This window comes from Mauremys reevesii, linkage group 4 (genome assembly GCF_016161935.1).
Source record: "Mauremys reevesii isolate NIE-2019 linkage group 4, ASM1616193v1, whole genome shotgun sequence".
Taxonomy (NCBI): Eukaryota; Metazoa; Chordata; order Testudines; family Geoemydidae; genus Mauremys; species Mauremys reevesii.
The window spans coordinates 130043792-130326464 of NC_052626.1; the positions used below are offsets into that span (position 1 = coordinate 130043792).

The 282673-nt window shown below is 46.8% G+C and overlaps 12 protein-coding genes, 1 long non-coding RNA gene and 1 pseudogene across 51 annotated transcripts in view; 5 read left to right on the top strand and 9 right to left on the bottom strand.

The window, feature by feature from the left end:
- LOC120404011 (maestro heat-like repeat-containing protein family member 7) overlaps window positions 1–1998 on the bottom strand; it is a 134375-nt gene extending 132377 nt beyond the window's left edge. The window contains exon 1 of the mRNA XM_039536026.1: window positions 1987–1998. The gene's annotated coding sequence lies outside the window, so the exon portion shown is untranslated. The remainder of the gene's footprint in view (window positions 1–1986) is intronic.
- Window positions 1999–11440: 9442 nt separating this feature from the next.
- On the top strand, window positions 11441–30412 carry LOC120403554 (complement receptor type 2-like). 2 transcript variants are annotated; one of them, XM_039534763.1, is made up of 5 exons: window positions 11441–11777; window positions 20054–20236; window positions 21200–21385; window positions 22139–22318; window positions 29780–30412. In XM_039534763.1, exons 1-5 carry the CDS (start codon window positions 11666–11668, stop codon window positions 29797–29799), a joined length of 681 nt encoding a protein of 226 aa, XP_039390697.1. In that variant the 5' UTR covers window positions 11441–11665; the 3' UTR covers window positions 29800–30412. The 2 variants fall into 2 exon arrangements, with proteins under 2 accessions (XP_039390697.1, XP_039390696.1); XM_039534762.1 differs by lacking the exon at window positions 29780–30412 and adding an exon at window positions 23805–24035.
- A 29-nt stretch (window positions 30413–30441) lies between these two features.
- Window positions 30442–88706, bottom strand: LOC120403556 (TBC1 domain family member 22B-like). 6 transcript variants are annotated; one of them, XR_005597589.1, is made up of 9 exons: window positions 87152–87534; window positions 85813–85933; window positions 77723–77777; window positions 64379–64483; window positions 54840–54896; window positions 53285–53580; window positions 51678–51792; window positions 33654–33819; window positions 30442–31864 (listed from the first exon to the last, which is right to left on the bottom strand). XR_005597589.1 is itself a non-coding variant. In XM_039534766.1 (7 exons), the coding sequence occupies exons 2-7, from the start codon at window positions 85877–85879 to the stop codon at window positions 51785–51787; spliced, it is 588 nt and encodes a 195-aa protein (XP_039390700.1). In that variant the 5' UTR covers window positions 85880–85933; window positions 87152–87534; the 3' UTR covers window positions 51348–51784. The 6 variants fall into 6 exon arrangements, 1 of the variants encoding a protein (XP_039390700.1); XR_005597591.1 differs by lacking the exons at window positions 30442–31864; window positions 87152–87534 and adding exons at window positions 65203–65334; window positions 66268–66388 and having other exon boundaries at window positions 33596–33819; window positions 85813–85890; XR_005597588.1 differs by lacking the exons at window positions 30442–31864; window positions 87152–87534 and adding an exon at window positions 88599–88706 and having other exon boundaries at window positions 33596–33819.
- LOC120403557 lies at window positions 35388–50616 on the top strand. Of its 2 annotated transcripts, none has more exons than XR_005597592.1 (5): window positions 35388–35537; window positions 38566–39167; window positions 42482–42667; window positions 46419–46504; window positions 50228–50616. It is a non-coding gene; the product is annotated as an uncharacterized LOC120403557 (long non-coding RNA). The 2 variants fall into 2 exon arrangements; XR_005597593.1 differs by having other exon boundaries at window positions 50238–50616.
- APOBEC2 (apolipoprotein B mRNA editing enzyme catalytic subunit 2) lies at window positions 87576–96826 on the top strand. 3 transcript variants are annotated; one of them, XM_039534765.1, is made up of 3 exons: window positions 87576–88011; window positions 95405–95953; window positions 96490–96826. In XM_039534765.1, the coding sequence occupies exons 1-2, from the start codon at window positions 87884–87886 to the stop codon at window positions 95940–95942; spliced, it is 666 nt and encodes a 221-aa protein (XP_039390699.1). In that variant the 5' UTR covers window positions 87576–87883; the 3' UTR covers window positions 95943–95953; window positions 96490–96826. The 3 variants fall into 3 exon arrangements, 2 of the variants coding, with proteins under 2 accessions (XP_039390699.1, XP_039390698.1); XR_005597586.1 differs by having other exon boundaries at window positions 87577–88011; window positions 95405–95994; XM_039534764.1 differs by having other exon boundaries at window positions 87578–88011; window positions 95405–96826.
- Window positions 96827–97945: 1119 nt separating this feature from the next.
- On the bottom strand, window positions 97946–108237 carry OARD1 (O-acyl-ADP-ribose deacylase 1). 4 transcript variants are annotated; one of them, XM_039535775.1, is made up of 6 exons: window positions 108097–108237; window positions 107096–107164; window positions 105789–105933; window positions 104451–104509; window positions 103228–103340; window positions 97946–99898 (listed from the first exon to the last, which is right to left on the bottom strand). In XM_039535775.1, the coding sequence occupies exons 2-6, from the start codon at window positions 107129–107131 to the stop codon at window positions 99796–99798; spliced, it is 456 nt and encodes a 151-aa protein (XP_039391709.1). In that variant the 5' UTR covers window positions 107132–107164; window positions 108097–108237; the 3' UTR covers window positions 97946–99795. The 4 variants fall into 4 exon arrangements, with proteins under 4 accessions (XP_039391709.1, XP_039391708.1, XP_039391711.1 ...); XM_039535774.1 differs by having other exon boundaries at window positions 108017–108216; XM_039535777.1 differs by lacking the exon at window positions 108097–108237 and adding an exon at window positions 107884–108014.
- Window positions 108238–108279: 42 nt separating this feature from the next.
- Window positions 108280–133555, top strand: NFYA (nuclear transcription factor Y subunit alpha). 15 transcript variants are annotated; one of them, XM_039535758.1, is made up of 10 exons: window positions 108280–108414; window positions 112591–112704; window positions 114505–114591; window positions 117021–117167; window positions 124459–124590; window positions 125401–125506; window positions 126389–126555; window positions 127563–127736; window positions 128175–128267; window positions 129960–133555. In XM_039535758.1, the coding sequence occupies exons 2-10, from the start codon at window positions 112630–112632 to the stop codon at window positions 130011–130013; spliced, it is 1035 nt and encodes a 344-aa protein (XP_039391692.1). In that variant the 5' UTR covers window positions 108280–108414; window positions 112591–112629; the 3' UTR covers window positions 130014–133555. The 15 variants fall into 15 exon arrangements, with proteins under 15 accessions (XP_039391692.1, XP_039391700.1, XP_039391699.1 ...); XM_039535766.1 differs by having other exon boundaries at window positions 114505–114588; XM_039535765.1 differs by having other exon boundaries at window positions 114508–114591.
- A 1364-nt stretch (window positions 133556–134919) lies between these two features.
- LOC120405152 (adenylate cyclase type 10-like) lies at window positions 134920–164627 on the top strand. Of its 10 annotated transcripts, none has more exons than XM_039538463.1 (23): window positions 134935–135004; window positions 137947–137985; window positions 138206–138231; window positions 141581–141773; window positions 142506–142581; window positions 143086–143174; window positions 148440–148723; window positions 149391–149515; window positions 150571–150711; window positions 151023–151151; window positions 154217–154288; window positions 154973–155036; window positions 156532–156754; window positions 156920–157051; window positions 157732–157904; window positions 158129–158282; window positions 159041–159221; window positions 159312–159411; window positions 159799–159917; window positions 161328–161445; window positions 162014–162179; window positions 162513–162716; window positions 163669–164627. In XM_039538463.1, exons 3-23 carry the CDS (start codon window positions 138209–138211, stop codon window positions 163909–163911), a joined length of 3009 nt encoding a protein of 1002 aa, XP_039394397.1. In that variant the 5' UTR covers window positions 134935–135004; window positions 137947–137985; window positions 138206–138208; the 3' UTR covers window positions 163912–164627. The 10 variants fall into 10 exon arrangements, with proteins under 10 accessions (XP_039394400.1, XP_039394404.1, XP_039394397.1 ...); XM_039538464.1 differs by having other exon boundaries at window positions 134936–135004; window positions 159011–159221; window positions 162014–162074; XM_039538462.1 differs by having other exon boundaries at window positions 134936–135004; window positions 158132–158282; window positions 159011–159221.
- A 176-nt stretch (window positions 164628–164803) lies between these two features.
- Window positions 164804–172365, bottom strand: LOC120405153 (trem-like transcript 1 protein). The gene is made up of 7 exons (XM_039538471.1): window positions 172103–172365; window positions 170502–170855; window positions 168988–169308; window positions 167557–167656; window positions 166715–166809; window positions 166448–166503; window positions 164804–165931 (listed from the first exon to the last, which is right to left on the bottom strand). The coding sequence occupies exons 1-7, from the start codon at window positions 172143–172145 to the stop codon at window positions 165662–165664; spliced, it is 1239 nt and encodes a 412-aa protein (XP_039394405.1). The 5' UTR covers window positions 172146–172365; the 3' UTR covers window positions 164804–165661.
- Window positions 172366–175732: 3367 nt separating this feature from the next.
- Window positions 175733–183450, bottom strand: LOC120404575 (CMRF35-like molecule 7). 2 transcript variants are annotated; one of them, XM_039537347.1, is made up of 6 exons: window positions 183337–183450; window positions 182275–182625; window positions 180505–180825; window positions 179215–179308; window positions 178931–179101; window positions 175733–176161 (listed from the first exon to the last, which is right to left on the bottom strand). In XM_039537347.1, exons 1-6 carry the CDS (start codon window positions 183377–183379, stop codon window positions 176134–176136), a joined length of 1008 nt encoding a protein of 335 aa, XP_039393281.1. In that variant the 5' UTR covers window positions 183380–183450; the 3' UTR covers window positions 175733–176133. The 2 variants fall into 2 exon arrangements, with proteins under 2 accessions (XP_039393281.1, XP_039393282.1); XM_039537348.1 differs by lacking the exon at window positions 182275–182625.
- A 2714-nt stretch (window positions 183451–186164) lies between these two features.
- On the bottom strand, window positions 186165–196303 carry LOC120405111 (triggering receptor expressed on myeloid cells 2-like). 2 transcript variants are annotated; one of them, XM_039538369.1, is made up of 5 exons: window positions 196116–196303; window positions 191459–191803; window positions 189333–189372; window positions 186886–187052; window positions 186165–186610 (listed from the first exon to the last, which is right to left on the bottom strand). In XM_039538369.1, the coding sequence occupies exons 1-5, from the start codon at window positions 196156–196158 to the stop codon at window positions 186597–186599; spliced, it is 609 nt and encodes a 202-aa protein (XP_039394303.1). In that variant the 5' UTR covers window positions 196159–196303; the 3' UTR covers window positions 186165–186596. The 2 variants fall into 2 exon arrangements, with proteins under 2 accessions (XP_039394303.1, XP_039394302.1); XM_039538368.1 differs by having other exon boundaries at window positions 189333–189375; window positions 196116–196301.
- Window positions 196304–198778: 2475 nt separating this feature from the next.
- Window positions 198779–212457, bottom strand: LOC120405110 (polymeric immunoglobulin receptor-like). 2 transcript variants are annotated; one of them, XM_039538365.1, is made up of 6 exons: window positions 212269–212457; window positions 207290–207637; window positions 205309–205405; window positions 204327–204445; window positions 203211–203260; window positions 198779–201447 (listed from the first exon to the last, which is right to left on the bottom strand). In XM_039538365.1, exons 1-6 carry the CDS (start codon window positions 212309–212311, stop codon window positions 201223–201225), a joined length of 882 nt encoding a protein of 293 aa, XP_039394299.1. In that variant the 5' UTR covers window positions 212312–212457; the 3' UTR covers window positions 198779–201222. The 2 variants fall into 2 exon arrangements, with proteins under 2 accessions (XP_039394299.1, XP_039394300.1); XM_039538366.1 differs by lacking the exons at window positions 198779–201447; window positions 203211–203260; window positions 204327–204445; window positions 205309–205405 and adding an exon at window positions 205990–206649.
- Window positions 212458–216051: 3594 nt separating this feature from the next.
- LOC120402785 (polymeric immunoglobulin receptor-like) lies at window positions 216052–238002 on the bottom strand. The gene is made up of 6 exons (XM_039533150.1): window positions 237814–238002; window positions 229517–229864; window positions 228499–228825; window positions 226705–226765; window positions 222491–222638; window positions 216052–217625 (listed from the first exon to the last, which is right to left on the bottom strand). The coding sequence occupies exons 1-6, from the start codon at window positions 237851–237853 to the stop codon at window positions 217569–217571; spliced, it is 981 nt and encodes a 326-aa protein (XP_039389084.1). The 5' UTR covers window positions 237854–238002; the 3' UTR covers window positions 216052–217568.
- A 4692-nt stretch (window positions 238003–242694) lies between these two features.
- On the bottom strand, window positions 242695–262187 carry LOC120404012 (annotated as a pseudogene).
- Window positions 262188–282673: the final 20486 nt, after the last annotated feature.

The following is a 282673-nucleotide window of genomic DNA, read 5'->3' on the forward strand; positions in this document are numbered from 1 at the left end:
TGGGATAAAGGCCAGTGTGCATAAATGGCTGACACTGTTTCCGGGCAGCTAATGGCCGGGGCCCTTCCCCCCTGCAAGGGGATGCTAAAGGTGTTGGAGAACAAAGAGATCAGGTGACCTCCTGGCCCGGGAAAGAGACAAAGGCCAGAGAGCAGGGGCTGGAGAGTTTCCGTTTGGAGCTGGCTGGGGATGAGGAGTGAAGTGCAGATGTGGGTGTCTGGCTCACTGCCCCCCAAAATGGACCCGGCTAAGGGGTCCTGTTCTCTGGACCTACAAGCTCTGTTTTAGACCGTGTTCCTGTCATCTAATAAACCTCTATTTTACTGGCTGGCTAAGAGTCCCATCTGACTGCAAAGTGGGGGTGCAGGACCCTCTGGCTTCTCTAGGACCCTGCCTGGGCAGACTTGCTGTGGGAAGCGCAAGGAGGGGCAGAGGATGCTGAATGCTCCAAGGTCAGACCCAGGAAGCTGGAAGCCCTGTGAGCTTCTGGCCCAGAAGAGCCTGCTCACAGAGAGGAGACTTCACCAGACTCCTGACTGGCTTCATAGGGAGCAGCTCCAGAGTATTGCCCAGGGACTCCATGACACACACCTCTTATGCTTCTTCCCATTTGCCTTTCATCACCCCCACATGGCCCATGTTGGCCACCAGCTACCTCTCTGTCTAGACACTTACCTGGCCCCATCATAGCAGCGGCTGAGCATGCGGGTGTTGTTGAATTTAGTGTCTCAACCCCCCCATGGAGCAGGGACTTGCTCTCCCTAGTTTGCTCAGGCCCAGAGTGTCAGGGACTCATCTGATCTCACTCAGAAGACTTACAGCAGAGCTGGGAACTGAACACATCTCTCCTGAGTCCCAGCCCAATGCCTCATCTACCAGCCTGTGCCGCCTTCCATGCCTTGCCACCAGCCCCGCTAAACCCTCCTCCTTGTCTCCATCCCCTCTGGGCTTGACTGGTGCGACCCCTTCTGTTTAGCCGCCCCAGACTCCCTCCTGTGCGCATGCCGCTGCCCACTTCCTCACTGGCACCGGGCTAGACAGCCAGCACCAGGGCACTTGGAAGCCAGGAGCTCGCAGAAGGCTTGGTGTGGCTGGCGATGCAATGGAAAAGCAGAGGTGGGCAATAGAAGATTCTCCTACCTGGAGTCAGTGGTGGGCAAAAGCCGGTGTGTATATGGTCCACCCACTTTCTGCTGCCGGTGGCAGAGCTGAAACGGCTGGCTCAGCGTTCCTCAGCAGCACGTGAAAGCACTCGCTCTGCCAGAGCCAAGCCTGGCAGTGAGGGGATGAGGCTGTGCCAGCCAGCAGGGGGCATGTCACAATGGGTAGGCGAGTCACAAGCCAGCCAGTGTGTGACTCCCCAGCCATGGGATGCCCCAGCCCAGACTGGTTCTGGCCTCGCAGGGTTTAAGAGCCTGTCCTTCCCCACCGGGGTCATGGGAGGGACCTGTGACGGGTTGGATCACAGAAACCCCCCGGGAGCTGCCACCTGATGTGCCAAGACTACCTCTGCTCCTGTTTTCCCTGCCAGCTCAGGACTCCAGCACCCTGTCTTGCTAAGCCAGACACTCCCGTCTGCTCCAACAAAGACCCAGGGTCTGAATTACTTGCCCCAAAGCTGCAGGTTTACCTGAAAATAGCTCACAGAAGTATGCTTGTCTTTAGCACTCAGATGCCCAACTCCCAATGGGGTCTAAACCCAAATAAATCCGTTTTACCTTGTATAAAGCTTATGCAGGGTAAACTCATAAATTGTTCACCCTCTATAACACTGATAGAGAGAGACGTGCAGTTCTTTGCTCCCCCAGGTATTAATACATACTCTGAGTTAATTAATAAGTAAAAAGTGATTTTATTAAATACAGAAAGTAGGATTTAAGTGGTTCCAAGTAGTAACAGACAGAACAAAGTAAGTCACCAAGCAAAATAAAATAAAATGCACAAATCTATGTCTAATCAAACACTGAATACAGATAAGATCCTCACCAGTTCCGGAAGGCTCCCTTTTACAGACTAATCTCCTTTTAGCCTGGGTCCAGCAATCACTCACACCCCTTTGTTCCAGTTTCCTCCAAGTATCCTGGGGGTGGGGAGGCTCTCTCTTTAAGCAGCTGAAGACACAATGGAGGAGTCTCCCACGGGTTTAAATAGACTTTCTCTTGTGGGTGGAGATCCCCCTCCTCACTCCTATGGAAAGTCCAGCTCCAAGATGGAGTCCTGGAGTCACCTGGACAAGTCACATGTCCATGCATGACTCACAGTCTTTACAGGTAGAAGCCATTGTCCACATGATATCTTGCATGTCTCCAGGAAGACTTCTTATGGGGACTGGAGCATTCCAAGATGCATTGTTCCCCAAGTGCTTCCTGATCGGGTACTTAACCTTGCGAATTCCTTCCTAAAGAAGCTGACCAAATGCCAAACAAAGCTTACTTAGAAATCAAGCAAGTATACAGCCAATATTCTTAACCTCAAGTACAAAATGATAGATGTGTCCAAATAGGATGACTAGATATAGTAGACCATAACCTTTACAGAGATATGTTACATGGCACAGGCAGCACAAAACATATTCCAGTTATGTCCTATTTCCATAAAGACTTATGGGAGGTACCGTCACAGAACCTTCCGCTCCCCACAGTCACAGACGTTAGGCCAGAAGGGACCACTGGGCTCATCTAGTCCCAGCTCGTGCAGACCCCAGGCCAGAGCCCTCCTCGTATCTATGCAGCTGGAGCCAGGGGGTTCCCCAGATCCCCGAGTGGGAGTGTTAGGCCTGAATGAAAATATAGCAGACAAAACAGTTATGCCAACCTGACTGAAGTCAGGCTAACAGAGGTTTCTGGGTAATCCCAGAGTGGAAAAGTACTGAGAAGCAGCATTGTTTCACAAAGCCCTGGAAAACATGAGATAAGCCAGGGATTGCATTCCTGGCATAGCATCAGCTGTGCTAAGGACAGTGTTTGAAGAACTGATAAGAAACTCTAGCATCCCACGGTTCAGATTCTAACTCTCTGGTTGAGTTATAGGCTTGTTTAAAACTCCCCTGTATTTCTAACTTTTGGTGTTTGTTAAGATATAATTAATAATCTAAAGTTGTAGACATAAAGTCTAGGCATGTGTGTATATTAAAAGTGTCTAGTTTTAAGTTGTTAAACAAAGGGGGGTGGGTTTGCTCAAGTGAGTGATGTATGACGTAATAAAACTGTCTATATAGGCTAATACTAAGCTGTAAAGAGTTGCTGGTTCTCACTGGAGACGAGCTGCTCTTTACTGACGCGTGCACTTGTCAATAAAGAGCTTTTTGATCGGACCTTGCTGGTGTTGCCTGTCTCTCTGTGATCAGACAACAAATTTCGCTGTCGGGGTTAAAGTCCCCAACAGGAGCATCAGTTCCATCCTGGCTCCTCCTCCTTGTGACAGTGCAGAATGGGGGTTCTTGAACTCTCCCTACCCCCAGCTCCCATTCCCAGCTCACGCGGGCGGCTCTTTGCACCTGCCCAAGCTGCCGGGTGCCTTGGCCATGGGATGTAAAATGGCCCCATCTCTGCTTCCCCTTTCACCGCTGCAACAACGCACAAGCTGCTTTAAGAGCAGCCTCCTGCCCCTCCCCACCAGCTGAGTCTCAGGCCTTGCTAGCTGCTCAGTGCCTCGGCAGCTCCAGGAGATGATTGCTGCGGGGGTCTTGTGTGACATTATGAGTCTGATCTAATATCTCACTGAAGAAAAACAGGGCCAGAAAGAGTTAATTAACTCGCAGACTAACCTGACCCAGGGCTGAACTTTAGAAACTGGTTAGGAAGATGTGTAAATGAATAGAGCTTTGAAATGCAGGTCTGCATTGTTAGAGGTAGAAGGGTAGGTGTTTGCTCAGGTCTTATGTGATGTAAGCAAACAAGACTTGTTTATTGCTATGGCTTTAATTTAAAGATCAAAAAAGGAATATTAACATTTAGGAAGATGCTTGAGTGAAATAGTATTATTTTCTATGTGTCTCTTTGAAGGTTGTGGTAACCCGTATCTGAACTATTTAATGGCTAAATTACCCTGTGTTAATTGCCAGCATGTTTGGGAGAAGGAGCATTAGGCCTATTGTTTTCTCAAGCCAAAAGGCTGCTGGAAATGTATAAGAACCCTAGGACATGATCCTACTTCATCTCAGATCTGCTTTGGGTTTCAAGAGGGGGAAACCTTAAGCCATAAGGCTTGAGATCCCCAGTCACTGACTGGAGTCACCCTGAATATGGACATTGGACCATAACCTATGGACTATTTCTAAAAGGACTTTTGGCAACTACAAGCTCACCTCTACTATGTATCTGAACCTCAAGAACTGAATTCAAGTCTGTATGTATATTGGTCTTTTAACCAACACTCTCTCGCTTTTCTTTTCTAATAAACTTTAGCTTAGTTAATAAGAATTGGCTATAGCGTGTATTTTAGGTAAGATCTAGTTAATTGGACCTGGGTATGTGGCTGATCCTTTGAGATTGGAAGAACCTTTTATTTTATATGATGAGATAAGATTTTCAGTAATCATCATCATAGCTGACGTGTGTGTCTGGATGGAGGCTTGAGGTTGGGCACTTTAAGGGAACTGCAGTGTTTGAACTTCTGAGTAACCAGTGGGGTATGGTAGAAGCTGTTCTGTGCTGGCTTGGTAAATCTAAGTATTGGAATAACCACCAGCTTCTGGGGTTTGTCTGCCCCGTTCTGTTTGCAGTTCACCCTAATTGTGTGACCTCAGCTGTCTCCCACGGGCAGCACTGTCACATCTTGGCCCAGGGGGAGGCAGTGACTCCTAGAAGCAGGGAGAGCAGCAGCACCATAGATCAGGGAGGTCTGGCAATGCCAGTGGCTGGCTGGGATCTGACAGCCCAGGCACCCAGAGCAGACTGTCAAAGGCCAAACCCCTCTCACCACTGGCTCTGTAGCTCCCCCTTAGGCACCATCCCGTGCCTGTAGATCTTCCACCGTAGGGGCATGTGCATCCACGGCACTTGAGTCACAGACATTTGCCAGCAGTACCATGCAGCGATGCCTGCGCTCCCGCTCTCCCCATGTGCTCAGGCACGGGCATCAAAAGGGCACGTCCGCCACCTCCCTCTCCGGTCCTTCACATCTGCGTGCAGCCAGGTGAACATCCCCATTTCTACTGAGGCCTCAGGGACAAGGTCTATGATGAACTGGCTGGGATTGATCCCCCCCCAATCCCATGTTGCACCCTATGGCTCGCTGAGGATCCAAACTGACACTCATCGGTTTGAGCCCCTACCTAGCCAGGCCCTGTTCACTCCCCCGAGGCAGTTGCTGGCCCTGAACCCCTGCAGGCAGCCATGACACACAGGCGCTCAGGGCTCGAGAGAAGGGCTATCGCCGGCTGAAAGACCCCTGCCTGCGTGGTGGGGATCGAGGCCACTTTGCCAGCAGTTGCCCCCCAAGTCCTGGGCTATGGTGAGTCTGGGGAGATGGGAGGATTCAGCCTCATGAGAGGAGATGTGGCTGGACAGAATGGCAGAATTGGGTCTCCGAGCAGACACTAGAAACTGCCTAACACCGAGCAGGGGTCTGGGACTGGGAGATGTGTAGGGTACAGAGCACAGCACCCCTAACGCCGGGCAGGGGGGTTGGGGCTGGGGATGTGTCAGGTATGGAGTGCAGCACCCCCTAATACTGGGCAGCAGGGCTGGGAGATGCGGGGTGTAGGGTACAGAGCACAGCACCTCTAATGCTGGGCAGCAGGGCTGGGAGATGCGGGGTGTAGGGTACAGAGCACAGCGCCTCTAATGCTGGGCAGCAGGGCTGGGAGATGCGGGGTGTAGGGTACAGAGCACAGCGCCTCTAATGCTGGGCAGCAGGGCTGGGAGATGCGGGGTGTAGGGTACAGAGCACAGCGCCTCTAATACTGGGCAGCAGGGCTGGGAGATGCGGGGTGTAGGGTACAGAGCACAGCGCCTCTAATGCTGGGCAGCAGGGCTGGGAGATGCGGGGTGTAGGGTACAGAGCACAGTGCGCACTAACGCTGGGCAGCAGGGCTGGGAGATGCGGGGTGTAGGGTACAGAGCACAGCGCCTCTAATGCTGGGCAGCAGGGCTGGGAGATGCAGGGTGTAGGGTACAGAGCACAGTGCCCGCTAACGCTGGGCAGCAGGGCTGGGAGATGCGGGGTGTAGGGTACAGAGCACAGCGCCTCTAATGCTGGGCAGCAGGGCTTGGAGATACGGGGTGTAGGGTACAGAGCACAGTGCCCACTAACGCTGGGCCGGGGGGCTTGGGCTGAGGATGGGTAGGGTACCGAGTGCCACGGAGTGTGGGGGAGACAAGGCCCTGCACCTCAGGCTTCCTGTGATTCACCATGACTCTCGGCCAGCCAGTAAAACACAAGGTTTATTTAGACGACAGGAACACAGTCCAAGACAGGTCTTGCAGGTTCAGACAACAGGAGCCCCTCAGTTAGGTCCCTCTTGCGGGGGTGGGGGGGCAGGGAGGCCAGAGCCCCGTTGGGAGATCAGAGCCCCATCTGGGCTCCCCTCCATTTTCCCAGCCAGCTCCAAACTGAAACTCCCTCCAGCCTCTCACTTAGCCTCCCCCCGGCTCCTCTCCCACCCTTTGTCCAGTTCCCGGGCAGAGGTGTCACCTGGCCTCCAACCCCCTTCCAGGGTTCTCATGTTACCTGCTCAGGTATCCTCCCTCAAGGAAAGTCTCCCATCCCCCAATGCAGACAGTCCCAGCAAAACTCCCCTGCAACCTTCCCAGGCCAACACTCCCCACTCAGCATTCAAAGAACACATTAAGAACATTCCCAGTTCGACACACAGGGCACAGCACCCCCTAATGCAGGTGAGCTGGGGAGAGGCTGGAGAGCACGTGGGCCTAGCCCCATGGGGGGATCGGCCTGTGCAATCAGCGGTGCCCAGGTATAGTGCTCAGGGCTGGATCCAGCTGTGCCATGGGCTAGCACTGCAGGCCTCCCTGTGCTGAGTGGAGGTGCGGGGCAGGTAGTATGTCCCTGTCCCAGGCTTGTAATCCTGGGTCTCTTTCTGAACACCCCGGCTCAGGACTTCGGACGTTGGCTTCACATCTCCCTCATCCCCTCCCACCAGGCCGTGCAACAACCACGACGTCTTCTCTCGCCTCACCAGCAACCAGAGCCAGGGCTCCGCGCTGGACAAGTAAGAGCCTCACAGGGGAAGGAGCGGGTGGGAAGGTGAATCCAGGGCCGGCTCTAGGTTTTTTGCCGCCTCAAGGAAAAAGGAATTTGGCTGCCCCCGTCCCAGCCCTGGGTACTCCCCCTCCTACATGCACCCCCTTCTGCCCCAGCATTGGGCTCTCCCTGTCCCCCTACCCCACCCTATCCACACCCTCTGCTGCACCAGCGCTGGGCTCTCCCCCCCCCGCACCCCTTGCTGCCCCACCCCAGGGGTCACCCCATCCCGCCGACCCCCCCCCACCAGCACTCCCTGCCGCCCCAGCCCTGGGCTCTCCACCACCAGTGCTGACTCCACTCTCTCCTCCCTCGGCTCCAGCCGGCCTGGCGCTGGCAGGGTCGAGGGATGCAGTGGGGCTCCCGGGCTGTGCCTCAGCCCAGGGTCCCTCCAGCCAGGGCTCCCGCCTCCAGGACCGGACGGGACCCAGGAGGGCAGAGCGTGGGGACCACCCCGGCAGGGGGCTGAGGAACCAGGGCAGGGTAGCCCCAGAGAGCAGAGCCCCAGAGAGCGGGACGTGGGCCCCGCATGGCAGCGCCCTGCCCTCTACGGTCCTGCTGCTTCTGGCTGCCCTGCCGCAGTCCCTGGGTGGCTCGGGCCGCTTCACTCAGCCCTGGCTGCGGCGCTGGGGGGTGGCCGCCCTGTGGCACCTGCAGGCGGCTCCGTGCGCCCCGCAGGGCAGCCCCCAGCCTGAGTGTCCCCTGCTCGGAGCCCACCCGGCCCAGCCACAAGGTGCGGGTGCTGCTCCCCCAAGGCGCGAACCGCAGCGGCCCCAGGGCGCCCCCTGCGCACGACGCACTGCTGCTGCCAGGGCTGGCTCTAGGCTTTTGCCACCTGAAGCAGGAAAAAAAAAGCTGTCCAGAATGCCGCCCCTGAAAATGTGCCGCCCCAAGCACTTGCTTGGTTTGCTGGTGCCTAGAGCCGGCCCTGGGTGAATCTCCAGGAAGCCCAGCCCCAAGAGCAGTGAATGGCAGACAGTGACTCCCATGGCTGGCGCCGGGAATGGCCCCAGAGCTGGCAGTCCCAGCTGGGCCTTCGATGCCCCCTCTACCATCCCCACCCTGCTCTAGGTCCCAGCAGTCCCAGCTGGGCTCTCACCCCTCCCCGCCCCCAGCCAAGGCAGGGTCTGCACGAGTCCCTGAGCCATTAGCACCAACAGGGTGTGACCTGCCCCCGGGGGGCCTGTCTGGGGAGCCGGCTTCCCCACAGCCTCTGTCTGTGGTTTGCTTTGCTCTGGAGCGCAGGAGCTGGTCCAAGAGGTAACTATAGCAGGACCGCTTGGAAATAGTGACCATAATACAATTGCATTCAACATCCCTGTGGTGGGAAGAACACCTCAACTGCCCAACACTGTGGCATTTAATTTCAAAAGGGGGAACTATACAAAAATGAGGGGGGTAGTTAGACAAAAGTTAAAAGGTACAGTGACTAAAGTGAAATCCCTGCAAGTTGCATGGGCCCTTTTTAAAGACACCATAATAGAGGCCCAACTTCAATGTATACCCCAAATTAAGAAAAACAGTAAAAGAACTAAAAAAGAGCCACCATGGCTTAACAACCATGTAAAAGAAGCAGTGAGAGATAAAAAGACTTCCTTTAAAAAGTGGAAGTCAAATCCTAGTGAGGCAAATAGAAAGGAGCACAAACACTGCCAACTTAAGTGCAAGAGTGTAATAAGAAAAGCCAAAGAAGAGTTTGAAGAACGGCTAGCCAAAAACTCCAAAGGTAATAACAAAATGTTTTTTAAGTACATCAGAAGCAGGAAGCCTGCTAAACAAGCAGTGGGGCCCCTTGACGATCGAAATACAAAAGGAGCGCTTAAAGACAATAAAGTCATTGCGAAGAAACTAAATGGATTCTTTGCTTCAGTCTTCACGGCTGAGGATGTTAGGGAGATTCCCAAACCTGAGCTGGCTTTTGTAGGTGACAAATCTGAGGAACTGTCACAGATTGAAGTGTCACTAGAGGAGGTTTTGGAATTAATCGATAAACTCAACATTAACAAGTCACCGGGACCAGATGGCATTCACCCAAGAGTTCTGAAAGAACTCAAATGTGAAGTTGCGGAACTATTATCTAAGGTTTGTAACCTGTCCTTTAAATCGGCATCGGTACCCAATGACTGGAAGTTAGCTAATGTAACGCCAATATTTAAAAAGGGCTCTAGAGGTGATCCCGGCAATTACAGACCGGTAAGTCTAACATCGGTACCGGGCAAATTAGTCGAAACAATAGTTAAGAATAAAATTGTCAGACACATAGGAAAACATAAACCGTTGAGCAATAGTCAACATGGTTTCTGTAAAGGGAAATCGTGTCTTACTAATCTATTAGAGTTCTCTGAAGGGGTCAACAAACATGTGGACAAGGGGGATCCGGTGGACATAGTGTACTTAGATTTCCAGAAAGCCTTTGACAAGGTCCCTCACCAAAGGCTCTTACGTAAATTAAGCTGTCATGGGATAAAAGGGAAGGTCCTTTCATGGATTGAGAACTGGTTAAAAGACAGGGAACAAAGGGTAGGAATTAATGGTAAATTCTCAGAATGGAGAGGGGTAACTAGTGGTGTTCCCCAAGGGTCAGTCCTGGGACCAATCCTATTCAATTTATTCATAAATGATCTGGAGAAAGGGGTAAACAATGAGGTGGCAAAGTTTGCAGATGATACTAAACTGCTCAAGATAGTTAAGTCCAAAGCAGATTGTGAAGAACTTCAAAAAGATCTCACAAAACTAAGTGATTGGGCAACAAAATTTAATGTGGATAAATGTAAAGTAATGCACATTGGAAAAAATAACCCCAACTATACATACAACATGATGGGGGCTAATTTAGCTACAACGAGTCAGGAAAAAGATCTTGGAGTCATCGTGGATAGTTCTCTGAAGATGTCCACGCAGTGTGCAGAGGCGGTCAAAAAAGCAAACAGGATGTTAGGAATCATTAAAAAGGGGACAGAAAACAAGACTGAGAATATATTATTGCCCTTATATAAATCCATGGTACGCCCACATCTCGAATACTGTTTACAGATGTGGTCTCCTCACCTCAAAAAAGATATTCTAGCACTAGAAAAGGTTCAGAAAAGGGCAACTAAAATGATCAGGGGTTTAGAGAGGGTCCCATATGAGGAAAGATTAACGAGGTTAGTTAGGACTCTTCAGCTTGGAAAAGAGAAGACTAAGGGGGGATATGATAGAGGTATATAAAATCATAAGTGATGTTGAGAAAGTGGATAAGGAAAAGTTATTTACTTATTCCCATAATACAAGAACTAGGGGTCACCAAATGAAATTATTAGGCAGCAGGTTTAAAACAAATAAAAGGAAGTTCTTCTTCACGCAGCGCACAGTCAACTTGTGGAACTCCTTACCTGAGGAGGTTGTGAAGGCTGGGACTATAACAATGTTCAAAAGGGGACTGGATAAATTCATGGTGGCTAAGTCCATAAATGGCTATTAGCTAGGATGGGTAAGAATGGTGTCCCTAGCCTCTGTTCGTCAGAGGATGGAGCTGGATGGCAGGAGAGAGATCACTTGATCATAGCCTGTTAGGTTCACTCCCTCTGGGGCACCTGGCATTGGCCACTGTCGGTAGACAGATACTGGGCTAGATGGACCTTTGGTCTGACCCGGTACGGCCGTTCTTATGTTCTTATGGAGCCCCACTAGCAGGTCCTGGCAGCCTCGTGGGGTGGGATCTGGCTTTGTCCTGGGTCACCCAGCCAGCGACCCCCTGCTGACACCCTTTCTCTCTCCCACGGAAGGGGCCTCATTAACCCCGCGGGTGGTGCCAGGAGTGCCTGGACGGCCCCCCTGCAGTGCAGTTCCCTGGCGGAGGGACACTCCAAGCCCATTCTCTGTGTGGATGCCACCGATGAGCTGCTCTTCTCCGGATCCAAAGTTGCGTGCCTCGGGGGCGGGTTGGCTGCTGAGCTCTGGGCGTGATCGCTGGGGAGTGAGCCTGTTACCCCAGGGCGTGGCTGAGCCGCCCTGAACTGCCGGGACAGGACACGAGCCTCCTGCTCGGACAGCGCCGGCCTGCCTGAGAGCCCCAAGCCCCACAACGTGCCGGTGCAGTTCTGGCTCCACCCAGCAGAGGGCAGCCATGCTGCATGAGTCATTAGGCTGAACAGCTGTGTGGTGACATCCCTGAAGCCAGTTGTTGGGGCCTCTGCCCAGCCTCTAGTGAGCAGGTGTTTACCTGGCACTGATAGACCCTCCCTCCGTTGGCAGGTCCGGCGCAGGTGCCAGGGGCTGGGTGGCCCACGGGGACTGAGCTCCCCTCTCGCCCCTGGGAGCAGGGGGAGGCAGTGACGGGGGGAGCTGTGGGGTTCCTGTGCTGAGGACGGAAAGGTCCTGCAGTGTCATGTGCTCCTGCTTCCTCTCACAGACTGGAGCTGCAAAATGTGGAACCTGGTGACGGGCCAGGAAATCGCCTCGCTGAAGGGCCACCCCAACAATGTGGTGTCCATCAAGTACTGCAACCACTCGGGGCTGGTCTTCACCGTCTCAACCTCCTACATCAAGGTGTGGGACCTCCGGGACTCAGCCAAGTGTGTCTGCACTCTCACGTAGGTACCTGGTGCACGGAGGCTGCTCTGGGGGCCTGACCAAGCTAACCGTGCTGCCCTGCCAGCGTCCTGCACCCAGGGCAGCATTGCAAAGGCCAGGGGGATGGGCCTGTCTGCAAGGCTGAGTCTAGGAATGCTGCAATGCTGGCTGCTCTAGGCTGGCCTGGCTTGCGGAGGCTCTGTGGCTTGGTGCTCTGCTGGGATAGCCTGTCTCTAGGAGCAGTGTCTGTGAGTTTAGTTGTGACGGTTAGCGCCACTATTCAAGGTACCCACTAGGAGGCATAGAGCAAGGAGGTAAGTGTTATATCCTTGGGGGCAGCCGGTTTAGGAAGAAATCACTTGAGGCCAGACAGCAGACAGCTAACAAAACCACCATTTTATTTACAGACTCAGAGAACTCACCCAGCCGGCTGAAGCTGGCTGAGCTATCCCCTAATAATCTAACTCAGTTACCATAGGAACCAAAAACCATGACAACCAAATACACAACAGTAAGGGTCTATGTGAGCAGAAAGCCAGGCTTTCACCCCACCCTCTGTGTGCTGGGTCTCTGAATTGCTGCACGGTGTGAGCGATGGGTTCAAGGAAAGACTCCGACTAGTGACTCTAAGAATCCTCAACTACCACCACTGTTCCTGTCTGATAGAAGGCAGCTCATGCCCTGAATCAAGCAGAAGTATCCTTTCCTGAATCTCACTGCACTCCTGGCCTCGCTGGTATTTAACGGCAAGGCATTGCACTGCGATAAAGTAAAATAGAGCCCCTGCCTCACCCAAAATGGTCTCTGGTTGTTCAGCAGACAGAGGGCATTTGGATCACCATGTCCAATCAATTCCCACATTCTGAGGAATGTTCCAGGCAGCCACAGCCAGAACCTGATTGACCTAGGGGGAAATCGGAAAACTGAAAGGGAGGAAATGGAGGTCATGGAGCCTCTACTAGCTCTTTGGCGCAGCCCCAGCCTCCAATATTGCTGCAATTGTCTAGAGATCAAAGAACTGGTTGACGGGACCATTTATGCCTTCCAGCAGAACAATACAGAAGAGCTCTGTTAAGGACTCTGGCTCCCTCCTCTCTGGGCTGGGAATGGAGAAAGGAAGGCTGTCACTGTGCTATCTTTAGCTGCCTGGGAAGTGCTCAGAGGCTGCAGTAGTGGGAGTCAGAGAGAAGGATGCACCAGAGGGTGTTATACATAGCCAGGTGTTTGCAATCCATGGGTGGGTCAGAGAGGTGACTCCATTACTCCTGTCAGCCATCATAGATTTAAATTAACACACATGTCCTATCTCCTAGAACTGGAAGAGACCTTGAAAGGTTGTTGAGTCCAGCCCCATGCCTTCACTAGCAGGACCAAGTACTGATTTTTGCCCCAGATCCCGAGGTGGTCCTCTCAAGAATTGAACATGCAACCCTGGATATAGCAGGCTGATGCTCAAACCACTGAGCTATCTCTCCTCCCACAGCACCTGCTAAGTCCTGCTGAACCCAGCTAGTGGTTGGGAAAGGATCCTGGGACAGAAAGGCTGATCTACACCATGCATCTGACCCTGCATGATGTCCCAGGCAGGGACAGCTGCGGTTCCTTGAACCACCCTGGGAGGCAGCTGGGCTTCATGATGTAAAGGCAGAATTGATGTTCCCCATTTGGGCCCATGCATCCTCCCTCCCCTGCCTCCACATCCCAGAGCAGTGGCTCCACCAATGAGACCATCCTCTGGAGCGAAGGAGGTGCCGGAGCTGACTCCTCTCCGGACAGCATGGCTCCGCTGTGGCTATGAGCTCAAAGGACCGCTGATGACCCCTCTGTTGGCAGGCTGGTACCTGGATTCCTCCTTCTCTTACCCAGAATGAGCGACTGACTATTTCCGTCCTCAGTGATGGTCTCACAAACTCTTTTTTCCGTCACCACATGCCAGAGCCTCGGCGCCCTCCTCTCCCTCCCTGACCGCATCAGTACTGCAGCCTCTGGATCCTCCCTCCCACACCCCGCACTGTCTCCAGGCCACAGACTCCTCCGCACTTGGGATCTGAGGGCTGGGGGGCGGAGGGGGAGGCAGCTTTTAATGAAGTGGCTCTAGGACTGGTAAAAGGAACTGGGTGAGAGTCCTGGAGACCAAAGCTCCCTGGTCTTCCACAGCTTGGCCTGGCAGGGACACTGGGCTGGCCTCACCTCTTCTCCCCAGGTACCTCAGCCCTAGCCTGGAGAGCCCACAGCTGGACTTGAAAGGGGAGTTCATGTTTCCAAGGCCCATTTTCCATGGCCTCTCTGGAAGGTTGTTCCACGGTGGGGATGCCTGGCCACTGCACTGAGTCCTACCAAATTCATTTCAGGTATGGGTCACCACAAAGTTGCAACTTCTGGTACCTCCTAACCTGGGGCAAAAGGCTCCACAGACTATTGGTGGTTCCTCAAGCCATGTGCTTCTGTGGCATTCAGGCGTTTGGAAGTGATGGCCTTCTCCAGGAGAGGGATGAAGGACTGCATCCAATGGCCAGACCCTCAACTGGGGAAGCTCCATGGAAGGCAGCTGAGCTACTTTAAATTACACCCGCTGGGGGGGTCTAATCTTTACTTCTTAACACCCATGGAAGGTCATGGGCTGGATGGGATGTTCTACCAAAGCAAACCTCCTTGTGATGAGTGACCCACTCCATCTGTCCCCATTGCACTTGCCAGTCACATGGCCAGAAGCTCCAGGGATGACACGAGGAGTCCGGTGGCACCTTAAAGACTAACAGATTTATTTGCGCATAAACTTTCTTGGATAAAAAACCCACTTCTTCAGATGCATGGAGTGAAAATTACAGATGCAGGCATAAATATACTGACACATGAAGAGAAGGGAGTTACCTTACAAGTGGAGAACCAGTGTTAACAAGGCCAATACAATCAAGGTGGATGTGGTCCACTCCCAATAATTGATGGGGAGGTATCAATTCCAGGAGAGGGGAAAGTTGCTTTTGTAATGAGCTAGCCACTTCCAGTCCCTATTCAAGCCCAAATTAATGGTGTTAAATTTGCAAATGAATTTTAGTTCTGCAGTTTCTCTTTGAAGTCTGTTTCTAAAGTTTTTTGTGTTGAAGGATGGCTACTTTTAAATCTGTTATAGAATGTCCAGGGAGACCGAAGTGCTCTCCTACTGGCTTTTGTATGTTACTATTCCTGATATCCGATTTGTGTCCATTTATTCTTTTACATAGAGACTGTCCGGTTTGGCCAATGTACATGGCAGAGGGGCATTGCTGGCCCCTGATGGCATATATCATCTTAGTAGATGTGCAGGTGAATGAGTCCCTGATGGTGCGGCTGATGTGGTTGGGTCCTATGATGGTGTCGCTAGAGTAGATATGGGGGCAGAGTAGGCAACAAGGTTTGTTATAGGGAATGGTTCCTGGGTTAGTGTTTCTGTGTTGCGGTGAGTATTTGCTTCAGGTTGGGGGGCTGTCTGTAAGTGAGGACTGGCCTGCCTGCCCTCCCGGGTCTATGAGAGTGAGGGATCGTTTTCCAGGATGAGTTGTAGATCATTGATGATGTGCTGGAGAGGTTTTAGCTGGGGGCTGTATGTGATGGCCAGTGATGTTCTGATATTTTCCTTGTTGGGCCTGTCCTGTATCTATCTCTAGGGACACTTGTTTTCTGTTTCCCTGCTGCATGCTAGAGTTTGGGTTACCTGCCCTCCTTGGCAAGTGATGGGGTCTTGGCTTGTCCTACCAGGGATCCACAGGCATTTCCATTGCCTATCCAGCACTGTGACGACATCCTGGTCACTTCAGAGCATTACTGACTCCTAAGGCGAGGTGGACTGTGGTGAAACAAGGATCAATGGACCCAGGGAGGGACAGTTTAGGGAGACAGGGATGGAATGGGCTGGGAATGGCTGCATAGAGCTGGCCCTGGGACAATGGAGTCAGGATGTGGGTGCATTGCCAGAGCTGAGGGGTTGCAGTGGGAGAATCTGGGGCTGTGGTGTGGGTAGGGATTGAGGGGCATGGGCAGAGCTCAGGGGGTGGGGTGGACAGTTGGGGTGGAACCCAGGTTGGGATAGCAGTGGGTGATGGGTCGTGCTTTTGGGGAATCAGCAGAGCTGGGCTGAGAGAGCTAGTTGAGGTGATGCTTGCTCAGCCTGGTAACTGTCTCCCCCTTTCATTCTCTCTGGGCCCTGGGGATCAGGTGGTGCGAGAGCGGGGAGCACGGTGCATGTAGGGGAGGCCAGTACTGGGAAGAGAACGCTGGCTATTGCCAGTCTGGGGATCCTCTGCAATATCTGAGCATGCTGGCCAATTCACCAGGCCGGCAGGGAAGCAAATGGTGCTGGAATTCACATGGGGATGGATCCAGGATATGCTGAGGCATCCTTCTGGGCCCCTTTAGGTAGACCAGGTGTCTTTTTTCCAGTCCCCTTAGAAGGCCATTAACAAAGCAAAGATGGATATGAAATCCCTGCCTTCACAGAGAACACATAGAGTAATTACAGCATGATCCCTACGGATCCCAAGTTGTCTACCCTTAATGAGCTGTCACACTTGAAGATTTTGGCTTTAATCTCTCTCTGCCTCAGTCCCCCCATCTGTAAAATGGGGGTAACATGGCTGACCCTACCTCTAGAAGGGTATGATGAGAATTCACTCACTGATGTTTATAAAGCTCCTCAGAAAGGTCCTCAGAAAAGCTGCTATACAAATGGAAATTTGCTATAAGATCCTAACTCTTTATTCCATCTTTTCATAAGGGAAAACTTACTGTTTTCAAGCAAGGTGATGTATTTAACAATGTAACAGTTCTCCTTTTAATTCCATGCAGGGGCTAGCATCACACCACTTCTCTACACATTACTGCTATTCATGCTTCTCATTGCTTACTTTTACTATCCCCTGTGAAGCAGGTAGTCATTGCAGTTTGTGTCCCCTCATAACTGTGCATTGTCGCGTACCCCAGCCCACAATTCAGTCCTAGGTGTTTTATATTTTTGCGGTTACTGAACCAAGTTCTACGCTCAGTGCAGTGGTGAGCAGAATGTAGGCCAATGATTTCCACAGCTGGGTCTCGCATGCCACATTCTTAGAAGGACGCTTCACTCTCCCTAGGTTTCAGGTTAAATGACTTTTACAGGTCCCTGTCTTGTTTTGGACTGTTAGGGAGATGTTCCTACTCGCCAGCGCTTGCGTACGCTGACAGAAGTGATCACAGAGAGTTTCTAGTTGGTACCGTAGTGACCTACTCCTGCAGCCCAGGTTACACACGCAGGGGCGGCTCTAGAAATCGGGCTGCCCCAAGCAGCGCGGAGCGCTGCGCCGCCCTTCCCCGGTCCCGCGGCGGGTCCCCTCTTCCCGCGGCTCCGGTTGAGCTCCCGCCGGCATGCCTGCGGCAGGTCCATCGGAGCCTGCGGGAGCTCAACCGGAGCCGCGGGAAGACGGGACCCGCCGCAGTCATGCCTGCGGCAGGTCCGCTCGTCCCGGGCTCCGGTGGACCTGCCACAGGCATGCCGGCGGGAGCTCCACCGGAGCCAAATGCCGCCCCCCTGGGAAACGGCCGCCCCAAGCGCCTGCTTGGTGCGCTGGTGTCTAGAGCCGCCCCTGTACACACGCATCCCTGGAGTATCTCCTCATGTGGCTTGTCTTACAAATTTTACATGGTCTAAAATCTCAGAACTATGTCAGAGTAAGTAATTTTCAGCTGAATTTTCTTTGCTTTAGTTGATATACAAATGTAAGAGCAATTTAATAGCTTATGGGGGCGGGCACTTTGGGGCCTGGTAGGCCCCCAGGTGCTGAGCACCTGCAGATCTGACTGCAGCTGGAGTTGTGGGTGCTCAGCACCTCTGAAAATCTGGTCCAGGACACACTGAGAAATTGGCTGTGTGAATGTGTCTGTACCGTAGACATGGTGATACCAGTGTGATGTGATGAACTGCATTTACTGTACAACTTTTCACCTGCTCAGCTGTCCTCTGCCCACTAGCCCTAATCAGATAGGAGAAGTTTGAACACCCTCATTTTATAAGCAGCCCCAAACATCTCTCACTCTCTCTCTCACACACACGCACACACACACGCACACAAATTAAATACATAACTTAAAATACTGTGGCAAATGTTCCTCCTCCCCAAAATATGGTATTTCCAAGCCCCTCCAGCCCCTCAGGATTACACTGGCTTGAGGCTCAGGACAGGCAATAATAAAAATTCAGTTCTGCATCACTGAAAGGATTGAAGTAGAATGTCTGGTAAGCTGTTAGGGCTAGAAATTGTGGGGGTGTTAGATATGGTTAAAAATCCAAGAATCCCCCTTTCTGTTGGGACAAACACTTGGTATTAGGATCTACCAGATCCTGAGATATCAGCCTTATCTATGTAGTTACATTAGCTATTTTAGGTAATTTTGAGGTTACTTACCCTTAATATCATGGATCAGCTGTTCTGCAATAGTATATGTCTACACTGCCATTGAAAAATACCAACATAACCAAGTCTCAGCCTGGATCAGCGGACTCAGGCCCAGGCTATGGGACTAAAAATTGCAGGCTAGACTTTGAGGCTCAGGATGGAGCCCAAGCTCGAAGACTCTCCCTCCACGCAGGGTCTCAGAGCCCAGGCTTTAGCCCAAACCCAAACGCCTGCACTGCAATTTTATACCCCACAGCCCAAGCACCAGGATTAGCCTGAGTCAGCTGACCCAAGCCAGACATAGCCACACCAAGGTTCTTTTCTCACAGTGTAGACATAGTCTAAGGCCTGGTCTACACTAGGCGTTTAAACCGGTTTTAGGAGCGTAAAACCGATTTAACGCCACACCCGTCCACACTGAGAGGCCCTTTATATCGGTATAAAGGGCTCTTTAAACCGGTTTCTGTACTCCTCCCTAACGAGAGGAGTAGCGCTAGTATCGGAATTACCATATCGGATTAGGGTTAGTGTGGCTGCAGATCGACGGTATTGGCCTCCGGGCGGTATCCCACAGTGCACCACTGACCGCTCTGGACAGCAATCTGAACTCGGATGCAGTGGCCAGGTAGACAGGAAAAGCCCCGCGAACTTTTGAATATTTCCTGTTTGCCTAGCGTGGAGCTCAGATCAGCACGTGTGGCGATGCAGTTAAAAATCTAAATAAAGAAAGAGCTCCCGCATGGACCATGCGGATGTGATCGCTGTAAGGGCAGGCAAATCTGTTCTATCAGCGCTCCGTTACAGAAGACGAAATTCAAAATCATTTTTAAAAAATCTCCAGACAGACGCCATAGCAGGGGCTCAGCGCACTGCTGCGTGACAAACGTAACGGAAAGCCAAAGAATCAAATGGACGCTCATGGACTGGAGGACTCAAGCTATCCCACAGTTCCTGCAGTCTCCGAAAAGTATTTGCATTCTTGGCTGAGCTCCAAATGCTTCTAGGGTCAAACACAGTGTCCGCGGTGGGTCAGGGCATAGCTCGGCAATTTACGCACCCCCCCCTCCAACCCCCAGAAGTGCTTTCCCAGAGGAAGGAGTGACTGACGACATTTACCCAGAACCACCCGCGACAATGATTTTTGCCCCATCAGGCGCTGGGATCTCAACCCGGAAATTCCAAGGGGCGGGGGAGGCTGCGGGAACTATAGGATAGCTACGGAATAGCTACCCACAGTGCAACGCTCCAGAAGTCGATGCTAGCCTCGGACCGTGGACGCACACCACTGATTTAATGTGTTTAGTGTGGCCGCGCACACTCGATTTTATACAATCTGTTTTACAAAACCGGTTTATGCAAATTCGGAATAGTCCCGTAGTGTAGACGTACCCCAAGATCCTGGTTTTACAGGTGGAAAATAAATAAAATAAAAACAGCGCCAGTTAAATGATTAGCTGTAACCCATGGCATATCTTGAATTCAAGCCAATGTGCTGTGGTATAAAGGCTCTATTAGCATTGAATATGGCCTGTGTAAGTAACGTGTGGCTGTGCCACTCATGAGTCTCTCTCAACCATCCCAAACTCAGAACAGTAAAACCTTGTCACACTGCACCATCCTGCAGTGTCCTTCTGGTATATTATACAGAGCTTTTGGAGAAGACCCTCTTAGAAGCCACCTTCCTTTTATTGTGACACCCATGAAACAAAACTTCCTTTAGAAACTAGGGTCTTTAAATTAAAAAAAAGTTAAGGAAATTGATGTTAGTGTCAGTGCTCAGATTCTTGCAAAGGGTTCAGACCCTGCTGATAAAGTCTCTATTGTAGAAAATGTCTCTACTGTGACCTTTTTCTTCTGTCTGATTCTGAACAAAAACTGTTGGTGTTGCTCAGAGACTCGTTGTCCAAAGCCAGTGGTTGAAAATGGAAAACAAATCTCTCCAGTGGAAACTGAATATACGTATTCCAACCATGTGGTGTTTCAATGTGATCCTGACTACATCCTCAGAGGCAGTGAGGGGATTGTGTGCCGGAGCGATGGGATGTGGCACCCTCCAGTACCATTTTGTGATAAATGTGAGTATAAATGAGAAGAGAACCTACCGTTCAGAAGAAATATGCTGCCACTGATCTTAGTAACAACAGCGGGAAGGCTGCCTCCCTACCTCTCAACTTCTAGGGGGATTATTAGAAGGATCCTCAGAGGTTATTAATAAATAGCCAATAAATGACCTCATCCAATTCTGTGTGTGTGTGGGGGGGTGTGTTTCAACAGCTAAGTATTCCCTACAGTCTAAACTCCAGGCCTGCTTCTGGCTGAAGGTTAAATGTGCCAGCCGAAGGGACCCTCACCCCTTTGCTTAGATTATTGAAGAGTCTTAGATCTCACTTTCCGTAAATTTTTTCATAATGTCATTGCTTAATTTGTGCCAGGCCTGAGCTCCAGCACCTCTGGGCTTGGCAGTTCATAGCTCCATCACCTCTGGGCCTGGCAGATCAGAGCCCTGGCACCTCTGGGCTCGCTGCATCAGTTATGAAAGTTAAAAAAAAATTGTTTGAGCCCTGGCACCTCGTTAATTACAAATTAAGCACTGCCTAATGTTCAGCCTAAATTTTCCTTTTCTTAATTTCCTCCTATTAGTCCTGGCTCAGCCCCCTTGTAACATCCTCTACAATCACTCCCCTTCTTCATTCAGTGTGGCTGGGTGGCAGGAGTGGGATAGTTCTTACACTGAGGGAGATGTTGTGGGCAGTGGGACTGAGACACTTCTTGTGGGACGCGGGGAGGGTTGGTAGGTTGCAGGAGGGTTGGGATGTTTGCCTAGGAGATTCTGGAAGGATTAAGCACTATGGGGGGGTGGTCTGACCAATATACTGATCTTTCAAGCAGCTGAGCATCAACAGCCCCCATTAAAGAGAATTTACCTGTCATCTAAATACCAAGTGCTGGATTCCCCTGTAACTTCGTGGGCTGCCCTACTTGTTGCCTGAGTCAGTGAGAGGAGCATCAGGCCTTACACTGTTTCTATCCATGTGTAGCCTGTGGCCGACCTCCAACTCTCATGAACGGGCTGCACAATGGTGGGATGAAGGAATATTTCCCCTATGAATCACAAGTGACCTATAGCTGCGGAGACGGTTTATCACTGATTGGAGAGTCCTCCATTTATTGCACATCTGATGGGGTAAATATGATGTGGAGCGGGCCTGCCCCGCAGTGCAAAGGTAAGTCATTCTCCATGACTCTAAATTACAAAGGGTAGAGGGTACTTTGAGGAGACCCAGGTATAACATCCCAACCCTTTTTGTAAGTGGGGCTGAAAATGAGCAGAGCTGTCTGCCGCTCCTAATCCCTCCCACAATCATCTTTGAAGTCCAGGATTACAGCTGACGTGAGTGGTGAAAAGCTAGGAGGGGGTGTGGCTATGGCACTCAGGCTGCACTGACCCAAGGTATCCTCACCCGTATGGCTCCCTAGGTGGAGCTAAAGCTTTGGGTGGAGCATTATCTCTCCTGGTCTGGTGGCAAACCTCACCCTGGAGTGCAGATGGCTCCACTGCTGTGCTAGCTGCAAACTGCCAGAGCTGAATAGATCCCACAGCTGTTAAAATAACCAGGTAAATCTTCCAATTTCCACGTGAAGGAGCCCAGCAGGGACAGCTGTTCTTGGAACCCCCATGGAATAGTGAGTGCAGTAGGAGCAGCAGGATTCTAGGAGGCTGGGAAAAAAGAGAACAGCATTGAAAGCATTCACCCACATACCGAACCTGCCATATAAAGTTATCCCTGCCCAACAGTCTCAATGTCATTGTGAATCGTCCGCTAAAAGGTCAAGAATCTGATATTCTTCTGTAGACGTGTTTCCCCTCCCCCCCATATTTAGTAAGCAGCTGATCTATTTCCAGGCAATTTAGTATATTGGCCTTGATTTGTTCCCTGTCTCAGATATAGAACTAACCGTTTAGTTATTTTCTTCAGTGGTTCACTGTCCGAGGCCACAGGTTGAAAATGGAAGAATGACGACTACAAGACAAGCGTTCACATACGGTGTCACTGTTCGGTTCTCTTGCAAGGAAGGCTACCTGCTCCATGGCAGTAGAGTGAGTCAGTGTCAGGATGACAACGCCTGGAATCCTCCTGTGCCAAGTTGTCAGCCCGGTAAGTGTAAATGATGAACTGAGGTATGGCGATTGGTCTGGCACGTGTACACTGAGCTCTAGTAACAGCACCATAGGGGGAGAGGTGGTCTGAGCGTGGCAGTGGAAACCAAGATCCTTGAGTTTTTACCCTCTTCCTGCCCCAGGCCAGTCTCCCTGGGTGACTTGAGCAAGGGATTTCTCCTCTCTGCCTCCATTTCCCATCTGTAAAAATGGAGATCATGGATCCAAGCTACCTTGAAGAGGTGCTTTGAGGACTAGTTAGGAAAGTACTTGAAAGAAAGATGCTAATTATGACTAATCACACATTGCTGAAACTCTCCTGGCTGTACCGTGGAAGGGAACCCAAAGCAGCAAATATTTATCAATGGAATATATATTTAATAGGATAAGGACCAAGCAACCTCGGTGTTTAGGTCCGAGAAGCTTTCTTCAGGAGTGGGCCAGCTTTAATGATGGATTTTTCCAGTTTAGAAAAGGTGCTCATCAAGGACCCCAGGCTGCTTGTACCAAAATCTGAAAAAGTGATGCCTTGTAATCCTCAACTGAGTCAATGCCAATGAACAGCAATGACTTCTGAGCCTGCAAAAAAAAAACAAACAACAAAAACCAACAGCCTCTGACTGCCCCTTAATCAATTTGATATTGACTAGCCCTTCCTTGGCCGGAATGGCTGAGTGTGCGAACCCTCAGGTTTGACAAGTCTGGCTCCACAGAGTCACAGACCTGAAGCTCACCAAAGCAGACTCAGCCTTTCCTCCTTCAGAGGTAGACACATTCAGTTCTGTAGAGACTGCTCTGCGGGGGTTGGAGGTGAGATGAAGGGGTGGTCGGGGCTGATTTCCAGATGAAACTTTAAGGACTCAGGGACTGAGTCTCATTTACACTAAGCCCCTCTCTGTTGCCAGAGGCCTCAGTGTGCATGAGAATCAGGTTCTCCATTCAGGTCTGCATTCTGTAGACAGTCCTCAAATAGCCCTTCATGCTTACTGCCCCCAGAGGTGGTTGTTTCACTGGGGAAGAGGTTCCTTACAGTTATCTAAGGGGTCTGTACAGAGCCCGTCACTGGGGTCTCTAATCAAAGCCTTTGGCATCCTGCAGGATGAGTGACACTACAGAAGCCTAAGACACTGTTAAGGACTAAATTCTGCCCTTGGCTCCACCTGTGTAACTCCAAGGCAACTCCACTGACTTGCAATTGTCCCTCACTGCAACGGGGGTGGGGGGCTAATTCTGCAGTACACCAAAGAGGCTATTTAGAAGAAGGCCACAAGTGTGCAATGGAGTGAACTTCACATTCACAGTTGTCCCAAGGTTGTCAGTAAAACTTCCTTAAATAAACCAACAAAGCACCTGTGTTCTGCTGCCCCAAGTGTGGAGTTTCAGCTGCAGATGACTCCATGAAATGCCCATGATACACAGTACTGGGTGGGATTTCACTCACGCCCTTTTCTTGTTGAACTCATGATGTTTGTTTGTTTTTCCAGCGAGTCACTGGGGGTGTGATGTTAAAAGTAGTATATTCCTCTGATTAAACCAAAACAGCTGCAGTGAAGTAAACCAAGGGCACGGGGCCTTAAGTAGAGCTGCCTCTTTCCATTACAGGCAATAAGCAGCACTCACAGAGCATCTCCTCTCACTGAACGGCTTTCTCATCTGCTTTTTTCTTTCAGTTCGGTGTTTGTTGCAATAAATAAAGCCAAGTCCGTCAGTCTGTTCCAGTGGAGCGCCCCAAGCGGGGGTTTTCCACGTCCTTTTATTATAATGGTTACATAAATCATTCTATTATGCGCATGTGCAACCCCAATCCAACTCCTCGCCCCCTCCCCTGATTGGTGCTCTATGCATTGCGTGTTCCAGTGGTACACACCTGGTCGGCGCTTAATCTGTGGGTCTCCTGATCGAGTGTGGGGGGGTGGGAACCACTTCAGCCGCTCTAAATTCGGGGGCGGTTTTCCAACCCCCTTAGTGCTTGAGAAGTGTAAAGTTCCTACATCCCCTCCTTTTCTGTTTTGTCGACCCGTGCCTGGTCCGCATGTTTCATGATTTTATATGCATACATGACGGCTTGGAGTGTAGGCAGGGGTTTGCGCCGACAGGGTGTAAAACACATCTTAATTATATTAGGAATACACTGAGCAAAGCAAAAAAAAACCAATCAAGCAGGCAATAACAATCAAAGCATATTGCAAAACAGTTCGGACCCATCCCATGGATGGCAGCCAAAGAGATGTACTCAGCCCGACTGAAAAAATTGACATTGGCATTACATTCTGATTTCATGGGGGTTGAGCTTCACCGGCGTCGGGTGCGGGCCTCATTAATTCGGGAGCCAGTCAACATTGACCTTGTGGGGAGTATCAATGTGAGCCTGCTTAGGCAGCATTGAGTTTCTGAAATATTGGCCGGAATATAATTAAAGGTCCTCTGACCACACGTAAAAAACCAACCCTCTGGTAACATGATGTGCCCGTAATTGCTGGACACATTTTGAAAGCGCGTACAATTCCATTTTGGGGTACCCACCCGCAAACATACTTTTGGGGGCTTGTGACGTGTGCAATTAACCATCCGTGCACAGGTCAAATTGGCGTGATTGGCTACTCGTGGGGTAAAGAGGGACAAGGCACTCGCGGGTTTCACATAAGTGGCCTGGCCCCATAGGCTCATTGAAGAATAATGAATCTCGGTAATATTTATAAAATTAGACATCCCCGTTGCATGTGCAGCACTGCCCGGCGCCTTACATACTGGGACCAGGCAGGTGCCCAACAGGCCATGCATCTCAGGGGCCTGCTGTAAACAAAAGGAGGATTGATTGGCAAGGATCGCAAGTCGAGCCCATATATTATAACGCATGCGGCTATGCAATTCGGGTTCGGCCCCAACCGATGACACACAAAAACAACACAACAATATGATAAAAGAATTAGCAATCAAACAAGCAAAGATAGCAGCAGTAAAATTCTCGGGGGTAGGCTTGGCCTTGTTATTCTCCAGCGTTTGCTGAGCCTGCTGCGCCAGTGGTTTCACCTGCCCCCAGGTAACCTTTGGTGCCGTCTTTGTGGCTCGGCACACTGGAATGGTCTCGATTAGGCTCAGATTGAAGTTGGGTATTGGGTTCTTGAGGCCTTGATGCCACGTCATCGTGCCACGGTCGCACGTTCTTGGCAGGGACCCACAACGGACCTGTGGGAGTAAGCACAGCGGCATGCCCTCGTCCCCAGGTTAGCAATGGAATGGGGCCATACCAATTAGGGTCTGGGCTCTGCCTATATTTGACAGATGGGCGTGGGAGCGGGGTTTCCGTCTTAAAATGTCATTCAGTGGCTGTAAAATTGTGAAAAATATTGAAAGTATTTAGGGTAAACAATACTATCACTAATTGATTTTGCTTGGCGCCCATGGTTGGCCCATCATCCCCCACTGTTTTGTTTTGCTTTTTCAGGTACTCTTTAAGTGTACAATTGGTTCGTTCCACAATGGCTTGACCAGTGGAATTGTACGGAATACCAAAGACGTGGTCAATTTGCCACTGCGTGCAAAAATCCGCAAACCTGTGAGAAATGTAGGCGGGGCCATTATCAGTTTTTATCTGTCGGGGGCGGCCCATAACGGCCACCGCAGCAAGAACATGATTAATCATGTGTTTGGCCTGTTCGCCCCGTTGGGGGGTGGCCCAAATATAATGAGAATAGGTATCAATGGTAACATGTAAATATTTCCAAGGAGAAAAAGGGGGATAAAGCGTGACATCCATTTGCCAAATTTGGTTGGATTGAAGACCGCGGGGATTAACACCCAGTTCGGGGTAATAATGAAGACTTGCACAATGATTACAGGTTTGGACAATACATTGGGCCTGAATTAGGGGGATCATAAAATGCTTCACTAAAAATTTAGCATTTTGATGAAAAAATGCATGACTATCAATGGGATCCAAAAAAACCAGAATGAGTTAACTAAAAAAGGCTAAAAAAAACCACTGGCCACAGTCAAGGACACCGCGCACAGCTAAAACTTGGCGGACAGCCAAGAAAGAGGGGGGCTTGACTGGGCCCAAAAGCTATGAGAGCTGCAAAACTCGGCCAGGCACTAACGGAATGTGTTAGCTAAAAGGGGAAGGGCAGTAAACTCAGTCATGAATGGTAAGATGTGATCCAAATTTGCTTAACAAATCTCTTCCCCATAGGGATACAGCAATATCCATGATATAGGGTTTAAGGAGAATCTCCTTTCCCCCTTCTTGCGGAGTTATAGCAATCCGTTGGGTGCTTTGTTGAGCAGCCTGCAATCCGCCCACTCCCCAAATGGCTGGCACTTCGGATTTGTCCCAGGTGGACGGCCACTGCCGAGCGGAGATGACTGTAACGTCAGCTCCAGTATCCACCAGCCCTTCAAGGGGGATACCATTTCAGTAATAGGTACGCTTAAATTTTGCTTGTCCTATTGCTTGAGTGATCGCCGCCACCTGAGGATGGGCCTTCGCTAAGGTGGACCCGAAACCCCCAGCGTCCCGGGTCACATTTATTCCCTCTGCGGGCAAACAGAAGGGAAGGATCACCATCTGGGCCCATGAATCCCCTCGATGCAGCTGTTTTGGCATATGAGCCCAAATTTGGACATAAATACTTCCCTTATAATCACTATCTATTACCCCGGGGACTATCTGAATGCCATATTTTCCGGCATGGGAACGAGGGAGGATTAGCCCCATAGTGCCCGGGGGCAGGGGTCCAGAAAGTTGGGTAAGAATCGCCACCACCTCCCCGGGGAAAGTGAGCTCCCTATCTTCCTGCAACAACAAATCAATTCCCGCACTTCCTAGGGTGGCTGCCGGGGTATCATAGGCGGTGCCTCCTCCCACCTTTGGGCCGGGGCTGGGGGATCGCCCGTTGCCCAGTTTCCCGGAGGTTGGGCATTGAGCGGGGGATTGCTACGGCATTGGTTTGCCCAGTGGTAACCCTTCTTACATCGGGGACAAATAGACCTTGGCCTATTGGACTGCTGTTGCGTCCCGGTATTGCCTCCCCCAGGGGCCCGACACTCCCTCTTAAAATGGCCTGGTTTCCCACAATTAAAACACTTTCCCTGGGGTTTGGACCCCTTCTGCATGGCTGCTGCCAGCAAATTCATCTGATGCACTTGAGTGCCAACATCTGTGCACACTTTTAGCATTTCTGCCAGAGTGTACTCCGGTTTGGTCACAATGGACTGTAACACCTTGCGGCAGTCCGCATTAGCATTCTCATAAGCGAGTTTCCTCATTAATTCCCACTGGGCGTCAGGATTATCTACCTGCCTCTGAATAGCCTCCTGTAATCTGTTAATAAATTCCATATACGACTCTTGAGGGCTCTGGCGGGTAACGGTAAAGGACCGGGAGGGTTTCCCCGTCACCGGTACTTTAAACAGGGCTCTTAAAACACAACGCCCCACAACTTGGAGCGTTACGAGAGGGATATTCGCAGCCTGCTCCCGTGTGCTGGCAAACTGTCCCGCTCCATACAGCTGCTCGGGAGTATAGGCCCCCCCCGATGCCCGCCCCTGTTGTAATGCTTCCTGTTGAAATTCACTATCCCAAATAACATACTGCGCGGGGCTTAAAAGCATCCTACAAAGATCCTTCCAATCTTGGGGGAGCATGCTATATCCATTTGCAATCCCTTCTAACATGCCTCGGGTAAAGGTGGATTTCAATCCAGACTCAGTAACCGCTCGTCTCGCCTCTCGGAGAACGGAATAGGGGAGGGCTGTGATCTCCACTTCAACCTCCCCCTCTGCGTTGCCAGGGCGATGTGTCACTGGGAACGCAGCCAATAGCTCTCTCGTCTCCTCCCCGTTTAATTCTCCCTTGTCCTTTTCCTTCTGTATCATTGCCTGAAAAGGGGACAGCCGAAAATTCGGCCGTGAAGAGCCATCCGTACCCGGACATGCATCATGGCATTCGGGTACCGCCTCAGGCGGCTTGGGGGGCAAGATCTGAGGGTAAGGAGGGGGGGCCGAAGGCGCGGGGGCGAGAAGGATAGCCCTGGAGGACGCTCCAATCCCGGTTGTCTCCAGAGCCTCCTTACATCGCTGCCAAAGCAGGAGCCACTGCACCGCGGCTCGAGGCTCCGCGTGCAGTGTCGCCCCTATCTTTATCCAATCATCTACCAACAGTGACCCGTGATCCGGGTACCAAGGACATTGGCGATTGATTTCAGCAAGTAGCTGTTCTAACTGACCCAGGGAGACTGGCCTGCCAGCCTGTTGCATGATAGCCTGCAGCTCTTTCGCATGAACTTTCTGCTGAGCTGACTGTTTCCCCCCCATACTCACGGAATGAAGCTTTCCCAGCGAGATTCGGTGCACCGAGGGCTATTCCAGCCGGTGAGCAGGGGGAATCACGTCGGGGTCACCAGATGTTGCAATAAATAAAGCCAAGTCCGTCAGTCTGTTCCAGTGGAGCGCCCCAAGCGGGGGTTTTCCACGTCCTTTTATTATAATGGTTACATAAATCATTCTATTATGCGCATGTGCAACCCCAATCCAACTCCTCGCCCCCTCCCCTGATTGGTGCTCTATGCATTGCGTGTTCCAGTGGTACACACCTGGTCGGCGCTTAATCTGTGTGTCTCCTGATCAAGTGTGGGGGGGTGGGAACCACTTCAGCCGCTCTAAATTCGGGGGCGGTTTTCCAACCCCCTTAGTGCTTGAGAAGTGTAAAGTTCCTACAAGTGTTCAAAGCCAGATGTGCAGAATGCAGAATGGTCAATGCATTAGATGAGAAAATGTGGTACAATGTAAATGAAAGCATTACTTTCAAATGCTCTCCTGGGTACCATTTTTCAGACCATTGGTACCTGCCTACAACAGACAGCTTGAGCATTACTTGCTCAGCCAACGGCAACTGGACAGCATTACCCAAATGTGTAAGTATGACACTCCAGAGGGATTTGTTGAAGTAATAACAAAACAGTGTTTTTCATTTCTAAAGTCTTAGTCCTCATTGTTTTAATGAATCAATGGGATCAAGTAGGGAGATGTGCCATTGATACAATAGAAGGGGAAAATGAATTGATCTAAAAGCAAAAGAATGTCCTTCCTCCATCCCCATCCTTTCTTGTGCTTTGAAGTAGGGCTAGGGCAATGTTATGACTGTTTTAATGAGTACTTGCCAGTGAAAATGTAAATGGAGGCCTAGTTCTGGCTCAAGGAGTTAACACTCCAAGTGCCTGATTCTGCAAGTTGTTCAGAACCTTCTCAAAGTTGCATAGAACTGTCATCCCCTACAGACATCAATAAGAATTGTGGGTATGAAGGCCTTTTCAGTATCAGGCTTGTGTCAGACAGACTGTCTGATATAGATCTATGTAACACACTGACTGAGGGTTCAAACCCAAAAAGGAGCAAGCATACTTCAAGGGTAAATCCTTCTCTTCTGCAGCATAATCCCATTCCCTCTTCCTCTGTTTCATAGCAAAAGCAAAGCAATACTGAAGAATGCACAGGAGCACGTGAGAGTAAAGAGTTTCTCCATTGTGATGTGCCTCTGACAGAACTGAGAACCCTGCTGGAACTGAAGAAACTGTATCTGGAGATTCAGAAACTGAAGCGGGAGATTAAAAAATTGTAATGACTAGCTGAAATCTGTGATCCTCATTGTGTTAGGAAAGTGAAAGCAAGTAGAGGAACTAGATTGAACTGAAGGTTTATTTTCATACAAGCTTCAGACCCTATGCAGCTGGAAATTTACAGCAACAACCTTCAGCTTTGCCATAATTGCTGCTTACATTTAGCTTTTATGTATTATAACACATACATTCACAGTGGGTGTATGGCTCTTCTACTGTTTGATTTACATTAACTTTAAGGGCAGTGATGTGCATAACTCCCCGTGCACCACTGAAAATCTAAGGGATAGCAAAGCAATCTTCCCTGTCCTCTTGATTTAAACTCAGCTCAGCAGACTTTCTTCTCAATCTGACCAGATCTAGTTTTGATTGATACCAGGGTTATCACCAGAAACATTTTTATATCTAATCACACTCAAGAGTAGATGGTAGAAATGTAACTGTGGAGAAAGAGCCTGCTAAGCCATTTTCCCACTGCACCTATACCGTTGGAGATCAAATCATTATTCCTGCATTCCAAGGATGCAATAAAATGCAATTGTTATAACTGCTGGCTGATTGTGTGTTTTTTATATCTTTATCCCACTGGCTACAAGACCTAAAAATCCCCAGTCTGTTTAAAGGCTCCTTTTCTTAGTGAAAAACCGTCTCAATCTAGTGAACAGTCTCAGCAGGGACTGCAAGGACAGAGCAAGCAGTGACGACTGGCTTTTCCTCTCACATCTGGAGAAGCTCATGGTTGAAGCATACTGGGGAAGTAGCATAGGAGACAGCAGCTTGCTGTACCTGTTCTGTGGAATATCAGGAAACATTGGTCTACAGCACTATTAGGCTGGTATCTTTACTCCTGTTTATGGAGCCAGCGAGATAGAGTCAGATCCCCAAAATAACAGAGATGAATTTGACCCAGAGGATGAGTAGAAAGGATCCTTTGGTAACTGCTAACGCTGTGTTGGCCAGAAAAATAAGTGCTACACCCCCTTCCACTAAGAATCAGTGCTTGTATAAAGCCAGGAGGCGCCGATTGAAACAAAGCTGCAGAGAAGTAACATATAGGCCCAGAAGTTCCCTCCACCTCAAAATTGTAGCTTTGTGGGCTACTGAGCTCTAAGGGGGCATGATACTCTCGCAGGTAAGAGCAAATTGTATTTCCAGGAAGGTGTCAGGTGGGGACAAGGGACAGAAAGCAGCTGAACTCTGCATTAGGAGCTCCCTAGAAGTTCACCTTAGAAGCTGCAGCTTGGCTGTGCTGAATCACTGCAACTCTGGCTGCCTAGCCTACTTTTGGGGTGACACTAGCTGCCTGTTCCCCCCATACTCTGGAGAAGCCCTCTCTGCCTCAAACCAGTCTCTGCCGCCATGAAGGGACTCGGGATTTAATTTGACTTAGTCTATTGCATCCCTCTCTGTTACTCCTCTAACCTGAGCTTTTCTCTGTAGACAAGGACCAGTAGAGGCAATTCACTAGCAATCCATTTAAGTGGCATGAACCAAGTCAGCCTGGGCCTCTAATCACCATTTCTCAAGCTGAGTAATACATTATGTAATCCACACACCTTCTGGATGTGTTGTTCTCTCCTATCTAGTGGTACTGAGACCACTTAAAGAGAGAGATAAAATGCATGTGCTCTACAGCCTTAAGTAACAGCCAGTTGGCATTTAGTTTGAATATTTAGTAGTAGTAGTAACATCACTGACCAGATGCATGACCCTGAATGGCAGCCACCTGGATGTTTTAGAGAGCATCTTCCATTGAGCAATATGTAAAAAGAGAGCTTTTCTGTTCATCTGTCCTGGATATTTATATAACTCTTGTCACTGTGGTATCTAGCCATTGGGTCACGGTTAGGAAGCAGGCTGGAGCAGAAGAGATGGAGAGGAACGCGAAGTGGGCGACCTGTTCCTTGCTGTTGAAATGTGCACAGACAACTCTGGAGAGTGAAGTTCTTCATTTATGCTCAGCACCAATACAGCACAGGTAGCAGCACTGCTCTCTGCCAATGTGTCACAAACCTGACCTGTACTAGGGACTACCTTTAGGGGTGAGCTGGAGTTCCATCCCCATAGCCCATTCAGTGCTTGGCCACTGCTGGGATTGTTTGTGTAAGCATGTTGCTGTATAGTGAACTGTAACCCTTGTGGAAGCATACTGGAGATACTGGAATCAATAGCCCCAATTCATCCCTGTATTTCTGAGCCATATATTCCTGGGATCTGACAGCTCTACTTCCCCTGCTACTGTTCCTGCAGGAACTTCCAACACAGCGTGCGCACTGGGAGTATTTCCAAGGCTATGGATGTGTGGCCAAAGCACTATTGCACTAAACACTTATTCCCGGTTTCTGAAAACATTTCTTGCACCCACAGGCGGGCAGATAAGCCAGGGGGCTGCCTGACCCATGTTGGAGCTAACCCATGTGCAGTCAAACACAGAATAGTTGTGGCCCAAAAGTTGTATAAAGCACAGGAATGAATTAGGTTTATGGAGGCCAGCAGTGGGCATGCTGCCTCTAGGTCAGCGGTTTTCAACCTGTGGTTCATGTACTCCTGGAGCTCCGGACTATGTCTAAAGGGTCCGCAAAAGACAGACTGAAAACTAAGTCACAGAATTCAACTAGATATACAGACATAGCTTTCCAAAGGGGTCTGCACCTCCATTCAAAATTTCCAAAGGGGTTCGCACCATAATTTGAATTTTTTTAGGGATCTGCAAATGAAAAAAATGATTGAAAACTACTACTCTAGATACTTGGGTCGAGCGTGCGCCGCTGCTAAGTCTGTGTTTCCCTCACCTTAAAAACACAGCCCAGGAGCTTGCCAGTCTATCACCATATGTGAGGTGGTCTATAACTATGCCTCCTTCCCATGTTGTAGAAAGGGTTTGTATTGAACTGTCTAGCCCCTCCCAAGCTTGTAGGTCTGTGGCTGCAGCTGCAGAGCTCTCAGTTTCTTTTGCCAATTTGCACTTTTGCCAAAGGAAACACAGCGTCAAAACATGAATGCTTATTGCCCATCCCTGCCCCTTGCTAAATTAGATAATCCAGTTTCTCAGCCTCTAACAGACACATTATATAAAGCTTCCTTTTCTCATATCTGCAGGGCCGCTCAGAGGATTCCGGGGGCCCGGGGTCTTCGGCGGCGGGGGGCCCTTCCGTTCCGGGACCCGCCGCCGAAGTGCCCCAAAGACCCGCGGCGGGAACCCCCTGCCGCCGAATTACCGCTGAAGCAGGACCCGCCGCCGAAGTGCAGCCCGGTCTTCGGCAGTAATTCGGCGGCGGGGAGCTCCCGCCGCGGGTCTTCGGGGCACTTCGGCGGCGGGTCCCAGAACGGAAGGGCCCCCTGCCGCCGAATTACCGCTGAAGACCGAGCTGAACTTCGGCGGCGGGTCCCGCTCCGTCTTCGGTGGTAATTCGCCAGCGGTGGGTCCTTCTGCCCCGGAGCGGAAGGACCCCCCGCCGGCGAAGACCGTGAGCGAAGAAGCTCCTGCGCCCGGCCCCGCAAGAGTTTTCCGGGCCCCCCCGGAGCGAGTGAGGGACCCCACTCCAGGGGCCCCGAAAAACTCTCGTGGGGGCCCCTGTGGGGCTCAGGGCCTGGGGCAAATTGCCCCTCTTGCCCCCCCCTCTGGGCGGCCCTGAATAAACCTGGTTGAGTGACTTTTGCCTCTGAACCAGGTCTGTCATTTTTCTGGGCTGTTCTATCAAGGTCTGCTGAGCCAGGTACCTGCACAGAGCCGGGACAGCGTTCAGAGCACACATGCATGCCAGCTAACCAGAGGATGGTTGTGTAGATCATGCCCTGGTTCTCTCTTCTCCCCTGCCCTCTTGCAGTTCCCAGTGCAGAGTCTGCTTCAATTATTTCAGGCTGTCAGCATTTTTCCTGGAGATGCCTGTGAGAGAAGGGAAATGGTAATGTCTAACAGTTAATAACTCAGCCAGACCTGAATGGAATTTCAAAGCCGAAAGGAAAAGGCGCCCCGGTGATCTTGGCACAGATGTCAGTGTTTCTTCTCCTGGATCAGAGCTCTGCCTGCACTTACTCTTCTCCCATAGGTGCCAACTGTGTGGGTGCTGCAGGGCTGAAGCACCCATGGAAAAATATGAGTGGGTGCTTAGCACCCACTGGCAGCCAGCTCCCCTCTTTCCCCCAGTGCCTCCTGCCCATCGGCGGCCCTGATGATCAACTCTTCCCCTTCCCTCCCAGCACCTACTCTCTGCCGCAATCAGCTGTTTTGCGGCATACAGCCAGCTCTGGGAGGAAGATGGAGGAGCTGAGACAGGGCACACTCAGGGGAGGGGGCAGAATTAGGTGAGAAGAGGCAGGATGGGGGCAGAGCAGGGGGTTGAGCACCCCCCCAGGCCCAAAGGAAGCCGGTGCCTATGTCTTCTCCCCACACATTAATAAGATCCAGCACCCTCTGTGTACGCCGTGCTGGAGCTTGTTTGTGGCCTTGAGTCTCCATGATCAGCTGTGCCGGCGAGCTCTCCATGCTGATCAAACAGAAAATGAAAATTCTAAAGTTCCCCGGGGCTTTAACGGGGATGTGGCTGTTTCCTGTGTACCTGGCTGACATGCAGTGAATTGAAAGTGCTCTCCAGAGCGGTCACAGCGGAGCACTGTGGGACACCTCCTGGAGACCAATTCATTTGAATTACACAGCACACTGTTTACACTATTCCCATGTCGACCAGTGGATGTTGAATCAATTGCAATGCCTCTCACGAATGTGGAGTACAGAAGTCAACGTTACAGGCCACTTAGGTCAGCGGAAGGGACTCGGTAGTGTAGACTTGTTATTAAATCGACCTAATGCGGCCTATGCTGACCTAACTTTGTAGTGTAGACCAGGCCTTAGTCATCTGTCAAGCACCTAGCCTGTTTGGATGTTATAAAATACCATTGTCTTCACTCTTTGTGACAACATTTACATTCATTTTGCAGAGAGTCAGTAACAACTGGAAAAATTAGTAAAGGTTTTGGTGCAAATCCTGCAGTCTTTAAATAAGGACTGGGTATGTACTGACTAAACAGCCATCAAAGTCAGCAACTCTGCCTTAATTTAAGGATTGAGGAATGATTTCAGGTGTTGGCCTATTGTTTGGGATGAGGAACAGGTGGCTGGGCTAAGGGCCTGCTTTACTCTGGGAAGGATACCCAGAGCCTGGGGAAAACATGCTGAGGAAAACACACTGGTATTCAACCTCTTGGTTAACTATCACCCATGCCCCTCTCTTCTCCCAGGGGCTCATTACTGGAGTCAACTGACTGTTGAATTCCCCAGAAACAAAAGGGAAAGTAGTCATTTCAGTCAATATTTTCAGCTGTGTTCACCTTCACACAAGGCCTGGAGGGCTCAATATGGCTAATTGGGCCAATTAACTGCCCAGTCTGCACCTGGAGGAGACTGGGATTTAAATAGATCAAGTGCAACTGGGTAGGGCCCCTATAAACCAGGAAGCCTAGCAACAGAAGGGGCTGGAAGGAGGGAGTCTTCAGTTGCTTTTTAGAAGAAGGAAAGTGTATTGGGAACTAGATGCCAGTAGTTTATGTTTATGCTTTGGGAGAAGGATGTGTGGCTTGGTAAGCCCAGAGAAAGGGGAGAGGCAGGTGCAGTGGTTTCCCCAGGAATTGAAATTAGGGGAGGTGTTCGAATTTACAGGGGGGGTGTCAGGACCAATGAGATATATAAAAGAGATATGAATAAAGTAAAATATTTTGTTAGGATTATGCAAATTTAACATAAGAATAATGCAAGTTACACCAAAACACATAACAGGTCTAGATTTCTCAAAAAATATACATTTTTTAAAAAAGTATTTAATTCAAATTGACTTTTGAAAAGTAAGCCATCATGGGGTAAGAGGAAAGTCCTCTCGTGGATCAGTAACTGGTTAAAAGATGGGAAACAAAGGGTAGGAATAAATTATCAGTTTTCAGAATGGAGAGAGATAAATAGTGGTATCCCTGAGGGGTCGGTACTGGGACCAGTGCTGTTCAACATATTCATAAATGATCTGGAAACATGGGTAAACAGTGAGGTGGCAAAATTTGCAGATGATACAAAACTATTCAAGATAGTTAAGTCCCAGGCAGACTGCGGAGAGCTACAAAGGGCTCTCACAAAACTGGGTGACTGAGCAACAAAATGGCAAATTAAATTTAATGTTGATAAATGCAAAGTAATGCACATTGGAAAACAATCTCAACTATACATACAAAATGGAGGAGTCTGAATTAGCTGTTAACACTCGAGGAAGAGATCTTGGAGTCATTGTGGATAGATCTCTGAAAACATCCACTCCATGTGCAGCAACAGTCACAAAAGCAAACAATGTTGGGAATCATTAAGAAAGGGATAGTTAATAAGACAGAAAATATCATATTGCCTCTATATAAATCCATGGTACGTGCACACCTTGAATAGTGTGTGTAGATCTGGTCACCCATCCTAAAAATATATATATTGGAATTGGAAAAGGTACAGAGATGGGCAACTAAAATGATGAGGGGTATGAAACAGGAGGAGAGATTAAAGGAATTTTCAGCTTCGAAAAGAGATGACTAATGGGGATATGATAGAGGTCTACAAAATCTTGACTGATGCGAAGAGAGTGAATAAGGAAATTTTATTTAATCCTTCACATAACACAAGAACTAGCAGTCACCCAATGAAATTAATAGGCAGCAGATTTTTAAAAAACAAAAGAAAGTATTTCTTCACACAATATAAAGTCAACCCAGGGAACTCTTTGCCAGGGGATGCTGTGAAGACCAAAACTATAACAGGATTTTAAAAAGAACTAGATAAATTCCTGGAGAACAGGTCCATCTGTGGCTATTAGCCAGGATGAGAGGGATGCAACGCCATGCTCTGAGTGTCACTAGCCTGTTTGCCAGAAGCTGGGAGTGGGCGACAGGGGATGGATCACTTGATGATTCCCTGTTCTATTCATTCCCTCTGAAGCACCTGGCCTTGACCACTGTTGTAAGACAGGGTACTGGGCTATATGGACCATGGGTCTGACCCAGTATGACCATTCTTATGTAAAAATTAATTATAATAAAAATGTTTAGTACAGAAACTCCCCAGCATAATGACCTCCCAAGATAGCAACAATGTGAGATAACAACCTTGGCAAATACTGCATTTTAAAAATCTTGACCTACTGGGAAACATATTTATATAAGTTTCCATTCCCAGTCACAAATCTAGCATTCTGGAGCAAAGTGACTAAAATATAGTCCAACAAACAAATATTTATTTAACATGCCCCTCACTTTTCCCTCCACCGCACTCCACTCACCGGTGTTGTCCTTGGTCAGTGGAGACTCAGAGTTCAAAGGTGCTTTCACGTGAGTACACCTTCCAGGTGGGAGACAAAAAGGCACAGTTCACTCTGGCCATGGCTGTTCATTGTGTCACCGTTCACTCCACCACTCTGTTGCCAATGGCCCTGCACAGTCACCTTCTGCTGTCACCTACCACTGTGACCTCTACGAGTTGGTCTCTTGAGGTTCCACCAGCTCTCAGTGATTTCAGCTGAGCTCTCAGTGCGGGAATCTCTAGTGCAGTCTGGGCTGTCTCTTACACAAAAACACTGTCCCCACAGGAACACTGTCCCCACAACAGGACTAAGCACTTAGACCTGATTTTCAGTGATTTCAGCTGCAGTGGTCACTTAACAAAACAAAAGACTATCTATTGCACCTAATCAGCTCTGTCTTTAAACAGTGGAGAGGGACAGGTCCCCACCCTCTCTCTTGATGCCTTCAAATCATCACAGACTAAGGGTACGTCTTCACTACCCGCCGTATCAGCGGGTAGCAATCGATTTCTCGGGGATCGATATATCGCGTCTCATCTAGATGCGATATATCGATCCCCGAACGCGCTCCTGTCGACTCCGGAACTCCACCAACCCGAACGGCGGTAGCGGAGTCGACATGGGGAGCCGCGGACATCGATCCCGCGCCGTGAGGACGGTAGGTAATTCGATATAAGATACTTCGACTTCAGCTACGTTATTCACGTAGCTGAAGTTGCGTATCTTAGATTGATTTTCCCCCGTAGTGTAGACCAGCCCTAAGTACAGTTCTAGTGCCCTTTATTCATCAATAAGAACAACATTTCATCCCTCCTTCCCCCCACATTCAAGTGGTTTGTAACCCAACCCCAGCCAAAATCTATCACTTGGACAACACAGCTCTGTTTGCTGGATACCTAGTTAGATTAGGTGTGAATGTAAATATAATCTGTCTCTGAAGCCTTAGCCCCCAGCACATCACTAGCTGTCAGGGAGAGCTCATTTAGACTTTGCTTACAAATCATCATTTGAAATTATTAGGTTGGCCAACATCACCGAAATGAATGCACTGACATCATAAAAAACAGCTGTATAAGGAAGCTAGTCTATGTTCATACTTTTCAAATCTATTATACTTTTTCAGATACACATATTTTATCATACACTGTATAAGCTTTTAAAGTGTGTATTAATGTTTCAGTTTAAATTCAGATTTCCAAACAGTCACTAAATTGGTATGTAACTAGCTCACAAAACTGGGGGGGTGTTGGGAAAATTCAGGGGGGGTGTACACCCCCCCTGGGGGTGTGTGTAGGGAAATCACTGGGCAGGTGAGGCCCAGAGGGAAAGCAACAAGATATGGAGTAGGTCAAACTTCCTCTGCTAATGAGAGGGCCCGTGAGCCAGGCCCTGGAAGAGAGGGTGGCCCTAGGTTCTTCTACTAGCTACTGAGGAAGTGGTACCAGCTGGGTAGTCAGTGGTAAGACTGCCTGAGACCATCTCTCATGAGAGAGTTTGCAAACCCAGATGGGGAAACAAATGGTGACTCTGCCAGGAGGCAGAATCATGAAGAAGAGACTGGGGTTCCTGGAGTGGAAAGGTCCCTTGAGTGACAAATGAGGAAAGAGACACTGCTATAGGAGGACACAATATCTGGCCACAGCTAATACCTGGGATAGTGTGGAGGAGGCACCACTAGTGGTGAGGTTACCCCTTGAGATGCTGTCAGTCCCTTAGGGCACCATTTTGCAGTCCCCTCACTAAACCCACCCCTCCAATGATTTTCCAACTAAATTATTACGTTACACCCTGCTGATTGATTGCCAATGGTGACCAGCAGGGCAACTGGTTTAGCAACTGCAAGAGTTTCCCTTTGGGTGCCTCTGGATGCCAACCATTTGCAATGATGCAGAAGCAGCTTCTTCAAAACAAGGTACGATTGTCGGGGCAAAGGATTGGTAACACTTTTCATCCCAGAAAGGCTAACGTGACTCTGGGGGAAAGGCATCAGTATTCCGACTGCTTGCTAGATACCAGTCATACCCCCCGCCCCCAATGAGCTCAGGACTGGCATAATCTGAGCGTTGAATTCCCCAGAACGCAAGAGCCAGGTGTGTTTGTTTTTTACATTCCTTAGTAACCACTTCCTTCCACTTAGCTGATCCACGAATGTTTTATAGGGATGTATAATTCAAGGATCCAGGTATGGTGTATATTCACTAGTTCAGTTGTGCTGCTCACTTAGGGAACTGAACACGCCCCATTTCAAGAGGCTTTATTCCCATGGGTGCCGACTTATATGGGCTCCTGGGGCTTTAGCCCCAGGAATATTTACAGTCAGGGGCTCTGCTCCACCAATAGTTGGAGCTAGGTTTTGCCCCTTTTAAATCCCAGCCGTGGCCGGGAGTCAGAGGCTCAGAGACTTTAAATCCCAGCGCGGCCAGGAATCAGAGGGCTCTGGGCTGCCTGCAGGAGCCCTTTAAATCCCAGCCGTGGCCGGGAATCAGAGGGCTCTGGGCTGCCTGGGGAGCCCAGAGCCTTTAAATCCCAGCCGTGGCCGGGAGTCAGAGGCTCTGGGCTGCCTGCAAGTGCGGGAGCCCAGAGCCCCAGCGCGCCAGGAATCAGAGGGCTCTGGGCTGCCTGCCGGGAATCAGAGGGCTCTGGGCTGCCTGGGGAGCCCAGCGCCCTTGAAATCTCAGCCGCGGCCGGGAATCAGAGGGCTCTGCACTGCCCCAGGGGCAGGGAGCCCAGAGCCCTTGAATCCCAGCCCCTGGCCGCTGATTGCCCCCTCCCCAGACCCTTGCCCCAACTGCCCCCCAGGACCCCCACCCCCTATCTAAGCACCACTGGTCCTTGTCCCTGATTACCTCCCGAGACCCTAACTGCCCCTTGGGACCCCAGCCCCTATCTAAGCCTCCCTTCTCCATGTCCCCAACAGCCCCCTCCTAAGACCCCACCCAACTTCCCCAGAACCCCTCTACCTGTCCCCTGATAAACCTCCTGGACTCCCATGCCTATCCAATTGCTGCCTGTCCCCTGACTGCCCCTCCGAACCTCTGCCCCATCCAACACCCCTGCTCCTTGTCCCTTGACTGCCCCCCGGAACCCTGTACCTCTTTTCCAACCCCCAAACCGCTTACTGTGCCACTCAGACCAGCGTGTCTGGCTCTGTGCAGCTCCAGACAGTTGCTGCCATGCTCCCCCATGGAGCCCACAGCCCTCTCCCACCCCCAGCACCTGCCTTCCAGATTTGAACACCTCAAAATTCAGGAGTGCTCAAGCTCGGTTTGGGCAGCTTTTACTTCATTTCTCCCAAATCAGTTTCCCCTGCAAGGTGCCAACTGAAGGTGTTGGAGAACAGAGAGATCGGGTGGCCTCCTAATGCCTGGAAAAGAAACAAAGGCCGGAGGAGGGAGTGTCAGTGCCTGTGCGGACTTCTGGGAAGTGCACGGTGTGGAAGGGGATGCTGTGATGCTTTGGAACAACTCCATACAAAGCCAATCAGGACTCTGGGGGAGCCTCCTCTCTCTGAGCAGACTGTCTCCAGGGCAAGAAGCTTACACCTTCCTGGGTCTGACCTCGGAGCATTCAGCATGCCCTTCCACATCATGCACTTTCCACAGCGAGTCTGCCCAGGCTGGTCCTGGGGCAACCAGAGGTCCCTGCACCCCAACTCCGCAGTCAGATGTGACTCTCAGCCAGACAGTAAAACAGAAGGTTTATTAGATGACGGGAACACAGTTTAAACAGAGCTTGTAGGTACAGAAAACAGAACCCCTCTGTCAGGTCCATCTTGGGGGGTGGGGAGCCCAGAACCAAGTTCTGGGTCTCTCCAGCCAGCTCCAAACTGACACTCCCTCCTCTGGCCTCTGTGTCTCTTCCGGACAAGGAGGCCACCTGATCTTTGTCCCCAACACCTTCAGTTGGCATCTTGCAGAAACTGATGCACCCATACAGTATTCAGAGAAAATATTAAGGACATTCCCACTTCATCACAACAGGTGCAACAAAATATAATACTGTATATTGAAGTAGGCAAGTGCTGCTTCTGACTTTCCACTTTTAATTGACCTTTGTAATCTTGTGGCACTGATGCATTGTAGCTTCATTTAAGCAGGTGCGCATTGTCCTGGCAGGCACCACCATTTTGGGCCCCACCAAAAATTATACAAACCTGCCGCCTATGTTTATTCCTGCTGCCCCCTTGGCTCTAACGCGGTAGGCGGGCAATGGCCCTGGGTCGGGGGAGAGAGGATTGAACTATCCCCGACAGGTGTTTGTCTCTGGAGGGCGGAGCCCCGCGGGGGAGACGCAGGGGGTCGCTGGCTGCACAGGCGGGGGAGGCTGTTGCGCTCGGCGGGGGGCACAGAGGGAGGGAAACCCGCGGCCGGCTGGGCACGTCCCTTACACTCAGCCTGATGCGCACAAGCCCCGCAGCTGCTCCGAGCCTGGCGCGGTTGCACTGCGGGGTTGTGCGGGCTCCACGCTGGGGGCCCCGGGGGCTGGAGGCGGGTGAAAGGGGCCGAGGGACGTGACGCTGGAACAGCCGGCGCGGGTTAGATCCGCCGCCCGCGCTCCGTGTAACGGGCCCACGGCCGCGCGTGGGCTCGGGCAGGGCCTCTCACGGGGCGGGCTGGGCGCTGAGCCCGGGGGCGAACCAGTGACCCGGCCAAGCGCAGCGCCCCCGCCCCGGGTCAGGTACCTGCTGCCCGGACAGCACGTGGGTGCCGGGCAACGACACCAGCCCCGCCCCGCCCGGCAAACGCTCCGCAGCCTGCGCCCCGCGAGTGACCCCCCCCACGCCGGCCCCGCCATGGTCTCGGCTCTGCGCTGCCCGCCCGGCGCCCCCTGGCGCTGCTGCTGCCGCCCGGGGCTCGCGGTGAGTGGGGCGGGGCTCGCCTCCCCCTGGCCCGCTTCAGGCTGTTCCCGCTCCTAGAAACCGTGACTGGCCGCGGGAGCGGAACCGGCTCGTGGCCGGCTGGGATCGGTAGAGCGGGATGGTCCGTAACGCCCGGGCCGTGCAGAGTCTGCCTGGGGCTTGCACGCTCCTGCCGGGGTGTCAGTGACACTCTTGTATCAAACCCCTGCAGGAAACCAGCTGCAAAGCGGCGATGGGAACAATCCATCCACATTGTCCCCAAGGAAGCGAGTTACAGGGATTGCCCAGTTCCTAGAGTTCTGTTAAACAGCCTGTATCTCTTTTAGCTGACTTGCTTCCCCCCTGCTTCTGTCTGTCTCTATGGCTAGGCCGGTGTGGCTCGCCTCCAAAGTTCAGTTTTGCTGAGGTGCCCAGGGGAGTGAGGAGTAGCTATCCTGTTGGATTCCATCTGAGCTACTCCTGTCGCCCGGGATACACTTTGGACCCTCAAAAGTCTCCTGTAGGTACATGTGGTGCAGATTCAACATGGTCAATAGACCCTGAGTTTTGTGTAGGTGAGTGTCTTTGTCGCTTTTGTGTCTAACTGATTTACAAGCCACCTTTTCCCCAAAACAAGGGAGTCCCAATTCTGTAACTGGTTCACTGTTAACCACTGGCTTCCATGAACACTTTCTAAATCCCCTTTAGTCAGTTCTTGCTTAGATTAATAGTTTGGAATTTTAACTAAAAATGTAATTAAAAAACCCAACACTTATGTATCTTGGCAGGTCACTTTAAGAGCAGCTGACATACCAACTTCCAGTCATTTCTATTTTCTGAGTCAAATGCTCCCAGGCTTAAGAGGAAGGATAGATTTACCACCTTTCTTGACCATTGTTATGCATCAGCATGTTATAGATCCTAGACATGCATTATTCTGAAGTTGCTTTCTTGTCCACCAGAGACCCCACTGTCCATATGATGCTCCTATGACTATTGGTAGCATTCAGTGCCCACCAGTGAAGTTACTGGAATTTGGTACTTTATCTATGCCGGTACTTTATCTCTGCTTTAAATGGAGGTATAAAATAAAGGACATTTAAACCTTAACCTGCTTTAATTTCCCCAATGATCTTGGTTCTTACCAGGTCACATCTTGTCCAGTGTTCTATGCAAATACTCAAATGCAGCTCCAGCTACAACTCGCTGCAGTTAAATTAATCATGTTAATTGGATTTCCCATTCCTGGCTTAGGGAATATCACAAATTCTGCAACCAAGTGAAAAACCTTGGTGTACTATCTCCTTTTGAAAAACTGAAGTCATTCTATTCCCTAATGCCTGTGTGAGGAGGAACTATTTATTTATTGGTTATCTTAGAAAACTGAGTATAGAATTCAGCCACAGTAAAATCACTTTACTAAAAGTAAACCCAGTATTGAATAACAATGTAGTACAAACTTGGTAAAATGCTAATTCATACTAAAACTCCCAGATTCCAGCGCCTCTCAGGTTGGGCCCAGCTGTCATGATGACAGCAGCTTGGGTAGGCAGAGGCAGATTAGGGGTTTGTGGGGCCCCTACATGGAGGGCCCCTTCTCTGGCAGGAGTGCTGGGTGGGTGCATAAAGTGGGTTGGGGTACAGGGGCAAAGTGGGTTGGGGTACAGGGGCAAAAAAAGTCTAGACAGCCTGCTTAACTTCAAGAACATAAGTGAGTGGTGTGCTATACATCTTGGCCATGGGCTGGGCCCTTGTTAAGAATTACACCTGCGATTTTCAAAGGAGTTGAAGGATGCTAGCCACCAGGGCATGGGTGTACAAATCATGCCAAGCAAATCGCCCAATCATGCCGAGAGCGGGAGCAGCGTGGACCTGCTGCGCGCCTGACTGCTGCGAGAGGTGGCTGATCGCTCAGCGCAGCTGGACCCGCTGCCCGCGCTGGTCGCTGTGGGTGCAGGTCAGCGCGCTGAGCTGAGCTGCTGCAGCATGGCGGGAGGTCAGCCAGCCAGGCGGACCAGCGACCCGCCGCATGTCATGCCTGCGGGCAGGTCCTCCCTCCGGGCTCCGTGGACCTCCCGCAGGCATGACTGCGGCAGCTCAACCGGCCCAGCCTGCCGCCCCCCTGGGAAAGGGCCGCCCCAGGCGGGTGCTTGCCCCGCTGGGCTCTAGAGCCGCCCCTGCTCGCCACACATTTATGGCGGCTCTTCAGAGGGAGATGGGCACTCAACTCGCTCAGGTGCTTTTGGAAATCCCAGCCTAAACCTTCAACAGGTCATCATGAGTCCTAAGGGAAAGCCCCACCTGAAGGGTAATGTGATACTTGCTGATCAGTGCCATCTCTGCCGTGTTACAGGGACTGTTATTGTAAAAGCAACAAAGAATCCTGTGGCACCTTCGGATGCAAGTCCGAAGTCCACTTGCATCCGAAGAAGTGGGTATTCACCCACGAAAGCTCATGCTGCAAAACGTCTGTTAGTCTATAGGGTGCCACAGGATTCTTTGTTGCTTTTACAGATCCAGACTAACATGGCTACCCCTCTGATACTGGACTGTTATTGGTCAGTCCTAGCATCTTGAATCGGTGCTGGGATTGTGGGACAGAATATTGCCCATAAAAGGCAGCTCCGGCTAGAAGCAGCTTTCTTCCTACTCTACCACAGCAAATATTTGCATGTCCCTTTGTTATAGCTGTCAATAGTTATCAGGGTAGTGTCAGCTTCACTTGTTGCTTTTGTCCATATGGGTTATGTGACAAGCCTTGGGGAATCATAAATGGGTTGTGGCCTCATTCCACTGAGCAGGTGTTTTCTGGGTGTTGAGATAACTGAATAGATTGCATTGTATGGGGACCAAAAAACACAGCCAACAAGTGCAGGGTTTTTTTCCCCCCAGTGTATCACAACCCCTGCTGCCAGGTGAAGCCCTCTAAAGTTTAAGTCCTCTGGGAAAAGGAGTCAGATGTCACTGGGTGGAAGCCGACCCCGAGTCTGAGTGAGGAGAGATGGTGGGGGAGGTAACTCCCTGATGGTGGCTGGTTTGCCAAACCCCATGCAAGTTAAATGCCTTTTTCTGTGGATTGGTTGTCAGCCTGCCTTCTGGGTGAAGTAAGTTGATCCACAGTTGAAGGATTTGTGTAGGCAGGGTTTCCTTGCAGTAGCCTACATGGACTGAAGGCCTTGGATTTGTGCAGGCCCATGAGTTCAGGGTTAGGTCTTGGACAGTTAAGATGCTCCAGTTTGAATATGGAAGGATGATGTGTCAGGTGGGTGATAACTCAGGGCAGCTGACTTCTCCCCATCGCTTCTTTCAGGATGGGTTGTCTTTAGGTCTGACTTTTATTTTACAAAACATTGCTGGGGAGGAAAGGTAAGGGGAGCTGCTTAAGCTGAGTCATTGACAACTGGGGTAACACCTGGGCATTCAGAGAAGAGGTGTCTAGTACTGCTTCAGATAAAAACATAGTAATTCTAAGGTGTAGAATGGCGGCAGCTCTCATTTCAAACACTCTCCTACGTCTTTAGAAACATCAGATAAGTACAGCCTCCTACCCAGCAAGGCCAACCCCTTTTTCCACATGAAAGCACCGTGAGCAGACCAGTCATGTCTAAAATAACATGATTTCCTGGGCATTTATTAAATTCTATAGCAGGGATGATTAGAGCCCTCTTCCACCTGTTACAAGTAGTAAGGAATGCAAATATTTATCTCCAGGTTAGAAGAAGGATCATTTGTTCCCCTTTGTAGATAATTAACAAACATTCCCAAGCATCTGACTAGTGTAGACAAGAAGTGAGGGCACTCTCTTGTTAACAGTTTATAGCTCTAGATTGCCTTTAATTACGTGTTGTTCCTTGGTCCTATAGTGTTAGACCAGGGGTTGGCAACCTTTGAGAAGCGGTGTGCCGAGTCTTCATTTATTCACTCTAATTTAAGGTTTTGCGTGCCAATAATACATGTTCACCTTTGTAGAAGGTCTTTTTCTATGTCTATACTATATAACTAAACTATTGTTGTATGTAAAGTAAATAAGGTTTCAGAATGTTTAAGAAGCTTCATTTAAAATTAAATTAAAATGCAGAGCCCCTGGATTGGTGGCCAGGACCTGGGCAGTGTGAGTGCCACTGAAAATCAGCTTGCGTGCCACCTTCAGCACCCGTGCCATAGTTGCCTACCCCTGTGTTAGACACATCATGTTTTAAAGCAGAGATGACCCTGGTCAATCATTTGTCTCCACCTACTGGCATAAAGAAACCATGTTCCATCTTTCTGAACTGTAACCTAGTTCTGTCCTTACTTCAGTAACAAACTTGAACCTTTTTTCTTTAGTTACAAAATAATTGGACCGACTTCTGCCCAATGTGTGATTGCAGGAAATGGAGTTGATTGGGATAAGGAGGTTCCACTTTGCCAAGGTAAACTAATTGTAATGATTTTAAGAACAGTTCTCATCTGGAGATGATGCAGCATAGCTGGTGCTTCAGAGGAGTCTCTATTCTTTATCTTTCAATCCAAATAAGAGTAAAACTGGAGGACGTATGTTTGGTTGGGGAGAGAATGAAATCCTAATGTGGTTCACTGTGGTGTTTGGATGACTCCTATAGAATCAAAGTCCCTTCTAGATTGTTTACCTGGCACGGTTTAATATTCAGAATCCAACATGGCTCATGGCTCTTCATTATTGTATCTGTGTAATCCTGCTGTTCACTAAGTAAAAGGCATGATGATGAACATAAGAGTGGCTGTACTGGGTCAGACCAAAGGTCCATCTAGCCCAGTATCCTGTCTACCGACAGTGGCCAATGCCAGGTGCCCCAGAGGGAGTGAACCTAACAGGTAATGATCAAGTGATCTCTGTCCTGCCATCCATCTCCACCCTCTGACAAACAGAGGCTAGGGACACCATTCCTTACCCATCCTGGCTAATGGCCACTAATGAACTTAACCTCCATTAATTTATCCAGTTCTCTTGCAAACACTGTTATAGTCCTAGCCTTCAAATGACTTCAAGAAGTCTTGGCCCTTCCTAAACCTGATGACCCACTTAATGGTAGACTTGTTGTTCTAACAGACTTCATGTTTGGTGCAACAATAAACTTCATCTGTGAAGAGGAGTGAGTAATGGGCAGCTTGTGCTGATAGATTTATAGCTTTTTAATTCCCAAAGGGACCATTATGATTGTCTAGTCTGACCTCCTGTATAACACAGCCCAGAACATTTCATCCATTGATGCCTGCATCAAGCCCATATTTGTATTTGAGCTAGAATATTTTTAGAAAATTCCAATCTCGATTTGGAGATTTCACCACATCCCTAGGTAGGTTGCTCAAATATTTATCTCTATTGTTAAATTCAGACTACACACAAAGCACAAAGTATCTCATTTCAGCTTCCAGCTGTTGTATCTTTTTATGCCTTTTTCTGCTAAATTAAAGAGGCCTCTTTGAAATCTTCTAACCCTACAGGTACTTACAGACCGTCCATGATTAAGTCATCTCTTAACCTTCTCTTTGAAAAGCTAAATAGATTGAGCTTCCTCCAGATTTTCCCAGCCTCAAATCATTCTTGTAGCCTTTTTCTGAACTCTTCCCAATTTAATATCTTTGTTTGAAGTTTGAATAGCCGAATTGGATTCAGTATTTTTGTGGTAGTCTCACGGCTGCTGTATATAAAGGTAATACCACCTCCTGACTCGTACATGGATACACCAGCAGGGGACAATTCAGTATTGCATTAGCCCTGTTAGCCACAGCATCTCACTAGGAGCTCATGTTCACTTGTTTATCCACCACGACCCCCAAGTCCTTTTTCAGAACGACTGCTTTCCAGGATAGTCTTCCCATTCTGTGTGACTGGTGTTCTTTTTCCCCTAGACCTATACCTTTGTATTTAGCTATATTAAAACGCATGGTGTTCAGATGAGCCCAGTTTACCAAGCAATCCAGATAACTATGTATTTTGCCGCCCCAAGCATGGGAGTCAGGCAGCCTTTGGAGGCATGCCTGCAGGAGGACCGCTGGTATCACGGATTTGGCGGCATGCCTGTGGGAGGTCCGCCGGTCCCACAGCTTTGGCATACCTGCCGCCTAATTGCTGCTGAAGCCACGAGACCGGCGGACCTCCCGCAGGCATGCTGCCAAAGGCTGCCTGACTGCCGCCCTCACGGCAACTGGCAGGCCACCCCCACCCCATGGCTTGCCACCCCAGGCACACGCTTGGAGCGCTGGTGCCAGGAGCTGCCCCTGAGTGACATGGAATCCTGGAAAAGCTCCATGTGGGGGGAGAGGCTGGCAACATGAGACTGACTACTCACATGGAGGGGAGAGCCGGACAAGGTGTTCTGCTTCTCAAAGGGAGAAGCCGTGCCAAGACAGAGGATGGAGCAGCGCTTGGAGCTGGGTGGGGAAGGGGAGGAGGAGGACAGAGTGGAGTTTATTCAGCTTCTGTCCTCACTTAGAGTCCTCAGAAGAATAATACTGGAGCTGATTGACAAAAACTTTGTTGAAAAAATTTCAAAGTCCTTTTTTGAAAAAGCAAATTGTTTTGAGAAAAATGGTCAATGTTATTAAGTTTTATTTTCCATGTCAGTTTTTCCCCAAAACTTATATCAATGTTATTGAAATGGCCAAGAAACTTACTGAAAACTCTATTTTATGGGTACTTTTTAAAAAATGGATCACATAATAGAATATCAGGGTTGGAAGGGACCTCAGGAGGTCATCTAGTCCCACCCCCTGCTCAAAGAAGGACCAGTTCCCAACTAAATCATCCCAGCCAGGGCTTTGTCAAGCCTGACCTTAAAAACCTCTAAGGAAGGAGATTCCACCACCTCCCTAGGTAACCCATTCCAGTGCTTCACCACCTTCCTAGTGAAAAAGCTTTTCCTAATATCCAACCTAAACCTCCCCCACTGCAACTTGAGACCATTACTCCTTGTTCTGTCATCTGCTACCACTGAGAACAGTTTAGATCCATCCTCTTTGGAACCCCCTTTCAGGTAGTTGAAAGCAGCTAGCAAATCCGCCCTCATTCTTCTCTTCTGAAGACTAAACAATCCCAGTTCCCTCAGCCTCTCCTCATAAGTCATGTGCTCCAGCCCCCTAATCATTTTTGTTGCCCTCCGCTGGACTCTTTGCAATTTGTCCACATCCTTCTTGTAGTGTGGGGCCCAAAACTGGACACAGTACTCCAGATGAGGCCTCACCAATGTCGAATAGAGGGGAATGATCACGTCCCTCGATCTGCTGGCAATGCCCCTACTTATACAGCCCAAAATGCCGTTGGCCTTCTTGGCAACAAGGGCACACTGTTGACTCATATCCAGCTTCTCATCCACTGTAACCCCTAGGTCCTTTTCTGCAGAACTGCTTCCTAGCCATTCGGTCCCTAGTCTGTAACAGTGAATGGGATTCTTCCGTCCTAAGTGCAGGACTCTGCACTTGTCCTTATTGAACCTCATCAGATTTCTTTTGGTCCAATCCTCTAATTTGTCTAGGTCCTTCTGTATCCTATCCCTACCCTCCAGCATATCTACCACTCCTCCAAGTTTAGTGTCCTTTGCAAACTTGCTGAGGGTGCAGTCCACACCATCCTCCAGATCATTAATGAAGATATTGAACAAAACCGACCCTTGGGGCACTCCGCTTGAAACCGGCTGCCAACTCGACATGGAGCCGTTGATCACTACCCGTTGAGCCCAACAATCTAGCCAGCTTTCTATCCACCTTATAGGCCATTCATCCAGCCCATACTTCTTTAACTTGCTGGCAAGAATACTATGGGAGACCATATCAAAAGCTTTGCTAAAGTCAAGGAATAACACATCCACTGCTTTCCCCTCATTCACAGACCCAGTTATCACCTCATAGAAGGCAATTAGGTTAGTCAGGCATGACTTGCTTTTGGTGAATCCATGCTGACTGTTCCTGATCACTTTCCTCTCCTCTAAGTGCTTCAGAATTGATTCCTTGAGGACCTGCCCCATGAATTTTCCAGGGACTGAGGTGAGGCTGACTGGCCTGTAGTTCTCTGGATCCTCCTCCCTCCCTTTTTAAAAGATGGGCACTACATTATGTTTGGTAAGACGTATGTGGGAAATCTAATTTTTTTGCTCACTCTTGAAACTATTCCTGTTGAGGTTTCTGCAGGTAAACCAGGAGCATATCTGCCTGTCTTCACAGGAGACCAGATCTGAGTGTCTGTCAGCTCTAAGCACAGCCGGAACTCTGGAGAAATGACATAATGTCCACAAATGATAAGCAACAAGACAGGGCAGTTCCAACATCTCATGCTGCCTAATGGGACCTCTCTTGTCAAAGACTGTACTTATGTGCATGCATGCTCTCTCTCCCCCTCCCCTCCCAACCCCATATCCCCACAATTGCCTGTGACAGAACTGCCATTGCAGGTGGTCATTAATTCAGCAGGTGTAGTTTGATACTTTATCTAGCCTTTTCTTAACTCAAGTAAAGACTAAAGCTTGCCTACCAGGTTCTATCAAAACTGATGCCCCAAGGAATCAGACCCTACTCTCAGCTGCTTCCAGGACACAAGTTTGTTCCATTTGTGGATACTTACATAGGAAAGGAAATTCACTAGGGCAAAAGCCAGCAAGCCCCTTTAGGCTTCGTGCCACTGCTTCCCCAGACCCTTACGCAGAGCACAATCCTGAGAGATGCTGAGCACCCTCAGATCCCACTGAATGCAAGTGGAAAGGACTTAGCCCCTCACTGGATCAGGCCCTTGGAATCCGACACTGTCATCGCAGGGACTGATCCAAAGCCCAGTGAAGTCAGAGGGAGTCTTTCCATTGACTTCATGGGAGTTTGAAGATGCGTTTAACCTCATGACAGACTAGCCATCCCGTTCCTAATAAGGTTTTCTAAACCCCTATGTTAAAAAAGCAGCAACGAAAGCTTTTGTGGGGCAAGGAGCGGTTTGACTTTAAACATTCTCCTGCGAAGCAGTGAACCCAAACAAGACAGCAGAGACTAGAGAACTGGCACTTCAAGTGCAGATCAGACAGTAATGAAACTGACCAGCTAATAAGGTGAAAACTTAAAAAAAGGGCAGACCGGCAGAAGTGGGAGAAGTCAGTTCATGTTTTAAAAGCTCTCCGGTTGAATCAGCTGTGGCTGCATTAGTAACACAGAGCAGCAATCTTATTTTTGTTTGTTTTTTTAAAATTTAAACAGGGTCCCTCAGCGTGTTCGGGCGCTGAGTGAGTGCCAGCTCGGAATTCCAGCCAGAGAGCAAGAAAAATTCAGTTATGGGTTTAAGCAAAGCCTCAAAATGAATAAAAAGCTCCACTATGTGGAAAACGACAGCCGGATTAAGCGCATTCAAATGTAAATACACCCTTGGCACTTTCGCCTCTGCTGAGCCCTGTACGTTAGGTGACTGAAGCCAATCCAAAAGGAGGAGAGAAGTGGCAGGAAGGGTAAGGTGCAGCTCTAGCTTTGTGCAGCAGTTGAATAGCAAAGAGATCCTCTCCAGCAAGATTAGCTTGTCTGATCCTAACAATTCAGAATCACTGCAGCACCACCTCAAGAGGCAATTGCATGTTCTGAGCGTCAGATGTCACTTACCAACATGTTCGGAGAGGAACACGACAAAGAATGGAGTGACCAGGTCATTAATCCCCTGGACATAGCCACTGGCTGGGTGTCGGATGGCCCAGATAAACAGGATTCTTTCAAAGATCTATGAAAAGCAAGGAGGAAAGCCAGACACCTGTGTTAGCCAGGCCCAGAGGAGCGGCAGAGAAGCATGCGTGATAGGCAGATAGGGTGTGGTGGGGGGGAGAGCTATCATGGTTTGGCAGAGCCATTCCTAGCAGCAACACTGATAGGATAAAAAGTAAGCAAGCTAAAGAACCAGGACTCCCTTGGGTGTATCTGAAGCACAGATCCCCCTCTCAGCCCAGCCCATACCTCCCCAAATATCAGCGTTAGTTTCCTTGGCGAGTGAACATGGAGCCTGAGTTTCTAAGATCCAGATGCAGCCCTGCATGTGGTGTCAGGCCCTTTCAAAGGCCAGGTCGAGCTTTTACAGTATTACCAGAGCTGTCTGACTGTGCTGAAAATTGCCAGAGCGGGTCACCCGGGACGTTTGTCTGCACACAAGCCTGAGCCCTTTAACTCGCAGCACTGTTAGACAGCTCCCGACTAAGCCAGTTTCCAGCTGTGGAACGTCCAAGTTAGACACCAGGCTGCTGTGTCTCTTTGCTGCAGAAGAACATCCTTGTTATGGACCCCAAAATAATTCTACAAGTAGGGCACCCCAGGGCTTTTCTGATTTCCCGGTGGGTTACAGAGCATGCTGGGATTGACTGCATATAGGCTTCTTCTGAAGTATCCCTGTGCCTAAATCCCATGTCCTCTTCTGGCATGTCAATAGCCTGTGATCTGAGAGACTCTAGTGGGAAGAGAGATGTCAGGTTCCCGGTGCCCTGGCAGATCACTGCCTATGTGGAAGTCCTTGAGTTCCTCCTACAACATACTCTAGTGGGTCCTCTCAGGAAACTGGCGGACCAAGAAGTCTGTCTGATGGAACTGAACTGATCTGCACATCTTATCAAGCTGCTTGTACATCCTAGCAACCCTGCTAAACCTTCTGTGTCTCACACAACAGAGGCTGGGATTCTCATGCCAGCTCCCACAGGGAAAAGCCTTGCACATCTAACTTTGATGGCCGGGCTTTAATGCAGCCTACTCTGGCATGATGGCCTTGGGCTACTTTCAAATAGAACTTCAGATTTTTGACCAACTCTGAGTTACCTTTAGCCAACTATATTTGTGCCCTTCATAATTGGAGCTCCTGGCCAGCGTCCCTAGAGCAGATCTTTAGCGTCCCATCAGACTCAAAGGATCACATTCCGACCTGTCCCAAGTGGGCGCAGCTCCACCAGAGCGCTATTCGCTTAGGAAAGGTCTGAATTTGGCCCAGAGAGTCCAAGAGCAGCACATGGGGTCCTGAAGAGCCACAGGCAGAGCATCTCTGACACAGCTGAATCAGATGGCCTGGATTTGAGGCACTGGAATAGAATGGAGGATCATCTGGGCAAACCAAGGCTTTGAAATTAGTACCCGGAGGCTGAATTCCGCAGTCAACCAATACAGCACATGGGTACTAGCTTCAAAGCCAGACAGCTAGGATAGCATATGAGCAACAGATTGGTCACTGCCTCTCTTACCAGGTGGTCTGGACAGCTGGGCCTCGCTGCTGGACTTGATGACCTTGCAGTTGGTTGGCATCTCGCTGAGAGCAGACTGGGCCTGCTCGGGTTTCACGCGCAGCTTGCTGTGGTTCTCCAGCACCTGGGCTGCTGTGGCCTTGGCCACTTTAGAGTTCAGGGTTTGGAAAGAGGAGAAGTCTTCGTCATCGCCGATGTCCCAGGCGTCACTGGTGTTGCGTGCAAACTCGTGAAAGCTAGAGGCCTTCTTATTCTTCAGGGGCAGCGCATTGCCCTTGGAACGTTCCTTAATGAAGCTGGGAGCCAGGGAAAGAGGGTAAGTGCCACAGAAAGAGCCAACCCCAAGCTCCTTACTCCTCACACAAGACCATTCCACGTACCCTCTTCTCTTCCTCCCATGGTACAATCCCTTCCCCTTCCAAATCATAGATTATTAGGGTTGGAAGGGACCTCAGGAGGTCATCTAGTCCAACCCCCTGCTCAAAGCACAACCAATCCCCAAATCCCTAAATGGCCCCCTCAAGGATTGAACTCACAACCCTGGGTTTAGCAGGCCAATGCTCAAACCACTGAGCGATCCCTCCTCCCGCTAGTACTTCCTTCCCTTTGCCTTCTGGTATACCCCCCAATGCCTCTTCATCCCACAGTACATCTCCTTCCTAGGCATGAGCTAAGGAACGCAAGAAATCCCTCCACGCAACCCCCATGGCAAGTAAAACGCTGGAAGGCAGAACAGAGCTGGTACAGTCTCAACACAGGGAAGGCCAATGTTCCAGCTAACCGTTCCTATCTGGAAGGTGCTCAAGTCTATCTACTCTGCCCAGCAGGGCAAAGGAGAGGAACTGATTCAGCTCCAGGCTGCATAAGGCCGCTCCTAGGTTTGCAACTGCCCCAGACGCATACAAAGAACAGGAAAAATAATGGATACTTTCAACCCAGGGAGAGGTACAGGAGCAGCTCTGTGCTCACAGGCCGGCCAGACTGGCCTGCTGATGATTTCAGACACAGGGAGAGCGCTCCCACTACCTTCAAGCTCCAAGAGTCAAAGTCCACTGTGATAAGGAGTCAAAGCCAGGAGATAAAGTCTCCCTTTCAGTGCTGGGGAAATGTGCTAACTCGACAGTGCTGGGACTGAAGTGCTGCCCATTCACAGGGCAGAGACAGCAGGGGAAGCAGCAGAGATGTGGTTCCCACACACATGCTGCCAGGTCCTCCCCACTGCCCAGGAGGGATCCCCTCTAAAAGCAAAGGGAGAGCTCAGTCACCATCGCCCAAGAAATCCTTGGTCTTTCTGCTAGGCGGTGGCTATGACAGTAGTTCTATGATGCGGACTCCTTGCTACAAAGGCGAGGTCACAGGCTCATGTCACACAAGCCATCAAACAGCCATCAACTGAGAACCTGGGCCAGAGTCAAAGAGATGCCCTACAGGTGCAAGGCTTCAAGGGAATACGGGCACTCTGGAGAGCCCCTGTCCAAAAAGGGACAGAGAACATCCCAGCAAAGCAAGCCCTCCAATGGAAACAGAGCCGGGGGGCGGGAGATGCGACACTTACTTTTTGGTGATCCGGGGATCCAGAGGAGGATGCTGGGCTCCGTAGACAGGTTGAATACTGCAGGGGAAACAAAAGCCACAGATTTGCGAATAATTGCCTCAGCCTCGGACAGGGTCACATTCCTCAGCTGTTCTTGGGAGCCGTAAGCAACTTCAAAAGGGTTCAAAGCCTTTGCTGAAAGAGCCACAGTCAGCTGAAGGTTTATTCTTTCTGAGAGCAGAAAAGACACTGTAAATGATCAGTCACACTGTGGCTCAGCTGAGCAGGAGGGAGCGGGGTACTGGGCGTCTCGGTTCTATGCCCGGCTGTGTCACTGATTCATTGCGCGAGTATGAATCTCAGTTTCCCTCACCTGTAAACCCAGGCCAACAGTCACCTACATCAATGGGGCATCAGAGGCATAATTTGTTATGCCTTGAAATCCTTGGATGAAGCAAAGGGCAAAGTATTACAGCCAGTAGCATGTTCGTGTCTTGGAGAGAAAGATGTGGGTTTGAGCTCCCCACCATTGACTCAGGTGGAGCTCGGTCTGCTTACACCAGCTGAGAATGGGCCCTGCTGTTAAATAAGGTACGTGACATATGCGCAGAGGAATGGGGTTTGGTTATATAGAGATCTATCCTCCAGGAATGCTGTTGCTTCTCAGAGCATTGGTGTGGAGGCAGACAGAGCAATAGGCATGGATGTTGGAAGGAGAGTGGTCTGGGGACATGTATAACTAGCCTGAATCTTGGCTAACATTGAACTGAAGACAGATATGTCTTGCCAGCAAGTTAAAGAAGTATGGGCTGGATGAACGGACTATAAGGTGGATAGAAAGCTGGCTAGATCATAGGGCTCAACGGGTAGTGATCAATGGCTCTGTGTCTAATTGGCAGCTGGTATCAAGCGGAGTGCCCCAAGGGTCGGTCCTGGGGCCAGTTTTGTTCAATATCTTCATTAATGATCTGGAGGATGGTGTGGACTGCACCCTCAGCAAGTTTGCAGATGACACTAAACTGGGAGGAGTGGTAGATATACTGGAGGGTAGGGATAGGATACAGAGGGACCTAGACAAATTAGAGGATTGGGCCAAAAGAAATCTGATGGGGTTCAACGAGGACAAGTGCAGAGTCCTGCACTTAGGATGGAAGAATCCCATGCACTGCTACAGACTAGGGACTGAATGACTAGGCAGCAATTCTGCAGAAAAAGACCTAGGGGTTACAGTGGATGAGAAGCTGGATATGAGTCAACAGTGTGCCCTTGTTGCCAAGAAGGCTAACGGCATTTTGGGCTGTATAAGTAGGGGCACAGCCCAAAGGGACGTGATCATTCCCCTCTATTCAACATTGGTGAGGCCTCATCTGGAGTACTGTGTCCAGTTTTGGGCCCCACACTACAAGAAGGATGTGGAAAAATTGGAAAGAGTCCAGCAGAGGGCAACAAAAATGATTAGGGGGCTGGAGTACATGACTTACCCTTCCAACCCTGAGATTCTATGATTCTATGTATAATGCCTAACACAATGGGGACCTGACCTCAGCAGGCCTCCAGGGTCTCCTGTCTATAAATAGAGAATACAGTGACACCCAAAATATTTAAAATTTTTATTCTCATTAGGCTTTACAATTCACTTTATTATTAAAACCCCCTAAACTTCCCAGGGCCTAGACCTCTCTTTGTAGAGAACAGGAAACTGAAACACCAAGCCTTGGGCAGGAGAACAAGTGAAATTGACCAATCTTGTTTCACTGAACAAAATCCAAGAAATCAACTAGGCTCATTATTCCATGCAGTTTCTTCACATCTGTTTTGATTTAACCAGCCTGTCTAATCTGAGAGGCGTGTGGCTTGGTAGACTCAGTCTGGGATGTTGCCAGATGGGTGATGATGAACACCCCAATTTCTAAAATGGGAATGATACCAGTCACAAAGTGCTTTAAGATCTACAGCTGAAAAGCACTATATTTGAATCCACTGACCTGGCAAGAGTGACAGCGTCAAAATGGGGGTGATTCAGAGCAAGGATTTAAGAACAGAAACATCTTACACTGATGGATTTGACAGAATATTAGCACACTGGCCTATTGGGAGAGAGGAATAGTTTATCCAGTGCCCTATGAAGTTTGAGTTTCTTGTCTGGGCTGGTTGGCTCCTAGTTCTTTCCCCAAACCGGTTTGCCTGGTTAAGCTCTCAAAACTTGAGCTCAAAGCGGTTAGAATTGTCCCAACAACCTGAGTTTGAACAGGGACAGCAAGTGAAAGTGAAAGTGAGAGCGCATTAGAAAGAAAGAGAATTAACTGGCCAAGCAGGATTTAAAGCCAGCTAAGCATTTCAAAGGCTATGCATTTGCACACCAGGAGGGGATTGCAGGGTCAAGATGAGATTAAGTGGGGTGGGGAGGGGGAGAGGTGGAAACCATGAAGCCTGATATGAACTGCTCAGACTTTAACCTAACCTTGTAATACTCCTCACAGGGAGGTGGGTGAAACTCCCCAGCCTTTTCCCTTTCTCTGGGAATTTGCTTTGTGTTTTTCTATGGGAACCTTCCTCTCAAAACCACTTGGGAGGAGCCTCTCTCCAGGGCAGGTTTCCTGCCCCCAGCTCTCATAAATCTATTTTAATGCAGTGGTTTGTGCATTTCTCCCTCCAAGTAAGCATCCCTTGCTCTAAAGGAAGCAGCATCATGCTGCTCCCCAGCCAGAGGAAATGAGGTGGGGAAGGTGCCCCCACAGATTGTCATTGACAGTTCCTGAGGACAAACCCTCAATGGAAGCAGAGTTTAAGGGGACTGCAATGATACAGTCTCATGGAGTATGCAAGGACACTCATTCTGCTGTTTGCTTGGGGGCGAGGTGAGGTTTTGCTGTTCAAGGAGAAGCCTCCAGGGCAGTGCATGACCCTGCGAGGATGAAGGGACTTCAGCTTCAACATTTGCAGGAGGGGGGCACCGTATGCCCCCCAGCTCTGAAGTTGCCCTTTGGATGCCCAGAAAGCCCCTCTCCACATTGCCTCCTACCTGTCCCACTCCCGGATGCGGCATGAAGTAGAAAGGACTCACTGATTCCTCACCCCGCAATATCCAGCCCAAATTGTTCCTCCTCATGCTTGGCTTCCCCCACTGAATGGAGACTTGGTGGGGGGGCGGGAGGGGGGAAGCAGGTGGACAGGAGTTTAGTTAACCAGCTCCTACACTCCCTCTTTTGTCACTGGCTCCCATTCCCTTGCAGGAGTTGCATGGGGGCAGGGATACAGATTACATGTACCCACAAATCGGTGTGGGAAGTAAATCCCATTCCCAGGCAGGTCCCCTCCTCTTAGGCCCAGGCTGGAGATGAACATCAGTTCATCAATTAGTCGGGATCAAGCAGGAGGAACATAAGAGGGATCGACGTCCTTCTCCCTCCCTGGGCAAACTGCCCAACTCCACACATGTATGAGCTGGGGGAGGAAGAGAGGGGTTGGCACCCGCGGGTCTTCGGGGCACTTCGGCGGCGGGTCCCGGAACAGAAGGGCCCCCCGCCGCCAAAGACCCCGGGCCCCTGGAATTCTCTGGGCGGCCCTGCCTACTTGTTTGTTTTACATTAGACATTCAGGGTTTTTTTAAACCCGGAAACTCTCTTGGAGATTGGAGGGCTGTTGGCCTTGTAGAATCTATGGAACTCAAACATGGGAGAAACACTTGGGACATCTTTGTTGAAGATCCCACACCTTTCCACTGAGGAGTAGGGAAGGAAGAGACACTTCACACTACACAGTTGAGATCTCCAAAGAGTTATCCACCAACAGCAGGAAGGAACTTTCCATTGCTGTTATTGCCAAGGTTAAAAAACAAGCAGAGCCATACCTCCACCAACACCCAATGCTCCATGCACTCCCCCTTTTTTTTCTAAAGGGGGAAAAATCTTCTGAATGTGAATGTGTGATACGAGTGACGTGTTGATCTCCCCACCCCATCCTGTGGAGTGGGGGTGCGAGTACCGACTATAGAGCTGCTGGCATTTAGTTTTTAGGCGGGTGTGGGCTTTGTGGCTGCTTCTCCAAGGAGCTGATCAGCCAGGGGGTTTACTCCACTTGTGCTGAATCTGCTGTTGAGGGAAGGGAAGAAGGCTTTCTGCTCTACGGGAGGAGTGAAGTTGGAGGCTGTGCATGGGATTCTGCAGCAAAAGCTTGCCAGCCCCAAGGAACTTGCTGGGGTGCTGATTTTATCCTGGCAGTTCCTACGTGGCTCTGGCTGCCTCCAGCAGGGATGCAACAATTGCCAGCCATGCCCGCTAACAGGGACTTGAGCAGAGAGGCCAGTTCCTAGACTGGATCATCCTTCTTCTCTGATGACTTCGGATCAGGACCTTTGTCCAGGACACTACACTTTACCATTGTCCAGCAATTAGTTCCACATTATGGAATTTCTTTTCTGTCTCAATTTTCTTTTCCTCTCTCCCTCTCTCAGAATAACAACAACAAAACCCAACACCTTAAACATTGCATTACAATCTCTGTGTCCATGAAGAGAACACAAACGCTGCAAAGCCAGGCACCCAATGCCAGGGCATGCCAAAGTGAACGTTTCCCAGGCACCCTTAACGCTGTCCCTGGCCTGGCTGCATTATTCGCCAGCTTTTCAAGCCTGCAGCACTCACAATTGGTGCCAAAGTTTCCTGAGAGCTCAGCTTCCGTGTAGACATCTAAGGAGGGGGCTAGGATTGCAGATGTGCTCAGTGCCTGACAGCTTCCATTGAGAACCATGGCCTCTGCTTTTGAGTGTCTAAATGGAAGCTGAGCTCCTTTGAAAATGGACCCTGTCATACAATGTTTAATGACATGATCCCCTTGCAGGAGCTCAGAGCCTCTGAAAATCGGGTCCTACTTTATTTCTCCTACCTTGTTTTGTAAGTAAATGAGAAGGGGTGGTTTGGCTGCTAAAGCAAAGAGCTGGATGCTGGGCCTCCTGGGCTCTCTGTCATAACCGTCATCTGTGCACTGGCCTCGAGTTTGTTCCTTTGAGTCAATCAAGGTAGCTAAGACCTTTGCGAAGGCCAGTCTGGACCCTCCCTAAACCAGTGAGACTCAGACTGAGGCTTGCGAGCCACAGGTGATTCTTTAATGGGTCTCCTGCGGCTCTGTTGCTGTCTTGGTTTTATCGCTCTCATCTCCAACGAGACGCAGGAAGTGGCCTGCCAAAGGGGCCCTTTGCTCTGACACTTAAAAAAATGTTATAAAAAAAATTAATAAAAATAAAAAACCAGCGGGGAGGAATTAATTTGATGCTAATTCCTCTCAAAAGAGAAAAATCAAGAAATGGAAACAGAGGCAAGTCTCCTATCATGGGCTGCTGCACATCAGAGCTATCATGTGAGAGAAGATGGATTGATTACTCCCCTAGAGCTCATGTTGCTGGGTATTAGAAATTGACCTGAGGCATAGAATTCAGATCTAGAGTTCAACCACCTCCCCGTGTGCGCACACACGCCTGCTCGCAAAGCCCAGCATATTCGGATTTGGGTTTGGGGCCAAAATATTTGTTATTAATCAGGATGTGGCGGACGGTTCGGGCAAATAATGTCTAGTCCAGGTGTTGTTCATGAGCAGATTGCTTCAGCTGCCTGTGGTTTGTGTTATGTGAGTGGCCACCCAAGTCCAAATCATATGGAGGTGATTACGCTTCCTGATTGGATTGTCAGAAGCTTTTAAAAACTGGAGAGTTGGGAGTAGTGAAAAAGGCACTTTGTGGCACAAATAATCCTTGTTGCTAAATATGGTAAAACTTTTGGGATCCATGATCATTTTCCCCAATATCTGACGGCCATCCAAATCCTTGGGAATAACCAATAACACAGCCCTATGAGTCAGAGTCAACGGAACCTAACACTTTTATTTGCAAAACTATTGGTGAATTGACCTAGTTTACTATCCAGTCAGCTCTGCCACAACATAACCTGGTCTTTCAATGTCATAGTGACCAGCTGCTGTTCTCCACTGAGGACATATGGTCACCCCGCAGGGACAAAATTGTTTCAGATTCTTATTTGGATAAGAGCTTGGGGTCTGTGGGTAGGAAGAAACATGGCGCTCTGCCAAGAAAAGAAGAGCAAGTTTCCAAAATTCTTCAGAGTTTTTTTCCCCACCACTCTTCTCCAAAAGCGTACACAAAACATTGCAAGGGCGTCACCAGCCCACCCCATCAGCGGGTTGGGCAAATGATCTGGGGGACTCATGAAGCCTGCACAAGCTTCCACCCCAATTTCTACTGCAAATAGCACATGGTAAGTAAAAATGTGGAGCCCAGTCCTAAGGCCCCGACTCAGCTTTCACTCAGGCAGGATCTCCATCAAAGTTAATGATAGTATTAGTCAAAAAATGTCCATTGACGTTTGTTTTTGACATTATGAACTTATTCATGAAGAATAGCTGCTCTCCACAGAAAATTTCAATATTTTGATACAGAAATGCTGCCGTGCCATCCCATTGGCATTATAGTTAGGTTGTCTCATGTCCCTGTTCTCTTCTATGGGCCAGGCTCCCCAGACAGACTACATCTCCCATGATGCAGCAGGGCCAGGGATTCCTGTGATGCATCACCTCCCCTCGCCAAACTGTGGTTCATCATGGGATATGTAGTCTGACCACAGAGCTTGGCCTATAGAGGAGAATGAGAGCATGAGGCATCTGAACTACAACTCCCATGAGGGCATAACCCAAATTTTGGGTTTCAGCCAAAATTTTTCAGTGTTCAAATTTCTGCCAAGACATTGACATTTTCTGCAGGAAAAAACCCTAATTTTCAACCAGCTGAAGTCAAGGAACCTGAAAAAGGATCTGACCCATAGAAGTTAGAGATGAAAGATACAGCATGGTCTCCAGAGCTTTTTCAATCCAGTTTTAATCAACTCAAGCCACATCCAGTACATCTTGAAAAATAAATAGTTTCCCAGGCCCTTTTACATCTCCTGCTTTAATTCCTGGTCAAGATCGTACCCTGCATTTTAGGGGGCTGCGATGTTGTCTAATTAAAATATAACCATGCAAATCATTATTGCTACCACTGTTCTATAAGTGCAACGAATCTTATACAAAGTATAATACATGACCAGAAACGGTTAAAGAACTTGCAGGCTGAATGCCCCAGACAGGGCCAGCTCTAGACCCCAGCGCGCCAAGCGCACGCTTGGGGCGGCATTTTGCCGGCAGGGCCGCAGGCGGCTCCGGTGGACCTTCCACAGTCATGCCTGCGGGAAGTCCACCAGAGCTGCGGGACCGGCGACCGCCAGAGCGTGCCCCGCGGCGCGCCGCCCTGCTTGGGGTGGCGGAATTCCTAGAGCCGCCCCTGGCCCCAGAGCTCACCTTTAAAGTCATGTTAGAAAGGTATGCGAATGATAACGAGAGCCATTCCTGGTAAATAGGCTAGAACTTTGAAATGCAAATCTGTATTGTTAGAAGTGATACTAATTGTGTGCATCTGAAATGCTACCCCTGTAAACAGACAGTTCCAGTCTGTCACTATAGCTCAGGGATTGGCAACTTTTGGCACATGGCCCATCAGAGAAAGCCCCAGGGGGGTTGGGATAGTTTGTTTACCTGCAGCGTCCACAGGTTTGGTCGATCCCGGCCGCAGTTCACTGTCCCTGGCCAATGGGGGCTGCAGAAAGTGGCGGCCAGCACATCCATCGGCCCGTGCCGTTTCCCACAGCCTCCATTGGCCGGGGACGGCGAACCACGGCCAGTGGGAGCTGCGATCGGCTGAACCTGCGGACGCTGCAGGGAAACAAACCGTCCTGGCCTGCCAGCGGCTTTCCCTGACGGGCCATGTGCCAAAGGTTGCCGATCCCTGCTATAGCTACTAATTCAGAGATCAAAAGGGAATATTAACATTTAGATGAATCTTGGGTGAAATAAGTCATTGTCTCTTTGAAGTTTGTGATAGACTGCCTAACGGATAAATTGCCCTATGTTAATTTGTGTAACTAATTACTGGTGGCATTTATAAAACTGAAGGTTACATCGAAAGCATATTGTTTACCCAGGACTGTGTGGTCAAGTGGATGCTAGACCACTGTATAAAATACTGTTGGGTCCATCTCAGACCTGCTTAAGGTTTCATGCAGGTGAAGCCTAAGCCACAAGGACTGAGATCCCAGTTCTAACTGGATCACCCTGAAATATAAATATTGGACTATAACCTATGGACTATTTCTGAAAGAACTCTTTGCAGCTACAAAGCTCACCATCTCTGCTATGAATCTGAATGGAGAAACAGGGCTGTGTGTACATGTCCACTGAAAATTGCTTCAGTGGCTCAGTAACATCCTGGAGTGAAAACAATGAGGAGTCCTTGTGGCACCTTAGAGACTAATAAATTTATTTGGGCATAAGCTTTCATGGGCTAAAACCCACTTCATCAGATGCATGGAGTGAAAAATACAGTAAGCAGTATAAATATTACAGCACATGAAAAGATGGGAGTTGCCTTACCAAGTGGGGGGGTCAGTGCTAATGAGGCTAATTCAATTAACGTGGAAGTGGCCTATTCTGAACAGTTGGCAAGAAGGGGTGAATATCAAAGGAGGAAAATTACTTTTGTAGTGCTATTTAGGCATAAGCTTTCGTGGGCTAAAACCCACTTCATCAGATGCATGGAGTGCCAAATACATGCATCTGATGAAGTGGGCTATAGCCCACAAAAGCTTATGCCCAAATAAATTCATTAGTCTCTAAAGTGCCCCAAGGACTCCTCATTGTTTTTGCTGATACAGACTAACACAGCCACCACTCTGAATCTTGGAGTGAGTTGGAACTCCCAGTAATGAGAGCCCCATCTTCCCTCAGCGGATAGGACTGACACCACAATTCAGGAAGCATCTATATTCAGGTCAGCCCTTAAGCCTGAGCTTAAATCCCATGGTAGTCAACAGGATTTAAACATGTGCTTAAAAGTTAAGCACATGCTTAAGTGCTTTCCTGAATCAAGATCTAAATCACCATCATGGGCTCACTGACAGATCCACAAAAAATAAGTTTTTCCAATTAAATTGCTTGGGTTTTTGCGGTCATGACATTCTCACCAAAATCTGAGATTTTTTTTCCAACCAAAAAGACCGGCACCAAAGCAAAAAGAACATCAAGGCAAATCTTTGTCTGGTTGCAATGGGTCACGTCATATAGGTGCTGTTTTCCAGACTTTCTGAGCCTATCCCATGTGGCAGAATCTGGAATAGAAGCCAGGAGTCCTAATTCCCAACCCCCCACACCCTTGTGTTTAATTTCTCAACAGAGCAAGCAAGGGCACTTTATAATGCCTCGAAAGAGGTGGGCCCTTGTTACTATATAGTGAAATGTTCTGACACACAAAGCCCTGCAGCGGGAAAGCCTATTCGTTCCTGTGCACAGGCACCAAGAAGAAAGAGACACTTACTTTAATGCTCCCTGCTCCCCTGCAATTAGGGCTGTAAGAAAATATCCCCATCATTCTCTCTTTCACTCTGTGCTGTTGCTGCTGCTGACAATCTGTAGGTGAAGTTTCTGTAGCAAAAGGCAACAGGACTCTTGGACAAATGTCTTACCTAGAAGGTGGGCATGTTCTCCACCACGATTGGTGCATTGCTGGCATATCCTCTGGTGCTTTGTTAATAAGCCGTCCGCGATCATTGATAGCCTGTGCTTGTCTCCTATAAGAAATACAGAGGGGTACTATTGAATAACATTGGTCTCCTGTTTGAAAAAAAAAAAACTCTTCCTGCAGGATGGATGGAATCTTAAGGACCCCAAGCTTCTTCTACTGAAGAGCTCAGCCTGGGGACACACTGCTGGCCTCTATGAACATGCACACTTCTGTCCTCTGCTAGCAGCTATCTATTATAGTACCTGACACTGCACCAGTCCTGCTGGCCGTGGCTCGCCTAGAGAGATCTAGCAGTGTTGCAAAAGCCATACTGTGCCAATAGTTACAGACCAGGCCATAACCTGTTTGTTCCCATGTGTTCCTCTTCTCTAATTAAACAGATCTGTTTCCGATACCCTCTCTCAACCTCTGGTTGACTGGAAATCCCCTAACTAGCGTGGGTTGTTTTGTTGATGCCATGGAGAAAGAGAGAGTTCCTATGGAAACCGCTTGCTCCTCTCCTCCTATCCCCAGCTGGGAGATACCGGTGCAAGGACCTCCCAATAATTCCAGATGCCTCCCACTGGTGGTTTTTGAAGATTAACGCCCTTCTGCTTCAGATAAATTCATAGCTGGTGGCACACACCCTCCCAGCCCCCGTGAGGATGACTGCCCCATAACCATGCTGGACATAAAGTCATAAGGTTAAGGAAAGAAAACAAAGTCAGTTTCTAGTCACTGCCTTGGTGAGCCAGTCAATTGCCCAGCAGGGGATGAAGCCCTCACATCTCAAGGGTGCTCTTGAACATAGATCTGGGCTGGAGACAATTGCTTTCACAGAAGCTTCCTTTCTTCAAGCCTGTTTGCCCTGGTAGGATAAACCATGAAGCTTTGTGCCAGGGTGAATGGAAAGGTCAGCTGCAAAAGGGAAAATAAAATAAATTCTCAGACTTTCATTATTCTTCCCTCTAATGCAATCCTGGCCCTGGAGCCTTTTAAATGCTGCATCTTTGTATAATTATGGGTTGGGTTAAGTTCTGTTGAAAGCAGGGTGTGTAATTACTGCCCTCACTCGGGATAAGTGTAAGAAACAATTAAGCTTCTTTGTAGAGCCATATATCTGAAACAATAGCAGCAGCCGTCGTCATCTCTATTGTCTGTCACACAAGTATGGTGGCCACCTTCCCAAGTCCCATATCTCCAGCCTCTAGCAGCTATAGAAGGCTGCTGCACAGCCATCCCTTGCAAGCAACACAGCCATGTGGCCTGCATTCTCAGTCCACTCTGTTGGCTCCCTGCCCATCTCGGGATGCAGTTCCAAACTCTCCCCATTTCTGCTCCAGCCTATATTTCATGCCTTCCTTTCTTGTTCTTCCCTACATTCATCTGGTACTAGCTTGTTTTAGGTGTCATGTCCCAGTCTCATCATGGCTGGTGCAAGACCAGCTCCTGCCCTCTGGAACAGCTTCCCTGTCCATCCCCATGTGCCAAGCTTTTCCAGTCTTCTCTAAAACACCCTGCTTTTTCCCAGCCCTCATTGCATGTGGCTCTTAAACTGAGGTTTTCAAAGGGTCCTAGGGAAATTAACACCAAATCCAATTGATTTAGGCCCCCTTGAAAAATCCCACCCTTAATTTCTCATTTTCTCTGCTGTTTAATTGTACTATTGCCCAACGATATTTTAATCACAATACTAATCAAGCCCAGATACTGTGCAGACATATACGAAGGCAGTCTCTGCACAGAAGTGCTTGCGAGCTTTGTTATCCCTGTTTTATAGAAGTGAGAGGCTTTTCCAAGGTCATTCACCGCGGCAGAGTTAGGATTAGAACCCAGATCTCTATCCAGTACCTTAGCCATCCTTCCTCTTTGGGATAGATACAGTTGAAAGACGCCACAACAAAGAAGTTGAGTTACACTGCATCACCACTGCTGTATGGAAGAATTTCTTCTTGGTGGGATTGGCTAGGACCTGTAATTCAAGGGACATTGAGTAGCTCATGGATGAGACAAAGCTACTATAGCTCTGCAGGCAGCCTCTAGCAACTGTCATCCAGGGCAGAGTTTGATTCTACCGGCCAAGAAGAATGAGGAATATCCAGCACTGAGTAAACCCGAAGGCTAAATTCCTCCTTGCATCCTATAGGTACGTGCTCAGTCTGAACCAGAGTTCGGGTTCAGTGGTAGAGCAGCTAGAGGAAAAAATTAAGGCTAAAGAAAGATGGAGATTCAATTCTTTTCTGCCCTCACCTTAACAGAAGGCAATTCCCTCCAGGGGAGGGCAGAGAGACATACTCCTTCATTTCCCAGCACTGATGCTGCAACTGAGCAAGACTAATGGTCTTCCGATAAGAGCCACAGAAGCTAAACTTCAGAACTAGTCCGTCCAGTTTCCTGCAGATTATAAAGAGCTTGAGTCGGGAAACTGTTAGTCATGGGCTGATGAGTGCAGGCAGGAATTCACAGATTCCCATTAATATCACCCTACATGTGGAATGGAAGGAGCAGGTGGCAGACGATCCATGTGGTGCTCCCCATGGGAAAGTGCTTGGGACGGCAGTGAGATGCCCCAGCTCCACTGCTCTCTCAGCAGACCTCAGCCGCTCTATCTTCTCAGCTAGATGGCTTGTACCACTTTCCATTTTGAATCCTTGTATTAGATTCTCTCCTCTCCGCTCCCCCGCCCCCATGACTTGACCTAAATCCTTCACCCACTGTGAACTCATGCCACTAACTAACTCAACCTGCTTGGCTGTGGTAGATCCTTTCATCACTGCGAAGTCTATGCACCATATAAGTCCCGCTTACGCCTTTGGAGCTCACAAGACCCGACCATGAGCTTGAAGAACGCTGGCCCCATAGATGAAGAGCACCAATCTGGACTCCATGGTAGCTGGAGGTGAGTGTAGCTAGACCTTGGCTGGACTCCAAGGACCATGGCGTAGACTATGCCCTCGACAGGAAAAAATTAAGCCATGAAACAGCGAGAAATGCAGACAAACCACAGAGACAACCGGGCTTCCGGCTGGTTCCCAACATAAAACCCCATTCACATCAACTGTTTATTGAAACTCGACTGGAGGGAAGCAGGGAACTGGGAGTGGAAATGCAGGGCCCACAACTCTGTTTGGTTGTGGCTTTGTCTGTTTTTCTTTAAACAAAAATAAATCATTTTATGGAGACAAATCATGGAGGCTAATTGGAGCCAGCTGCTGTCTCCTGCTAGGCACCTGAAGCGGGAAATTCCTGGGTGAGCCATAGGGATGGAAGTCTCTCCCTGAAGCCATAGGAAGAAGTCAGAGGTTTGGTAGCGTTGGTGGATTTCTGTCCAAGTATCGTGGTGTCCAGCCTGCTCACTGTTCACTCACAGCAGCGGTGACCATCACAGTCCCATCTCGTGCCTCTGTTATGACATTTTCACAGGAAGGGACGGATTTTCTCCCGTGATGCACCCTCCCGGTTTCTCAGGATTCCCAGAATCATGGAAGTGAGACCACAGTTGTTACAACAGCCCTTGCACAGAACTCCTCGTCTCATTCAGAGAGAATGGAATTAGTCATCGGATCCCAGGGGAATAAAAGAAAGAGTATGTGCCAATGCCAACCCCGGGGTAAGCAGCTGTAACCCCCATGGAAGTCAATAGTTGGTGCCCCTGCTTACACCAGGTTGGAGACCTTTACTGGTGGTAACAACAATGATGGCAGGTGCTCAGCTGGTGTCAATTGGCCCAGAGCTGGTGAAGCTCCAGTAAAGTCAATGGACCTGCACCAACTTACCTCAACCCCAGGTCTGGCCCCATAGGTAGCATTATCAACAGCACCTAAGTGATTTAGGAGTCTCAGGGTGGGTCTAATCTGCAAAAATAGACCTGCTAAAAATAGCTGGAACTCAAATCCAGGGATGGGTGTTGGCCCTCAGACACTGGGCTCCAGCCCAAGTGTCTACACTGCTCTTTTTAGCCCTGTAGCACAAGCCCAGGGAGCTGACCCAGATCTTTTTCTGAAGTCTAGACATAGCCTCAGTCTCTTTGGCTTTCAATAGAACTCAGGCCCCTAAATGACTTTAGCCCAGCTGTCCAAAGAAACCTATTCAGCAAACGAGCAGCTAACCATGTACCTTCAGCAATGCCTAGGAGCCTGCAGAAACTGGGTGTTGAGATGGGAGTGTTTGGAGAAGGATTGAGGTGCTTGCAGTGGGGATCCGTGGGATGTGATCTTTGCCGCGGAGACCAGATTTCCAAGCACTCAGCACCCACAACTAAGACTGTGCTCAAGAGTCCAGCTCCCATTTAGGGATCTAAATAAGAGTTAGATTTTCAAAAGAGCCTGGCTCTCATTGTGACAGTGCTGGGAAAGTTTTAACAAGAGCTTAACACCCAGCATGCTGAGAGCATGCAGCGCTCCTCTGAAAATCTGGCCCCAATTATGGGCGCTGAGTATTTGCAAAGGAGCAGCAGAGCAGAGGTGCTTGCTGAAGGGAGATTCTGGGGGCCTGCAGGGTGTAGAAGGGGGTAAGGTGCAAAGATGCTGTTGACAGCAGGTCCGTCTGTACCAAGATCAGACAAGAAAGAAGCTAATTCGCTGCACCAGAATTTCAGGAGAGAAGGCGTGACTCAACATGCCTCTAAATACTGAGCATGTTCTTTGCAGCCAGGCTGGGGTGGGGGTAAGGAAGAGTGGCTTGACAGTGGTTGCTCCATGAAACACAAGCTGTCTCTTTAAATTTCAAGTAGGACAAGCCAAAGTTTTTTCTGGCTAATAATCTAGGCGGTGTATCCCACCGACTGGGGCCTAAACCAACAGTGCATGTACCAGGTAATAGGTTTCAGAGTGGTATCCGTGTTAGTCTGTATCAGCAAAAAACAAAACCAATGAGGAGTACTAGTGGCACCTTAGAGACTAACACATTTGTTTGGGCATAAGCTTTCGTGGGCTAAAATCCACTTCATCAGATGCATGGAGTGGAAAATACAGTAGGAAGATATATATAGCAGTACATGAAAAGATGAAAGTTGCCTTACTAAGTGGGGGGTCGAGACAATATAATTAAAGTGGGCTATTATCAACAGGACGAAAAGTCACTTTTGTAGTGGTAACCAGGGTGGCTCATTTCAAACGGTTGACAAGAAGGTGTGAGTAACAATCGGGGGAAATTAGTTTTTAGTTCTTGTAGTGACTCATCCACTCCCCGTCTTTATTCAGGCCTAATTTGATGGTGTCCAGCCCCCAAGCTGAAGCAAATACTCACCAGCAACTACACACCACACAACAAAAACACTAACCCAGGAACCAATCCTTGCAACAAACCCCGTTGCCAACTCTATCCACATATCTATTCAAGGGACACCCTCATAGGATCTAACCACATCGGCCACATCATCAGGGCCTCGTTCACCAGCACATCTACCAATGTGATATATGCCATCATGTGCCAGCAATGCCCCTCTGCCATGTACATTGGACAAACCAGACAGTCTCTATGCAAAAGAATAAATGGACACAAATCAGGCGTTGTAGGATCGTTAGCGGAGGGGCTCTTTGTCCTCCGGGGCGGCTGGGTACCAGGCCGCCTCACCACACAGGGGTGACACCACAGGCTCAGGACTTAGGCCCTCCAGCAAGGGCCAAGCAAGCAGTTCAGTCTATAAAGGCCTGGGTCAGGGCATCGGGGCGAGGGGGAGACTGCCACCCGTGAGTGGGGGTGGCATGGGGGACGCAGGCCCACCCACTCCTCTGCATCCCAGCCCGGGGCCCTAACAGCGGCAGGCAGGCTGCTGCTGTGTCAGTGGGGATCTGGGGACGTCCCTCAGGGAGCTCGGCACCGGGAGGCTCCTACCCTCCCCCGTGCTTGCTACCCCGAGGAGCTGCCGGAGCTCCCCCGTGCTTGCTACCCCGAGGAGCTGCCGGAGCTCCCCCGTGCTTGCTACCCCGAGGAGCTGCCGGGGCTCCCCCGCACCTACTATCCAGAGGAGTCGCCGGAGCCACCCTGGACCGCTGGCTCTCAAAGTCCTTTCTTAGCCAGCACTAGGCTCCACGTAAATCATGGTCAGAATTTTCTTACAATTGTCCCTTCTCTGGCTGTTCCAAAGACCCAGTGAGGTGTATGGAAAGATACTCCCTAGGCATGACATTTGGAAATGTGCTCTTCTCAGCCCCCAGCCATTCGTATCTAGGCAATGTCATAGGTCAAAGTCTGTGGGCTTTTCTGGTTAGTTACCGGGAAGTGAAACAAGAGCTGACAAGGATGCTGCACTGATTTTTATTGTCATCATTATTTTACTGAATAGCAATAGGATGAGTTTTCTTCGCTTGACTCTTGTAGTTTTGTCACCTGCCTGGAAAAACCCCAGCATTTTGGCTGAGATTCAGTGTAATACAGATGTACAGTACCTTCTCTATCAACCTGTGTATATTTCATTTCAAACATTTACCTTAATAAAATTTTTAAATCTAGTACCTGCTCCCTCTCCCATGCACAGCAATGGATTCACCAACCTCATACTTCTTTCCTATCTCTGATACCTATGATCCCCTGGGAACTGGGAGCACTGAGATAAATGGACTTCGGTCTCTCAGTAGAAATGGGAATATTGCATTCCTCAATGATTCACAGTAAAGATCCCTAATGTACCCTATAGCAACAGTGCATTAGTGATAGAGCTGGGAGAATAATTCTTAACAGATTATGTATTAGACCAATTTTGCTTTTCCTCCTCATGAATCATGCGTAAAGCAGATCATGTTTTTCTCAGATTTATTCATCATTCTCTGAACAGTGTCCCTGACTAATTCTTGCTGTGTTGCTGATTTGCAGGTGGCTTCTTGGGAGCATTTAAAATTTAGAATGGATGCATGGGTCACATGGTGTCTTCCTCTTCTTTGATTGGATGCGCATAACTTTTTGTATCAGATAGTCAAGGTGAATACCTGTGTAATGTGACCCCAATGCCTCTGGATGGGGATTGAACCTTGGAGGTCTGGGTCTAAAAGCATGAGCCTCTCCTGCCTGAGCTAAGAGATTGGATTCTGTTAGCACAAACCCAGTAGTGGGCTCATAAACCAAAGGAGACAGCACTACATTGTGGCAGGATGTGTTACACTTGTATTTTACAAATTCACAATTCCCCCTCTGGAAAAATTGCCTAATAATTGCTTGAAATTTGCTCTGATTCTGGGGTTGGCCCAATCCCCGATGAAGACAAAGCAGTCTCAGGGGCTGTCCTTATGTCTACCCAGCTGCCTGTGGATCCTAGGGGCTATTTCAGGAGCCAGAGGTAGCTGGAGTGTGGCAGTGCATGCTCATTTTCTACAGAAATGTCCCCAAAATGACCCCATTCATGGGCAGCTGCTGGGTGAGTCACATAGTGCCATTACGCCAGCTATATGCCTACACAGGGAAATTCTCCATGGCCAGTTATAGAGGTTTTATAGCTCCTGTGCCAGTGAAGCCAGGGCTCTCGTGAGCTGGGCCATTAATTTTTTAGATCAAATATTTAATTTCACCAGCATCCTAATCTGTAAAGTGGGCTAGGAATTTGACAGACCAGGCCCAGGTATGATCTGGGTTATACAGAAATCCATCAAGCAGCAGATTATTCTGAACAGTGATCTTTTTGCACCCTGTCCATGGGAAGGAAATACTAGCAGCTAAAAATTGTTGCCAGGTTACTTTCCAATGTAGTCATGAAGGAAACATTAGTCAGTGCTCTGCATTATTACTACTCCAGTGGAACATCAGCAGCCAACCAGCTGATCGCACTAGAAACTGCTCTGTCATGCACAATAGCAGCATTGTTGAATGATGGGCTTTTCCATTTGCAAGATCTTCAGAGGGGTGGGCTCCAAAATGAGATGCAAATGACTATTGTTCAATTAATGCATGTGTTGCATCTCTTATTTTACAGTGATAATTACCCTACGGAAACACAACCCTTCAATGGAGCTACGCTGATTTACAGCAGCTAAGGGAATGACCACACTGCGATAAAAGACCTGCAGTGCGGCCGCCGCTGGCCCAGGTCTGCTGATTCAGATTCATGGGGCTCGGGCTCCAGGGCTATCAAATTGCAATATAGACATTTGGTCTCAGGCTGGAGCCTGGGCTCTAATTCCCTGTGAGTGGGGAGGGTTTCAGTTTTGGGCCCCACACTACAAGAAGGATGTGGATAAATTGGAGAGAGTCCTGCGGAGGGCAACAAAAATGATTATGGGGCTGGAGCACATGACTTATGAGGAGAGGCTGAGGGAACTGAGATTGTTTAGCCTGTAGAAGAGAAGAATGAGGGGGGATTTGATAGCAGCCTTCAACTACCTGAAAGGGGGTTCCAAAGAGGATGGATCTAGACTGTTCTCAGTGGTAGAAGATGACAGAACAAGGAGTAATGGTCTCAAGTTGCAGAGGGGGAGGTTTAGGTTGGACATTAGGAAAAACTTTTTCACTAGGAGGGTGGTGAAGCACTGGAATGGGTTACCTAGGGAGGTGGTGGAATCTCCTTCCTTAGAGGTTTTTAAGGTCAGGCTTGACAAAGCCCTGGCTGGGATGATTTAGTTGGGGTTGGTCCTGCTTTGAGCAGGGGGTTGGACTAGATGACCTCCTGAGGTCCCTTCCAACCCTGAGATTCTATGATTCTATGAAAACCCAGACTCCAGCCCAAGCCTGAACAGCTACACAGCTATTTTTAGCCTTGCAGCCTGAGCCTCATAAGCCTGAGTCATCTGACCTGGTCTTTGAGACTCAGTGCAGCAGGTTTTTTATTGCAGTGTAGACGTACTCTAAGAATCTGGGTTTCTCCCCACCCTTCACAAAACAGTAATTTTTTTCTGCTCTTTCGGAGCGCAATAAAATTAAAGGATCTGACTGGGTCTGTATTATAATGGAAATATTACACTCCCCCAAGGGACATCAACCTTGCTTCAGACCATGAAATTCAGGTAATGACCCATAGTAAAAGTGAATTAGTGTTTAATTCTCCATCCCTTGTAGACAGCCTCCTAATGGAAATTGATTTCTAGGTCCCTCCCTCCCTCCATCTGCCATTTAACATGCATTTGTAATGTCTTTACTTTAGATTCAAGAGGCTTTGCCAATTTTGGTTAAGAGGGAAGTGGAGGGGAGATCACAGAGAGCCTCTGGTTAAAAAATGTTCTGATATGCACCACATGGATGATTAAAATTGCAGAAACCCATTCACACACAGAGAGCATGTTCTCTCTCTCACTCACACACTGTTGTACACAGAGAAGACATACTTGCACTGGGCCAGCTTCTGAGCTAGTGTAAATCAGCATAACTCTATTAATATCCATAGAGTTACTCCAATTTACACCAGATGAGGATTGGGCCATCTGTCGCTCTCATTAATGCACTAGCGCACAATCCCACAATCCCACATGCAGGACACATTCTCACCTACATACAAGTTCTTCACATAACACTCATATACACATACACACTCGTACATGCACAGACACTCATATATACACCATTCACACATGTTCAAATACTCAACACATGGTCTCTCATACACAACGCATTCACACCACATACACAAACAGAACACACATTCATTCTCTCTCTCTCTCACACACACACACACACACACTGATTCACAGAGGGATTCCCTCAACACATCAAGCAGAGATGTAGAGGCTCACATACTGCGTGTATGTGTGAATTTGACAGGTTGGATCCGCCCTCTGCAGACAGTTACACAAACACCACTAAAGGGATCTTCAGTAATTCTTCCAGACTACAGGCTCCACACACATGCCCCTTTCTCTGCTACTTCAACGTAACTCAGATGACAATTTCTTCATTGTGTAGAAGCAGGAACAGAGCCAGAGGCTGGCCTCAGAAATCTATCTGTTTGCTTCTTGTGTTTTCCTGGTGAGGGGGGGAAATCAACTGGGAGAAGGTGAGTGAAGGCTGTTGTTCCTATAGATTTAGCCTTGTCAGTATCAGTAGCTATGTTCCAAATTAGAATGTTATGACAATGAAGTGTCTGTTTCACCCCTTAGTTACTTCAGCAATCTGTAACAAAGTAGCCTAGCATTTCCAGTGTCTGTTTGTTTGTTTGTTTTGCAAACCCTGGCAGTAACAATTTGCTCTGCTGAGCAGAAACTGAAATGCAGCCTGTGCCCTTATATAATTTTAAATTAGGATTGACTCCTCTTGTTTTGCTCAGTGCAAGGCTGGTTTTCTGGCCCATAGACGCTTCAATAGTGCCATAAACTGTCTGGTAAATGACTTGTTTATTTGCTATGACGCCTGTGTGTATTTGGTCTTTACTTTGCTTGTATTCTGCTGGCTCCAGGTTTCTAAAGATGACCTTTTCTTGCATAATATTAATAATTAGTATGGGCTGTCAGCGTTAGTTCTGGATCAAAATCCAAAACACAGAAGACTATTCAGGTCAGTTCTTTTCTCCTGATCTATGTCCCCCGAAAAGTGCAAAGTAACAGAATAGATGGATTCCCAGGGACAGTGGTGCTGCAACTATGGGTGCAAGGGGTGCAGCCGCACCCCCTGCCTTGAAGCAGTAATAACAAACACTAAATACATGGTTTCCATTATCAGCACCCCCACTATAGAAACTGTTCCAGCACCCCTGCCCAGGGACTTTATTTTCTGAAAGATGTATTCTGAACCTCTCCCCCTGCCCCTTACATTGCCAAAGACAACCACCTTTTTGAAGTCTTTTGCTCAGACTCCCACAATGATGCCGAGCATGATCAGTATGATCTTTTACTGTCGGGAAGAACAGCCCACGTGTTCCCACAGATTAATGAGACTGGGTTTCAAGTTATGAATGGATCCAAAAAGAAAGGGTTGGTCCACTGAGAGGCTAGACAGGCACATCTCAATCTGCCCCTGAGGATGAGAAGCATGTTGAGGACTGGAGGCCACTCATCCCTGATACGACTTGCCCACAGTCATGTAAAGACTGTGTGACTGTCTTTAAAAAGGGAGGGGGTATGTAATGCCTAGGACAGGGGATTGAGACTCAGCATTCCTTGGTTCTGTGTGCCTGGATCTGGAAGGGAATCACTGTATGACCTAGACAAGTCTATAAACCCCTCTGTGCCTCAGTTTACCCCTTTGTGAAATGGGGGAGAATAATCCCTTTCTGCTTTCCAAGAGTGCAGGAAGGATTAAATAATGTTAGTAAGGCACTTTGAAATATTGTGATGAAAAAATGCTCACTACAGATGTTTATTTAAAATATAACTATATGGTGAGAGATAAGCTGAAGAGAGAAGAAAATGGAGGTCCCACGACAAACTGTCTGTTTTTCCCTACTGAGAGGAGCATGCAGCAGAGAGATAATAGCTGCATTGAGAGGTCTAGCAGCATACATGTAGGAGAGGGTGCGCACTCTGTGAGCTGTGGCATTTGGACAAGCACTGAGAAAAGTGACTTCAGTCCTGTCTTCTAAGGATGGTTTCAATGCAGCCATGTTAGGTAAATAATGAAATTGCATCAACCAGTGCAATGACAGCGAGTGGGGATGGGGGGTAGCCACTTTGCCAAAAAGACCTCCAAGCAATTAGAGTAAGGCAAAGACCTGGAAGGTCTTGGTCAATATGGAAATAACCAATGTCCTTTGAAAATGATGCTCACTTATTGCTTTTTAGTCACAAAAGGCCAGGACCAGCCACCCAAAGTCCAGTTCAATCCAGTAAGGAGGGATGTGGGCTCATGCTGTTGGGTTCTCTGCCTTGCCTCATATCGGGGGATTTCTTGGCTGGCTCTTGACACGGAAAGAAGTGCCTACTTGGTTCGAAAGCCTGAAGAAACCCTCTTGGCGTCCACCCAACAAAATGTTCCCCGTCGTGTGGACTACCCTGTACACAGGCATGGGGTAAGGTTCCGTGTACCACCCCTTCTCTGCTTCTGTGGGTCTTTATCTCTAGGGGAGACGTCACTTCACTCTCCTCCACTGCTCAGTTTGGAGCTTTTCTTCTCAAGGACAAAGTGGGCAGGAAGAGGACGTTTATTTTCAGAAGACGAACATAACACCCCGCTGGGTACTGAGCTGAGTTCATCAGCTCCACCTGGAACTTTTTTTTTTTTTTTGCTGGGGACTTTGTCTACACTGGGTTTATTTTGCACTGAGGCTCACGATGAGCTAAGATCAGGGTCCCATTGTGCTAGGCGCTGTATCCATAGCCAGAGACATTCCCTGCCAGATGAACTTATTGCCTAAATAGACAAGAGAGATCATGAGTTTGAGATGATGGCAGGCCACAGATGTAGGTGCACCAATGCTGCACTGGTGCAAAACCACTACCGCAAGTCACTTTTGCACCAGTGCGGTATGTCTAGAGTAGGAGTTGCATCAGTGTAGCTACAGTGGTGCAAACCCCGCCCTCAAAACCCAGTGTAGACAAGCCATAAGAGCTGCCTTTGGCTAGGGTGGGATCTGCCCTTGGAGCTGTGTTCCAATAATAAGAATTATATGGAGCAAAAACCGGTGCCTCCTGGTAGAATAGTGCCTGATCCCACAGTATCTTGGAAAGAAGCCAGGTGGGACAGCAAAATGTTAATTGTGATTCTCCTCTTCACAGCTATGCTTCATACTTGGTGTGGAATGACTTAGGGGGCTTCAACAGCAAAGCCGTCATCCCGCTGGGCCTCTATGGGGCTCAGCTTGCCTTGAACTGGGCTTGGACTCCCCTATTCTTTGGCGCTCATAAGCTAAAACTGGTAATGTGTCTGTGCATATTTGTCTTGTATTGTCTGTGTCTCTGCGCCACCGGTTTGGCGCCTTTCGGAGGGTCCACAGCGAGCACCAGGCAGTGCTGTACCCTGTGTCAACTGTAAAGGCATCTTAGCAGAGCTCAGTGTCTGCTCACACTACACTTGATTCTAACCAGTGTTATCAGTCCCTTGCATTCCTGACCCGAAAAGCGGGGCGGTTAGGGAGCCAGTGTTCTGGCTGCTGCATCTTTCTGTTAAGAATTTATGGCGAGAGATAAGCCTCCTTGAGTGTCACACCCTGGTCCAACCAGAGGCAGGGCCATGAACTTCAAGGGGGCCACGCTATTCATGGATGGCTTATCAGGCTATAAAATACACTGTCAACAGGAGAGCCCATAACAGCCCTACTCTCACTGGACTGCCTTCGATAAGAGTTACTCTTACAATGCATAGGGAGAATATGATCCCAGCAGTAGATGCCTCAATCATTTCCCTCTCTCTTCTTCAGGCTCTGGTGGACATCCTGTGCCTATATGGCCTGGTGCTTGGCACCATGTACTCTTGGTACCCCATTAACAAGATGGCGACAATGCTGATGGTGCCTTACCTGGCCTGGCTGACCTTGGCTTCTTCTCTCACTTTCTGCATCTGGAGGGACAATCCTGAGGAGGAAAAAGGAAAGAGTGACTAAGACAAAAAGAGGAGCTGGTGAAATAAGGTCATTCTATGAAACCAACCCATCCTGATGTGATGTGGTGAACCAAGAGCTGATAGCCCGGGGATGGTTAATTTTATTAAGATGGGCATCTGAACATACATATTATTTGCATAGGGCAGATGGGGAAAAGTTTGCACAATGAAATGGGATGTCCCTTTAAGGCTACCATATACCTTTAACCTGAGAACCCCTGCCTCTCTTTTTCTCCAACAATTCTGGGGCTTGGGGGTTACAGCTCTATGGTGGTCTTAAAGGGACACTAACAGGTTAAATCTCATAGGCCAATTTCTGCTCTGTTATGCCACTATAAATTCAGAGTCACTCCACTGAAGACAATGGAGTTATTCTGGATTTATATCAGTGCAATTGAGATCAGAATTTGCTCGCATACATTAAAAAAAATTCTCACCTGTGTGACGAAAAACACCTGAGATGATTAAAGCAGGACAATTTTTACAAATGTAATGGCTTTTTGCCATTTCTGCTGTTTAATTTTTGCATAAGACTCAGTTTGGACTTTTTACCATTAGCCATTAACTTCTCACCATCTAGGTTGCTTGCCATTCTCTCTGCCTGTGAAATGAAAATGGTCAGGTTCATTTTCTGCTTTTAGTCTATTGTGCTTCTTGGTTTTCATGCCCCTGTACAATGCTGCAATGACTGGAGTGCAAATAACTATACTGAAGGGAAATGTTTATATGTTCCACCTCCAAAATACCCCTCCCCACAAACCCTCTCCCCTCTGCATTCACTGAAATAAAACATCCCACAAAACATGTACTGACACATTATAATATGCTTTGTAAAACCTTCAAACCAACCCCTCTAAATGTTGTGCTTTAAACTACCAGACAACAGTTGGGATTTTCAAAGGTGCACAAGGGAGTTAGATGCCTAAATCCCACTGAAATTCAGTGGGAATTGGGCACCTGACTTAGGGTCACCAGATGTCCCGATTTTATAGGGACAGTCCTGATTTTTTCTTTTTCTTATATAGGCTCCTTTTACACCTCCCCCCACCCTCATCCCCATCCCGATTTTTCATACTTGCTGTCTGATCACCCTAACCTGACTCATTTAAAATCCCAGGCAGTATCACTTTACCCAATACCACTTTGGCATTTTTCAGGTTAGTGGAAGCGGTGCCTGATTTATGGAACAAATAGGCCCATAAGGACTGCTCACGTGAGAGAGTGCTTGCAGGCCGGGGCCCGTAATGCTGAGGAGGTTGTTCCTCCATAGACTCACCAAGAGGGTCCTGGACAAATCCACTGTCTAAAGTGTTTACCAGACCCCCATTACCATAGCATGTGAGCCCCTCGCACTTTTTATGCTCACAAACTCCCTGTGAAGTAGAACAATGCTATTATCCCTATTGTACAGACAAGGAGACTGAGGCACAGAGAGACTTAGGCCAGGTTTACACTAGAAAATTTTGATGGTAAAGCAATGTGAGTTAGGGGTGTGATTTTTCTTTTTTTAAACAACATTTCTATATTGGCAAAAGCCCTAATGTGGATGTAGTTATCCCAACCAAAAAGCTTTTGCTGATTGAAGTTTTTTGCTTTGGGAATCAAGCTATAGCAACAAAAGCACTCCTTTGCAAGTATAAACTGCATCTACACTACAAGAATTTGCCAGGATAGCAATACTAGGCCAAAGTGATGTGCCCAAGGTCAAAAAGCAGAGCAAAGACAATTCTCAACTCCTGGGCCAATGCTCTAACCACTGGACAATCCTTCCTCCCAGAAGATAAGAAATTAAAAATGTTCAGGCTTCACTCTCCATCTGGCCCTGATTCAGGACTTCAGTGGGACATCAGCATGTGCTTAAAGCTAAGAAGCTACTTAACAAGTTTCCTGAATAAGGATGTTTTCCTGAATGCTGCCACACTGTCTCCTCTCACACATTATGGTGAATTATGGACATAGCCTATATTTGTTTTAACCCAAGGAAGGGGGAGGGTAAGGAGTTGCTTTGTTTTTTAAAGGGGGCAAAATAGGCAGGGAAGATGACAATGTGCTTAATATTCCAGAGCAATGATACACAGTAATCCATGCATCTCAGAGTGTGTCTACACTGCAATTCGACACCCCTAGCTGGCCTGTGCCAGCTGACTCAGCCTCGCAGGGCTCGGGCTAAGATTAATCTTTAATTCCTGGAGAAACCAGAACAATCCTGGAGGGTTGGCAACCCTATGAGAGGAAGGTCCATTCCAACCTCCCCCATTCTGATCCTTCCTTCTGCTGTCTAGGCATTAGATATTCCCTGTTTAGAGAGAGGATTGACTATTTTTTATGAAATAAAAACAATGTATGTATCTCTTTAATGGATCTTTTTACTGGGAGCTGATTGTAAGGGTGAAGGGCGTTATTTGGGGTAGTGTAGTTTGAACTGCAGATGTAGAGACATTGTATTTGCTTTTAATAAAACCAAGATTTTTTGTTTCCAAAAAGAAATCCGTTGTTCGTGGTTCTGGGTTTGCAAAAGGGCTGGGAAAGGTTCCAGAGACCCTGGCTAGAGCCCGCAGCTTTCACACGGAACTCAGATGGAAGGGGAAACGGCATTAGGCACTAGTTCTATGAAAGGCTCCAAGGAACCCACTGAACCTCATGGAAAAAAGCTCCTCAATGCACAGGTTGCATCTCCCTACCTGAGAGCAGAACATGGTCCAACAAGTACAGCATTAACAACACCAGTGCAAGCTAACAGTGGATGGACTTGATACAGTTCTCGATTTTCAAGCCAGAAGGGCCTATTCTGATCATCTAGTCCAGTGGTTCTCAACCAGGGGCACGCAGAAGTCTTCCAGGGGGTACATCAACTCATCTAGATATTTGCCTAGCTTTACAACAGGCTACATAAAAAGCACTAGCAAAGTCAGTACAAACTACAATTTCATACAGACAATTACTTGTTTATACTGCTCTATATACTATACACTGAAACGTGAGTACAATATTTGTATTCAACCTGATTTGTTTTATAATTATATGGTAAAAATGAAGAAGTCAGCAATTTTTCTGTAATAATGGCTGTGGCACTTTTTTATTTTTATGTCTGATTTTGCAAGCAAGTAGTTTTTAAGTGAGATGAAACTTGGGGGTACACAAGGCAAATCAGAGTCCTAAAAGGGGGTACAGTAGTCTGGAAAGGTTCAGAGCCACTGATGTAGTCTGACCTCCTGCATAACACAGGCCAGAGAATTCCATTCAGTGAATCCTGCATCGAGACCAACATTGGGTTTCTTGGTGACTATTTTTTTTCATAGCTTTACTGTAATCTAGCAAGTCAGTTCCTTCTGGGGCAAAACCTCCGGGAGCAGATGTTCTATGGAGTTAGCACACAGAGAGCAAATGAAACTGCTTACCCCCTGCTCGAACTGATATGATAATCTCGCCTTCCACAGGGAGGGAAAGAGGTGATATGCCAATAGGATGGGGCCAGATGGCTGGCCGTGAGATGCTTATGGAGGAGACCACACCTCAAATACAGCAGGGACTGTCTTTTCCTCCGTGGGAGACACTGGTATGGGTTTCTACGTCTTTAATTCACTATGGCCCAAAGTTTCCAAAGGGCCCTCTAATTTTGGACACCTCTGTTTTTCGGTGCCCATCTTGAGTCTGATTTTCAGAAGTACTGAGTTCCCACGATGCCAACTAAAGTGAGTGGGAGCTACAGGTGCTCAGCACTTCTGAAAGCCAGGCCCACGGTGAAATGAGCATCTACAATCAGGGCACCTGAAATCAGTGGCTATTTTTGAAAATTTGGCCCTGTACTTTGTTTCTTCACCTTGATCCATCCCTCCTTTCCACTGGTGAACGGTATTGCATGACACAGCAGAACTCTGCCATAAGGGTAACGCTTGAGGGGCAGAAGAAAGAGCTTTCTTGAGGACTGTAACCAGGCGGCTCGGTCTTGAAGGACTGGAGGGCTGGGGCTAGCCATCCCTGATTACAGAGTGAGCCACACCTGGGTGATTGTCCTATAAAGAGTAGCAAAAGGCTGCAATGAAGGAGGAAATGCTCAGGGATTAGAGATTGCTAGGCGTGAGTGTCAGAACTGAGACATCAGCTAGGGAGGGCCTGGAAGTGGCCTGCCAAAGCAGGAAAGACCCCAGGCAGAAAGGCCTAGGAAGAAGAATCATGGAATCATAAGAAACTTTTGTTTGTATGGACTTTTTGGATGGACTTTGAAACTTTATTTTAATGTTTGTTAATTTAATAAAGCACAACCCAAGAAGGGATGGGAATGGACAAAAGTGGTTTTCAGTTTCTTGAACAGTCTAAGAGGGAAAACTGAGGCAGAATGTTTGTAGAAGGACCCTAGGCCAGGACAGGGCACATGAGAGGCAGCTGGCCCACTAGAGGGACCAACCCAAGACTGAGGGCTAGTCTGGTGAAGACGCTCTATGCTGTTGGGAGAGAGCTCTCCCGTTGGCATAATTACTCCACCTCCATGAGAGGCAGAAGCTATATCAGCGAGAGAGCGTCTCCCACTGACATAGCACTGGTCTGGACAGCACTTAGGCTAGCGTCAGTCAGGGAGGGTGGCTTTTTCATGGCCCTGAGCGACATAAGTTATATTGACATAAGCAGTAGTGTAGACCTGCCCTGTGGAATGAACTCCCATAGGAACTAGGGACCAAGACAAACCCCATCAGCTTCTCCTCCAAGTGCAAGGAGCACTTCTTTGACCTTGACTTCTCTAAACACAGAGTAACGTGTGTGTGTGTGTGTGTGTGTGTGTATTTTATATATATAAAAAAATTCTCCACCCGTTGCACATACTTCTTCCCGTGGGGAGAGGACAAAAGAACATGAGAAATGGTAGTCGCACTCTTCAGTGCCCTGCTGGACGATGCTCACGTACACCGTGATGACTGCAATATAAAACCTATACATAGGGTTGGCCCAACATTTATTTTATTGTTTTATAATTTTGATGGGATAATATCAATGTTTATTTCAAAGCATTTTTTTTTCAATTTTTATCAATTTACATTTTCACAGCTGCACAAATGTCTGGGTTTTAAGCATTTTTTAAATGTTTATGAATTTCAATTTTCACAGTTGCGGGAAATTATTGGGGGAGTCAGAAAATGGCGGGGGGGGAGGGTCAGACAGAAAGTTAAAGCTTTATAGCCATTAAAACACAAATTGTCACCGTCACATGTCAAAATGTACAAATATCCTTAAACTAATAAGATCTCAAGCAGCATTTTTCTTACTCTGTTGATCTGTAAATTTCAATTATTATTGATGACAATTTTTGCATTGGTTTGTATGTGTATAGTGAAATTGGTGTTAACCAATCAAAAATTAATCCTTCCAAGCCTGCAATGGAATAGACATCCCTGGAGACTGAAGTACTCTATCTATGCATCTGTAGAAAGGATCAAATTCTGCTCTCAGCTACATGGGTGCAACATTCTTTGAAACTACAGGGAGTTCCATCTTCCTACCTGACAGCAGAACATGGTCCAACAAGTACAGCATTAACAACATCAGTGCAAGCTCTCTGCTATCTATCTATCTATCTATCTATCTATCTATCTATCTATCTATCTATCTATCTATCTATCTATCTATCTATCGTTTTTATATAATACCTAGATAACATGGTGATAGGCACGATATCAAAATGACAATAGATAAGATTAGATTCAAATCTTGGCTTCTCTCCTGAGACTGTCAACCAGGGAGACAATTAAGACCAGTTGTCTGGTGTGGAGACAAAGAAATGCACTGGGACCAGCTTCTTGCACAAAGCTAAAGGGTTTTATGGGGGAAACACTCTGTCCTCTTTCCCCCCCAATCTCTCTACCTATCCCTACCTTTTGACTATATCTATGACAAGGACCCCTCGGAAACCTTTGCAGTATGAGACATGGTCCCACAGAGGGGAGAGAACAGCAGCTGATAGGCCAAGGCGGCTGAGAGAAGAAAAGCTGGCTCTGCACATCACTGTCAGTGGGGGGGTTATTTATTTATCGAGTAACGGTAGTTACAGCTGGAAAAATAGGAGGAGGATCACTGCCAAACAATGTATCCAGGGAGATGTTTTGTTACTGCCATCAGCTGTCACCTTGGAATAAAGAGCATGTCCCAGCTATGACTAATACAGCCAGTGTCTTATTTCACTCTTGGATCTGGCCAAAAAAATGTTTCTCTGGCCTAGGAATACAATGAACTCCCTAGCAAGATTCTTCTTTGCAGCCAGGTATCTTCTACTCCATTCCCAGACTCCTGAATCCCACTTCAAAATGCTGGATAATGTTATGATCAGATTAAAAACAGATTTGTAATTATGCAACTAAAATTCTAGCAACTAAATCTCATGCTTCAGGGCATAAGCTGATCCCTGGCTTGGAGTCAGGAAGGAAGTTGTGTGGCATTGCACAACTGGCCAGCTGCATTATGTGTGTGGAGGGGGAAGCTGTTTACCTCTTAAACATCAGATGTTGGCCACTGCCAGAGATAGGATACTGGAGTTATGGACCAATGGTCTGATCTGACATATGGCTCCTTTGCTCTCTCACATTTCTTGCAAACACGACACAAAACCCTTAGCACCTGACTCCTATTAATGCAAATGGATAACCCTCTGCTCACTGGTAGGGGAATTGACCCTTTGCGAGTATCCCTCTGGAATGGAGACTTCAGCATTGGTAGCTGATGCCCCCTATGTGCTCACCACAGGATAAAAGCCAAGTGCACACATTTTAACCTCAGAAAATAAATGTTCATGATTAGAAGGCTACTGACAAAGGATCTGAATGGGAGAAAAGTCAAAGGATTTGGGTGTGTTTTATTGTATTTTTTTTCCCCACATGAGATATTAATACATGGGGAAAAAAGACAAAGAATTTTGTTTGTCACAGATGAATTTAAGCGACTGATCCTGCTCCCATTGAAGTTAATGGCAAAGCTCTAAAAGTCTGAGACAAAACCCACAAAAGCCAAAAGGATCAAACCTCTAGTTGCTATCCAGAACTGGATGTCACCTTAGTGTCCCCTCTTACAACCTTCCAGCAACCATTCCCTGTCCTGGCCTCTACTCCCCACAGCTCTGCCTGTGTGCCTCCTCCTTGACCTGCAGTGTTCCCTGTTACCCCAGACTGTAATGACAATAACTGCACATATGGCACCTCAGCTGGACCCAGGCCCAAGTCTCCCTCTCTTGACTAGCTGAAGGAAAAATAAATTGCTGTGTAGAGCACGACATTACTATGTGCAGTCACTAGGCATGTACCCATACACACGTACACACACCCTTTTTGGGAGCTATCCATTGGTCAAAAAGCCTGGATCAGACCGATGGACACTTTTCCCCCTACAATTCTAATGCAAATGTCACACTGACAGCATCTCTCTGGCATTCCTTTACATATTTGGCCCAAGCACAGACTGGTGGGGATTGTGAATATATAGTGCACTGCCCTAGATGGAACTGCGCAGCAGCTGGGGAAAGGCTGGATGGAACCAGACTCTCAGCAGCACATTCCGGAGATTAGATGAGAGCTCGCATTGATCTTTGCAGTTTGGCTGGCCAGTGAAAGCTAACGGCTGCAAGAGGCACCATGATTAATCTAGCTGTTGAGAGCTTCCAGAAATAGAGACAGTGGGTCAGGGGATACAAGAGAGGATGGGATTTTTTTTTAGAGGGTGGGAGGAGAAAAGGAAAGAGCAGTCACTCATCAACTGAGGATTCCCATCCCCAAAATCATTCCCCAAAATGTCAAAGGTGAGAATGACTGGACAAGGGATCTGGAATTTGAACATAGTTACCAGTCAAGAGGAAAAACAATACTCTACCCACCAGCCAAGGAAAGTATTCCAAGCTTTAAAAGCATAGGAAAAATTATATATATCCCTTGGACAGACTGTTTCAGAACTTCTCAAATCCCTTACTGTCCTGTTGTCACAATACAATCCACCCCAGAAGTGTTAGTCATCAAATAAACAACTACCACTCACCAGGTTTCAGCAAACAGTGTTGGTGCAGCAGGGTGGTTGCTGTTCTCTGCCCCAGAAGTAGCTGCATTTCAGTGGTGCAGCATGTGGGGAGGTGGGAAGACCCTTGGGATTCTTTGAGATGCTATAGAAAGGAAAGATCATTGTTAGTAAAGGGACAAAAACTGAACAATGTGCAATAAGAAAAAATAACTGTACAACTGAACAAGTGTGAATGGTCCAAATCCGTCATGATGCGGGGCACTATAAAATTACAGAGGCACTGAATGCAACACCGTAGTTAAAGCTGAATTAAGTTTTGCACTGAAAACAGAAATTCAGCCTCTTTGATATGTATGAAGAATACAATGTATCCTCCCCAAACCTACAGTACTTACTCCTTGAACACAGAGCTAATATTTAATAACTTGGTTGGCTGAATCTCAGTCATCATGGGTTCTACCTTTAGCACAGCAGTCAAGATGCTGGAGGTTTGATTTCCAATTGGTTTTGAAGGAGTAAAATGTGAATTCAGAGCAGCTACATGCTTCTTATTTATTTTCAACCTAGAGGCACGGCAGGAAACTCCATTAAGTTAGAAGCACCTGGGATTTGCATGCATTTTCCCTTTAAATTCAGTATGAGATGTTTTTGTGAAATTTGGAAACATTTCACGCCATCCCCAACATTAAAAAATAAACCTTTCTAGAGGTCACAAGAAACCCAAACAAGCCCTGGGTTCACCACTTTTGCAGAGCAATACAGACATCCCAAACTTTTATCAATAAAAACTTTATAGACCCCCTAATGCTATTCTACATGGCCTTTTTAGGATAGCTGGATTCCATGCTAACCTGGTTCAGGCAAAATACAGTAAACACCACCTCAGAACTTCTCCTGAACAATCCCATACTCTACCTCCCACACACAGCACATGTCAGTTCTAGACCCCACTTCCCAATCCCACTGCTGCTTATTCCTGATCTTAGTACTGTACAACCTCCTGGCCCCACACGCAAACTCCAACCTGATCCTCAACCCCACTATAGGCTCCCACTTCCAGTCTCTAGACTGCCTTCCACTCGATGCAATTACTGATCCGGTGTTTGCACCCACAGCAACTGCAAAGGTGGTGTAAACAAACCAAGGAATAACTGAGAAGCAGGAGTCTTTTAATTATTATTTATCATTTGTTTGCAGTGATTTCCAGGCATCCAAGAAGGAATGGTCCCTGCCCCAAGTAGTTTACAGACTAAGGAGAGATAAATGTAGGGAACAAGGACCAGATCCCTGAGCTGGTGTAATTTGTCACACCCCACATATTTCCTTGCTGCGTAACTGTACTCGGCTGACTTTAATACACCTGGGGTGAAATTCTGGACTCTTTGACATCAGTGGGGATTGTGCCGTTGGCTTTGATGAGACTAGGATTTCGCCCCTGTTGGATCCCTGTCTTTCAGTGCCCACTCCACAGAAGCATGGTTTGCAGAGGATGTAATTTCCAGGTTCTTGGGAGGGCTCCAGCTGTAATGTCTGCCGGGGGCCTCATTGAAGCATGGCTCAGCCCCATCCATTATCCAGGGTGATCATTAAATAAAACAAATTGGGGACTCTTCCTGCTCCTTCCTGCCCACTCTAGAAACATGGTTCCTCAAGGGCAGGATGATAGAATGTGGGCAAATCAGGGCAAGTGGGGAAGTGGCCAGTCCTGCAGCCTGCCAGTTTTCTGTCCTGCTTGTGGATAAATAGGTGACTTCTGCTTCCTGGGTTTTCCATCCATGCCCTAACCCGCCCACAGTGAATTCCTCAGTTTGTTTTAAAGGCAAAAGGGGAGTGAGAGAGATTGATAAAAGACCTTCGCAAAAGCGAGGGAGGGTGATGATATCTGAGAGTTGTCGGATCATTCTACCACCCCATCCAGTCAGTGTCACTGCAGCATTGTTCCATATTTAGCTGCCGACAACTGCCTCTAGGACTGGAACTCCCAACTCCCTTTTTTCTCTCTCTCTGCCATCTCTGATCCCTGCACTGGTCTCAAAAAATTGCTCCTTCTCTTTCCTCGCGGTCTGAACCCGGTGCACCAGCACCCGAGAGGATGGCTGAAAACCAGGAAGAGCCCAGCGACACTCAGACTGGTGAGGAGCAGCCTGAAAATGCAGAGGAGTCTGAGGAGAAGAAGAAGAAGGAGCTGGAGAAACTGCCGCCCTTTGAAATCGTGGGAGGGTAAGAGAGATCAGTGCATAGAGTTTAGTTTTAAAGAGGAAGCGAGTAAAGAAAGCCAGGATGACTCATTTTCACTTAGCTTCTCACACAATCTGTCCAGGGTGAGGTCTCTGCCTGAAGTTTTAATGTTGGTTAAATAAGGATGAAATCTGGGGCCAGTGCAAGTCTGGAAAGGAATTTTTTGAACTTTGTTTATATTGTGCAGGTTGCAATTCTTCCTAGAGCTGAACTTGTAGCTAGGGTGAAGTTGCTTGGTGAAGAGAGTTTCACTGCCTAGGTGCAGGATGGATTCAAATCAGCTTGTAACTCACTGGATCCATTTATGGGCCTGATTCTATCAATTCTCTCTTGCCAGTGCTGACAAGTCACTAAACATGCAAGTAGTCCCACTGGTTTCAGTGGGACCACTCATCAAGTAAGGTACTACTTGGTGTAAGGGTGGAAGAATTGGGCCCTTGAAGAATACTGAAATATTGATTTATTGACGGGGTCTTGTTTGCAAGTTCCTCTGTTGCTGGGTTAGGAAAAATACCATCCCCAAAGCTAATGGTCTGGGTAGAGAAGGGCAAGCAAAGGAGACTATTTACTTTAACAGAGTAGCGTGGTTGTTACGGAGACCCAGTCAGTGGTGCTGGATTGCCCTTCTTGGGAACTATCCTCTGTCCATTATTATCCACAGGAGTGGTCGATTCTGGATAACAGTGGTGAGAGCTTTCCTAACACCCACCTACCCCAAACAATCTTCAAGGGCTCCAAATAATTGTCAGAAAGGCCAAAACATGCACAAAGTTATCCAGCGTTAAGCAGTAGAACAGCCACAGATTGGAGAGCCTTCATCCTTTATATAAATTATAAATCACAGCAAAATACTGGCACAGCAGCCAATTTTTACTTTTTAAATTTTTAAAATCCACCGAGCCCCATGACTCCTGGAAGGTTGTTTGTTTTTTAAATAGGGACCCAGAATACCCACTTGTTCCCCCAATAATGGGACCCTAGAATCATCCCTGAAAAATACCCACTGCTGTGTTGTGCCCGCACTATGGATCATACGGGCTAGATTTTCAAATGAGCTCGGGGGCAGAATTTCTAGGGCTCAGCACCCACCCCTGGGGCCAGACTGTCAAAAGAGCCCAGCTCACATTTAGCTACCAGATCATCAGTCAGTTTTGAAAAGTACTCAGCACAGTGCTTAATTTGTAATGAAAGAGGTGCAGCAAACCCAGAGGTGGCATGATTATGAACTGCCCAGCCTAGTGATGCCAGGGCTCAGCCTGGCTCAAATTAAAGCACTGATTCAGCAGCTCCCACTGGGACACTGAGGGCCAGATTTTCCAAACAGCTCAGCATGTTGGACGTGGGGGGCTTTTAGAAATCTGGCCACTTATTTAGGAGTCTAAACGGGTGATGAGCTCTATGGGAAATCTGGCTCACGTTCTGAGTGTTGAGCCCTTCTGAAAAGCACAGCCTACAAGAGGATCCTTATAAGATCCCAATACAATAAACCATACAGCTAATACAAGCACGGAATGATGATTAATCAATGGACAAATGATTATACATTAATAATATATGAGGGAAAGGCGTAGCTAGGAAAATTTGTCTGTCTAATCTACCATCCCTAAGCATTTCTAATATACTAGTCACTGTACTGTCTAGATGTAATCATTCATAATTTAAGGTGTGGCTTAACCAGAAACATGCCATTATAAAAATGTTATGGTCGAGCTCTGTATTTATTCTCGCCCAAGGTTGCCAAGCCTACATGCTCAATTAATAAACTCAAATGTGATTGTTTTCCAGCAGCCTTTAACACAGACTTCAATCCAGGAACTGAAAATCCAGCTGTGGCCTTTCTGCCTGTTACATCATCACTATTAAGAAAGATTCTACAATCAGAACTCAGCTGGCAATTCTGATGATGATGCATAAGGCAGGATATACTCCAGCTCTCTCCCCACTAGCTGTGTTGCCTCCACATAGGGCTAAAGTGAGTGAAAGCTTTTGGTCCAAAAAATCAGCAGATGTGATTCAAAGATACATATCGAGCAAACATGTTGAGTAACAAGATGCCATTTTGACTGGTCACTTTGCTGCCTATAATGGATATTCTGATAAAAATAATTACATTAAATTGTTCCGTCCCCAAATTCTAATACTTGTTTTTCTCTCTGGATTTCACCTGAGAATAATTTTGTTTTCTGTTCTCACAATCTCTTTTAAAAGTCTTCTATCATTTTTGATAGTTTAAAAATAGCAGGCCACATTTGGGACCCGATTCTCCACTGTCTTGCCCTTGGTATGATTTTCAAGTCAATACCATTGTCTTCAATGGAAGTAGAGTTGGGCCAATGTGAAGTGCTTCTGAAAATCCTACCCAGTGTCATGATATTCACCTGCACAAAGTGAATGCTGAGTGGGTATACAATGCTACCATTCTGACTTACACCCATTTTGCATTGGTGAACTTATTGCGCAAGGCATGTGGCAAGGCAGAACCTGGCCCTGTGGCCTCAACAACACTTTTTTATTTCTGTGACGTTGCTTGGCTGTTACACAGGCCCAGTCAGAGGTGCTGGATTTAGGTTTGCCAACTCTGACTGAAGCTATTCTGAGAGATTTCCCCCACCCCCCAACATGACATAATGTCATTTTCTTAAAATAGCCTACTAAAATCTCCTGGGATTGCTTTCCATAGTCACCGGGAGATGGATGCCGATTCCGGGAGACTCCAGGCCAATCCTGCAGGGTTGGCAACCCTAGCTGGATTGCCCTTCTTGGGGACTATCTTCTGTCCATTACTATCCACAGGAGGGGTAAACTTTGGACAAGAATGGTGAAAGTTTCCCCAACACCAGTGGGTCTCATCTCTGTTCTGGAGACCAGCTCTCAGGGTGAGATCATGAAACCAAAGGTCTTTCACTCCTTGGCCTCTGTACTGAGACTGACAACAAATGGAACAATTGGTGCCAGCTGTTATAGTGACTTTTATAATGTGGACGGGGAACTGAGCTAAGACCATAAAACTCAAGGTACTAATCACTGTGCTATTTGAGGATTGGGCCCAAAGATCTACCTTTTGATGTCTGATGAGGTCCAGCAGAAGATATGTCTACCTGGGATTATTATTGATGCGCTGGGCTCCTAAGGGTGAGAAATGGGAAAGCAAAGGGAGAAAACAGGGAGATCACAGAGGATGCTCAAGAAGAAACTGAAAAATCCAGCCAATTTACCCTAATGTTTAAGAAGTGCCCATCTTAAGATATTGTATTTGGAAGTCCTGGGACTGCAGATGGGAATCTATTTCTCTGTATCTTTGTTGGATGTGATTCCAGTTTGGATTTTCTAGTTATTTATAAAATTTCAGCAGAGAGCGCCAGTTATCCAGCTAATGAGAGAATTTATAACTCCAAAGCCCCAACGTGTGTGCTCAATTACACTGTGTACAGTTCAAGCATTTCAATTGTCGACCTTGGATTAGGGACATTTTATGATCCTTGCCAAGTGTTTGATGCTGCTACCCACAGCCCCAAGAAGTCTGTGCTTTGCAAATGGGGCTGGTGACCTGATTCGCTCTTTACACTTAAGAACATTAAAACCCTTTTCTCAATGTTACAGCCAGTTTCAGCCCAGCTGTGTAAACTTCATGGGATTCAAACTGATGTATTAATTTACACTACATTCCTCTGGGGAGAAAATAAGAATCCCTAGAGCACAGACATGCAGTGGCAAATCCTTCCCCTTTTCCTTGGTTGTGGTAGGCTCCAGTCATGACAGAGCAGTATGGGTCCACTAGAGAGTCCTTGCACCGTTGTCATCAATGAGCCCCACACAGTTGTTTGTTACTGAATGGCTGCTACAGAGCCAGTGAAGGGAGCATGAAACATTGCTTCTGTGTAGGCCCTACATAACCAGAGACCATAGCTCCTGGGTTTCTAGTGGTTGGTTCAGCCACTGACGTTCTATGTGACCTTGAAGCAAGAGCCCTTCACTTTCCCCATCTGTAAAATGGGCATAACATTTATACGCCTTTCATTCAAAAATGGATGCATTGGATCATCCTCATTTTGCACACGGGGAAACTGATGCCTAGAGAGGTTTAATAACTTGTTAATTGTCACACAGCAACTTAGTATCATGGCTAGAACTAGAACCCAGGTCTCCTGAGAACCAGCCACTTCTTTACCATTAGGCCCCTTTACTTAGCTACTTCAGAGATGAATTGTGAGGCTTAACAAATTGTTTGTAAAGTGCGGTAACCTCCTCAGATGAATGATGCTATAGAAAGGCAAAGTATCAATTACTTATTATGAGTGTCTGAAATGCTTGAAGTTCAGACCACGCACAGGCACAGGTCCAAAGCGTGTGCAATCTTACGGTACGTGTGCTTTTCTCTTTTCCTGCTGAATCACTTGCTAATAGATATCACAGCCATAGGGGGTCAGAGACACCTGGTACAGTTTTTGATTGCTGAAAACAGGGACTGCAAGTCCTGTGACAAGCACTTAAGTACTCCCACTGCAGATGTTTAAATGACATACTTGTGCTGGAATATCCACACCACTCTGAGCGAGATGGGCTTAAACCAAACCCTTTTCATTAATTAATACTCTCCGCACCCATGATGAGAAAGGGTTTCCAAGATCTCAGCCAGCCATGAACAATCTTGGATAGTTTCTTTAGGATTGTTTACAGGCTTCTTTACTGGAAATAAAGTGATCTAGTGTATATTCCACATTGCCAGGAAAACAGATTTGCTTTAACATCCCAGGTAATCCCAGCCGGCCTAGTACATGATAAGGAAGAGATTTTATGTAAGGGCTGGGTGGAGGCCCTGATTTAATGCACTCTGAAGTCAATAGGAGTCTTTGCATTGACTTTAAGAGCTTTTGGATCTGGCCCTCACAGATTAAATGACTCATTAAAAGATAAAGAGACAATTCACCCCTCTTGTAACTCTTCTGAAGTTAGCAGAATTACATCAGGGATGAATGTGTAGGTGACTATTATATGTTACATATTTATTTAAAAATGTAATAATTGCTTGTGGCTTTGCAAACCTGCCTTTGAAACAAGGGGAGGGTAGCTTGTGCTGGGTGGAACCTTTTGATTTTTAAAAGGAGTCACCAATTATCTCAGAGGTAAAGTCATGAAGTTGGCTGTTACCTTAGACTCAAGGAATGAGTAGGACTTTCACCCAGTTCATGCGAGGGAATCACAATGGTCTGGATCCTGCTCCTAATGAAGTCAGTGGGAGTTTTGCTGTTCACTTATAAAGGTACCTTTAAATCTTCTTGGGGGAAAGAAAGTATTGCCAAGAGGAGAAATGTTGATGGTCACTCTGCTTGGTCTGTTAGGGCTTGCTTAGATTATGGAAATTTGCAATGATATGTATTAGTGAAAACTCCTAATGCAGACACCTTGCATCAGGGCACAACAGAACTTGCACTTGGGCAGTGTATCTACATTAGACATCTGAACTGGTATAACTGTATCTGTGTGAATTTCTAGACAAGCCCTTGATCCTTTTGGCCCTTTCTTTTTGATTACACATGAAAATAGGCAATGTAGGCCTAATTCAAAGTCTACTGAAGTCAGCAGGAGCCTTTCCATTGACTCCAAGGGGCACTGGACTTAAGTGTTCTTCCTTTTTACTCATATTTTGAATGAAAATATATTCACCAGTTTTCAATACTAGAATCAAAGCCGTGTGTTCTACACATTTCCCAGCCTGTGCTTGGCATCAGACTATTCAGCAGTACTATATTTATAATACTCTATGATTGCCCTGTCACCAAAGCATCTTCAGCCCAGTAGGAACTGTTTGGTCCTCAGTCAAAATGGAGAGGCCTTGTCTACCTTACTATTTTTCTTCACGCTGAGGCAGTACCACCAGCAATTGCAACAGCCACCTCATCAGCAGCCACCACCATTTTAGCCACTGTGTTGCATAGACTGGCTCTGAGCAGGATTCGAGAACACAGTGCCCTAATCCCCTGCAGCCGGTACACAGCAGAGTTTGCACTGTTGCCAACACCCGCGGAGCAGCACCGTTGGGAAATGTGAACCAGAGTATTTGAACTGCAGCCCTATATAAAATATTCAGGGTTTGGGCTGTCATTTGACTAGGTTATGTAAGCCCTTAGCAAAATGGGGTCCCAATCAGGAGGTCACCCTTCCCCTCTTAAACAGCAAGTCTCAGAAGTACCAGGGCTGCAACATTTTAGGGAACTAAATATAACTCCCCTAAACAATTCCAGAGAACATCCTGTTCTGGAAAAAGACCACAAGCAAATTCATCTCAGAGGTGACAAATCAGTGAGATTAAATTCATTTGGAAACCAGGGGAGGAACAGTTCACAATGACTACAAGGGGAGATGCACCTATTTATACCTGGTCTAGATTTAGTCTCCTAAATCCATATTCAACAAAACCACAGCACAATTGATAGTAGAGGACCAGAACTAGAACAGCAGGCTAACCGCCAGGACTGAAGTACACTTGCATCAGTGTGTGCAGAAGCTTGCATTTATATGCTAGTACTAGCCAGTCATCTGCCTCTGTTCAGAAGAGTCTCAATCTAGCTGGAGGAGAGTTGATAGACCAGAGTTCTGGACTCCAAGGGTACTGAAGACTACCATTAAAGGGCACTGGCAGAGCTGTAGAGGGGCTTCACATTGGAATGGCAGGTGTGCAGCTCAGATCTGAAGTGCTCTAGCAGACCCAGGTGCAGGGAAGTCATTTTCCTGCTTCCTGCAGCAGTAAAAAATAGACATTCAAATAACACACCGAAGTAGCTTCAAGAAAGTCACACCTTGTGCCGAGCAGTCTTGAAATACTCTAATAGCCAATATACAGAGATTTGTAGTGTGGATGGATGAAGCAAACATAACCCAAAGAAGCCAGGCAGAGACAATATGGGGTTGAGAGCCAGAACTCCAAGGTTCTATTCCTATCTATGTAATTATATGGCCTTAACAACTAGACTATCTGAGCACCTCACAACAATTAATTTTTAATCTTTACAGCACCCAGGTGAGGTAGGAGGTATAGTCCCTAGTTTGCAGGTGAAGAACCAAGACACTCTGTAGATTAAGTGAGATGCCCAAGATCACACAGGTAGTCTGTAGCTGAGCTGAGGAACTGAACCCAGGACTTCTGAGTTCCTGTCCAGTGCCCTAATTCTCCATTCTATTTCTGCTACTGACTGGTCGGGAGCCTTGGGCAAGTCACATGGTACTTATATTTCCACTCTCAGGGTGGCAAGGAAGGTGGGAGGCTTGACTACATTTGTAAAGATCTTTGGTTGAGAGTTGCTGTTGAAAGGTTATGTGTTATTATAGGATACGTTATAACACTGAGGCATTTCTCTTGCTCTTCCCCTCTCCATAGGGAGCGCTTCCCAGCCTTCTTTTTCAAATTCCAGTTCAGGAACGTGGAATACAGCTCAGGCAGGAACAAGACTTTCCTATGTTATGTTGTGGAGACCCAAGGCAAAGAGTCGGGGAGCTTTCGGGGTTATCTGGAGGATGAGCATGCAGCAGCCCATGCTGAGGATGCTTTCTTCAATAACATCTTGCCCACATGCGATCCCAACCTGCGCTACAATGTCACCTGGTATGTCTCCTCCAGCCCATGTGTGCCCTGTGCTGACCGGATAGCGCAGATACTGCAGAAGAACAAGAACCTGCGCCTCTCCATCCTGGTAAGCCGCCTCTTCATGTGGGAGGAGCCGGAGATGCAGGCGGCGCTGAAGAAACTGAAGACATCTGGATGCAAACTGAAGATTATGAAGCCTCAAGACTTTGAGTATATCTGGCAGAACTTTGCAGAGCAGGAAGAAGGAGAGGCAAAGGCCTTCGAGCCCTGGGAGGACATTCAAGAGAACTTCCTGTATTACGAAGAGAAATTATCAGAGGTTTTGCACTGAGGCCCATGCCAGTGAGGATTTCAGTTTGCTCATTTAGCTTCTTGCTTTAATGGTAGACACTCATCTCTGTTGTTTCTCATCTGTGACTACAACTCTGCCTAGGTCTGACAGTACATGATCATAGTGAACTTCGCCTTAGTAGTACCTTACCCACTGCAGCTAGCAATCCATTACTGTGATCTCCCCCACAATAGGGCATGTAGAGGCATACTGAGCTCTCTTCCTTCCAGGGACTGGTCAGTACCTCTAGGAATTTCACCCCTCCGCCCCAAATCACTTTTCATTAGGAAACAAAGGGCAGGGTCATTAGATAGAAAAGAATGGAACGTTCTTGCTCTAAGTGGGTGATGTTTGCGCATCTAATGGAACTGGAAAGAGGAGGCGGTAGTGGTTCTAGTCCCCTAGAAATATATCAAAGGAGGTATATTATAGCATATCATCCATCCCTTCTGCCATACACAAAGATTGAGGAGTCCATAACTAATTTTGAGCAACAAAGCTCTGAAACATCGGAAGCTGGTAACATGTCTCTCTCTCATTTCTCCAGGGCCAGCTTGTAAGAGATCTGTCACCCAGAGGAGAGACAGGCATGGCAGACTTGGACATCTGGGACATGCCTTCAGCTTTTCAGAGCTGCTTTGAGTCAGGCAGGATGCAACAAAAACCTTTAGCAGACATAGCCCTGATGGACTCAGACTACATTTACCATGTAGCATTTAGACATTTTGTTTTTTAATTTTTAAAATAAACATGCACTGTCTTTGTTAGCAGGACAGGAGAAGGCTGTGTGCTGTGCTTAACGACATGAATGCAGTAGACTTCAGAGGACTGGCAGGAAAGAGAGCAGGCCCCACATATTGGGGCAGTTTTAGCATTAAAAAAAACAACCCACCTTAGATCAAGGCTGCAAATTTGATAAATGTATTGAGCAAGTGTATGTCTTATAAATGCTAAGGACCTTTTTCAGACAAAAACACATAGGTATATAGAAAACAAAATTATTCATTTTCCACCGTGTATAGATAATCCAAAACTCAATGTGGGGACTGGGGCTAACAGTTCTAGACAGTTACAGGCAATATACTGGAGCCTTCTGGTGACATTCTGAATGCCTCGAGTATTTATCTGCTCCCTTTGGCCTATGAGATGCTCATGCTATAAAACTGGGAGGGGCAAAGGAGTTAAATAAATTGGCAGCCACTGCAGAAACTCACAGCAGCTGTGATTCCACCCCCATCCCTTCTCCACACAGGGTCTACTATATTTAGGGCTTGGCTACACTTACAAATTTGCAGCGCTGCAGCAGGGTGTGAAAACACACCCTCTCCAGCGCTGCAAATTGCGGCACTGCAAAGCGCCAGTGTGGTCAAAGCCCCAGCGCTGGGAGCGCGGCTCCCAGCGCTGTCCGTTATTCCCCACAGGGAGGTGGAGTACGGACAGCGCCGGGAGAGCTCTCTCCCAGCGCTGGCGCTTTGACTACACTTAGCACTTCAAAGCGCTGCCGCAGCAGCGCTTTGAAGTGCTAAGTGTAGCCACAGCCTCAATCTGATGGGGAAGAACCATGGCCTTACAACCCATCAGTGAAATGTTTCACACTTGAGAAAGAGTGCAATAGGAAGGGGGAATTCCCAAGTACAAAGAAATTTCAAGTGCCAGCATGAGCGTGAGGGGAACAAAGAGAAAAATCTGGGCATGTGACGTCCCAGATAAGCCTACACAGAATGGGTGGAAAGCTCATAGGGAGGCTGGTCAGCCAAGATCCTGAATCAGATGGGATTCACACTTCCAGTTAAATTTCTGACTCACCGGTGCTTTCTGTATCAACAGCACCAAGCAATATCAGCAGACCACAGGAAGGTAAGAGAGGCAGAAAAGACAAGTACGGCCAACAGTTTTACATGTCAGTCTCCCACTGGCACCAAACCCTAGCCAAAGCCTTCAATACAAAGGACATGAATAGTGATAAGAAACCATCAATATGCCGAGCAGACAAAAACAGTTGCTAATGATTTACTGTTTGTATTTGTTACTAGATTTAGACAACAAATATAAATAAGATACAAAAACCTAAATCCAGGCCCATATTTTTGGTACATATTTATGCTTGTTTAAAGATCCAATTTTCCAAGCTTCTATTTGTCGAACTCAATCCTTTAAAAAGTTATTTCCATGTTTGGTTACAGCAGTTATACACCAAAAACAACTCTACAAGGGACAAATGGACAGTCAACAAATATTGGCTTTGCGTTTTTAAGGTGTTACAAATACATACCAGTGGAAAGACAGAATCACCCAGTTGCAACCACTCTAACAAATTAAAGAGTGATATTCATGATCTGCAAAGATTCAATCATTTTCAACTGAAAAGGAGGAGAGTAAAACATGAGGCCTTTAAAGATTAGAGAAGGGGATTTGCAGAACTCCATCAATTATGCAAAGGATCCCACACAACACAAGCTGTTAGTAGCGTTTGAACAGAGAAGAGTTTACATATATTACATGGATAAAAAGAAGATATTAGGGATTCTGCTTTATGCTAGAATTCCTATACTCTTGCACTCAGTTACTATAGTAATGGGCATCCTAAAAATAAATCAGATTAGTCACTGTGACAATACCAGAAGTAAAAGGTACTAAGAGTATATGGTAGAGCACTTCAGTATAAGGTTCTAAAAATCAGCAGAATTATAACCTTTGAACCAAAGGCTGCAGAAAGAGACCTGGTAAGTTATTGTAAGGACATGAAGAGAAAAAAAAAAAAAGAAAAAAAAAAAAAGATGTTCCATCTGAAGTTTACTGACCACCACAAAGTAATGGACTTCCTTTTGCTGGCCTGCTAGATTCAATATGCTATTTATTAATATGCTTTGTTCATTGCTGTTTAGCAATGCCAGATGTAGAAACAGAATGACACAGACCCCACAATGACTAGCAATCTATAAATACAGTAGATGAAGAGTAAAGATGAAAACCTATACACGCATTTAATGCTAAGCCCACTTTATTTCATACTAGCCCATCTCAGAACACTTGCATGCTGATACTTGTACCAACTATGTGGGACAAAATGAACCTCCTAGGAATCTATGCCCCATACACTTATGTTCCCTTGAGAAGTTCAGCCTTCATCTAGAAGGCAGAGAGAAATGTGAACATAGTTGGGTTTACAGAGGGGTTGCGCTCTGGTTCAATAGCAAGAGTTAAAAAGGTATGTACTTGAGACTTGATAGCATGATGCTTAAGAGACACTCCTGATAAAAGCGTGAAACCTCACTTGTTTTGAAAAGATAATACTTTAATTTTTAATAACTAAAAGAACAGAGGAAATCTGCATGACTGAACTGAACACTGTACTGTTTTAGATTAAACAGCAGATCTCCACAATGATTCACTTCATTATCTGAAACAACACACTAAACAGATACATATAACTCTTAAATTCAAAGATCTGGAATATTTTAAAAAGTGCCAAACTAGCTCAAACTTCCACGCGCACAAACCACCACCGTAAGAAAATATTTCTTTATGAGCAGATGGGTATTCTGAAGGGTGGAGGAACAGTGACATCTGGTGGTTGGCTATGTGACACTCAGGCAAGGATTCCTGAGAGATATATATAACCCTGAAGGTTTATACTTGATACTTCATTCTGGAACTCTGATCAACACATTCCAAACCAGACGGTTCTCTGGAAGCAACTGCCTGCCATTGGGAAAAACCTAATGGTAAATTATTCCTCAAAGAGGAGAAGATGGGCTCTGCTTCACACACAGCTTTTTCTTTAAATCAATTCCCAAGCCACTTGAATCTACAGCAAGGGAAATCAACAATCATCTCCATAAGGCCTCTTTGTTCAGAGAGCATAAACTGTGATCTTAATGTCCGTGTCCTCAAACACTTCCTCAAGTAGCGCTGAAACCTTATCCCATTCCAGACGGTCAAGTCCACATCCGATCCTGGAAAATAAAGACACCAAAGTGGTTGTGATGAGCTGTTTCTGACTGAGTATGTTGTAAAGCTCACAAACAAATGCACAAAAAGATTGGGAAAAGACTTGATTAGAGGGTGTAAGTACCTTCTCAAGCGAAAAATACTGGATACTTTTTAAGGCATAGCAAGAACGAACAGAAGTTAAAACCCCATAGAAGTTGGAGTTAGAAATAAGGTGTTTAAAAAAAAAAAAAAAAAAAAAAAAAGACGTGTCAAGTGACAGTGGTCATTCATTGGAATAAACTTCCAAGGGAAGTGGATTTTCCATCTCTTCATGGCTTCCAGTCAAGACTGGATGCCTTTCAGCAAGATATGCTTTAGTCAAACAAGTTATTGGGCGCAACAGATGACTAACTGGGTGACATTCTTTTGGCCTGTGTTATACAGGAGGTCAGGCTAGATGATGGAATGGTCTCTTATTAAAACTCTATGAAAAGAACGTGAAAGTGAAATTACTCCAATTACAACTCATTGGCCCAAAAGCGAAGGGGGAAAAAAACCCAAACACACACTTGTCTCAGATGGGCTGAGAATCGTAGGACTGGAAAGGACCTCAAGAGGTCATCTAGTCCAGCTTCCTGCACTCATGGCAGGACTACGTATTATATAGACGATCCCTGACAAGCGTTTGTCTAACCTGCTCTTAAAAATCTTCCATGATGGAGATTCCACAACCTTCCTAGGCAATTTATTCCAGTGCATAACCACCCTGACAGTTAAGAGGTTTTTCCTAATGTCCAACCTAAACCTCCCTTGCTGCAATTAAGCCCATTTGCTTCTTGTCCTATCCTCAGAGGTTAAGAACAATTTTTCTCCCTCTTCCTCGTAACAACATTTTATGTACTTGAAAACTTTATGTCCCCTCTCAGTCTTCTCTTTTCCAGACTAAACAAACCCAGTTTCTTCAATCTTCCCTCATAGGTCATGTTTTCTAGATTTTTAATCATTTTTGTTGCTCTGGACTTTCTCCAATTTGTCCACATCTTTCCTGAAACATTGTGCCCATAATTGGACACAATACTCCGGTTGAGGCTTAGTCAGCGCAGAGTAGAGTGGAAGAATTACTTCTTGTGTCTTGCTTACAACACTCCTAATACATCCCAGAATGTTCACTTTTTTGCAACAATGTTACACTGTTGACTTGCTTGTGGTCCACTAATACCCCCCCAATCCCTTTCCGCAGTACTCTTTCGTAGGCAGTCATTTCCCATTTTGTATGTGTGCAACTGATTGTTCCTTCCTAAGTGGAGTACTTTGCATTTGTCTTTGTTGAGAAGGTATGTGATGATCTGTTTCATGCATTTCTCTGTGGGACAACCAACTTACAACATGAGCAAAGCAGTAATAACACAAAACAGTTCCTGGGCACTGCACATCTTCAAAATGCTGTACCAAAGGTTAACTAAAAGAAAGTAAATTACTGCCTAGAACCTTGTTTATGTAACTACGATTTTAAGGTCCCTTTGAAAGATCTCACAAGGCCAGTGTGAAAAAGCAGGAAATTTGGTGCTAAATAAGTCACAAGACCAAACCTGCAGTGATAATCTGTTTGGAGGCATAGACTTATCAAGCATTTCCTCAATAGGATTCAGCACTTCAGTAAGTTATAGATGCTCTGCTTCAGAATACTACAAATTCACATTCTCCATTATATCTTTATGTACCAAAAGAACCTAAATACAGCATATGCTGCCCCAACAGCATAGTGCTCTCCAGCAGTCTCTACATACTGCAGAAGTAAAAAAAGGGACAGAGTTCCAGATTCCCTTAAAAGAGCTTGGAATCTCTACGCATTGTCCTGCAGCCTTTACAATCTACTATTAAATTAGTGTAAAGCGTATGTGCAGGAGAACTGAACCCTAATTAAAGCTGAAATAAGCCCTCTTGTAGGGATATTAAAGAAGGTTTATATTAGACATGGTTTATATAAAAAATGACTTGTTAATTGATGCCTTATAACTAAAGGTTTATGTTAAAAGTAAATTTGTGATTCTAACCTGCAAGCCACCAGCTGTGTCTGTGTGAAGCCTGCTCAAAGAAATACTTTGTATAAAACTTGTTAAACATTAATTAACTCTAAGTAAGCCAAAACAGTAGCTGTTATAGTGTATAAATAGAGACCCCCACCCTCTGTAAGTTTTCATCTCACTTTATCTTTGATTGTTAAAAGACAGGGAGTCTCACATAAATTGGTAACACCCCAAAAAGTAAAGAGACAGTGAAATAGATGTGATTAAGATAGAGAATGTATGTGACTGAATGGTTAGGGAGTCACCAGCCTGAAGAATTCAGTGTCAGCTGAAGAAGGTGTCAAGTGGGATCAACCAGATGACCCCCCGGAGGGCAAACTGGAATCCACCCACCACACCTCAAAGGAAGGAAAAACAAAACATCTAATAACATGGAGCCAGCCACCTGCTGATTGATTTAGCAACAGCAAAATGAAGCAACTCTCATGAACTGACATAGGAATAAATTCCTATAAAACTGGACTCTAAAGACTGAGAACTTTGAGTCTATGGTTCTGCTGCCAGCCTCCAGGAGCATCAGATGCATCTGACAGACTCGGCTCCATCCTCATGACCAAGGTACCTGGCCAGTAACTTGGCATGAGCAATATCTAGGCTGGTAACTATAACATCTATACAGAACCTGAATATGGGGAGGGGAGAGGGGAGGAGGGAGAGAGGGGAGAGAGAGAGAGAGAGAGTGAGTGTGTGTGTGTGTGTGTGTGTGTGTAAGGAATAAGTAGTAATAGAAACAAGTAGAAAAACATTGTTTTTTGTTTTGCTATGGTATTTACAATAAGTGTGGCATCTTTGCCTTATCCCTCTTAATAAGATTCTGCTGGTTTTTATTATATTGGTATAACACTCTCTCCATCCTAGTTTAGTCCTAGGCTTGTTTTAAATTAATGATGGGACTGGGTCCTAGCTAGACATATATAGGCATTCAATATTATGTTGCTGAATAAGGTGCGATAAGCCAGTCCCCATTATGTTGCAACTTTGATATTTCAGCAATTTCAAGCAGCTACAGTTTGACACAGCACTAACTAAATGTATCTGAAATTAACTTAATGCAGTCAAAAATACGGAAATAACGAGGCCTACGTGCCGGCCACAGAACTCACTTCATTTGTGATCAGATTTCAACTGTACAACCCAAACTGAATATAACAATATTAAGAGTGGGCATCTGATCCTTTATTTCCTAGTAAATGGTCACTTCCTAAAATATCCATTCGGCCCAAGGGACAATGAAATGTTTACTTTCTAGTCTCCAATTCCCTTACCTAGGCATGGAAATGTCAGTAACCCTGTTGTTCAAACAATGAGTTTTCATGGCTTCTAAACTCTTTTGCATATTCTCATATGTTGGTTTGTGGGAGACTTTCTTCTTCGTAATCTGTGTACAAATTAAAAAGTTCAACAGTGCATTAGCAACAATGGTACAAGCTATTTTCTCCTTAACTCTAGTAAATTGTGGCCTGGATTTTGATAATCAACTACCTCTTAGTATATGGTGACTGGACTTCACTAGTTATTTCAATACAAGATGTACAACTATTACCATTTAGACATTTAGTTGCAATTCTGTGCCACATGACACAGCAGGTCAGGGCACTAAATACTGCATTTCTAAAAGGCAATAATCTGGTTTGGAGAAAAACACTATTTTTCTTTAAAATTTTCCTGTCAAAAGATAAACTGCAATCTCTCTCATTACCAAATGCTGGGGTTATGCTTACATCTGTCTCACACAGTAGACCAATATTTTGAATAATACTTTCAGGGAAGCGGTTGAAAAAAAACAAACAAACCAGCAGCTCCTGTTTCAAACAAACTGTTTAAAGCATAAACACCATACTTCAGGCAGAGAGTGGAAAAGCAGACTCTTCCCATTGCAGCATGCTAGGAGAGGCTTTTTCAGCACAAGTGTAACAACCAGGGGCCCAGTTTTCACATGACCAGCAGGATATGGGTCAATGGGAATTACCAATAGTTTGAGAGAGAGGTGGTGGTGGGGAAATCACAACCCAGGATTTAGAGAGTAAATTTTAGCAGTTAGTTCAGTGAACTAAAAAAAAAGTATCAAAATGTATGTGCATTTATATGCTTTTACATTTTAAAGCAAATTATGAAGGCGACCAGATCAACATTCCTGTGACTGAGCCATCCAACCACTGAACTGCAGGATGGCAGCAGCACAAGAATCTCCCCACTACCCTGCCAGCACACCTCAACACTGCACATAAAGGCTACTGAACAATTGTCAGACAGTAACGTCCACAAATGAAATGTGCTATTCAAATGTCCTTCAATTACTTGTTGGTAGGAAGCTGTACTGAGTTTAGTTCTGAAAGAAAAATCTAGTTTGGCTTGTCCTCATAATCTGTGTCTTTATTTAAAAGGCTGAGATGTCTGTTGAGAATCTAGAGAAAAACCTCTCTTCCATTTAATGCAAATGAGGTGGGGCTCAGTTATAACAAATGCCTGACTCTCATCCCTTTCTTACCAGGTAATATATATATCTGTCATCTCTTTTCAGAACGGCCACCTCTCCAGACTTCTTCTCTAAAACAAAAGTGAAACACAGCATTGACATTAATTGTGTTTAAAATTCTACAATTCACTGCTGATTCTCCCAACTCCTGCTGAATAGATTAGAAATGAATTAACAGATGATATAAAGAATTTTCTAAACCAAAACTATTTTTACAAATAATTAAAAGATCAGAGACATTGTCATTCAGTGTGTGAAAAACATCTTTGAGCACCATAATTAGATTGACCTAATGCTCAGCATCTTCGGTCTACCTCTTGGAGAGGCGGATTAGGTATAGTGACAGAAATCCCCCTTCCATCGCTGTAGGAAGTATCTATGTTACGATGCTACAGTTGCAGCACCATAGTGTGGATAAGCCCTCAGTTTTTAGCTTTTTCTGTTGCTGCTGCCCTCGTGTTGCTTTTTCAAATGTGTTGCAGCTGGGCTAACCCAATCTTGCAGTTAACTGACTACTGCTAAACCAGGGCTGCAGCAGATGCGTGAACTATAGTAGAACCTCCGAGTTACGAACCCCCCGGGAAGCGAGGTTGTTCACAATTCTGAAATGTTTGTAACTCTGAACAAAATGTTACGGGTGTGCTTTCAAAAATTTACAACTGAACACTGACTTAAAACAACTTTTAAACTTTACTAAGCAGAAGAAAAATGCTGCTTTCCCTCTATTTTTCAGTAGTTTACGTTTAACACAATACTGTACTTGCCCTTTTCCCCCTCGTCTCCGTTACTGCCTGATTGCATACTTCCAGTTCCAAATGAGGTGTGGGGTTGACTGGGCAGTTCCTAACTCTGGCGTACGTATCTCTGAGGTTCTACGGTAACTTAGTCATATCAGTGAGTTATGAACTCTATCCCACTGGAATCCCATTAATTAGTGAGATGGAAACAGGTCAAATTTAAATACCAACATACACGGGCAGTTGGCTTTTCTCTCTGGTTTCCTCTTTAACTGGAAATTAAGAAACAAAAATTCTCCCTGTAAACAAACTAGGGAGCATAAAAGTTGAAGGTCTCATTATTATTTATACTACGGCAGCCCCCAGAAACCATGGTCAGGCGCAGGGGCTTGCTGTGCTAGGCACTGTACAAATGCAGAAGTGGATCATGTCTCTGACCCAAATAGTTCACAGCAAATTTATAAAGATCCAGTATGGCCAGTCCTAGAATCAGTGCCTAGATACTACTGTGACTGGTGTTATATAAATACTTTAGGTAAACATGAACTACTGCTAGAGGCTCAGGCTTGCACATGGACTATAGTAGCCTCCCCTCCCCACAGACATCACTCACGCTGATCCAACAGCTCCTGTATGCCACCAAACTTTTTCTTAAATAGGACAGCTATCCCAGCGCCCATGCGACAGTCCTCACTGATGCAGTGAGCCAACGAGTCCGTTCTGGGGCAGGTAAAAAGGTCCCCTTTTATGTACCTGATCTGAAAAAGAACAAACAAACAAACAGGAGCTAAATGAGAGAAATCAACTTTGGTCCACCTTCAATGTGCAGAATCACATAAGGAAGAAAAAAAAATAGAGTTAACCAAGGCAGGATGGTACAGTGGACAGGGGACTGGACTAAATAATAATAAAAATAATATAGAGACACTGTTTACAAATGAACGAATGAAGATTAGCTAAGTGTTGCACAGCCTTTCCTATAGGTCATTTGCGAAACCTACATGATTTGTGATCAGTTCATTTTATGAAAAACCAGCCTAAATTAAAGAAAACTGGACTGGTATGGTTAAATTAGTGCAAACATATTGAACGGGGCAGTAATTTATTAAAGTAAACAGCACTGGGCTAAACTATGCTTCGGGTTGACGTACACAGGGGTTCTCAAATTTCATTGCACAGTGCCCCCCTTTTGATAACAAAAATTACAGGCAAATCACATCTTAGGAGCATTTAACATGCGTGAATTCAGCTTTGCGCAGTCAGCAAAAACAGGGGGGAAAAAAGAACAACAACAATATAAAAACTGCATCTGTAGTGCGGGGGATTCTGCCCGCCATTCAACTCACTGAGTGTTTCACTATACGCGGTTTTCGCTTTACGCGCTAACCGCAGAACAGAACCTCCGCGTAAGATGAGACTTGCCTGTACTACATGACCCTAGGAGGGGGAACCGAAGCCTGAGCCCCAGGGGAGTTCCCTGTTCCCTGCCAATGGGAGCTGCAGGGGTGGTGCCTGCAGGCAGGAGTAGTAAACAGAGACCCCTGTCCCCCCAACCTCACCCAGGGCCACAGAGGTGTGCTGGGGGCTTTCAGGAGCAGCACGGGACCGGGGCAGGCAGGGAGCCTGCCTTAGCCCTGCTGCGCCACCGGACTTTTAGCAGCCGGAGATTGTGATGGACTGTCAGATGCTACAGGATCGACCATTCGATTGGGATCTACCAGTTGTTGATGGTTGATGTAGTCAGACTACCCCTTCCCAAAAATAGCCATGCCCCAGAACCAAATATTCTTACAACACAACTCTAGAGCATATGCCAATTGGAAAACTTTATTAAGAGGAAAATGTCACTTCTTGAGTTATGATAAAAACTGGGGCATTTAATAGCAGGAACCTGCATTAAACAGTTAATTTTCTACATACTCTGTCTGCCTGATCCCTGGAGGGGGGGCTGGCCATGGTAACGTGAGGCTGTTTCCAGGATTTCTTCTGCTGCAAGATTAAAGAAAAGAAACATGATTATTAAGCCTTGCAAGATAAGTGATACTACGTACACAGAACTAGGCTGGATGACATATGGGAGACCTGGACTGTAAGAAGCAAACTTCCCCCAGTGGATGTGCCATTAGGCAGGAGCAAGCAGGTATTCCCGAGGGAAGAACACCCCCGCCCCCCATCGGTCTGCATCAAGCAGGCTCAAGGTACAAGGACCCCAGGGTTCCAGGCTGGTGGCACTGGGGTGCAGGGCAGAGAGTCCCACACAACTACCATGCTCAAGGCTCACCGCAGGGCAGACAAAAACCAAGGGAGCCTGCCTACAGGAGCCACTGCGGGAGGGAGCGTGGAGGGAACCCACGCGGCCAGCCTCGACAGCTCACCCCCCCACCCCCTTCGGGGCAGGGAGCCCACGCGGCCGGCCCTCGACAGCTCACCCCCCCACCCCCTTCGGGGCAGGGAGCCCACGCGGCCGGCCCTCGACAGCCCCTCCCACCCCCTTCGGGGCAGGGAGCCCACGCGGCCGGCCCTCGACAGCCCCCCCCCCTTCGGGGCAGGGAGCCCACGCGGCCGGCCCTCGACAGCCCCCGCCCCCGGACCCCTCGACGGGCCACCGGGTTCAACCCCTACCTCCTGCGCGGGCCCCACCACAGAGCCCCCTCAACGCGGCCCCCGCGCCCTCGGGGGACCCCACCAGCACAGGCCGCCCCCCGCACCTGACACGCCTCTGCAAGTTGAGTCCAAACGACAGGCCACGACGTGGGTAAACCCCGTTCCTAAGCACCCCCCCCCCTCCTCCATTGGTACAGTCTAGTAGGACATCAAAGATGGCAACCTCCATCCATTTACCTATCTAGGCTGAGTGGCGGAGCCCCTCTCTATGGTAACAGCCCAGAACATTCGGCGGTGGAAAGCAGATCAGGACTTACCTGTCAATAAGCTCATGCGCAGAAGACCTAGAGAAGAGGCTTCTGTCAGCGCATGCGTATTATTGGCGGCCTCGACTGGGGGGGAAAGCGTGTTTTTAGCGCATGCGTAAGAGCTTCGGCTAGGTCGGGCCGGCTGGGCGTGTCCTGCAGAGATGCGGCGGGCGGAACTATTCGGCGCATGCGCCCTGAGTTCCGTCCTCTCTTTGTTCAGGGTTGGGCGCCATTTTGCGCGGCGGCTGAGTGGAGGCGCTGATTGGGTTTCGGGGGCCGGTGGCGGAGCCAATCAGAGCGGGACCCGAACCGGGGGAGCGAGGCACGGTGAGTGCGAGCAGCCAATATGGAGCCCCCGAGCGCCGGCCCTAGCGCCGGGATTGGCGGGGCCGAGTGACCAGTCAGGAGGCCGCTCGCAGGGCCGGCTGGCCGGGCACTGGGGGAGCGGAGGGACGGGGCTCGGCTGCTGGGCCTGGGACTGGCGCGCCGCGTGCGGAGGGCCCGGGACGGGGGGGCAGCAGAGGCGGGAGCAGGGCCTGGGGTCGCCGCCCGGGGTCTGCCCTCGGGGGAGAGGGAGGCGAGCCCGCTCCGCGCTGTGGCGGGGCCCCGGCTCTGGGCCGTTCCCCGGGTGGGGACTCTGCCCCGGGGAGCTCTGTGCCGCGAGAAGGGAGCCGCCACTGCGCGGGCCCCGCCCTCGGCGAGCCCCGCTGGCTTCCCTGGCACATGGGCCTCGCGGTGTGCGAGGGCCCGGGCCACCCGTCCTCCCCCTTCGCGGAGCGGAGAGCAGCGGCGTGTGCCCCCGCGGGGGAGAGCTACTGAGCAGGCTGCAGCCCGCGCCTGGGCGGGGGGAGCGGTCAGGGTCCACCCCCCGGGCAGCTGTGGCCAGTATGAGGGGCACGACCCTGTGTGCATCCCGCCTCCCCCAGGGATTAGGAGCCTGTCTGCACCCCATCCCCGACCCCTCAGAGCAGCCCGGCCCGCGTGCCCCTTCCCCGCGGAGAGCAGCCGTGCAGCTAAAAACGCTCTGGTGAGCAGTTAGGAGTTTGTTTCTCTCTTCCTCATAGAGGGGCTGCGTGCCATTTCCTTCCCCTCATCGGCGCTGAGCGCTCTGTGGGCTAAGAAAATCCTGCTGTCGGCAGCTCACCACAATCAAACGCCCCATTCTAGTCCAGCTCAACTGGACTGAAACTCTCTAGATGCGTACACGGATTTGCAGGTTCCGTATGAGGTTAATAATGAAAACTGGCCTCCGTGTCTGCTGAATAACTCAAGATGACCCTCCTGAGCTGTTAGTTTTGGCTGAATTCTTTCTTTTGACTTTCATTGATGCACTTTGGAGAGAGTGGATGTGATTAGTCATGTATGTTCTTACTGAAGTATAGGATGGGGTATAACTGCTTTCATTTTTATACTTAAACCATGTTGACGCTAGAAACTTTTGCTGGTATGGTAATATCGCTTAGGTGTGGTTGGGGTTTTTTTTAAGCAACATTTTTATATGGGCAAACGTCCTAGTGTAGATGCCGTTATACTATCAAAATAACTTTTTGCCAGTATAGTTTATTTCACTCAGAGAACTGGCATATAAACTATACCAGCAAAAGCATGCTTTTGCCAGCATAAACTGCATCTACGCTGGGAGGGTCTGCTGGTATAGTTATACCAATAAACTATTTATAGTGTAGAAAGTACCTTAGTTTCAAGTTGTACAGGATTTGTGACCAGTCAGACCAGCAGTTTGAAGGAGGGGCATGCAGCGTAATACAGAATAATTATTTTTAAAAAATTCTGGTTTGAGAAAATTCTCTCTGTGCCTTCTTATGAGGCAACAAAATGTTAAATGATTGTCTATGGACAAATAAGCTGTATTTAAAAAACAAAAAAAAAGTAGTCTTTTTCCCCCTGCTGCTTCCCCTCCTCAGTAGATCTTCTGTCCTCGGCATTGATGGAGTCATGATCCTGCGTGGCTAAAATCTCATTCTCTTCTCTTATTCTGACCCCCAAAAAAGCTGAATTGAGAAGAAATTTCCCAGAACTTCAGGTGTGGAAGAAGGGGCCTGGCATTTGGGTCTTAGAGAGTATTCATGACTAATAGGTCTCTGCTTAAAGGTTGTTTGTAGAGTAGAGGAAATCAAGGAACTTCTTGCTAGCATGTGCTTGGCTTACATGCTGTATAATAGGCTAGCATCCTGCACTCACTGCTGAAATGCTGCCTCAAAGGATGTAATGTGGGAGCTGTTTCATGTGATACTGCACAAGCATTTAGGACAGAAGTGAAGAATACTGTATGCAGTTGAAACTAGAGGGATAATTTTTGGCAGAATGTAACTAACAACTAGAAATTAATTTTATCAGTATTAATGATTATACTCTTGCAAAATGGGATGGCATTTTTTCGTGGCCATGTAATCAGGATTTCAGCATTACATTTTAAGCAGAAGACAGGTCTCCTAAACGGACTTTGACATCACAGTGCCACTGGTCATGTTGCCACCACCACTTCCTGCAATGTCCTGGATTTTTCTTAGTTTCCTATCCAAGATACTGATTAAGCCTAGCCCTGTTTTAGTTCATGAGATCAGAAAAGCACATGGCCTGAGGTGGTCTGACTTAGCTGAACCCTTTAAAAGGAGAACATATCTATCCGCTGGGCTTTCTAAAATGCAACCATATTTATGTCTAGTTTTGAAATCAGTGCCCAGATTCACTCTTCTGCTGGGCCATGAAAAACACTACTGACCCGAAGAAAATCTGAATATCTTGAAAGCTTGTCTATTTCACCAACAGGAGTTGGCCACATAAAAGATATTACCTCACCCACCTTATGTCTCTAAATGGGCCAGGGACAGATAAAGTTACAGTTGCAGCACAATGTTGTATCTTTCTGTGCTATGACTCAGATTTTTGCTCTGGTCAAAGGGGCTAGTTGTATTTCTTAATTCCAAACCAAGCTTTTGGCAGAGGGAATAAGCAAATTGTTACCACATTTAGGCCATGTAATCTGTCTGCTGCATACTGCGCATTGTTTTTTTTGTTGACGCATGTTGATTATATTCATTTGACTGAGCTAACAATCTTCGAAGTAATCAATCTATTTTGAAAGACGAGTAAATCAACGAAAAGCCTTTTTGCAATGGTCTTTATGATAAATGCAAACCAATTAATGCGTATTTGGTTGCAAAGATAAACATAAAGACCAGGAATTACAGCATTTTAAGTCTTTGGTGCAATGTTAACTGATTCACATTACACATGTAGCCATGTCTGTCCTAGGATATTAGTGAGACAATGTGGGTGAGTTAATATGTTTTATTGAACCAACTTCTGTTTGGTGAAAGAGGCGAGTTTTTGAGCTTAAATAGAGCTCCTTCTTCAGGTCTGGGATATAACAAGTTTCCAGACCTAAAGACGAGCTCAGTGTAGCTCAAAAGCTTGTCTCTCTCGCCAATAGAAGTTGGTCCAATAAAAGATATTACCTCACCCACCTTGTCTCTTACATTACACAGCCAGTTGAAGTCAGTGGTGTTGTGACTAAATCCTGTGCAGATATCAAATCTAATTCCTTTATTTTTCTTTTTAAAGTTGATGAAAAATTTAGGCGGGCTTTGAACCTGGATGGCAGTGACTTGTTCAGTGGTAGAGTAGAACAAATGCTTCATTACAAGCGAAGATCAGAATTCCTCATTTGCTAATCAACTAGGAAAGGAAGAAATGGAGATGAGAATAAAGAGAGCTGTGGAATGAATGGTTTTACTTCAGCCTTTTTTCCCCTGTGCATTGGAGTGAGGGATCAGGAAAAGGAGAGATGGGAGAAGCCATCTGTTTTCAAGTTAAAAGAGAAGCAGGAAAAGAAATGGGGAAAACGTCATTCCTAAGAGCACAGGGTATTTCAGTCCCTCTTGTTATATCAGTGTCTAACTGAAAATCTGTGAAATTCTTGAGATGTAGCTTGGTGTTCAGGTGATGTTTACAGTGAACTTTTCAGCACTGCAATGTTTTATTTATTAATTATAATTAGTGTATATTGTGGTAGTGCATTGAGGACTCAACTGAGATCGAGTCCCCATGCACAAAGTGCTATCTATACACATAGCAAGATACAGTCCCTGGCCAAGAGTTTACAATCTAAATTGACAAGACAGACAAATGGTAGTAGAGGAAACAGAGGCACAGGAGAGGTGGAATAATTTGCCCAAGATCGGCAGCAGAACTGAGAATAGAACCCTGTCCTGAATCCCAGTCTGGTACCCAAGCTGTTGAACGATGCTGCCTCTTTTTACACATGAGTTTTAGGAAAATACTTAATTTTCACATTAAAATATGTGGCCTCTTACTACAAATGCAAATGACACAGGGTAGGCCCTTTACTTGAAACAATGGTGTTCTGACTGTTAAGGAATGTCATCTAAATGTCATTAGATGGCTTGTTTTCCAGCTTCTGTAAACTGATCCTGATCTTGAGCCAGTAATAATGCATTTTTTATTGTCTTGTCGGATATCCAGACTGAGGTGCATTGGGCACAAGATTGGAACTGAGACACTATGGAGCAGTACACAGCAAACAGCAACAGTTCCACAGAACAGATCGTTGTGCAAGCTGGACAGATTCAGCAGCAGGTATGGAAAAATTATCTTAAAGGGTGAGCTAGAGGTCTTGCTGTTTGGTCACAAGGCGCATATGCTCTCTACAGTTCGACCAGGCCATCAAGATGCTGCGTGAGATTGACTGGATGCATGGCTAGTTGACTGTCTTATCCCTTGATCAGCAGTTTCATTCTGTTATTGGAGTGTGCTTGAATATTAGCATTTCTAATCTATATTAAATAAAATAATGGAAACAACTGACACATACAATGCAAAGTTGAATTAGATTATGGACTTTACCCTTTAATTCTGACACAAACAAAAATAATAATTTAGTGAAGATCCTAAATGAAACAAAATGTAAATTTCAGCACTTAATGTTCAGGAACAGTTGTTTATCTTCAAGGGTTGAAACAAGATGGTCTCAAGCAAATTTTGAGAATTTCTCCAGCTTTCCTTTAACAATCATGTTCATGTGAATCACTTTTTCTGCTCCCACTGAAAGATCAGGGTGAATGCAATAACAAAGTAATTGCAACAAAGGCCTTTTGCTTTCTACTGATCAGTCTGTCATTTGCTGGACTGTTTGTCTGAATCATTCCTCCAAAAACTAACTTCTGGCTTGGGTACAATAATGTTCAGGCATGTAGAGTTGCTTTTATGAAAGTGTTAGACATGCTTTTAAAATATTATCTTTACCTAGCCTCATATTGTGATACGTTTTCAAGCTGGTTATGTGGATTAGCTGTGTTCATCAAGCCTTATTTGCTTTTGTTTGGGATAATGGAAGTGAGCTCTTTAGTTTGTTTCTGCTATGCACATGAGTGAGACAATATGAATCACACTTTAATTTAAAATAGCACTTTGTTGCTGGTTGTCAAGCAGTGTAAATACCAGACACATCAGGCTGGGCCCTACTTCCACTGTGGAAATTGACTTTGTCTTCAGTGGGAACAGCATGTGGCCCTTACAGAGACCATCACTAAGTTATAAAGAAAATAAATTGTGGAAAATTGAGAGCCATGAATCTGATGCTGATAGATGGCTAAAATCAGACACTTTTGATTGGTAGATTGACATTTTGTAATCCTGTAACACTTTAAAGGAACTCTGCAAAAGGCAGTAGGACCAAACCTTGACCTAGTTTTAATTTCTTGTATTGGTTTTCAAAGTTAATGTAGTACTGCATATGTGGTGGTTGTTTTGAAAAGGAATATTTGAATGCTGTATTTAACAAAATGTCTAATTCTCTGTGGATGGATGTCCATGTCTCACAAACCGCTACTGCAACTGGCACTGATTGTTTTTGGGAATCTCTCCTAAGAGGTTAGAGATAGGACGGATCATTAGAGATTAAATTATTCTCTTCAGATTGCCCCTCAAGCATATGGGCTGGGTATGTAAAACTTACTTTGCTGCTGTCCATGCTGTACCTTGTCTGTTGGATAAAGGACTTTGGAGCTATTTATTTGGAACTCGGGGTCTGACAGAGCAACCGCACCTCTGTAATAACAAATATGTGCAATTAAAGGGAAAACACTTGAACAAACATGGAATAATTTAAAGAACAATAGGAACTTCAAATTCTGAAAAATACCTTGACAGTGTTGTCTGCATTATGTTTTGTTTGTTGCTGACTCCTGCCAGTGAGCCTACGTCGAGTTTGCTGATATTCCTTTCCTAAGATAATGTGAGCATGTTCAGCATTCCTGTGTTCCAAGAACAAGTGATAGGAGAACTGTAAGTTCTCCCTGTCCCATCAGTAAGGTTCTTGCCTTGAGCTCTGCATTTCCTTGTTGTTAAGTTTCAAGCTATTCCTGTTCCTGTTCCCAGCAGCAGGGTGGTGTCACTGCTGTCCAGTTGCAGACAGAGGCCCAGGTGGCAACCGCCTCAGGCCAGCAAGTCCAGACCCTCCAGGTAGTGGTGATCTCTCTAATTGTGTCTATGTGAGCACTGCATGAACTTCCCCATTGCCTCATCTTTAATGCTGTGTTTCCACCAGGGTTTGAAATAGGGACAGAATTAGTGGCAGTTTCATTGGTCTGTAGCAGCTGGGACATATGTTAATTGCAGTTTCATTCAATAAAACAAATGAAGCGGTAGAGCTGTTTGTTGGATCTAAAATGCATGCAGCCAAACCCTGATCCACTCATAAAAACTCTCTGCTGGTGTGATTATGAAGATGAATTTTGGTGGAAATAGGAATGAAACAGAAAATTACAACTTGCAGACGAGATAAAAGAAACCCCAGGACCTAGCTCAGAGATTCAGACCTCTCAGATGCAGTGCTGAGTGGGACTTTTTGTGTTTTCTCTGTAGCAAGAAGCCAAAGTGGGGTTGAGGAGAGAATTTTTTTTCTGACTAGAAACAAAAACTGTGGATTTTCTCGCCTACTATAGGATTGAGATACTTACTGACCACATATTTCTACTGTGACAACACAAGCAGATCCATAAATTGCATCTTAATTACTACCAAATCTCACTACCAGTTGGGAAGGGATGCAGGTTATTTCAAACCCTGATTTCTGTTCATGTGAAATGTTCCACATCTTACAAGCTTCATCTCATTGGTTTGTGTGGCAGCTCTTTAAAGGGATGAAAAAACCCTTGATGGTAGATGTTACAAGATTGATATAGCTTTTTCTACCCCTGTCTGGGGTCTTTGTGGGGGTGGGGGGGCCTTCCTCTGTTGTTTGGAGAGAAAAAAAGTTCTAGATGGTCAGAATGGTCCTGTGAATAATGAAGTATATGCAGTGGTTTCCTGATGTGAGCTAAAATGTGAAAGGGTGAGCTCATAGAATTGGAGGCAATTGCTTGGAGCTCTATTGTATCACAGTCCTATTGCTGAAAAGTTTGCTTTTTCATCTCTCCTTTCTTGCTTGCGTTTTAAAAATACATTAACAAAAATCCCGGATTTATATTATAATTTTATTTCAATTTAAGCATATCATGCTAATTACTTTTTGCTGCTTTGTGGCTGATGTATGCATGCTTGCATCTCTTTCACTATGTTATAATGCATACTGTTCACTTCTCATTATTGAAAGTGGTTTTTATATGGTGGGAAGAGTGGGTGGAAGAGACTGAGTAGTAGGACTATCAGATGACTTAATGAAGCCAGGATATCCTATCTGGGAGCTTGACTGCTTATACATACCTAGGGTTGCTGATGTGTGTGTCATTGTATAAACCACTAATGCATTTCACCATATAGAAATTGGAGCTTTTTCCTTTAAGGGACCTTATTATTTTAGATAATTTCATAAATTCTGAAAGTTATTTTTTACTGATAATTCAGTCACGGATTGGTCTCCTGCACTGTAATTAGTAGAAAGGTGGGGGATAGAAGTGTCAACAATGAGAGATCTGGAGGTAGAAGTCAGAGGTGATGGTCATTGGCCTTTGAAAGTCCTTGAATTTTCCATGATAACTGAAATTGGAGTTCAGTGATTGCTCATTATACTTTTTCTTCCCTTCTACGAAATGTGTTAAGTGCAGTGAAGAATAATCCTGTTGTCAATTGCCTCCCACTCCAAGCTTAAGACCTAAAGGTGTGGCTTTTATTGAGCTCTTCGTCTGGCATATTATTTTGGTGCGGATGGCTTTCTTCCTTGCTAGATAAGCATAGCTGAATGGAGTTTTCCGTTGCCTTCCTTTCTCCCCCAGGCCTCTTCCCAAAGAATATTTGTAAGGGCTCTCATGTCCGATCTAGAAACCTTCACCATTCCAGACTTGTTGGTCCACTTCATCCACTCTTCCTTTCTGAGCTATACTTTGTGCTGTTACAAGCACAACTTCCCTTTATGATCACAAGAAGATGTTCCAAGAACAATGCATGCCATAGCCATCTGGAAATTAAGATGCTATGAGAACGTAATTTCTTGAGCCCCACCTGCCAAGGTAGCTTTATATTGGAGCCTTTACTTATTTGCATTGGGCTTCTTAATGAAATACAAAGACTTATTGTGGATTGTGAGCTCTTTTTTGAAAGGTTCCAGTTCTCAGGCTGTATATAGAGGTAATCCCTGTCTATGTTAGTGGACAATTTAGCCATATGTACTATGTAAATATTGTTCATGCTTTAATGTATCTGGACTTTATGGTTTTGATTAGGGAGCAGCAGAAAAGGACAACTTACTCAATTCAGCAACACAAGATGGAGACACCTTTAGAAATGTTGTTTGTTGGAAGTTGTAGATAAAAACAATTTAGAGACATTATTTAGTTTTCATGGCCCTTCCACTGAAATAAACAAACATTTAGCCCTTAATATTTATCAATTTCATTTGAGGTTTTTTATCATCTGTCTTTTGTTTCATTGTTCTGTTTGTTTCTTCTGTTCTCTAGGTCCAGGGTCAGCCATTAATGGTACAAGTAAGCGGAGGTCAGCTGATCACATCAACTGGCCAGCCGATCATGGTGCAAGCTGTGCCTGGGGGTCAGGGTCAGACCATCATGCAAGTCCCAGTTTCTGGATCGCAAGGATTGCAGCAGGTCAGTATGCTCCAATTTCATTAATCATAATGGTCAAGGAATGAACTATGACTGTTCTGGGGAAGATCATAAGCTAGTGTAAATTGTCATTGCTTCTTTGAAGTCAAGGTCAGGTTCAAATTAAGTCTGGAAGCAGAGATGAAGAAGAAGAGATGATGATGCATCAGTATATATAGACTTTCAGGTGTAAGAATCTCTCTTGTCCTCACTGGAAAAAATTACAGCAAAATGGAGTCTGCAGTCACATGGACAAGTCTCTGCATAACACAAGGTAGTCATGACAACTTATACCAGCTGAGGATCTGCCCTAGTGCATTGGATGAACTACCGTGACAGTTCTTGAGGTGCCCAGGACTGAGTGTCACCTTGTTAACTCTCCCTCCCTCCAGTGAGAGGAAGAATTGAATGTGTTTAACTTGTGTCAGCTACCTGAGGCCTCCAGTCTGTTAGGGTATGTCTACACTACAAGAGTAGTTCGATTTAACTTAGGTCGAATTTGTGGATTCGACCTTATGAAGTCGAATTTGTGTATCCACACTAAGGACACTAATTCGACTTTGCGAGTCCACACTAACGGGGCAAGCGTCAACATTGGAAGCGGTGCATTCTGGGCAGCTATCCCACAGTTCCCGCAGTCCCCGCTTCCCATTGGAATGCTGGGTAGAGCCCCCAATGCCTGCTGGGGGAAAAATGTGTCAAGGGTGGTTTTGGGTAACTGTCGTCATTCAACCGTCACTCCCACCCTCCCTCCCTCCCTGAAAGCGCCGGCGGGAAATCTGTTAGCGCACTTTTCTGGTCAGTGACAGCACGGACGACACAGCACTGCGAGCATGGAGCCCGCTGCGATCATCGCTGCACTTATGGCCGTTGTCAACTCCTCGCACCTTATCGTCCACCTCTTCCACAGTCAGCTGCTGAGAAATCGGGCGAGGAGGCTCCGGCAGCACGGTGAGGACATGAAGTGTCAGAGTGGCACAGACCTCTCACAAAGCACGGGATCCCGCGCCGCGGAGATCATGGTGGCAATGGGTCACGTTCATGCTATGGGACGGCGATTCTGGGCCCGGGAAACAAGCACGGACTGGTGGGACCGCATAGTGCTGCAGGTCTGGGATGAATCACAGTGGCTGCGAAACTTCAGGATGCGTAAGGGCACTTTCCTTGAACTCTGTGACTTGCTGTCCCCTGCCCTGAAGCGCCAGGACACCCGGATGCGAGCAGCCCTGAGTGTGCAGAAGCGAGTGGCCATAGCCCTCTGGAAACTTGCAACGCCAGACAGCTACCGGTCAGTAGCGAACCACTTTGGCGTGGGCAAATCTACCGTGGGGGTTGCTGTGATGCAAGTAGCCCACGCAATCGTTGACCACCTGCTCTCAAAGGTAGTGACCCGGGAAACGTCCAGGTCGTCATAGATGGCTTCGCCGCGATGGGATTCCCAAACTGCAGTGGGGCTATAGATGGGACTCACATCCCTATCCTGGGACCGGCCCACCAGGCCAGCCAGTATATTAACCGAAAGGGCTACTTTTCAATGGTGCTGCAAGCTGTGGTGGATCATAGGGGACGTTTTACCAACATCTACGTCGGGCGGCCAGGCAAGGTTCACGACGCGCGTGTTTTCAGGAACTCTGGTCTGTTTAGATGCCTGCAGGAAGGTAGTTTCTTCCCGGACCACAAAATAACTGTTGGGGATGTGGAGATGCCTACAGTGATCCTCGGGGACCCAGCCTACCCGCTAATGCCCTGGCTCATGAAGCCCTATACAGGCGCCTTAGACAGTGACAAGGAGTTCTTCAACTACCAGCTGAGCAAGTGCAGAACGGTGGTGGAGTGTGCTTTCGGACGTCTCAAGGGGAGGTGAAGGAGCTTACTGACTCGCTCGGATCTCAGCGAAACCAATATCCCCATTGTTATTGCAGCTTGCTGTGTGCTCCACAATCTCTGTGAGAGCAAGGGGGAGACCTTTATGGCGGGATGGGAGGTTGAGGCAAATCGCCTGGCTGCTGATTACGCTCAGCCAGACACCCGTGCCATTAGAAGAGCCCAGCGGGAAGCGCTGTGCATCCGGGAGGCTTTGAAAGCTAGGTTCCTCAGAGAGCAGGGTAACCTATGACTGTCCAGTCTCTTTACAGAGAAGCTGAACCTGCCCCTGTTTCAGTTACTATTGACTTTTTAAAGCGGTTACATACCCCGTTCACCAGGTTTCCCCCCTTCCAACAGACGTTTAAAAATAAATTTATTGGAACATTGTTAATTAACAAAGTTTTCTTTACTAACGAATTTGCGTTAAAGGATTCAAACAGGGACGCAGACTGTGGTGGGTACGGTGTGCAATGATGTACAGACCGCTTCTACACTCGAGGAATGACAGGCTCCTGCTCCTACAGCGGTCTCTGGGGGGAGGACGGTTACAGGAGGGTGTGCAGGAAGGGGTGGGTTTGCAGGAAGGGGTGAGGGGTGTGTGGGAAGGGTGAGTAGGTGTAGGGGGATGATGGCTCTGGCTGGGGCTCAGGGCATCAGAGAGGCTCATGGCTAGAGTGGAAGGGCATGGTAAGGGCAGCCTGCCTTGCCATTTGTGGATGCCAGGCGCTCGGACCCTGGGGCAGCATACACCTCCCAGACTGACCTGGGGCAGCAGACACCTCCCAGAGTGACCCGGGTGCCTAGTGACTGCACTCTGTGTGTGACCTGCTGTTGATCCTGCCCCCATGTCTGTACCTGGTAATGGTGGCTGTCCTATGCAATTAACAAACGCCTCCCCCCCTTCACACAAAGTCTTCTGCAAAGAAACATGACGGAAACAGTAATTAACAGCAAACTATTTTTAATACTCAACTACACAGTTGGGGGATGAAACTGGGATTTGGGATTGGGTGAGCCAGGAAGGGAAGCAATTCTCATACTTTAGGGAATGAGAGCTGTTTGGTACATGAGCGCTCTGCTGGGGTGGAGTGACCGTTTTCACGGTCCCTAGCGCCTCCTTCTTGTTATTTTGGGTGAGTGGGGACAGGACTTTGTGGCGGGGAGGCGGTTGCAGATACAGTGCAGGGGCTCTCGCCTCCTGCGGCGGTCCTGCAGAACATCCACAAGGCGCCGAGCGTGTCCGTTGCTCCTCATTAGGCCAAGCAGCGTTTGAGTCGCCTGCTGGTCTTCCTGCCGCCACCTGTCCTCCCATTCGCTGTGTGAGCGCTGCTGCTGAGAGAGGGTCTCCCTCCACTGGCTGTGCTGGGCCGCCTCGGCTCTGGAGCAGGCCATCAGTTCAGCGAACATCTCGTCCCGAGTCTTTTTCTTTCGCCGCCTAATCTGCGCCAGCCTCTGTGAGGGGGATGCCGGGGCAGGTCGGGAAACAGCCGCAGCTGTGTGATGGGAAAAAGGAAGTGATTTCCTTGCAAAGATACATGTTTGCGAACACTGAACACAGTCTAGTCTGTTTCTGTGAACAAGACCATACACGGCACCTATCTCATGCGCTCTCAGGACAAGTTCGAATTTTCGGCATTCGCTTTCATTGCCTGGGGTCTTGCACTGGAGATCAGACAAGCCGGGCAGGACAGCCGAATCCGTGTAGCAGCCAGGCCTGGTAAGCCGTAAACTTTAGGCTGCTTAAAAGTTAATGTTAATCAGGCAATCTGGAAAGCATAAACTCTGACCCTGTTCCACCCCCTCGCGGCTGTCCCCGGGAAAGATCCCTGTATGCTTCCCCTCTGCAGCCTCCACCACGTGGCTGTTAAATGACGCTTATTGTTATGCAAAGGAAAAGTGAAGCATTCCCAATAGTAACATTCCACTAATTCCCCTAATTAGATGCAGCAGTCACCGAGCGAGATCACCCTGAGGCGGGTCACTAAGAGAGACAGAGAGCGCATGCTGCGTGAAACCCTGCACAGACCAGGGCCCTATGCTGCCATGCTCGTCGAGGCAATGCTCCCACTGTATGTGAGGATAGCCTGGCGTGGAAGAGTGTGCTTCCACGGAGCACCCAATAAGGCACCTCTCCCCAGGAACCTCCTGCGGAGGCTTTTAGAGTACCTCTACGAGAGCTTCGTGGAACTGTCCCAAGAGGATTTCTGTTCTATCCCCATATGCATTGACCTTCTTTTCATATAGTTTTTATTCCTGTTTTTAAAAAAATAAATGTTTACATGTTTATAGCACTTACCGACTGATCCTTCCCCTGATTCAGAGTCCGGGTTAACAGCCAGGGAGGGTTGGTAGGGGATCTCTGTGAGGCTGATGAAGAGATCCTGGCTGTCGGGGAAAGCAGTATTGTAAGCGCTGTTGCCTGCCTCGTCCTCCACAAACCCTTCCTCATCTTCCCCATCCGTGAACATCGCCGAAGAACTGCCCGTCGACACTATCCCATCCTCAGAGTCCACGGTCACTGGTGGGGCAGTGGTGGCAGATGCACAGAGAATGGCATGCAGTGCCTCGTAGAAGCGGCATGTCTGGGGCTGGGCTCCGGAGCGTCCGTTTGCCCCTTTGATTTTTTGATAGCCTTGTCTCAGGTCTTTGATTTTCACGCGGCACTGCGTTGCATCCCGGCTGTATCCTCTGAGTGCCATGGCTTTGGAGACCTTCTCGTAGGTCTTTGCATTCCATTTTTTGGAGCGCAGCTCTGAAAGCACAGACTCATCGCCCCACACAGCGATCAGATCCAAGACTTCCCGGTCAGTCCATGCTGGGGCCCTCTTTCTACTCTGAGATTGCATGGACCCCTGTCCCGGAGAGCTCTGCATCGTTGCCGGTGCTGCTGAGCTCACCCCGATGTCCAACCAGGAATTGAGATTCAAACTGGCTAGACAGGAAAAGGAATTCAAATTTTCCCGGGGCTTTTCCTGTATGGCTGATCAGAACATCTGAGCTCCGACTGCTGTCCAGAGCGTCAACACAGTGGTGCACTGTGGGATAGCTCCTGGAGCTACTAAGGTTGATTTCCGTCCACACATAGGCTAACTCGACATAGCCATGTCGAATTTAGCGCTACTCCCCTCGTCGGGGTGGAGTACCGAATTCGAACTAAAGAGCCCTCTAGGTCGAACTAATTAGCTTCCTGGTGCGGACGGTTACACGGTTAAATCGAATTAACGCTGCTAAATTCGACACAAACTCCTAGTGTAGACCAGGCCTTAGCCTCTAAATATTTTCCTCAGGGCTGTGTCAGTCCTTACTTTGCCTTGCAGGTTAACAATAGGTGCACCCCAATCTCTGAGCCATTTTGAAGTGTTCCCACTATAGTGTGCAGCCCCTTATCCACTGAACCCTGATAGTTGTTTCAGGTAAGCTGTCCTCGAAAGGCAATTGTGTACGGCTTGAATGATTGGACCCAGTGTCAGCTCTTTGTATAATACTAGAGCACGGAGTTGTATTTATAGTGATGACAATGCATGAATTTATTATCAAGGATTGAATTTTAAGAGATAGTGAGTAAACCTCATGGAAACAGGTTATGTATAAAACCAAGTCATCGCTCATTTACTAGAGATTAAACTTAATTTAGCAAGCTAAGGTTCTGTCTAAAAAAGTTTCTCACCCCAGATGTCTTCTGCAGCATTTCAGCCAAGCCTGGTTGAGATTCCATTTTCATGAATGTAGATGCACTTCCTGTTTACTTTCTCAAGTTCAAGATAGTCTTTTTGCCTTCCTTTGTATGCCTTAAAGTTCATTGTCTGCTCCCAGAGACAGGACAGCCCCCTGTGGTTCTGTCTCCAGTGTCATGTGTCCCTGTTGACTTTCCATTCCCCTGTTGACTTCATATGTAAAAGGCATTTCCGTTGTGTTGGCTTCCAATGGTTAATTTATATTTGACAGAAAGAGATACTCTTACCTCTTGTCTTGAATAAACCAGTTTTTCTCTTTGATCAGTGACAGACTTCAAAACATATTTTCAATATGTATACACAACTCCTTAAATATCATTTGTACATATGTCATGCAAAGATTATGAGGATCAGTATGACACAAACTTTTTATTAGAGACCTCGCATGCCATTCTTTATGGATACATACTATGAAAGCGGGTGCTAGGTATAGTGCATTTGTCAGGCTTTGCTGTTACATGATAGTGAACTCTTTGCCAACTGTAGCCCATGAGCCTCTGTGTCACAACCATATATTTAAAGTGAAGCTTCTTCTGTATTTCAAGTATATTTCCAATGAATGCTGCAAATATACACAGCACAGTCCCCTGAAATGCAGCGAGAGCTTTTTCTGGTTCTTGGCAGCTGTAACACACAGCAGTTCCATGCCTACTCATGTGCTTGTCCCATAAAAATATGGAATTCCTTGAAAATGTTTCAGGACTAACATGAAGTTCAGTTATTACAATATATGAAGGCCTGAGGAGAATTTAAAACCTCTGGCTTCACAGAGAGTAATAGTGCTGAGTGGGATAGGATTATTTTTCAGTAATACACATTGGGTAGAACTGTCTATTTAAAAGATCGTATTTGGTTTTAGGCAAGGCCTTGATAAGTGTTCCTCAAGAACAAAGGGTGGAAAAGTTAAGCAACTTCACCTCTGTATGTGTGGTCTGGTGGTTAGAACATGGGGATTGTGTCTGATGTCACAGAATTTTTGTCTGTGCTGTGCCACTAACTTGCTGTGTTGATGGGCTTATTTAGTGACTTGTGAAATACTTCAGTCTACTTGGCTGAAAGGCACTATATATTAGGAAAACAAGATTATCATTCCTCAGTGTAACATTCTTCTAATATACAGGTTGTATAGAGTAAGTGTGTAATTGGAATGTTCAGCAATGGGGGGCTGACAGTATTCCAATTTATCCTGAGAGGTGTACCAAGGGGGGGTGGAAAGTATCTCTTCTCTGCAAGGTTAGTCTTACGCTTTTGTAAATACCAGGGTAATTTTTATGTGCTTGATAATTAGCACTTGTGATACTTTACAGCTATCTTAATTAACCCTTAAAGTCCCATTCCTCCTGTGATTTAGGTGAGTATTACCCCTAGTCTCATGCTCAAGGCTAGTGTGTTTCTCTCTCTGAGTATGCTGTATTTAGTAAACTGTGGAAAACTGATGGGGCATGATGACATGAGCATGTAGTATATTTGCTCCTTTCTGCTTAGTCTTATCCTCCCTTGCATCAGTGATTACTATGTCACGGGGCAGGAATAAATTAAAACAAACTGTCTCCATTAAAAGAGGAAAGTTAGTGTGGGGTTTTCCCAGTGGCCGCATTAGATGGCTGTTGGAAGATGCTTTGATAATGCTGAGACCAAAGGGAAAAAAATTAACAGGTTTAGTTAATGTTCCTTTCTGACTCTTTCTTCCACAGATTCAGTTGGTCCAGCCAGGCCAGATTCAGATTCAAGGAGGGCAGGCTGTGCAGGTACAGGGGCAACAGGGCCAGACCCAGCAGATCATTATTCAGCAGCCACAGACTGCAGTTACCGCTGGCCAGACACAGGTAACTGCACCAGCATGAAAGGGATTGTAATGGGCTTACAAGAAGGGAGAAAATGTTAGAAAGTTAGTATCCAGAACCGTCTGATATTAAAATAAATAAATTTGTAATGCATCAGCTTTTATGCTATTTTCTTTTTTGCAAATCGCTTTGCTGGGACAGAATATAACTGTATTTGTCACATAGTTTCACCAACTGGTTCTTATTTGTACATTATTGATTTGGGATTCCCTGAATGAGAATGTTTGTTTAAAATGAAAAATACTGTTGAATTTAACGTTCCCCACCCCAAAAAATTTTAAAGTTATAGTTACATTTGACTTTTGTGAAATCTTATTTATTTAGGAACAATTTTTTTGTTATTGTTACTTGAGTATCCGTTTAACATGTTTATGAAATATGAGACCTAGATCTTAAAAAAATACTCCCAGTATATTAAACATATTTGTGTATGTAGAACTGCCCCTTTTAAATTCTGAGATGTCTCTCATGAAGAACTTCTGAAAAACTTGTGGTTGCTACTACTATTGCGCAATAATATTACAAGAAGTGCTTGATGTATCTACAGATTTGGTCATTTAATTTAGTTCCCCAGTTCTCTTGTTCCTTACAACAAATTTAAGTCAAAGTTTTGTATATATTTTAAGTATCTTTTAATCCCCAGTTGAAATTGGCGTGTAAATACACAATTCTATTCTGAGTATTAGTAATAAAGGAGACTCACGTCCTCGGGTTCAATGTGGACATTAACAGGGATGGAAATCTTTAACTTCTCAGCAGTTTGTAATTTGTGATGTTCTTTGTTCCATTTAGACCCAGCAGCAGATAGCAGTTCAAGGGCAGCAGGTGGCACAGACAGCAGAAGGCCAGACCATTGTCTATCAGCCTGTTAATGCTGATGGAACCATTCTTCAACAAGGTATGAACTTTGGCATATAAAGGACAGCACATTCTCTTAAGTTATAGTTGAAAGTTTCCAGAGAGACGCATACCATTTAATTTCTTCTTGGTTCCTTAGTGTTGAGGAACACCGTGGCAATTGGAAGAGCAAAAGTTTTTGTTCCTCTTCTGCCTGTCTTTAGAGTTGGAATTATAGGTTTTTACTACTCTTGACATCAGTAAGATTTTTTTTCTGATATGTCTTATATTGCTGGTAACAATGTGCTGTAACAGCTGTACAGATAGGAAGAGTTTGAAACGTACGAATAAGTGCAGGAGATTTTTTTTCACATTGATCATATAGATTCACATTTGTAGAACTAACTTTTTAAATAGCTACAGAAATCCTTTTTCCCAGACCACAGTGAAGCAGATAAATTACCCCCTCCCCCCCCTTTTTGCAGGGCTGGTTACTAGGAATCTGCAAATATAAATGTGCCTGCAAATAGGACAAAAGCTCTTTGGTGTGGAAAGTGCAAACGGGATTACGGAATAAGAATCAGTTCTTTACTTTCAGGTTTAATGTTTAAATAAAATACGGGCTTTGGGTTCCTGACAAATAGTCAATGGAGAGTGCAAGCATTTACATTTAATTTTCGAGGTTTTGGAGAAATGGTTTCACATTTGGGCTGTGATTCCCATGTATATGGAAAATGAACACTTTGAAAAGTTGAGTGCATTTGTGTATTAAGGACAGATGATGGGATTTGGTTAATAGTTGCTTGTAACATTTTTTTTTGCCATCCTCGTGTACATTATCCAAGAGTGAGTGAATGAAAATAGAAGTGGGACTAATCGTGTTCCCTTCGTTCTTTCTGTGTGCGTGTTTTTGTTTTTTGTTTTGTGTTTTATTTTCTTAAAGTTACAGTCCCTGTTACAGGCATGATCACCATCCCAGCAGCCAGTTTGGCAGGCGCACAAATTGTCCAGGCAGGAGCCAACACCAATACAACTAGCAGTGGGCAAGGGACTGTAACTGTGACGCTACCAGTTGCTGGAAATGTGGTCAATTCAGGTGGAATGGTTATGGTACGTATGGAATTTCCAAATTCTTTTTCACTTTTTGTCATTTTACAAGTTATTTTAAGTTTACTATCTTCAAACTACAGTTTGAGATTCATATTAGTTTCACCTAATATGCTCAGTCTTCTCAGAAATTAGTTGTAATTAGGACTTCCTATTGGTTTAATATGGAGTTAAAATTGGAGTAAATAATTGCACTGTTGAATTTGTGTGGCAAATTATTACATAGGTCATGCTTCCTCTCCCCCATAATTTTATCATCGAATTCAAAGAAGTTCAAAATTTTAATTTAAAGGAACTTTTATTAGAGATACTTACAAATTTGAAGAGTTCAAGCAAAAACTTGCTATTCTTCAGTATCCCGTAGATGTGTTTTTCTAGTAAATAAGGGCTTTGTTCTGCTCATGTTCATACTACATTTGTGCTGAGATTCCCTCTTGGCTTTTGTTTTACTGTTCAGCTCCATTAGATGGCAGCAGACATTTTATGAATAGCACTTCTTTAATAAAGATACTGAAATAGACAAGTAGAACATGCACAAATAAAATACCAATAGAAGAGATGAGTGTATAATACATTACATTGTACAGGAAAATGAATTGCTTGGAGCACTAGGTATTGTGTAGCTTTTCATTTATTTATTTATTTTAAATCTGGTTATTTAGGAATTTTAACAGGTTTTCATATCATTGTCATGTAAATGTCCGATACAAAACCATCGGTACAAAAGTGAACATTTGTTTAGAGAAACTTTACACAGTAATATAATTTATTTACATTTACCTTTTTATACACAAAATATCAGAAACATTGGCAATATGTAACCGACAGTTTGTTGAATTGTGTGCAGTTGACTTTGATACTCCATCACTTTGAAGCAGACACAGTTGTTCAGACAATACATCTTTTCAATTACTTCTGCATTAATATTTTTGGACTGATCGTATCTCCTTTTTGTGTATGTAGCGTCTGCTGTGAACCATATGCATCTGAGTGTGTTCTTCTTTACACAGATGGTACCAGGGGCTGGATCAGTACCAGCTATTCAGAGGATTCCATTGCCAGGGGCAGAGATGCTTGAAGAGGAGCCCCTCTATGTAAATGCCAAGCAGTACCACCGAATCCTGAAGAGGAGGCAGGCACGAGCCAAGCTGGAAGCTGAGGGGAAAATCCCCAAAGAGAGGAGAGTGAGTATATAACCCAAGGTTACTTTTTAGGCATAGTGTGGAGGAATTACATTGCATTATAATGGTATAGAAGACATTTTGGGTGACATGGAGACAATTGGAATTGATTCTAATAGACTTCTTCCTGCCTTGTGCAACATGCATATGTCTGTCTCACTGATGGGTATTTCTCGTCACGTTTTATCTTTTGACAGACATCAGAGCCATTTTTGAGCCCATGTGTTGACTCAACACTTGAGTCCACTTACTTCCTTGGCTCTTAATTGTTGAAAGTATATGTGGTTGTATTGTAACTGGCCAGTACACTGACGTTCCTCAAAGGCATTCTTTGTTTTTCATTAGAAGGAATTGGTTCTGAGTGCTCAATTAGCTGCAGCAATAATACTGAGCTAGAAAGTATCGAATGACTTGTGACTATTCTTTTTCTTATTGTTACAGAAATACTTGCATGAGTCTAGACATCGTCATGCCATGGCTAGGAAGCGGGGAGAAGGTGGGCGTTTTTTCTCACCAAAGGAAAAGGATATGCAGGTGAGCAAAACCTTTGCTTCCAGCAATGTTCTTTGTATGGCTGAAATTTGCACACACCTTCTGAGTAGCCCTCAGAAAAACACTTCGAAGGGCTCTATTTTTTCTGCAGCTTTCCTGACCTTGTTGGGCTAAGCCCCTGGCCTTTGTCCTCTTTCCCCAATCCTTATTTCAGGCTTTATGTGGAAAGTCTCCTACCTCGCTTACTGTATTGATCAGGCCCTCAAATAGCTAGGCCATAGTAATCTTAATATAAACCTGTATTCAACTTTGTTTTATAAATGGAGAGAAATGTAATAGCTGTTTGTTTGCCTGTACAGAAAGGTGTAGTCAGCTGCTCCTGTTTGTCTACTGCCTCAAGATGATAGTGAAAGATGGATGAAAGTCAATGAGCACGCAGTTTGAAATTCAGAACTGGGCATGCTTGCATCTTTTTATTTTTAAAAGTAGCTTTAATATTTCACACTGTTTTAAATGAAGTGAAAGAAGCCAGGAGAGGCTTTCAGAGAAGTGAATATAATGGGATAGAAAACACTGTTGCCTTTTACAGCATTGAGGTAGCAGTGTATGTTTAACCTAAGAGATCCGTTCTCTTTAGGGATAAGATACTTCTTTCTTTAGTCCATACCAACTCCTCCCAAGTAAAGATTCCCAACTATGTCTAGTATATGATTGGCTTGAGTTGTGAGCTGTTGTCAAAGAGCAGAGCTGGTTTGCTTGAAATTCATTTGATTTAGTGCTGTAGTCTGGAATGTACTGTTTAAAAGTCATAATTCTCTGATGTGTGATACAGCGTTCTTGTCATCTGTAAATTTATGCCTCTTCTATCCTAGTGTCCCCTGCAAATGTGGGGAAAATGTTTGTAGTAGAGAGAGGATAAATTTTCCTGGGGTGGAATGAGTAATGCTGTCAACATACTAAACTTAAAGGGATGTAGATGTTACTCCTTAAGGGAGAGGAGAGACATGATTTAAGCTGTTATTCCTTAAGGAAGGAGAGCCTTAAATTATCTCTTTACTCCCAGGAACTAAAACTTCACTGGTTCCTCTGAATTAGAATCCCACATTCTAACTCCGTGGATTTCAACCTGTGGTCTGTGGATCCCTGGGGGTCTGCAGACTGTCTAAGATTTCCAAAGGGTTCTGCACCTCCATTTGACATTTTTTAGGGGTCCACAAATGGAAAAAGTTTGAAAATCACTGTTCTATCTGCATGCTGCATTTATGTTCACCAGCTTTCTAAAGCAGTTTGAAGGTACAGCATCACTTGGCTTTGAATATTGAAGATATTGGCAGCTCTCACACCTGTCTAACTATGGCAATAAAAGGTGGTTTGGCAAAGCTACTTTTGTCTTCTAAGGTTACTTATCTTTTCCCAGTCATGTAGTCTTGCATTTACTACTGGAGATGTGCTGTTTGATTGGAAGAGTCTTGTAGAGTTAGTTTCTTAACCTATAGGTTTTATGTACCAGCGCCTCAGCTGGTGTAAACTGGGTTAGCTCCATTGAAGTCAGTGAAACAACACTGGTTTATACTAAGATGAGTTTCTGGCTCAGTAACTCTTTTTGTATATACTTTTTTTTCTTTTGGACAAAGGGAGATATTTGCCCTCAAGGATTGGCTGCTGTAGTAGAAGTACTTTGCTGTAAGGAAAATACTTCAGGGTCACAGTATTGTTTGTCTTTTGTATATACAGGATCCAGCTCAGGCAAATGAAGAAGCAATGACACAGATGATCAGAGTATCCTAACCACTGTCTGAAGGAAAAAGTAACTGAACAAGTTTCCTGTCCCTCTGCAAGCGTGTCCTATCTTAACACCAGTGTATCAAGCAAACGTTCCAATGGGACAATGGACAATCACCATATCTTAGCCTACCCTTTTCTATACAACAAAAACCACCTTTCCAGTAAGTGGTTTGTTTGAGATTTTAACTGCAGTGGACTCAGCAAATAGAAATTGTAGGGACCTTCATGGTATACCCGTGTAATTCAGTGCAGGGGTTTGAAAGTCTGACAACTCATGCCTTTTACATTTCTTGAATTAAGGTTGGCCAACTGACACAGTGATTAGCAATAACTCTGGCATGCTGAAGCAGGGCTAACTGAGACCATAGAGAGCCATGGCCCTTCTGCAGAGGAGTAATCCAGTTTGTAGCAACCAGAGCTAACATGGCTACACCACAGTGCTTTGTTTTCCCAGTGGAGTTTTGTTGTTTATAGCCACTCTTCACAGCTTTGGACTTCATTTATTGACAGCTGAACTGTTCTCTTGTAGTTGCATTTGCCCTTCTGGAACTGTGTAACAGAACAGAAAGAGGTTCTCTAAGCTCCATCCTTAAACAGCAAGCTCGTTCTGGGAAAAGTTCAACCATCTTGTCAAGTTGTTGTGAATATTGCAAGACCTTTACAAGAATTGAAATATTGTATATCTGTTCCAAGGAGTAAGATGGGAGTGGCTCATTGACACAGAGCTCAGAGTTAAGTAGGGAAAACAACCGTGGCGCTGGTGGCATGTTGCTAGCAGTGGATGCATTGAAAGGAGAAATCCAGCTGCTGGGATAAAAATGATAAAAAGGTTTGAGATTCTCTTCTAAAAGAAGTTCAGTGTCTGTTTTTACTCTGCCAGTGCAGAACTTGGTTGCTCCAAAAGAGATGAAATCTGGAACCTCAGAATGGAGGGATTGACTATCTCCCAGTGTGGCTGTCTGAGTGTGTTTTAAATTGCAGATGGTTCTGTACAGAGCTTTGACCTTATTCAGGGCGAAGGATGGCTGCATCACAACTGGAGCAGAGGCCAGCTCAATTTGGTGCACCCTGGTCTAGCCCAAAGACTATTTATGTAGGGAGGGCAAACGTTGATGATCCTTTCACGCTTTTTATGAAATGTCCTCTTTTATAAACATAGCACTTAGAGAATGAAGGAGGAATGTTTGCCTTTTTTTTTTTTTTTTAAGTAGGATCCTTTTTTTGTGACTTCTTTATATGGGCATCTGTTGAATACCTTGTGGTTAGCCACTATTGGATTCTGAACTTGGTCCATCATCCTGGCTTTGAAATTTGGCAATGGGATCTGAGGTTTCTATAGCCTTCTAGCAAGTCATATTTAGCTGCCTATTTCCACCCTTACCTCATCCGCACTTAAGCTGATCCCCTTTGCACATCTAAGGTGCTGCTGGTGTTTCCAATTTTTGCGTGCTCTGTGTTTTAATCTTAAGACTCTATTGGGTCACCAGAATTAAGTGTGATGGGTGAGCCTGAATGATGAAAGCAGTGGAGAGGAGAATCTTCATGGATGAAGTAGTGAAGAAGGTCATTTGGAAAGGCTAGTTAAATTTCAGGGGGGTCTGTCTTAAGGTAGCACAGCAAGCACAGTTTGGAGAATATGCCCTATACCATCTCTTCAAATCATGAACAGGAGGAACGCTCAAAGTAACAATTTAGTTGTGTAAACTGGAGGAAGAAAATTGGGTAGCAAACGAGGTGAGGGCGGGATGAACAATGCCACCAGAAGACCCCTTTCCTTTGGATAAAAGGATACTAAACCCAAAATAGTAAAAACAGGTGAGAGAGGATCAAAGAGAGAAACAGAAAAGGTGGAAATGATTTATTTCAATTTGACAGCAGTCAGCCTGGAGTGAGAGACTGCCTGACCAGATGACAAGAGAACTGGGCTTCTTGGGCCAGCCACCTAGGAAGGTTCCCAAATTTCAGCCAGTGAAAATACAGGAAGGGAATTGCTACGTTGGGATTTGTCCTTTGGCATGTAGACTATATTCTGTAATTAAAGATGATCATCCTTCCTGCCTAGTTCAATGTCTCCCCCTCCCTACCACCCCCCATGGTTGACATGAACTAAAATTTGCAAGGAGCTGTGTTTGTTGGTGACATTCACAGTTAAGGGGTGACATGGAACCCTAGTTTCAATTCATGACATGCAAATAAAGGAATAAATTATTTTTGTATTTTGTCTTAGGTTGTATTTGTTACCTACAATTTTGCATTTTAATTTTTTTTATTATTCAAAAAACATTAGTTTGCCCCTTACATCGTTGGCATCTCTGGTTGGTTGTTCCGTCTTAAAATATTTTGGCCAATTAGAGTATGGCGCTTTTTTTCTTCACATGAAACCCTTGCTTAACATTTTTTGTCATGTCCCCTATTTCAGGAAATATCAGACTCTTTCCTAGTGAAGGAACAGTAAATATTTTGCTTTGTTTGAATGAACACATTGTAAATACTTTTTAAGAGCATTTGTACATTTTGTCAGTCTGGGTTACCGATGCACGCTGGGGGGTGGGAAGGGTAGTTCCATTCTGGATTATGGGAGCCTCTCAGTCTTTCTACTTTCATTTTACAACCAATTTCTATCCCAGAGAATCTTCTCTGAAAGTTGGGAAGTTAGGGGAATGGAGGTTATTTGTCTGACATCTTGTATCTGAGTAATTAGCCCCAGTGTGTGTTTTCTTTAAGAACTTAAACAGCTCTTCACAAAACATCTAGAACTTCTTCCAGCTAGCCCCTCCCCCAAATAAATTCTCTGAGCCATAGTTGTAGAAGGTGTATAAAGACCTATGCATTTGTGCTACATAGAGAGTTCTTGTAGGTAAGTTTTTATACAGTGGTGTGAAAGCCTGGGTGTTAGTGTCATACCCTTTCTTTGTTTTGGTTTTCCTGTATTCAGTGACACACTTCTGAAGTGACACACTTCTGAAGGCCTTTGTTTGCTCAGTGAGATTGAAGATCTCAGCACCATGTTACAAAAAGATTCGAAGCTCTTTTTACAAATAAATTATAAAACTGGAGATGCTGTGAGATAAAAGCCTGTAGTAAGTGGATGTGAGAACTCTAGCTTGTGTATTGGCTAGATTTGGACATAAATTCCAGATTGGGAGCACAGTACAGTAGGACAGATCAAGATAAAAGAAATAATGATGGGTATGAGGAGAACTTGATGCTTGGTCAGTTGACCCCTAAAGCACTGGAGCATTGAACCTATCAAAACCAGTTTTATACAAGTGTAGAATGGGGTTGTGGGAAATATGATCCCTAAGTGATGCTAAATAGTTTTTTCAAAGGCTTTTGCATGTTAAAAAAGTCCATTTCTTACTTTGTGAATGGGTGTGGGGGGGTGGTATTGAGATTTGTGTAACGTAAGGCAACATTTGTAAATAGTTCAAAGTTTATAATTTTTTTTATATGATGCATTTTTTTCAAGTGTATTTTGTCTTTAATAGATGCAATTGTAAGTACTGTGTACACTATCCAGCGAATAAAAAATTTATAAACGCTGAGCTCCTGGTTTTTGCTTTCTTTATCTTTAAACTTTTCTGTTGAGCAGTTTGCAGGGCAGTTGGAAAGACTTTGACCCTTTCTTCTGCACTGCACATCCCTCCTCCCCCCCCCAAAAAAAAAGTTCTGGCCCTGTTCACAGCATCTATAAACAGGTGGCCTTCCTGTAGGGCGGCGTGCCATATTGATGAAGGCCAGACTGTACACCAGGGGCCTGTGAGCAAGCTGTAGGTGACCGCATCTTCAGGCAGCCAGTCTCCCTGTAGCATGGCCTGCAGCCAGCCATGGAAGACAATTGGACTGTGCCTGTATGGTCTTGTTTGATTGATTTTGCTGAGGGCGGGGGTGGGGGGATGTCTGTGTGTTGGGAGCGTCCTGCAGGATGGGGCAGACCATGAGGGAGCAGGAAACAGAGGACATTCCCTTATTCTTCCCTCTCTTTCCTCATTCTCTAGCAGAATAAGGACTTTCAAGCTGACGAGGGTGGTGCCTTGTAGAGGCTTTTGATTGGGTGATGGATTAATCTGTACAGGCCATAACGGTTAAACGGCTACTTGCAGCTAACAGGTCATGGGCTGCGGAAATTCTGATTGGCTGAAGTTGGGGTGTGTGGCCCTGAAGTGGGGAGTTCCGATTGGCATGGGGGGGGCTGGCTTCCCAGTGAGGAATTCTGATTGGCTGACGAAGGGTGACTCGCCTCAGAACTTTTGAGTGTTTTGAAGCTGCTTCTAGCATCAAGATGGCAGTTTATGTGAGGGAAGCCTTGGTGGGCAACACCCAGGATGGATCCCTTCATAGAGGAGCTGGGGATATGGGGACATTGGCAGGGTCCTCTCTCAGAGGGAAGATGGAGGAGTCAGCCAGGATTCCTCAGTGCGGGGTTGGGGACACGGGCCCAGCAGGGGAGCCCTCTCAGTGGGGGAAGATGGGTATGTCAAGTGGGCCTTTTCAGATGGTGGTGAAGGTCATGGCAGCATCTGATGAATCCCTTCAGACAACAGGGGCATCACGTAGTCCCCCTCAGAGAGGAGCAGGGGATGTGGAGGGCGAGAACTGGTCTCTGCAGGAGTGGAGGGAAATGGCTGTGCTGAGCAGATTCCCTCTGTGGGGTGAAGGGGACGGGGGCAGCTTCAACTGGTTCCCTCAAGGTGGGAAAGTGACATATGAATCCCTGAAGAGAGTACAGGAGGAGTCAATGGCTCGGACCCCACAGCTGGTAGAGATGGCATCAGTTTCCTATGGGCCTCTTCAGGAGGTGGGGAGAATGGGGGTGCTGAAGGAGACCTCTCAGGAGATGGGGAAGAAGGAGGTGAAGGTGAGCTTCCCTCCCAGGCAGGTGCAGGTGGTTTCCCTTCTCCCAGACTTGCTGGTGTATTACAATCACTCCCTCTTGCGGACGCTGCCTTCCATGGAGACCTTCAATGGAGTCTTGCTCTGCGTGGAGATTACAGGTGAGGAGCAGGGCTGCCTGTGGCAAATCTCTGTCTGTGCTCCCTTTGTGGATGGGGCAACCATTTGAGCTTATCAGTTGGTCAGCAGCTGCCTTAAAGGGTTTTCTGCACTTATTTATTTAGGTTCTTCTATCAGTGCTATGAGTGTCCCTTTTGTTTACTATCCCCTCTGCCAGCTGCGTAAGTGAGTTCCCAGCCTTGAAGACTCCATCCCTTTCCACTTTCCTTTAGACAAAGTGGGCATTTCTGGTGGAAAGTGGAGTCTGGGCTTTTGTTTTTGTTTTTCTTTTCTTTTTTCCCCAATTGAACCAGTCTGTCTACCTGTCCCCCGCCCTGATCCCTGCTGCATCCTGAGGCAGCTTTGCTCCACTGAGCAGATGGGAAAGTTTCAATTTGTCCAACATCATGATTAGAAATGAGTCTGATAACTTCAGTCTAGGACAGTGGTTCTCAAAGTTTTGTACTGGTGACCCCTTTTCACATATCAAGCCTCTGAGTGAGACCTCCTTATAAATTAAAATCACTTTTTTATATATTTAACCCTATTGTAAATGCTGTAGCCCAAGCAGGATTTGGGGTGGAGGCTGACAGCTTGAGACCCCCCTCCATGTAATAACCTAGTGACCCCCTGAGGGGTCCTGACCCCCAGTTTGAGAACCCCTGGTCTAGGACTTGGTGGTTGTTAATCGTTCCACTGGGTGCGCTCACAAAGTTCAACACGAATAATAGAGCTCTTCAAAGAATCCCATAACTTGGAATAGCAGGTGCATGCATGTCTCTAAAAAGCACTATCAGTCACTTATTTCATAAGTACCAAACTCACCACAAACCCTACATTATTCTTATAATTTGTAATGGAAAGTGTATTTGATTGCAACAGCTGAGACCTGCCACTATTCAACTTATAACCCTTCCTTAGTTAAGTGTCTGCTATCCTTTGGGACAATATTGAAAGCTCCCTCAGGATGACAGTTTGGCCTTCCATCTTTGCTTGTGTCACAGGATTAACTGCTCTCCTTGAAAAGCTATAAGCAAACAATGACCTGAACTGTGGCACGGAACAGCTAACCCAGATGCTCAATGACGTTCAGGGCTATATGAACCTCAGAATCGGAGATTGGCTTGGTTCTGCCAAAATGCTGTTCTTTCTGAGACACTTGGTCCTTTATTTTCTTGGTGGCCTTCCAGGAGTATTGCCTAACTCTTCACTGCCCCCTCCAGGTATCATAAAGCAATCGTCATCCTGATCAAATGTAACTGGATGGACAGCCCTTACTATTTGTCACTTTTGTGGCGCAGAAGAAAGTTTCTCCCTTGAAAGGGTTGGAGGAGGCTTTCAAAGGGGCAGTTAAGATGCCCACCTCTCAGAGTCAATAGGAGTTGGGTGCCACTCTCCCCTTAATGCCTTTGAAGGGGCATTAGTTTTATTGTGTGTCACCATGTGGCTGTTTCTCTGTCATAGGGAGGTTTCAGATCTTTTCTTTTGAGGGGGAATCTGTGTATTATAAACAAACACAGCACAAACAGAAAAAGACTAACTTACCAATTCTGGAGTACCAGGCCGCACTGGGTCAAGGTGGGCTATTACCTAAGTCTTTATGTAGACTCCTCCCTTCTTTAACCTATATGACAATTTGCATAGCTGGTGTCATCCAATCTCTAACAAATGTCAACTTGTTGTCAAATTTTACAAATTCCAGAGTGCCCCAAATTTCCAACCGTAAAGAAGCATAACAACTTTGACCTACTTTAACATGGGTTCAGAACAAGTCTTCAACCAATCATTATTAAATTTTATACCCTGTTATGTATGCCAGTTCATTGTTTCCCTCGCTTTTTGTGATATTTTTATCTAATAAGCATGTATGCGATTTAAAACAACCTTACACAGCGATAATAAAAGGTCATGGTCTTAAACATGTTTCTGCTTAACAAGCAGCTTAGCTCTTGTTTGCTAATAAATCTTTATCATCTCTTTTATCATGACTTTTTGCTAACTTTTATGTGGGAGTTCTCTAGCATAGCCTTCCTATACCCACAGTATTAACCTTATGTTGGTGTTACTAGTGTCTTAGGGGAAACCAGCTCTGAAATAAGATGATCGTACCATTGCTGTACAGAGGGTAGAAGTGGTGTGTTTAATTCCATAAGCCAGGAAACTTTGGTGGGCCAGCAGATGTTCACTCTTGGTCAAGCAGCATTGCTCTGCCATTGCTGCAGAGGAATGTATTAAAGAAGATGCAACCCCTACCCCAAGAAGTTTGTAAATAATGTGCCCTGCTGGCTTGTTTCTGAAAATGTGTTTTAAAAATAGCTTTATATTATTATAGCTAAAGCCCTGCTTTTCTTTTTCTTAGTGGTTGTGATATTGGCAAGTGAGTCAAATTTGGGTTCTTGCTCGCTGGCATGTTAGTGGATCCAGTGGTGACATGCTCAAATTGGCAAACGCTCATCCATAAAAGAATTAATTCATTGATTGAAAGTGGAAAATCCTGGAGTCCTGACCACTTGTTGACGGTTAGCTCTCCTGGCAAGAGTATGAATTTGTGGGCTATTAGTCCTACGGTGCTGACCAAATTCCAATTAGAATAATTATATTCTTGTCTTCCTCTTAGATGCACACCCTGCCCCAACCTCCATGTTCATACAACACCAAGCACAACGAGGTTCCCAAGCCTGAGCAGGGTTTCTCAGCACTACCAAAATACAAATACTAAATAATTTCCCCCCACTGGATCCTTTGAGAGTGCTGTTTCTCTTTTCCATCCCCCAATGTTATACAGTCTCTCTGTGCATTATAAAACAGTTATGCCCTATCTCAGCAATGCCAAAGTGGTTCTTGTGTAGATCTATAGTTTGTAAAGCTATTTGGGATGAAAGCAGCTATATAATGAAGATGGCATTATATTCTGTCTCATTTATTCATTTTCCGTGTTCCTCAGATGTGCTTTGTTTCGGAGGCGATATCTTGAACTTCACAGGTACTTATTACATTGTTCTATGCCTTTGAAATGCATCAGTGGCTATTACAGTATTTTTGGCCTGATTCTCCACCCACTGGAGTTAAAAAATGGCAAAGCTCCCATTGACTTTAGTGATACAGGATCAGGTCCTTCATGGATCTCACAAGCTGGAAATCACCTACATGAAAAGAGCCATCTCCGTTTCATGCCCCCTTCCATTCTGCTCTCTCTCCTGCAGGGAATGCATTGCTGGTGCTCTGGAAGGTAGAACGAAGCCAGCTCAGTGACATCATTACCCTAGCAGCAAAATGCAGCTTGGAGATGCAGGAGCAGTTTGGGTTTAGCTACACGGAAGTGGGCCTAGAGCTCCGACTGAAGATCGGTACAGACGCCTAATGGAAGAAATACATGACAGCAACCTCAGCCCCAAAGAAACATACTGGCAACTAACCTGTTCTTCGAGTGCTTGCTCATGTCCATTCCATATTAGGTGTGTTTGCTTGACACATGCACCGGTGCTGGAAGTTTTTCTCGTAGCAGTATCCGTAGAGGACTGGCACTGGCGCCCTCTGGGGTGGCACCCGCATGGTGCGGTATAAGAGGCACCACCGGCTCCCCTCATCCTCAGTTCCTTCTTGCCACCAGTGACGGTGCTGGAACGTCTGCTGCTTCGGCTAGCTTTCGCTTAGTTCAGTGTGTCTCACGAACATTTATTTGTAAAATAGTTGTATATAGTTTAGTATTTACCCTTAGTGTTAGTTCTAGTTAGGTGATCCTGGATGAGTCTCAGAGAAGCCCTCTTAGGTCCTCGGACCCAGGGCACTGACAGCAGGATTCAAGGTGTGGCTGACCAGTAACGTAGTGCAGACGCTGCGGAAGCACGCACCCCCCGGCATGTGCGTCAAGACCAGCCCATCGTGTCACCAACGCCTCAGCACCGGTCCTGCGACCAATTGGCGGAATGGGGTCACCAGTCACCCTCCCACTGGCACCCGCCCGCAGGGGCGACTCTAGGAATTTGGCCGCCCCAAGCAGGGCGGCACGCCGCAGGGGGCGCGCTGCCGGTCCCGCGGCTCCAGGGGACCTCTTGCAGACGCGCCTGCGGAGGGTGCGCTGGGAGGGCGGCAGGTGGCTCCGGCGGACCTTCCGCAGTCATGCCTGCGGGAGGTCCACCAGAGCCGCGGGACCAGCGAACCCTCCGCAGTCATGCCTGCGGGGGAGGTCCACTGCTCCCGCGGCTCCAGTGGACCTCCCGCAGGCATGACTGCGGAAGGTCCACCGGAGCCGCCTGCTGCCCTGCCGGCAAAATGCTGCCCCAAGCGCGCGCGGGGCCCTGCCCGCCCGTGAATCTCCTCGATCGGGGAGATTCTACCGACAACCAGCCCACTCCAACTCCCGATCCCACTCTAGATCCTGGTACAGGTCAAGCAGTGTGAGGCATAGATCGCCAGTTTACCAATGCAGATACACTGAACGCTGAAGATCCCCAGGGTCCCGTGGGAGGAACTCATCCCAGTTGGACAGGTCGGCGTCGAGGCACAGTAGCCAGCACCACAGGGAGGAGGGCCACTGGGCCAGCTGGTCGTGGTCACTCTGCAGCGATCGGAAGACCTGGCAAGGACTCCCTCTCCGATGCCTTCCTCCTGTTATGGTCAGGGAGCCTGATGTACGCCTTCCCTCCAATTCCTCTCATCAGCAGGGTCCTAACAAAGACCAAGAGAGACAAGGCACAGGTTATTATGATGGCCCCATGTGGCTTCGCCAGCACTGGTTCAGCACGCTCATGAACCTGGCAGTGGCCCCTCCCTGGCCCCTGCCCAACTGACCAGACCTGCTGTCACAGGACCACAGTCAGCTCCTGCAACCCAACCTCACGTCCCTCCACCTCTCAGTGTGGGTGCTTCGTGGCTGAACCAGGAGGAGCAGACCTGCTCGGATGAGGTCCAACAGGTCCTCCTGGGAAGCAGGAAGCCCTCAACCATACTGACTTACCTGGCCAAGGAGACGAGGTTTTCCTGCTAGGTGTCCGAGCATGGCATCTCTCTCTCATGCTCTTCTGTACAGTCTATCTTAGACTGCCTGCTTCATCTGAGGAACCAGGGCCTGGTACACTCTTCCATTACAATGCATCTCACGGCCATCTCCACTTTTCACCCACAGATTCAGGGCCAGATGGTGTTTTCTTGTGACATGACAGTCAGATTCTTGAGGCCTCGAGAGATTCTTCCGGCACGTACGGACTCCTGTCCCACAGTGGGATCTTAACTTGGTCCTCTCCAGGCTCATGGGCCCACCCTTTGAGCTGCTAGGCTCCTGCTCCCTTTCCCACCTGTCATGGAAAGTCGCTTTCCTGGTGGCAGTGATGTCGGTGAGGCAAGTCTCTGAGATTAAAGCCTTGACCTCAGAACCATCGTACACGGTATTCTACAAAGACAAGTTCCAGCTGAGGCCTCACTCGGCCTTCCTGCCAAAGGTGGTGTCTATCTTTCACATGAACCAGGACATCTTCCTCCTGGTGTTCTGTCCTAAGCCACACAAGACCAGTGAGGAGAGGCAGCTGCATGCCCTGGACATCTGAAGGGCCCTGGCTTTTTACCTAGAGCGTATCAAGCCTTTCTGTAAATTGACTCAGCTCTTCATCACCACAGTGGATAGGATGAAGGGCCTTCTGGTGTCCTCACAGAGGATTTCCAATTGGATCACCTCTTGCATACGGACCTGTTACGATCTGGTGGGGGTGCCGCTGCTGTTGATTGTCAGATTCCAATCGACTAGAGCTCAGGTATCCTTAGCACCTTCCTGGCGCACATCCCTATCCAGGACATCTGTAGGGCCGCGACGCGGTCCTCTGTCCACACATTCACGGCGCATTATGCCATCACTCAGCAGGCCAGAGATGATGCTGGGTTCAGCAGAGCTGTGTTGCAATCTACACGTCCGTGAACTCCTACCCTCCTCCAGGGGTACTGCTTGGGAGTCACCAAGTTTGGAATGGATGTGAGCAAGCAGTCGAAGAAAAGACAGTTACCTTTTCCATAACTCATAGACTTTAAGGTCAGAAGGGACCATTATGATCATCTAATCTGACCTTCTGCACAATGCAGGCCACAGAATCTCACCCACCCACTCCGGTAACAGACCCCTAACCTATGTCTGAGTTATTGAAGTCCTCAAATCGTGGTTTAAAGACCTCAAGATGCAGAGAATCCTCCAGCAAGTGACCTGTGCCCCACACTGCAGAGGAAGGTGAAAAACCTCCAAGGCCTCTGCCAATCTGCCCTGGAGGAAAATTCCTTCCCAACCCCAAATATGGTGATCAGTTAAACCCTGAGCATGTGGGCAAGACTCACCAGCCAGCATCCAGGAAAGAATTCCATAACCCACCCTCCTTCCCCTCTGTCAGAATTTCTGGCAGGAAGGAACTGAGGGTGGGGGATCTGGCGGTGCCCCTTATACCACGGCATGTGGGCGCCACTCCAGAGGGCACCAGAGCACGCTAAGGGAAAAACTTCTGGCACCAGTGCATGTGGCGAGCGCACACACCTAATATGGAATGGACATGAGCAACACATCTCAAAGAACACCAGTTACAGGAACTTCCTTTTCCTTTCAGGGCTGTCTGCAGGCCATGTGTCTCAGCTCATTGTCGTCAGTATTTGCTGGTGACTGGCCAGCAAGTGGACGATGTGAGGCTGGCACAAAGTCTGGCACAAGCTCGTGAAGTGATTCTATCACTGAACTGCTGGGAGCTCTGTGATCGGGATGTGTTAGAAGCAGAAATGCTTAAAGGCCAAAAAGCCATGAAGGTAGGAGCCCCATAGTGCTTTTGCAATTACTATGCAGTGGAGTCTGTAATATGGAGTCCATTGATGTCAAAAGAGGGAGAGCCTCATTGAGTTCAGTGAGCTTTGGATCAGTCCATTAACCAAGATATATCAGACTGGCTTGTGTTCATATGGTTCCCTTTTCTTTGTTAGCTAGTGGGACATTTTCTTGAGCTCAATCAGCAAGGGCCTGTGCTTTTACAGCCAAAGATTGTGAGTTCTATTCCCCCATGCTATGCTGAGCATGTGTTAAATTGCTGCAAGGTACCTTCCCTCTGAGGGAAATTTGAGGGCAGCAAACATAACACTCCCAAGAAGCAACTGTTTTACTTTTATGGCTAGCAGTTCTTCCCAATTTCTGATGATCACCAGGTGGGGTCAGTAGACGGTGTCATTCTAGGGCCATTTGGCCTGATTTTCAGAAGAGCTGAGCACCCACAAATCCTAGGGAAGTCAATGGGAGGGGCAGGTGCTCGGACCCTTGGTAAATCCAGAACCTTTAACTTCTGGCACAAGTGGGTTGAATATAGCCAGGAAGGTGCCAATAGTGGGAATGATGAAATTAGTTTGGGGAGCAATTTAGGCATGATGACCATAGTGAAGGATGAGATCTAGGATTGGAATGCTTCTGCTGATGTATTTTTTACTGAGCAGACTTTGGGGAAACGACACAGTCTATAATTTTTTCTTTGTACTCATCTGCGATACCTAAAGATCTTCCATCCACCTGAATTTGATAAACACTTTGAAAAGTGCATAGACCATCTACAGCATTATCCAAACTATGAAGGTGAGATCCTCGCATTCAGCTTTCGAGACAACAAGAATGCAGGATCCCTGGAATAGGGAGAGGCCTCCTCCCCCCACCCCCCTTTGCCTCTCGATAATTTAAACCAGCATTTCTCAAATGGGGGTCTGCAGAGGGTACTCCAGGGGGTCCGTGGGCCATGCTGATCAACTCCTCCCCCTCCCTCCCTCAACTTCTCCCTTCCCTCCCAGCGCCTCCTGCACGCCAGGGGAACAGCTGTTTAGCGGCGTGCAGGAGGCACTGGGAGGAAGTGGGAGGAGCAGGGACAGGGTATGCTCAGGGGAGGAGGTGGAAAGAGGCGGAGAAGAGGAGGGTAGGAGTGGAGTGGAGGTGGGACCTTGGGGGAAGGGATAGAGTGGGGGTGAGGCCTGGGGCTGAGCAGAGGGCTTGGGGGGTCCGTGATAAAAAAATTAAATCAAAATGGGGGTCCTCAGGTTGCTAAAGTTTGAGAACCGCTGACTTAAACCATATAAATTCCTTTCCTAGTCCTGCTGAGAAAGGCTGTGGCCCTGGCTTCCAGTCGTGAGCTCGAGCTGGCCTTGCGGAGGTTTGTCTTGGGAAATGTTCTGAAGAAGGTAAGATGCTGCTGTTTCTGTTCTGATATGTGCTGTTCCTCCACAGCAGGGGCAGGCAAACTTTTTGGCCTGAGGGCTTCGTAAATTGTATGGAGGGCCGGTTAGGGGAGGGGGTTGTGGACCTGCCCCCCCCTCCCCCAGGACTCCTGCCCCATCCAACCCCCCTGTCCCCTGACGGCCCCTCTGGGACCCCTGCCCCATCCACACACCTGCATTCCCTGTCCCCTGCTGCCCCCAGACCCCCACCGCCCCATCCAACCCCTCCTCTCATTCCTGATGGCCCCCCCAGGACTCCTACCCCATCCAACCACCCCTTCTCCCTGTCCCCTGATTGCCCCCGGAACCCCTGCCCCATCTGCCCCTGCTGCCCCCTCCTTCCTGACTGCCCCCAGGACCCCATCCCCATTCAACCCCCTGTTTTCCTCCCTCCCACCATCCACACCCCCACGCCCTGACCACTACCCCGAACTCTCCTGCCCTCTATCCAATGCCCCCTGCCCCATTACCTCACTGCCTGGAGCACCGGTGGCTGGCTGTGCTGCAGCCATGCCGTCTGGCTGGAGCCAGCCATGCCGTCTGGCTGGAGCCAGCCATGCCGTCTGGCTGGAGCCAGCCATGCCGTCTGGCTGGAGCCAGCCATGCCGTCTGGCTGGAGCCAGCCACGCTGCCACCATCACCACCATGCAGCACAGAGAACCAGGTCAGGCCGGGCTTTGCAGCTGCGCTGCCCCAGGAGCTCACAGCCCCGCTGCCCAGAGCATTGCGCTGGTGGTCTCTGTCAAACTGCAATTTCTAAATAGAAGCTGGGTCCTGACTTGTTCCCAGCTAGATGGAAGGAGTTCTGATAAGCAAAAAGGTTGAGAACCACTGTCCTTATCCAAACGACTGCCTGAAATGTCCTCCAACCACCTACATTTCCACTGGGATTAAGAATGGGCTGTACGCAGCAAATGAATGAGCCCATCTAACTCTTTCATTTTGCCTCTGGGCAGCCTGATGGGTTCATGGATCTTCTGAAATTCTTTCTTCTGTTTCTCTTTATTTCTTACCTAGTGTATGATAGTCCAGATAGGTGATCACTGACTCTTGTCTTCCTTCCTCCTTTTAGAATGTTTGCAAAGTCAGGCTTTACCAGCAAGAAGGATGGGAATCGATCCTTGCTGGGTAGGTGGATCTATGCTCTTGGCACAGTTTTAATAATGTGCAGAACATCCCTGAAAGTCAGGAAGGGATGCAATGGTGGGAGGAAGGACATAGGGATAAATAGGAAGGAGAGTTGCCATCTAACAACATCAGGGAAAATAATAGCCATATGTTTTTGTTTAAAGCAAAAGATCAGCTCTGATTTTTTTCCCCTCTCCTGTTCCCATGTGTCCACAGTTCCAATGCTTGTCTTTGCAGGCAAGCTAAAGGGTTGTAGGCTAGCAGCCCAACTGGTTGCAAGGCACCTGTGATTGAGACAGAGGTGCAACTTATAAAATGAGAGAGGACAATTCACAAGGTAGCTCGTCTGCTTGATGGCACCACAGTGCCATGCCATATGTAGGATTAGAACTCAGGCCCAGAGCACTTCCTCCTGGTCTCTGAGCTGGACACACTCCAGAGCAGGTTTATTTAGGCCTACGGCATGTCGGTGGTGTTGGTTTTTTTCTTGTTGCTTTGAGCAACCCCCTAAGACCAACATATGAAGTAGAATTCTAGAGACAGCCACTTCCAGCCTTGCATGGCTGGGAAGAACAATGTCCTATACTCTAATATACAGTCTATAAAACACCTTCCTCTTGAAAGGTAGCGAGAAAGAGATCAGAGTCTTCCAGGCTGCATTGCAAGGATTTGTGAGACACAGAGAAGGCAGTGTTGTTATGTATGAAGGCTCTACGGGCTATGGAAAAAGCCGATTAATTGCTGAAATAGACTACCTAGCCAGGGAGGAAAATCACAGGTCAGTTCTCTTAATTTTGCTTAGTAGCATCCCTATTCCAGTCTTGGGTCACCGCACAGTTCTGCAAAGGCTCCTCAATCCTGACTTGTGTATCCTAGACGTAATACTCCCCTTAGCATAATGCAGAGTCTTATCTATGTGTAGTTAGATAATTATCTTAACCTCATAGGCAATTGTTTTTGAGTTTCAGGGGAAGATATTTGCTAGGGTGTGTTTGTCTCTCTCTCAGAGCCTCTTCCCCACAACAATCTCATCCACGGAGCCAGATCAACCGTTCCAGTGGGTGTCACGAACGATGGTTGCAATGTGTATTCATCATGATACCACCGCAATCATTCAGTGTAACCACTTACTCAGTGGCTCTCAGTGAGCCGCCATGTGAGCTCAGGCTGGAGTGCTTGAGCACATGTCCAGTGATAAAATGCCACATGAAGCACCTTCACTTGTATCTGGGTCTCACCAGTGAGGGCTCTGTTATCATGGATAAAATACCATCCCCATCCCCATCCCCTCAATGAGCCAACACTGGAGGAGAGGGTAATTCAGCTGCCAGTCATGCTAGTGATCCCATCATGTGATCTCCCACATCTATTTGTCCTGTAGTTTAGGGTGGGCTTCTTTTCATTCCCTGTGACTGCTTCTGCAGGCAGAATTGCTCCCATGTCAGCGAAAAACAGACACGAATAGAAGGACATGCTTGGTATGAAATCAAGAGTGAATGTTCTTCCCCCCAAAACAGCTCCAAATCTGAACACAGAAGTCAGGGGCTTGATGCAGGAATCGGTCAGAGAGAGTCTCTGGTCTGTGCGCTGTTAAAGTTATGTTTTATAGTTATAGGCAGACCAGATGATCATAATGGTTCCTTCAGGGTTTAAAATCTCTGGATCACCACCATCATACGTTGTACTGTGTCGGGTGTATCTAGCTTGCCCATATACCACTCAAGAGGCTGCATCTCCCCTGCCTCCCAACACAGTTTCTGTCAGATGCTTCTAATCAAGGTTGGGGACAGGTCTCTAAGAAGCAGCTTCACAAGCTGCTCAGAGGACCCTCTATAGAATGAGTCCTTTGAGTCTGTGTTCGTACAGCGCCTAGCACAATGGGGTCCTGGGCCGTGACTGGGGTTCCTTGGTGCTACCATGATACAAATAATAATAATAATAATAATTAATAATTTTCAACACAGGGTTATAGCACTAGAGCTGTCCAAAGTAGATATCCAGGAGTCCTTCTATGCTATCCGGTCACTTATGGCCATAGTCTTCGGGATTGATGCCTGTAGACCTTATAAGAGACAAGACATCCTCCAAAGCAAGCTCACTGGGCTGTGGGATGAGACCTTCTACTGTCTCCTCAATAATCAGTTCCTTGTGAAGGTAATGGGGAAAGCACCTGCTCTCTGGGAGAAGACCCAATGAGGTGTAACCACTTTGTGCACGAGCCGGTTATAAGGAGCGGGGGTTCAGTTGGTTCCTTCATTTTTTGTCAGGTTCATGTCTCAACATCATTCATCCTTGCCTTGAATTTCATTGGCAGAAATGTCAAAATTGTGGCCAGGATCAAATTTCCAAATAATCAGAAAGCCAAGACATTTTCACTGCTCTACATGGGACTGACCAGTACATTGGATACGGCTACTAAATTTCCCTGAATTTGTCTGGAGCATCCAGTGATATCAAAGCATTCCAAATCCCCTTGACGTGCTGTGAGCTCAGAATTAAGCAACCTTCTGTTCACTTTTGTCTGAGATTACCCTCATTGCCGTTATGATGCCAGCTCATTGAGGCTAAATCTTACTCTGTGGGCACAGCTCCTACCCCTTACAGAGCATTGGAGGAGACCTGGTGAGGAGAAATTCAACAAATTTTCCATCCAATCCCTTACTTGGTGGTGGTGGGGGTAATCCAGCCCAAGGCAAGGGGTGTGAGGGAGAGGGAGTTCAAAGCATGCAGAAGCATCTCCTTGCTGATTCCATCATTGCGTGCCGTTGACAGGCAGTGGCGATGCCACTGGTGGGTGGTGACTTTTGTGATGTGGATAACTGCTTGCTAGGTATTGGACTAAGATCCAGCATATGCATGTAATGTAGTTCACCAAACAGTGGCCAGATGGGAACATCATAGTGACATGAGTCAAATTCAAGCCATTGGCCTAGAAAGCAAAGGGTTCCATTGGGTGTCCTGGGACAAATCCTGAGCCATTAAGTCTCCACAGGGAAAGGTTTATTTAAAAAAAAAAAAAGTGACGAGCAATGTATGTACACCTTGCTGCCCTGGAACTTTCTTCTTGGCTGCTTTTCTGCTAATGTGCATTAACTCTCAAGCATGCTACGTCTCTTGCTAACTATCCTGGTGTCTTCCTGACCAGTTCCCCATGTCAGCTGAGGTTTCTCACATGGACAATGAGACAAAGCAAAAAGAAGAGGAAATGCTTTTCCTCAGAGTCCTGCGAACCCCATCACCAGATAAATGGGGTGAACAGACATCCTAAACTAGGTACAAGTGAGAGGTTGGTCTTGCAGGTGTTAAACCGTGCCCCAGATAGGTCATCAACCGTGGGGCTAGAACATGGGTTGAGCATCTATTGCTTGAGTGTAGATCCAGCTCTGCCACCTATGGCTGTAGAAGGTTCATCAACATCTGTGTGTGGCACAGTTCACCACTAGAGTGTACAGAGCACCACCCTGAGTGGATTACAAAGGCAGGGCTAGCAAACAGCTTTACTTTAATGGGCTGAGATGACCATCCACTTGGACTATCTTCCCCAAAGACTCAATAGGGGTGTCTTCCCTGAATCTGAGATGCTTTGTGGAGGCCCTTCCTGAATACATAGGCTGGGATTTTCAAAAGCAGCTGTGTGTCTTAGGAGCACAAGTCCTCCTGGAAGTCACTGGGATTTGAGTTCCTAAATCAGCCGGGTGCTCTTGAAGATCATCTCGCATAGCGCTTGTTCCTGCTTTGAAAACTGGTCAGATTTTCTGACTTGGAGCTTCCCCCACCCAAGTTAAAAAGGTTCAGCTCCTTACCAGTTAAATGCTGGGTTAGAAATATGAGGCCAAATCCTCACCTGGTTTAACCTGACCTCAACATTGACTTCAACAGAGCTACACTGATTTACACCAACTGAGGAAGTAGCTTGAGGAGTTTTAACATTCAGGCTCAACAGGCGCAGGGGGGGAATCATTGGAGAGTTGAATTGTTGTCAATTAAAAATACCCAATTTAAAGAAATGAAGCAAACCCCTGTCTGGTCTGTCCTGGCTCTTTTTCTCTCTGCTTGAAGCCTGGCCTATAACGCACTGGTCTCGTCCCTTTTCTTTCTCAGGCCGCAGAAGAAGCGACACCGATTTTCATCATCGATGAAGCCCAGTACATTGATGCTGCCTCCTGGGATTTTTTGGCAAAACTCCTCTCGAATGTCCCCATCTTTATAGTCCTGTCATTGTCTCCCTTTGCCTCCAAAGAGCTGCTCCCTTGTGCTTCTGCCCAAGGCATCATGAAGAGCCCCAAGACCACTGGTGTTGTCCTCCAGGAGCTGGAGCCTTCCAAACTCTTGGAGATGGCCCGTCAGGCCCTTGGAGTGGTTAGCATTCCCAGAGAGATGGAAATGTAAGTGGCCTTATCACCTGACTAATCTGCATTAGCAAGTGGAGAGGAACAAGTCCACCAGGGAGGGACATCAAGCCTTAAGGGCCATGAATACAGAAGAACAGAAGGGTCATAGCCCACACATACACAGAGGGATTCAATTATTTGCCCCATGCCACGCAGCAAATCCCTGGTCAAACTGGGAATAGAATCTAGAAGTCCTTACTCCCTGCCCCTGCTCTAAACTCTAGCCAGCACTGTTTAAAGTATGCCCTGGTATTGTTACTGATTTGGGTCTCGATTCAGGAAAGCACTTAAGCACATTTTTGTTGCATGTGCTTACATCCCATCAACTGCAATGGGACTTAAGTACCCGTGTACGTGGCTTCCTGAATCCAAATTTAATTTGAAAACCCTTTTCAGCTCACCAGCTAAACCAGGCAAACAATTTAGGGCAATCTTTTGCCTCGTGAGGATTTCCTATTCCATTTGTTCCTCCCACTTCTGGGCCAGTTGCTTATTCCAGGGTCTTGGTTTTTACTGCTTAGCTTTCCCTCCCGATAATGGATGCATCATAAATGGGGAAAAAAGATAAATGAAATCAGCTATTTAAAAATATATTAAATGTGCTAAATTACACTGAGAAGCTGCTTGCGTCAGTAAGTGTTGGGCTTTCTCCTTTCTTTAGATTCCTCATACAAAGAAGCTCTGGGGTCCCATTGTACTGTGAAGCTTTACTGACGGACCTCCATGCTAATGAGGTTCTTGAGTTTTATCGCATCCCCGAGGAGGATGAGTGGGATAACCTGTCTAGTACGATTCACCTTCTTAACTCATCTAAATCCCATAGCTCTGTTCCCAGCCAGAGGACTCAGAATTCCAGTTTACATCTCTATTTCATATTAGCTGGATCTAGGGAAACATGGAGCAGGTCTGGATGATTTAGGGTATAGCTAATGGAGCAGAGAGCCTTTCCCCTCTGTCTCCAGTTCAAAGCCAGCCCTGTGGCTAACAGAATAGAGAGCTTTTCACTTCTATGTCCCCGGTTCAAATCCAGCTCAGGGTGAGTAGAAGTTACCATCTTCATGCTCATGTCCTTCATGTGCTACTGGAAGGCACCTAGATACTATGGTGAGGACAGTATAAAAACCTCCATAGAATAGAATAATACCTAACTCTTCTATAGCACTTTTCATCAGTAGCTCTCAAAGCATCTTACGAAGTTCAGAATCATTATCCCCACTTTACAGGTGGGGAAACTGAGGCACAGAACAGGAACTGACTTGCCCAAAGTCACCCAGCAGGCTAGTGGCAGAGCTGGGAACAGAACCCGGGTTTCACAGTCTTTATCCAGTGAGCTATTCACAAGGATACACATAGAATAGAATAGATTATGGGGTTCTCCTCTACCCAGGGCCGGCTCCAGACCCCAGCACGCCAAGCGCACGCTTGGGGCGGCATTTTGCGGGAGGGCGGCAGGCGGCTCCGGCGGACCTTCCACAGTCATGCCTGCGGGAGGTCCACCGGAGCCGCGCGACCAGCGGACCTCCCGCAGACACGACTGCAAGAGGTCCCCCGGAGCCGCGGGACCGGTGACCGGCAGCGCGCCCCCTGCGGCGTGCCGCCGTGCTTGGGGCGGCCAAATTCCTAGAGCCGCCCCTGCCTCTACCTGTAGCCTGCTCACTCTGAATCAATCCTACACAGGACCAGAAATCCAATCTTGGCTGAAAGGAAACTTCTTTAAATCACAGCGCCACCAACTTTTAAAAAACATTATTGTTCATAACATTTCACTTGGGGATGATCTAACAGATCCTGTTGACTCTGTCTTCAGTTGAACTTTCTTTTGGATCTGGACTTTGGTGCAGGAGCTGTTCTCAGTGAAGAGGAGGTGATAGATGATGCAGCGCTGCCATTTGCGACCTGGAAGCGCTTCCATTGCTTAGAGAGGAGGAAAACAGCTCCTTTAGTGTGGCCTGGTGCAGGTGTGATTCATCTGAGGCGATGTGGTATGTAGGGAGATACAAAATAGCATTTTCAGCAAAGGCTATCGAGGGTGCTTAGAAACTAGACTGACACCAGAGCTATCAGTCTCTGTATCAAAGTGTTTGCAGTTTGCATTTTCTGGCAGATGGAATAAACGCTGAGAGATTAATTTTACAGAGACCTTTCTAATACCTATAATGCAGAAGACTAAATAAACCAGCACAAATTCTTTAGCTCTCACTACCTCATGGTTTAATTTGTATATATATTTTTAAAATGAGCTCAAACTGTGCAGCTGTAAAATGTTTCCAAATGATTCCTTCCCTCCACGCAGCCAGTGCTGTCAAATCGATACCCTACAGAGCGCCTCTAGTCTCCTCCAAGGAAGACAAAGAGCTTTACATTTGTACCACCAGGAAGGATGTGGACCTGGACGCCGTTCTACTCCCGGCGAGGCTGAAAGGTGAGCAGCTGATCGGCTGGTGCTCAGTGTGTCTCTTCAGAGGCAGCGGTCAAAGAGAAACGAAAAAGGCCTGGGGAGCTGAATGCGCAGCACAGGTCTGAAATCCAGAGCTCATCACGGAGGAGGGCTAAAGATTCTGGGAACTCTGTTAGACCGAGCTAGTGTGGAGCTTTCAATAAAAGGAGTATCTACTGCGTTCACCAGTGGTGCTTTTTGGATGCACAATCCAATTCAAGCTCCATTCTTTCCGCTTATTTATCCATCTAGGTACTCATGCAGCCTCATTGCCACAGTATCTGTGCCTTATGATCTGGAGCGTATTTAGCTCCACAGCTCCCCTGTGAGGTAGGGAAGTATTATTCCTGCATTACATATGGGGAACTGAGGCACAGAGAAATGTAAGTGACTTGCCTTATGCTTCATATCACACAGGAGGTCTGTGACAGGAACTGAGCCTGAGTCACAAGCTAACACCTTATCCACTGGGTTCACATCCAAATGAACTTGAATGATTGGTCACAATGTACCTTGAACCCACCTGAATTCAGTGGAACATTGCACTCTGGGATTTCCTTTTGGTTGCCTGAGGCAACAGTGTTCACAAACGGTGTTGCCATAAGGCACAGAGGGGGCTCCCTCAGTGTATTAATTAGTACAGAAAGAAGAGGTCAGGGATCCAAACAGGATTCTGCTACTTTCCTGGAATGGACTCAGGCTAAAGACCAGAGGGTCCATAATATATGGAATCACAGTCCTTATACAGGAGGCATCTATTGTACAAAACAAATCGGAGTGAGCAGGCTTCCACACAGCTCGCGTTCCAGTTTCATCTGGCTTTGTTTACCAGGGAACACACTCTGGGCCAATCACTGAAGTCAGTGGAGTTATACTGATCTAAAATGAGCATGAGTGGGAAGAGAGAATCATTGTCTGGAACTCTATGCAACATCCCAGAGATCGTGAGCAACTGAATAATATCCTGCGAGTTAATATATTCACAGGAGGAAGTTATTGACTGACTGACTTTTTTGTCTGCCGAGATTGCTGTGGCCCAGTTGGACAGCTTGAGCCCCTCTGAGCAGATGGCAGTTAAATGTGCAGCTGTCATTGGCCATACGTTTACTCCAGAGCTGCTGCTGTACATCCTCCCGGAGTGGACAAACAAGAAGATGGAGGAGACACTTATGAGCCTGATCAATTCCCACGTGTTTGAGTGTTTTGGAAAAGAAGCCAGGGCTACACAGGCAGTAGGCTCCTGCCATTTACACACACATCTGGGCCCCCTGACGATGCAAACCCTGGGGCCAGAGGAGTCTGAAGGTGAGCAGGGTTTTTAGTTTTCAGAACCCCCAGTGTTCCCTGGAAACTCCTTTGTTCCTCTCTCTTTTGGCTATACCTTGGAAATGATGGGCTGATGTCACTTTTGTCCTTGTGTGCCTGAGCCAATGCCTGTTCAAGTCAATGGGAGTATTTCCTTCCATTGACTTCGTTGGAGTTTGGAGCTGGCCCCATGCACATAGTCACTGGCCAGTTGAAATGGTGATGGCAGTTGAAATGGTGTCCCTAGCCTCTGTTTGTCAGGGTGGAGATGGATGGCAGGACAGAGATCACTTGATCATTACCTATTAGGTTCACTCCCTCTGGGGCACCTAGCATTGGCCACTGTCGGTAGACAGGATACTGGGCTGGATGGACCTTTGGTCTGACCCAGTACGACTGTTCTTATGTTCACTTAATATTTTGTATTCATAAGTGCTGGGGAAATTACTCCCTGGGAGGCTTAGGAGAATTTTGCATGAGGTTCTACAGCCATCGTAATCACATTGGCTCTGCTTTATTATTATTTATTTATATCACTCCCTAGATGTGTAAAGCACTTCTATAAACAAGTAAAAAATGACAGGTCCCTGCCCAGAAGAACAGCCAGTCTAAGTGGTTTCCAATCAGATAAATCTGATGCAATAATGTGATAAAGGAATCATTGCTGCTTTCCAGATGTCAGGGCCACTGCTCCTAGCTTCAGCCTGCAAGAGGAGCTGGGGATGTTGCAGCAGGATCAAGCAATGCGGTTCTGCACTCCCCTGCTGAGAGAAGGGGCCTATGAGCTGTGGCTGCGGGATCAGAAGAAGGCCCTGCACCACAAATGTGCCACCTTCCTGGAACACAAGGCTCACAAATGCAGAAGCTGTGGTGGAGGAGATTTCGTTTCCTTGCACCGCTATGCCCTGGACACCCAGATGAGCAATGTAGACTCTTTGCTGGGACAGGGCAGTAAGACCAAGGGCACGGCTCTGGTGCTTCCTGAAGAAACTACGAAGAGGCTTCAGACAAGCTTAGCACAAGGTAAACTGAAGTTCTTATTGAAACCCAGACAGTGGAGGTCCAGAGGAAATAGCATAGAGGGACTGACAACGCATTGCAGAGTGTTTGCATTTTAGGGTTGTGCGTTTCTGGAAGCTGTAATTCACACCAGTGCATAGGATATCCTGTAAGAGGATGACGATGGTACCTGCAGTCTCTGGAGCATAACATTACAGTGTGTTGAATGATTGCCCCAGTGTCTTGAAAACTCCTGTCCTCTTCATCCTGCAAGGTGCTGCTTCTCCATCTGATATTTCCAGTTTTGGAAACTCTGCAAATGTGTTTCCTACTTCTGTCAAACAAATGACAAACTGGGAAGACTAGTGATACATTAGCCAGCCTGAAATCTGCATTGCAACCCAGACGGCCAATACAGAACTAGGTCACCTGACTGGCTGACTGTGTCAGGCTTATCTGATGCCATGTCTGGTTTCTAATATATCAAATATCCAGATGCTTCTTGTATGCAGGTCAGAGCATTCTTGGATGCAATTCCAGTGCTGAGCATCACATAAGGGGATAGAGGAACCACAGACAGATTCCTAACTTACCAAACACCCAGATCTAAAATAAAGTTCCAGCTTATGTGTTTGCAGTAGGCAAACCTGGTCACTAGTGCAACTCCAGTCTCTGTTTGCAGGAAGATAACAATGCCTGTGTAGAGCATTTCAGATTCAGAAGTTATTTTGTCTCGTCTGTTTCAGATGCAGCAAAGAGGACCGATGTCCCTCTGGGGCAGGAACTCACCATAGAAACTCCCATGGCCTCATGTGAAGGTAAAACTTCTTTGGCTGTCCAGCTGGGAATGTAGTTAGAATGGGGGAGGCTTTGAAAGGGGGACATAGAGAGAGAGAGGAGCCTGTCTGTTGTTATGGCTGTGAGAGTACTTACCTGGCTACCATTACCACAGTATCTGAGTGCCTCATGATTTTCAGTTGTAGTTATCCTCACAGCAGATGGAGGACTAAAGCAGAGAGTCTAAGTGATTTGCACAAGGTGTGATACTCTCCCGGGATGCCCAGAATCTTAAGCTACTGTGTTACCCTTCTGCCTCAGCAAGAGAGTGGTTTGCTGGAGCACAATCTGTGTGTCAGCTCCCTGCCACACCAGTCTGTCCGTCTCACCAGCAAACTCCTTGAGACTCTGCTAGTCTAAACCTTGCCTTGCAGATGAACCCAGTTCCCAAGTTTCCCAGAGACGTCTGACCGTAATGTCCAATCCCTCTCGCTGGACACTCACAGCAATTTTAGAGACTTAATTAGTTGATATGTAATTTAAACAAAGGCATCACGTCATACCCACCTCTGGGATGGAACCCGTCAGCTGTTTAACAGTGCACAGGAACGCAGCACAACAGTTTAGCTGAGGAAGTGAAGGATACCCTATCCTAAACCATAAAGTAAATTTTGGAAGCTAGATCATGATTCATTTAACCCTTTTTTTTTTAATTTCCTTTTCAGATAATTTGCAGTGCAGGGCAAAATCAGCCATGAATAAACAGGTGTTGCCAGACGATCATCTCCGGTATGGTAGGGGGGATCTTTGATCACCTGTGTTCTTAAAGAGCAAGTTAATTCCTTGGGAACAGGTTGCTCACAGGACTGGGACTGGGATAACAGAACTTTTCAGCTCGAAGCCCATTAGTTCAGATCTGGCTCAGCTAGGATCTAATCCAAAACCCATCAAAATTAATGGGCGGACTCCTATTGACTTCAGTGAACTTAGGATCAGGCCCTTGGTCAATGATAAAAAGTTATTGCTGTTTTTTGCAAGGATATTGCACAAGTATTAGACAGGGTTCAGAGAAGGGTGACAGGAATGATTAAGGGCCTGGCAAAACTCTCATATGAAGCGAGATTGAACAGAGGGGGATCAAGAGGGGACATAATAAAAGTATATCAAGTAATCGATGGTCTAGAGAAGGCAGATTGGGAGTTTTTGTTCTTCCTTCTCATTGCACAAGAGCAAGGGGACATTCAAGGAAATTAAAAAAACAAACAAACTGGAACTCATAGCTATAGGATGTCTCTGAGGCCAAGAGTTTAGCAAGATTCAGAAAGGGCGTGGACATTTATAGAGTAACAAGAGCGTCCAGAGCTGTAACAGTTAATGCTAACAAACTTAGGAAGGGGTTAAAACCTCATGCTTTAGCCAATCTCTGTCTGTGAGAGACCAGGATGAGAACTAGTGGGGGGAGAAGGTGGGGGAGAAGATGGGGGGAGGGATAGCTCAGTGGTGTGAGCATTGGCCTGCTAAACCCAGGGTTGTGAGTTCAGTCTTTGAGGGGGCCATTTAGGGATTTGGGGATTGGTCCTGCTTTGAGCAGGGGGTTGGACTAGATGATCTCTTGAGGTCCCTTCCAACCCTGATATGCTATGAATGCCACCTCTGCCTGCTGTGGGGTTCTCACATCTTCTGGAGACATATAACCTGCTGGCTGCTATTGCAGACCTGATAGTGGGCCAGGTTTGATCCAGTTTGGAAATGCCTATGTTGCAGTTCTTGACTGCCGTTGGGGAGCCTGTGCACAGAGGATTTTTGATAGTGGTATAAATGCTTTATATTGGATTTTCTATCTAGTTAGGTCGGGCCCCCACCACTATAGTATTTGGGCACTTTATTAACCTCACAGCAGCCTGTGAGCTACAGCATTGTTGTTATCCCCATTTTACAGACGGGGAAATGGAGGCACTTGCCCAAGGACACACAGGCAATCAGTGGCAGAAGAGGGAATTTAATCTGGTTCTCCTGAATCCCAGTCCCATGTCTTAACTGCAAGCCCATCCTTCCTTGGTTGGTGGGTGATGCCAGACAACTTGGGAATTTTTATGTCAATTTAAAGGAAACAATTTTTTTTTTCAGTTAAATTTTGGAGTGTTTAATATTTTCTGCAGTAGGGGTTCCCCAATGCCCGTGTGGATACTGGGGATGGGCCCTGATGGGATCATCTCCAGGGGATCCTTTAGCGATATTCAACTTGGGCTACAGCGGGCATGCCCTCACTTCTCTCTCACTACAGAGTTGAACAGGAGTTCCTGGACAGAGTGGACAAGATGATTAAGTACCATAAACGTGGCAAAGAGGAAGCCACAAACCTGGCACCCTGTGAATGTGGAGAGAGAGTGGAGTCGGTGGTCTCTGCCCTAGCCCGCCATTGCCTCATGGTGAACGACAGAACCAGGGCTTTTTATTATCTGCTGGAGTCTGCAGCTGCTTCCTTATATTTATCCAACAATTATATGGTGAATTGGCCTCCATATGTTCCTGCATCTCTAGCTGACCTAACCTAAAGCTGGCGCTGAATAAGTTTCCTCTGACTAATAAGTAGGGGGTTGGGTGGCCAGAGTTGTGTGCTCTGGGCAGGCGATGGCCCAGTCTCTCACCGTATCTCCCTGTGTTTGCTCAAGGCATACTTGTATTTGAAGAAAGCAAGTGGCCTACAGGAATTGTCAGCATTGGCAGTGTTCCCTTGTCTGAAGAGACCAAAACTGAAGATCAACCCGTTTGAGGAAGCCACTTTCTGTAGCCTCAGGGGAGAGGTAAGATGCCCGGTAGATGCTGGAGGATGTCCAAAGATGATATGGTTCACGGGGTTTCTGACGCTTGCTGTCTGCCTTTCCCATGAGCCCCAGCTCCTGTGCAAACCCCTCAAGGTTCTACCACCCATCCATCTCACCATTGCCACCTTAAAAAAGGTTGCAGCAAAATCAGGAGCCCACCTGCTTTTGCCGTCTAACTGCCAGGACTGCTGCGTTTTGCTAATAAAGTGCGCAATCTGAGCGCTCTGTTGGATCCTGGCTGCTCTGGAGGAGCAAGTAGCAGCAGCAACCCAAGGAATACACAGTATTCCCCCTGTATCTGCTCCCAGCTTTGGGTTTGCAAACTCCCCTTTCAGCTGCAGACCCCACCATCTCCTTTTGGAGGCCGACCTTGCCACAGTGGCATCTCCAAATCTTCCTACCTCCTGATTTGATTACTGCACTCAGATATTAGCAGGGACCACAGTAGAACCTAGACAGTCAGACACACAGTACCTCATTACTCCTTTGTTGTGCACCTGCAGCTCAGTTTGTCTGCAGGACCCCACCTCAACTCTGTTTTATCCTAAAATGCGGAAAATGCCATTCAGCCTCCCTGACCTCGTCAGACTCTCTCCCCTAGGGGCAATTATGCAGTGGCGTTGTTGCGGTGGTTGCCTTACTAGTCACTCCCCATGCAGGTCTGCTTCAACATGGGTCAAATCACACTGGCCAAGAAACTGATCAAGAGAGCCCTCTGCTTACTGCACAAGGGATTTCCCCGTACCTGGCTCGGAGCCTTCTTCCAGTCGTTACTCGAAGAATCCAAACACTCTGCGTATCATACTCAGCAGCATCAGGCCCAACACACAGAGTAAGAGGCAGAATCTCAGTCAGATGATTGTGGGTCTTAGCCCTCATCCCCAGCGGCTATTTGCAAATGTCACCATGGAAACTGAACACAATAGGCGTGATTGGCACGCTGAGTTCAAGAGGGTTTCTAATGGGCCCCTTTGCTTGATCTCTCATTATTTAATTAGCAGTTACCGTATATGTTTGACTTGCTGGGACCACTAATATCTAACAACGTCTTTCCAGTAGGAAGGCATTAGCTGTCCTGCAGCAGCAAATCCACTGCCTCTCCTTGCTTTGGCAGCTCTACAGCCTGGACTCTACCGCCAACAGGAAGTACTCCCGGCTGGCAGCCCTGATGGAAATAAATTTGGCAGATGCGTCTGAGAACAAGATGCAGGTGTGTGTACCCTTTGCTAATAGTCCTGGTATAGATGGCAAAGGTCTAGCTACCTCATCTCTCCAGGCGCATATCCTCCACTCATCAGCATGGCACCAGAAGTACTAATCCCTGAGAAGAGGGAAGTACCCAGAAGGCTTCTAAAATTAGGACATTTTATGCTCTGGGGTAATGTCTCTGGGCACAGGCAGTATTTCTGAGTGAACGCAGTGTGGGGTTGATTGAGAACAGAAAGGCTTTGCGTCGTCATATTGCAAACTAAAAATGAGCTGGCAATTAAAAAAAAAAAAAAAAAGAAAGAAAAAGCTTTTTGCAAGAGAAGTTACCATTAGCCCAACCTTGAGAGCAGGGGGAAAAGTCATAGGCCAAATATGTTGCTACATTTTTAATTAGAAAAGTCTCCGTGGCAATCAGATAACCATTGAGTGTCAGCGTGATGTTTAAAACCCTGCCCCATGTTAGCCTGCTCCAGACCTCCACTGAGCATGTGCTGCTTCCAGCTCAGTGCTGTTGTCTCTAGGTAGGGAAATTTTCCTCCACCTAAACGTACCATCTACAATGAGACACCGTGTTCTATCTGGGCAGGATCCTCAGGCTTGCTCCGAAACTAGGGTCTTCTCCAGCTTGGCCTGCTGCATGGCTTTTCCTTCAACAGCCTTGTATTTTCTTTATACCGGTTGTTGAGTTTCAGCAGGGTGCATTTTCATTTCTTCTTTTCAATGCCTTAGATCATTTCGACATATATGGATTTTTCACAGTTCTCCCAAAGTATGGGCTATAAAGACGAGTGGCTAAAATATGAGATGATGGCTATCCAGAGAAGTTCCCAGTGCAACTTCACCTTCACCAGGGAGAGGTTGCTAATGACAGCTCAGTTAGCTCAGGCACTGGCCTATAGCAAGCTCTGCTTGGGTCATCTGACCCGATCCATCCAGTTGGGTGAGTCCATTCTAACCGTTTGCTGGGAGGGAGAGTTTATATACATAAACCCACACACCATATATACAGACATATGTATTCTTTCTTCAGCAGGCTTTCAAGCTCATACAATGTGTGTGTGTCTCCGGAAAACCAGCCTCCACTGCCTGGTTCTTTCGCTTCTCTTCAAATCTGCGTTCCTGAAGAACAAGTATTATCGTAATTTCATTTTGCTGTATTAACTCGCTATAGTTGGGGTATTTATGTTGCATTGGTCAAGATGATTTATAAAGAGAGAATGAGTATAGATGGGAAAATGGAGCGGCCTAAGAAAGACAGGATAGAGATGGAAGAAGGGTCCTAGAGATGGTGCGATTGATGGATGTAGATGGAGGGGGAGGTGTGGACTGATTTTAACCTGGCAAGGATCAACAGTATGATACAGCAAGCTGGAAAGGCCTCTGTTGAATCAGCGCTGGTGCCAACTCCTGCTAGCATTTTAGGGTCAGAGCTCCCTTCGGACTTTCCCTTTGCAGAACAGGGTCTCAAGGGATTGTTTATAATGGCACTCTTAGAGCTCGTAGGTCTTATTTTGTAGGTACGCCCAATGCATCAGAGTCTTGGAGTGGCTGTGGGAACTCGCTACTCAAGAGGAGAGCATCATTGTCTTGGCATGTTTCTATTCAGCCTGCTTAGACCTGCTGCTTTGTGATGCTGGTAAGTGCTACCTGTTATTTAAGAAGAAGGGTGGCCACACACTGCTATCCTCTGCCAGGATTCATGCTGTTTTCATGATGGGAAGAGGCATTTAATGAAGCTCCTACACTGGCTGGGAGGGTTGTGTTACCAGCAGTATCCACTATGGCCATTAGTAGTATCTTTGTTGCTATAGAACCTAGGAACTCTACTCATGGACCAGGACCACATTGCGCAAGGTGTCGTACAAACACAGAACAAAGACAGTTTCTGTCCCAAAGAGCTTACGCTCTAAATGTAAAAGGGAGACATCATCGTCTTGAAGCAGAGCCTCAGGAATGTTGAGGTAATCTGTTCTTGCATGCCTAGCTCAACCCTCAAATGTTTCCAGGGGACTCCGAGATGGCCAGAAAAGAGTACAACTCGGAAAGGCATCTGCTAGCCTCTTATGCAGCTATGCCTTTCTCAGGCCCTCTCAGTTTCTCTTCTGGTGGGACCTTAGTGTGTGAAGAGGGGAGTCATTGCTCTTCCTACCATGAGATTTTTATATAGAGAGTTTTAATGTAAGGAAAGAAAATCCCCGTTGGCCTACGGAGGCCATTTTTCTTTCTTTTGGACAGTTTTGAAAGCTGACTTTGGGCTGCTGATCAGGCACTAGATGGGACCAATCTGTGTGCTACTGACATATTTAGAGGAAGCGCAGAGAGCAATGCTGGCTTTGTCCAATGAGATCGGCTTGTCTGGTTTCCACCTCTACACTACAAGCTGGGGTTGGTGGCTTTGAATCTACCCTAGGTCTGGCATTTGCTAGGGAACCTACCAGATTCCTTATTAATGGACAAAACATCAAAAGGGAAAACATGTTTTTATAGGACCTACTTGATCAAAAAACAAACTTCATTTCCTAAAGCCATGGCTTTAGCATTGAGTAGACCACTATGGGGTGCAGGGGTTTATTCTCAGGGAGCACCACCTGGTGGTGGTGGGGGGGGGAGGGATAGCTCAGTGGTTTGAGCATTGGCCTGCTAAACCCAGGAGTTGAGTTCCTTTGAGGAGGGAGGCTTAGGGATCTGGGGCAAAAAAATTGGTCCTGCTAGTGAAGGCAGGGGGCTGGACTAGATGACCTTTCAAGGTCCCTTCCAGTTCTAGGAGATTGGTATATCTCCAATTATTAACTTAACTTTATTAACTGGTAAGGATGCCTTCTCTAGGAGGAAAGGTAACTGATGTCTTCATGCTAACTCGTTACTGATGCTTTCTGATGGCACCAGGGACATGGTGCGTCACTAAAAGCGCCAGATTCAATCAGCATCCAGCCATGATTTAAACTGACGACCCAAGGTCCTTATCACCAAACATGCACCCACGTGAACAGCCGTTGTGAGGTCTCTTCTGTTCCGACACTGTCTCTGATGCCCATTTCTTTTGCAGAGTTTGATTACAGGCCCATTGAGGAGTGCCTGCAGTTCATAAACCAATACGAAGCCAGCTGCATCCTTAAGTCTCAGAGCAACATCTTGCTGAGTCTGTATTCCTCTTTGGCAATCTGGTAATACAGGGGTCTCATCAGATACTCCTCTGTGTTGGGGCTTTAGCTCTTGCATTCTTTTATGTGCTGTGGGGGAGAGAACCATGATCCTGTAGGTATGGAATTTGGTGCAGAGAATTCACCCCCTGCTGCAGAATCTGTAAAGCCAACATTTTCCAACTTGGGGACCTAAATTCTGGCATTTGGATAGAAGTGGCCGGATTTTCATAGCGTTGAGCATCTGCAGCTCCAATTGACTTTAATGGAAGCTACAGGTGCTCATCCGCTCTGAAAATGAAATGGCCCTTTCTTGTAACTGCCTAGGGCACATATGGAATTAGGGCGACATTCACCCCTGTGCAGAGGCCAGCACAAAACCTTGTCTCCATTTAAGTCCCTCTTAAACCCTCAAAATAGTGGAGGCTCTTTTCTCATTTGTCCCACTGTAATGAGCGGCTCTGCAAAGCCACCTGCGGCTCCTTCCAAGCTGCTGTAAGAATAAAAGCGGGGTTGTTGAGTGCAATATTAAAGCAGCCTTGGCTGGCGGTGAATAGAAGAGGTTGATGGCTTCCTTCCTGTTTGTTTGGAGGTTTGGCAGACTCCAGCAGTGGGATCTGTTCGAGGACAATTTCACAAAGGCCCAGCGGTTGGTGAGCAGAACGAATGCGTCCCTTTTTGGCACTCATGGCTTTTTTAGATTCCTGGAATGCCAGGGGCTGTTGCTACGGAGAGTCATGGAAGACACGCCCGAGAAGGTCTGGTCTGAGCAGGCATTGTGCATGCATAGCTCTTTCCACTTGGATCTGTTACCCTTCGTTCTCTTCCAGTCCCCGTGTCCATTATACTCAGATCCCACGTGGCTCTGCCAATGCACACAGCACCTCTGCTAGTCCAGACCATGTGCCCATATAATTCTGCCAATCAACCTCATTAGCCTTTTGCAAAAATTCCCCATGGCTGCTCACAGGGAATCAGCTCCACCGGGATCAGCTACATAAGAAGCCCTAGTGTAGACAGGCTGCTGCCAGCATTTTAAGCACCACATCCCCACCCCCCTACTCAGAGCAGGTCTATTCTCCTCTCTTTAGTACTTTGAAGAATTCCTTTCTCACTGCTCGACGAGTCCGGTCTACCACACGAGGGTTTACAGCCTGAAAGCCTCTGTTAACCTCCTGGGAGATGAAGATAAGAGCCAGGTCCCTTTGTCGAAGGGTCTCAAACTTTCAGCCACTTCCCACAACAGGCTGGAGGAAACGACTCTCAGCGTGAGCCCTGACCATGTCCAGAACAAGGTGAGCCGTGACTCTTCCCTTTGAACGCCAGGGGAGCTGAGCTCTGGGGTGCCAATAGAAACAAAGCGGGCAATGGTAGTTGCAGTGCAATGGGCATCGAGTGACAACTTGGTGTAACTTTCATTCTGAATGTAACAATAACATGACGGACAACACCCCGGGCGCAGTTGGGTCCCAAACTACCATGTTTACTTGTGCACACAAATGTGCAAAGCCTAGCTACATACACCGTCCTGCTCTGACTGGTTTTCTGGTGGCTTCTAAAACACAAAACACGATGAGCACCGCTAGAGGGCTCACAAACTATTTAAAGGGAGTCTATCATACACTGTATAACTTGTGGAGGGAATTGTCAGGGTCTGCAGTGGAACTGATGCAGGTATACAGAGATCCCACTGGAGAAGAGTCTTTGTTTCAGGTTCACTATTTTGCCTCCCCCATAACTTTCCCCCTATGATACTGCCCCTGCTAAACTGCAGGTTTAGTTACTTAAGAAATGCAGAGATTTGGCATTAAGGGGAGAGGGTCTAGGTTTCATTTGCTTCTTTATTTTCCCTGGCTCTTTATAGACCCCATGGCACCTGTGCATCCAAAAAGACTGACAAGAATTCCCATTACAGCCCTTTTACTGCTGCTCCAACTTGGTCAGCAGGGGCCACTGTGAAACACGAGTTTCAACTTCCCTTTTCATGACCTTCTGACCTGATGTTCTTAGCCCCTGTGGCCTGTGCGTCAGAGATCTGGCTCTCCCACTGTATAGGGCACAGATGCCATGACAGAACTAGCAGTAGGAGGACAAACAATGTGCACTTTGCTTTCTGCTCTTCGGTAACTCAGGCAAACACCTTAAGCTGAACATTTTCTCCTTCTCCCGTCTTGCCCTCTTGGGCATTGGCTCTGCCTCTGCTACTGTTATAAACCATGCTAAGAAGATTTCCTGTTTTGTGCACAGAATCAGGGCTCCGGCAGAGTCGAAGAGCTGAAGGACAGCAAAGATCAGGATGAAGAGGGCACACGAGAATACATGAAATCTGTCACATCGAGGCTGAAATCCAAACCCAGGCTGGAGGAATTGACCTTTGTTCATCTCCAGCTGGGGCTGCCCACTGGTGAGCCTATGGAATACATCAGCACTGCACCCTGCACCTTGCCCTCGACGTCCAGAAAACCCCAGGGTGACGGTGACAAAGTCTGAGCGGGCAGGAGAGACTGTCCGAGCTGGGAAATTGCTGGGTAGGGTGGAGGGTTTGTTGGAATTTGGAGCACGTACATTGAAAACCTGCCTCGTCGTGGCTCAGAGGTCAGCAGAGAATTTTAGGAGGGACACTGGAAAAATGGGGAAAAGTGACACAAAGGGGTTCTTTTCTTTTAGTCTGTGTAGTTCAGTGGTGTTTGTGGGACCCTGGAATGATTGGGGATAACTCTGTATTTAAGGGGTATGTTGACACTGCAGTCAAACACCTGGGACTGGCTTGTGTTAACTGACTTGGCTTGCAGGGCTCTGGCTGTGAGGCTGTCAAATTGCAATGCAGCTATTCGGGCTAGCGCCCGGGCTCTAAGGGGTCTCAGAACCAGCTGCAGGTGTTTCACTGAAGTGTAGACATACCCTAGGATAACCTGAGAGCGGGGCAAGGTTCTGTGACAGTCCTACTGAGACCCCACTTCCAGCATATATCTCCTGATAGGGGTATTGAAAACCTGCACCTGAACCCATGGGCAGTGGATAACAACAGTCCTGCTATGGAATCTGTTCCACTGTTCTTCCAGAAACTCATTCCTCCTGCTAATGCACTGGGAATTGCTGCAAATAGTCTTCCCCAACATAATTCTTCTCCTGCAGGGACTAGCCACCATCGTATCAATCGCATAGATTTTAATGGAAGCTGCCACAGTTTGAAATGTGTATAGTTTATAATAAAGTTATTTAAGACATATTTATTATGCGCCATAGAAGTGAATACAGAGTGACTCTCACACCCACCCACAGTTAACTCTGCATTACAATACAGTTTTACTTTGCACAATCATATGCTCTTCGGTGAGGCACAAGGCACCAGTTTAGCAAAGCACTTGAAGTCTCATGGAAGTCAGGACTTAACGTTAAGCACATGCTTCAGTGCTTTGCTGAACTGGGGCCGAATGCAGGGAGGTGACTGAAAGGTAGCCACTGTGGTGTTAACTGAACTGATAGAGAAGTTAAGACTGAAAAGGAAATGTAGCATGTTCCCATATTTCACAGCACTTCCCTACTGGGACGCTGTGGCCGCTCTTATCAGAGGGAGCCAGTTTCCTGATGGGGGAGTTTATAGCCGCCTATCACTAAAAATAGAGCCACTAGAGAAAGTAAATGTCCCCCACCCTTCCACTGCATTTAGTTCCCAGTGGCTGAATCCTGCTACTGGGCTATCCTAGCAGTGGAGCTGTTTTTTCCAGGGAGGTTTTTTGAAGCTCTGTCCCAGTCCTTTGGATCCATCCCCTCCTTCTTTGCTCCTTTTCACTTGCTTTGCACTTGTACCCTCATGGCCCCATGTTACAGTGCAGTTCCTCTGGTTGTGGGACTCCCTGCAGCACCTGTCATCCTTGCTCCCTGCTGGGCAATGCAGTTCAGTAACTCTCCCCACCAAGGAGTGAGTGTGTTCCCACCGGAGCATTCCCTGCACCTGCCTGGCCATGGGGACAAGAAACAGGAAAGTGGACACAAGCCTATCATAGAGTAGTTCAGAGCGCTATTGTACCAGTAGGCCACCAGGTAAATAAGCCTCACACCACAATTTTTATGTAAGATGATGCACTGTGGTAATACCCAGAGGAGCTAGTGACAACCAGTGCAGGATGTATCTTTCTTTCAATTCCAGATGCATTCAATTGTCAGCGACTGTAGTTTCTGCGATAGCAGTTCAGGAGAAGAGCTATGAGAGGGACACTAGATTTCATGGGATCCGAGTTCAGTTAGGGACACTTTGTTTCTCTTTAGTCCCAGACCGAGGAGGTGAATCTCCAAAGATGATGGTTGCATACTCCATGGTGCCTGAGGAGAACAGGACAGCTGAGGGCTCAGCAGAATGTTTGGCACCTTTTGGCTTTGGTGGAGGCTCCACGTTGGCATACGTGACATCGTCTGGCTTTGGCTTGGGTTGGAGCCTTAGCATGGCATATATTATACCGTTCTTCAATTCCCCATCTGGGGTGGCATCTCTGGGGTGTCCTTCATCTTTCTGGAAAGCCACAAATAATAGGAGAATAAATCGAAAGTCATCCTTTTTAACATTAACATTTCCTGAATATTAAGTCTCACTTTACCACAGCTAAAAATCTCCTCTCTAGAGGGTGAAACTGGGTTGGGCATGGGAAAAGCGAAACGCATTTATCTGGGATGCTCAGAGAACACCCCCCTATATGAACCCTACTGTAAGGACTGAGGAATTGGACTGAGGCACTTCCCATATTGGCTTGTTCAGTAATATGAATGCTTTGCAATCATCTAACATTCAAGGATCTCTGAAGTTAGACCTCTGAGCCCATGCTGATCAGATTGCAGATTCAGGGACATTAAACTTCATGCAGCTTGTGTTCATGGTAATATTTGTATTACAGGCAGACAAACAGAAATACAAGAATCCTGATTTCCATCTGCCTGCTCTAAACACTAGACAATCCTGCTTCCATCTGCTTCAAATAGCTATATGGAGGAGATGGAACAAAGTGCTAGAAATACCAGACCTTCAACCTACCTGCTCTGCTGCTAGTCTGCAGTTAGGGTGTTCACCAAAATTCAGCCCGTTTCCTACTGTGAAAGACAGAATCTCAATTTAACGGAAAAACTGTACCTAACCCTTTGTATTTTTACATACCACTAAAAGTGAGTAATGGGGTGAAGGATCTAGCACCTCTCTCCCCCGACCCCATTTCCATTCAGCATGACCCTCACCACTGTTGATCCAGGCCAGTGGGAAACAAACCCAAACTGCATGAAAACTGGACAAGTGATGGAGATGTACCTCTTTTTCTCCCTTTGGTGAAAATAATAGCCATGATAGCAATCAGTGCACTGCCAACCAGGAAGGAGCCCAGTGGCAGGACAACATAAAGAATTCTGCAAGGAAATGCACAACATCTGCATTAATATTCTTGTCATCAAAGGTGACCTGGTTAATTTGGGAGGGGACTCTGTGTGTTGGAAACTGGATTAAGGCTCCAAGATCTAAATTCAGCATGCAAAAATCACACTGTCTGCTTGTACCTTGATGCAGTTCCACTGACGTCAATGGGGCTATGCTGACTGATGCCACTGGAGGATGTGGCCCTGCTGTATTTTCCCAGGGTTGCTTCATGCAAGGGATAAACTCAGGAGTTTGAATTATTTTCTAGCACTTGCTGGCAGTGCTACTAGAATTCAAAGGATGCTGTACCCCCTCATTAGGATGCTGTACCCCTTCCATGGGTCTGTCTTTCATCAGGGTAATTATCAGGGTCCTCTTTGATCAGGCCTGGTAATGGCTCTCATTTGACATGTGATATTGTTTGGTCTTAGGCTGTGTTCCTAATGCAAGAGACAGAGAAGGCAGCACAGCTGGGCTCTGGGCTTATCCCCTAAGTATTCCTATGGAGTGGAAAGAACAGACAGCTCAACTCCTTCACTAAGGGCCTGATCCAACTCCTACTACTGCCAGTGGGTGCCTTTCCACTGCTTTGAGGGGGTTAGATCAAACCCTGTAAGACACTCAGAGGATGGTGTGTGTGTGTGTGTGTGTCTTTTACAACCCCACCCTTTTAATCTGCAACAGACCCAGAAAATCTCCTCTGGGGACCCTAAAGTCTTTTGTTTGTTTGATGTTCATACCTCTGCTCCTTGTTGCTGGCCACAGTTGGGTGGGCAGTTTCCCTCTCGTTAGTGGGAGGCGAAGTAGCCTCATTAACTGTATCATAATGCACACTTTTTTCTGAAAATAAACACAAGAGTGAGTGACCCTCCCCTGCATGGCCCTGGCCTGCTTGACATTCTGGAAGTGATGGGAAATCACAATGAGGCTTTAGAGCCTCCTCCTACTAATCCTGAGTGATCGCTTGTTGGTTAGCAGTGAGATGTGACAATGGGGTATGATACAGGAGTCCATCCTGTGCCCTTTCACCCAGAGGAGTCCTAGCCCTGAGGTTTATTGGAGTGTAGTCCAATAATCCCTCAGTGAAGTGCTGTGCATTCTATCCAGGTTGTTATATGGTGCCCCTCACCATAGTATCTGAGCAAAAAAAAGTTTAGTGTCGATACCGCTGGGAAGTGAGTAGCAGATATGGAGCTAGAACTCACATCTGCTGATTCTCAGGCCCCCACACCACCCACTGGGCTATGCTTTTTCACTGGAGACATTTACAGCTAGTATAGCAAGCCTTGGTAAATTTACTAGAGGGAACAACCCTGCAATGCCCAGAGGGATAGTCTAGACAACCATTGGTTTCCATGCACCCAACCTTGCCAATTGCTGAGTGCCTCCAGTGAGATGGACCTGGTAGGTCTGGGGTCTATGACAGAAAAAGGGAAAGCATGACTACTGCTGGAGAATACATGTGAGCGGGGACCAATAAGCCACATATGGGCAAAAGGTCCCCTTGGTTAAGGGTTCAAGAGCTGAGCTTCTGATCTGACCCTCTTCAGGGTTATTGGGATGGAAGTGTCTTGGGGACAAGCTATCCTTTGTGAGGATCCATTTTCAGTCTAGTCAGAACGCTCACAGGAATAGCTTCTCCCGCTTTATTTTCTGTATTTCTGTGTCCTATACTGGCTCAGAGTAGGAAGTGTGGAGAGGCATGAAAACGGGATTGAACATAAGAACGGCCATATTGGGTCAGACCAAAGGTCCATCTAGCCCAATATCCTGTCTTCTGGCAGTGGCCAATCCTAGGTGCCCCAGAGGAAATGAACAGAACAGATAATCATCAAGTGATCAAAGAAAAGTTTAATATTTGTGAATTATAACAAAGGGATGAGTTCAATCAGAGATTTGGGCAACATTCAGATCAGTTCTTGGGCCATTTTATTCGCTGGTGTAAATTGGGGTAGGTCCATAACAACTAATGATTCTGCTCTGATTTACGTGGGACAGAGGATCTGGCCGAGTTTGTTTATAATACTAGTATATTCAGAAGATGTCTCTGGGTCTCCTGCAATTTCCCTGCTCTAAGGAGCCCATCTGAACTCTGCCCTGTAACCACATCCAGCAGGGGATGAGAATTTGCTGACTTTTAAGGGAGGGCCAGTTTTCTTTGAGTAACTCACCCAAAACATTCAGTGTGATCATCTTCAGTAGCACGGTACTTCCCTGGAGATGGGTCTCACAATGATACTCCCCCGAGTCATGTAGCTGGAGCGCCACCAGTGTCACTATAATCACTCTGTTCCACCGGTCGATCTTTATCCTGGTCCTTCCTTGTGTATTAACAATCTGATTGATCTCAATGCTGACGACAGGTTGACATCTGGTTGCGGTTACCATTTTGCACCAGGTAAAATTATTAGGTATCCTGCTGTCGTCCATCACAAAATAAGAACAATTTAGGGAGATGGAGTCTCCTTTTCTGGCAGATAGCTTCATGGGAGCTGGAGAGAGAGACCGATGACTGGTTATTGTGAGAGCAGGAAGGAAAGAGACATGTCCTGCAGGTGTATAAATGCCCCCGGCATTTAAATGGGAAGACAAAGGATCAGACCCAACCTCAGCCCAACAGGAACTTGCAAAAGACATGGAAATAATCTCTCCCAGCCCAAGGAGAATATTTCCTAGGATTGTTTGTGCACAATTACCACTGGAAAACTGCACATCAATCACCATGGGGCAGCCCTGAACCAGCCTGAGCATCTGCTAATGCTGCCACCACTCCCAAAATGCACCTTCACAACTGGCCCTTCTGCTGCTGGCAGTCTTAGCAGCTGAGGAGCCAAGGACTGAATGAGCCATGAAGAGGGGACACCTCCCTCGTCCCTAGAATGGGGGACCACCCAGGACAGGACTGAGGTAGTTTGGCTTGGGCAGCATGGGGAAACTTGCACTGCAACTGACCACATTGGGACCTCCCCTGTGTGTCAGGATAAGGGTCCAGAGGTGTCATTGCAGCACCTTTCACCAGCAGTGACAACAAACAACAGTCACACAGGACAGGGATGGTGTGAATGAAGAAGCCAAGTCTTGTTATTGATCATCCCAACTAGTAACCAGAACTTCAAATTGGGAGTGGGGTTTCTCCAGGCCGTGGGGTTTCTATCCCAGCTGGTCAAAGACTTTTCTGTGTAAAAGGTTCAATTTTTTATGCAAAATGGCATTTTGACTAAATAGGAAATTTAGGGAAAATATTAATTTTCATTATTTTTTTTAAATGTTTTAACTGAACAATTGAAAACTGATTTTTTTTTTTTTGAGTTTTCAACCCAAACCTTTTGGATTTCGTTGTTTTGACAAAAAGACTAAAAATGTTTGATTGGGTTTGTTTTGGTCAAAATTATTCGGGGGTAGGGGTGGGACTAGGTTCCTAACCAGCTCTTCTTTTTACCAGATATGTGATGTGTCTATCTAAATACATGCATATATGAGTATGATACACATGGTGTTTCTATGTCTAGATATGTAATTGAAGGTTATTATTGTAACCATTTCTCTCTATAATATATACTGGGAAGTTGACATCTATAGACCCTGTGTTTTCTTTGGAATAGGAATGGAGCATTAGTCTAATTTGGAATATCCTGGTTTGAGCTGATTTGTGTCCCAACTAGGTCATGACTGGTCTTTAGCTCACCGTCATAAGACACCGCCACTTTAATCTTTTTCAATGGGATTATCGTCTCATGATCCAAAATGCCGCACAAGTATGTTCCTGAATCCTCTATCTCGAGCTCTGTCATGGACACAGAAACCCATCCAGTTCCCGAGTCTGCTAGATTTGCCTTTCTCTTTGATGCAATATTTAGGTAGTTCCTTTTCTTTGCTGGGACGGTCAGGAAGAATATGCTATGGCATTCCTGGTCTGACAGCATCTTGCACAATAATTTCTTCTCTAGTGAATACGTGTAATTGTAGTAACACGTTGTACTGAAAGAGCTTCCCTGTACAGCTGTCACTAATTCCAGCTCCTCTCTTGCCAGGCACGGCCCTGCCAAGGAAAGAAAAACATTGGTAAGAATGACCTGCCCATCAATTCTGCTACTTCGGGCTGCTGGGACTGCTTCTCCAGGCTCCCATCTCTGTCTAAAGGAGCTTTCATGTGTCTGAGACAGATTGCGGTTCGATCAGCTTTGGTATTGGGAGAGGAAAAACAGGCTGGACCAGAATAAGGTTTAAATACAAATGGCTGCGTTTATTTGGGGGAAAGTTACAACTTGGGCCGAGGGGAGGAGGCAATACTTAGCTGGGATGCTATTAAACAATACAAACACACCCCAAAATCATCAAAATACAAATCTATACTGCTCACTGCTTCACACTGAATAGGCAGACATGCACCAATTACACAAGAAGGAAATCGGGTTCGTCAGAGTGGTGCAACACAGAAAAGAGGCCCACAGGCCACTGCCTCAACCGCCCTTGCTTTCACGCTAAGGGTTTTACCCAGAGTGTGGTGCGGCTGCGATTGTGCAGATTCCACTCACTCAGACCGCAGGGACAGAAACCCCTTGGTCAGCTAATACTCAGATGGAGACAGCACCCAGACCCAAACACTCCACACAAAGACATAGCAGTAACTCACACAACTTAAAACAGTCTATAATTAACTGTCTACTAAAACCCAGAACAGATATACAAACTAAACAACTGTCAATTATGAGCTCAATAATTCAGTTCTCATACACTATACACACACTTGGTACCAAGTTAGGGAGGGGGAAAAGATAGGAAGCTAGGTAAGCAAACTGTCAGAAATTAGAATGCAAATACCGCACTCCAGGTGCAGCTGACCAGCAGAGCAGACACCAGAAGCATGACAAGCTGATGGAAATAGATCCAAAACGATAAATCCAAAGCGACAAATCCAAAACGACACGAGCTAGCTATAACCGGAGGAGACCCTGGCTGAAAGGTTGATCAGGCCCTTCAGCTGACACGCGGACACTCCATGAAAATTTTGGTGGGAAACCTAGTTTTATTCGAAGGGTCTTGTTGGTGTCCCTAGGCCTAGGTGAACCAAAGTTGTGACTTTAGGCCTGAGTGAACCAAAGTTCTTCCATGCTGTGAACTTTAACCAGCCTAAAATGCTAACAAACAGCAAGCAAAATGTGTAACTGTCAGCTTTCTTAGCTTGCAGCTGCAGTACAGCTCGAAACAGCAGCGTGCTACAAATGCAAGAGCAAACGGAATGTTCTGTGTCTACGGGAGGGGAGGGATGATCTCTCGGTGCCTTACCTGTTAGTGCCAGCAGTAGCAGCCGGGCTGGGAAGTGGCCCATCCTGTAGTGGGACGTGGTTTAGATCTTGGAGAGGTGCAATACAGCATTGAGGCTTTTTTGTTGCTGTGAAGATGGGTTGGCAGTGAACTCCCTTTGTCACTGTCTGTGTCATCATGCTCCAGAGTGACAGTATCGTTTGCAATTGTTGGAAAGATGCTTTTACCACAGTCCTATTCTGAGCCATCACACAGGAAGCCTGTGTTCTGGCTATCAGCTGTTTCTCATTTTAGCACATGTTTAGATATCTGCTTTGGGAGAGTGAGGGGAAATGGGGAGTGAGGGGAAAAAAGAGAGAGATTAGCACATGTTCTATTTTTAATGACATTTGAAGCCTTGGTGTATAGTACATGAACAGCTTTCAATCCCTAGATCACAAAGCACTTTATAAAGGGGCAGGGGCGGCTCCAGGCACCAGCATGCCAAGCGCGTGCTTGGGGCGGCTTGCCTGCGGATGGTCCGCTGGTCCCGCGGCTTTGGCGGCATGCCTGCAGGAGGTCCGCAAAAGCCGTGGGACCAGTGGACCTCCCGCAAGTGTACCGCTGAAGCCGCAGGACCAGTAGACCCTCTGCAGGCAAGCTGCTAAAGGCTGTCTGCCTGCCATGCTTGGGGCGGCAAAATGCCTAGAGCCACCCCTGTAAAGGGGAGAATTAGCCACAGCTACATTGTACTCTGAGGGAAAAAGAAATGGGTAATTCCTTTACCCAGTGTCACACAGCCGGTCAGAGATGGGAGCAGAACACAGGTCTTCGGCCAGAGCCCAACCCACTAGGCTATGCCATCTCCTTAGTAGAACATCCCCAAGTTGCTTCTCATCATGGTCCCTTGTGTCATTCTCTAGCTCTGTGTTTGGGATGTTGACCTGGAGGTGATATTTTTTGCTTAAAGTTATACAAAAAGGAGGAGGATTACAGTGCTGAGGAAAGGAAAGTGGGATCATGTTGGCTGGCCTCTATGTGGGAGACTGGAATGCACAGCTTGGCTCAGCTGATCCATCCAGTCCTATTGGCTGTTTTGGGATGCGTCTCTCTCAATCTCTCCTGTTGAAGCCGTTCCAACTTCATATAAACAGTGACCTGTTCATTGGAACAGCGCATTGGGCACTCAGATCTGAGATGACGCCATCACTGCTGGGCTATTGGTTATTCTGTTCTCTCTTCCTATTGGGTGTTTCACAAAAAAATTCAAAAGGGCTCGGTTTCATCCCAGTGTGGTAGGGGAAACATTTTGAAATCTTGACATTTTTCACAGAATGGAAAAACCAGCACTAGTCTTCAGGGTGTGGGTGTGGGTGTGGGGGGGAGTATGGGCTTGTTTACACAAATATTTAGTTGGGAGCAAGCTGGTGTGAGACCCATACTAGCCTGCATGGTTAGTCCCTGTGCAGCTGCTGATGCACATTAATGGTTCGTTGGTGTGTTTTGATCTAATCCTGTTTCAAAGAGGAGTAGATCAAAGTGGATTGACGAACTGTTAGTGAGCGTGAGCAGGGTCACATGGGCAGTTAGTCCGCGTGGGCTAGTACAGCGTACACTCACGCCTCAACTTGCCACAAACCAATTGTGTGCATAGACAAGCCCTGCAAGTCAGTTTTGTTTGGCTCTGCCTTGGGTTTACAACCAGTGCCGGGGAAAGGAAAGCATTGCTGGTACTGGCGGTTTGGCCGTTGGGGCACAGTTGGCATTCAGGGGGTGAGTTCTTGCTGGTCTCAGGGTTTTGCATTGTGTAACTAGATCCTTTCCCAGGATGGCTAGATTCAGCTTTGCTTTGGGGAGGTGATGAGTCAAACTCACATACTGATGACATAGCAATAAGAGAGTGGAAAAAAGCCCACAGCTGGGTTACCCTATTTTTGCAGCATGATTTCTTGTGAAATCAGGAAACAGGCCTTTTAACCCTGAGCAGTGAGCAAGTTCCAAGCCCATTGTTCTGTCTTGTGCAGCTGCTCAGCCAACAGCACTGAAATTCTTGTCCTCAAAGATCCAAGCTTCTGTGGGTAGGAAACCTGCAGGATTCACCCTTCTTGAGTCCAAAGACTGTGAGCAAACAGCCCCGCTCTCTCCTTACAGCCCCCAGCCTGGCCCTGGATTCCTCTTCCCTGATTGCAAGGCAGAGAACCTCGAACGCATGTGAAATGAGCTGTGGGTTCGAGTTTAGAGAATAAAAACAGTACCTAGCTTTTATGTGCATTACTGCCAGGCTCAAAAACCATGAGTTAGCCCCCACAAAATCATGATTTGTCCCAAAATCATGAATTTTACATCGAAAGATTATATGGTTTTTGGGGTCTGTCCTTGGACTTCTCCTGCCCACCCCCAGTGTGTGTGTGTGACAGAGTTGCCAAGGCTCCCAAATGTATGGAATGAGGAGATTTTGGCCTCCGCCGTCCTCAGATCTTCCTCCCCACCCCAAGTCTCCATCAGTTCTTCCCAGTCTACAGGGGCTGCAATGGAGGTCTCCCTTCTAGGGCTGTGAAATGAGCCCTGCAGGTTTGGCTTACGTCCTGCCCCTTTAAAAGGGAGCCCTTGCTGTTCCTGTCTCATCACCCAGTGGGTAGGAAGTGGATGTCTCCTGGCTAAGCCGGCCACTCACTGCATGTGCTGCTCCTGTATAAGCCCGAGGCCCATGGACACAAAGTGCAAAGGCTCCCGAATGGCAAGGACGTGGGTGCAGCTGGTTATCTGGGGTGTGCACTTATTGTATCTGAACCTAGAGACACCACCCAGAAACATTGTGTCAGGTACCCAGCAAACAGTGAGTCTTCAGCTCACCAGCTTTGTGTGCATGTCAAGTTGTGGTATCACTCCTCTGCTTTGTCTCATTGGCTACAAACAGACAGCACCATCTCTTTTTCCTGGCACTGCAGGCACTGGTCTCTGAGGTGGCATGAGTTTGGTGGATCTCAGCCCATTTGTGGGAGGTAGTACAGGTAAGAGCTCCCATATGTCTGCAGACTCATCTGGCAAAACAGCCGGTATCCCAGCTGCTAGTGGGATCCAGAGCATGGTACAATTATCACCGTGGGAAAGGAATTGGCTGAATCAGGGAGAGAAATGTAGCCCATAGCTAGGGCCGGCTCCAGGCACCAGCTAAAGAAGCAAGTGCTTGGGGCAGCCAATACCAAGGGGCGGCATGTCCGGGTCTTCGGCAGCAATTCAGCGGCGGGTCCCTCAGTCCCTCGTGGGGCGAAGGATCCGCCACCGAATTGCCGCCGAAGAGTGGAGTTGTGTGATCGCGCTGCTGTGGCTTTTTTTTTTTTTGGGCTGCTTGAGCGGCAGAAAACCTGGAGCTGGCCCTGCCCGTAGCTCTCTGTCACTGGTATCTGCTGACATTAATAGCTCCATGTTCCTCAAGCCCAGTGCACAAGAGCAGCGAATCCTCAGCAGCTTGGGCTAGCAGCTCAACATACCCAGGGTCCTGGGGGGATTGTATGGCTCGTGCTGCTGCAGCTTCACTGCTATTCTTACCGGCGCTAGCTAGACCAACATGAACTTGGGTATGCCTACGTGTGCTGCCGTCACACTGTTGATTGCAGTGTGGGCACACCCGGAGTTTGGATGAATCGGGACAATACGCTTGTCAATCTGACGCCCAACAATGTTTTTTATTTTAGCATCCTATGTATGAGTAATGCATAGGTTCTGATGGCTCAGATGCAACACTCCAAGTCTCTCTCCGGAATTAAGTGTGCGCACTGCCAAATGCTGTGTCTTTAGTTCCTTTTGCACCTAGGCATTTTCTATTAGCTTTGCAGGTAAAACAGGGTTTAGCAAGCAAAGGTTTATCTGTCATGGCTGGAGGCACTGGGAAAACTGAGCAGAACTTTCTCATCCGAAGGAGGTGTGTGTGTCTGCAGGTGTCAATATCTGTGTGAGTATCTCTGCATGTATACGTATAAGTGCTGGAGGAGTTGGGAGCTTGGCTGGAAAGACTCTTGGAATTCTTTTTCTTTGCCTACTTCTCTTCCTCCTTCCATCACATCCTTGTCTTACTAGCGTTTTCCTTTCCTTGCGTTAGTCCTGGAAACAAAACAGGAAATGGGTTAGGTATGGAGTAAGGGATGAAGAATCCATGCTGGTTTCAAGGAGCTGTCTGCTTTTCCGAAAACGTGCCTCTGCCCCCCACCTACCTTTGAAGCGTGGGTCTCCATTGGTGCCAGTGTAAATCAGGACTGTGACCACGGCTTATCAGGCTGGTCAGTATGGTCTTACTGTTACCTAGTTCCCTCTGCCTGTTGCATGCATTTCTTGTCTATTGTCTTCTACTTTGATTGCAAGCTCTTTGGGGCAGAGAAAATCTTTCTGTTTTGTGTTTGTACAGCACCTAGCACAAGGGGGCTCTGATTCATGACTGGAGCTCCTGGGTGCCACCATAATACAAATAGTAATGATTGCAGTTAACAGGGTCACCCTGGAGTGGATAATGGAACAGTCACATCTGTGGTGGTGTTCGGCTCTCCTTAGCGTAACTAGCCTGGCCGATCTGAAACACGAGAGTGGATTTTATTTTAGTATCACATGTTTGAGCTATGCACAAGGATTAGATTTTTATCGGTAAATGTTGGTTTCATCATATACGCACAAGCCAATGCAAAAATGTTTCTATCGATAATAATCTAAATGTACAGATAGTCAAAGTAAGAAAAATGCTGCTTGAGAATGTATCGCAGTTTGATGTGAGGATATTTACTTTGTATATTGTGACATGTGATATTGACAATTTGTGTTTCAGCTGTGACAAAGCATTAACTGTTCGAATCTCAACATTTACTGTCATTAAATAATTACTGTCTGACTTCCCCCTGTAGATGGGTCGGACTCACCCCTGTGGTGCCTCCTGCTGGGGACTCCGGGAATTAGCTCGTTCCAGCATTCGGAGCACCCTCTGCAGGCTGGTGATCCGCCTGTCTTCTGGTCCTGAGTCCCTCCCTGGACCCCGGTGCCCTTTTACATGGGGTGCTGCCCCCTGGCAGTAACCCCTTTCTCTCTGGGTCTCCCCTCCTCAGGGAACCCCCATCCTCTATCCCCACCTTGCCTCAGTATATGGCTACTGTCAGTCATTGTCTAGCCCCACATCCTGGGGCAGACTGCAGTATCAGCCAATCATCATAGGCAAAGGAGGGTTTGGACCTGCTGCTTTGGCCTACCCCTGGGCTGCCCTCTGCAACCCCCAGTACCTGTTAGCCCTCTGCTAGGCCACAGCCTGGGGCTTTCCAGGCTGGAGCTCCCCAGCTCCTCAGCCTTTCCCCAGCCCTGCTTCACTCAGGTATCCAGCCTCAAGCTCCCTACAGCTAGACCCTTCTCTCTCTGAAGGCAGAGAGAGACTGCCTGCCTCTGGCTTCCCTGGCCTTTTTATAGGGGCCAGCTGTGGCCTGATGGGGTGTGGCCCAGCTGCAGCCACTTCCCCAATCAGCCCAGCTTTTAGAGCAGCAGCTCTCAAGCCTTGCCAGGCCGCTTTTAAACCCCTCAGGGCAGGAGCAGGGGTCCACCCTGCTACACCCCCATAATTTCCTGCAACCGTGAAAATTTAAATAGATAAACATTAAAAAAGCTTAAATAACCATCAATATTTTCGGTTAAAATGATATAACAAAAATTGAATTCTGCCAAGCCTACAAATAGACCATTGTACCCTGTAAATTGTTCCTGAGACGCATTGGCTCAGGTACTAGACCGATCAACTCCCTCCTGCACTAGATGAGCCCACTGCCAAACACCATGTCCTTGGTCCCTTTTGCCCCTAGGCATTTTCTCCTTAGTGTAACTAGTCTGGGAATGGGATAGTTTCACCTCTAGGCTGCTGGTCTGAATCCAGCCCAGGTCTGCATTGACTGAAACTGTTCACTTCCGCTGGCTTTTGTTAAAGGAGTGGTGAATCTCACTTCAGTGTCCAGTGGACAGCTGTCCACTTCCTCCACGCACAAAACCGTCACCAGCATTGCACTAAATGGCCTCTCTCTAGGCCACTTCAATAACAAGGCCAAGGCCTGAAAGGGCCAGAGGACAAATGAACAGACTTTTCACCCCCTAGAGAGGAAAACTCCCTCCACCCCACAACAGAGTAAACAGTTTGCATGAGAAACCTGAAAGAGCAATCTGAGATCCTAGTAAATACTGTTTATCCTGAAGGAAGGAAGGAAATCTGGGATATTCTAAGCATTGCTGGTATCCTCAGCTCCCTTTGTCACAGGTTAAAGGGTCCTTTTGCCATTGTGGCAGGGTTGGAGGTTTGAGTGGCACCTCTAGCTCACTCAGATCCACTGGATTTGAAATCTTCAAACATTCTCCACCTGGAAAGACTTTTATTAAAGGCATGGAAGAGAGATCCCACAATCCATCAACGTTGCCCGTATGTTTTAAAATTATTCTTACAATATTGCCTTTGTTAATATCATTAATGTGTTTGATGACTCGCTTTTTGCCTGTTACGTGAGGGGCATGAGTCAAAGTGTGTGTTGCGTCATCCTCTAGTGACTGGTCTACATAGACCTAACAGACTACTACTGCCACCAGCTAATGGAGTTACTCCTTTAGTGCAAGTAATCAAGGGCTCTGCTGTCAGGTCAAACACAACTGGTGACCCATAAGAGGTTATTGCTACATTTAGCTTCTCAAATGTTTTATTGTCTTCCTTGACAAGCAGCTAAGATATATCCTTCAGCCTTACTCCCAGTTCGCACTGCTCATCCTCCCCAGACTCCTCTACCTTGCTTATGTCTGGGGCCCAGCACTGGGAAACACTCTCCCAGCGGGGCTTCATCCCACCCCGTACACACTTAGTGAGATTACCTGTGAGTGGGAGGAGCTGGTGTTTGTTCCGGCTGGCCATGGATCTCCTGCTCTGTGGCTCTGCTTCCCCTTTTGCTGGCAACGATAAAGATCAGGAGCGCTGTCAGGAATTTAGCGCCCAGCAATCCAGTCATGATACAGAGGACATTGAGATTGACCTCAGAGTACCAGCTATGGGAAACCACACACACAACAATTAGAATTAACTGGGAAAGGTGATTTCCACCCTTTTACTGTGAATCTTGCATTTTGCTGAGCCTGAATTGTTTTCTTTCTGTCTTTACCTCTGCTGATCATTCCTGGCTGTAGTTGGGAGGATGGCTCCTATGTTGTCAATGGGACGGGATGATGTCACAAAAGCTGTCCTATCATAAGATTCTGGAAATAAACACACCCCATGATGAAGATAGTACAAGTGAACCTTCTCCTGTAGCCATGTCCTCGTCATGAGGAATAAGAAGAACAGAGTTAACTTGTTTGTTAGCAGTGAGCATGTAACATGTGTGTCCTGTGGAAACCCACCCAATCTTTTTGCCATTTACCAGCAAAAAATATTCCTGTGAGTGAGGTCTCTTGGTCTTTGGAACAATCTTGCAAGGGAAGTGGTGGAAGCTCCTCAAATGACATAATTAAAACGAGATTGGAGAAAGCCCAGAGAAACATACTGACGGGAACCATTGTGCATTGCCAGAAGGGATGGGCTTTGTAATCTCTAATTTCTGTGCACCTGATCTTGCAAGCTGTTAAGTGCTTCCTAGGAGATGCTAAATTCCCTCATCTCCAGAGCACTCAGGCCCAGATCCTCCATGGTATTTAGGTGCCTAACTCCCATTGATTTCAGTGGGAGTTAGGCACCTAAATTTTTTTGAAAAACTGGGCCTCAATGCCCTTATTGTATGACAGATAAACCTCAGCAGGACCAGAGGTCCCATTCGTATAAGGATCCAAATGCTCAGATGCTTAGCTGAACTTCTTTGCTATTATTAGGCTGGAGATTTTATGGGGAAGGACATCTTCTTGTGAGGAGTCCATTTTCACCCAAGTCGGACCCACCTCAAGGGTGGCTGTTCCTATGGCCTGTTCTATGTTTCTGCTTCCTGCACTGGCTGAAAGTGAAAAGGGCAGAAAAGGAGGAATATCAAATAAAAGTGCAGCGTTCATGAACCTTGACCAAGGGCTGTGTTCAGTCTGAGATTTGGTCAGGATTCCGCTCACTTCGTATTTCACCCACCCCAGTTCGGATCGACACCCTTTTAATGCACACACTGAAAGTTAATTCAAGCAAAACTCAAATGGCACAAGCTCAGCCTTAAACCTCAAAAAAGTCAGGATTTTGGGCGTGAAGGCCGAGCCTCTTTAAAGCTCTTATTAGCTTTTACCCAAGACCCACAACACATGGCAATATAAAAGATAATTTTGTAGATAATACTAGTAGGTATCAAAAGCCTGAACAGGTGAATTCAGGAATTTTTCATTTGTCTCCTGGAATGTCTCTGAGGAGCCCATCTGAACTCTGGCCTGTAACCACATTTGCTGACTTTTAAGGGAGGGCCAGTGTTCTTTGAGTAACTCACCCAAAACATTCAGTGTGATCATCTTCAGTAGCACGGTACTTCCCTGGAGATGGGTCTCACAATGATACTCCCCTGAGTCACGTAGCTGGAGCGCCACCAATGTCACTGTAATCACTCTGTTCCGCTGGTCGATCTTTATCCTGGTCCTTCCTTGTGTATTAACAATCTGATCGATCTTAACGCTGACGACAGGCTGACATCTGGTTGCGGTTACCATTTTGCACCAGGTAAAATTATTAGGTCTTCTGTTGTCGTCCATCACAAAATAAGAACAATTTAGGGAGATGGAGTCTCCTTTTCTGGCAGATAGCTTCATGGGAGCTGGAGAGAGAAACCGGTGACTCGTTATTGTGAGAAAGGGAAGGAAAGAGACATGTCCTGCAGGTGTATAAATGCCCCCTGCATCTAAATGGGAAAACAAAGGATCAGACCAAACCCCAGCCCAACAGGAGCTTGCAAAAGACATGGAAATATCTCTCCCAGCCCAAGGAAAATATTTCCTAGGATTGTCTGTGCACAATTACCACTGGAAAACTGCACAGTATCCAAACTGCAATCAATCACTATGGGGCAGCCCTGAATCCAGCCTGAGCATCTGCTAATGCTGCCACCACTCTGAAAATGCACCTTCACAATGGGCTCCTCTGCTGCTAGCAGTCTTAGCATCCGAGGAGCCAAAGACTGAATGAGCCATGAAGAGGGGACGCCTCCCTCGTCCCTAGAATGCGGAACCACCCTGGGCTGGGCTGGGGGATCATGAGGAAGCTTGCACCATGTTGGGCCTCCCCTGTGTGTAAGGATAAGGCTCCAGGGATGCTGTTGCGGCACCTTTCACCGGCAGTAACAAGAGACAGCTGTTAAACAGGGCGGGGGTGGTATAAGTGAAGATGCCCCAGAGTCTGGGATGTCTAGCAGCTGATCTGACCATCCTTCTTATTCAGGGCCAGCTCCAGGCACCAGCTGAGCAAGGGGAAGGGGCGGCACATCGGGCTCTTCGGTGGCAATTCGGCAGCGGGTCCCTCTCGGAGGGAAGGACCTGCCGTCAAAAGAAGAAAGCAGCGCGGTGGAACTGCCCCCGATCGCGATCGTGGCTTTTTTTTTTCCCCGCCGCTTGGGGCAGCAAAAACCCTGGAGCCGGCCCTGTTTTTATTGGTCATTCCAACTGGTAACCAGGACCTGAAATTGGGACTGATGTTTCTCCATGTCATGGGGTTTCTATTAGAATTGGCCAAAGATTTTCTGTCTAAAGGGGGTATTTGTTTTTAATGGAAAATGGCTGTGTGTGAAACAGAGAATATGTGCAAAAAATCTTCACCTTCCTGGAAAAATACGGATTTTTTTAATCCAAAACCCATAACTGAAAATATTCAGTTTTAAGGGAGTCAAAAACCCTTGTTTGTAGTGTTTTGAGAAACAATGGAAAAATGTTTTTTTGTTTTTATCTGAAGTTTTCATAGAGCAAAAAAATTTCCCAGCCAGCTCTGGTTTCTACCTATGTATGTGCTAGCATGTGATGCATAGATATATGTATATGTGTGTTTGTGTTTATGTATACACACACGCATTTAAATACATACATACACCTGATACATATGTTTTTTCTATAAGTAGATATACAATTGGGATTAAAATACATTAATCATCGGTCTGTCGGCACAGAATGTGTTTTATTTTGAAACAGGACTGGGAATGGTGCATGAATCTAATTTGGAATATCCAGCTTTGAGCTGATTTGTGTCCCAACCTGCTCTTCACTGATCTGTAGCTCACCTTCATAAGACACGGCCACTTTTATCTTTTTCAATGGGATAATCTTCATACGATCGGAAACCCCACACCAGTATATTCCCGAATCCTCTACCCGGAGCTCCGTCATGGACACAGAAATCCAGCCAAGTTCTGAGTCTTTTAGGCTGACCCTTGCATTTGGAGGGTTTAGAGAATTCCTTCCTGCTGCAGGGGAGCTCTGGACTATGGTTCGGCATTCCAAGTCTGACAGCTCCTTGCACCAAAATTTCTCCCTTTGTGAATACTCGTGTTGGTTGTAGTGACACACTGCAGTGAGTGCGCCTCCCTGCACTCTTCTCACCATTTCCAGGTCCTTTCCTGCAAGGCAGGGCCCTTCCAAGGAAAGAACAAATTGATGTTAGGGGTGAGAATGACCTGTGGGGACAGTGGCTCTTAACCAATGTCCTGCCCATCCCTGCGACTACTTCAGGCTGCTGTGACTGTTATTCTAAGCTCCTTACCCCTGCCTAAATGAGCCTCTGTCCAGAGCGCCAGTGCCTAGAAGCTTTCTCCTTCCCATTTAATGGTCCATACTGTGCTCCACTGTGGAGCTTACATCACCCAGTATTCAAAGTGGGTTAGAGTGTGAACAACTAATCAGGAGCTAGGCTGGCTCTGTCTGGTACAGTCTGGTAAACTGGCACTGGTCTCATCATTTAGTCCACCCCTCTTTCAGTGTAGGAGTGTTCGCTACAGCACATTCTCTGTTGCTTTCTCCAGATTGGCAGGACCCAATTCCTAGGTGGGTTTGGCTAAGGAATCCCTTCTAGCCTGTTTTCACAATTTGGGGTGCCACTGAAATCCATGTGATGGCTTTTCTTTTCTCTCTAAAATATGCAATTACTGAGGAAAAAAAATATGGAGATTCAGCAGGCCAAGCATTTCCTGCCATCACGAATAGCTGGGAGCCCAATTTCCGTGGCTGTCTGCAGCCAGACAATGTGATAAGTGCAAGAGCAAACAAGTGCAGTGTGCTATGAATGCAAGAGCAAATGGAATATTCCGTGTCTACGGGAGAGGAGGGCCGATCTCTCGGTGCCTTACCTGTTAGTGCCAGGAGTAGCAGTTGGGTTGAGAAGCGGCCCATCCTGTAGTGGGAAGTGGCTTAGGTCCTGGAGACGTGGAATGCCGCCTCCAGGCGTCTTCAGTGCTGTGAAGATGAATTTCCCCTCACGGGTAGGAAGTGAACTCCCTTTGTCGCTGTCTGTCACATGTTGCTCTGGGATGACAGTGTCGGTTTGGAATTGTTGGAAAAATTCTTTAACTGGAGCAGGCCGAGCAGCATCCCTCAATTTAGTCTTTGGGCAGGTGCCTGTGTTTCTGTGTATTTGAACTACCAGCTGCTTCTCATTTAAAAAAGCACAACAGCTTAGCTATTGACATTTAAACATAGGGAGCTGGGCAAGAGGATGGTGAATGTTATAGCTTCAAATAATATTTTTAACATCAGTACATGTTATTTTGTTAACTCTTAATTTCTGTATTACACAGTGTGGGCCAGATCCTCTCCTGCACCCATCTCCACTAGGCAGGGTCAGAGGGCATAAAGGTGTTTCAAATGGTCTGGAGGCTGCTCTAAACTTCATAGTGAAGAAGGAACTTCTCCATCAGCGTGGGACAGCTGATGTGTAGGGAGACCAGGGGTTTCCCACTACCCTCTTGCAGTGACATGGTCTCACTTCAAAATGTTTCATGAAACAGAAGTTTTCCAGCCAGCTCTGCTGATGGAGGGTAGTTTGGTTGGCTTCCTTGTGAATGCTGTACTGATTGCACTGCCTACGGTTGCCTACCACAACTTTCAGAGAGAGCCCTGTGCTGCACCTCTTACCTTCACCCAATGGGAAAGAGGTGAGAGTCAGCGTGTTCTGCTCCTGTATGAGCCTGAGCATGTGGAAAATGACCCACAAAGGCTCTGTGTTGGACAGAAGCTCCCTGGAGAACGTGGTTGGCACCTGAACCTGGGAGACTGTCGGTAACGATATGCAAGGAGCCCAGTGAATTGTGTCTTCAAACAAACCCCCATCTGTGTTTGCATTGAGCAAGGTGTGAAGGTGTAAGGGATGCCATTCCTCTGGGGTCAGAGGCCTGGGGTCGGCTGGCCAATTAGCCCTGCTCACTGCAACTGAGAAAGAGCTGGAACGTAATTAGCTGACCCTTATTTAAAAAAAAAAGGCAGCAGGAAATGGCGGAGAGGACTACAACACCCTCCAGGAAGTGAAGGGGCCAGGGGCTGCGAGCCCGTTGGACTGCTGCTGGAGCTATTGCAAAGAGGAATTGCACCAGAAACCAGACAGACAGATGGGAGACTGCATGGAGTCCTTTATTGCTGAGACTCAGAGGTAAGAGCCAGGAAATGTCGGTTACCGGAGTTACTGGCATGAGGGACAGGCTTGGGGAAGGGACTCCTTGGTCAGCACAGACTATATGAGAAGAGTTGGTGAGGGTTTTTTGTTTTGTTAAGAAGGCTTAAAATGAAACTGCTGGAAATTGCTTCCCTGGATTCCTTGAGAGAGCTCAGACAGAATTACCTCAAGGAGTGATCTAATTCAGTGGGAGGAAAGCCTGGTCTGGTAGAAGGAAGGCGCTCTACGATAGGCCCCAATCCTCTGACACAGGGACTATCACCAAGGGGGTTGCCCCACGCTGGTACATTGTTTGTGAGAATCCTTATGCCAGGCCTCATTCCCCCTGAACAGAGACAACATCGTTTCTGTCCCTTGGCACTGTGTGTGCGCTGCTTTCTGAGGTGATACAGGGCTGCCCAGAGGATTAGGGGGGCCTGGGGCAAAACAATTTTGGGGGCCCCTTCCATAAGAAAATGTTGCAATACTATAGAATACTATATTTTCATGGGGGCCCCTGCAGGGCCCAGGGCCTGGGGCAAATTGTCCCACTTGCTCCCCCCACCCCCCGGGCAGCCCTGAGGTGACGTGAATTAGGTGGCTCTCAGCTCTGGCCCTCTGGGGAGGGGACTGTGCAGATAAGCATCTTGGATAACGCTGCACACTGATATGGCAGAGCAGCAAGCCCCTTTGCATCGGGTGGCATCCAGAGCACCAGGCTTTCTATTGCCATGGGAAAGGTCTCAGTCTCCGGGAAAGTCTAAGCTGCAGTTGTAGGTGTGATTGCAGCTTAGGTAGACACATGTATTACTTTTAATCAAGCTAACGTGGCTAAAAACAGCAGTGAAGACACAGTAGCATAGACCTCGGTGCAGGCTAACAATGCAAGTATATACCCAAGGTCTCTGGGCAGGTTTCTTCAGCCCGCCCTGTAGACCATGTTTCCACATGTTCACTGCTATTATTAGCATGTTAACGAGATTAAAGCGAGTACGGGTATGTTTGCACAAACTACACATCTCATCTCTGATTGCAGCATATACATAGGATGAGAGAGAAAATTCTCCTTTAACTCTTAGGGTGGGGCCACTGATGCCGGGTAGCAGTATTCGTTTTATGTTCCTACAGACCCAGTGTGAACCTTAGAGCACTGACCACCTCTGTGCTTTGTGGGGAAACACAGAGGTATCCTCAGCTGCCACTAGCTGCAGAATATAACTGATAAAGCACAGTTTTAACCCATCCCTCTGCTCCCACTCTGTGTTGTTAAATGCTAACTCAGCCCTGCAATGGATTCCTGGACTTTTTTTATGTACTGGGAGTGTTTGAGTGAGATGGCCCAAGATTACCTGATCCAGTGCACTACTGCTCCATTTTGGTCCACCCCTGGGTAAGGTATCTCCCTGGACACGTGGGGAGCATTCAATTGGTTTTCTGGAAACAACCAGCCAGGCTGGACACATTTAGTAAAACTGCTAGTTTTTCATTACAACACTGAGTTTCAGTGAATCAGGACAAGACACATGGAGAGCTGAGACACGACAATGCCCTTTATTTAGCATCACCTGGGTGAGTAATTCACATAGGCCATTGCACCCTCTGTAGATTGAACCCGAGACGCGCTGTGGCTGCTAAGATATGCCAGTGAAAGTCCCACTCGTGCGCTAGGCGAATGCACTGCCAAATGCTGCGTCTTTGGTTTCTTTTGCAGGGAAGCATTTTCCATTAGCCTTGCAGGCAAAGCCTGGCATAGCAAGCAAAGGTTATCCGACATGCAGGCATAGGGAAAACCGAGCAGAGCTTTCTCATCCTGTCCATGTCTGTGCGACATTGCTACATGTATGTATGTTTGTCCTGGCGCAGTTGGGAGTTTGGCTGGACAGACTCTTGGAGTTCTTTATTTTTCCACCCATCCTCTTCTTCCTCCTCCCATCCTGTCCAAGTGTTACCTGCATCATCCTTTCAGTTCTCTTGTACTGGAAATGGAAGAGGAACACTGATTAGAAAGTGGGTGAGAGATAAGAAATGGAGACAGTTGCTGACAACCTCCCATACGGATGGCAGGCTCATTACACGTTCATTTAGCTTCAGCATTTATCCTCTCCCTTAGCAAGCAGCAAAGTCTGCCCTGGAACCTTATTCCAGTTCCCCAGAGCTCTTTTCCCTCTTGATTCCCTAGATCTGTAGCCCAGCATGGCGGAGTGTCTCCCAGTTGGGGTTAATTCTGTCATGTGAACGCTCATGAGATCACCTGCGAGTGGGAGGCGCCGGTGTTGGTTCAGGCTGTGGCTCCCCTCCCTCGTGGCTCCGCTCCTCTGACGGCTGGCGATGGTAAAGATCAGTACGGCTGTCAGGAATTTAGCAACCAGGAGTACCGTAATGATGCAGACGAATGCATTGAAATGGGCCTCAGGAAGGCTGTTATGGGAAACCACACATACAACAGTTTAGCTTTAACTAGGAAAGGAAGTTTTCCACCTTTTAATGGTATTTTGGTAACAGAGAAAGCCAAAGACAATCACTGTCTATCGAAGGTTCTCATTCTCCCTGCCCACACATGCTGGGACACACGGGAGGCTGCAAAGATTACAGTTGTTCTAAACTATAGCTTTAATCTGAAGAATCTCATTAATGGATAAACAATGATATACAGGAACTGCTGAAGTGCAGCCACCTCTGGGCAGGAATGCAGCAGCTGTTTATCAGACATGCAACAACTCCAAAGAATAATTTTGGATCAGGAAGAGATGAATAATTTAATGCAGGAAGGCAGCATGAACCCCAAACTGGAAGTGGGACAGAGTGCCACAGCATATCCCTTAGTCTTGTGTTGGCCACAGATGTTCAGGACCGTGGTTTTGCCTCTCATCCAAAAGCAGGGTTGCAATACAATCGCATTAGTAAAGAGCTGAACCTTTAATCCAGTGTGAAATCATAATAAATATAGCACCGTATTTAATAAAATATAAAATCACAGAAGTTTAACAGCCCCCAAATACTCCGTAGTTGTAGTAGCCTTTAAAAAGAGGGGAGTGATCAATGGAGGCCAAGCATTTGATTTCTCAACAGACTTAGGGGCCGCATTTTCTCATCCGGTCTCTCTACAATCCTTCTAGCAGTAGAATCAAGGTGCTGAGCAGCTTCACCTTGCTGCACACAGGATATTCGGCACCTGGCAGAACTGCAGCTCTTAGCCTGCTCTCGGAAGTCAATGGGAGGTTTGCTGTTGACTCCACTGGGAGCAAGAGCAGGGTCTCAGAGTCTGATTGGACACGTGAAGTTGTTCACCACTCTGACTGTTGGGGGAGATAAGCAAAGGCACAGATGCAGTTAGGAACTTCACTCCCATGGGAGTTGGGTGCCTAGCTGCCGTTCATGCCTTTGAAAATTCCACACCAAGTGACACCAGGGTGTCCAGCGCTGGTCAAGACAGAAACCATGAGTCCCAGGGATCTTGCCGTCTGGAAGGCAGAACGGTGACCGGGAAGGCAAGGGCAGTTGATGGAAACGAATCAAATTCCTCCTCTGGAACAGTGGTTCTCAACCTTTTCCATACATAGCTCCCTTTCCAATACCGGGTCATTACCCTCCTCTCATCTAGCCCTCTCCCATTGAACTGCTACCTCTCCCCCGTTTAGCTAGGTGCAAAAGGCACAGTGCTCATGTCTCCCTCCCCTTTCCATCCTCCCCCAAGTTGGGAACCTCTGCTCGAGAGGAAGGAAAAAGATCTTCAAACCCGGCCATAGAGGGGTGTCAAATGCTAATCCCCATCTGGGTGTCAGAGCCCAGGACCCCCCAGTGAAATATACCTAAGAGAATTAGACAGTCAGCTGTTGGAATTCATTCTTTCTGTTCGATTTGTACCAGCCTCTCTAGGATTCTATAGGAAGTGTGGGCTCTGTAATGATGCCTGGCAATTTCTGTGTCAGAACCATCTGAGCTCTCTCAGGTGGGAGGCTGCTCTTGAGAGCAATGGGTACACTTGGAAGCTCCTCCGGGGGACAGAATTACCCCACAGGGATCTGTATTGTATTTTTCCTCTGTATAGTTGGTGTAATGACGGGTGAAGTTAATTTCCATGTGTGCATTCACTACACCAGCCCCGATTTTTGTATTTAAAGCTGGTACTGAGGTGGAGTAGACTGATCCGTCTGCCACAGTGGGTTCAGGCAGTCAGTGGGCAGAGCCCATCCTTCATGCATCAGTTGTCCACTTCCTCCAGGATGCTGCTGCCAACCTTCCCTCACATCTGCTAGGCTCTCCTATCGCATTGTTATAATGTGTGGCATGGTAGCACCTAGCAGCCCCACTCATGGACCAGGACCCCAATGCATTAGGGGTAGTGCAAACGCAGAACAAAACAAGGAGGTGCTTACATCTCAAACAGCTGTGCCACTCGGCCAGCCCACTCCTCTGCTGTAGCCAGCCAGCTTATTGCTTGGCCATATCTCATTGGTTCAGTCTGTCTCTCCCTGACTGCTGCACTCTTTCCAAATCGCTGACTGCTCATCCAGGGTAATCCTGTCCTAGTGGGCAATGGGTCTAGCTTCTCCCAGCCGCTGCAGAGGAGTCACACCCAGCAGGGGATATACCCTAGGTCCCATCGCTGCTTTAAAGCTGGTGCAGTTGCTGGGTAACTAAGCCCAGGGATGTGTTCCTTACAGAGATCGCAGCACAAGAAAGAGCCTGCAGGATTACCTGGAGATGCTGTGCAGAATCTTGGGCTCCTCCATTGCACCTGCTGATGGAAACAGAGCAGTTTAACTTCCCATGTAACTTCTCGGCCTTATGGCTAGAGGGGTGAAAACATTCTTTATTCATAACCAGAGGTCATCACCTCTGCTCTGGCTCCTCGCGGATGCTGAGAGGTGAAGTTTGGGACCTCTCTCATGTAACGACTGCAGTGGGTTCCACTGCTGCAAAGCAGGAGTAAATAAGAGAAGAATCTGGGCCAGAACCTCCAGGCTTGCAGGCCCATTAGACATTGACATGACAAGAGTATCCTGCTAGTAATTAGGAAACCATGGCATCTCTGCTACCCGGGCTTGGATACGCCAGGCTGTGTTCTCAAGACTAGCATGGCATATGGATTTTATAGACACTTGTAATCTGAATAGCGAATGCTTGTTAGCCTACAAAGTCCTTGAGTAAAACCTGTCTGCTTTGCCTGTACAGGGACTATTCCTCTGGGCCATTGAGTGAAAGGAGAAGATGCAGGAAACCCATGAGGTTACCACCACATTTATGACTGTATCTGAAGAGCTTGATGCCTGGTAACACGGAAATTTGCGGCTTACTCACTACTGACTAACCCGGCATTGCTAACTGCGTGGGTCCAAGGATGCCCAAACTTCACTGCGTTAAGGGTCACATTAGCAACGTGCCAGGAGTCTCAAGGCTCCTGTCTTGGCATATGTAGTCTGAGTGCATATCAAACACATGGGGCAATAATATTGGTTTCACAGAATCATAGGAATGCAGGGCTGGAGGGAGGGACCTTGAGAAGTCATCAAGCCCAGTCCCCTGCACAGAGGCATGACCAAGTAAACTTAGATCATCCATGACAGGTGTTTATCCAGCCTTTTCTTAAAAACCTCCCTTGGAAGCCTGTTCCAGAGCTTAACAACTCTTATCTTTAGAAAGTTTTTCCTAATATCTAACCTAGGTCTCCCTTATTGTAGATTAAGCCCATTACTTCTCGTCCTACCTTCAATGGTCATGGAGAACAATTTATCACTGTCCTCTTCACAATAGCACTTAATATATTTGAAGACTGTTATGAGGTCCTCTTTCAGACTTTGTTTCTCAAGACTAAACATGCCCAGATTTTTTAACCTTTCCTCATAGATCAGGTTTTCTAAACCTTTGATCATCTTTGTCACACTCCTCTGGACTATCTCCAGTTTGTCCCCATCTTTCCTAAAGTGCAGCACCCAGAATAGGACACAATACTCCAGCCGGGGCTTCACCAGTGCCAAGTGTAGAGCAAGACAATTACCTCCCATGTCTCATGTAAAATCCTTCTGATGGTACACCCCAGGATGGTCTTCGCCACTTCATCACACGGTTGACTCATATTCAACAGGAGATGCACTAAACCCCCCAGATCCTTTTCAGCAGTGCTACCACCTGGACAGTTGTTCCCCATGGTGCATTTGATTTTTCCTCCCTAGGTGAAGTACTTTGTGCTTGTCTTTCTTGAATTTCACCTTGTCGATTTCAGACCAATGCTTCAATTGATCAAGGTTGTTTTGAATTCTAACCTTGTCCTCCAAAGAGCCTGCAACCCCTCTCCTTTGTGCTCGTGTCTTCCCTGCTAGGGGGAATAGCAGCTGTTTGCTAGATTTCACTAGCAAAGAAACATTGTGGTTAGTCATCTGTGTCCTTGGCCTACTGTTGCAGAGGAGGATGGCTGCAGGCCACACTTTATAGGCTGTGCTCTGCCCCTCAGCTCACCCCTCCTGCATTAGCACAAGGACTACAGAGGATGAACTATGGTCTTGTGATAAAAGCACTGGACTGGGAATGAGGAGATCTGGGTTGAGTTCCTAGATCTGCCCACAGACTCTTCCTAGGTGACCTTGGGCAAGGCACCTAATCTCTCTGTGCCTCAGTTACCTATCTATGAAATGAGGATAGCAGCACTTCCTTGGTCTGCTTAGATTATAAACCCCTGGGGGCAGGGAGTCTCTTCCTCCTGTGTATGTACAGCACCTAGCACAGTGTGGCCCTGATCTCAGCTGGGGTCTGTAGATACTACTGTAATGCAAAAAATTAAAATGCACGAAATCTTGTTGTATTGATACCACAGCCTGGGGACCTACCTCCCAGCACCTCCACTTTCACCTTCTTTAAGGTCCTTGCTTCTCCTAAGAAGTCAGTCTTGCACTGGTACAGCCCTGCGTCCTGTTTCTGGAGTCTCTCCAGGGTGACCGTGAGGACCCCCGTGTGGATGTTGTCAGCAATGGAAGTGTTGCCATTCCACTTCTTCAGGAACTGGAGCCAGAAGCGGCGGGCGCTGACCACATGCTGGCACTCAGTCTTATTGACGTGTTTGCACCAGCTCTTCTCTCTCCACTTGTTCTCCTTGGGGCTGTAGGCGCAGCTGACGGTGATGGTCTCTCCTTCCATTCCATACACCACTGTGGTGTTCTCTGCCACACACAGCTCTGGGGGGAGAGAAAGGAAAACCCGACTTCGGTCTCAATCGTCTTCTCTCTGACACACACACTTCCCTTGTCTTCACGAGGACAACTTGGACCTGTAATTCCCCATCTCTGTTGGAGGTAGCAATGTGGTGTAGATCGATGGCTCTCAACCTTTCTAGACTGCCATACGCCTTTCAGGAGTCTGATTTGTCTTGCCTAGCCCAAGTTTCACCTCAATTAAAAACTACTTGCTTACAGAGTCAGACATAAAAATACAGAAGTGTCACAGGACACCAGTACTGAAAAATTCCTGACTTTCTCATTTTTACCATATAATTATAAAATAAACCAATTGGAATATAAATGTGGTACTTACACTTCAGTGTATCGTACATAGAGCAGTATAAGCAAGTCATTGTCTGTATGATATGTTAGTTTGTACTGACTTTGCTAGTGCCTGTTGTAAAACTAGGCAAATATTTAGATAAGTTGGTGTATCCCCTGCAGGACCTCTGCGTACCCCCAGGGGTACACGCACCCCTGGTTGAGAACCACTGTTGTAGATGACAGGGCATCATCCAATCATTTATTACTGTCCTCTGCTCACCCTCCTTCCTCAGTCCCCAAAGTTTGGGCATGTTCAGATTCAGGATTTTGGTTCAGGCCTTCTCTATTCTTTACCTATTGACCCCCCACTGATGCGCCAGTCATCTGGGTTTTCCTGTGGGAGAGAGAGGAGAGGAGATCTTGTCTCCCCAGAAGAAGAATTTGTCTCCTGAAATGCCACAAAAGCCTTCCCCTTCCACACTTTCTTCCTTGTATGATGTTGAACATTACACGGCCTTGCTTGGACTCCAATCAGAGCTCATCAACACCTCACCTTGCCCGGTCAGATGGCTCGCTCCATAGTGATAGAGTTCAAGGCCAGAAGTGACCACATATATTCCAGGCTGACCTCAGTGATGTGAGGCACTTTCATCCTCCAGGGGCTGATCACATTGCTGGGCTGAGGAGCAAGAAACTTCCAGAAATTGAACCTGGGCCTTTCCTTGGACACTGAGGAGGATTAAACCTACAGAGTCTGCTTGGCAGTTACACTAATGGCCCCTTGCCCTGCTCTGGTGGTATGCAAATGGAGGGCCCCTTTATGCTGCTAGAGTGGTGCAAATGGGTCTTGGTACAAAGGAATCAGATCCACAGGCACAAGCCAGTCTCCAGTTGTGTGGTTGGAGGGTTAATTCTTAGTCCTGTTACTGACCTTTTAACACCCGTGGTTTTGAGAAATCTCCTTTTGCTCTGTTTCCTGGGGTACTGCTAATTCTAGCCCTGCCGTATGAGCAGCTGATCTTTGACTATTTTCCTGTTTCTCTTGAGTTCCTTCTAATTTCTGTTTCTCTTCAAGCTGCAGAAGCAAAGGGACCACATTGTTTGAGATATTTATACTTTTAGAAGGAAGCTGTGTGTTATTTTGGGGAGTCTGTGTTTTAGGTGGAGGCTTTTCAGTCACTAAAGCAACTGCTGCAGAAGAATTCTAAGTAGAACTGAAGACGGAAATACGTTGGGAATGGATGTTATAAGGGCTTCGCAGAGCCGCCTGTACTGAGATGATTGAGAATGCCACCATGTTTGGGAAGATGCACCATCTTCTCTTATTTGTAAATATTCTGAGTAAATGTTAAGCTAAAAAAAAATAGGCATAAAGACGTATAGGTGTTCTGCAAGGATTGCATATACTGCTTTGCCAATGCACTTCAGTCCTGACCGGCAGCCCCCTGCTGTTGTAGTCTTGGGGTTCCACCCCCACCCCAGTGCACCTCCGTTCTGACCCGAAGCAGTCCCTGCTATTTCACTCTTGGTCAGAGACTGCCAGTTTAGGGTTGATAATGTCCCATGCAAAACTCTGAGCCTTTATCTTTCAAAACAATTCTGCTGACAGATCGTATATTATCTGTGTTCCTCCTCCCTCGTTCTTTATTACTGAGGATGACACAGATGAGCCCAAGCCAGAATGTTGGTTGCAAACACTCCATCATTTTGGAAAGTCTGGCCACCTATCCAGATTTTGCAGCTGTGGCCCATGTGTAATGGAAGTAGAGTTGGTGCTTGTAAAACATGCATCTACTATGATGTATATTGCAAAAGCACCTACGAGCTCCCATGATGGACCAGGGCCCCATGGTGCTAGGGGCTGTACAAACAAAACAAAAAGATGGTTCCTTCCCAAAGAACTGACAATCTAAGCATAAGCCAAGAGACAAACAGGGTGGGACAGACAGATGGTAGGACTGCATGTGCCAAGCTAGAGAAGAGGAGGTTGAGAACCGGGATGAGAGTTCTAACTGCCTGGGTGGAAAGGGAAAGCTGTTCCTTACAAATGTTCATCTACTCCTGTGTCTTATTTCCCATGTGAAGTCCCCAAGAATGATGGTGAGCATGACATAAATGCCGCTAGATAGATGACAGTCATAATGGATAGACGCTCAGCTTCTCTCTGTCCATCTCCCAGGCAGAGAGGTTTTGAATGGGTGGATGTCATAGGAGAGTGAGGCGGAAGAACCGTGTTTCAGGTATCCTTCTCAAAGTAATGTGGTCCTGGGTTATTCCAGGGTGTTCCAGGAAGAGAAGGCCAGTCCAGGTTCCTCCCATGGGAGAGCTGGAATTTTTGTTTGTCAGGCTCCGTAGAAAGAGAAAGGAAGAAACTGACAAGATGGGCATGGGACTGGAGGAAGGATGGTATTGACATTAAGGCAGTGGAGTGGGACTCAGATAGGCTCTGGTTTTATTTCCAGAATTGCTACAAACTGTCCCCTTGTGAGCATTGGCAAGACATTTAACATTTCTGTGCCTTAATTGCCTATCTGTACAATGGGTTGTGAGGTGCTTAATTGCCTCCCGGAGGGGTTGTGAGGTGCTCAGTTGTGACGGAGGCCAGATAAGTACCTAGATAGATTTTTTTCCCCCCTATATTTTTTCCATTTTGCCTAGATGTATCAGATGATCTCCAGTGGTTAACTCAATATCCTCATACCTCGCTCTCCCACCCTCTGCCCCCAACTCCTCTCCCCAGGAATCTCTGGAGAGAAAGAATCCGAGTTCCCACATTTAGGGGTTGGTCCTCCGAGTGCCAATGGGGTGTCTGCTCTGTTAAGCCTTATTTGCTCCACTAGGACCTGTAGCTGCTGTAGTTTGCATGTAAAATAGTCACACAAACTGGATTTTGCAATCTCAGTTGCTGAGAGTGCAGTTAAAGGAGCTTGTTATTTCTTCCAAGGTGTTTCCTGCTCTGACTCACAGGTTCCCTGACAGACCTCAGCCCACCACCCTGGAAGCAGCTGAGCGGTAGGATCTCCAACATCCTTTGGAAAAAATCAAGAGTAAAGAACACAAACCCTGGAAGGGAATGAAACCATGAATGCAGCCGCTGAAGAGCATGTAGTGTGTAGTGACTTTTTTTAGAGGAGCCCTTCTCATCCCCCACCCCAAACTACCTGCTCCTTCTACATAAGAACATAAGAACGGCCATATTGAGTCAGACCAAAGGTCCATCCAGTCCAGTATCCTGTTTACTGACAGTGGTCAATGCCAGGTGCTCCAGAGGGAGTGAACCTAACAGGTAATGATCAAGTGATCTCTCTCCTGCCATCCATCAACACCCTCTAACAAATAGAGGCTAGGGACACCAGCCTCCTCCTGCTTTCTATATTCTCTGTGGTTCACGTGTTCACTTGCTAAGAATGTTACCATGGCTCCATTTGACTCCATCTGCTGCTTCAAGACTATTTGTGGCTTCTTTGCCAGACATGTTCTGGGACTCACATGGGTCGGGAGGGAGGTGGGTGGATCATGGTACCAAAGTGGGTGGATCATGGTACCAAATCACTATACTTGCATATGATGGTCCCTTTGCACAGGTGCAATTATTGCACAGGGCACAAGACAGCAGAGAACCAGGCCCAGAGAATCTACATCTTTTCAGTCCAGTGCTGAGGATAATAATCTTGAGCTGGATCCTGCTGGGCGCAGAACACCTCCTGCAAAGTTTTGAGCTCCCTCAACGCCTGTTGCAGTTAATCTTGCCCTTAAAAGATAGCTACCTGCTTTGACTTTTATTGGCACTCCCACTGATAACTGTGAGTGTGGGTCCATTTAAGAACGTTCACAATGGAATCATCTTCTCTGATTCCAGAACAAGCAGCTGAGCCTTGCGTCCTGTGCAGCGTTTGCCTCATGGTCCCTGCTATGAGTCATACTAGATGTTGGACAATACTAGTTATTGTTCCAAACCTTCGCCTACCCCTCAACCTGACACAAAAGAAATTGGATGCTTTCTTACCTGACAAGGAGACCAACAAGATCAGATGCATGAGCTTTTCCATGTCTCTTCTTCCCCCTATCCAGCAGCACAGGGGGGAGTCCGAACAAAAATAAAAAGGATTCTTGCCCAAGAGCAGCTTTTTTCTCCTTGTTCTGCAGGAAGGAATGAGAACAGGAACTTGGCTTCTCTTCCCTCCTGGGGATTGAGCAATGTACCAGGGACAGATGCTTCTCTGACTGGCTGAAAACTGGGGCAGCAGCAATGCTCACTGGGAACCAGGCTTTGGTCTAGACAGCCTGAGAAGAGTTATCATGTGATGAGGAAACCATGCGATGCAGAGGTGTTCTGAGACCAAGGGATGGTGCTTTTCATTCTCAATAGGCTTTCTAGACAAGCTTTTGCATGATGTGAACTTCCCGTGTATGGACGGAGATCATGTCTTGACTATCTCAGGGTGGGCTCTGCCAGGCAGATCACCCAGAAGGTGGAATAGAGGGGCTGGGATACAGCCTTGGAGATCTCCACAGAGAACCCTAGGATTGTATTCAGACTCTTTGCTCGTCCTTTAGTGGCACAACTGGAAAGAAGCTACAGAAAAGCTTATCACACAAGGCAGTACAACAACTTGATGTGACTGTTTAGGACAGGAGGTGAAGAATATTGTAACAGTTTAAACTGCTGGGTGTTTCAGACCAGCACAATGTAATTTGCACAGGACACAAGAGCTAACATCTTTACTCTGTACTCTTGCAAAAAGTGCTGTGGGATTTTTAATGAAGTCGGGGGACCAGGAGCTCAGTTTTTTGTTTCATCTGAAAGACAGCACCTCCAGCAGGTACAGGGCCCATCATCACCATGCTGGGACATTGGTTCAGTACTGACTTGGAAGAGAGCCAACTATGGAGTTAACTAATCTAATAAGTTAGATAGTCACACGATGCCCATCACCATGGTATCTGAGCTTCTCCATTGCTTTTAGCTGGAGGTTTTCCTCCAAGTACTGATTCAGCCCCAGGCTATTTAGCTTATAGAAGCTGTAATGGGTTGAGTCACAGAAACCTCCTTGGGACTGTCTCCTGATGTTCTGAGACTACCTCTGAGACCATTTTCCCTGCCAGCTTGGGACTTCAGTACCCTGTCTTGTTGAGCCAGACACACTAGCCTGCTGCAAACACAGACCCAGGTCTGAACCACGTCCCCCACAAGCTGCAGACTTAACTGAGAACAGCTTAAGAAGTGCTTCTGTCTCTAGCACCCAGATAACCAGTTCCCAAATAAATCCGTTTTACTCTGTATAAAGCTTATACAGGGTAAACTCATAAATTGTCTGCCCTCTATAACACTTATAGAGAGAGATAGGCACAGCTGTTTGCTCTATCAGGTATTAATACTTGCTGTGGATTAATTAATAAGCAAAAAGTGATTTTATTAAATATAAAAAGTAGGATTTAAGTGGTTCCAAGTAATAACAGACAGAATGAAGTGATTTACCAAGCAAAATAAATCAAACCCACACAAGTCTAGGCCTAATACAGTAGGAAACTAAATACAGGTAAATCTCACCCTCAGAGATGTTACAAAAAGCTTCTTTCACAGACTAGACTCCTTCCTAGTCTGGGTCCAGCAATCACTCACACCCCCATAGTTACTGTCCTTTGTTCCAGTTTCTTTCAGGCATCTCTTTGGGGTGGAGAGGCTATCTTCTGAGCCATCTGAAGACAGAATGGAGGGGTTGCTAAGGCCTTTTATATTCTTTCTCTTGTGGGTGGAAACCCCTTTGTTCTCCTGTGCAAAATCACCGCAACAAAATGGACAAGTCACACGTCTATGAATGATTCAGCTTTTTGCAGGTCATGCCATTGTTCACATGTTAGTTTGAACATTCTCAGGAAAACTCAGATGTGGATTGGCATCTCCCAAAGTCCATTGCTAGTTAAGTACTCCCAATTACTTGAATAACCCCTTCACACTATGTTGACCAAATCTGCCTTATGTGCTTCCTACAGCAAACACTTTAAATACAAGCATAGAGCCAACGCTCATAACTTAAGATATAAAAATGATACATGCATACAAATACAATGAATATATTCAGTAGATCTTAACCTTTGCAAAGATAGGTTACATGGCATATCTAGCATAAAACATATTCCAGTTATGTCATGTTTACACTCATAAGCACATTTCTATAAAGCATTATGGGGTGTGTCACAGAAGCTGACAGTATCACACCCAGAGGTGGTAGGACTGCAGATATATCCTCTATGCACAAGCCTTTCTCTTTCTCCCTATCTCTTCTAGATAGGATATAAAGAAACAGTCCTCCACCATGACCACAAGTACGTTATAGGATTCATTCTTTCTATGTAGAGCTCCATTTTCAGTACAACAGGTAGGAGTTTAGCTTCATGTTGGTCAGAAACATCTCCTTCCCTGCAAGTACACCCCATAGTCAGTTCTAGTTCAAAGTCTTCCATTATTGTCTAGTTTAGTTTTTTTAGCAAATATTTTTGTACTTTCTTTTGTAATTCCCTGCAACTTCTTGTTCCTCCTGGGCACAATGTGATTTACAACTGTAGTGGGTCAGGAAATTTGTGTGTGTGTGTGTGTGTGTGTTTGTGTGTGTGTATATATATATATATATATATATATATATATATATATATATATATATATATATTTCTCTGCTAAAACAACCACCAAAATTGTTTTAACATTTTCTTTGATTGTTCCTCCCCTCCACTCCCCCAGTTTTTCCATGAAAACATGAACATCTTCAACAAAACTGGATGCTTTTTCACAAACATGCCTGTTGACCAATAAAGGCTATTTTCCATCATAAAAATTGTTTGACTTGTTCTGTTTACAGCAAATTCCTGCTATCAGTTTACTCCCTTCATTCCTGATAATTGAAGATCCTGCCCATCCCTAGGCCCTGCAGAGCTTCCTGTCTCAGTTATATTTCTGACCCCTCCTTGTGCATGCAAAGGGATCACACCTTGTGTTGCTATTTGATTGAGTAGCATTTTCCACCTGCATTGTACCAGTGAAAATGGCTGAACAAGGGGCAAAGTGGTGGAGAATCAGGCCCTGGGTCTCAGGCTCTGCTTTCTTTTTCATTTACTTTATTGCTGGCGAAAGGTGCCTGATTGTTAGCCAGGAAACCAAAGTCAGTTATGTATCCTCAGAAGATTGGTAGTGTAGGCTTCCCCTCAGCAACCCCAAGAGAGCAGGGACCTACTTTTGTAGTGAGGGGTAGTTGAGGCCCATTCAATCTGCCACCTGTCTTGGACAGCCAGATATGGTGCCAGCACTCTTTGGGAAGCGGACACTTCTGTCCACTGGGAACTGGGCTAAGACCCAGCAAACTCATTTCACATCACTCACTGACCAGCTATCTGCTCTTGGACGTTACCCACCCGGTCCAGATTTGCACCACTGATCTATAAATTAAAATTCTTGGAGTCTCAGCATGACCCTCTGAGTCACCCAGCGCACTTGAGTCCTTAACTATTTAGCCTTAGTGATTGTTGCCACTTCCTCTCTAATTCCGGGCCTGTGTTGAAATCTGCCCTCTGTGCTCATCCTTCTTCCTCTATTTTCTCCGTCATATTCCTTGCAATTTAGCTGCTTCATCTAGCACTTCCTCTTACCTGCTCAGCTGCCTGTCCTCTCAGCTAGAGCAATGGGGGGACCCTTCTGTTCGGAAAACTCCCCTATTCTCCCCTGCCCTTCCTTCTTCTGGGTGAATGTGTGCGGTCCCATCTCTTTTCTTCACTCAAACACTCCTTTCTTGGTTTCCCCTGTGCTGTGTCTACTGCCTGTTGCCTTGGTTTGAGTAGCCAGCCTGGGAAGGTCAGCAATGCAGCCAGAAGTGCTGAGTAACTCAAGGGCTTTCTCAGCCGGAGAATGACTGGCCACTCCTTCAGGGCATTCAGGGGTGGGATGGTGAGTCAGAGGCCTGTGCCAACACACAGTGTGGAAGAGGCATCTATAAATGCGTTGAATGCGGCAGGTGACTACCTGTTTTCAGTAAGCTGGCCTTGGAGACTGCATGTATGTCCTGAGCCTGTGGACAAACACTGAGCACAAGTTCAGCACTAGAGCTGGGAACACCACAGGATCCAGCTTTCGAGACTTACCACTGTCATTAGCCATGGCAGCCCTGTTTAACCTGTGCCCATAAAGGAAGAGATACATGCACCCAACACACACGCAGCTCTGAGGCCTCACCCACATGCCCGTACACTCTATTTTTTCATTCTAAATAGACGCTCCTGATCTGATGCCTCACCAAGATAACCAACGTTTAATTTATTCCAAAATCCTGTTGTCCCTGTCTCCCTCCCGCACATGCAGGTCACTGCACTTGAGCTGCTTAGGCATTTGCATGACCTATTCTGCACTAACATGTGTCTATGGGGTGACCAGATAGCAAATGTGAAAAATTGGGACAGGGGGTGGGGGTTAATAGGTGCCTATATAAGACAAAGCCTTGAATATCGGGACTGTCCCTATAAAATCGGGACATCTGATCACCCTATGTGTCTATGTATGCTATATATCATTTTTGCAGCTGAAAGGCTGTTCTGGGGCCTTGGTTCATACAGTCATTCTAGATTAGAAACCGTGATGATGGTGATTAATACTTACACGTTGCTCCCTTGCAAACGCTCTCAAGCTATGTATTGAGATACATTCAGCAAAACATGATGCAGTTCACACATCATCAGTATATTTATTCCCCTTCCCCCCCTGCTCATTCTCTGTCACTCTCCCAAGGGGAAGCTGAACCCTGTAACATCTGAGTCAGAATCTTACACATACAATGTTTGCGTGGGTTTCAGATGACAATGCCTGTCCATATTCCTCCAGCTTGAGGCCTGAGGATTCTCCTTTGTTCTCTTGATCTTCCTGTGCTGTTTCTTGAAAAGCAGCTGCGTTTTGCCCAGTTGCCAGTAATAAATTTCTCTGCAAGCCTCTGACCTGAGGCAGGTCTTTAAATATATGTTAAATATGAATATAGCAAAGACTTCTTCTCTAGCACGCACACATGCTTCCCTCCCAGCAGTGTTCCAGCTCAGTCTCTTCTGCTCCACTGCTGAGCTATTCAGGGTTCTCGAGATCACGATTTGGCACCTGATGCTAATGGCTTGAGTGAAATGCTGGCGTATTCCACAGGGTCAGTGGGGGACCCGGTGTGGGGTGTCTCCAGAGCTCGACTTGGCGTGATGTTGGCGTAGACAGATTCCCTGGGACTGGGTCTGGATTGAAAGGCCAAGGTGGCATATTTTAGGTCTTGTGGCATCTCCTGTTTGTCGTCCTTGGTATCGTTCATGTTGCTGAAGCCCTGAGGTGGTGCACAGAAAAGGAAAACACTTCTCAGCGAGAGCAGAGCTGATACCAAAAGCACAAGATTTACTCAGGTTGAGAGAAAAAGACCAACACAACACGTTACTCTCTGTTGTGGAGAAGCTGGAAGGAGAGTGAGCCGTATTCACTCTCCTTGCCAGATACCTACTATGACCCCATCCTTTCAACATTGGCTTCTAACCCTGTTGCCTCCCAAATGTTCCTAGAATTTCTCTCTGCTTCACTGTATTTCCAGCAGTGTTTCCTGTTGCTGTTCCCTCACTCATCCAGTGTTTTAAAGCCCCCGGAGAAAGTTAACCTTGGGGTTTTAAGGTAAAGAGAATGCAAAGAGTTCAGAGGCCATAGCCAATTGCTGGCAAGTCAGCAGGACTCAAATGGATCATAGGACATCTGAGTTTTGTAGCCTCTTGTCTCTGTTTAGCTGTCCAGCTCATTCTATTCAAGCCCGATTCATTTCAGCCTATTCCTCTGTATTCTTTCTAGTCAAATCCAATCCAGCCTTTCATTCTGTTCCATTTTCAATCAATCCCAATTCATTCTAGGCCAACCCAATTTTCAATCTACTTTCTCCGCCCACTCTTCAGAGCAAGGACGTCCTGTATACCTTTGTCTGCAAAGCATGTAACACAAAGCACCGTACAAATAATTACTGATCCAATCCAGTCCATTCCCGTCTGTTCTATTCAGTTCATTCCATTCCACTCTTGCCTAGTCTGATCCAATCTAATCCAAACCAGCATGCTCTATTCCAGTCCACACCACTGCGAACCAATAGGGGGCTTGGGTTCCTGTTTTGTATAGACACCATCCCAGCGTTTTGCCACCAAGCCCATTATAACAGGCATCACTGTCAGCTAGCGCTGGTTGGAAACACTTCAATGGAAGCATTTTCCATTGGAAAATGCCGTTCCTGTTGAAATCGAATAGCTTTGTGAAGCCAAGTCTATTTTGCCAACATTATTTTTTTTGGGGGAAAAAATCCCAACTCTCAAAATGGCCCATTTTGACATTTTAAGAACAAACTGTTTCAAATCATCTTTTTGAAAAGATTTTTCATTTGGAATTTTGTATTTTTAATATAACATTTTAAGTTGACAATGGAATGAAATGTTTCTGTTGACTAGAAATGTGTTTTTTTATTCTTGCATTCATAGGAAATTTTGAAATCTTTTGGGTTCCATTGTGAAACTTTGAAATCTCACAATCCTTCATGAAATGGTGTTTCCTTCCTCACACGGCTCTCTTGTCAGCGTGGAGGGAGAGTGGAAATTTAAAGTGATTATTTAAGTAAACAGCAGTGCATGGTTTCACTCGGACATCCTCTCTGCCTGCTCTGCCTTACAGTGCCATTTCTTTCCACTTCACAGCAAATGCCCCATTATGGTGAAAAGACTGTTCTTTCTCTCTGTACTGCATTTAACACTGTACTGCAGGGGGTTCCCAAACTTTACCAGAGTGCGGCTCACATTTTTGTACAGAGATTGTCTCATTGACACTTCTTCTCCTGTTCACACTTAAACAAACCACCCCTCCCCTTCACTTGCAATCACATAAAATCCTTTTGGCAACGACGACGACTGCCTGTGTGGAAAAGTAACAAAGTATTGCAACTTTCTTTGAATGCAATTTAGCAACTGAAAATAAGGAGAAGCAAGCACCACATAACCAGCCAGCTCTCCACAGACCACAGTTTGGGAACCTCCACGCTACTGCTTTTATGTTTCCAGTAGCTTCACTTACCACTGTGTCATTCCTGGGTTCTTCATAGATGGTTTCAGCTTGTCCATCACCTTTTAATAAAGACAAGACAAGATCCCCTCAATCCTGAGCATTCCTCATGTCATCACAGAGTAGGTGAAAGCCACAGAATGGACTGGCCAGTAGTAATGGTAGCGAAGATTGTAATAGTGGGGGACCAAACTACACTGAATCCAGCGAGCAGGTTGTGCCCAGTTTACAATTCTGCCCTGGGAATTATAGTACGGCTGAGTTTATGAAATGTCCGGTGAGACGTTTTAGGGACATGGGTCTGATCTCATGTGGCAAATTATTTTTAATCTGGTATTTTCTGCATCAGTGATTACAGTCTGATGCTTTGGAAGATTAAAAAAAATCCATGATGCATGTGTCCAGTTGCACAACGTGTATTTAGGGGAAAGCTCTCCTTCCGAACCCTTGGGGCAGTCAGCCTATGCCTTGACACACGAGATTTGACTACATCACTCGTTGCTTGTGTGCCTACAAATGGTATTGTACCCTTTTAAAAACCAAACCATTTTGCACACATGTACAAAACTTTTATTCAAGGATCTCAAAGCACTTTTACAAAGATTGAAGGACACCTAAGTAGTTCAGGCTCAAAATTTAGGTTTTCTTAAGCTAAATTTATTATTAATAGGACATTTTTAGGAAGTTTTTTTTAATTTGTGTCAAAATAATTTGCCTGCCTGTGAACATTCCCATGCAGCATTTGTAACCCAAATGTGCAGCCGTGGGCTAGTGCACAGGCACTAGCAAGAGAAACCAGCTACAGACAAAAGTGAAAATGCCTAGGCTAGTGCCAGCTTGAATGCGATGGAAAGAAGGAAACAAACAGCATAAACAGAGGCCAAGCCCTGACTTGGCCATGGAGACGGTTTAATTCTAAATATGCTCCCTCTAGTGTAGGGGCACACAGGGAGAAGACGGTGATGGGAAGCTTCTTTTCTGGTTGTGCCTGCCCTCCACCTTGTCCAGGGCTGCCCATTGGGAATCAGGCAGTGGGGCTGAATTCACTCCAAGTTAAAGCAAATGAGAAATAGGGAACCCAGTGTAGTGAAAGCTGGGATGTGTAGGCCTGATCAGCTATCCTTTTACCTCTTGTCTTCAGCTGCTTGGATTTCCGGGTGCACAATATCACCAAGCCTATAAGCGCCAGGATGAAGAGGACTCCCAGGACCACACCAAGGATGATGAAGTCTCTCTTACTCAAGAGGCTGAGGAAGCAATGGCAGTATGTGTTCAACAGACCTACACAGTGCAGGTGCAATGCTTCCCAAAGCCCTTAGTGCACACCCAACCGGCCGTCAGACCAGGGCCTGGGATAGCTCCCACACCTAGGTGGCCATTTCTCATCACATGTTCCTTCCTTTAATGCTAAATCCTGTCTGTGCCATTTGACACATGGAGTAAGGTCCTGAACTTCTCTCTGTGGCCCTGTGAAAACAAACCAGTCTCTGAAGCCCAACTCTGAGCTCTTTGTGGGCAGAGAATGTCTTTTGTGTTCTGTTTTGTACAGCGCCTAGCGCAATGGGGTGCTGGTCCATGGTGCCACCACAATACAAATCAGACCTCAAAAAGAAAAACAAACCTAAACTGAATAAACCAGTAAATAGAAGAAAGTGATACACCGCTGGGGAAATATTTAATAGGGCTTCCACTGAGCACAATGGCCACTGGCTGGCGTCAGGAATGAGAAGGGGCAGCTCTGCTTTTACAATGGCTGATGCAAGGAACTGTTTGGATTCAATGCATCCAGATTTAACATAATTTCTCTTGCTCCAGAGAGCAGCAGCTGCAAGGGTTAATGATAATACAGTGACAAGACTGGTAAATTCTCAAATGAGATAGGGCCTGGATTTCATCTTTCCATTTTATCATGTGCCATTTAACACTGGTTGGCAGCTGGGAAGTGGGCACAAATCTGGCACCTTTTAAAGGAGGCCTGCTACATTCAGTGCCACTTTGAAAGGCTGCTGCTTTCTCTGTGAAAAGAGGAGCATGTTGGATCAGCCGCTAACAACCCCTTGGAGGTGTGCGAACACAGAGGCTGCCTTAGAGGAAGGGGTTGGAGCCTTACCTGCGGTCTGCTGGGGTGACCCCAGCACTAGCGGTGCTAAGGACTAGGCTGGTGTGACCTGTGCTTGAGGTAACTGGGACGACACTTGTAGTTGTAGCTGCAAATACAAACACAGTTTCAACACCTCAGGCCTTGTCTACACCAGCCTTTATCCAGTAACATTGCCCGCCTGTGCTAGCTACCCCTAGTGCAGGGTTAGTGGAGACAAGCTGGCCGTGCTGTGAGCGCTGTGTCATGCAGACCTACTTGGAGCCAGGGGCGGCTCTAGGCACCAGCAAAACAAGCTGGTGCCTAGGGCGGCAAAATCTAGGGGGCGTCCCCTGCCGCCGGGGGTGGGCGGCAGGCTGCGCCGGCGGACCTGCCACAGTCATGCCTGCGGGAGGTCCACCGGAGCCCCAGGACGACGGACCTGCCGCAGGCATGACTGCGGAGGGGGCGCTGGTCCCGCGGCTCGGCTGGACCTCCCGCAGGCATGACTGCGGCAGCTCAAGTGGAGCCGCCGGACCCGCGAACCGTCCGCAGCCGCGGGAGGTTCAGCCGAGCCACGCGGGACCAGCGGTCCCTCTGCAGTCATACCCGCGGGAGGTCCGCTGCTCCCGCGGCTCCGGGGCGCCTCCCGCGCATGACTGCTTGGGGCGGCCAAAAACGTAGAGCCGCCCCTGCTTGGAGCAAGCTAAAAAACACAGTGGTTAAAAGGCTGGGTGGCCACCTGAGCCTTGTACACTAGCATTCACACTGTTGCTACTGAGAGAAGCACATGGTATGATGGGGAGGTTGCTCTGTATTGCAAAGCTTCTCATGTAACAAGAAGCATGTAACAATCCTAGACAAAGCCAGCCACCAGCATGTGAGACTCAGGCCATTAGTATCGCCTGTGCAACAGCTCCCTGCAGTAATGAGGACACAAACTAAAGAAACAAAGCTTTAGAAACATGCAAAAAATTGATACAGCAACAGCTTCTAGGGCCATTACTGCACATCCCTGCAGGTCTCCCATGAAGTATCAGGGCTCACAGACTGTGCATTCAATCACATGTATTATGATTACAGCAGGATGAAATTTTTGGACTGAAACAATTTGTTGAAAAAAGCAGGTTTGGGTTGACAGATTCTTCATGGTGATAGTAACAATCCCTTTCTGGGTGTCGTCGTGTATCCTGGCTCTGCCTTTCTCAGCGCTGTTTTGATATCCGAGGTAACTGTGATCAGTATTGACCAAGACATCACATTTATTCTGAACTTTCCTTCTGCACCAAGCTTTCTTCACCTTTTTGTGATCCTGTATATTGTATGGACTCTGGACAGAGACACTCTGCCCCTCAATAGCATCGTATTCTTGGACTACAGGAAAACACAAAAACTGATCAGTACGATCTGGTTGAGAGGTACGATGACGTACATTTCCTATGAGTGTCATATGTCCAATGGGTCAAATTCTTCCCTGGTGTAGCTCCAGTCACTGGCTTCAGCTGAGTTACAGGAGGGGTGAATGTGAACTGGTGTATTTGGTCTTGTTTGCCACAAAAATCAACTGTTTGGGCTGTTCCCTTTGCACTTGATCATCCCAAAGTCTCGCAGAACGAGGGAAGTTACTGATCCTTTCCAGGCCAGGTTCTCCGAAGAGCTCAGCGTGTGGGGTGCACTCTGGGTCCTGAGCTCTTGGAAATCTGGCCCTGATTGTTGGGACTGAGCACTTTAAAATGTCCCCCTCAGAATCTGCTTCTTGCATAAATAAACTTCACAATATAAATTGACAGCCCCCCCCCCAGGAAGCAGGAATGGTCTGTTGGCTGAATCGCTGAGGTTAGCTGGTGATTCAGAGCAGTTCACAGTGTGAGACAGGAGAGAGGAGATGAGGGTGACAGATTCTGTGGGCAGTCAGGAGGAATCGATACAGGCAGGGAAGAGATGATAAAGCAGGGAAAGAAATGGGATTATATTTAGCAGAAAAAACAGTTCTCCTGAAAGGAAATTAACTCACCCTTGGAAACATCCAGTTTAATTGTCATTAGTCGATACACTGTACTGGGCGGGTAATAGCGCGCGCACCAGTACACGCCGGAGTCCTGCACCTGCAGCTTCTCCATGGTGATGGTTACAATCCCATTGCCGGTGTGATCCTCTATCGTGGCTCTTCCAGAGGTAACCTTGTTGTGGTATCCATCTGATGTGTAAGAGGTGCTAACTAAGGAAGTGCATATCTCACCTCTCACCTGGCACCAGGTTTTCAGTGTTGGACGGTAATACCAGGAACCATAGTTACACTTAACGACGAGACTCTGCCCCTCCGCTCTGCTCTCCATGGCATCATACAATTGTGCCTGGAATCCTGGAAAACACCAAACCTGCTCAGTAAGAGCTGGGGTGGAGCAAGGCTGCCTGCTGCCCCCTCTGTCCTACACTTAAGTGCTTGGACCAAACACATCCCAAGAACTGGAGCCTGGGAAGAATGGAGATGAATTGGTACAAGCAGCAATTACAAATCATTCTATCCAGGGCTGGATTAATGCAGGAGCTTTAGGGGCTGCAGCCCAGGGCCCCAGGCTAAGGGGGATCCCCGGCGCAGCAGGGCTCAGGCAGGCTGCCTGCATTCCATGGCCCCAAGCCGCTTCTGGAAGTGGCCAGCTGCTGGCACATCTCTGCGGCCCCTGTCGGGAGATGTGGGGAGGTGGAGGAGGCTTCACGTGCTGCCCCCTCCCCCAGCACTGTCCCCACATCTCCCATTGGCCTGTTCCTGGCTAATGGGAGCTGTGCGGGCAGCGCTTGTGGGTGTGGGCAGCACACGGAAACATGCTGTCCTATTCCCCCCAAGGGTGTGCAGAGATGTAACAGCAGCCAGGTGCTTCTGGGGCAATGTGGGGCTATGGCAGGCAGGAAGGCAGTTGAGCCCTGCTCCGCTGCTGGCTGGGAGCTACCTGTGGTAAGCGCCTCCTGGCCAAAGCCCATACCCCTCACCCTCTCCTGCACCCCAACCCCCTGCCCCAGCCTGGACCCCTCTCCTGCAAACTCCTTCCCAGAAAGAAACGAATGTAACAGCTGTTCTAAGGTAAGAAGTAGGCTATTTTGAATTAACTTAACTATATTCTACATGTTTTAAGACTGAAATGAAACCGCAGAACGGCTTTATGTTAATTAAAAGGCAAGTGTAGTATAGCGCTAATAGCCTCAATGCCATAATTGTGATTATTTTGTCTTAAATTAGTAAAAAGACTTGTATACAGGGGCCCCACAAAATCTAATAGCCCTGGGCCCTTAGGAGAGTTAATCCGGCCCTGCTCCCACCACCTGCCTGGAGTAACGTATCCTGGAATATCTCCTGCATGTGTCCCCTGCACACAGTACGTTTTCTCAGTGTGTATTCCCATGTTCTTTGTTTATTTGTAGCGTTTCAATCTCTCTGGTGGTTAAAGTCCCTGTGTCATCTCTGCCTATTTACATGTAGGCAGCTGGCAATAAACCAGCCCAACTCTTAACTCATTGCAGCATCAGACATAATAATAGTGGTAAGTCACATTAGATATTCAGATCTCAGCAGATAGGTCATGTGCTTGATTTACCCTGGTATAAGTGAAAGCAGAATCAGGCCTGTTTTTTTAAAATCTCTCCTCAGCGAAGGAGCTGGACGGTTGAGCACAGATCTGTGAGCTGGGCCGTTCTCTGCTGCACTAACACGGAGATGGTTTGGATGTTTCAGGAGATCTTTTCCATCTCTCATTTCTCTGACTTTAGGAACTTTGCTCTCCCATCTAACATCTGACCTTTCCAGTGTCACATTGTAAACCACTATTTTAATTTCAAATCATTTAGGACACATCTCCAGCTGGATGAAGCTGACTGCTCCACAACTGAAGAAAAATGAACCTAGCTAGAAAGTGTCTGCTCATCCCCTTATTACGTGTATCCTTATCAATCCTATTTATTGCAGTAATGCTGAGAGGCAACGCAAGAATGGGGCCGAATTGTACTAGTCACTCGGCAACTGCCCAGGAAGAATTGGGTGCCACACTCAAGTCTCTTTTCAGACCCTTTCCTTAGGACACAGTTTATTAAAAAACCTCACAAGGTAACACAAAACAAAAGCTATATCCCTCTGGCAAACAGGCTGCAAGACCCAGAGAACCAGGGCCGGCTCCAGACCCCAGCGCGCCAAGCGCGCGCTTGGGGCGGCGTCCCGTGGGAGGGCGGCAGGCGGCTCCGGTGGACCTCCCGCAGACGTGCCTGCGGAGGGTCCGCTGGTTCTGCGGCTTTGGTGGAGCATCTGCAGGCGTGCCTGCGGGAGGTCCACCGTAGCCGCAGGGCCAGCAGACCCTCCACAGGCACGTCTGCAGGAGGTCCACCAGAGCCGCGGGACCGGCGACCGCCAGAGCACCCTCCCACAGCGTGCCGCCCTGCTTGGGGCGGCGGAAATCCTAGAGCCGCCCCTGCAGAGAACTTCCCCTCTGCCCTTGTAAAAGGACACTCCCTCTTTTAAAACCCTGTTGAATCACGTGACAAGCAGCCTGTAATGGGGTGGTGCGATCCTTTAAGGGCCAGAGGCCTGGAGTTGGTCAGCTTGTCCAATTAGCCCTGCCTGCCACACCTGGGGGGTGGGAGGGGAGGGTGTGGGGTTTAAGTAGTAGAACCAGCGGGGAGCGGAGGAGCTGATTCTCCTATAAAGAGCAGCAGGAGGCTGCAGAGAGGGGATGATCAGGAAGTTGTAGAGAGACGGCAGGGAGTGAGAGAGGTTTCTGCAGGGAAGGCCCTGGGAAGAGCCTGAGACACTAGCAGAGTTTGGGGCTGTGTCTAGCTTACCACTGGGGAAAGGGCTTTTTGTGTTAATATTAGAACTTTCTGATAATAAACCAGACTCTGTGTAGGGTTGTTCTCACTGGAGTCATTAAAGCTGGTGTGGAGTTTATTTAGTAAGTCCCTAGAAAGGGGAAACTGAGGCAGGCCCTTGTACAGCAATATTTGGCCATGAGGGGGTGCTCAGGAGGTGGCTGGCCCCCTGGAGATAGCCCTTAGTTATTTCCTGGTCCTTCTACCCTGTCGCTCAGACAGTTCCTGCCCCAAGGAGCATATAATTAGGGCTGTTGCTAAATCACGGTTAACTCACGCAAAACTCAAAAATATTAATCGCAGTTTTAGTCTCACTGTTAAACAATAAAATACCAACTGAAATTTTAAAAATCTTTTTGGATGTTTTTCTATATTTTCAAATATATTGATTTTAATTACAACACAGAATACAAAGTGTACAGTGCTCACTTTATATTATTATTTTTTATTACAAATATTGGCACTGTAAAAAGATAAACAAAAGAAACAGTATTTTTCAGCTCACCTCATCAAGTGCATGAAAGTGTAATTTACAAATGTAGATTTTTTTGTTTGTTACAGAGCGCTGTACACTTTGTATTCTGTGTTGTAATTGAAATCAATATATTTGAAAATGTAGAAAACATGCACAAATATTTAAATGGTATTCTATTGTTGTTTAACAGTGCAATTAATTGTGTGAGCCTTCATCCCAGGATCCGGTCCATATGCTGCAAATAGTGGAGAGCGTGATGTGACGTACACAAGACGGGCTTCTGTTCAGTATCCCTATTTGCTATGTCTAGGAAAGTATAGTCCTTAAACAGGCAGCTTTGTAATGGAGAAACTGTGGCTTTAAATAGTAGCTCAGAGGATCTGAAAGCTGTTGGAGTAGGTGTGACATGCTCTACAGTGGGGGTTTGGTGATTTTCACTGAGCTGTGGTCTGACTCTTAGAACAGTGAGGGATGTATTTTGAAAATTGCTCAGCATTCAGCTGCTTCCATTGAGAACTCTGCAGCCCCCTCTATTCCTCCAGTTGTTCTCAAATGAGAGTGAAGGGGGAATTCTGTACTGAGCAGGAAACGAGTACCCAAAAGAAAAGGAAGTGCCTGACTAGTGGTTAAAACTAGACCTGCACTTGGGAAAAACTCTTGTAGCTGTTATTTCATATTTATATTATGCAAGTGTCCAGAGATTCAGAAGATCAAGGCTTGATTGTCCTAGGGGCTGTACAAACACATAGGAACAGTTTACAGTCTTATCCTGCAGTGAACTTAGCAGGGGCTTAAGAGGACAAGTGATACGAGAAAGGTGGAGAGGGTCGAGGAGAGAGATGCAGTCACGCTTACACAATAACAGCATTTTCTATAGAGCTCTGCCTGAGGGGTACTTTGAAATATTGTAGAACTGCTGCCACTGGAATTAAGTCAGTTTTGTATTGCAACTTTGGGCTTCCCTGATGCCTCCCAAATGAATTACCACTTCCTGTATGTTTGTTTTGATAGGGAGAATTTCCTTCAGATCTTTTTAAGGTTCCTCTTGTGCCTAACTAATGGGAAAGTGCCCTGCGCACCCTACGGTCTATGCAAATAAGTCATCACAGGCCCACAAAAGCATTTTATCAGAATTTAATCCAATGAGACATTTTAGTGACTCTAAAATAAATAATTAGAGGCCTTGATCTATCACATCAATAATTGGCTTCTAATGGAAACTGGACATCCATGGGCCAGGTATTCAGCTGCTGTAAATCTGCATCGATCCATTGACTTTAAATGATGTCAATTTGTGATGGCAGATGATGGCATCTGATTATCTGGCCCAGAATGTCTCTCTGAAAATTGAAAATTAATAACAAACTTGAGATCTCCACCTGCATTTTTGCAGGGATAGATTTGTGTGTGCTCAAAAATGTTTACCCATTGAACCTGGAGTTTCCAGTATTTGGTGTAATTTGGTGTAGCCACATTGACTTCAGCAGAGCTCTGGTGTCAATTTACTTCACTTGAGGTATTGGTCTGGCAGGGATCCTCACGCTCCTTACTGTGCTGTTTCTCGCACAGTTCACAGCACATTTGACAAACCAAGCCCCAGATCCCACCTGCCCCTGACATGGAATGTCCAGGTAACCCCCCAGGTATCACATCACTCTTCCTCTTACCTGAGATGCAGAGCAGCAGCAGCAGCAGGAATCTCAGCTCCATGCCTGTCTTCAAGCCCACAGAAGGGGCATTGCTGGAATATACCGTGGAACGTGAAATGGATTTTTAAGGAGTGTCGTCTCTCTGAACTCTCTCCTATCGACACTGCAGCTGCATGAGGAAGTGGCTGAGGTCTTGCCTTAGCACGGAAATTCTTCACCATGTTTTGCAACAAAACTGATATTAAGATAATTTAATTGTGTATTTAGGGAAGTGGATGGCAACAAAAGCATGGGGGTGGGCGGGCTTTACACATCCCTCGTGGGCACAGTCACTGGCTGATCTTTCACAAACTGGGCTAAAGGATCATTTTGTTAAGTTCTCTGTATGGGAAAGGGAGAACAAGCTGGTGTCTCAGGCTCCAATCAAACCCCAAAGAAAAAAGGGGTGCATTTTAAGAGGTTTCCTGAGCATGGAAATGTGATGCATTAAAATGCACCCCTTTTTGCTTTGCAGTTTGATTGGAGCCTGAAAGACCATCTCGTTCCCCTTTCCCATGACTCTAGTGATCAAGAACTGAGGATCATCTTTTGACACAGGTTCCACCAGGACAGTTGAGACCAGTTAGGTTGTTTTTGCTACTATGGCCTCGTCTCTGCTGCAAACTGCATGATAGAATCCTAGAAATATAGGGCTGGAAGGCACCTTGAGAAGCCATCAGGTCCAGCCCCCTGCACTGTGGCAGGACCAAGTAAACCTAGATCATCCCTGACAGGTGTTTGTTCAGTCTGTTCTTAAAACCCTCCAATGACGGGGATTCCACAACCTCCCTTGGAAGCCTGTTCCAGCATTTAACTACCCTTACAGGTAGGTAAAATACTAGGAAAAACTTTCTAAGTGTCCCTTGCCACAGAAAAGGCCCATTACTTCTTGTCCTACGTTCAGTGGACATGGAGAGCAATTGATCACTGTCCTCTTTGAAACAGCTCTTAAGATATTGGAAGACTGTTATCAGCTCACCCCTCGGTCTTCTTTTCTCAAGCCTCAACACGCCCAGGTTTTCAACCTTTCCTCATAGATCAGGTTTTCTAAACCTTTGATCATTTTTGTTGCTCTCCTCTGGACTCTTTCCAGTTTGTCCACATCCTCCCCAAATTGTAGTGCCCAGAACTGGACACATCCAGCTGGGGCCTCACCAATGCCAAGTAGAGCTGGACACTTCCATCCTGTGTCTTACATATGACATGCCTGTTAATACACCCCAGAATCATATTGGCCTTTTTTGCAGCTGCATCACATTGATGATTCCTATTTAGCTTGTGGTCCACTGTAACCCCCAGATCCTCTTCAGCAGTACTACCTCCGAGCCAGTTGTTCCCCATTTTGTAGTTGTGCATTAATTTAAACCTTGTGCGCTTGTCTTCACTGAATTTCATCTTGTTGGATTCAGACCAATTTTGTATTTTAAACCTGTCTTCCAAAGTGTTTGAAAACCCTCCCAGTTTGGTGTCATCTGCAGATTTTATAAGCATACTGTGCATTCCATAATCCAAGTTATTAATGAAAATATTGAATAATATTGGATTCAGGAATGACCCCTGCAGGACCTCACTAGATAGGCCCTTCTAATTTGACAGCAAACCAGTGATAACTACTCTGCGAGTATAATCTTTCAACCAGTTGTGAACCCACCTTATAGTAAATTCAACTGGACCCACATTTCCCTAGTTTGCTTATGAGAATGTCATGTGGGAATGTGTCAAAAGCCTTAAAAAATCAAGATATATCACGTCTACTGCTTCCCCCATCCACTCTAGGTCAGTAATACTATCAAAGCAGGACTTTAGGTTGGTTTGGCATGGTTTGTTCTTGACAAATCCATGCTGACTGTTCCTTATAACCCCATTATCCTCCAGGTGGTTACAAAGTGATTGTTTAATAATTTGCTCTACTATATTTCCAGCTTTCAAAGTTAGGCAGACTGGACTATAATTCCCTGGGTACTCCTTGTTCCTCTTTTTTATAGATAGGTACTATGTTTGTCCTTTACCAGTCTTCAGGGACCTCTCCTGTCCTCCAGGAGTTCTCAAAGATAATTGAAAACAGCTCTGAGATTGTTTCTGCTAATTCCTTAAGTATCCAAGGATGAATTCAGCAGGCCCTTCTGATTTGAATATATGTATCTTATTTAAATATTCTTTGCCTATGTTGGTTTACATTCCTTCCCTTAGTTGCCAATATTAATTGTGTTGAATATCTGGTCATCACTAACCTTTTTGGTGAATACTGAAGCAAACTAGGCAGTAAGCACCTCAGCTTTGTTGATGTCATCATTTGTTAGCTCTCCTTCCCCGCTAAGTAGAGGACCTGCACTTTTCTTGATCTTTCTCTTGCTCCTAATGTATTTAATGAACATCTTATTGCCCTTTATGTCACTTGCCAGGTGTAACTCATTTTGTGCCTGAGCCTTTCTCTGATTTTGTCCCTACATACTTGTACTGTTTCTTTGCATTCCTCCTTATTAATTTGACCATATTTCCACTTTTTGTAGGATTCCTTTTCTATTTTCAGGTCATTAAAGAGCTCCTGAGGAGCCAGATTGGCCTCTTATGATTCTTCCATATTAGAACTAACAACAGCCTTAGCCAAGGGCTGTCCTGTTTAACACTGTGTCAGCGGATAGCAGTTAGCCCTATGATCCACTCAATGATCAACAATGACCAGATGAGGCTATGTTACACCCAACAGTCTATCGCTACACTGAGTGATAAGTCATGTTAGTTAAGATGTTTTCCAGCAGGAAGTAATTTTTGAGGGCAGATAAGCCCTATCTGGATTTGGCCAAGGGCAGGGTCTTCTCGTTGCTTGGTCTCGTTGGTGCAGTTCCCTCATGGAGGAGGCCACTCTGAGTTCCTCTGAGAATGTGCAAAGCTTTCCATTCCATTTATAACTCCATAGCTCCTTGTTCTCATCTGTGCACTGGATGGTAAGAGTCCATGGTGAGGGGTCCTCCACTTCCTTATTAAACCTTGATATTCCACGTATGGGACACAGATGTCTCTTTGGAGAAGGGTACCCATGACCATCTCAGTCCTTAGCAACTCTGCTGGGATTGCCATCTACACTTAACTGTGATGGTGATTTTAGGATGTGGGCAGTGTTTGGGCACCTGCCTTCTGGGAACTTGACTGAGATCAAATAACCTCATTGCACATTAAGCAGTTTGGTAAATACTTTAGGTCATGGTACACCTGAGTCAGCAAGTGAGCCAAACTCTACTCTCCTCTACCCTGGTGTAACTCCACTGTGGTGTGAATTTACCCCCCAAACCTCCTTCTGGTTCTGCCAGCGGGTTGCGATGGAGCAGGCAGTGGAGAGGGTGAATTATTAATATTTTTCACTTCCCTAACACTGTTGTGTGTGGTCTCAAAGGGCTTTGCAGGCAGTGAGCGCAGCACCTTTGTTGCAGAGGAATTATCATCCCAACATTGCAGAGGAGGAAATGAAAGCCTGTCCTGCATGTGTTTTGTGATCCCATAGGAGGCATTATATGAGTTCCAGACATTATCACAACCAAACTAACCCCCAGGTTGCTCCCAATGATCCATTCCATGGAATCGAAGAGAGCCAGGGCCAGGACCAATGGGACACATATTTCCACAGGAGCCTGGCATGGAGAAATCAAACTCACACCATTCAGCAAAAACAGCGAGGAGTCTTGTGGCACCTTAGAGACTAACAAATTTATTTGAGCATAAGCTTTTGTGGGCTAAAAGCCACTTCATCAGATGCATGCAGTGAAAGATACAGTAGGAAAATATATATGCACAGAGAACATGAAAAAATGGGTGTTGCCAGGGTTCATACTTCGTATTTTCAGTTTAACAGAGTTGTTACAGCCTTCAGCATTGTACAGCACATGGAGTAACAGTAAGGTTGCCAACAGTACTTAAAAAATACAGGACCAGTTTCTTGGTAGTGCCCCTCTGTCAGTGCTACTCAGATTTGACCTGGCTGCCCCTCCATGCATGACAGAGGGGAGGCTAGGCCAAATTCTGGACTGCTCTGGCAACACTCTACATTGAAACTCGTGGTCCAGCTGCTCTAAGCCTCCAGGACCCCACGGCCATTCTAGTAGTTTAAGCTCCCCCTTTCCAAGAGCTCCAACGTTGTGGGTGCTCTGGGTTACAGGTTACCTCTCTAGGGACACGTGACAGGAGAAGCACGTAACACACTGACTTTGCAAAAGCTCCCAAACCAACCACTCTATAGATCGCACAAGACATATAGAGACGTAGTTCATACAATGACATCTGTGTGCATTTCCCCGTTTCAGATTGCTAACCATTCTTGAGCGTTCTTTGGGCTTAGGTCGGAGCCCACTGTGAGTCCAGGATCCCCTCTCCTGCATGTGGCTTCTCCTCCGAATCACAATGTCTCTCTCCTCTTTGTCCAACTTCCTTCTTCCTCAGCTGCTCCACAATTCAACAGGACCCCCCAGTTATGAAAGCATGCCCCACTGTTATTCTCTGCTGCCCAAGCTTCCTTTGAGTGCCTCCTGAATCTCTAAGCTGCTGCAGTTTTTAAGACCCCGCGCTAACACTGGATCTCTTTGTTCTGCTTCTCGGAAAATTCCATTCCATCAAGCCCCAGTGCCCCAGGCAGAGACATTGGAGAAAGTGAGCTTGATCTTTCATGCAGTTACTCCTGTGTTCTCCCCAAATAAGATCTGTTCTGGTGCTGCTAGTCTATAATGATCAACCTGTCCATGGACTGATGCCCCCCTCCTCTTAGCACAAGGAGCATGAGGCAGAACACAGTCAAGGGCAGTCATCAGACATAAGGATACAGACAGTTCATAAAATCAAACTGGAAACCATCATTTGGACCTAGCCAGATTTCCCAAAGTGACTAAATATTCCTCAAGTGTGTGCAGGTGGGGCGGGCGTTCCGACGCAACTGGATGAGCAGCTCAGAAAGAAAGCGGAGGATTGCTTCTTCCTCGTGGATATCAGGGAACTGAAGCAGATCCACTACATTATTAGGTGTAAAACTGCTGAGCAGGGAGAAAGCCCAGCTGATATCCCAGGGTCTCCAACTGGAAGGGGAGCTTAGGTAAGGAGCTACATCACTCTGCATCCTCTCTCCACGCTATTGTGTATGAAGTCTGGGGTACGCAGTGTAGAGTGGGGGTGGTCTATTTAGGGATGAAGACTTGGATACCGTGTGGGGAATGGGCACCTGCCTCTGCTCAGAGCCTTGGCAGGGATGACATCATCAAGTTCAAGTAGAGAGATGCTTCCGGAGGAGGAGATTTGTATCAGCTCCTCACCCCCTCAGACAGGTCTCCAGTGCTTGCTTCAGCTGCCCCATTGCCCTGAAATGAAAGGAGAACAGTTTTCTTTAAAAGAATCTTATCTGCAGTGAGGTGTATGTAGCCTGTCTCAAGAAGGGGAGGAAAGGGTTAATAAACTTGCAGATGATACGTAATCACTTAACATTACCAATGATGGATAAATCCAAAGCTGACGGCGAAGAGTAGCAAAGGGAGCTCACAAAACTAGGTGACTGGGCAACAAAATGGCAGATGAAGTTCAATGTTGATAAATGCAAAGTGATGCACGTTGAAACATAATACAACGATCCATACAAAATGATGGGGTGTAAATTAGTGTTACCACTCAAGAAAGATCTTGGAGTCATTGTGGATAGTTCTCTGAAAACATCCACTTGATGTTCAGCAGCAGTTAAAAAAGTGAACAGAATGTTAGGAACCTTTAGGAAAGAAATAATAAACCAAAAGTATCATACTGCCACTACATAAATCCATTGTACAACCACATTTTGAATACTGCCTGCAGTTCTAATTGCTCCATCTCAAAAAAGATATATTAGAATTGAAAAAAATACAGAGACGGGCACTAAATATGTTTGGGGTTATGGAACCACTTCTATATAAGGCGAGATAAAAATGACTGGGACTGTTCAGCTTAGATGACAAAGGGGGGCTATGATAGAGGTCTATAAAATCATGAATAGGGAAGTGTTATTTACCTCCTCACATAACACAAGAACCAGGGGTCACCTGACAAAATTAATAGCCAGCAGGTTTAAAACAAACATAGAGAACTATTTCTTCATATAACCCACAGTCAACCTATGGAACCCCTTGCCACAGGATATTGTGAAGGCCAAAAGAGCAACGGTGTTAAAAAAGAATTAGATACCTTCACGGAGGATAGGTCCATCAATGGCTGTTATCCAAGGTGGTTCAGGTGCAACCCCATGCTCTGGAATTCCTAAACCTCTGACTGCCAGAAGCTGGGACTGGATGACAAGGGATGGATCATTCCATAATTGCCCTGTTCTCTACAGTCCCTAGGAAGAACCTGGCACTGGCCAGTGTCGTAAGACAGGATATTGGGCTACATGGACCATTGGTCTGACCCAGTATGGCCGTTCTTATGTTCTTAACTTCCTTGAAGGAGGAAAAGAACCTGCAACACCCCAAGGGATTGAACAAACTGCCATGCCCATGGGAGGTCAGGTGGGTCTGAAGGAAGTGCATGGCCTTTTAAAACCAAGTGTTTTGGGCTATAGGAGAGGCCTCTTGCTTCTAGAGAGAAACAGAGTCTGCCTGGATTCCAGACTCAGCCCTGGAGGCAGGGTCCTCAAGTGCTGAACATCATGAACATAAAAGCAGCAAAGAATCCTGTGGCACCTTATAGACTAACAGACGTTTTGCAGCATGAGCTTTCATGGGTGAATGCCCACTTCGTCGGATGCAAGAGTGGAAATTTCCAGGGGCAGGTAAATATAAGCAAGCCAGAAGCAAGCTAGAGATAACGAGGTTAGATCAATCAGGGAGGATGAGGCCCTGTTCTAGCAGTTGAGGTGTGAAAACCAAGGGAGGAGAAACTGGTTCTGTAGTTGGCAAGCCATTCACAGTCTTTGTTTAATCCTAAACTGATGGTGTCAAATTTGCAAATGAACTGAAGCTCAGCAGTTTCTCTTAGAAGTCTGGTCCTAAAGTTTTTTTGCTGCAGGATGGCCACCTTAAGATCTGCTATTGTGTGGCCAGGGAGGTTGAAGTGTTCTCCTACAGGTTTTTGTATATTGCCATTCCTAATATCTGATTTGTGTCCATTTATCCTTTTCCTTAGAGACTGTCCAGTTTGGCCGATGTACATAGCAGAAGGGCATTGCTGGCATATGATGGCATATATTACATTGGTGGATGTGCAGGTGAATGAACCGGTGATGGTGTGGCTGATCTGGTTAGGTCCTGTGATGATGTCGCTGGTGTAGATATGTGGGCAGAGTTGGCATCGAGGTTTGTTGCATGGATTGGTTCCTGAGCTAGAGTTACTATGGTGCGATGTGCAGTTACTGGTGAGAATATGCTTCAGGTTGGCAGGTTGTCTGTGGGCGAGGACTGGCTTGCCACCCAAGGCCTGTGAAAGTGTGGGATCATTGTCCAGGATGGGTTGTAGATCCCTGATGATGCATTGGAGGGGCTTTAGCTGGGGACTGTATGTGATGGCCAGTGGAGTCCTGTTAGTTTCTTTCTTGGGTTTGTCTTGCAGTAGGAGGCTTCTGGGTACACGTCTGGCTATGTTGATCTGTTTCTTTATTTCCTCGTGCGGGTATTGTAGTTTTGAGAATGCTTGGTGGAGATTTTCTAGGTGTTGGTCTCTGTCTGCGGGGTTAGAGCAGATACGGTTGTACCTCAGTGCTTGGCTGTAGACAATGGATCTTGTGGTGTGTCCGGGATGGAAGCTGGAGGCATGAAGGTAGGCATAGCGGTCGGTAGGTTTTCGGTATAGGGTGGTGTTAATGTGACCATCACTTATTTGCACCGTGGTGTCTAGGAAGTGGACCTCCCGTTTAGATTGGTCCAGGCTGAGGTTGATGGAGGGGTGGAAGCTGTTGAAATCGTGGTGGAATTTTTCCAGAGTCTCCTTCCCATGGGTCCAGATGATGAAGATGTCATCAATGTAGCGTAGGTAGAGAAGGGGTGTGAGTGGACGGGAGCTGAGGAAGCGTTGTTCCAGGTCGGCCATAAAAATATTGGCATATTGTGGGGCCATGCGGGTGCCCATAGCGGTGCCACTGATCTGGAGATATATATTGTCATCAAATTTGAAATAGTTGTGTGTGAGGATATAGGCACAGAGCTCAGCAACCAGTTGTGCTGTGGCATCATCAGGGATACTGTTCCTGACAGCTTGTATTCCATCAGTGTGTGGGATGTTTGTGTAGAGAGCCTCTACATCCATGGTGGCTAGAATGGTGTTTTCTGGAAGGTCACCAATGCATTGTAGTTTCCTCAGGAAATCAGTGGTGTCACGGAGATAGCTGGGAGTGCTGGTGGCATAGGGTCTGAGTAGAGAGTCCACATATCCAGACAGTCCTTCAGTGAGAGTGCCAATGCCTGAGATGATGGGGCGTCCAGGATTTCCGGGTTTGTGGATCTTGGGTAGTAGATAGAATAACCCTGGTCGGGGCTCTAAGGGTATGTTGATTTGTTCTGGTGTTAGTGTAGGGAGTGTCCTGAGTAGATGGTGCAGTTTCTTAGTGTATTCCTCAGTGGGATCTGAGGGAAGTAGCCTGTAAAATTTGGTATTGGAGAGTTGTCTGGTGGCCTCCTTTTGGTAGTCAGACCTGTTCATGATGACAACAGCACCTCCTTTATCAGCCTCTTTGATTATAATGTCAGGATGGTTTCTAAGGCTGTGGATGGCATTGCGTTCTGCACAACTTAGGTTGTGAGGCAAGCGATGTTGTTTTTCCACAATTTCTGCCTGTGCACGTCGGCGGAAGCAATCAATGTATAGGTCCAGACTGTCATTTCGACCCTTAGGAGGAGTCCATGTAGAGTTCTTCTTCTTGTGCTGTTGGTGGGAGGGTAACTGTGTATCAGTGCGCTGTTCAGTGTTGTCCTGAAAGTATTCTTTGAGACGGAGATTAAACAAAGACTGTGAATGGCTTGCCAACTACAGAACCAGTTTCTCCTCCCTTGGTTTTCACACCTCAACGGCTAGAACAGGGCCTCATCCTCCCTGATTGATCTAACCTCGTTATCTCTAGCTTGCTTCTGGCTTGCTTATATTTACCTGCCCCTGGAAATTTCCACTCTTGCATCCGACGAAGTGGACATTCACCCACGAAAGCTCATGCTGCAAAACGTCTGTTAGTCTATAAGGTGCCACAGGATTCTTTGCTGCTTTTACAGAACCAGACTAACACGGCTATCTCTCTGATCATGAACATAGAATGCTGTGAGGTTGGGCTACCTTAGGCCTCTCTGGGGGTGATGTGCCTTGGGATTGGGAATAGAGCTGGTTGACAAATATGAAAAATGTCTTTTTCCTTTTCTCACTAGAAAGACAAAACTTGGTTGAAAAATGGTCAATTTTTGACCAGCCGTACTGCTAGCAGGAAAATTATGTCTTTCTATTTCAAGGTCTGCCGAGTTCTAGTCTGAGCCACTGAATTGGATCTATTCTGGTGACTGCATATCGAAGAGGACAAGCAGTTTTCCAGGGTCTCAGAGAGAGAGAATAAAATTCCAAGGGTAAATTTTCCAAAAGTTCTAAGTTCTAGTCTCAAAACCAATGTGGGCCCTTAGGAGCGCACATCTTATCAAAATTCAGTGGGACTTAGGCGCCTAAGTATATAAATCCATTTTTGAAAATGGGACTTAGAAACCTATGTCACTTATGGATTTTTGAAAACTTCACTCTAAGTTACCAACAATCTCCTTCAGCTTTCTGGCAAGATATTGTTCCCTTCTCTTTTAAGCGCTATTGATCTCTTGAGTTTGGTCTAGAGTTCACTTTTCCTAGTAAGTCCTGGCTTTGGAAGTTGACCAAATACTCTGATCTCCTGGATTTCATGTCATGAGCAGGACTTTCCTTCCGGAACCCAAGTCAGTTGCCAGGGGCTATATCTACATTGGCAGAAATGGGACTTGTAATTCATCACTGATGGAGCTGCTCTGGTACTAGCCAGAACAGAAGCTGTAGTGGAGCCTTTTTCCATTGTGTTGTCTAACCCTGATTTCAGCAGGACTAGATGACATGGTGATAAAAAAGTCTGGGACTTATTAGCTATTACCAGTGGAGCTATGCTGGTTCCCTATCTGGCAGCATAAACAAAGTCCTGTGAGGAATTCCCTGCTTCCTAGTGGGCCCATATGACAGATAGTTTGGTTTGAAGAGATGAGCTGTCATTTCGCACCATGAATTCACAATTTGTTGGTGCCTGGGTGCTTCCTCGGAGGTGGTTTCTTCCTCTCACTGGGAGAGCTATCATCACAGCTAACAGGGTCTTGTTGATGAGGAAGCCAACTGCCAGCCAAAGGAAGGTAGATCTCGAGCTGAGGGAGCTGGTAAGTAAAGAAGGAAAGGGAGAGAAGCAATCAACTCACAAGGATCAGGAGGGTTTCGGAAGACATGTTGAGACTGAATACAAAATTCGAGTATTTCCTTCATCCTTTACCATCCAGAACAAATAAACTCAGATACTTAAAATGGGATTTAAGGTTAAAAAAATTCATGTAAGCCACTGTGTCCCATGGTGTCAAAAATTTAGCCCTCAAATCATACTTAGTGTAGTTGCCTCTTTCCATGTACTGTACTACCCCAGTGGATGTATCCTTTCCCCTTACAGTAATCATCATTCCATAGCACTGGATTGGGAAATCCAGTTAAGTCAGTGAAGTTATGCTACGGGTGAGTTTCGCCAGGAGTTTGGGAGCCAGCTTTTTGCTTCAGATAGGGTGACAACATCATCGCTTTCTTATTTGGTAGCAGTGGAAAGCCTCTATACCCTCCAGCCATGGGAAACCAAAGCCAGTGCACGTGTTCTCAGCTAAAATAGCAGGTGTGTGTTCACATAGGTGTTTTTGGCCCATCGTTAATGAAAAACTCACGAGTAGTTTGCACCGTGCACACTGCCATGACTAGTGGAAAGAACTCATGAAAGACTGAGTCCAAAATGTAGAGAATGTCTACAAGTCCATAAATACCTACATACAAAAATAGTTAGTGAGATATGCATCATCCCTACCAAAGACACCATTTCCACAGGTAGTTAGAGCAGGAAATAACTGTGTGGCAAGTGCTTCCCGCATGGAATGAGTGCAAACCAAGAGCACTGAGAAATGAGGGTGTGTCTATACAGAGAGGTAGTGTGCACCGAGCTGGTGTGCCGCATGCTAACTGGCCGTGTGACTCCTGCTGCTGCGCACACGCAAAGTTCCGTATTGACTTTAAGCCAAGCGGGAACGTTAAGCACATAGTGTGCGGTAGCAGGGCCCACGGGGCCAGTTAGTGCACAGCACACTAGAGCACTGCAGGTTTACACCCCAGCTTGCCGTGCACTAACTCTGTGCAGACATGTGCTAAACCTCGCACCAGCTGTCAGACCTGGCCTCTTGAACTAAGTCTTCACAGACAAAACAACATCCCTGCATGAGCTGCCCTCAGGAACTCCAGCCATTCTCCTTGAGTGGCTGGTCAGATTGGCCAAGCACTTCCGTTCATACTGCCAACATCCCAGGCCCTCCCCTCCGGAAGGCATGTGGCAGGGGCCAAAGGCCAGTCTGTTACGCTGGGCTAGCCAGGGATGAGCAACAAAAATGTTGTAAGGCTTGGAAAGGAACCACGTGGGGAGATAAATGAAAAGATTAGATTAATAGACTTCAAGGCCAGAAGGGACCATCATGAGCATCTAGTCTGACCTCCTGCACATCGCAGGCCCCAGAACCTCATGCACCCACTCCTGAAACACACCCAGAACCTCTGGCTGAGTTACAGAAGCTGAGTTACAATGTAAAGACTTTAAGTTATAGAGAATGCTCCATTTACACTAATTTAAACTTGCAAGTGACCCATGCCTCATGCTGCAGAGGAAGGCAACAAAATGGGAGAGTGTCCCCCAATCTGAGCAGGGGGGAAATTTGTTCCCTTCAGCTAGACCCTGAGCATGTGAGCAAAATCCACCAGCCAGACACCCGGGAAAGAATTCTCTGTAGTAACTCAGAGCCCTCCCAGCTACTGTGGGGAGGCCGGGCACTGACAGGAGGTAATGGTTACAAGGATGATCTCTGTGACTTCAGAAGTACATGAAGCCCTGCTCCAACAGATGGGGGACTAGATTGCTCTGCTACTATATACATTTCTCCTGTGATTTCAACAATGAATGATATAACAGCATCCAGTTTATAGTATATGATAGTATCCTTACCAAATACGGTGCTTCAGAGCATAAATTTTACATTTTAGTTGATATATGGGAAGATTTGTCTCCACCAGAGGCCTTGGTCAGATTCAAGACACCATTGGGCTAGAAGCTCTATAAACAGACATGGGTCTGTCCAGGGGCAGCTCTAGGAATTCCACCGCCCCAAGCAGGGCGGCGCGCCGTGCAGGGCACTCTGGCGGTCGCCGGTCCCACGGCTCTGGTGGACCTCCTGCAGGCATGCCTGCAGATGCTCCACCAGAGCCGTGGGACCAGCGGACCCTCTGCAGTCATGCCTGCGGGAGGTCCGCCGGAGCCTCTTGTCGCCCTCCCGGCAAAATGCCTCCCCAAGCGCACGCTTGGCGCGCTGGGGTCTGGAGTCGGCCCTGGGTCTGGCCCTATTCACCGTGCATTCAGTGCTAAAGCTAAAGCCTGCACTGGTTCATCAAAGGCTTAAGTTTTAAAGGATTTTATTCTAACAATCCTGGTATTAAAACCCGAGGTAAACTGTCTAGTAGACTGATTCTTATAGTTAAAGCTACTTTGTTACTCCAAAGTCTAGTAGTATTTCCTATTTACAGTTAAGGGTGGAATATAAAGAATAAAATAAAAACAATGAGGTACTATACTTTAGATGTCAGATCTTTAAAAATGGATGCAGTTAAGTCTGGAATCAAGAACTAGTAATGGTGCTTTAGCATTAGACATTAAGGCATATTTTTTTACTATTTTTTTCCATAGAGACTAAATTAAAATCAATATAATCAGTTTCACCTAAATATTAATTGATACACTAAAAACATAGTACAAGGTGTGATGGGGCAGCTGCAACTCACTGGCAGAAAGGGGTTAAAAGCAGCCCTAGGGAGGCTGTGGTGGAGGCAGCCAATTAGAAAGGGGCTGAGAGCCAATCATGGCCCGGCAGGCTCATATAAGAAGGGCTGCAGGACAGAACAGAGTTCAGTAGCTGACTGAAGCTTGAGGGGAGAAGACCAGGCTCCTAGCAGGAAGAAGGAGCCCAACACCTGGGATGATGCAGTGCCGCAAGCAGGGACCACGGAAGCTAGAGAGAGCTCCTGGCTGGCTGCTAGGGCCTGAAGGCTGAGGCGCTTAGGTAAGGACAGGAAAAGGTGCTGAAGCTACATGGGAAGTGGCTCTGAGTCAATGAACTGCAGTTGCCACTCAGGGCAGTGGCTGGACAGAGATTGCAGGTCCCCTGGAAGAGGGGAACACAGAATGTGGCACAGCTGGAAGGAACCGTCACTGGTGAGGACGCCGCAGTCCTGGGAGTGGGGTGGGTCCTGGAATGAAAGTGATGGTGATGAGGCACCACCAGAGAAGAGCACCCTGATGAGTAGAGCTAATTCCTATGACAGCCAGCAGGAGGTGCCAGAGTGGCAAGTCCCACCCCGTCTCACATTAGGCCGTCAGACCAGGGCCTGGGATAGCTCACACACTTAGGTGGCTTTTTCTCATCACATGTTCTTTCCTTTAATGCTAAATCCTGTCTGTGCCATTTGACGTATGGAGTAATGTCCTGAACATCTCTCTGTGGCCCTCTGAAAACAAACTAGTCTCTGAAGCCCAACTGTGAGCTCTTTGGGGCAGGGAATGTCTTTTTTTGTTTTCTGTTTTGTACAGCGCCTAGCGCAATGGGGTGCTGGTCCATGGTGCCACCACAATGCAAATCAGAGACCTTGAAAAGAAAAACCTAATTTGAATAAACCAGTAAATAGAAGAAGGTGACACACTGCTGGGGAAATATTTAATAGGGCTTCTGCAGCTTCCACTGATCACAATGGCCTCTGGCTGGCGTCAGGAATGAGAAGGGGCAGCTCTGCTTTTACAATGGCTGATGCAAGGAACTGTTTGGATTCAATGCATCCAGATTTAACATCATTTCTCTTGCTCCAAAGAGCAGCAGCTGCAAGGGTTAATGATGATACAGTGACAAGACTAGTAAATTCTCAAACGAGATGGGGCCTGAGTTTCATCTTTCCATTTTATCAATGTGCCATTTAACACTGGTTAGCAGGTGGGAAGAGGGCACTAATCTGGCACCTTTTAAAGGAGGCCTGCTACATTCAGCATCACAGTAAAAGGCTGCTGCTTTCTCTCTGAAAAGAGGAGCATGTTGGATCAGCCGCTAACAACCCCTTGGAGGTGTGCGAACACAGAGGCTGCCTTAGAGGAAGGGGTTGGAGCCTTACCTGTCTGCTGGGGTGATCCTTGTAGTTGTAGCTGCCCTGCTCCCTTCACTTGTAGTTGTAGCTGCAAATACAAACACAGTTTCGACACCTCAGGCCTTGTCTACTCCAGCCTTTCTCCTGTAACCTTTCCCGCCTGTGCTAGCTACCCCTAGTGCAGGGTTAGTGGAGACAAGCTGGCAGTGCTGTGAGCGCTGTGTCATGCAGACCTACTTGGAGCAAGCTAAGAAACACAGTGGTTAAAAGGCTGGGTGGCCCCTTGAGCCTTCTCTATACTAGCAGCAAAGAATCCTGTGGAACCTTATAGACTAACAGACGTTTTGCAGCATGAGCTTTCGTGGGTGAATACCCACTTCTTCGGATTCACCCACGAAAGCTCATGCTGCAAAACGTCTGTTAGTCTATAAGGTGCCACAGGATTCTTTGCTGCTTTTACAGAACCAGACTAACACGGCTACCTCTCTGATACTTCTCTACACTAGCGTTCACACTAGCGTTGCTATCGAGAGAAGCACATGGTATGATAGGGACGTTGCTCTGTATTGCAAAGCTTCTCATGTACCACGAAGCCTGTAACAATCCTAGACAAAGCCAGCCACCAGAATGTGAGAAGCACACCATTAGCATCACCTGTGCAACAGATCCCTGCAGTAATGAGGAAACAAAGCTTTAGAAACATGCAAAAAATTGATACAGTAACAGCTTCTAGTGCCATTACTGCCCATCACTGCAAGTCTCCCATGAAGTATCAGGGCTCACAGACTGTGCATTCAATCACATGTATTATGATTAAAGCAGGATGATATTTTTGGAGTGAAACAATTTTTGGTGAAAAAAGCAGGTTTGAGTTGACTGAAATAGTTAATGAATTCATGCTGGATTTTGTCAAATTGTTTCTGTGGCAAAAAAACCCAAACCCAACTTTAAAAAATTCAGAAAAAGTCCGTGTTTTATTTACATATTTCTAAAAAAGGGTCAATTTTTTTAGGTTCAAAATAAAACCTTTTTGTGTTAAAATTATCTTTAATTCTATTTTTAAAACAATTTAAAAAGAAGTATCTCAAAATGGAAACAAAACGTTTTGCTAGAAATGAAATGACTCTTTAAAACTTCTAGCTGACCATTTTTTTCAGCTCTAATTCGGATATGGACTTAATGTCTGATGGCTTCCCTTGGACAGGACTATCCCCACCCTTCTGTATGGCTCTACAGTCATCTTCAAAAACAGGCCAGAGAAAGTTGCTGGGCTCTTATAGATAGTTTGTTAAATTTCATTGATTTAAAAAAACAAGTCAATTTGAGGAAATAACTAGAAACTGGAGCAGGTTAAAATGTGGGTCAGAATTTAAAAAAATACTTTTTTTCCCTCCATCAAAATGCAAAATTTGAATTGAGTAGTATCTCTGCTAGCTGCTCTAGAAACCAATGCTCAGCTGCTATGGAGGTGCTTAAATACTATGAGTCTGTGGGTCATAGAAGTACCTAGATTGAAATGATTGAACCCGCTCTCAAGTAAAGGGGAGACAAGAAACGAATATTTAAATAGGTCATTAAAAACAGAAATATCCACATGGCCGAAGACCTTATCCCAGCTGATGTCCTACATCAGTTGCTAGTCTGAGATATGAACAAAGGGACAAGGTTTTTGGGGAGTGGAGGGAATTCTGGAATAATCTGGGAGGTGGTGATACAGATTCAGTGTCAGAGAGAGGAAGGAGAGAGTGGGGAAGGCGGGGGGCTGAAATCTGCAAAACAAAAATCCCAAACCCCACATTTTCCCTACCAATAAATACTCACCCTTGGCAACAGCCAGTTTAATTTCAATTATTCTGTAAAGACTGGGAGGCTCATACAGTGCACACCAGTACACCCCTGCATCGTCTACCTGCAGTTTCTCCATGGTGATAGTAACAATCCCTTTCTGGGTGTCATCATGTATCCTGGCTCTGCCTTTCTCAGCGCTGTTTTGATATGTGAGATACCCGTAATCAGTATTGACCAAGACATCACACTCATTCTGAACTGTGCTTCGGCACCAGGCTTTTTTCTCCTTTTTGTAATCCTGTGTGTTGTATGGACACTGGACAGAGAGGTTCTGCCCCTCAATAGCATTGTATTCTTGGGCTTCTGGAAAAGACAAAAACTGGTCACTACAATCTGGTTGAGAGGTACGATGACGTACATTTCCCATGAGTGACATATGCCCAATGGGCCAAATTCTTCCCTGGTGTAGCTCCAGTCACTGGCTTCAGCTGAGTTACAGGAGGGGTGAATGTGAACTGGTGTATTTGGTCTTGTTTGCTGCAAAGATCAACTCTTTTGGCTGTTCCCTTTGCACTCGATCATCCCAAAGTCTCTCAGAGTGAAGGAAGCTACGGATCCTTTCCAGCCAGGTTCTCCAAAGAGCTCAGTGTGGAGGGTGCACTCTGGGTCCTGAGCTCTTGGAAATCTGGCCCTGATTGTTGGGACTGAGCACTTTAAAATGTCCCCCTCAGACTGCTTCTTGCATAAATAAACTTCACAATATAAATTGACAGCCCCACTCCCCGCAGGAAGCCATTAGAGGGGAAACAAGAAAAGACTATTCTAACAGGAAGCAGGAATAGCTGTTGGCTGAATCGCTGAGGTTAGCTGGTGATTCAGACCATTCCCAGTGGGAGACAGGAGAGAGGAGACAAGAGTTTGTGGAGGGTGACAGATTCTGGGGGCAGGCAGGAGGAATCGATAGAGGCAGGGGAGAGATGATAAAGTGGGGGAAGGAATTGGGATTCTAGTCAGTGGAAAAGCCAGTTCTCCTGAAAGGAAATAAACTCACCCTTGGAAACATCCAGTTTAATTGTCTTTAGTGGATGCACTGTACCAAGGGGGTTATAGTGCGCACACCAGTACACTCCAGAGTCCTGCACCTGCAGCTTCTCCATGGTGATTGTTACAATCTCATTGCGGGTGTCATCTTCTATTGTGGCTCTTCCAGCGGTAACCTTGTTGTGGTATCTATGTGATGTGTAAGAGGTGCTAACTAATGTAAAGCATTTCTTATCTCTCAGCTGGCACCAGGTTTTCCGTGTTGCACTGTAAACTGAAGAACTGTAGCGACACTCAACAGTGAGCCTCTGCCCCTCCACTCTGCTCAGCACTGCGTCAAACTCTTGTGCCTGGAATCCTGGAAAACACCAAACCTGCTCTGTAAGAGCTGGGATGGGAGCAGGGCTGCCTGCTGCCCCCTCTGCGTCCTGCGCTCCAGTGCTTGGACTAAACACAGCCCAAGAACTAGAGGCTGGGAAGAATGGAGATGAATCAGTAAAAGCAGCAATTACAAATCATTCTCCTATCCAGGGCCAGATTAACGCAGGGGCTTTAGAGGCTGCAGCCCAGGGCCCCGGGCTAAGGCCGCCTGCATGCCTTGGACCCATGCCACTCCCAGAAGTGGCTGGCTGCTGGCTCGTTTTTGCGGCCCCTGATGGTGTGGGAGGGGGAGGAGGCTCTGCGCGCTCCCCCTGCCCCCCAGCACCATCCCCATATTTCCCATTGGCTGTGATCGGGCAGTGCATGACCTGGACAAGTCATTTCACCATTCCCTGCCTCAGTTTCCCATCAGCAAAATAGGGCGAATAATCCTTTCTCCCACCCTTTCCTGTTTAGATTGCAAGCCCTTTGATGCAGGGACTGTCTCTTACAATGTGTTCGTACAGCACCTAACACAATGGGGCCCTGATCTCGATTCCTGGGATTCAAGTCAGGAAATAATCACACACGGTCAAAGAAGAGGTTGGCTTCAGCTGAAAAATTAGCATTCATATTTTGAACCCCCTAAAAGTTGGTGGATATTTGATTCCCAGATTTTGATGTGGACCCAGCTTTAGCACAAAGTATTATTACTTGATCCATATTGCAGTTGGACAGGGAGTGACTTTGGGGCGGGGGCAGTTAGAGAGAGACAAATGTTCCATTTGCATTTTAATTTCAATAAAATTGTTTTATTTTCTGTTTTATTACAGCACCCGTGTAAAAAATGCATCGATTAGCCTGAGGGAACCTCTCATCGTATTAGAAGCTTTCTTAATCAGAGTTTGGGGAGGACAGTCATGTGCACTGTGTTTTTATCTCCTAAATGGCTCATCACTATACAAAAGAGAGGTCTCCTTGAAGTAAACCTCATATATGATGGCATGGCCTTGGCTTCACAACATCTGGGGATGTTGGTCAAATCCTGAAATACAGCTATGACTCCTTTTCCTGAGGAAACCTCTAGTGCTGACACAACTGCTTTAACTCCACTATATTACAGCTCAGGATCCAGTTCTGCCAACCCCAAGCATTCAAAAATCATGCGTAGTTCCCAGCCCACCTCAAAATCATGATTAGCTTACAAATCATGAGACCTTAAAGAATAATACATTTGGAGGTTTTTTTTAATTTGCCTTCTGGTTTTTGAGCCTTCAGGGATTACTTTTGAAGGCTCCATGAGATGAGGGCTAGAAACAGGGGCATGCGCAGGAATTTAAATTTGACTGTGTTTGGAGGGGCACATTAGAGCAGCAGCCAGGGGCTGAGGCTGGAGCAGCAGAAATACATTTTTATATGACTGTTGGGGGTGCCTGTGCCCCTGCTTGCATTTCGCCCCCCGTGCATGCCCCTGGCTAGAAACAAACCTTTTTAAAATTACGGTTCTCACATAGTCACCTGACTACAGAAGCTGAAACTTTAAGAAAAAGCACCCAATATGATATTTGCAATAAAATCATGAGCATCGGCAATGTGTGGCATCTGAGACCCTCCATCCCCAAGACATGACTGTTTTACCCCTGCTGCTTTATAGCTAAGTGTCAGGATACCTACAGCACTGGGACACTAAGGGTGAGATTTTCCAAGGAGCTGAGCAGGTTGCGTGATGAGCAGTTTTGAATATATGCCCCACTTGCACTGCCTCTCTGCTGTCACAGTATAGGAATGAGCTGGGAACCTCTGCCAGTGAAACACACTGTGTGGTAAAGACTCTATCCCTGATTCTGATCTCAGTCATTCTGGTGTAAAATTAGAGTAAGTCACCACTGAAGTACATAGAGTTACCCTGATATGAAACCAGCGTAAGAGAGATTAGAATCTGGCCCATTGCTTGTATGCTGCAGAGTAATATAATTATGTTAATAAATTATATGTTAAAGGATTATTAATTATTATTATGACTGAGAATTTTCATTTCTATAACACCTTTCATCCACAGATGTAGTCCACATCCCACAGTGATGAGCATGTTAGAATTACATACAATAGATCAGAATCACAAAGCACTTTACAAAGGTTGGTGAATATCATGATCTTCATCTTACAGATGGGGAAACTGAGGCCGAGACAGGTGAAGTGACTTGCCCAAGGTCACATGGTGAGTCAGTGGTAGAAGCAACACTAGGACCCAAGAGTACTGATCCTCAGTCCCAGGAGACAATGCTCCCTTCAAATCAACTTTGACTATGAGCTTGCTCCCACAAGAGACCAGACTAACCATAGGCCTTGCTTTGTTCAGAGCCAAACGCAAACCTCGTCCTTCAGTTTAATCTCCCTCAGTAATGTGTACACATACACACCTGGGGACATGCAACCCAGCCACCCTCTCACACACACAGAAAACACCCCCCCTCACAGACACCAACACACACAAGGAAACAAACAAAATAACCTATCAATTAATCCAATTATTTCTCCTATTGGCTTGAAGAGAAGAAAGAATGAATATTACTGTAATTTCTGTTTCTAAATACTTTGGAGATTAGATAGATAGATAGAATTTGTTTTATGTGCTTATTCAGATTTATTGAATCTGCAAAACTGGGCCGATAATGTAAAATGAATTCTTATTATAGTTAATTGGCATTACGTGCTTGCCAGTGGCGCAGTGTGTGTTAGGCACTTTACAGAAACGTAAAAATACAAGTGGTAAAACCCTGGCCCATTGAAATCAGTGGTAGTTTTGCCAGGATTTGACTCAAGATCCCAGCACTCAAGGAGCTTCCAGTCTTCTTGTCTACACATGAACGCTGTTTCAGATTATGGTAGGGTGTGAATTTGAAGAGCAATAAATAGGGCTTTCTTCCTTTTTAACGTAGTCCTCTTTGAAAATGCATTAAGCTAAACAGGAACAAAGCACTGACAGGTCTGCTCTACACTTAAAATTTAGATTGATATAGCTACCTCACTCAGGGATGTGAAAAAGTAATACGCCTGAGCACCATAACTATGCCAAGCTAAGCCACAGGATTATTGGTGGGTCCTGGGCTCTACGGGCCCATAGAACTCGCCGCCTACGTGCATGGAGACACACTGTCTTCCCCTCTGGGCGTGCAGAGATGTGTCAGCAGCTGGTCACTTCCAGGAGCCGTGTGGGGCTATGGCAGGCAGGCGTGCAGTCGGCCTCAGCCCTGCTGTGCCGCCGGCTGGGAGCCACCTGTGGTAAGTGCCTCCCGGCCAGACCCTGCACCTCACATCCCCTCCTGTACCCCCGTCCCAGGTCAGAATCCGCTCCTGCTCCCAAACTCCCTCCCAGAAAGAAACTAATATAACAGCTTTTCTAAGCTGAGAAGTGTAGGCTATTTTGAATTGACTATATTCTACATTCTAAGACTGAAATGTAACCACAGAACGGCTTTATGTTAATTAAAAGGCAAGTGTAGTATAGCGTTAATAGCCTCAATGCCATAATTGTGATCATTTTGTTTTAAATTAGCAAAAAGACTTGTATACAGGGGCCCCACAAAATCTATTAGCCCACAGGAGAGTTAATCCATCCCTGCTCCTAACACCTGCCTGGAACAAGTTCAAAGATAGGAACATATCCTGGAATATCTCCTGCATGTGTCCCCTGCACACAGTACGTTTTCTCAGTGTATATTCCCATGTTCTTTGTTTATTTGTAGCATTTCAATCTCTCTGGTGGTTAAAGTCCCTGTGTCATCTCTGCCTATTTCCATGTAGGCAGCTGGCAATAAACCAGCCCAACTCCTAACTCATTGCAGCGTCAGCCATAATAACAGCGGTAAGTCACATTAACTATTCAGATCTCAGAAGATAGGTCATGTGCTTGATTTACCCTGGTATAAGTGAAAGCAGAATCAGGCCTGGTTTTTTAAACTCTCTCCTCAGCGAAGGAGCTGGACGGTTGAGCACAGATCTGTGAGCTGGGCAGTTCTCTGCTGCACTAACACGGAGATGGTTTGGATGTTCCAGGAGATCTTTTCCATCTTTCATTTCTCTGACTTTAGGAACTTTGCTCTCCCATCTAACATCTGACCTTTCCAGTTCCCCCATTCCTAGGGGGTAAACCATTATTTTAATTTCAAATCATTTAGGACACATCTCTAGCTGGGTGAAGCTGACTGCTCCACAACTGAAGGAAAATGAAACTAGCAAGAAAGTTTCTGCTCATCCCTTTATTACGTGTATCCTTATCAATCCTATTTATTGCAGTAATGCAGAGAGGCCATGCAAGAATGGGGCTGAATCATACCAGGCGCTCGGCAACTGCCCAGGAAGAATTGGGTACCACACTCAAGTCTCTTTTCAGACCCTTTCCTTAGGACACAGTTTAAAAAACATCCTCACAGGATAACACAAAACAAAAGCTACCCCCCTTCTGGCAAACAGGCTGCAAGACCCAGAGAACTTCCCCTCTGCCCTTCTAAAAGGACGCTCCCCCCTTTAAAACCCTGCAGAATCACGTGACAAGCAGCCTGTAATGGGGTGGTGCGATCCTATAAGGGCCAGAGGCCTGGAGTTGGTCAGCTTGTCCAATTAGCCTTGCCTGCCACACCTGGGGGGTGGGAGGGGAGGATGTGGGGTTTAAGTAGTAGAACCAGCTGGGCATGGAGGAGCTGATTCTCCTATAAAGAGCAGCAGGATGCTGCACAGAGGGGATGATCAGGAAGTTGTAGAGAGATGGCAGGGAGTGAGAGAGGTTTCTGCAGGGAAGACCCTGGGAAGAGCCTGAGACACTAGCAGAGTTTGGGGCTGTGTCTAGCTTACCACTGGGGAAAGGGCTTTTTGTGTTAATATTAGAACTTTCCGATAATAAACCAGACTCTGTGTAGGGTTGTTCTCACTGGAGTCAGTAAAGCTGGTGTGGAGTTTATTTAGTAAGTCCCTTGAAAGGGGAAACTGAGGCAGGCCCCTGTACAGCAACATTTGGCCATGAGGGGGTGCTCAGGAGGTGGCTGGCCCCCCGGAGATAGCCCTTAGTTATTTTCTGGTCCTTCTACCCTGTCACTCAGTTCCTGCCCCAAGGAGCATATAATTAGGGCTGTGGCCTAATCACGGTTAACACACGCGATTAACTCAAAAATATTAATTGCAGTTTTAGTCTCACTGTTAAACAATAGAATACCAACTGAAATGTAAAAAATCTTTTTGGATGTTTTTCTACATTTTCAAATATATTGATTTTAATTACAACACAGAATACAAAGTGTACAGTGCTCACTTTATATTATTATTTTTATTACAAATATTTGCACTGTAAAAAGATAAACAAAAGAAACAGTATTTTTCAGCTCACCTCATCAAGTACTGAAGTGCATGAAAGTGTAATTTACAAATGTAGATATTTTTGTTACAGAGCGCTGTACACTTTGTATTCTGTGTTGTAATTGAAATCAATATATTTGAAAATGTAGAAAACATGCAAAACTATTTAAATAAATGGTATTCTATTATAGTTTAACAGTGCAATGAATTGTGTGAATAATCACAATTAATTTGTTTAATTGCTTTACAGTCCTACATGCCATCTAAATAGACAAGTCAACCAAGGGTGGGAAGAGAAAGGGATATAATGCCCCAGCAAAGCGAACAATGCAATGGCTGCCAAAGTGAAGCCTTCACTAGTTCTCAAGGGGCAGTCCATGGATCATTGCTGGTCAGCAGAGCCCTGCGTGGTGGAGCACAGGTTGGAATGCTTTATGAAACAAGCAGTGAGGATTGAGGTGATTGATTGGAGCTGTATGCAGGTAGGGGCTATCTACACAGGGGATATTGCTGCCAGTGTAGCTATACCAGGAGAGCTGGATATCGCCCCTGTGAAGCACGTCTACACTAGGGGCTTGCACTGGTGCAGCTACATTGGTTTAACCACACACATCCCCAGTATAGATAGCTCCCTAGGTAGAGTTGTTCAATGTGGAAAGGTAGGGCCAGGAGCGAGCCTTCATCCCAGGATCCGGTCCATAGACTGCAAATAGTGGAGAGCGTGATGTGACGTAGGCAAGACGGGCTTCTGTTCAGTATCCCTATTTGCTATGTCTAGGAAAGTATAGTCCTTAAACAGGCAGCTTTGTAATGGAGAAACTGTGGCTTTAAATAGTAGCTCAGAGGATCTGAAAGCTGTTGTAGCAGGTGTGACATGCTCTACGGTGGGGGTTTGGTGGTTTTCACTGAGCTGTGCTCTGACTCTTAGAACAGTGAGGGACGTATTTTGAAAATTGCTCAGCATTCAGCTGCTTCCATTGAGAACTCTGCAGCCCCCCTCTATTCCTCCAGTTGTTCTCAAATGGAGCTGCTGGGTGGTGCTGGTCAGAAAAGGGAAAGTTTCCGTGTAAAATATTGACTTTTTATCAAATTGAAAACCCAGAGGTGTTGGTTATTGGCTAGAAAATATTGGGATTTGGGGAGTTTGTGTGTGTGAAAAGTTGAAATTTCCATGAAGAGCAAACACTTTTTTTAGCTGAAAACCCAATTTTCCATCAGAAACAGTGTTGATAGAAAGTTTTTGAACAGTGTTACTGGTGGATGCTAAGAACTTTTTGAAAATCTGGCCCTGCTTTTCTCTCAGTGCCTGGGAATTGCCTCAGGCAATGAAGGTCAATTTCTGCTCCCTCTCTCTCTGGCATATATCTGAAGTAAATCCCTTAATGTCAAAATAATTATGCAGATGGGAGATCAGAATTGGTTTCCTAATGGTTACAGCTGAGTTCCTATGGCTGCAGTGCCGTTTTCTGGACATGTGCGTGAGAGAATGTTTGTTTTAATGAGAGTGAAGGGGGAATTCTGTATTGAGCAGGAAATGAGTACCCAAAAGAAAAGGAAGTGCCTGACTAGTGGTTAAAACTAGACCTGCACTTGGGAAAAACTCTTGTAGCTGTTATTTCATATTTATATTATGCAAGTGTCCAGAGATTCAGAAGATCAAGGCTTGATTGTCCTAGGGGCCGTACAAACACATAGGAACAGTTTACAGTCTTATCCTGCAGTGAACTTAGCAGGGGCTTAAGAGGACAAGTGATATGAGAAAGGTGGAGAGGGTCGAGGAGAGAGATGCAGTCACACTTACACAATAACACCATTTTCTATAGAGCTCTGGCTGAGGGGTGCTTTGAAATATTGTAGAACTGCTGCCACTGGAATTAAGCCAGTTTTGTATTGCAAATTTGCAAACTTCCTGTATGTTTGTTTTGATAGGGAGAATTTCCTTCAGATCTTTTTAACTCTCCTCTTGTGCCTAACTAATGGGAAAGTGCCCTGCGCACCCTGCAGTCTATGCAAATAAGTCATCACAGGCCCACAAAAGCATTTTATCAGAATTTAATCCAAGGAGACATTTTAGTGACTCTAAAATAAATAATTAGAGGCCTTGATCTATCACATCAATAACTGGCTTCTAATGGAAACTGGACACCTATGGGCCAGGTATTCACCTGCTGTAAAACTGCATCAATCCATTGACTTTAAATGATGCCAATTCGTGATGGCAGATGATGCCATCTGATTATCTGGCCCAGAATGTCTTTCTGAAAATTGAAAATTAATAATAAAATTGAGATCTTCATCTGTATTTTTGCAGGGATACATTTGTGGGTGCTCAAAAATGTTTACCCATTAAACCTAGAGTTTCCAGTATCTGGTATAAATTGGTGTAGCCACATTGACTTCAGTAGCGCTCTGGTGTCAATTTACTTCACTTGAGGTATTGGTCTGGCAGGGATCCTCACGCTCCTTACTGTGCTGTTTCTCGCATATTTCACAGCACATTTAACAAACCAAGCAGGGAAAATATAGTCCCAGATCCCAACTGCTCCTGACATGGAATGTCCATGTTACCCCCAAGTATCACATCACTCTTCCTCTTACCTGAGATGCAGAGCAGCAGCAGCAGGAATCTCAGCTCCATGCCTGTCTTCAAGCCCACAGAAGGGGCATTGCTGGAATATCCCGTGGAACGTGAAATGGATTTTTAGGAAGTGTCGCCTCTCTGAGCTCTCCTCTATCGACACTGAAGCTGCATGAGGAAGTGGCTGAGGTCTTGCCTTAGCACGGAAATTCTTCACCATGTTTTGCAACAAAACTGATATGAAGATAATTTAATTGTGTATTTACGGAAGTGGATGGCAACAAAAGAGTTGGGAGGGGGGCTTTACACATCCCTCGTGGGCACAATCACTGGCTGATCTTTCACAAACTGGGCTAAAGGATCATTTTGTTAAGTTCCCTGTATGGGAAAGGGGGAACGAGCTGGTGTCTCAGGTTCAAATCAAACCCCAAAGAAAAAAGGGGTGTATTTTAAGAGACAGGTTTCCTGAGCATGGAAATGTGATGCATTAAAATGCACCCCTTTTTGCTTTGCAGTTTGATTGGAGCCTGAAAGACCATCTAGTTCCCCTTTCCCATGACTCTTGTGATCAAGAACTGAGGATCATCTTTTGACACAGCTTCCACCAGGACAGTTGAGACAGTTGCTACTATGGCCTTGTCTCTGCTGCAAACTGCATGATAGAATCCTAGAAATATAGGGCTGGAAGGGACCTTGAGAAGCCATCAGGTCCAGCCCTCTGCACTGTGGCAGGTCCAAGTAAACGTAGATCATCCCTGACAGGTGTTTATTCAGTCTGTTCTTAAAACCCTCCAATGATGTGGTTTCCACAACCTCCCTTGGAAGCCTGTTCCAGAGCTTAACTGTCCTTACAGGTAGGTTAAATACTAGGAAAAATTTTCTAAGTGTCCCTTGCCACGGATTAAGCCTGTTACTTCTTGTCCTACCTTCAGTGGACATGGAGAGCGATTGATCACTGTCCTCTTTGAAACAGCTCTTTAGATACTGGAAGACTGTTATCAGCTCACCCCTCGGTCTTCTTTTCTCAAGCCTCAACATGCCCAGGTTTTTCAAGCTTTCCTCATAGATCGGGTTTATTAAACCTTTGATCATTTTTGTTGCTCTCCTCTGGACTCTTTCCAGTTTGTCCACATCCTCCCCAAATTGTAGTGCCCAGAACTGGACACGGTACTCCAGCTGGGGCCTCACCAGTGCCAAGTAGAGCTGAACAATTCCATCCTGTGTCTTACATATGACACTCCTGTTAATACACCCCAGAATCATATTAGCCTGTTTTGCAGCTGCATCACACTGATGACTCCTATTTAGTTTATGGTCCACTGTAACCCCCAGATCCTTTTCAGCAGTACTACCTCCGAGCCAGTTATTCCCCATTTTGTAGTTGTGCATTAATTTAAATCTTGTGCACTTGTCTTCATTGAATTTCATCTTGTTGGATTCAGACCAATTATGATTTTAAACCTGTCCTCCAAAGTGTTTGCAAACCCTCCCGGTTTGGTGTCATCTGCAGATTTTATAAGCATACTCTCCATTCCATAATCCAAGTTATTAATGAAAACATTGAATAGTATCAGATTCAGGAATGAACCCTGCAGGACCCCACTATATATGCCCTTCTAATTTGACAGCAAACCACTGATAACTACTCTGCGAGTACGAACTTTCAACCAGTTGTGGACCCACCATATAGTAAATTCAACTGGACCACATTTCCCTAGTTTGCTTATGAGAATGCTGTGTGGGAATGTGTCAAAAGCCTTAAAAAATCAAGGTGTATCACGTCTACTGCTTCCCCCTCTCCACTAGGTCAGTAATACTATCAGAGAAGGACATTAGGTTAGTTTGCCATTGTTTGTTCTTGACAAATCCATGCTGACTGTTCCTTATAACCCCATTATCCTCCAGGTGGTTACAAACTGATTGTTTAATAATTTGCTTTTTCAAAGTTAGGCAGACTAGTCTATAATTCCCTGGTTACTCCTTGTTCCTCTTTTTATAGATAGGTACTTCACCAGTCTTCAGGGACCTCTCCTGTCCTCCAGGAGTTCTCAAAGATAATTGAAAACAGCTCTGAGATTGCTTCAGCTAATTCCTTAAGTATCCAAGGATGAATTTTAGCAGGTCCTGCTGATTTGAATACATCTAACTTATTTAAATATTCTTTACCTATATTGGTTTACATTCCTTCCCTTAGTTGTCAATATTAATTGTGTTGAATATCTGATCATCATTAACCTTTTTAGTGAATACTGAAGCAAACTAGGCATTAAGCACCTCAGCTTTGTTAGCTGTATCCTTATGTGTTATGACTGCCCTTGACTGTGTTCTGCCTCATGCTCCTTGTGCTAAGAGGAGCGGGGCATCAGTCCATGGACAGGTTGATCATTATAGACTAGCAGCACATGAACAGATCTTATTTGGGGAGAACACAGGAGTAACTGCATGAAAGATCAAGCTCACTTTTTTTAGCTCTCCTTCCCCACTAAGTAGAGGACCTGCACTTTTCTTGGTCTTTCTCTTTCTCCTAATGTATTTAAAAACATCCTATTGCCTTTTATGTCACTTTCCAGGGGTAACTCATTTTGTGCCTTAGCCTTTCTCTGATTTTGTCCCTACATACTCATGCTGTTTCTTTGCATTCCTCCTTATCAATTTGACCATATTTCCACTTTTTGTAGGATTCCTTTTCTATGTTCAGGTCATTAAAGAGCTCCTGATGGAGCCAGATTTTCCGCTTATGATTCTACCATATTAGAACTAACATCAGCCTTAGTCATGGGCTGTCCTGTTTACCACCGGGTCAGCAGGTTGCAGTTAGCCCTATTGATTAACCATGAGCAGAGGAGGCTGTTACACCGAACAGTCTATCGCTACAGTGAGTGATGAGTGATGTTAGTTAAGATGTTTTCCAGCAGGAAGTAATTTTTGAGGGCAGATAAGCCCTATCTGGATCTGGCCAAGGACAGGGTCTTCTCGTTGCTTGGTCTTGTTGGTGCAGTTCCCTCATGGTGGAGGCTACTCTGAGTTCCTCTGAGAATGTGTAAAGCTTTTCCATTCCATTTATAACTCTATAGCACCTTGTTCTCACGTGTGCAGAGGAAGGTTAGAGTCCATGGTGAGGGGCCCTCCACTTCCTTATTAAACCTTGATATTCCACGTATGGGACACAAATGTGTTTTGGAGAAGGGTACCCATGATCATCTCACTCCTTAGAAACTCTTCTGGGATTGCCATATACTCTTAACTGTGATGGTGATTTTAGGATGTGGGCAGTGTTTGGGCACCTGCCTTCTGGGAACTTGACTGAGATCCAACAACCTCATTGCACATTAAGCAGTTTGGTAAATACTTTAGGTCATGGTACACCTGAGTCAGCAAGTGAGCCAAACTCTACTCTCCTCTACGCTGGTGTAACTCCACTGACTGCAGTGGAGCTACTCTGAATTCACTGTGGTGTGAATTTATCCCCCAAACCTCCTTCTGATTCTGCCAGCTGGTTGGTATGGAGCAGGCAGTGGAGAGGGTGATTATTAATATTTTTCACTTCCCTAACACCGTTGTGTGTGGTCTCAAAGGGCTTTGCAGGGAGTGAGTGCAGCACCTGTGTTGCAGAGGAATTATCATCCCAACATTGCAGAGGAGGAAATGAAAGCCTGTCCTGCATGTGTTTCAAGATCCCATAGGAGGCATTATATGAGTTCCAGGCATTATCACAACCAAACTAACCCCCAGGTTGCTCCCAATGATCCATTCCATGGAATCAAAGAGAGCCAGGGCCAGGACCAATGGGACACATATTTCCACAGGAGCCTGGCATGGAGAAATCAAACTCACACCATTCAGCAAAAACAGCGAGGAGTCTTGTGACACCTTAGAGACTAACACATTTATTTGAGCATAAGCTTTTGTGGGCTAAAAGCCACTTCATCAGATGCATGCAGTGAAAGATACAGTAGGAAAATATATATACACAGAGAACATGAAAAAATGGGTGTTGCCAGGACCCGATGGCCATTCCAGTAGTTTAAGCTCCCCCTTTCCAAGAGCTCCAACATTGTGGGTGCTCTGGGTTACAGGTTACCTCTCTAGGGACATGCGACAGGAGAAGCACGTAACACACTGACTTTGCAAAAGCTCCCCAACCAACCACTCTAGAGATCGCACAAGACATATAGAGACGTAGTCCATACAGTGACACCTGTGTGCATTTCCCTGTTTCAGATTGCTAACCGTTCTTGAGAATTCTTTGGGCTTAGGTCAAAGCCCGCTATGAGTCCAGGATCCCCTCTCCTGCATGTGGCTTCTCCTCCGAATCACAATGTCTCTCTCCTCTTCGTCCAACTTCCTTCTTCCTCAGCTGCTCCACAATTCAACAGGACCCCCAGCTATGAAAACATGCTCCACAGTTATTCTCTGCTGCCCAAGCTTCCTTTGAGTCCCTCCTGAATCTCTAAGGTGCTGCAGGTTTTAAGACCCCACGCTAACACTGGATCTCTTTGTCCTGCTTCTGGGAAAATTCCATTCCATCAAGCCCCAGTACCCCAGGCAGAGACATTGGAGAAAGCGAACTTGATCTTTCATGCAGTTACTCCTGTGTTCTCCCCAAATAAGATCTGTTCTGGTGCTGCTAGTCTATAACGATCAACCTGTCCATGGACTGGTGCCCCCCTCCTCTTAGCACAAGGAGCATGAGGCAGAACACAGTCAAGGGCAGTCATAAGACATAAGGATACAGACCGTTCATAAAATCAAACTGGAAGCCATCATTTGGACCTAGCCAGATTTCCCAAAGTGACTAAATATTCCTCAAGTGTGTGTAGGTGGGGAGAGTGTTCCGACCTAGCTGGAAGAGCAGCTCAGAAAGAAAGCAGAGGATTGCTTTTTCCTCATGGATATCAGGGAACTGAAGCAGACCCACTACATTATTAGGTGTAAAACTGCTGAGCAGGGAGAGAGCCCAGCTGATATCCCAGGGTCTCCAACTGGAAGGGGAGCTTAGGTAAGGAGCTACATCACTCTGCATCCTCTCTCCATGCTATTGTGTACGAAGTCTGGGATACACAGTGTAGAGAGGGGGTGGTCTATTTAGGGATGGAGGCTTGGATACAGTGTGGGGAATGGGCATCCGCTTCTGCTCAGAGCCTTGGCAGGGACGACATCATCAAGTTCAAGTACAGAGATGCTTCCGGAGGAGGAGATTTGTATCAGCTCCTCACCTCCTCAGACAGGTCTCCAGTGCTTGCTTCAGCTGCCCCATTGCCCTGAAATGAAAGGAGAACAGTTTTCTTTGAAAGAATCTTATCTGCAGTGAGGTGTATGTAGCCTGTCTCAACAAGGAGAGGAAAGAGTTAATAAACTTGCAGATGATACCTAGTCAATTAAAATTACCAACGATGGATAAATCTAAAGCTGACGGCGAAGAGTAGCAAAGGGAGCTCACAAAAATAGGGGACTGGGCAACAAAATGGCAGATGAAGTTCAATGTTGATAAAAGCAAAGTGATGCGCATTGAGACATAATCCCAACGATCCATACAAAATGATGGGGTGTAAATTAGCTGTTACTACTCTAGAAACATCTCGGAGTCATTGTGGATAGTTCTCTGAAAACATCCACTCGATGTGCAGCAGCAGTTAAAAAAGCAAACAGAATGTTAGAAACCTTTAGGAAAGGGATAAATAAGAAGACAGAAAATATCATACTGCCTCTACATAAATCCATTGTACAACCACATTTTGAATACTGTCTGCAGTTCTAATCGCTCCATCTCAAAAAAGATATATTAGAATTGAAAAAAGTACAGAGATGGGCACCAAATATGTTTGGGGGTATGGAACAGCTTCCATATAAGGAGAGATTAAAATGATTGGGACTGTTCAGTTTAGAAAAGAGATGACAGAGGGTGGGTTATGATAGTGGTCTATAAAATCATGAATAGGGAAGTGTTATTTATCCCTTTACATAACACAAGAACCAGGGGTCACGTGACAAAATTAATAGCCAGCAGGTTTTAAACAAACATAGAGAAGTATTTCTCCATATAATGCACAGTCAACCTATGGAACTCCTTGCCACAGGATATTGTGAAGGCCATAAGAGGAACAGTGTTCAAAAATGAATTAGATACCTTCATGGAGGATATGTCCATCAATGGCTTGTAGCCACCCCATGCTCTGGAATTCCCTAAACCTCTGACTGCCAGAAGCTGGGACTGGATGACAGGGGATGGATCACTCCATAAATGCCCGGTTCTCTACAGTCCCTAGGAAGTACCTGGAACTGGCCATTGTCAGAAGACAGGATACTGGGCTACATGGACCATTGGTCTGACCCAGTATGGCTGTTTTTATGATCTTAACTTCCTTGAAGGAGGAAAAGAACCTGCCACACCCAAAGGGATTGAACAAACTGTCATGCCCATGGGAGGTCAGGTGGGTCTGAAGGAAGTGCAGGGCCTTTTAAAACCAAGTGTTTTGAGCTATAGGAGAGGCCTCTTGCTTCTAGAGAGAAACAGAGTCTGCCTGGATTCCAGACTCAGCCCTGGAGGCAGGGTCCTCAAGTGCTGAACATCATGAACATAGAATGCTGCGAGGTTGGGCTACCTTAGGGCTCTCTGGGGGTGATGTGCCTCAGGATTTGGAATAGAGCTGGTTGACAAATATGGGAAAATGTCTTTTTTCCTTTTCTCACTAGAAAGACAAAACTTGGTTGAAAAATGGGCAGTTTTTGACCAGTCCTACTGTTAGCGGGGAAATTATGTCTTTCTATTTCAAGGTCTGCCCAGTTCTAGTGTGAGCCCCTGAATTGGATCTATTCTGGTGACTGCACATCGAAGAGGACAAGCAGTTTTCCAGGGTCTCAGACAGAGAGAATAAAATTCTAAGGGTAAATTTTCGAAAAGTTCTAAGTTCTAGTCCCAAAACTGACATGGGCCCTTAGGAGCGCACATCTTATCAAAAGTCAATGAGACTTAGGCGCCTAAGTATATAAATCAATTTTTTAAAACGGGACTTAGAAACCTAAGTCACTTATGGATTTTTGAAAACTTCACTCTAAGTTACCAATAATCTCCTTCAGCTTACTGATGAAATATTGTTCCCTTCTCTTTCTAGCACTATTGATCCCTTGAGTTTGGTCTAGAGTCCACTTTTCCTAGTGAGTCCTGGCTTAGGAAGTTGACCAAATACTCTGATCTCCTGGATTTCATGTCATGAGCAGGACTTTCCTTCCAAAACCCAAGTCAGTTGCCATGGGCTATATCTACATTGGCAGAAATGGGACTTGTAATTCACCACTGATGGAGCTACTCTGGTGCTAGCCAGAACAGAAGCTGTAGTGGGGCCTTTCCCCATTGCGTTGTCTAACCCTGATTTCAGCAGGACTAGATGACATGGTGATAAAGTCTGGGCCTTATTAGCTATCACCAGTGGAGCTATGCTGGTTCCCTATCTGGCAGCATAAACAAAGTCCTGTGAGGAATTCCCTGCTTCCTAGTGGGCCCATATGACAGATAGTTTGGTTTTAAGAGACAAGCTGTCATTTCGCACCATGAATTCAAGATTTGTTGGTGCCTGGGTGCTTCCTCGGAGGCGGTTTCTTCTTCTCACTGGGAGAGCGATCATCACAGCTAACAGGGTCTTGTTGATGAGGAAGCCAACTGCCAGCCAAAGGAAGGTAGATCTCGAGTTGAAGGAGCTGGTAAGGAAAGAAGGAAAGGGAGAGAAGCAATCAACTCACAAGGATCAGGAGGGTTTCAGAAGACATGTTGGGACTGAATACAAAATTCGAGTATTTCCTTTATCCTTTACCATCCAGAACAAATAAACTCAGATATTTAAAATGGTATTTAAGGTTAAAAAAATTCATGTAAGCCACTGTGTCCCATGGTGTCAAAAATTTAGCCCTCAAAAACATACTTAGCATAGTTGCCTCTTTCCATGTACTGTACTACCCCAGTGGATGTATCCTTTCCCCTTACAGTAATCATCATTCCATAGCACTGGATTGGGAAATCCACTTAAGTCAGTGAAGTTATGCTACGGGTGAGTTTCGCCAGGAGTTTGGGAGACAGCTTTTTGCTTTATCTAGGGTGACAACATCATCACTTTCTTATTTGGTAGCAGTGGATAGAGCAATGGATAGAGCAGTGGATAGCCTCTATACCCTCCAGCCATGGGAAACCAAAGCCAGTGCACGTGTTCTCAGCTAAAATAGCAGGTGTGTGTTCACATAGGTGTTTTTGGCCCATCGCTAATGAAAAACTCACGAGTAGTTTGCACCGTGCACACTGCCATGACTAGTGGAAAGAACTCATGAAAGACTGAGTCCAAAATGTAGAGAACATCTACAAGTCCATAAATACCTACATACAAAAATAGTTAGTGAGATATGCCTCATCCCTACCAGAGACACCATTTCCACAGCTAGTTAGAGCAGGAAATAACTGTGTGGCAAGTGCTTCCCGCATGGAATGAATGCAAACCAAGAGCACTGAGAAATGAGGGTGTGTCTATACAGAGAGGTAGTGTGCACCGAGCTGGTGTGCCGCATGCTAACTGGCCGTGTGACTCCTGCTGCTGCGCACACGCAAAGTTCTGTATTGACTTTAAGCCAAGCGGAGCGTTAAGCACATAGTGTGCGGTAGCAGGGCCCACAGGGCCAGTTAGTGCACAGCACACTAGAGCACTGCAGGTTTACACCCCAGCTTGCCGTGCACTAACTCTGTGTAGACATGTGCTAACCCTCGCACCAGCTGTCAGACCTGGCCTCTTGAACTAAGTCTTCACAGACAAAACAACATCCCTGCATGAGCTGCCCTCAGGAACTCCAGCCATTCTCCTTGAGTGGCTGGTCAGATTGGCCAAGCACTTCCGTTCATACTGTCAACATCCCAGGCCCTCCCCTCCGGAAGGCATGTGGCAGGGGCCAAAGGCCAGTCTGTTACGCTGGGCTAGCCAGGGATGAGCAACAAAAATGTTGTAAGGCTTGGAAAGGAACCACGTGGGGAGGTAAATGAAAAGATTAGATTAACAGACTTCAAGGCCAGAAGGGACCATCATGAGCATCTAGTCTGACCTCCTGCACATCGCAGGCCCCAGAACCTCACGCTCCCACTCCTGTAACAGACCCATAACCTCTGGCTGAGTTACAGAAGTCCTCAAGTTACAATGTAAAGACTTTAAGTTACAGAGAATCCACCATTTACGCTAATTTAAACTTGCAAGTGACCCATGTCTTATGCTCCAGAGCAGTGGTCCCCAATGCGGTGCCCGCGAGCGCCATGGCGCCCGCGGCGGCATCTTAATGCGCCCGCGTCCTGGACCCCGGGAGAGCACCCGCCGGCATTTCAGCAGGGACTCCTGTCGATGACGCCGCTTGTCGCTGACAAGTGATGTCATCGAGAGGCGTCGCTCCCGAATTTCGGCGGGGACGCCTCTCGATGACGTCGCTTGTCGATGACAAGCGGCGTCAGCGAGAGGTGTCACCGCTGAAATGCCGCCAACCGCCGCAGTGGTCCTTCGACTGGCGCCTGCCAGCCAAAAAGGTTGGGGACCACTGCTCCAGAGGAAGGCAACAAAACGGCAGGGTGTGCCCCAATCTGAGCAGGGGGGAAATTCCTTCCCTTCAGCTAGACCCTGAGCATGTGAGCAAAATCCACCAGCCAGACACCCGGAAAGAATTCTCTGTAGTAACTCAGAGCCCTACTGATCTAGTGTCTAGGATTGATTAGCTCAGAGAAGCAACACATAAGAGCGGATGTGATGATAAAACAATGAATGGACCAGACAAGGTAAATCAGGCACTTCTATTTACCCTTTGAAACAAAAAAGGCACACATTTAAAATATATAAGACAATAAGATTTTGTGTATACACAACACATAATTAACATTTTGAACGCATTGACTCATGGTATCATAAACCAGACAATTAGTAGGATAAAAAAATATTGCATGGCCAATCAGAATATTGACAGTTACATTAGATTAAAAAAAATGTTAAAGGGCTAAAACTCTCATGTTCCAGGGCATAAGCCAACCACAAACTACCTGTAGTTAGAACTAAATTAATTGTCTTTCAACATCACTGGAGTTTCTTTTGGTTTTGGATTATAAGAAAGGGTACATAAGAACACTCACTATCCCTTTTCTATAGCAGTTATATGTGGTGTTGTAGGTGCGTTGGTCCCAGGATATTAGAGAGACAAAATGGGTGAGGTGATATCTTTTATTGGACCAACTTCTGTTGGTGAGAGAGACAAGCTTTCGAGCTTACACAGAGCTCTGCTTCAGGTCTGGGAAACATAATCAGAGAGTCACAGTGGAACAGATTGTTTAGCATAAGCAGTTAACACATATTTCTCCATAGGGAGGAAAGGGAGAAAAAAAGCTGTGGGTGGTTAGTGAGGCTGAATTATCTATACTCTCCAAGCAATTAACTTTTGCCTCACCAATAAACCTGACAATCTAGCACCTCAACATTTTTTTCACAACAATGATGACACCACTCACAATTACCATGTCCCCATAGACAGTCATATGTAAAAAGAATAATCTGACTGGACAACCTACAGCATATGAAACCACACTCGTCATCATTACGTTGTTTGCTTCAGGGAAAAAAATTGTGAAATCCTTAACAAACATCAGCTCCATCACAGTCCCTCCACCACTGAGAAGACAGCTATACAGTCCCTGAAACCCACCCCCCAGATAATGATCGAATCAGCCAATAATAGCAGTACTATTGTAGTCCTTAACCTTGATGACTACGTTAACAAGGCAAATTGATAATTCTCTGGCACCATCTACTATAAAGAACTCAAAAAAGACCCCACACCACCACAGCTCATGCAGGAATTTAAGGATATCATCAAATTCTTCCCCAAACTACTCCAAGAACAACTCTGCAGCCTCATCCCCCACGAACTCACCCCAGGGACTTGCTGCATGGTTCCCAAGATACACAGACAGGGGAACCCAGGCAGACCCATCATATCTGACCATGGCACACTCACTGAAGGAATATCGGGACTCATAGAAACCATCCTCACACTACTCACCACACAAAGGGCCAACTTCCTCCACAACACAACCGACTCCCTCCACAAACTCCGCAACATTAACAACCTCCCTCAGAACACCATCCTCACCACCATGGATATCACTTCCCTGTACAGCAATGTCCCTCACGATGACAGCATAGCTGCCCGCCTCAAATATTTACAAGAGAATGGACAATATTCAGGTATCCACCCCAAACACATCACCAAACTCATCCATTTCATTCTCACCCCTGACAATTTTACTTTCAACAGAAAACACTTTGTCCCAACCACGGGAACAGCATATTACGATGGATCCCCAATATGCCAACCTCTTCATGGGCCACCTTGAAGAAGAATTTCTGGACAAATGCACCATGAAACCAATGATATACTTGAGATACATCAATGATATTTTCATCCTCTGGACAGACGAATTAAACTCCCTCCTAGATTTCCACTTCAACAACCACCATCCATCCATTAAACTCTCCCTGGAACACTCCCGCGTTAGCATCAATTCCTGGACACAATGATCAGCTTCAACAATGAAATCCTACAGACAACTATATACAAGATACCCAGGGATCACCACACCTACCTTCACAGATCCAGTAACCACCCCTAACACACCAATAAATGTGCTATCTGCAGATAGGCACTCAGATACCACAGAATATGTTCTGAGGAGAAAGTCCGGGATATGCACCTTATCACACTCAAAACCACCTTCACTAAACAAGGACACTCCACCAGAGAAGTAGATTGCATCATGGAACGGGCCACGCAAATACCCAGAGAGATTCTGCTTCAATGCAGAAATAAAACCCTTTCCAACCGCACACCCCTAGTTGTCACCTACCACCTGACATTGGAACCCATATGGAGTATCATCAAACAACTACAATCCATACTCAATGGGGACCTCATTCTGAAAGAAATCTTTCGTGAACCCTCTCTTCTGGCCTTCAAAACCCCCCCAACTTCTCCAGGCTCATCATCAGAAGTAAATTCCCCACAGACCAGGAAACCCAACTGTAACAGACCCAAACCAGTGGGGTACAGGAGTCTGTTAGAGGGCAAATATACTGGTCACTGGATGAGTAGTTTTCTGTTCCCTGAGTGACCAGAGCAGCGGCTGCACTAGAGTAATCAGGAACCTGCTAGAACCAATTAAGGAAGACAGGCTGATTAGAACACCTGCAGCCAATCAAGGCAGGCTAATCAGGGCACCTGGGTTTAAAAAGGAGCTCACTCTAGTCAGGTGAGGGGGAGTCAGAGGAGAGGAAGTGCGTGTGAGGAGCTGGGAGCAAGAGGCACAAGGAGCTGAGAGTGAGAGGGTGTGCTGCTGGAGGACTAAGGAGTACAAGCATTATCAGACACCAGGAGGAAGGTCCTGTGGTGAGGATAAAGAAGGTGTTTGGAGGAGGCCATGGGGAAGTAGCCCAAGGAGTTGTAGCTGTCATGCAGCTGTTACAGGAGGCACTATAGACAGCTGCAATCCACAGGGCCCTGGGCTGGAACCCGGAGTAGAGGGCGGGCCCAGGTTCCCCTCAAACCTCCCAACTCCTGATCAGACACAGGAGGAGTTGACCCAGACTGTGGGGAAGATCACTGAGGTGAGCAAATCTGCCAATAAGCGCAAGACCCACCAAGGTAGAGGAGGAACTTTGTCACACAACTCAAAGTGGCATAAGACCCTATCAGAACAACAGATGCAAAACCTGCAGAAATATCTTCACTGCTACAATAATCAACACCCTACACCTCCCAACACACCTTTCAAGATGCCTGGGTCCTACACAAGCCTATCCCAATATGCAGTGTACCTCATCCAGTGCACTAAATGCCCCAATAACAACTATGTGGGTGAAACAAGACAATCATTACTCTCTCAAGTGAACTGACACAAAAACATGATAAAAGACAAAAACACCATATAACCTGTGGGTGAACACTTTTTTTCACAAAGTGATAACCCTATATCTAACCTATCATTCCTCATCCTCAAAGGAAACCTGCACAAAAGCTTCAAAAGATGAGTCTGGGAGCTTAAATTCATAACTTTGCTAGACACTAAAAAACATGGAGTGAATAGAGACACTGGATTTGTGGCTAATTACAACAATCTGTAACCCACTAAACCTCCCTCCCCCAGCTTTCTTTTCCCCTTTCTCCTCTATAACTGGACGGGTGTTTATGGGCCACTTCACCTTGAATGGTCCCTTGAAATGTGTGTTAACTACTTATGCTAAACAATCTGTCCTGCCTTGTATTCAGATTTGACACTCTGATTTACATTTCCCAGACGTGAGGAAGAGCTGTGTATAAGCTGGAAAGCTTGTCTCTCTCACCAGCAGAAATTGGTCCAATAACAGGTGTTACCTCAACCACCGTGACTCTCTATAGCAGTTATTATATTCTTCTCTAGTCTTATCTTTGTGCCATCTATGAATTTTGCCATATTACTGTTCAGCCACATTTTCCATATTAAACACCAGTTCTAATATCTGACATTGGCACGTCCCCCACCCCCACCATTAACCTGAATCTATGTTAACAATTGCCCACTTATTCCTCTTTCTGTTAGTCAGTTTCTGATAGGAGACTGCTCTTTGCCTCTCACCCCCAGGATGGCATAGTTTCCGTAATAACTTCTTGTGAAGGATTTTGTCAAAGACTTTTTAACACTTTAAATTAGATCTGTCAGTGCTCTTTTGTCCACTACTTTGTTGATATGGTCAAAGAACTCTAGTAGATTAGTGAGGAACGATTTTTCTTGATCAAACCTCTGCTTGTTTGTCCCTATCCTATCATATTCAGCTAGGTGTTTTATAGCTTTAACTATTGTTTCAACCAGTTGAACTGGCACTGAAGGAAAGTTCACTTGGTGCTCTGCGATTCTTGTTTGTACCTGAAATCTGTGGAGGTGGAGTTAAGAACAGGTTTTGGGTATGCAGTACTTGGGAAGATTGTTGTATTTAAACCTGCAAATAAAACATATTGAGAGGAACAATCAGCCTGTTTCAGAGATAAGACATTGAGCTCAGCATCTCCTCACATCACACTCGGCCCAGGTCTACACTACACACTTACTGTGGTATAATTATGTTGCTCATGGGTGTGAAGAATCCACACCCCTGAGTGATGTCATTATGCCATCCTAACCCCTCCAGGTAGACAGTGCTATATAAGCAGGAGAGCTTCTCCCACTGACATAGCTACCACCTCCCATGGGGGTAGAGTTATTAAGCCGACGGGAGAACTTAATTATAATGGCTTTTATAGTTAAAGCTACTGAGTTCCTCAAAAGTCTAGTAGTATTTCCTATTTACAGTTAAGGGTGGAATAGAAATAATAAAATAAAAACAATGAGGTACTATACTTTAGATGTCAGATCTTTAAAAATGAATGCAATTGTTAAGTCTGGAATCAAGAACTAGTAATGGTGCTTCAGCATTAGAGATTAAGGCATCTTTTTTACTATTTTTTCCCTTGAGACTAAATTAAAATCAATATAATCAGTTTCACCTAAATATTAGTTGATACACTAAAAACCATACAACAAGGTGTGATGGGGCAGCTGCCCTTCACTGGCAGAAAGGGGTTAAAAGCAGTGCTAGGGAGGCTGTGCCAAAGGAAGCCAATTAGAAAGAGGCTGAGAGGAGTAGCCAATCATGGCCTGGCAGGCTCATATAAAAAGGGCTGCAGGGCAGAGCAGAGTTCAGTAGCTGACTGGAGCTTGAGGGGAGAAGACCAGGCTCCTAGCAGGAACAAGGAGCGCCACCACCTGGGACAATGCATTGCTGCAAGCAGGGACTGGGGGGCTCGAGAGAGCTCCTGGCTGACTACTAGGGCCTGCAGGCTGAGGCCCTGAGGTAAGGACAGAAAAAGGTGCTGGAGCCGCATGGGAAGTGGCCCTGAGACAATGAACTGCAGTTGTCACTCAGGGCAGTGGATGGACAGAGTTTGCAGGTCACCCAGAAGAGGGGAACACAGAGTGTGACACAGTTGGAAGGGAGTGTCACTGATGAGGACGCCGCAGTCCTGGGAGTGGCGTGGGTCCTGGAATGAAAGTGACGGTGCTGAGGCACCACCAGAGAAGAGCACCCTGATGAGTAGAGCTAATTCCTATGACAGCCAGCAAGAGGTGTCAGAGTGGTGAGTCCCACCCTGTCACCCAAGGGTGTAGCTAAAATAATGTTTCTAAACTCCATCTTTTTGTCACCTCATGCTCCCCTTCATCCGTCTGTTGTATCCACTTTTGAATCATCTTATATTTGGATTGCAAACACGTCAGAACAAGGATCATATATATAGGGAGAGTCACTCTGAGGAAATGGCTAGAAATGTTTATTTAAAAACGAAATGTTTTAGAGTCTTCCTAATGTCTGGCAAACCAAAAAATCAAATTTTTGCACATCTCTAATTCTGATATAGACTTACTGTCGAATGGCTTCTCCTGGACATGATTATCTCCACCTTTCTGTATTGCTTTACAGACATCTTCAAAAACCAACCATAGAAAGTAGATGGCCTCCTATAGATAGTTCATAAATTTAATTGATTTAAAGAAACGTATAGTCAATCTGAGGGAATAACTAGAACTAGAGTTGATTAAAATATGGGTCAGAATTGAGTAGTATCTACACTAGCTATATTGGAAACCAAGTGCTCGGCTGCTATGCAGGTGCTTAAATACTGTGAGGTTGTCGGCCATAGAAATACCTAGATAGAAATAACTGAACACAAGTAAAGGGGAGACAAGAAATTAATATTTAAATAGGTCATTAAAAACAGAAATTTCCACGTGGCTGCAGTCCTGATCTCAGCTGATGTTCTACATCAGTTTCTAGTGTGAGCCATGACAGAGGAGACAAGAGTCTTGTGTGGACGGAATTCTGGAATAATCTGGGAGGAGGCAGAGAGAGGAGGGAGAAAGAGAGGAAGGCGGGGCTGAAATCAGCATCCCGCACACCAATTATTCTCTACCAATAAATACTCACCCTTGGTAACCGCCAGTTTAACTTCAATTATTCTGTAAAGCCTGGGAGGCTCGTAGCACCGTTACACCCCTGCATCATCTACCTGTAGTTTCTCCATGGTGATAGTAACAATCCCTTTCTGGGTGTCGTTGTGTATCCCGGCTCTGCTTTTCTGAGCCCAGTTTTGATATCTGAGGTTTTGGAATTAATTGATAAACTCAACATTAACAAGTCACCGGGACCAGATGGCATTCACCCAAGAGTTCTGAAAGAACTCAAATGGGAAGTTGCGGAACTATTAACTAAGGTTTGTAACCTGTCCTTTAAATCGGCTTCGGTACCCAATGACTGGAAGTTAGCTAATGTAACGCCAATATTTAAAAAGGGCTCTAGGGGTGATCCCGGCAATTACAGACCGGTAAGTCTAACGTCGGTACCGGGCAAATTAGTTGAAACAATAGTAAAGAATAAAATTGTCAGACACGTAGAAAAACATAAACTCTTGAGCAATAGTCAACATGGTTTCTGTAAAGGGAAATCGTGTCTTAATAATCTATTAGAGTTCTTTGAAGGGGTCAACAAACATGTGGACAAGGGGATCCGTGGACATAGTGTACTTAGATTTCAGAAAGCCTTTGACAAGGTCCCTCACCAAAGGCTCTTACGTAAATTAAGCTGTCATGGGATAAAAGGAAAGGTCCTTTCATGGATTGAGAACTGGTTAAAGGACAGGGAACAAAGGGTAGGAATTAATGGTAAATTCTCAGAATGGAGAGGGGTAACTAGTGGTGTTCCCCAAGGGTCAGTCCTGGGACCAATCCTATTCAATTTATTCATAAATGATCTGGAGAAAGGGGTAAACAGTGAGGTGGCAAAGTTTGCAGATGATACTAAACTACTCAAGATAGTTAAGACCAAAGCAGATTGTGAAGAACTTCGAAAAGATCTCACAAAACTAAGTGATTGGGCAACAAAATGGCAAATGAAATTTAATGTGGATAAATGTAAAGTAATGCACATTGGAAAAAATAACCCCAACTATACATACAACATGATGGGGGCTAATTTAGCTACAACGAGTCAGGAAAAGATCTTGGAGTTATCGTGGATAGTTCTCTGAAGATGTCCACGCAGTGTGCAGAGGCGGTCAAAAAAGCAAACAGGATGTTAGGAATCATTAAAAAGGGGATAGAGAATAAGACTGAGAATATATTATTGCCCTTATATAAATCCATGGTATGCCCACATCTCGAATACTGTGTACAGATGTGGTCTCCTCACCTCAAAAAGATATTCTAGCACTAGAAAAGGTTCAGAAAAGAGCAACTAAAATGATTAGGGGTTTAGAGAGGGTCCCATATGAGGAAAGATTAAAGAGGCTAGGACTCTTCAGTTTGGAAAAGAGAAGACTAAGGGGGGACATGATAGAGGTATATAAAATCATGAGTGATGTTGAGAAAGTGGATAAGGAAAAGTTATTTACTTATTCCCATAATACAATAACTAGGGGTCACCAAATGAAATTAATAGGCAGCAGGTTTAAAACAAATAAAAGGAAGTTCTTCTTCACGCAGCGCACAGTCAACTTGTGGAACTCCTTACCTGAGGAGGTTGTGAAGGCTAGGACTATAACAATGTTTAAAAGGGGACTGGATAAATTCATGGTGGCTAAGTCCATAAATGGCTATTAGCCAGGATGGGTAAGAATGGTGTCCCTAGCCTCTGTTCGTCAGAGGATGGAGATGGATGGCAAGAGAGAGATCACTTGATCATTGCCTGTTAGGTTCACTCCCTCTGGGGCACCTGGCATTGGCCACTGTCGGTAGACAGATACTGGGCTAGATGGACCTTTGGTCTGACCCGGTACGGCCGTTCTTATGTTCTTATGAGGTACCTGTGATCAGTGTTGACCAATACAACACACTCATTCTGAACTGTGCTTCTGCACAAGGCTTTCTTCACCTGTTTGTAATCCTGTGTGTGGTATGGACACTGGACAGAGAGATTCTGCCCCTCCATAAGATTGTATTCTTGGACTTCTGGAAAAGACAAAAACTGGTCAGTACAATCTGGGTGAGAGGTACTATGACATACATTTCCTATGAGTGTCATATGCCCAATGGGCCAAATTCTTTCCTGGTGTACCTCCATTCATTGGCTTCAGCTGAGTTACAGTAGGGGTGAATGTGAACTGGTGTATTTGGTCTTGTTTGCCGCAAAAATCAACTGTTTGGGCTGTTCCCTTTGCACTTGATCATCCCAAAGTCTCGCAGAGTGAGGGAAGCTACAGATCCTTTCCAGGCCAGGTTCTCCAAATTGCTCAGTGTGTGGGGTGCACTCTGGGTCCTGAGCTCTTGGAAATCTGGCCCTAATTGTTGGGACTGAGCACTTTAAAATGTCCCCCTCAGAATCTGCTTCTTGCATAAATAAACGTAACAATATTAAATTGACAGCCCCCCTGAGGAAGCCATTAGAGGGGAAAACAAGAAAAGACTATTCTAACAGGAAGCAGGAATGGTCTGTTTGCTGAATTGCTGAGGTTAGCTGGTGATTCAGAGCGTTCCCAGTGTGAGACAGGAGAGAGGAGACAAGGGTTTGTGGAGGATGACAGGGTCTGGGGGCAGGCAGGAGGAATCGATAGAGGCAGGGGAGAGATGATAAAGTGGGGGAAGGAATTGGGATTCTAGTCAATGGAAAAGACAGTTCTCCTGAAAGGAAATAAACTCACCCTTGGAAACATCCAATTTAATTGTTTTTAGTGGATACAGTGTATTGGGCGTGTCATAGCGCGCAAAAGTACAGTCAGGATTCCTGCACCTGCAGCTTCTCCATGGTGATGGTTACAATCCCATTGCTGGCATCATCCTCTATTGTGGCTCTTCCAGAGGTAACCTAGTTATGGTATCCATATGATGTGTAAGAGGTGCTAACTAATGTAAAGCATTTCTCATCTCTCAGCTGGCACCAGGTTTTCCGTGTTGCACTGTAATCCCAGTAATTGTAGCGACACTCAACAATGAGCCTCTGCCCCTCCACTCTGCTCAGCACTGCGCCAAACTCTTGTGCCTGGAATCCTGGAAAACACCAAACCTGCTCAGTAAGAGCTGGGATGGGAGCAGGGCTGCCTGCTGCCCCCTCTGTGTCCTGCGCTCCAGTGCTTGGACTAAACACAGCCCAAGAACTAGAGGCTGGGAAGAATGGAGATGAATCAGTACAAGCAGCAATTACAAATCATTCCCCTAACACCTGCCTGGAGCACCTTCAAAAACAGCAACATATCCTGGAGTATCTCCTGCATCTGTCCCCTGCACACAGTACATTTTCTCAGTGTGTATTCCTATGTTCTTTATTTATTTTCAGCGTTTCAATCTCTCTGGTGATTAAAGTCCCTGTGTCATCTCTGCCTATTTACATGTAGGTAGCTGGCGGTAAACCAGACCAAATCTTAACCCATTGCAATAGCAGACATATTAATAGTATTAAATTGCATTGGATGTTCAGATCTCACAGAAGATTTACATTTTATTTAAAAGCTAAGCAAAACAACCTTAGATTGCATGGACCTGATTCTGATCTCACACCAATTTCACGTGGGTTTAACCCTATAGGTATCAGTGCAGTTATGCCTGATTTACCCTGTGGTGAGTGAAAGTAGAATCAATGAGTCCCATTGCCTTAAAATCTCTCCTCAGTGAACCAGCTCTCTTTCAGATGGCAGTTCTCTGCACTAGCATGGAGTTGGACTGAGTGAATTTTTCAATCTCTCATTTTTTATCATTCTAGGAATTTTGCTTTCACATCCAAGATCTGACCTTTCCAATGCCACATCAGTTGCAAATGTATTGAGTAAAGTGAGACTGTCTAGGAAGGAGTACAGTAGAAAGGGATCTAGGGGTTATAGTGGACCACAAGCTAAATATGAGTCAACAGTGTGATGCTGTTGCCAAAAAAGCAAACATAATTCTGGGATGCATTAACAGGTGTGTTGTGAGCAAGACACAAGAAGTCATTCTTCCACTCTACTCTGCACTGGTTAGGCCTCAACTGGAGTATTGTGTCCAGTTCTGGGCACTGCATTTCAAGAAAGATGTGGAGAAATTGGAGAGGGTCCGGAGAAGAGCAACAAGAATGATTAAAGGTCTTGAGAACATAACCTACGAAGAAAGGCTGAAAGAATTGGGTTTGTTTAGTTTGGAAAAGAGAAGACTGAGAGGGGACATGATAGCAGTTTTCAGGTATCTAAAAGGGTGTCATACAGAGAAGGGAGAAAACTTGTTCACCTTAGCCTCCAAGGATAGAACAAGAAGCAATGGGCTTAAACTGCAGCAAGGGAGGTTTAGGTTGGACATTAGGAAAAAGTTCCTAAGTGTCAGGGTGGTTAAACACTAGAATAAATTGCGTAGGGAGGTTGTGGAATCTCCATCTCTGGAGATATTTAAGAGTAGGTTAGATAAATGTCTATCAGGGGTGGTCTAGATAGTATTTGGTCCTGCCATGAGGGCAGGGGACAGGACTCAATGACCTCTCGAGGTCCCTTCCAGTCCTAGAATCTATGAATAGCTATGAATAATTTCAAATGATTTAGGGACACAAATCTTTAGATCGCAAATCCTGCCCCTCCGTAACTGAAGGAAAACGAAACTGGCCAGATAGTTCCTGCCCATCTCTGTGTTATTTTGCTTAGTGTTAATAATATTTATTATGGTAATAGTAAGAACAGAACCCTATTGTGCTAGGTGCTGTACAAATGTAAAGTAAGATATTAGCTCTGTCCCGAGAAGCATGCAATCTAAATTGGCAACACCAGCAAAAGGTAGAAGAAAGAGAATACACAAGTAGAGTGAGCGATGTGATATCTACAAAAGTGAAGTCCTCAGTAGTTCTCAATGTGAAGTCCATGGACCATTGCTGGTCTGCAGAGCCCCGCCTGGAGGGAACATCATAAGGAACAAGCAGTGGAAACTGAGGTGCTCAAATATGACATTGATTGGATCCATGTGGACCTTGGGCCAGTGTAGCGGGGTAGTTTGCCCATGGGTTGGACAGCCTGGGGCTAACCCAGCCCTGATTACCAGATGAGCCCCATCTAAGAGGAATCAGGTGATTCCAATATAAAAGGCAGCAGGAAGGAGTCTCCTGTGGTGAGGGGACTGCAGAGTGAAGGTGCAGGGAAAGAGGGTCTCCTGCAGTGATCTCCCAGGAAGGGACAGTACTTCAGGGAGCAGGGGCTGGGCCACGGAAAGTAAGATCTTTTCCTCAGGGGGCCGGGAAGGCATGTTTCCCTCCCTGCTAGACTGGCCCAGGCTATGGTGATTTATGCTAGCTGAGGTTCTGCTGTGGCATGTCTGGGTGGATTAGCACGCTCTTCCTGTGCTCTGTTTCTCACTCTCTTGACAGCACATTTGACAAACCGAATATAGAAAATATAGCCCCAGATCCCACCTGCTCCTGGCAAGGAACGTCCGTGTAACCCCCAAAGTATCACAGCACTCCTCCTGAGATGCAGAGCAGCAGCAGCAGGAATCTAAGCTCTGTGCTGGTCTTCAAGACAAGCCAAGGGTCACGGCTGGAATACATTGTGTGGAAAGTGAAACGGAGTTTTAGAAAGTAGTTTCTTTCTGAGCCCTCTCCTATCCACACTGCAGCTGCATGAGGAAGTGGCTGAGGTCTTGCCTTAGGTCTTGTATTTAGGGAAGTGGACGGCATTTGGCAATGAGAGAACTAGGCCAGTCCAGAAGGAAGGGGCCATTTACGTGTCCCCCATGAGCACTGTCACTGGTTGACCTTTGACAGACTGAACAATATGTTCACTTTGTTCAGATCCCTGTGGGCAAAGGGGAAGGGACTGGTGAGTCAGGTCCTGATGAGAAGCCCAGAGCTCCCTTTGGCGGGGGGCGGGGGGGTGGGAGGGGTGTTATAATGCCTCTCACTTCTAAGCTTGGAAATGTTGGTTTTGATGCCCAGGAGCAGGCAGGCTCAGAAGATGTTGCTGTGACTGGGACTCCACCTCCATTACTTTCTAAAAACAAAGGATGTTTTAAAAAAATAAATTAATGTAGCGCTGATTAAAGTTGCCAGAGAGACAGCTCGGGAGTCCAAGGAATAGAGGCCTGGACTGGGACTCAGGAGACCTGGTTTCTATTCTTGGCTCTGAAGGTGGAGTAGAGGACAGCACAGGAAGGCTAACATGACGTGGTCCTGAGGTTGGGCAGGGTGTGGGAAGCACAGAAAGCAGGATTCCACACTAACGCCCTACCTTCCCTGCTTTTGTGAAGCCAGCACAGACAGCCCCTCCTCGCTTTACTAACAGGCTGGGAGCAGGTGGCGTCTGACATCTGTCTCTATAGAAGACCCTGAAGTTTTAGCAGTGCCGCTGCCTCATCCCCTAAAGCTTCCTGACAAGAGAGTGTGTGTGTGGAATGGCAGTGGCTATGTTGGACATGGCTGGGTCTCAGCTTACGGGGAAGCCGTTAAAAATAGTCTTGGCCAGCAGCTACTTTCAGATCTTCCCAATGGAATTGACACGGTCCCATGCAACATTCTGATTTTGTCGAATCAACATTTTTTATGGAAAAACGTTCCACTGGAAAAAATACGAGCAGCTCTAATACTAAGGCAATGAAGCTGCACGCTTAGGAAGCAGATGGGAACATCTGAGAAAGGCTGGACCAGATGGAAGTGGGCCCCAAACATAACAGCAAGGGGGATGGCCACTGGCTTCTCACTCACAGGGTGGGCTGTGTGCTCGTTTAATGCAGCACTAAGGGGTATTAGGGAGGCTTATTAATTCATCGCCATGCAATGCCTAGGCAACTCCTCTTACACAGTGGGATGGTCACCCAGACTTTCCCTCAGGACCTATGGCAGGTGCAGGGCTAGAAGGTGATCGCAGAGAAGACTCATTGCCAGGGTCTTGGTCTCCCACTGGGGCGTGCACAGGTAGCAGCAGCATGTTGGGGGCACAGGATGAAGAACCTGGGTGCCTGCATGGTAGAATCTTTGGACCACCCACCAATACAGTCCATGGGGTAGTCAGCTGGGAATGAGCCTCCTTCCTTCCCAGCCCCAAAACGAGGTTCTGCCCACGCTGCAGGCCTCGCTCAATCCCCAGGAAAGCTGGGAAGAGTCAGGACATTCCATGCATCCCTGGAGAGTGTGCACTGGTTCTTCGGTGGGGGAAGGTTAAGTGCAAGTGGGGTCAGTTGTAATGTCCTTGCTCTGGGGTGGAAGGTCATGGCCAATAGGGGATTTGGATTCCTTGCTCTGCTAGGCTCTGATTTTCACTTTAGAATCAAAGAATATCAGGGTGGAAGAGACATCAGGAGGTCACCTAGTCCCACCCCCTGCTCAAAGCAGGACCTTTACCCCAAGTCTTGTGGTGTTTACACCTGTGCAAGGCAGATTTAAAATTCTGCCATTAATAGATGATTACACCAAACAAATAAGACATTTATATTGGTAATTAGAACAGCCGCAGTTATTGTGGATCCCAGTGTGCTTTATAAACATTATAAAACTGCTACTGTCTGAAACAAGCTGGTTCGTAAAAAATATTGAGACATTTATTTGTTTTTGATTCTTCTACAGAATGGTGCCTCTGGGTTTGACTCTCCAAATCCCCCTTTAAGCTTCCTTCAGCAGTTCCATCAAATCAGTGTCACAAGCGTGTGCTTCTCTGATACCTTCCATAGAAATTCTCGCTTCCTTTCGATTTGCTTTCACAAAGGAAATTGCCTTCTGCACTCCACCCTTGTGCCTAGCTGGTGGTGAAGTGCTTTGCACACCTTGCTGTGCTATATAATTAAACAATAATAGCCCCACAAAAGCCTCCTTTGATTAGATTTTCCAAAAATGGGTCTGATCAGCTGCAAAAGTAACTAGTAGGGGTGTTGCCGCTTTAGCACATAGAGATCTACAGGCTTGTTCATTGGCCTCTAACAGAAACTGCACACACGCAAGGGCCATATCCTCAGCTGGTGTGTTTATATCAGCTGGTCCAAAATGTTCCACTGAGACTTACAAACGAATGATAAAAATCCAGATATCGTCCCATGCTTGCTTGGATCCCTCTATGCCATGTGTACTGTGTACACAGGAAATATTTAGCTATTGAACATGGATTGTTCAGCTCCTCAGCTGATGTAAATCTCCATAGTTCCATTGACGTCAATACAGCTATCCTGGCTTATACCAGTAGAGAATCTGGCCTGGAGTGTCTGGATAAATTCTCAGGCTCCTCCTTGCACGCTGATTTCCACATGCTCCATTCTGATGGCCTCAGCATTGAACTCCAAGAAACTCCCAAAGTATCACATCGCTCTCATCTTACCTGAGACACAGGGCAGCTGCAGGTTTCTCTGCTCCATCCTTGCCTCCAAGCTCAGAGAAGGGACATTGCTGGATTATAGCGCAGATGGTGAAGTGGGTTTTAAAAAAACCCTCCTCTCAGAGCCTTATCGATGCTGCAGCTGCATGAAGAAGTGGCTGAAATCTTGCTTCAGCATGGGAATTCTTCACCATGCTTTGCAAGGAGAGAGAGAGATAATACAATTTAATTGTGAATTTTGGGGTGTGGATGGGAACAACAGAGCTAGGTGAGTCCAGAAGGGAGGGCCCCTTTACGCTGTACCCATGGACATGGTCATTGATTCCCCTTTCACAGGGTGGACTATGCTCGTTTTGTCCAGCTACCTGTGTGACAAAGGGGAAGAGGCTATTCCATGGGTTATGAAGAGTGGCTATTTCCACAGGGGCTGAGGATGGAGAAATCAAATCAGTGCTTGATGTTTCATGACGTATTATTTTCCATTGAATAGGTCAAGTTGTTGCAGCCTCTGGCATTATTATTATTTGGAAATAAGGGGTAACTTTTTTTTAACAGCGAGGACGATTAACTGTTGGAACAAAGCACCAAGGGTCGTGGTGAATTCTCCATCGCTGGCAATTTTTAAAGAGATTGGATGTTTTTCTGAATGATCTGCTCTAGGAATTATTCTGCAGCAGGTCTCTGGCCTGTGCCATGCAGGAGGTCAGATGAGATGAACACAATGGTCCCTTTAGGCCTTGGAATCTATGAATCAATGAATTCTATAACACGTGAAGTACTGAGCCCATCTGTAGTCGGCACAGTGTAGTGCTACAAACAGTAATTTAACGGAAATCCCGACTGCCCATAGTGTGCACGCGGGGAGGACAGTCCTTGCACAGAGCAATGAAGTGGTAGGTCGCTTCTTCCCCAGCAGTGGTTGGGATCTACAAAAGCAGAACCACTCGCTTATTACATGTCAAACTGCCGAGGGTGGAGAGAGCCCAGCTCAGATCCCAGGGGCTGCTACTGGAACGGGAGTGTAGGTAACACATCCTTCTGCATCCCCTATTATCCGTGGAGGCTGGGGTGTGCAGGGGAGAGAGGGGGCTGGTCTATTCAGGGATGGAGGCTTGGATACAGCATGGGGAGTGGGCACCTGTTTACGCCCAGGCTTTTGTCTTGACAACGGAGACATCTTCAAGCTCAAGTACAGAGATATTTCTGGGGCAGTAGATTGTATTAGCTCCTCTCCCAACTCAGATTGGTCTCCAGTGCTTCCTTTAGCTGCCCCATTGCCCTGAAATGGGAAGAGAACAGTTCTCGTAAAAAAGAATCTCATCCGCAGTGCGGTGTATGTAGCACGGAGAAGGAAGGGTTAAACGTCCAGAGTACCTGCCACACCCAAAGGGATTGTACAAGCTCCCAGGCCTGGGGAAAAGGGTGGCAGCCGGGACTTATTAAAGCAGAAGACCTTTAAAAAGAAGGATGATGGGAGAGGCCTCTTGTTCCCCGGGGTCCCCACCAGCACATTCTGCCTGGATCCCAGGCTGAGGACCCTGCTTACAGAGCTCAATGAACAGCAGTGAGGGAAAGAGGCCCTGTACCCACATTGTTTTGGGATTTCAGAGGGGACTAGAAATCCCTAGGACATTCTGAGGTGAGAAACCTCCTTCTGGGGTTAAATAAAACTGGTTAAGACCTGCAGTGGTGGTGTGCCTTGGAATTTGAACCCTGGGCTGCCACAGTATCACGGAGAACAAGAAACATTCTTCTGTTTCATGGTCTGAGATGATGTGATAGACTGGGAGGCTACGTTCACACTACGAGCTAGGGGTGTGATTCTCCTGCTTTTCTACACTTGCTCGCACTAGTACTCATCGAGCTAGCATGAGTATAAGTAGCGGTGTAGCCATGTTAGCCTGGGTGGCTGCAGCAAGGGCATGTCTGAGTCATACTGAGTACAAACCCACCTGAAACAAGTGGGTATGTACCTGACATGGTTCACCTGCGCCTCTACTGCCCCCACCCCTTACCGCAGCTACATTGCTATTTCTATTTGCACTAGCTCTCACTGAGGTAGCGCGAGTCTGTGTACATGAATCATGGCCCTGCCTCGTAATGTGGACGTAGCCTGAGTTACCAGCAAGCGCCCTAAGGAAGCCCGTACCTTTCGAATGAGCTGTCCCTTCCTTCCTTGTCTATTGCCTCTGATCTTGTGGTCCACCAGGAATTCATGTCGACCTACTGGTGGAGGTTCTCGCATGCCCACCAGACCTTCTGTCAGTCCTCTTCTCCCATCTGGGAATGAATATCTCACTCCCTGGTGGTAGTGTCACATTCCTCTCCACGGTGATATCCCAACCTTGCCTTCATCCCCAACAGGTGCCGTGGCACACTGTCTCTCCTTGACGATAAAAAGGCCTCTCTTGAAACTGAGGTAGACGTCCTACAGTCTGGCCTGGTCTACACTAAGGGCGGGGGTCGAACTAGGGTACGCAAGTTCAGCTACGTGAATAGCGTAGCTGAACTCGAAGTACCCTAGTTTGAACTACTTACCTGTCCAGACGCCGCGGGATTGAAGTCCGCGGCTCCAAGGTCGACTCCGCACCGCCGTTTGCAGTGGTGGAGTTCCGGAGTCGACCGGAGCGCGCGGGGAGTTCGAACTATCGCGTCTAGATTAGACGCGATAGTTCGAACTCCGAGAAGTCGAACTCACTGCATCGACCCGCGCGGTAAGTGTAGACATACCCTCTGAGGAAATCAGCCCCAATTAGGGTTTCCTGTTAGGCTTCTTCTTACTTGGACTTTACAGCTTAGGCGGAGGGTGGCTAGACTAATAGTGGTTTGCCGTATTCCCATCATCTGGAGCCAAGTTTAGTTTGCAACCTGGACCACCCCATTGAAGGTCTCAACTTCTTCTGGTCTCCCCGTGGGGCTGTTTCCCACAATCATGACTGTGCAATGGAAACCTGTGCCCCAGAGTCTACCAGAATTGTATATGGGTGTCCATAGATCTTTTGTGTGATGTAGTATTTGGGACCAAAATCATTATTCACTATCACTTCTTGTTTTAGGCCTGCTGGTTAGTGGCTTTGAGCGTGAAGATGGGTTGCTGTATCTTTCCACCTGCACTTCCCTGCCTATTTCCACTCTCAGAGCTCAGGGGAACACCTTGGTCATAAGGATTGTTCATTTCCATCCACCAAGCAGCCCTTTGGCACCCCATTCCTATGCACCAACCCACTAAACTTTGCCAGCCAAATTTGTCAGTTGTGATCTCACTGCTGACACCAGTGTAGTTGTTATAGCTGCACAGTGCTGTGACACACCCTCCTTCTAAGCCACATAGTGTGCCAGCTGTACCTCTACTCAGAGGCAGACACTGGTGGGTCCCAGTAACCACTCAGGCACTTGGCTAAAGTGAAGGGGTATTTTACTAGGGCTGGCAAGAAAGGGGAACTTTGCAAATAGCTTAGGTACTATAAACAGTTACATAATCAAAGTGAAACTCAAGGCAGTTCTTATTTGGGTCTCTGGCGATGAGCCCAGTTGAGAGTTACGACTCTTCAGGCCTAGTGCTTGGGCTGCCCTCCCCAGTCCAGTCCCTATTAGCAGCAAATGGGAGCTTGCAGGTTTCCAGGCCAGGCTCAGTTAGCAGCGTGTCTCATTGGGGTCCCTCTCCACTGGCTGCCTGCACAGTCTCAGTTGCTTCTCCTCAGGACAGAATAGAAACTTTGCACCATTCTGCAATGTCCAGCAGTCACAGGGAGGTAGGTGCACAGATGACTTCCTGGGTCAGAGTCTGTCCATAGAATTTCTGCTCCCTCCCCCTATCTGGCCAGAGGCAGGGGATGTGCCTGTGTGTGGACCCCAGAGGGTGATAAATCAGTGGGGAAGGGGCTGACAGTAGTTTCCTGCTTAGCGAATTCACCACACTGTCATCAGCTCCTGTCATATCCCCATTGCTCCTGGGATGAATCCTAAGCCTCGATGGTGTGGTGGGCAATCCAGAGCAGGGTTCCTGGAAGCAGCTGGCCCAAGGGAAAGACACCTGCTGTGGAATGGCAGAAAGGGAAGGAGAAGATGAGGAGGGCTAAGGAAAGGAAGAGCAAGAGGCAGCGGGAGAGACGGAATTGGCTTTGAGAGGCATATGAGGCTTTGCAATCACTAGAGGGCAGAGGAGGATCAGGAATGGTGGCCCAGGGGAGAGCATGAAGTGCCATGGTTCTCCTCTAGGAAGTGCTTATAGAGGGGACCATCTTTGCCTGCAGGCAGCAGGAGAGCTGCCTTTAGATCTGGAAGCCCAGTTTAAAAGCATTGGCCATTACACGAGCCAACGTTATTTCCCTTGCCTCTCGGGGTGGGTGAAAGACGCTGATCTGCTCATGGTTTGTACAATGATGCGAGGCTGTTATATGAGAGGCACAGTACGCAGAAGATGAAAAGGCCTTTTAGAGAGACAAAGTGGGGGAGGTAATATCTTTTATTGGACCAACTTCTGTTAGTGCAAGAGACAAGCTTACGCAGAGGTCTTGTAACTTTCTGCCACTACCCAACCCCAGAGAGGCCTGCAATACTGCCTGTAGCCACCTGATGGCAGTCTGGGATCACACTGCCTGCACTGGCCCAGGGGCTGAGAATTGGGATTGCAGGCCAGAAGCTAAGTGGGCTCTCTGGGCGGCTACAGCAAGGTCAGGGGAAGCAGAGCTTCCATGGCGGGAAGGCAGGGGCGGGAGGCCTCCTGCGTCGTGCCCCAGGATTTGGGACGCTCTCGACGCAGTAGCTCTATGGAGGAAAAGTTCCTCTCTTAAGAAGCCTCATCGGATGTCACTTTCCAGCACCTGGGCAGCACAGGGACCAGGAGAGTCCATGTATAGACTCTGCTGCATCCACAGCTGGGCTTTGGAGAGCCGTCTAGAGAAAGGTGCTCCCCCCACACCTCTCTGGCCTGTATCTAATAGCTAGCTTCTGGAGAGACTTTTGACTGGGTATGCCCCACCCCAGCCTGCCTTGGAGGGCCCTGAACAAACCCCGCTGCCCTTCTGCACCTACCCCCGAAACCTAGTGCCGGCTGCAGTGCAAGGAGCTGCTATCCCGTCCCGTCTGAGGCTCCTGGGGGCCTGTTTCATTCATGCCGGCCTCTACTGTGGGGACAGCTGCTGGTTGCTTCCCTGCTGGCCCAGAGCACCCTAGAAACGCGGCCGGGTTTAGGGGCAACCTCTGCTGGGTCTAGAGCTCAGCAGCGGCGCAGAGTGTGGGGGGATTGACGCTAATAACCTTATGGAAGTTGGGGGGTGGGGCAGAAGGGTTGGTGGGGGCCGGTGAAGGGCCAATAGGAGCTTGGAACAGGGTGCTGGGAGACATGACTATAGGGTGACCTGTGAGCTGTAGCTTCGGCGAAGATGCAAGAGCTGGGAACAGACGGGTACAATGGGTATCTGGGTACAGGGAAGTTACAGGGGGAGATGGGCAGCGGGGAAGGGCAAGTAGGAACTGGGACTAGGCCTAGGCTATGTCCAAGCAGGGCGTCATGGGTACAGGGGAAGAGGGGAGAGGCTATTTGCAAGCAGGACGCGGGCAGTGGTCTCGGCTGCGCTGTAAAGAAGCAGAGGCCCCACAGCCACGGCAACGGCTTAGCAAGAGGCCTGGTGTTTGGTCTGTTCCACATCAATGGGGCGTCCAGCTGTGGCTGAGGATGAAAGAGAGAGAGAGGATTAAAGGCTCCCAGGGTCTCTTCTAACCCGCCTAAGACTCGCCGACAGGGCAGCGTGCGGCTTCAGGAAGGCTTCTTCATATGGAAAATATTACGCGGGGGAGAGGGGGAGAGTACAAGCGTATGCTCTCCAAAAGAAGGGAGGGGACATGCACCATGCACAGCACTGGGGAACCACAGCCCCAGCCCAGAAGAGCAGGAGCTGAGCTCCGTCCCCCTCATTGCATGAGACGATGGAGGGGCACAGGTGGGATGAGTTTTGAAGGCCTCAGCTCATGAGGAATGGGAGAGAGAAGTACCAACGCACCAGGAGCACAAGAGATAGCAGGAGAAAGAGAGGGGAGAAACGGAAAGGGAGGATCGAACCTGAGAGGGGGAGGTGGCGACAGGAGGAGGGATGCAGAGAAATGCGGGGGGAGGTGGTGAAAGGGGGAACGAGAGAAATGGAGGAGAGAGAGAGGTGGTGAAAGGACAGCTGCCTGCTCTATTGTGTTATTAACCAGGTCACCAGGTGGGAGCTCCCCACACACAGCAACCAAACGGTTCTCCTGTCATATTTCCTCCCCTCCTCCCCGCCCCCTGCCCCAAACTTCTCCCAGGAATGTTTGTGATGGGGAACAAATTGCTAACAGAAGTGAGAAATCTTGTCCTGAAAGCAAGCGAGATTCCAGTGAAAGGTTTCCTGTCGGCGGGTCACGTCTAGAGGGTGTGGAGCCTTCTCCTCGCTCTGGTGAAATAGTCCCAGGAGTTAACGGGGAGTTTCGGTCCTAGTGTAGGATAAATAATCTGAGGCTGGTGTTTCCTGCCTTCTGTTTTGGCTGGAGCAATTCGGCTGCATCCATTTACCACTATTTTCTCTTTGCTGTCGCGTGGATATTTCAGTTGCATTAGGACTCCTCGCGTCGTCCCCCCGCAAGCCTCCCCACCAATGAGATCTCCTGAGAATTCTTCTCACTTCCACTCTACTTTCCTCCTTGATTTATACTGTCGAGCGGACTGACCTTCCTTGCCCTCATTTTCATGACCGTGTGAGCGCACACACATCAGTACATGCAGAACTGCCAAGACACACATTTGCAGGGCATCTGCATCCATCCCCACATAGCTGCAAGGACACGCAGGCACACACTGCTGTATGATGACACATGCACACTCACATGTAGTCAGCACAGAGGGGCGTGCATCGCTACACACTGGCGCAGGCTGGAGAGGTGTGCACCGACACATACGCAGATGTATTCCCAGGCACAGTATAGTTTATATGCATAGAAGATGCTGATGGACATGCACATAATTGGGCTGACACATATGCACAAGTAAATACTGAACAGGGAAATATACATGCCTTCCTGAGTGTGTGTCTGCGTGCACAGACATCCCTGCACACACACAATTATACATCAAGATGCCTTTTTTTCCTGTACCATCTATATGTCCCTAGCTATCCACAGGCATGTATGGAGGGACTCAGCCATGCATAGCAGGTTTCCACACATGACTTCACTCAGTCTCTCTAGGTTTCCATACAGTTGCCTAAGGCCGCCATATCCGAGCGCCTGCCACCCAGTCATTCACCTAGGTACGCATGGCTGCAGACCAAGGCACGCAGTTAGACAGCCATGCATGGATACGCATGTCTGAATGGACACGCAAGGCGAGTGCATGGAGGTTTCCATGACGAGCACTGTGTCTACAGAAACAAGCCCTAGAAGTTGCTGAGTTTCTGAGCAGCTGTCAATCCGGGGCCTGCAAAGGAAGTTCCCTGGCCTAGCGCCTCCAGCCGCCTCCGGCTCCAGAGGCCAAAGGTGCGTTTCACACATCCTCCCTTTGGCAGGGGTCTGGAGGTAGCTGTGCCCCCTCCCCAACCACAAATCCCTTTGTCCCCCTAGCCTGGAGAGCTGCCTTCCTTCCCCTGCCTGCCTGCCTTCCTGGGAAGCCCATGTGGATGTGCTGCTGCCGGGTCGCCTGTCTGGGCGGCTTAGTTAAGAACAATAAACAAACTGCTAAATGGAAGGATATTCTCTTAAACCCGACTTCTGCTGCCTGCCAGGGAAATGCAAACAGCAGAGCCCACCTCCTGTCCCGTTCCAGCCCCAGCTTCAGGGCTCTCCTGAAACCTGATCTCCTTTGCCTTGGAGCTGCAAAGAACCATGGCCTCTGAGTGCACCTTCCCCCCTGACCTCGTCTGCTCCGCGTGTCCTTTTCCTGACACACACCCATGGAGCACACAGGACGCTGCCTGGCCAGACGCACACTTACCACAAAGCGGCACACCCGTGCATGTGCAAACTGCACCAACACACACACTTACACAAAGTAGCACACACATGCATGTATGCAGTGCACCAACAGACTCATCTAGACACACAGTCACCACAAAGTGGCACACACTGCATGTACACACTGCACCGACACACTCATCTAGATGCACTTACCACAAAGGGCCACACACATCCTCTTGGACAGGAATGCCTTGCACAGAGCCACACAGATACACACCTCAAAGGAGCCCCCCCCCCACACTCCTGAGGGACAAACACACTGCTCACACATACCACAAAAAGCCGCTCAGACACACTGTCTTCGCTTTACAAATGCCTCCTGTGCAGACCCGCACACACAACCCATACTGACTTGCACCAAAGAGACTCCCCCCAAAACAGCTCTCTCTCTCTCTCTCTCTCTCTCTCTCTCTCACACACACACACACACACACACACACACACACACACACACACACACACACACACAAGCACTTACACAGAGTGCAGCACATGTGAAATGCACCACACTGCCAGCTCATGCATACACACATAGAACAGGGACACCACAAAGCCAGGTGAGTGCGTGATAAGCCGTCGCACACGCAGCACAGAGGATGAACATACCTATCACATACCCAGGCGCTCAGGACGGCTGATGAGAGGGATGGGAAGAGGACAATTGTACCGTGGCCCCGAGCTCAGGGCGGCCCCCAAAACATGTGTAACATCTGCGTAAAGGTGGGGCCTCAGCAGACATGATGTAAGGGGGCCCAAAATTTCTCTTGGTAGGTCAGCCCCTGTGCACACTACAGAGAGACAGACACACAGGGGCGGCTCTAGGCACCAGCAAAACAAGCTGGTGCCTAGGGCGGCCAAATCTAGGGGGCGGCAGGCTGCGCCGGCGGACCTGCCGCAGTCATGCCTGCGGGAGGTCCACCAGAGCCCCGGGACGACCGGACCTGCCGCAGGCATGACTGCGGAGGGAGCGCTCGTCCCGCGGCTCGGCTGGACCTCCCACAGGCATGACTGCGGCAGCTCAGCGAGCCGCGGGATCCGCGATCCGGCCGCAGCCGCGGGGGGTGCAGCCGGGCCACACGGGACCAGCGGACCCTCTGCAGTCATGCCCGCGGGAGGTCCGCTGCTCCCGCGGCTCCGGGGCGCCTCCCACGCATGACTGCTTGGGGCGGCCAAAACTGTAGAGCCGCCCCTGCAGACACAAACACACTAATACCCAAAGAACATCCGGAAGTCACACAGACTCACCTTCTCCCATATATACATTCCTCCTCAGGCCCTCCATACACACACCTCTCATATACCTACACCGTGACACCCTCTCACACACCCACCTCTTATATACACAGCGCTCTCTCTCTTGCACACCTCAGAGTTTCCCTCACACAAGCGTGTACACACACTCCTTACACCCCCTCGCACCCGCTCACAGACACACAGGCCAGCTCGCATACCTTCTGTTAGAGACATAGCCCCTCACAGCCTCCCAAACATCTTCATTTGTTTTCTCTTTGCACCTCCTCTCACGCCTCTGCTATAGATATGCCTTCACGCAACCATCTTAGTACACCTCCCTTCTCATTTTTACCCACCCATCCACCCCCCTCCCACACCTCTCTTCCATATACCACCCCCCCCTCCCGCCCCCAGCCTCACCTCCCTTTCATTCATGGCTTTCACTCTTCAGCCAGCAGGAAGAAAATGTCAGTCAGAGGCTAAGCAGCCCCTTTGCACACTCCAGCCCTGCCACAACTTCAAACCCGCCTCTCATTTTTCTGCCTTTCTTTCCCTGTTTGTTGTTAGCTGACCTCCTCAGAGGTACCTCCTAAACCCACCTTCACTCTTTGCCTCAGTTTCTCTCTCTCAGGCTGGAAGAAGAATGTATGCAGTTCTGCTCCCGTTCCGTCCCCACCCCACCGTCTTTTCCCCTCAATGTTGCTGTTACGGTTGAGATTAAAAGAGCCATTACAACATAAATAACACCCCAAACTGGCCTTGTACACGGAGGGGAAACCTCTGGCAGAGAGAGCGTGTCCCACGAGCATGCCCAGCCTGAAGGGAACTAAGCTCCCGGCTTTGTTGAAATTGTTGGTCACACGGTAGTCGAAGTTACGCCTTAGGGTGCAGATTCATGGGTCCAGCTGAGCTGTGCTTATAGGACCCAGAGTGGTGAGTGGCTCTGAGCTCAGTACTTATATGACCCCGTTACTAGAGTATCGGAGCCCCTCCTGCTTTCTAATGTGTTCATCCTCACAACAGCCCTGTGAGGCAGAGCAGAGCTAATATCCCCATGCTACAGATACAGAACTGAGGCACAGGGTAGATTAAGTGACTTGCCCAAGGTCACCTGGGGAGCGTGCACAGAGCAGGGAATTTGACCTAGGTTTCACGAGTCTCAGGTCTTCCGCTGGACCATCCTTCCTCTCCTAACTCCTGAGCCTTGGCCCCAACCACGAGCTGTATTGCACACACACACCCCCCCGGCATAACTTAGAACAGGCTGAACGGGATGTATGGGAAAGCCTAATTTTCACCGGTGACAGTGGTCCCCTAGGCGCCATTGTGCTAGCTGTGAATTGCTGGTGCTCTGCCATCCCCTGCCCCATGCCTGCTCAGGAATGTCCCCTATGCCTGGGCTGCACTCCCTCTATGCCCCCTACCTCAAGGGAAGCCGTGGCTGGGTGCTAGGGTAGCACCTGGGACTAGGGTCAGACCCTTGGCGGACTTTGCTCAGAAGAGCAGATGTAAATGGCATAACAGGATCCAGTGCGGCATTCAGCGGGGGTGCAAAGCAGGTGTGACGTACACAGCAAAAGGAGGCAGAAGGCTGCTGCTGGGAAAGCAGCACACAGGAGCGGATATAATTAAGCAGGTGCCCAGCTATGTTATCTCATCCTGTTATATCTATTGGTTACTTTCCCCGTGGCCTGTTTCCTCCCTTGGTATGGAATTCACGCTCACATCGCACGCTTACCGAATGCCAAATCAGTGCAAGGTATAAGAATCTGCTACCTGGTTGTTCACCAACTGACACCCGTCGTGTAACTTTCACCAATGTTTGCGTCACCTTTGAACATGGTCCAGAGGCCTCCATGGGAGCGAGTCGCCCTTTAACCTCAGGAATCTCGCTCTGTGTTTGGGGAGGGCTCTGTGCCCTAGACGGAGCCAGGTGGGATGACTCAGATATTTCCAAATTGGTCACAAAGAAGGGAAAATGTCCCAGGGAAGAGAGTGTGTGCAGTGTGTGTCTAGCTGTCACGTGCGGCGATGTGGTGTGATGGCCAGGGTATCCTCTCCTGGGCTGGAGGAAATCAGAGCTAGCAAAGGATTTTGACAAAGAGGACCAAATCCTGTTCTCAGTTGCACATTGAAACCCCCATTAAAGTTTGTGGCAACTAAGAACAGGTTTGGGGCCAGAGCATTTAGAAAAAACAGGGGAGGAAATCTCTCATCTTAAAGCCAACAGTTCCCTTTCCCTGCTGCCATGTCAACTCATTTGCTTGGTCAGGAGCTATTGTTTGTCCGTCTGGGACACATTTTGGACCCGATCCTGCTCTCACTGATCTCAATGGACGTTTTGCCCCTGAGTTCAGCGGGAGCAGGATGGGTCCCTGATAATACCATCTTATCCCAGACTTGACCCTGATTTTGCACAGTTAGACGAGCAGCATCCCAGAGGCTTATCATTCCTTTAAGAGCACAAAGCTGGCATGTTTCCTGCAGCAGGATTCCAGTTTGGCTTTAATTTTTAGCGATGAATAATTCCAGGCTCCGTGGCCCGGGAATTCCTACGGAAACACAAGACTTTCCCGTCGAATCCATCCCAACTCAGGTGGCCGATGGGGCGCTTAACACTTTTCAGATCGATTTGCAAAGATGCTTTAAAGTGAAACCATGTTTTCTGGTGGGAGGCCCTGGCGCCAGTTTTCCATTGTTCAAACAAACAACAAAATGCTTCTTAATAGGAACAGCGATGCACACGTTCCTTTGACCCTTGGTCCCAAGAACCCCAAATCTGATAACCTCTAGGGCATGTTGCAGAGCTCATGTTTCCCCAGACATTTGGAAATGGCAGGGAGGAGGTGAGAGTTGGGGATTTGGGTGGGGGAGGGCGAGTCGAGTTTTTAAGTTGTCTGGCTCACTGGTGGCGGGTGATCTCCAATTGTACTGAGGCCATTTAGGGTGTATTTATCAGGTATGCCAAGGGCACCTGGAGTGTATAACTAGGCCCTCTTCCTGGTATTCGCAAAAATCTGAAAACATAAACAAATCAACATACATTTAAAAGCCTTTTTTTGAAGAGGAAAATTCTACAGCAACGGCCTGAGCCTGCAGTTCTCATGCTGGCAACGTGAGTGAGTTGATTTGTGTGCAAGGTGCTGTTGCCTAGTAGATAAGGCACTGGACTGGGACTCAGGAGATCTGAGGTCTGTTCCTTACTCTGCTGCTGGGCAAGTCACTTTGCCTGCTTTTCCTCAGTTTCTCAACCTGTAAAATAGGGCTAACAACCTCCTTTGTAAAGCACTTTCAGATCCACGTGCTGTATGAGAGGTAGATATTATTATCCATGACCCTAGGTGATTTTGTCCCTCATCGCCGTATTATCTTAGTGTCTCTTGAATCTCTGCATCAGTGGGGGTTTTTGCCCACATCAGAATTGCAGGGTTGGGTCCCGGCTTTCTGGCCTTTTAATTGTCTCCATTTCATTTTGATTATTTCTTTTTCTTTTGGCAATCAGTGTCTCCCACAAGGCATCGGTCCTGTTATAACAAACATTGTTAGTGCTGGGCATGAGACATCATTGGAAGATGGATTCTTTCATGTCTAACAGCAAAGTTTGCACATATATGCCTCTGTGAAATGTTTCTTCATCTCTGTGGTTCCTTCTAGCCTCTTCAATCAAAAATATGATCCTCCAGGGATGGCTGATTGCAGGTAAAATATGTGACACCATAAATAGGCACCTAAAGGGAACAGGATTGGGTCATCCAAAGCAAAACCTTCACTGATCTCAGTGATGGAGCATCAAGCTCCTCGTTTGACTTTCTGATGAACATGCTTCTGATCAAAGCCCACTGAAGTCAATGGGAAGATTCCCATTGAATCTTCACTGGACTTTGGAGCTAGGCTTTTACCTTGAAGAACAAAGGATTGTGGGTGTGAGAGACAGAGAGAGGGACAGAAAGAGAGATCCAAAGACTAAGGTAACCCAGAGCTGAAGATATCTAATTTACTTTTCAGAGAGGAATATTATTTTCCCGCCCCTCCCCACTGAAATTGCAAATCCCCCTTTCCAGCCCCTGTCTTTTCCTTGGCTCCCAGCTTGACACTGGTTCCAGTTGTGTATGTATGTGTGTTTTATAGAAAACAATTTGCCATGTGCCATTGCATTATTCAAGCCATCTGTGAGCAGTAACATGTTTACAAACTGCTGATTAGGACAGAAGCAAGCCCAGCTGTTTGTTTTGATAAAGGAACCACCAGCAGGTAAATAAACTTGTTTAGGCCACAAAGATGCTGAGAACTAACTCCTTATCCATTGGTATTACTTGTTTTATTGATTTACTGAGTGCCAGCAATGCTGTATAGACAGATAAGGAAGGTGAGGCCCAATCCTCCTCTCACTCTGTTTTTTACAGACAGACTCCTGAGTTACACTAGGGCAAATGAGAAGAACATTTGACTCATTTGGGAGGCCAAATTTGCTCCAGAGGCAAACAACAGAGTTCAGACACTTATAGAACCCAGGCCTGCATTAATGTAAGAACATAAGAACGGCCATCCTGGGTCAGACCAAAGGTCCATCTAGCCCAGTATCCTGTCTTCCAATAGTAGCCAATGCCAGGTGCCCCAGAGGGAATGAACAATCACCAAGTGATCCATCCCCTGCCGCTCACTGTCAGCCTCTGGCAAACAAGCTGGGGACACCATCCCTGCCTTTCTTGGCTAATAGCCATTGATGGACCGATCCTCCATGAACGTATCTAGTTCTTTTTTGAACCCTGGTATAGTCCATTCTTCTACATTCCAAGCTTCTATTGGCATCACTGCAACATCAGCCCTGGGATACTCAGGGTGGCCCAAACCCTCCTCACTTTACTCGTGTGTGCAGACCCAGTTGAGGGACTTGTTGCAGGAGTACAGCAAACAGAGTATGGCCCAGTGTGATGGCGCTGGCTCAAGGCTGTACAGAAATCACGCAAGCATTATTCTTAACCGGGCTTTGGTTGCATCCATCTATCGGTCTTATCTACATCTAGCTGCCTAGATACCCAAGCTATGTATCTATCGCTACACAACCCTCCCGCCCCCCACCTCCTCTCTCCCTACTCTGATAACTACAGTATCTTTCTACTCATAACTATAGTATCACTCTCTCTCATACCTACAGTATATATCTGTTCTCATAACTACGGTAACTCTATCTATCTGTCTATCTATCTAACATTTTTTAGATTGAACATTGTTTTAACTTCTTGAAAACTCCATCAAGAAAAAGAAATTGCTTCTTTTGTCTGGCTTATGTCATCACTACTGGAAAAATCTCTCTCCCCTCACTTTCCTATTTTGAAACATTTTCTGAAAAGCCAACTTTCCAGCTGCCTAACGGTGTTGAGGAGGAATTGTCAGCAGCAGCCTTTATCCCATTCTCTGTCTTTCCTCACAACTGAGTGTTTGCCTGGGTCTTCGTCTCTCCCAGACACTCCGCTCCACCTTGTTGGAAATTCTGACAACGAAAACATTATTTAAATGTCCTCAAAGTTTTTCTTCCCATTGAAAAAAGGGATTTATTCTTTTTTTTTTCCATTGGAATTAATGTTATTCTAATGTGTTTCCTTTTGATCTTTAGGGGATTTTACACTGATTATCCCTAATTTTGAAAAGAAAAAAGATTTTTTTTTGTTTTAATTGTTTTTAAAAGCTCTAGTGAGAGGGGGAAAAAAATCCATCCTACTTCTTTGGCACATCTTTAACCTTTAAGTACCTCCGGAAAAAAAGTATTTAAAATATATTATACATTTTTAAACAGGGTGCTTTTGACAGGTCAGTTTCAAACCTCTCTCTCTTTTCTTGCGCTGTGTTGGAATAAGACAATTTTGCAGCTTGGATTTTTTTGACAGTTAAATTGCAATGTAGGCTGAGAGTGGAATAGGGATCCTGTCTCTTTAACTCTCTAACTAGACAAAGACTTTTCCCCTTTGAGAGCTGAGCCCGGGATCAGAACTGTCAGATGATCTCGTAGCACTTGGGAGAGTTTGCAAAGTCATAATTATATCTTTTAACCTGTCTTGCTCTTTGCAAAAGAAAGGTCCTATTATATTGAAATGAGATTATTAGCCATCAAATACTTTCTTTCTTGGGATTCTTCTTTATAAAAAAATATTCAAATACCTTAACTACTTTGCAATTGAATTTTTATAAGATTTACTTTTCACTAAATAAATGTTCTATAGCAGATATTTTTAAAGGGTGTTTTCAATATGCACATACAAAAAAAAATCAGACTAAATGCCTGAAATGTCACCTGGATAATTAAAGGAAGGTAAAGTTCCAAAGCCCAGTTCAGATTTTATTTTATTTCTTTTTAGTTTGCTTGGTGAGTTTAGCGGGTTTTTTAAAGGATTGGGGGAGCTTCTTCTGTTACCTTCATTGCCAGAAATCATTCTTATTTTTTGTTCAAACCCAAGAAATTTTTAAATCAAAGCTGAACTAATCAGAAGTAAAACAAAACAAAACACACAATTAAAATAAATGCATCGCAATCTAAATGTGTGCTTTGTGAAGGTGACAACTGCATTAAAACAATCAGGGAAATACAAAAGGGGTTGTGGAATAGGATTCAAATGGAAAATAAAGGCCTATTTGAACTACATCTTCAGAGCCCCGACGCAGCAAAGATACTTATGTACGTACCTAACTTTAAGCATGTGTGTAGTCTGGGACTACACATGTGCTTCAGGCTGGGCATATTCTTAAATATCTGACTGAATCAGGGCCCTGATGAACATAACAGAGCTGGAAGATTAGAGCATTCTGGGCCTGATTCAAAACCCATTGAAGTCAATGTGAAATCTTTCCATGGACTAGAATAAGCTTTGGATCAAGCACCCTTTTTTCATAAGCGGTTGGTCATTTTAATCGAATGATTAGAGTGCTGCCGTTTATAGCTCCATAACTCAGCTGGTGTCAGCAGGTCCATTATAAACCCCCTTCCTTTTCAGGGGTGGGTTATAACTTGGCCATAAAAATTCATTCTGAGATTAAATTTGGCATGTTCGGATCTAACAAAGGAATCGTTCCTTGTGCAGGCAAAAAATTCCACTAAAGTCACAGGGGGCCGAGAGATCAAAATTGGTTTAATTTTTTAAAGTTTCACAACATTAAATGTGCATTTTAATAAAAACAATGCGCTGCAGAATACACGGGACCCGAACTTGTAAAGCTCTTACCTGGGTGAGTAACTTTACTTTAATGTCTTTTAAAGCAATGGGAGTTGAGGTGAGTAAAGCTACTCACCTGCAGGATTTCATGCCCAGAGTCTGGTGTTTGCTCAGCTAAACAACACCCCTTTAAAGATGTCTGTGCATTCATATCCCATTGATAATACATATGTATTTTCAGCTGGCAAAGTATGTGCTTTATTCCAGAGGCTAAGAAGCAAAGGCCATTATTTAATACACATTTCCTAACCTTCCGGGAAAGATGTTTTCTAGTCCTAATGAATCCCAGGGAATTGACAGACAAAAAGAACCCCTTGATGCTAAATAAGGCCCCGATCCTGCAATTGAAGCCATATGGAGGAACTCTGTACAACCCCCAGCCCTGATTCAGGAAAGAACTTGAGTCCATTAAGCAGGTGCTTCAGATGGATTTAAGCACCTGCTTCAAGTTAAGCACATGTTGTCTATATATAAGGTCCTTCTCTGCCCACCTCCCCTCCCCCCGTCACCACAGCATCTGAGTGCCTCACAGTCATTACAGCATTCATTCTCACCACACCCCTGGGTGGTAGGGTAGTGCTGTTATCTCCATTGTGCAGATGGCAAACTAAGGCACAGTGAGACAAAGTAACTTGCCCAAGGCCACACAGGCAGTCTGTGGCAGAGCAAGCAGTAGCACCCGGGCTCCCAAGTCCCAGCCACTGGGCAAACCTTCCTCCAGGCACTTGTGTCTTTCCTGAACAGGGGTGCTTTCTTGAACTGGGACCCCGCTGCCTTCAATGGCATTTCATACAGCCAGAGGGGTCTGTCCAGATGGTTCTGGCTTAGAACCTTCCAGTGCTATTGGCCACATGTAAGTTCAAGGCTGTAGAAAGCATGTTATTCCTGCTGGATCCTTTTTGCTTTTCCCAACAGAGTGAGAAAAGAGGAAGGACTGACAAACGTTCACATACTCTCTTGATGAGCTATCTGTAAATGCCTAGGGGCAGTAGATAGGGAGACTGCTAGAGGCAGAGGGTCAGATCCCCAGTTGGTGAGAATCGACAGAGTTCCATGGACTTCACTAGGGATGTGCCAATTCACACCAGCTGAGGGTTTAGCTCAGCATTTCAGGGCTTTCCCCAGTTGGTGCCACCATTGTAAATATTATCTCTCTCTTTCGGCCATGAATTAATCTGTACAATCATTCAAAAAACCAGAACAAGTTGCTGGCAAATGTCTTTTATTTTCAGCTGAGTCTTCGAGACTTTGATTCAGTCACTAGGTATTGGGGGGGGGGGGGGGTTGGTTGTTTTTTTTAATGCCCACAATAGCTTTACACTTCTTCATGATGTTGTCAGCTAAGTGATGGCCATTTGACCTAGAGGAAGACACTCTCTATTCCAGTAGAGGTCACAGTAAACAACAGCGGTGGCTCAACAAAGAGATCGCCGCAAACACTTAATGGCATTGACTCTGTTTGAAAGAGCTCTCTTGTGTCACTGAAAAGACCACGGGCCAAAATGTCTGCTGCTGGAACGTCATTGAAATCAGTGGAGTTTGGCCAGCAGAGAATTTGGCCCCAAGATTCCTGTCTCTTAAAGGGTGGAATTCATTGCTGTGCACAGGACCTGTGGACCATTCAAATCCCTCTTATACCAATAGGCCCCAGTTCTGCAGGACGCTCCCAGGAGGCAGCACCTGGCACCTGTGTGGAGTCCATGCGGCTTGGGGGAGGGGGCAAGGCACAAGAAGACAGCTGTAGGATCATGGCCCTAGTGACTTACGTGGTACTTAAGCGAATACTATTCCTGGTGAATGAAAACAGGAGATCTCGTCAACATGCAGACCGGAGAAGATGGCCTCTGAAGAACAAGCAATCCAGGTGAATTACTTTTCCTTTCAGAACTCTTCTGAGATTTCGGGTCTAATCTCCATCCCCTTTTGCACCAGTTTTACCCCAGTGTAACTCCCTTGACATCAGTGGAGTCACTCCTGACTGACTGAACAGAATCAATCCTTTTGTATCTTAGCGTCTCAATCTCACCAACTGGGAGGTATCTCTGTCATTTCTCTCCCTCTAGCATCCATACCTCTAATTCTTCAGTTCCTGAGCCTCCTCATCTATACCAGTGCAACTCCATTCATTTAAATGGAGTTCTTCCTGATTTACATCAGAGTAAATGAGATCAGAACCAGCCCCAATATCATGTCCCACACCACTCTTTCTTTCATTCTGCTACTCTCTTTCTTAACCACCCCACTTAAGTAGCCAAGTGGATTGCTGTTACACTGGTGTAAATCCAGAGTAACTCCATTAAAGCCATCAGGGTTACACTGGACTACAGAGTTGAGGGCAGAATTTGGCCCACAGAGTCAATGGGGTCATATGCATCGCCTTCTCTATTGCAGTAGGAAAAACGCGATGCCATTCCCAATTACACACCTAATCTGGCTAGTGCTGGCTAGAACTGGGGGAGTTATTTGTAAAGGTAATACTGGCTAATGGTTGTATTATAAGTATAACTGCATGGGACTTTCTGTAAGAGCAAGGGCCTTAGTTAATGCTGGAGTTTAGGTAATTCTACCTTCCTAAATCCACCTGCCTGATTGGACACAACATTCTTCACTTTCTGTACTAAGCTGTTTTGTATTGTGATAATGCACCTTGCTGTACAGCTGCCATGTTCCAACCCAGAGGTGGCTGCACTTCAATGGTAGGCAATGTGATTCCTGTCTACAAAGACCTCAATCCTCTATCTCTTGTGTGGGCAAAACTCCTCTTGGCTGAAGTGTGAGTCCTGCTGTCAGAGGCGCTGCAGGATCAGGTCTGTAATTTAAATGCTTTGGAATCCTTTGGAGCGCTGGGCCAGTGCCTCAGCTGGCGTACAGGGGCGCAGCTTCACTGAAATCGGCAGGGCCACACCCACTCACACCAGCTGGGGATCTGCCCTGCTAGGATTATACTTATAGCTGGACTTGCCAATTATAACGTGTCCTGACTTTGTTATTACTAAAACCAGGCTCCACTTTGTCTTACTCCTGAGCGATTACTGAGCTGATTAAGATTCGGCGGTACACTGAAACTGACAGTTTATTTTAATTTGGCAACAGCAAGTGTTCAGCCCTGCATGGCCCTGCAGCAATTCTTTGAAGTCTCATAGACTTTAAGGCCAGAAGGGACCGTCATGATCATCTAGTCTGACGTCCTGCACATCGCTGGACACAGACCCTCGCCCAAAGGCCCATAACCTCTGGCTGAGTTATTGACGTCCTCCGATCTTGTTTTAAAGACTTGATGTTACAGAGAATCCACCACTCACACTAGTTCAAACCACCAAGTGACCTTTTCCCCATGCTGCAGAGGAAGGTGAAACCCCCCCAGCGCCTCTGCCAATTTGACCTGGAGAAAAATTCATTCTCAATCCCAAATATGACAATCAGTTAGACCCTGAGCATGTGGACAAGACCCCCCAGCTAGACACATGGAAAGAACTCTATTAACTCAGAGCCCTCCACCATCCAGTGTCCCATCTCTGGCTGTTGGAGATATCTGCTAAGAGCAATTGCAGATGGACCATAAGCCATTGTAGGCAATCTCATCATATCATTCCCTCCATAAACTTATCAAGCTCATCTTAAAACACGTTAGGTTTTTTGCCCCCACTACTTCCCCTGGAAGGCTGTTCCAGAACTTCACTCCTTTGTCTAATTTCAAGACTAAACTTGTTGATGGATCAGTTTATATCCATTAGTTCCTCTACCAGCATTCACTGCACCTATTCTGATTGGAATTCATCTTCCTTAGACATGGGAGACCAGAATTGCTCAACACCTTTGCAGAGCAGAGCTCTAAGGAATCTGAACTATTTTGGTTAAACCCAAACTAGGACATAATAGACTTGGCTCATCCCAGCGACACCTAGTGTGTTTCACTGCCCTGATCCCTGCCACAGCTTCAGCCAGCCTGAGCTGGTGCTAGCCAGCTCCTCCACTAGCCAAGGCAATGGTTGTGCAAACTCTAGCTTTGAGTTGCAACCGCCTGGATATTTGAATTCACTCCTGGGGCTAGCTCAGGAATAACATCAAAACCTTCTGCTCCGATACTGGTGCTGAGCTAAAACCAGCTTTG

Excerpts from the sequence above, each read along its gene's own strand:
- LOC120405152 (XM_039538460.1), top strand. The coding sequence starts at position 138,209 with ATGCATTGCTGGTGCTCTGGAAG. Across the intron at positions 142,582-143,085 it reads GCATTATCCAAACTATGAAG|TCCTGCTGAGAAAGGCTGTG; the intron begins GTGAGATCCTCG and ends TTCCTTTCCTAG. Across the intron at positions 157,052-157,731 it reads TCTGTAGCCTCAGGGGAGAG|GTCTGCTTCAACATGGGTCA; the intron begins GTAAGATGCCCG and ends CTCCCCATGCAG.
- LOC120405110 (XM_039538365.1), bottom strand. The coding sequence starts at position 212,311 with ATGGAGCTGAGATTCCTGCTGCTGCTGCTGCTCTGCATCTCAG. Across the intron at positions 205,406-207,289 it reads TAAACTGGATGTTTCCAAGG|CTACAACTACAAGTGTCGTC; the intron begins GTGAGTTAATTT and ends TTGTATTTGCAG. Across the intron at positions 201,448-203,210 it reads AACCCAGGAATGACACAGTG|GGCTTCAGCAACATGAACGA; the intron begins GTAAGTGAAGCT and ends GCACCACCTCAG.
- OARD1 (XM_039535775.1), bottom strand. The coding sequence starts at position 107,131 with ATGGCCAGCCCCCCCTCCAGGGATCAGGCAGACAGA. Across the intron at positions 104,510-105,788 it reads ACAGGAGCTGTTGGATCAGC|AGAAGAAGTCTGGAGAGGTG; the intron begins GTGAGTGATGTC and ends CTTTTGTTTTAG. Across the intron at positions 103,341-104,450 it reads ACAGATATATATATTACCTG|ATTACGAAGAAGAAAGTCTC; the intron begins GTAAGAAAGGGA and ends ATTTGTACACAG.
- LOC120405111 (XM_039538368.1), bottom strand. The coding sequence starts at position 196,158 with ATGGAAAAGCTCATGCATCTGATCTTGTTGGTCTCCTTGTCAG. Across the intron at positions 189,376-191,458 it reads GAAAGTGGAGGTGCTGGGAG|CAGGTGCAATGGAGGAGCCC; the intron begins GTAGGTCCCCAG and ends TGTTTCCATCAG. Across the intron at positions 187,053-189,332 it reads ATTCTGCACAGCATCTCCAG|CCTTCCTGAGGCCCATTTCA; the intron begins GTAATCCTGCAG and ends TTCCCATAACAG.
- LOC120403556 (XM_039534766.1), bottom strand. The coding sequence starts at position 85,879 with ATGCAGCTACTTCTGGGGCAGAGAACAGCAACCACCCTGCTGCACCAA. Across the intron at positions 64,484-77,722 it reads GCCAAGGTCAGCCAGGCCAG|GAGACAAGCACAGGCTATCA; the intron begins GTAAGGCACCAT and ends TATTTCTTATAG. Across the intron at positions 54,897-64,378 it reads AGAACATGCCCACCTTCTAG|TATTCAACCTGTCTACGGAG; the intron begins GTAAGACATTTG and ends TTTCCCCTGCAG.
- LOC120404575 (XM_039537347.1), bottom strand. The coding sequence starts at position 183,379 with ATGGGCCGCTTCTCAACCCAACTGCTACTCCTGGCACTAACAG. Across the intron at positions 182,626-183,336 it reads GCTACTCCTGGCACTAACAG|GGCCCTGCCTTGCAGGAAAG; the intron begins GTAAGGCACCGA and ends TTTCCTTGGAAG. Across the intron at positions 179,309-180,504 it reads GATCACACTGAATGTTTTGG|AATCTTATGATAGGACAGCT; the intron begins GTGAGTTACTCA and ends GTTTATTTCCAG.
- LOC120403554 (XM_039534762.1), top strand. The coding sequence starts at position 11,666 with ATGTGGTGTCCATCAAGTACTGCAACCACTCGGGGCTGGTCTTCACCG. Across the intron at positions 20,237-21,199 it reads AGTACCATTTTGTGATAAAT|CCTGTGGCCGACCTCCAACT; the intron begins GTGAGTATAAAT and ends ATCCATGTGTAG. Across the intron at positions 22,319-23,804 it reads TGTGCCAAGTTGTCAGCCCG|CGAGTCACTGGGGGTGTGAT; the intron begins GTAAGTGTAAAT and ends TTGTTTTTCCAG.
- NFYA (XM_039535758.1), top strand. The coding sequence starts at position 112,630 with ATGGAGCAGTACACAGCAAACAGCAACAGTTCCACAGAACAGATCGTT. Across the intron at positions 117,168-124,458 it reads GATCGCAAGGATTGCAGCAG|ATTCAGTTGGTCCAGCCAGG; the intron begins GTCAGTATGCTC and ends TTTCTTCCACAG. Across the intron at positions 127,737-128,174 it reads AAATCCCCAAAGAGAGGAGA|AAATACTTGCATGAGTCTAG; the intron begins GTGAGTATATAA and ends TTATTGTTACAG.
- LOC120405153 (XM_039538471.1), bottom strand. The coding sequence starts at position 172,145 with ATGGGCCACTTCCCAGCCCGGCTGCTACTGCTGGCACTAACAG. Across the intron at positions 166,504-166,714 it reads CACCAAAGGGAGAAAAAGAG|TAGGAAACGGGCTGAATTTT; the intron begins GTACATCTCCAT and ends TGTCTTTCACAG. Across the intron at positions 165,932-166,447 it reads GCAGACTAGCAGCAGAGCAG|AAAGATGAAGGACACCCCAG; the intron begins GTAGGTTGAAGG and ends GTGGCTTTCCAG.
- LOC120402785 (XM_039533150.1), bottom strand. The coding sequence starts at position 237,853 with ATGGAGCTGAGATTCCTGCTGCTGCTGCTCTGCATCTCAG. Across the intron at positions 229,865-237,813 it reads GCTGCTGCTCTGCATCTCAG|GATTCCAGGCACAAGAGTTT; the intron begins GTAAGAGGAAGA and ends GGTGTTTTCCAG. Across the intron at positions 217,626-222,490 it reads CAACAAATTGTGAATTCATG|GGCAATGGGGCAGCTGAAGC; the intron begins GTGCGAAATGAC and ends CTTTCATTTCAG.
- APOBEC2 (XM_039534765.1), top strand. The coding sequence starts at position 87,884 with ATGGCTGAAAACCAGGAAGAGCCCAGCGACACTCAGACTGGTGAGGAG. Across the intron at positions 88,012-95,404 it reads CCCTTTGAAATCGTGGGAGG|GGAGCGCTTCCCAGCCTTCT; the intron begins GTAAGAGAGATC and ends CCCTCTCCATAG.